Source organism: Emys orbicularis, chromosome 8 (assembly GCF_028017835.1).
Source record: "Emys orbicularis isolate rEmyOrb1 chromosome 8, rEmyOrb1.hap1, whole genome shotgun sequence".
NCBI lineage: Eukaryota > Metazoa > Chordata > Testudines > Emydidae > Emys > Emys orbicularis.
In genome coordinates, this window is record NC_088690.1 from 39,342,012 (window position 1) to 39,630,369 (window position 288,358).

At 43.5% G+C, this 288,358-nt stretch overlaps 4 protein-coding genes across 6 annotated transcripts; 1 reads left to right on the forward strand and 3 right to left on the reverse strand.

Moving 5' to 3' along the window:
* Positions 1–43,304: 43,304 nt before the first annotated feature.
* GPR88 (G protein-coupled receptor 88) lies at positions 43,305–44,402 on the reverse strand. Its single transcript, XM_065410146.1, has one exon. It carries the CDS (start codon positions 44,400–44,402, stop codon positions 43,305–43,307), a length of 1,098 nt encoding a protein of 365 aa, XP_065266218.1.
* Positions 44,403–58,375: 13,973 nt separating this feature from the next.
* On the reverse strand, positions 58,376–207,745 carry CDC14A (cell division cycle 14A). Of its 2 annotated transcripts, XM_065409094.1 has the most exons (16): positions 207,443–207,745; positions 206,779–206,869; positions 191,869–191,944; positions 176,209–176,301; positions 146,701–146,780; positions 124,232–124,298; positions 122,751–122,813; positions 118,032–118,119; positions 105,299–105,529; positions 102,130–102,268; positions 82,801–82,960; positions 77,335–77,450; positions 75,033–75,080; positions 73,401–73,529; positions 72,384–72,714; positions 58,376–58,458 (listed from the first exon to the last, which is right to left on the reverse strand). In XM_065409094.1, exons 1-16 carry the CDS (start codon positions 207,546–207,548, stop codon positions 58,429–58,431), a joined length of 1,848 nt encoding a protein of 615 aa, XP_065265166.1. In that variant the 5' UTR covers positions 207,549–207,745; the 3' UTR covers positions 58,376–58,428. The 2 variants fall into 2 exon arrangements, with proteins under 2 accessions (XP_065265166.1, XP_065265165.1); XM_065409093.1 differs by lacking the exon at positions 58,376–58,458 and having other exon boundaries at positions 72,291–72,714.
* Positions 207,746–217,105: 9,360 nt separating this feature from the next.
* EXTL2 (exostosin like glycosyltransferase 2) lies at positions 217,106–221,821 on the reverse strand. The gene is made up of 3 exons (XM_065409868.1): positions 221,398–221,821; positions 218,476–218,546; positions 217,106–217,597 (listed from the first exon to the last, which is right to left on the reverse strand). The coding sequence occupies exons 1-3, from the start codon at positions 221,789–221,791 to the stop codon at positions 217,106–217,108; spliced, it is 957 nt and encodes a 318-aa protein (XP_065265940.1). The 5' UTR covers positions 221,792–221,821.
* Positions 221,822–228,180: 6,359 nt separating this feature from the next.
* SLC30A7 (solute carrier family 30 member 7) lies at positions 228,181–284,248 on the forward strand. 2 transcript variants are annotated; one of them, XM_065409152.1, is made up of 11 exons: positions 228,181–228,365; positions 228,674–228,775; positions 247,626–247,739; positions 253,430–253,517; positions 255,219–255,345; positions 256,302–256,457; positions 257,803–257,853; positions 260,409–260,544; positions 277,834–277,924; positions 279,046–279,195; positions 283,779–284,248. In XM_065409152.1, the coding sequence occupies exons 1-11, from the start codon at positions 228,286–228,288 to the stop codon at positions 283,824–283,826; spliced, it is 1,143 nt and encodes a 380-aa protein (XP_065265224.1). In that variant the 5' UTR covers positions 228,181–228,285; the 3' UTR covers positions 283,827–284,248. The 2 variants fall into 2 exon arrangements, with proteins under 2 accessions (XP_065265224.1, XP_065265225.1); XM_065409153.1 differs by having other exon boundaries at positions 247,631–247,739.
* Positions 284,249–288,358: the final 4,110 nt, after the last annotated feature.

A 288,358-nucleotide genomic window follows, 5' to 3' on the forward strand; every position in this document is an offset into this window, starting at 1 on the left:
TTCAAATGACATGTGGGATCCGAACCTTTGAGGTTAACACCTAAAACCTGTCAGCTGTTCTCCAACTGCTTCCACAGAGATCCAGTCCTGCACCAAGCAAAAGTGGTGCTCCCTTGACTTGGTGTGCCCGTGGCAGGCACAGTGTGGGGGATGGCAGTTGTAGCAATAAAGTACCTTTTCTTTTTAAAATAGGAAGCAGAAAGGCTCATATGGAAGTCAACTTTGTGTCAGGATCTTCCTGTATTGAGGAACCACTGCCTCTGGTGAGTCTTGCACTTCCTCTAACAATATGTAAAATGGGTACTGCTCTGATACCAGCAACATATTTGTCCAGATATCAGTACAGTTACCTTTGCTGTCTCTGCTAAATATATGGCTGATGTCTGGTTAGCTCGGGGCCTGGCATACCAGCTCAGGGCCTGATCCAGCTCCCTTCAGAGTCAATCAAAAGTGTCCCACTGAGTTTAATGGCAGTTGGATCAGGCTGACATTTCCCATTCCATGTTACTTGATGAAAAATCCCACAGCATTTGTAGCTTTCCTTTGCAATGCCTTCAGGGTGCCGACATGCCCTACCACTTTTATGCTGTCTCATTCCTGGGGACTGAGGACATGCTCTTCATGGAAATCTACATTAGAAGTCTCTGAACAGTCCAGACTTCGGAATCACTGTATGTATGGCCTCTCTCCTCTGTAGTGATGACAAAGATGTATCAGCAATTTTGCTAAGAAGGGGAATTTTACTTCCCCTTCAAAAAAAAAATTTTTTTTTGTTGAGTCAAAGCACCGTTACCCAGTCTGTACACTGCACACATTCTGTGCTCTGTGATTTGAGGGTTTTCAAGCATGTAAGGACTCTACTCCATAACCTTTTCTCTTCCCATTTCCTGAGAGGATTTTTCTTTTTGTCCACCATGACAATGACAAACTCCATGGTCTTCACTTCAGGTTAGGGATTCTGAGCTCAAATGCCTCCTTCTTCCAGGGTTCTCTTGGTAATTAGTGGGTTGTCTCTTTTAACTCTCCTATATTTCTGGTTTCCTTCACCTTTCTGACCTGGATGTCCATTTTCTCTTTGGAGCTAATTTTTGCTTCCTACCAGTTACACTCCTTTCGTGTTGGTGTGTTTATTATCTGTGATGTTTATAAACATAGTCTCTGTTGCCTCTTATTGGACACGGTATTGAGATTCTCACTGGGATATATGCATTTATTACAATGTAAAGTCATTTTAACGTTCCAGGGAGTGTATTAACTTGTGCTGTAAAATCTCCCTTTAGGGGGGATTCCAGGGGCAGCTGCAGTCAGGAGAGAACCTGGAAAAATGGTTCCTGCTAAAGCCATGGTCTCTAGGGACCAGCAGGAGCACATTACATGAGAAATATTCCTTGTATCTGCTGCTACTGCTCTCACCTGAATGGGGTAAAATGAAACCATTATTAACTCCAATGCATAAGGTGTTAACCTCATGACCTACATGACTCAAAAAGTAGGACTTCAGTGTGGTACCTGCCTTTGCTCACTGTTATTTATATTTGGGGGTTATGGATTTGTGTTTATTTTTTCTATATTTTCTCGTTTATTTTATTGATACCTGGATCATATATCTAAATTTAATTAATTAATTAATTACAGACATTTTAAAAGCATATTTTACATTTTTGTCTTGGATTTCTTGCCACTTGTACTTGGCAATTAAGGACATGTCCTCTGAATAAAAAACTGAACACTACAAAAATTAGTAAGCAATATCTGCTTTATATTCTGCAAACTCTGCTTCTTGATATTTTGCATTAGTGGCATTTTCCCAGTTTAAACTGGACACAGAAAATCTGCTTTTACTTTGTTTCTAATGACATCTTCCTACCAGCCAGCGCTTGTCCCCCAAAATATCCTTTGCTAAATACTGGCTTCATATAACCACTAGAACAAAAACACTGAAAATAGGAACATTGTGTTCATTCCTTCACATAACGTGTTCACGCTTTCCCTATTACTGAGTAAGGGCACAAAAGCTGGAAGATGTCAGTTTAAATTGTTTCTTTTAAAAGAAAAAAGACAACTTTTTTTAAAGCCACCTACAGTTTAACAACCTAAAATTTTTCAGCTGTTTTGATTCCATTATTTAAATAGGACAATGTATGATTGCAGAAATAGATCGACAATCTAGGGGAAAATCAATCAGTGGTGTCCCAGAAAAAAGAGCCATTTTAGGGGCAATTTCCCTTTAGCTGCCATTAAAAATAATGAATCTGTTCAGTTGCCCTACTGGAACCAGCAGACTCAGCCCAACACTCATTCTCTTCAGCTGTAGGTGATTGGCCTGAGCCTCAAAGACTGGAGCTGGATCTCGGGTGTTAGGATCCAGGATTTTGATTTGAGCTCATCTCTGACTTGTTTCCGTATTCTTATGGCTCAATCCCCAAAACCACGGGCATTTGGGCAGCTTTAATCATGCAAGTTGTCCCGCTGATTTCAAAGGGACAACCCACTTGAGTAAAATTATTCAAGTGTTTGTAGGATTGTTCCCTTAAAACCCATTCATGCAAAAAATATTCATGTGAGTAACTTTAAATAGGTGAATAGTCCAGGACCGGTTCTAGGCACCAGAAAAACAAGCACGTGCTTGGGATGGCACAATTCCAGGGGCGGCATTCCGGGTGGGTTTTTTTTTTTTTTTTTTGCTTGGGGCGGCAATAAACCTACAGCCGGCCCTGAAATAGTCCCATTAACTTCAGTGGAACTGTTCACATGAATAGCTTCTTTCACATGACTGACCATCTGAACGATCAGGTCCTTATTTTGCTCCTTATACCTGTGATATGCAATAACAATGCTAAAATAATTTTATCCTGGGCTTAAAAAGATTTTTCTCATCTGAAGTGTTCTTGATATTCTCCATCTCTGATATATTTATTTTGCCAGTTCAGTTTTGGAATTCGTTTGAAAAAGACACATTGTAATCCTGTATCTGAAAGCAGCAGAGGGCACTGAAACCATCTACACAGCCTACAGGGAGATTTTTCCTAACTGCGCTGTGGGTATCCCCATCTAGAGATTTCCTTCACTCCACCCCAACCAGAATTGTTATAAAGAGCTGAGTAACTATTCTGTCATTTTCACAGCTGCAGACTCACACCATGTTTCTTCAGAGAGAACAGAGAGCCAGGGTTTGGAGCTAGCTTTCTTTTCATAATATATCAATTGCAAAAATTTACACAAATGGGAAGAATAATTCCATCAGTGACAGTGCTTTTACTGGGGTTTGTGACTTGTGAGTTTTTGTTTTGTTACTTAATCAATTGTTGTCATTAATTTGAATTTTCCTTTATTTTAGAATCATTTCTCTTTATGGAAACTGATTTTGCATTTCAGTAAATAAAAATTTGTTAAGCTCAGTTAAGATGTTCTGTTTAACTAGCAAGAAAAATTTTATTCAGCACTGACTATTCTGTAGTAATGCAGTCATTTTGTAATTTAGTTTGCTAAGAAATGTATTGCACTATAGAATCATTTTGGTTAGAAGAGATCTCTAGCCCATCACTGTAGGTTTGATTTTATTATCCCTGAAGCATCCCTGATAGATATCAGTCAAGTATAGTATTAGTCAGGTATATCTGCAGTGAAGGTGATTCTATAACCTTCCTTGGTAACGTATTTACCTATTAGTCTGCTGCAAAGTTTTAGAGACAGATCCCAGCTGGTGTAAAGTCGTGTAGCTCCATTGACTTCAATGGATTTACATTGTTCATCAGTTGGTTAGTTAATGTGTGTAGAGTATTTTGGAGATGGAAAGTACTATTTAAGTGCTAATTATTAATAGTTTAACTTGCCCTATGCAACTATTAGTTTAAAAATAGTAAAACAAGAGGCAGGCTTTAATAATCTCATATACCATACTAGATTGCCAGTGCAAAGGAGAACATGAGCAATGAATGCTGCTGAGTTTGCATTTTTCTCCCTTTTTCAGCTAAAGCTTTTGAAATTGAGATTACACCTGACTACAACGTTGCTGCTCAGATTGGAGATAAACTTGAGCTGACCTGTAGTACTATTGGCTGTGAATCCCCAAGTTTCTCTTGGAGAAGCCAGTTGGACAAGCCCCTAGGTGGGTCAGTGACCAACATGGGGAACAGCTCCATCTTGACTATGGATCCTGTTGGCTTTGGGAATGAGAATGATTATCTCTGCAGTGCATTTTGTGACAATGTGAAAAAAGATAAAAGCATCAGGGTTGATGTTTACTGTAAGTGATTTATTCCCTTTATATGTGACATTGGTGCAATGCTCATTCATAATAAATGTGATTAATCATTCCTACAGTGGAGGGTCAATTATATCCCTAGCACAACAATTCTAATATGGTTTAAATATATATTTCCTGGTAGGGGTCATAGATTGGTGCAGGGATTTCTTATTAGGCATCTTGAACTAGGCTATCTAGAGTGAATTTAATCTTCCTGGTTTTATTTGCTCTTAGTGTTTTCCTCAAAGTATATAAAAGCCAGAAGATAGTCCCCTTGAAGTGTTCAAAAAGCTGAAAAAAATATGCTCTGGGTGGAAATATTTGGGGAAAATTTGAGTATTAAGGGTCTGATCCAAAGCCCAGTGAAGTCAATGGAAGTCTTTCTGTTGATATCAGTGAGTATTGGATCTGGCCCTTAGGACCAAATCCTGCCCACTTTACTGATGAAAATTGTTCCATTGACTCCAACAGGCCTACTCTTGTGAAGTGAGCAGGAGTTGGCTCATATTACAGGGATTTTGTAAATTCACTCTGCCTGCCAGTATATTAGCTGCAGATACATGCATGCTTCTACACCACTGAAATCAATGGCAGTTTTGTCACTGAGTTCGTTGGAAATAAATCAGTCCCATATACCTTAATATTTTGGCTTGGCATAGGAAGGTCTTTATATTTAATGGTAGCTGCAGTTATCTGGGAGCCACATTCAATAGCTACTGCGGGTAATAATTAAAATTAATAAATGATGGGCCTTCTAAATGAAGATACAGCACATGCTATGCCTTTTTATTCCAGTTATTTCTAAGAACAGTATTATTGTTGTCTGTCACTAATTTAGAAATATATATATATATATATATATGGTAGCTGTTATTTTCTAATTCTATCAGTTAAAAAAGATCAGTATTTTTCTACCTTTCATAAAATGCCACAATGTTTTTAACATGGACATATATTAAAAGGAAAGATGGATCCAATCTATACCCCAGATACTAAAATCTCCAACTTTGAGTGTGTGTGGGGAAAGAGTTTGGAGGGTCAAAAACCCAAAATATGGATTACTTGTGTGGCTGAATTACCAATTGATGAAATGGAATTTGAACCCAAGAAAAGACAGACTTCACAGAGATTGAGTGTAAACTGTAAGTATATTTATATTACGGGTTAAATTTTACATTAGGATTCATGGGCGAGGGCCACAAAGTTAGGGATATAAACAAAAGTACTCCTGATCCACACTGGATCTCGCACTGACGTCAGTGACTGTACTGCACAAAGATCAAGGATAGGACATGGCCCTTAGGTCGTATAATCTCCGGGCACAGTCTTGTAATCCCTTCATGTGAAGAATAACCATTGACTTCAATGAGCGTTCTCTACATGGAGCGCCCTGGGTTATTAAAGTTAACTGTTGCATTCAGTAACAGTGGGGGAAAAGCTATGCACATCAACCTTCAGAACCACCATTGTAGCTCATTCCTCTCTCCTTTTCTTTGGTAGCTGGAGCAGAATTCAGTCTGAATCAGAGAGAGCAATAACTGCCTAAGCAGAGGTGCTTTTTTGAAAAATTTCCCTTGAATGCCCATGTAATTCCCATTTTAGTCAATGGGATCCACATGCATATATCAGGGAGCAGAATTTGGCTCTAAGCAGTTCCTCTTGGAAAACCTCTAGTGTTGATTCCTCACTGAGCTCTCTGGGAAAATTGTTCCATTGTCCTATTGACATCACTGCTTTTGAAATGTTTCCCAATATCTGAAGTGTTTCCTTGAGATCATTTAGCCTCAGACATGGATCGCATGTGTCATTAACTTAGCTCATTGAGCTTTTCTCTTCTGTTTTCTTCAAGTTGGTCCACAAAATGCTAACGTCACTGTGTCTCCAAGCAATACAACCATGCAGGGGGAAACTCTGATGCTCACTTGTAGGACTACAAGTAATCCACCAGCAAGGATTGTTTGGGGGGAAAAGCTAGAGGATTCAAGCGTTCAGCACATTATAGACAATGACACCCTTATCATTCCACATGCCCAGATGAGTGATTCTGGGCTGTTCATCTGTGAAGCCATAAATGACGCAACAAATAAAACAGAGAGAACAACTGTGGTCATTTCTGTACAAGGTATGAGCCTGTAAGAGTTTGACTTGTCTGGTTCTATGAAGCATAGTATTTCAACTGATCTACAGGTGACTCCTGAATGAACAAGAGAGTGGGGACTCTGAAATAATGGAACTGGGAAATGTCAGGGTCCTCACTGCTGTATATTCAGGAGTCAACTGTAAATATGCTACTGCTACTCAGGAGTCACGTTTGTCATTTCAAGGTCTGATTTTTCTCTCATTACAGTGCCTGATGTTTAACTGCATCTCTCTTTTTACTCTCAAGCTAAGATAAACATATACATAGTTCCCCCAGTCAATGGCCCAGTGTGGGTAAGATTTCTCCCATGTCCTCTGGGTGATTCACCCAACCCACATTTAAGGGTGCCCTCTGAAATGGGCACTTAAGAGCCTCTCTAGCTCCATGTGAATATGCTAGTCCCCTAAACGTGTAAGGGACAATAACCTCCTTTAAGACTGGAATGCCACGATACACGTAGCTGTGTGTGGCACATTGCCCAGGAGCCCTGTGCTGCTCCCAAAATCTGCCAGGTAATTATGTTTCCAGGTGGTTTGTGTATGCAGCCAGGCTGCCAACATATGTGACTTTGTATTATGAAACCTGCTGAGCCATCTGACATTTAAATACATTTTGTGTCAAATGTTATCTTTGAAATCTATGAATTTCTGAGCTCAGAATAGTCTTTTAGAGACCATTTCTTCCAGCAAACTTAAAATATGATGAATTATAGATGTCATCTGTTATCTGCTTCATTGACTACCTCTTTGAAATCTCACCTGAAAATCGATCTTTTCACCTGTCCCTTTTAATTAAATTCTCCTTTTCCTTATTGTAATTGTATTACAAAAGAACATAAGAACGCCCGTACTGGGTCAGACGAAAGGTCCATCTAGCCCAGTATCCTGTCTACCAACAGTGGCCAATGCCAGGTGCCCCAGAGGGAGTGAACCTAACAGGTAATGATCAAGTGATCTCTCTCCTGCCATCCATCTCCACCCTCTGACAAACAGAGTCTAGGGACACCATTCTTACCCATCCTGGCTAATAGCCATTAATGGACTTAACCTCCATGAATTTATCCAGTTCTCTTTTATACAATTCTGTTATGACAAGCCTAGTCTTGTAGGTCCTGCCTTTGGCAAAACTCAAATTCAGATTCAGTCTCTGAAAAAGAATTGCAGGATCATTCCCTATAATATTTATTTGTTTACTTAAAATATAAGATTGTTGCCAAGACACCTAGGTGCATTGCATCAATCAAAGCAATTAGACAATGACAGGTCAGAGTCCCTTGCTTCACCATTATTTATTCATTCTTTTTCAACCCTATACAGCACTATTAGGAAATTTCATAATGTGATTCACATGTCTGACGGGAGGTGGACAGATCCCTGCGCACCCAAGGAACTCATTGCAGGATCAGGACCCAGTTTGGTACTTACAATTGACTGCAGGCACAAATCTGACAATGTAGGGGGTCTGCCACTTCCTTGCAGGCACAAATGAAATATATCATAATCTATCTTCTATTTGTGGATACAAATCCAGGGGTTTAAATATCCAAATTTTACATTTCTGCCCACAGTTAATTTTGGGTACAAAATTAGAGGTTTTTTTTTTTTTAATGGCTATACATGTTAAACTTCAGATGTTTGAAAAGGATATTAATCATAGATTCCAAATTGATAATTACAGACACTCAGTAAGGTGCAACTTGGTCATTTCATTTTTCCTTTTCAATTCATTCAAGTCTTAGCCTATCCAGACTGCAATTACTCAGACACCACTTGTCTCTTTGGATTGGTAGTGTTAGCCATTGTATACAATGGTACAATTTTTTTATTAGCATTATTATTCCTACAGGTAGTCCCCAAAGGCCTCAATCCAGATCAGGGAGCAAAAGGAATTCAAGGTGGTTCCTCAGGCCTCACCCACATTCTTAAAACCCAGTATTACGTTGGTAACTGTTTCTTCTTTAATAGAAAGGCCTTCCCTCTTTGCATGCAGGCGTGCCAAGAATTACAGAGCTCTCCATACAACCCTCCACAGCTGTTCAAGAAGGAGATAATGTTACCATCCTGTGTTCCATTGAAAGCAACCCTGCTGCCAGGATTGTCTTAAGGAGAAAATCAGACAGTGAAGACACTGTGCTTTACAGCGAGGATGGAGTTGTCCATATCTCAAGTGTGACGTTCCTAAATGCAGGAAACTACTAATGTGAAGCAGAGAATGCACTGGGGGAAACCAAAACGGCATCAGAACTTAGGGTATGTCTACACTACAGGATTAATCCGAATTTATATAATTCGAATTTAGGAAACCGATTTTATAAATTCGAATGTATTCGGCCACACTAGGCACCATTAATTCGGTGGTGTGCGTCCAAGCTACCGTAGTAGCATCGATTTCCAGAGCGTTGCATTGTGGGTAGCCAATAACATCTAATTGCCAATAACATCGAATTGCGGCCACACTAACCTTAATTCGGATTAACAATACCGATTTTGACGCTACTCCTCTCGTCGAGGAGGAGTACAGAAATGGAATTAAAGGGCTCTTTAATTCGAATTAAATGGCTTCGTTGTGTGGACGGGTCAAGCATTAATTCGAATTAAAGCAGCTAAATCCGAATTAAAGTCGTAGTGTAGACCAGGCCTTAGCGTGGGATGTAAGTGCATATTATGCATTTCCTATGACCCAATAAAATAGTTCTTTCTGTGAACTGCTCATCATTTACTTCGTCGCTGGATATAATCCTCAAAACAAACCCAAGTCTAAGAAATGAACTGAGCCTGTTAGGAACAGCCCATAGTAAGGGGAGACCTGGAGCAGCCCATTATCTCTTTAAAACAGAATGCCCCCTGGAACTCCACAGCTGACCTGGGAGGGGTAGCATAATTTGGATGCAGTCTACTCCTCCCTCCCTGTGTGGCTGGCCAGAATGAAGTGCAGAACAGAGCCATGTTTCTGCCTACTCTCTGGTCTACCCCACCCACTTTTTGGTGAGTTGCTCCCTGGGGGGAAGTAATAAAGTCACATCCTCTGCAGTCCCCTGAGCACAGGGGCTGTGAATGAGTGGCCCTTATAGGGGCTGTACAAAAGGAGAGGGTGCAGTGCCTAAGGGCTAGTCCCCATTTAGCCCTCAGAGTGATGGCAGTCTCAGGTCAAGGCCTGAGTGGGGATTGAGACTGTACTGCCCTCCCATCCATATAAACAGACCTTCTTGGTCAGGACTGAGGCACATTGGCTAAGGAGGGCTTGCACTGAAACTCAAAAGCTATCTGTGCTGTATTTGATTTGAGGATAAATAGAGGATTTCAGTGTCCAGGGCTGACAATCTAGCACCTAATAAAGAACCCTCTCTTTGCTCCTGTTATTAATAACTAACAATGGATCCTTTGTTTTAGATGGATCAAGAAATACGACGGTCTCTGTCACCCCCTCCACCACAGTGAAAGAAGGGGGAGCTGTGACAATGACATGTACCAGCTATGGTAATCCAGCTCCAAAGATCTCCTGGACAAAGTATTTGATCAGTGGAGAGTTGCAGTTTCTTTCTGAAGATGCAACTTTAACTATAAATAACGTAAAGGCTGAAGACTTGGGGCTTTATGAGTGTGAGGGAGGTAACCAGTTTGGAACAGAGAAAAAAACTGTGGACTTAATTGTTCAAGGCACGTTGTGATAAATGAAGGGGGCGGGGGGGAAAGCTATGCTTTGGACACCCAGCCAGCCAGTTAGCTGTAAAATCCCTCTTGGTAGCTGTTCTCTGCTTGCTTTACGTGTAAAGCAGTGGGTCTCAAACTTTTTTGTTGGTGACCCCTTTCACACAGCAAGCCTCTGAGTGCGACCCCCCTAATAAATTAAACACACCTTTTAATATATTTAACACCATTATAAATGCTGGAGGCAAGCGGGGTTTGGGGTGGAGGTTGACAGCTTGCGACCCCCCATGTAATAATCTCGCGACCCCCTGAGGGGTCCTGACCCCCAGTTTGAGAACCCCTGCTGTAAAGGGTTAAAAAAGTCCCCCAGGTAAAGAAAAGGACACCTGACCAAAAGAGCCAATGGGAAGGCTAGAACTTTTTAAAATTGGGAAGGAAGCTTTCCCTTTGTATCTGTGGTTGCTCTCTCTGGGCTGAAGAGATGGGGCAGCAGGAATGCTGTGTAAAGTTTGAACCAGATATGAAAGTGATCAGATCCTATCTAGAACTACTTTTAACAACCCAAATATGTAAGTAAATTGGCAATGTTTAGAAAGACACAATTAGATTTATTTTTGTTTATTTTTTAAGGCTTGTGGACTCCTCTGTGCTAACCTAGATGCTTTTGTTTGCCTGTAACCTTTAAGCTGAACCCCCAAGAAAGCTATTTTGGGAGCTTAATTTTTGGAATTGCTCTTTTACAAAATCTAGCAAAAGGCTAAAATCCAGATGTATTTTCTTCCTTTTTGTTTTTAATAAAATTTACCTTTTTTAAGAATAGAATTTGGATTGTTGTGTCCTAAGAGGTTTGTGCCTATACTCTTTGATTTGCTGGTGGCAACAGCTAATTTCCTCTTTTTCCCTCAGCTCTTCCCTGGTGGGGGGAGGGGAGGAATGAAAAGACTTGAGTGTACCCCACAGGGAGGAATTCCCAAGTGCTCCTTCCTAGGTCCAAGGGGTTTTTTTGCATTTGGGTGGTGGCAGCGTTTACCAAGCCAAGGTCAGAGAAAAGCTGTAACCTTGGGAGTTTAATACAAGCCTGGAGTGGCCAGTATTAATTTTTAAAATCCTTGTGGGCCCCCACCTTCTGTACTTGAAGTGCCAAAGTGGGGTTTCAGCCTTGACATGGTGGCAGTGGTGGGCGATGCTTTAAATGTAATGAGCTGGGGCATATGAAGGCCAACTGCCCCAAGAGCACCAGCTGACTACAACTCATCACCCCAGAGTCCCACCAAGAGCCTTCAGGCTCAGATGTCTCGCAAATACCCCCAGAGCAAAGGGAAACTGAGTGTGGGCGGGAGGAAGATTACTGCGTGGAGAGACACTGGAGCACAGGTGTCAGCTATCCACCAATCCCCGGTGGACCCCAAATTCAATGACCCAGAGGCCAGGGTGACGGTGCAACCCCTTAAGGCCAACTCTTTTAACTTGCCTGTAGCCAGGTTGCCTGTCCAGTACAAGGGCTGGTCAGGAATATGGACTTTTGAAGTCTATGACGATTATCCCATTCCCATGCTGCTGGGAGAAGACTTAGCCAACCACGTGAGGCTAACAAAAAGAGTGGAGGTGGTAACAGCCAGGATAAACAGGCCTCCACACCTAACTCCATTCCTGAGCCTCTTATAAGAGCCCAGTCTGTGTCCCCAGATACCACAGGCCTGGGGACCCAGCCAGAGGTGGTGAAACCAGACCCCAGACCAGAGTCTATGGCAGCAGTTGTAAATCCAGTTCCTGGAACCCAGCCAGAACCAGCCCAAGGATCGGAACTGGTGGAGCAGTCAACACCAAAGCCCGTGCTTGCAACCCCACCAGAGTCAGGGGAGCCAGCACCAAAGGACGCCACAGAGCCTGCAGCTGCACCAGCAACTAACCCGGCGCAAGAGGTTCAACCGAAGCCTGAAATACCACCTAGTGCACCAGCGGAGAGCGGTTCACAGTCAACGGAAACCACCCCATCACCTGCATCACTTCCAGTGGGACCGAGCCCAAGTCCATAACCCAGCGAGGAACTAATGTCTCCAGCATCAAGGGAGCAGTTCCAGGCAGAGCAGGAAGCAGATGAGAGACTCAAGGGAGCTTGGACGGTGGCACGGAGCAACCCGCCACCTCTCAGCTCTTCTAATAGGTCCAGGTTTGTTATAGAAGGAGGACTCTTATACAAGGAGACCCTTTCTGGTGGGCACAAGGAAGACTGGCATCCTCAGAGACAGTTGGTAGTTCCAACTAAGTATAGCTAAACTTATTTGTAATTACTTACTCCTATGCTCTCCAAGCAAAATGTAAGTATAAATGAGAGCAAAATTTACATAGAAGAGAAGTAATTACATTTATAGCTAAAGTTTGATTTTGTGTTCCTATAGAAACCCTCAAGAGAGTTAGATTTTTGGTAGGTCTTAGCATTACCTGATCTGCTGTTCCCTCCAGTGCTACTGGGAATCACAATTCCTGTTCTATGTTTCCAAGTTGCAGCTGATTACTTGGATTTCCTTCAGCACTCCAGGAGTGGCTTGTTCCATGAATGTGTTAAATTCAGAGAAGTAAAGAGGTGAACATTTCATCTTGGTTGCTGGTCACTTTTGCTTGTCATCTTGGTTGCTGGTCAGTATGGTTGCTGGTCACTTTTGAAGAAGGAGAAAGTGTATTTGTATGTAGTTTTTTTAATCTGCAAATATAGCCTATTAATTATATAGGATCTCTGGCAGTTTAAAAAATGGTTTGTTTTATTAATATTTCAGTTACCCTTTGTTTGTTTTTTTGCTCTTTGCCCAAAAAACATAATATGAAGGAACCATATGGGCATAGTGTGTGTGTGTGGGGGGGGGGGGGGTGTCTACGTGATTGAATATACTAAATATACAAACACCTGGAAGGAATAGCTACATATATACAGTGATCCTCTGGCTGGTTTCGAAAACATTGCACACAGTGAACACTACTAGAGGGATCATAAACTATATAAAGGAACACTACTTATTCCTATGCATTACTCCCTCAAAGTACAGTTAGACTTTGGTGCAAAGTGCATGAACCTGAGCTTGCAACCAGACTTCTGTAATGTTCTTTGTGCATTTAACATCTCGTATGATATGATGTCTTGATATCCCTAAGAGCACCAAACCAGGTGGCCATTTCAGGTTTCATTTGGCAGCCTTCAGTTATTTTTATTAATATTTATAGCTATCATTTGATTTCATATTCCTACAGAGAGCTTCAACACAGTTAGATTTTTGGTAAGATCTTCGCCTCTACCTGATCTACTGTTTCCTCTGTCACCACTGGGAATTACAGTTCCTGTCCATGGTTCCAAGCTGCAGCTGTTCCATGAGTGTGATGAATTCTATGAAGTAATTATAGTTATTCTGTGAAGTGACCGTATCTCAGGGTCAGTGTAGGGTTGTTACTGGTCACTTCTGAGTGAGGGGAACGTATATTGTGTATAAATCTACAAATATATCTGATTAAAGGTTGTGGGTCTCAGGTAGTTTTGAAAAAAAATGTTTTATTTTATAAAGTATTTCAGTTTCCCTTTAAATTGGAAATTGCTGATTATAAAATAGTGCTAAAAATAATACCAGTAGAAGATTGCTGTATGTAATGTAAATGAGGACAGATTCATGTGCTCTGTACAGCCTTCCCCCATCTTCTCTCATTGAATACATGATACAGGATGATTGGAGGAACAGGAAGCAAAAACATATCCACTAACAAACTAAACAAGCATTTTCTTTATATTATAGGTCATAACTCTCGCTGAGTGAGTAGCTGATTTTTTGGTTCACTGGCTCTATTGAAATATTGAAAAAGCAATTGTTTCAGACTGAACCAAATTGTGGTTCAACCTCAAATCAAATATTTCATTTACATTCTCAAGTTTAACTCTTTTTAAAATACAATTGAGGTAAAATTCAAAACAAAAAGTTACTTTGAATCAGAAAATCAAAATGTTTTATTCTGAAAATGCTGAAATGAAAAGTTTAAATTTTTTTCTGTTCTTTTCCCCAATCAATGAACCAAACAATTTGGCTAATTCGATGTGGCAAAATGTTTTGGTCACCTTAAATCTCCATTTTTCATCCAAAAATATTTTTGGTTAAAAAATTTCACCCAGCTCTAAATTCACAAATTCCAAGGCCAGAAGGGACCACTGTGATCATCTAGTCTGATCTCCTTTATAACACAGGCCACCGAACTTCCCCAAAATAATTCCTAGAGCAGATCTTTTAGAAAACATCCAAACTTGATTTAAAAATGGCCAGTGATGAAGAATCCACAACAACGCTTAGTAAATAGTTCCACTGGTTAATTACCCTCTCATTTCAAAAAAATCATACAGCAGACACCACTGTTCATAATACTTGTGAGAAGCAGCTACTAAGTTCATCTGCACCATTTACTAGTGTCTGTTGAACCCTGATATTTGTATTTTATGGGAGTTATACAGTGTCAGCATTCTGTGTCATGGTATCCAAATGAGTAGATAGAATTTGGGTATCCTCTAATTGTAGAAAGGGTTATTAATTTGGAATAAAATTAGAGATTATCATGATACATAAAGCTGATTGAAATTTTCATTTTGGGTAATTCATTTTTTATTAATGAATCATTTATGAATTGAGCCTGGTTTTCTTTACATGGATTTTTTTTGTTCTTAAAAATTAAACAAAATAGTTTTGACAGATGATTTTCAGCCTAAAGGTTATAGGTTGTTTGCATAGATTGTTCAGTATTCACGTTGTATGACTGAACATCTGGTCATATGGTACTTGTTCTGCTCCCTAATTGGATGACTGAAACTTTTTGAACAAGAGAATAAAGAACAATGCAATTCTGATACAAAATTTTTGGCTATGAAGATTTGCAAACCTTTTCATATGTACATAGTGGCCTTCTGAAAACTCATGTGAGAGTGAACCAAATTCAGTACTTTGGCTGATAAAATATTTCCACATCAGATTTGTTTTTACTGTTTGATCAGTTCTGACAGTAAATAGCACTTTACTGGCATGTGTAAAGTCTCAGAGGAAAAGATTGTGAATAACTGGAAACCCTAACAAGATCCAATCTGCAGGACTAATCTGCAAAAAGTCATCTGAAATTGCAGAGGAAATTGGTGGTTAGTAGCTAAATTATATCAGTTCTAGCAGTTTAACAATAGACATTTGTTGCTGAGTAAGGTCATTGAAAATGAAACACAACGGAAGCTGCCGTACTCTGTGATAGAGCCCTTCCATGTTCCTCTTGGCTTTAATTGCTCGCCCTCCCTCCGAAGGAAAAAAAGAATAGGTTATGTAGAGAGCTCTGTCGTGTTGTAAAGTCAATGGCATTTGAAGAGGCTGGAATGAAACAGAATATAACTGATACTGTCATATCTCAGTTTGCAACTGTAGCAGTGCTCAGTAAAAGTGGCTAGAGGCTAAGGCGGAAATTGTCAAATGAATGGGAAATATGTATCCAAATGCCCTAAGAGGCTGTGAAAATCTCAGCATTAAGGGACAAAGTCTGCCATCCTGCTCATGTTGAGTGACACCTTACCCTATGGGGAGCTCACCAGGCTCCTCGCAGAGCAAGGTGCTGTTCAGTATGAATATAGGTGGCAGAAACTGGGCCTTGTTTATTTGTACAGTTCCTAGGATGGGCAGAATGAGAAGCCACACAATGATCTCAGAGCTGTGGACTACAGCAGATAGCAGCCTGGATACAAACGCTGATCTCCAGAGGCTCCAAGCACCATTCCATTCAGTGGGGGTTGAGGGCACTCAGCACCTTGCAGGATTGGGCTCATAGTTAGTAAGTTATAACGCAAATCACAAAAAGAACATAGGACTAAATGGACCTAGTGTACGGGAGGTAGGTGCTATTCATTTATTTCTATAAATGCCCAATCCTTTAAGCAAACAAACAAAAACATATAGTACTAAGCTATTTGCCTCAATAACAGCCCTTGGCAAAATATCCAGAGTTCCAAAATCTCTGGTTGGTTTTAGTTTATTTTCTAATGCAGATGTTAGATGGCAATGGAAACTAACCTGTCCGCTTCTTTTGAGGAATTAAAGGAATAGTGTTGCTATGGAATAAAGGTTCAGTGTTGTTAATATTGTAACAGTCCACATATTTATTCAAATGACACCATCATAGGCCCTAATCACATTAGCCACGCCATCAGGGGCTCATTCACCTGCACATCTACCAATGTGATATATGCCATCATGTGCCAGCAATGCCCCTCTGCCACGAACATTGGCCAAACTGGACAATCTCTATGCAAAAGAATAAATGGACACAAATCTGACATCAGGAATCATGACATTCAAAAACTAGTAGGAAAAGACTTCAACCTCTCTGGTCACTCAGTAACAGACTTAAAGGTGGCAATTTTGCAACAGAAAAGCTTCAAAAAGAAGACTCCAATGAGAAACTGCTGAGCTTGAATTAATATGCAAACTAGATACCATTAACTTAGGTTTGAATAGAGACTGGGAGTGGCTGGGTCATTACACTTATTGAATCTATTTCCCCATGTTAAGTATCCTCACACCTTCTTGTCAACTGTCTAAAATGGGCCATCTTGATTATCACTATAAACATTTTTTTTCTCCTGCTGATAATAGCTCATCTTAATTAATTAGCCTCTTACAGTTGGTATGGCTACTTCCACCTTTTCATGTTCTCTGTATGTATATATATCTTCTTACTATATGTTCCATTCTATGCATCTGATGAAGTGGGCTGGAGCCCACGAAAGCTTATGCTCAAATAAATTTGTTAGTCTCTAAGGTGCCACAAGTACTCCGGTTCTTTTTGCGGATACAGACTAACACGGCTGCTACTCTGAAAACTGTCATTATTGTAACAGTATTTTTCAAATGGAAATAGCAACACCAAGGCAAGGGAGAAGTGCTGCTCCCTTTTCGGTGCCTGTCTCTCTGTGGGGGAACATTTGGGTGCAGAGACCTGAGTCCAAGGAGGAGGTGGACACACCAGAATTAGTTTTTCTTTGTGTAGGTCCCTCAAATCCCACTGTTTGTCAGGAATTGCTACAGAGATTTTTTTTTTTTCTGAAGTAACCATTTAATGTGGATTCCTTTTGGCCATGGATCACACAGATGAATTAAAAGGGGATGGAGACGACTTGCCTTTCTGTCGGCGGACATCAGAATCTCAAATGACTGCCAACAGAAGTAGCCTTTGCCAGAAGAAATAGTGTTAAAACAATGCATTAGGTCACTGGAATTTTCCCTCTAAGAAATTTTATACAGGAACTTTTCTATGTTTGTGCCTCCTAATTAAAGTAATAGTGAAAAAAATCAATTAAACTGTCAATGGGGAAGTACCTTAAGTGAAACATCTAATGTTAAAAGTATCTTTTAAAAATTAGTAAATCAGTGCTAAGGGTATGTCTACACTACGAAATTAGGTCGAATTTATAGAAGCCGGTTTTATAGAAATCGGTTGTATACAGCCGATTGTGTGTGTCCCCACATAAAATGCTCTAAGTGCATTAAGTCGGCAGACCGTGTCCACAGTACCGAGGCTAGCGTCGACTTCCGGAGCGTTGCACTATGGGTAGCTATCCCACAGTTCCCGCAGTCTCCGCCGCCCATTGGAATTCTGGGTTGAGATCCCAATGCCTGAATGATGCAAAACAGTGTCGCGGGGGGTTCTGGGTACATGTCGTCAGGCCCCTCCCCCTCCGTCAGAGCAACGGCAGACAATCGATTCGCGCCTTTTTACCTGGGTTACCTGTGCAGACAACATACCATGCCAAGCATGGAGCCCGCTCAGCTCAGCTCAGCTCACCATCACCATATGTCATCTGGGTGCCGGCAGACATGGTACTGCATTGCTACACAGCAGCAGCTAATTGCCTTTTGGCAGTAGACAGTGCAGTATGACTGGTAGCCTTCATCAGCGATCTCGGTGCTGGCAGACATGGGGCTGCCAGACGTGGGGCTGCATTGCTACACAGCAGCAGCCCCTTGCCTTTTGGCAGAAGATGGTGTATTACGACTGGTATCCGTCGTCGTTGGCTGAAACTCCGTATGTCCCCCAGTCGCTGCTTTCCCAATGACGATGATGGCTATCAGTCGTAGTACGCTATTTTCTGCCAAGTGCCCAGTATTTTCTGCCAAGCACCCAGAAGATGCCGAGGGCTATCAGTCTTGCTGCACCATCATCTGCCAGCTTAAGATGTAAAAAATAGATTTTTTCTGTATTCATTTGCTTCCCCCTCCCTCCGTGAAATCAATGGCCTGCTAAATCCAGGGTTTTGAGTTCAATCTTTGGGGGGGCCATTCTGTGTGACAGTTGTTTGTGTTTCTCCCTGATGCACAGCCACCTTTGTTGATTTTAATTCCCTGTACCTGTACATCATGTCGTCACTCGCCCCTCCCTCTCTCCCTCCGTCCGTCAGATACTAGTTTCGCGCCTTTTTTCAGACCAGACGCCATAGCACTGGGATCATGGAGCCCGCTCAGATCACTGCGGCAATTATGAGCACTATGAACACCACGCGCATTGTCCTGGAGTATATGCAGAGCCAGGACATGCCAAAGCAAAACCAGGACCAGCCGAGGAGGTGATTGCAGCGCGGTGACGAGAGTGATGAGGAAATTGACATGGACATAGACCTCTCACAAGGCACAGGCCCCAGCAATGTGCAAATCATGGTGTTACTGGGGCAGGTTCATGCCGTGGAACGCCGATTCTGGGCCCGGGAAACAAGCACAGACTGGTGGGACCGCATCGTGTTGCAGGTGTGGGACGATTCCCAGTGGCTGCGAAACTTTCGCATGCGTAAGGGCTCTTTCATGGAACTTTGTGACTTGCTTTCCCCTGCCCTGAAGCGCCAGAATACCAGGATGAGAGCAGCCCTCACAGTTGAGAAGCGAGTGGCGATAGCCCTGTGGAAGCTCAATGCCAGACAGCTACCGGTCAGTCGGGAATCAATTTGGAGTGGGCAAATCTACTGTGGGGGCTGCTGTGATCCAAGTTGCCAGGGCAATGAAAGACCTGCTGATATCAAGGGTAGTGACTCTGGGAAACGTGCAGGCCATAGTGGATGGCTTTGCTGCAATGGGATTCCCAAACTGTGGTGGGGCCATAGACGGAACCCATATCCCTATCTTGTCACCGGAGCACCAAGCCACCGAGTACATAAACCGCAAGGGGTACTTTTCAATGCTGCTGCAAGCCCTGGTGGATCACAAGGGACATTTCACCAACATCAATGTGGGATGGCCGGGAAAGGTACATGATGCTCGCATCTTCAGGCACTCTGGTCTGTTTCGAAAGCTGGAGGAAGGGACTTTCTTCCCGGACCAGAAACTAACCGTTGGGGATGTTGAAATGCCTATTGTGATCCTTGGGGACCCAGCCTACCCTTTAATGCCATGGCTCATGAAGCCGTACACAGGCAGCCTGGACAGTAGTCAGGACCTGTTCAACTACAGGCTGAGCAAGTGCCGAATGGTGGTGGAATGTGCATTTGGACGTTTAAAAGCGCGCTGGCGCAGCTTACTGACTCGCTCAGACCTCAGCGAAAAGAATATCCCCATTGTTATTGCTGCTTGCTGTGCGCTCCACAATATCTGTGAGAGTAAGGGGGAGACATTTATGGTGGGGTGGGAGGTTGAGGCAAATCGCCTGGCCGCTGATTACGTGCAGCCAGACACCAGGGCGGTTAGAAGAGCACAGCAGGGGGGGGTGCGCATCAGAGAAGCTTTGAAAACGAGTTTTGTGACTGGCCAGGCTACGGTGTGAAACTTCTGTTTGTTTCTCCTTGATGAACCCTCCGCCCCCGCACACCCAGTTCACTCTACTTCCCTGTAAACCAACCACCCCCCCCTCCCCTCCCCCCCTCGAGCATCGCTTGCAGAGGCAATAAAGTCATTGTTACTTCACATTCATGCATTCTTTATTAATTCATCACACAACTAGGGGGATAATTGCCAAGGTAGCCCGGGATGGGTGGGGGAGGAGGGAAGGAAAAGGACACACTGCAGTTTAAAACTTTAACTCTTATTGAAGGCCAGCCTTCTGATGCTCGGGCAATCATCTGGGGTGGAGTGACTGGGTGGCCAGAGGCCCCCCCACCGTGTTCTTGGGCGTCTGGGTGAGGAGGCTATGGAACTTGGGGAGGAGGGCTGTTGGTTACACAGGGGCTGTAGCGGCGGTCTCTGCTCCTGCTGCCTTTCCTGCAGCTCAACCATATGCTGGAGCATATCAGTTTGATGCTCCAGCAGCCGGAGCATCGACTCTTGCCTTCTGTCTGCAAGCTGACGCCACCTATCATCTTCAGCCCGCCACTTGCTCTGTTCATCCCGCGATTCAGCCCACCACCTCTCCTCTCGTTCATATTGTGCTTTTCTGTAGTCTGACATTGACTGCCTCCACGCATTCTGCTGTGCTCTGTCAGCATGGGAGGACATCTAGAGCTCTGAGAACATATTATCCCGAGTCCACCGTTTTCTCCTTCTAATCTTCGCTAGCCTCTGCGAAGGAGAAACATTTGCAGCTGGTGGAGGAGAAGGGAGAGGTGGTTAAAAAAGACACATTTTAGAGAACAATGGGTACACTCTTTCACCTTAAATTTTGCTGTTCACATTACACAGCACATGTGCTTTCGTTACAAGGTCGCATTTTTCCTCTTATATTGAGGGCCTGCCGGTTTGGTGTGAGAGATCACTCACACAGTGCCAGGCAACAGATTTCGGCTTGCAGGCAGCCATGGTAAGCCACAGTCTTTTGGCTTTTTTAACCTTCTTAACATGTGGGAATGGTTTCAAACAGTAGCGCTCTCATTTCCCATACCAAGCACCCGTTGGGTTGGCCATTTAAAATGGGTTTGCAATGTAAAAGGAGGGGCTGCGGTTTCCGGGTTAACATGCAGCACAAACCCACCTAACCCCCCTCCCCCCCCACACCCAATTCTCGGGGATGATCACTTCACCCCTCCCCCCCACCGCGTGGCTAACAGTGGGGAACATTTCTGTTCAGCAGAGCAGGAACGGGCACCTCTGAATGTCCCCTTAATAAAATCGCCCCATTTCAAACAGGTGACCGTGAATGATATCACTCTCCTGAGGATAACAAAGAGCGATAAGGAATGGATGTTGTCTGCATGCCAGCAAACACCGGGACCATACGCTGCCATGCTTTGTTATGCAATGATTCCAGACTACGTGCTACTGGCCTGGTGTGGTAAAGTGTCCTACCATGGCGGACGGGATAAGGCAGCCCTCCCCAGAAACCTTTTGCAAAGGCTTTGGGAGTACATGAAGGAGAGGTTTCTGGAGATGTCCCTGGAGGATTTCTGCTCCATCCCCATACACGTTAACAGACTTTTCCAGTAGCTGTACTGGCCGCGATTGCCAGGGCAAATTAATCATTAATCATTAAACACTCTTGCTTTTAAACCATGTGTAATATTTACAAAGGTACACTCACCAGAGGTCCCCTGTGTGCCCTCAGGGTCTGGGAGCACGCCTTGGGTGAGTTCGGGGGTTACTGGTTCCAGGTCCAGGGCGATAAACATATCCTGGCTGTTGGGGAAACCGGTTTCTCCGCTTCCTTGCTGCTGTGAGCTATCTACATTATCTTCATCCTCATCTTCCTTGTACCCCGAACCCGCTTCCCTGTGTGTTTCTCCATTGAAGGAGTCAAAGCACACGGTTGGGGTAGTGGTGGCTGCACCCCCTAGCATCGCATGCAGCTCCGCGTAGAAGCGGCATGTTTGCGGCTCTGCCCCGGACCTTCCGTTTGCCTCTCTGGCTTTGTGGTAGGCTTGCCTTAGCTCCTTAATTTTCACGCGGCACTGCTGTGCGTCCCTGTTATGGCCTCTGTTCTTCATGGCCTTGGAGACCTTTTCTAATATTTTGCCATTTCGTTTACTGCTACGGAATTCAGCTAGCACTGATTCTTCTCCCCATATGGCGAGCAGATCCCGTACCTCCCGTTCGGTCCATGATGGAGCTCTTTTGCGATCCTGGGACTCCATCACGGTTACCTGTGCTGATGAGCTCTGCGTGGTCACCTGTGCTCTCAATGCTGGGCAAACAGGAAATGAAATTCAAACGTTCGTGGGGCTTTTCCTGTCTACCTGGTCAGTGCATCTGAGTTGAGAGTGCTGTCCAGAGCGATCACAATGAAGCACTCTGGGATACCTCCCGGAGGCCAATAACATTGAATTCCGTTCACACTACCCCAATTCCGACCCGCTAAGGCTGATTTTATCGCTAATCCCCTCGTCGGAGGTGGAGTAAAGAAACCGGTTTAAAGGGCCCTTTAAGTCGAAAAAAGGGACTTAGCCGTGTGAACGTGTCCAGGCTTAATTCGATTTAACGCTGCTAAATTCTACCTAAACTCGTAGTGTAGACCAGGCCTAAGACAACTGGAAACTGGTTAGCTCTGTGCAGCAATGGGCTGCTAAATTGGCATCCTGACTCCCAAACCATGTTAGTTTGGACAACACTAGTGAGCGGGTGGCTCAAAAATGTCAATTTTAATGAAAATCTTCCCTTTCAAAGGCAACTGGCAATTTGCACATGTTCAGAAATGCTTCTGATGGTGAGAACTTGCAAGAAGGCTGCACAGAGATGAATGGCTGCTGCTGTCTTTCGAAAAATCTTTTAGCTTGACTGTGGAGACCTTTATCAGCAAGTTCAATGTAACCTGAAAACAAAAGCCCAAGTGTGTTGTTTCAAGAAGCCCCTTTTTCAGTATACACTTTTACCATTTGAAAACAGATCAGAATGAACTGGAATCTTGCATCAGTCTCAGCCTAGAGGGTTTTACCTACTAACATATGAAGGAATGCAACATTTTCCTAAATACATTGGACGTCGCCAACTATGTAAACTTCAGTCTGAACAAGTTCTGAAAAAAGGGTTGATGTAGCAACCTCCAAGTAACAGTCCTAAAATAAAGTAGAAATGTCAGATCATGAAAGGTTAATGAACATTGATCTAAGCCAGCATTCCCCTTTCTGTGGTCCATGGACCTCTGATTGTTCACAGAGACATGCCATGTCCCAAAGTGGCAACAGCTCCTGGAGATGCTCTTCTGTGTTGAAAGTTTGGCTTGACAATGTCAGTACTGCGACGTGCAACGCTGCATGTCTACTGATTCCAGTTCACAATGTCCCACCAGCTAAATCTGAATGGACTGGGACTGGCTCAGATTTTGGCCAGAACTATTTGTCTCGAACTAATCAAGAGTTCAGTGCAGTGTGCTGGATGCTCAACCATTGTGCCCATGTGCAAACTGGAGGGCTCTCTCACCAGCCAGGGAAGGATCAGTGCCAGCAAATTCAGCAAACCAGCAGCTGGTTCAGGCCCTTGCCACAGGGCACAATTTATTGGTTAACCACAAACTTAGATTAAAATATCAAAATAAAGTAGTTCCTCTGCCCAACAATGCTACAGTTCCCAGAGGCTTTTCCTGGACCCTGGACCCAGGGACTCCTGTGGGAGCCTTCCTGCTCCCTGCAGTTCTCACTTACCAGGCCAGAGGCAGCTAATAACTGGGTTCTTTCCCCTGCTCCTTGCAGCTCTCAACTGAGCTCTTGGTAGCCCTTCAGGCAGTCGTGCAAGAAGAAATCATTTCTTGCCAGTACTGCATTCATGGGAGGGACAGAAGGGGGGGGGGCATGTGACCTCCCCATGTAACCCTTCACGTGACTCCTCCCTGTCCCGCCCACAGCCCGTGGCCCCCACACTCTCCCTGTCCCCTCTGACACCCCCCTTTGTATATACAAACATCAACATGCTTATCTACTCACTTTCCCCTCAGATATGGAATATGGGAGTTGTTTATATGGAATATGGGAGTTGGGTGAGGAGTCATTTCAGCATATGTATGACTTATTAAAAGACAAATTTTAAGTAGAACTGTATCCTAAACTGCTTTATGATATTAAACCCAAACATTGCATTTCAATGGGGGATTCAACTTCCATTACAGGAACAGACTCCCTAAACTCTTACCCGTCCACAAAAGTGGTCTATAGTCATGCAAATAGTCCCATTGTCTTCAATGGGATTGATCAAATAATTAAGGGTTTACAGGATTAGGTTCCAAGTTTGTAAATTGTTCTAGATGAAACTGACAATGCCTGAACTGTCAGATCAGAAGGAGCTTCATTTGAATACAGGTGGGTAGATGTGTGATAAGTCTTAGCTCCATTGCTAAAATGAGGAACATATTTTCAGCAAAGTTCTTGGCAGATTCCTGAAGCATCTGGTTTAAGGCCGTCAGTGTCCAGCATTATAATCTTCACTTATAGTTCTCTCACCCACAAAGCTGGAAAATGAGACATTTGTTTTCTTTGTTTTGCTGCTCCAGTTCCAGTTAACAAAATGCATGTTAGACTAGTTTGGCTGCAAAGAAGAATTCTGTGTACACTGGGGGCAACACCTGATTCTGTCAGGCTGCAGAACTGGGCTGACATGAGAATCCAAACATGCCCTGGTCAGTCCAAGCAGAGGCATTCCTCTAATGATTTCAACTTGATGTAATGCAGTATGGATATCATGGATAATTCAGACCAATGGGGAGAAACAGAATCAAAAACACTGTTTAAACACCTTACATCCCCCCCCCACCCCTCTCCTCTTGACACAATGTAACAGCACAATACATATGGCTAACAAACTCCCTAGCCATGTTCTGCTCCTTTAAGGAGCAAAGTGCAGCCCCCCCCGGGGGGGGGCTAGCCCCAAGTCTTTCCGGTACCCCGTACCGGCTAACAATTTCTTTCCGGTACTGCGTATTGGAGGGTACCGCCCTACTTCCACTCCTGCCTTCAGGCTACTAGCTGATCCCTAGTCCCACAGCCTCAGATTAATCACAGGCGAAGCTCAGTCCATCTCCCCATAAAGGTGACATGTCACCCTGTGCCAGCACACAAAAAGACCAGAAGGGGAAAGAGGAAAGCACTGTTCTCTTGGCCTTACTGATTATCACGAAAGGAAACAGTTGTCCATTCAACAAAAATAAGACAAAAGCCAAAGGGGAGATCAAGTCATCCCCTAAATGATAACTGGAGGACAAACACATTGCACTCTGTTCTAGAACTGTTGTACGCTTGGCTTCAATACTGCTTTTAAGATTAAAGGTTATTTTGCTGATTTCCTATCTTAAATTAATCTTCCCCTGTGCTGACTGTTGACAGAATCCACTTTATAATGGGAACATGATGGATTTTATGCATGTGTTATAGCCACATAGTTTTCAAATACTCTTCCAAGCCAAAAACTCTCCGGGTTTCAATTTATTTAGTGTGAAATGGTCCATTTGGGAGAAGGCACTAGGCAATTACTTGCTCACATCAGGAGAAGCGTGAAAGTATTGACGAAAAAATGAAAAAAGAGAATAAATGCCCCAAATGGCTACTGAAATTTAAACCATTAATATAGGTGTTTCAAAAGAGCCTAAGGGAGCTAAGTCAAAGAGAGTTAGAAGCCTAATTCCCTAAGGCACCTTAGAAAATCCCCCCCTTAACCAACGTCCTGATTTTTAAAGTTTTGCAACAGGTTTTAGAGATAACTGCATCAAATGCAGGCCATGTGACTGCAACCCTTGTGCCCACTCTAGAACCCCAGGCTATACTCTTGCAGTGAATTCTGTGCAGGTGGATCATTGCATTCAAGCACAGTGAAGTAGGTGGGTCACCCCCGCAGAGCTCTGTGCAGGATCAGGAAGTTAGATTGTAAAGTGCCCATGACAGGGATTATATCAGCTAATCTGCACTATGAAGCTCCTCACACATATCTGAGGTTCTGTAGTAATAATTACAATCTTTTAAAAATTAAAAAAAAAAGGAAAATTCTTCATTAAATCAAACTAATTTCCTAAATCTTGGTGAAGCTCTGCACAGTCATCAGGGGATTTTATGCTAGAATTAAAAAACCTCCTGGTGTCATCAAAACCTATAAAGATAGACCTTATTGAAATGTAACTTACAGGTAATGCAGTGCAACCATAATACCAATTTTAAAGGGAACACTGGAACATTTTTTCTCCTTGCATGGGTAAAGTTAGCAACTTCTGGAAACATTATTATGTGCTTTCCTGGGGAAACACATCTTTCCCTTTGTCTCCATAAATAAAATTCCATTTATATCCCATGTAGGGTGACCAGATGTCCCGATTTTATAGGGACAGTCCCGATTTTTGGGTCTTTTTCTTATATAGGCTCCTATTGCCCCCCATGTCCTGATTTTTCACATTTGCTGTCTGGTCACCCTAATCCCATGTCTAACCTCCCTCCCCCGAAAAAGCAAACAAAAACAAAAACAAAAACCCCCCACCATTCAATTATGACAATGTTCTGCCACTAAATTATTAACAGGAATTGTGCATAAAGTAAGACCATAAGAACAGCCATATTGGGTCAGACTAATAGTCCATCTAACACATTATCCTGTCTCCAATAGGGGCCAATGCCAGAGAACCATAGTTAGTATACCATACAGATCAATTTTGGAGAGATCCACCCCGTCTTCCTATTCCAGATTCTTTATGATATTTCCTATCTTATTACCTATCCTTTTCCTAATAGTTCCTAGCATTCTTTTTTACCACTGCTGAGCATTGAGATGAAATTTTCAGAGAACTATCTACAATGACTCTAAGATCTCTTCCTTGAGCTGTAACAGCTAATTTAGAATGCATCATTGTATATGTGTAGTCGGGATTATTTTTTCCAATGGGCATTACTTTGCACTTACCAATGTTGAATTTCATCTGCCATTTTGTTGCTGAGTCACTTACTGTAAGAAAAGTAAGCAATGAAAGTTTTGTTTGTTTGTTTTTATTTATTTGGGGTTTTTTTGGAATGGAGGATACACATTCCACATACTGCAGACCCTGATCATGTGTATGATTACAGTGTCTCCTTACAACTTCCAGGCATGATGGAATTTAGGGCCCATATCCACTTCAAGTCTAACTTGGCTGTCCAACACTTTGGGGATGTCTGTTTTCTATCACTGTTTGTCCTTGTAGTGTGGATGGGACAACACTTTGGATGATAGAAATGCCCCCAAAATGAGCACACTCCGCAAGAGTCCCAGTGTGATTTTTTGGGTTCACTGCTGCAGTTTAGCTAATTGGAAAGAGCAGAAATAGGGAAATTCTATGTACATTGCATAGAGCTAGGTGAATACTGCAAGAAATTGCCGTGAATATTCACTGAACATTTAAAACATATTCACTTAGCGTGTGTTGAGAGCATGCTCTTATAGTCACTTTCCACAGACATCCAAGCGAGTGAATTTACTGGCAAAACTTAACCAAAACAGTGAATTTTAAGTGAATATTGCAGCATAGTTGACTATAATGATGTGGCTTAGGTATCTATTCAAAGCAGCATGAATCACAAATTTCTAATATCAAGTGCTAGCAAAAGACGACTCACAAACCAGCTTCAGAACAGGAATTTTAGAAAGAAGTTATTCTTCATTAATTCAGTATAACGAACACATTCAAGAAAAATGACAGTGTGTTTGTGAACACTTTGTCCCAAATTCACAATGGTACTTAGGCACCTCGCTCCCGTAGATTCCAATCAGGAGTTAGGTGCTTAAGTATCTTTATGAATTTGGGCCTTTGGGTCTTATCCAACTTTGCCGAGTATTTCCATTGAGTTATTTGGCTTTGTTCAGACCCTTTGTGAACAATCCATGAGCCTAGACTGTAACACACATTATTTATAATTACCCATTCAAACGTTGTATTTAACAAATATGCTGCAAGATTCACTTAAAATTCATTGGGTTGGTGAACAGTCTTCATGATAAATTCACTAACTAGAATATTCATGGAAAGTGAACACAAGAGAGCCTCCGGGACATGGTAAGCAAATTTGTTAACAAATTTAAATGAATATTCTGTTTTTTGTTTTTTTTTCAGAATTCATCCAGATCTAGGGTGTACTGAATTTACCTGCTTCTGCTCTCTTCAATTAGAATCACCTACAACAGTGAACGCAAAAAATATTACACTTCGATTCTTGCTGAATTTGCTCACTTTGGGGTGGGTTGCTGTGACCCAAACTATTAGTATTTTCTTTGGCATCAGCACTTCCTAGAAAAACACGTTATTTTTAAAAAAATTCTAGACCATGTACTTTAAGGACACCAGGAGCTGAGGCAAATGTGAAGGGGACATGCTGTACACAGTTATTATTATAGGAAACAGAGATCAGATATAACAAGGAAACCCTCACATCCCTAATAATTGAGAAATTGGCACCAGACATTGTTTGTTTAAGCCATACTGTCGCCTGCCGCTATACGTCTACCTTGATCCATATACAACTTGACCCTAGACTTCTGGTGTCCATAACCAGTAGTTCTGGTTCTCATTCAGTTGAGCCATTAATAGCTCTGATCTGAAAGAAGTTCAGCCAACATTCAAGCTACTTAAGAATGGCTTGCTTACCCAGTCTGAAAGAAAAAAATTGGGCTTCCTCAAATTTTAGAAAAAAAGTGCTTATATGACAAATATAAAAACAAAACGTTTGTTCTAAGTCCTTTAAGCACTGTTTATTGTAAGTGCATCTTTTTCCCGCTGAGATGGCATTAAATGCAGAGGTTATATAACTGTGCCTCCAATATCACAACTCTTCCATTTGCAGCACTGTCAAAGTTTGACTGAGCCTAAAGACAAAGGATGAGTCCTGTTAGCCATTTACCCAGCTTTGTTAATTCCCTCTGAAGTTCCTCACACTCTTCTCCAGGTGTGACGAACTTCAATAATTTTGTATCACCTGCAAAGTTTGCCATCTCACTGCTCACCCCCATTCCAGAACACTAATCAATACATTGTCCACACAAGAGGAATTAATCTCTCATCTGCTAGTGGCTGCTTGATTATTGGTAGCCTCTCATTGGAAAAAGAAAAATCGCCTAACCATTGAGGAATGGTTAAAAGAATGAGAGTGTACCTATTGGGGTCCAGGAAGTGGGCAGGCTAGAATGAGAGTGTAGCAGGGTGGTTACCTACTCCTGCCCTTTGGGGCTTAAAGACAGCCCAGGGGAGGGGTGTGGCTGGGGCAAGAAGCCTGGGCTGAGTAGGGAAGGTAGGCTCAGCTGTGGCCAAGCCCCAATCAGGCCCAGCTGGCCCCTATAAGAGGCAGTGAGCCAGGAGCTCAGCAGTCTCTCTCTGCCTTCAGAGAGAGAAGGGCCTGGCTGCTGGGAAGCTCAGGGTGCCTAGAGTGAGGCGGGGCTGGGGAGCTCCAGGCTAGCAACTCCCCAGGCTGCAGGGCCTTGTCCAAGGCCCCAGAGAGGTACTGGGTTCCAGAGAGGGGCAGCAGGTCCAGGCCCAGCCTTGCCTATGATGAGTGGCTTATACTGCAGTCTGCCCCAGGGAGTGGGGCTAGATGGTGACTGGCAGTAGCCTTACACTGAGGCGAGGTGGGGTTAGTGGGTGGGGGTGCCCCTGGGAGGGGAGACCCTGAGAGAAAAGAGTTACTGCCAGGGGGCAGCACCCCAGCTAAAAGGGCACCGGAGTCCAGGGAGGGACACGGGGGCCAAGCGGTAGTGGATCACTGGCCTGCAGAGGGTGCTCTGGAGCTGGGATGAGCTAATTCCCATGGACGACCAGCAGGAGGCGCCGCAGGGGTGAGTCCAGCTCACTTATAGAGAGGTAGTATGTGGAAAAATTAACATACCAATTATGTACTCAGCAAAATAGACAGGTGACAGATAGATACTTAGATATTGGGTTACCTTTTATTCACTACTAAAAGTACGTTCATGTGCAAAAAAAACAAAACCAAAAACCCAGCACACCATCCAATTTTTTTAATATTAACATCTGATAGATATACTTGGTCTGTTGCATGTGTATATATAGAGAGATTTTACTCAATTTAATAAAGTCATGAGAAATGACAGATGTAATGATGCTCAATCTGTAATATGGTAATTCCCTCTTAAATAGAAAGATCTGATGACTATATTCTTGTATAATGTCTGTTTAAAACAAAAGCTAACTGTTTTAATGATTGTTTTGTTTCTGATATTTTCAGGGCAAGAATTTGCAAACTTGTTAAAACTTCCTAAATACATAGTTTAAAAAAAATAAAGAAAGAAAGAAAAGAAAAATGGAATAAATACATTAAGCACTAGTTCTAATGCAACCTTGGAACACCTGATGGTTAACTTTTTGCCATGATGAAAACTGATCACTTCTTCCTACTCTTTGATTTCTCTCTCTTAGCCAGTTTCTGGAATAATTTAGCTTTACTTTACAGTTTTTAAAACAAAAGAAGATAATGTCTAGCTAAGCACCCATACTTTCCCTATTCACCTTTGATAATTCTGTCCCTATTTTTGCTGAAATCTATTAAAGGCCACAGGCTTCTGAGCCTAGAGAACATTAGCACTGCTTAGGACTTACTCCCCTGAAGCATGTGATCTCTCTGTAGCACAGTGCCATCTAGCTTCTCCCTTTATGGCTGTTCAGCAAAATTGAACAGTTGCATGTCGTAAGAAATATTTCCCTGTGGTCAGTCTTAAATGGATTATGGTCACACAGCAGGTCTGACATATTTCCCCACACATGAAGGGCTAGATGGTTTCTTCACATCATGAATAAACTACAGAAAGGCCACAAGGAAACTCCACAGTGATCCCATCATGGAGTTCCTTCTTCGTCATTCCATTCAGGGTGGCAATATGGAGACAAAGGTTTATTCCTCTGAGGAACAGGCCACAGGAGCCGTCCCCCACAACGTGAAGAACGGGAGATCCACACAGCTCCTCTAGAACATCCTCAGGGAGACCCTGTGCCCTTGCTATAACGCTGGCCCCCAGTATTACCCAACCCTCACTTCAGTGGCGTAGCCAGGTTTTAAGAGCAGGGGGAGCAGACATAAAAAAGGTGCCCCCCCATGGCGCCTCCTCTGGCCACGCCCCCCTTGGCTCCTCCTCCGGCCGCTCCGCGCCCCACCCCCCTTTGGCTGGCTCCTCCAGACCCATCTATTGCCAGGGCCCTGCAGGCACCCTGGAGCCCCCTGCACGCACCCTGACACCCCCATGTGCCCCGGGCCGGGCCGAGCCGGGGTCCATGTCCCTTTAAGAGCGGGGCTGGGCTGAGCCGAACCGAGACGGCGGGGGGTGGCTCCACTCCCTGCAGCAGGCTGATGCCAGAGCCTGGGCTGAGAGCCCCGCTCGTCTCCTGCACCAGCTCCGGGCGGGGCTTTGCTGCAGCTCCCCCCGGGCCGGGCCGCCCCCTGCACCTGCACAGTAGGGGCGGGTTGCATGAGGGCAGGACCTGGTGCCATTCGCCTGGCCGGCCCTGGGGGGCACCGGGCGGGGCACCAGGGGAGATGGGGTGTTGCGGGGGGCACCGGGCAGGGGGATGGGGCACTGGGCCCCGGGCCGAGCGCCCAGCATGCGCTCGGTCGCTCACCTTCCCGTCCGGGCCGAAGGGGAGGGACTCTCAGTCTCTTCCCCGACTGGGGAGGGCGCGGGGTCCCGCTGGGTCTCTGCGGCCTCGCTTGGCCTCGAGGAGGCGGCGGCGGCTCCGTGGAGCTGGTAGTCCGGCCGGCGGGGCTGCTGAACGCCCGCTCCTCCATCTCCGCCTCGCCCCAAGTACAGAGCACGCCAGGCGCGAACCCCATCCCAGGTTAGCCCCCTGCTGGGGCCGAGGGCTGAACAGGCCCGGCAGGGCAGTACGGGGGCTGCTGGAACCTGGAGGGGGAAGCTGGGGAAGGGGTGGCACAGCCTCTACCCCCTGGGGCTGCCTGACCTGCGGAGGAGGCAGAGGGGCACCCATGCTGCTCCCGGTACTAGCCCCGCTGCTGCAGTTGCTAGTGCCACCGCTTTCTGCTCCCTGTGCCTGGCGCCGCGCCACCCCTGCCCCCCCCCCGTGCCTGCAGGAGTGCAGTGCGGGCTGGCAGGCCAAGCTTCAGAGCGGAGCATGGGCTGGGCCCCGCCCTCTGGCACCATGGTAACCTAAGGCGCCTCTTTTGGAAAATGTGGTGAGGGGAAGCATCTGCTTCCCCTGCACCCCACTAGCTACGCTACTGCCTCACTTATCAGCAACATGGCTACACTGGAGCAGTACTACCAGCTATTCTTTCCCCCAGAAGCTCCTCTTTAAAAAGTGCTCCATGTCCCAAAGGGGTCTCACCAAAGAGATTGTGTAAATCTTCCTACAAGGCAAGAGAGAGAGTGCAGACAAGCATGAGCTAAAGGGATGAGACCTCTCATTGAGTGCCCCACTGGGTTTTTGTGGGATCTCTCTCTACCCCTGGTAGTCCAGATACTTGTAAGATGGAAGCTAAACCAACTGTCACCACGAGAACTTACAATATCCCCCTGGAATAAGCCTGCCAAGATGGGAACCCTTTTTGTGTAAAGAGTTTCTACGTGTTCAGCAAGAGTCTGCAATACATTCAAAACTGCCGATGGTGAAGAGAAACTGTCTTTGCCTCCTTTTTGATGAAGCCTGCTCTCCATTTCAAAGAATGATAGTACAACAGTGGATAGAATTCGCCACAAGTCTGGGTCTGCCTTACCTCCTCAGTTGCTCTCTTGGGCCAAGAATAAACAATATCCATTTTACCCTCCTGACCGTACTCGCTTCATTCCTGGGGGTGCTCTTTCTGCCATGGAGGGAAATTTGTGCTGACAGCTCGTCTAAGGCCTGTGTGAAATGAAGTCTCAGTGCCAATCCTAGCAGCAGGTGTCTATGTCACCAAACCATGATCACAACTGGAAATAATTGGCACTTAAATTGCTTTCTACGCTTATATTTGAAACCAACTGTTGATGGTCAAAATATTATCAGCAACCATATTAGAATGATAACTAGCCAACATTTTGAAGCAGGGTAGAAGCTGTTTGCAAAAATCTATTAATACAGAGTAATGTTCAAATCTGTGATGTGCTCCACAGGTGATAAGAGCAGGATGTAGAACTATGTCCCAGCATGGCTGCTATCACATTGGGACACCAAAATCTGAATGTGCTATTCTAATCTTATGGTTGTAATCTGAAATGTGTTGAAGTTAAAAGTCTCATAGTAAAATTAACTTCAGCTCTTGCATTTAGTAGTCTATGTGCAATGTGAGGAATATATGCACTAACAAAATAACTAATGTATTATATGTGCTCTAAGTGGGAAAATTGTTATTCTGAAAACCATAGTTTTACTTTCACTACCTTTCTGTATTTAAACATATGCCCTCAATGTTGCATTCACATAAGTTTTTGCATTTAATTTTCTTATAGTTGTTTGTTTGTTTGCTTGCTGGTTGGTTGGTTGGTTTATTTGTGAGCAAACAATGAGAAAGATTGTTCTTCAGGGCTGGACGAATAAGGCTGCAATATATATATATATATAAAAACAACAGATGATAGCAACAGTACCACACACACACAAAAAAGATACAATTTAATGTCTTCATCTTGCTGTCCTTGAAGTCTGTGGGAGTTCTGATATTGCCTTCCACAGGAATAGGCTCGTGCCCTGAATTTATATCTTTTGAAAGATGCTGTGGCAAATCTCCTTCCTATAAATTGCTCTGTTGGGAGTCCCTGGTCTAATACAAGCATAATTTACAGAAGTATTGTCTGAACTTTATTTCCTGGCACCTGCTCTGGATCACGGAAACAAAGGCCACTATCCTCTGCCACATCAGGAATCTCAATATCTACTGTTACATCTGAGCAATTGTGCACAAAAGGGAAGGGCTTCATCCAGCTAATCAAGCGCCAGAGCACATGATGTTGAGCATGCTCATAAGTGAATTTTTTCAATTTTTTTTTAAATTCTTCAATTCCAAAACCAAGCAGAGGGCTGGGAGTCCTCAAAAGGGACTATTCACATATACAGTCTGGAGAGTTTGTGTTCATTTCAATTGTTCAGGGAGGAAAAGTAGTCTCAAAAGGCTGATATTTTTTCATTTCCCTTGCACCTCCACTAACAGCTGAGACAAATTTTTCCTCAAACTTTCCAAAAATTTTCACCGCTGGGGTGAGACAAAGTATAGAAAGTTTTGTGCATTTTGTTGTATGTTATGAGCACACGACAAAAGAAGGTTACAATGAATGTTCTGACATTACTGTAACTATTCTTCTTTTGTGAGGCTTGGGTAGACAGCAACAATTACTTTACTGTAACTATGATGGTTGCTACCGGGCAGCAGGTATAACATAAGAAAATTAGAGAATACAATAGCATATATGATGCCACAAGAAACAAAACAAAATCATTTGTGCCTCTCTACTCAGCTCACATGTATCCTGCAGTGTCGGGTTTTAGTGTCACTCTCCTGTGTCTATTAATAACACATGACAGTTGTAACGTGCTGCAGAGAGCCAAAAAAAGATCTTCTGCTGCAGAATCCTGCAGGGAAAGCATTCATATCCTCACCATATACTGTACTTATTTTACTGTTCAGACCATGTTCGTATTATATCAGCTCTGTTATCCTCAATGTATCGCAGAAACTACTACACCACCTGGCCTTAAAATCAGTGCAAAACATCTGGGTGCTACAGATTGCTATCGACAGCCCTTTAGTCTTCTGCAAGAGTCAACACAATGAAATAAGGCCCCATTAAGCAGTACTGAGCCTGTACCATTACATGTCAGTATTACTGCCTACCCCCCGTCAGATTTTACCAATCTCTGCTGTCTGGGGGAGTGCAATAACACAGACTCCACGCTTTGAGCAAGATTCTCCCCTTGTACTGTGGGAGGAATTCTCATAATCAACCAGTAGTAGCTGGAGAAAATTATTATACATTGCCATGGCCAATAAGCAGCTTCTATTTATGAACTGTGCTGTGCTGTGTATGATACCAGACAGTGCAATGTACATCTGCTAACTCCTCCCATTAGCAAAACAGCCCTCTCTTTCCTCCGCTCTGACACCTCCCCTAGCTGTAAATTGGTATTTTCCAGTCACCTCAAACATTGCCAGCAAAGCATTAAAATATACAAACCTTGCGAGAGTGGGGCCTGACCAGTATTTCAGCTCCCGCAAGACCTTCCCCTTCATACCACCCTTTTACTAGTTATGTATTATTATTCATATAGCACAAAACTGAAGCAGGCATTTTGCAGAAGCCAAGACACCCAAATGGAACGAATTCTAATCTGACCAGATAAAGAGATCTGAGGTGCAACAGAAATCAAAGTGGTTAACTGTGATGTCAACTCTTCTCTGAATGGAGAGTAAGGGTTTATAGGATCATGGAAGAGGTGTTTTAAGGAAAGATGTGAAGGAGAGGGTAGAGACATGCTGGGCAAGGAGAGGAAGGGGAGTTCCAGTAATAGGGAGCATCAGAGAAATCGGCTCAGAGACAAGAGTGGGCAAAGGAAGCAAAGGGGACACTTAGTTGTGTGGCTGAGATGGAGCACAAGAGGAGCATGGTGTGCACTGTCATCCTGCCACTCAATGAATTCTGGCTGCCACCTGCCTTCACCAACATTATTTCTCATTAATACATTATTAAATTTACAATTTTGCCACTCTAAGAGTGGCATTCGGGCTCCACCTCACAGTTACCTTCAGAAAAGATTAGGGTTATTATGGTTCTTGCCTCAGCCACGTTTGTATTTATACCTCTGTAATACCATAGACCTGCTCTCTAATGAGTGGGTCCTATGGCAGGTAGGGACCCTAGGTTTTTCAGAAGCCATGTGTGAGCAGACACCTTTCCAAAGCTGCTCCACAAACATGGAGCTGGGGTTTGGCTTCATTGACAAAATAGCAATAAAATAATAAAGATCAGACCTTTCTTCCAGCTTCGGCTGCTCTTAGAGTTCTTCCCTTAGGACCACTCAGCCCACACACCAGATTCTCCCTCCCCTACAGAACCACTCCCACCTCCTCTATATCCAGATGGGGTAATAAGTCACCTCCCTCACTGAGTCACCAGAATCCACATAACCATTTCCTAGGATAATCAACACCTTTAACAACGGAAGGAGTTTGAGGCAAACATTGCTAGCCAGTTACACTGACTAATCATTAAACAAAGGGGTCTCAGTACCTCCTTTTGAGAGGATTCAAAGGTTGTACTTTCCTGCTGTATCTGTTCACCCCTGTAATCTAGGGATGATGCTCCTTGGTAACATTAACATGCCTGTTTTGGTAACTCATGTCTAAACCTTTCACACTGACAGTAACACCATTCATGGTTCTTATCCCCTAGTATTTCGGCTATAAGAGCTGTTCATATTTCTCATCCCACCCGAGGAGAATGGAATTTTCTTTGTAGTGAAAAATAAGCTTGATTTCTTCAGCTGCCCCTTTGATAAGAGCAGGAAAGGCCTCGAGGCTGAGGATAACGGCTCATAAAGCTGCCGGACCAAAGGGCTTTAAGGAATCCCAGGAGCTCTGGTTTTATTTTTTGGCACTCTTTCAGCTGTACTTGAGTAGCCAAGGGGTTTCTGTCATGAGTCAGTTAAAATAAGCCCAAGAAAAGAGTTTTGTTCTATCAGGTTCTCTTGCTTTGCCTGAGCTCCCCAGGTACAGATCATCCCCATCTCACAGCAGGGCCCCTCTCCCTCAGCAACTCAGTTCTCAAGGTTACTTGCCATATTTTTGCCACTTTTTTCATGGAGCTGCAGGTTGTCATCACAGTGTGTTGCATGGGGTATGCAGTTATCTGCTCTGGAGGGGCAATTCTGTGAAACTCAAGGGGCAAAGCCAGGAATCGCTACAGGGTCAGCCCTGAAGCCCTTTTATTTTTTATTAAAAATTGTGTCTCTAGTTCCATACCTTCTCAGCCAGTGCATGGCCTGATCACCTGTCTGGGCATCTCCATCAGTAGTGCAATGCCTGGATAAGAGTCCTCCCCTGGGGCATGATGGAGCTGCCCTGCAGCCAGAATAGCAGCCCCAATATTGCAATAGCCTCTCTGGCTCTGCTGTATCCCTTTGTCGGGAGCAGGTAAAAAAAGACTCTATGTACTAATCAAATCCTCCCACCCCACCCCTCCATTGCTCCACTCCTCTGCCTACCTCCTTCCTCCTTTTTTTAAGGAGCCCTTTTGTCCCCTGTATTTTCTCCCTGTGAAGGCACTGATACGCAGGAATCAAGTCACTCTCAGTTTTCTCTTTGGTGAGCTAAACAGATTGTGCTCTTTAAGTTTCTCATTGTAAGGAATTTTCTTCAGCTCTTGAATAATTTTTGTGGCTCTTTTCTGCACCTTTTCCATTTATCAACATCCTTTTTAAAATGTGGACCCCAGAACTGGATGCGGTATTCTAGTACTGGTCTCACCAGTGCTGCACACAGAGGTAAAATCACCTCTCTCACCCCGTTTATACATGCATGGATCAAGGATTTGTCCCTTAGTTTCTTATTTATCATGTGCATGTCAGTCTTCCACCAGCCACTCAGTACAAACAACCTCATCTAAGTCCCCTGAGCATACACAATAAATGCTTTTTTAAGCATAGAAACCTTCAGAAAAGACATTAATGATCTGGAAAAGAAATAAAGAGGTGGCGTGGGAGAGAGTGGTGAATAACCAGAATGCATGGGAAAGAATGGAGTCAAAGTGCAAAAATAGAACTGTTTTTTACACATTAGACAACAGTGAAGAGAAAAGCCATTTGCTTCTGTCACTTGGAGAGAGGTCTTTTGACTTTAACTGAAGCTGCAATAATCTACTTGCACGTTTTAGGATGAAAGGGATGTGGAAATTATATGTTGTCATTTTTATTTGCCATTTTTCCTTAACAAGATGCTGCACTTGAACTGCTTCATTTGAAATTAATCTGTATGGGAACGTTTTAAAAATAGCATCAGTTTGGCAGCTTGGGAGCAAAGATCACGTTGTGCTAGCAGCTACCTGAGTCAAGAGGTGAACTGGGTCTCTTGCTAGCTCCTTATGAAAGTCAATTTGTGGCACTTGGTCTCCATGGGGTTAGGGACGGCTACTCACATGTACATCCCCTTCAAGCTGATTCACAGAGCAGCCGTGGCTCTAGCCTCTGGCATCACACTGTCCCATCACAATTGTAGCCATCTCCAAAGAGAAGGGGCCCTAGGGGAGGGGGTGGATTCCTCAATGACCAAACCAAAAATGGTGTTTCTGAATCAGTAGTAGGATTCTTTAGGCTATACTCAAAACCAGCTTTTGGGTCATGATGTGTCGAAGTGACAGAGAACTTTGCCTGGTTACCTGCTGGGATTCCCACTGCACTGAATTACACATCTTGGAGGACTGGCTGGCTCAGGCATTTGGAATAGTAATCAGCTCTGAAAAGCCTTTCACACATAGGTTAGTATTTGAATGTGACAGAGGCAGGTCAATAGTGAACAAAAGTTATTACCATCTAACAGCTGATTGGTGGAGTCAATCAAGTTGTATACAGCATAGCAGAGATGCTAAAGAGTGAATGGGAGTCTGATCTACTTTCTCATCCCAGAGGTGGTGATGCAGTGCTAGAGCACACCAGTATACTAGCAGCGCCGGCCTTCGGTGTTTCTGCTGCCCAGAATGGAAAACCCTTTCAGTGCTCCTCCCACCCCGGCCAGCTAAGCAAAAATTCCAACACAGCTGAGTGGCAGAGCAAGGTGGTGTCCCCAGAAGTTGGCAACCAAAGCAACCCACCTGCTAACTTGCCCCTAAGGCTGGCCCGGCACACTAAGTCAGCGTTGGGAAGCTCACAATGTCACTGGCCATGGGTTATTTATACTGTAGGAAGACAAAGCGCTTAGCTCTGGGTCAAAGAATACATGATCTTTCTGAGCAGTAATTTCACAGGGGGAAGAGAGATCTGAAATTAAGACATTAAATTATGGTAATTTCTTTGTACAGAACAAAATTGTCATCTAATGTTATTTTCTGGTCACCTGAATGTCTAAAGACGCACTCTCAAAGATTAGCAATCAAATGTAATTGCCTCAGAAGTTTCCAAAGGCTTTCCAACTGTTCTGTGGAATTTAACACATACACATATATCTGAAAAAAATCCCAAGCACAGCTCTTAGGAGATAGGAGTTCTGTACATGACAATATTCATTTAAAATGTAAATTAAATAAGCGTGGGTTTCAGATATTGCCCTATGAAAATAAAGAAGCATTTTAGATTTAATCAGCAGCATTATTCCAGAAGGGACTAAAGCCAGCTGCCTCCAATTTTTCTTCTCGTGGATGTTTGAGCCCAAACATGGTGCTGCTTTAAACACAAAACAGCTATCTTCCCTTGTGAATACAGTATTTGGATTTGGTTGGCTGATTTGTTTATTCATTTAACATTTGCTCTTCTATTTATGGGCCCAGTCCTGCAAGGTGCCGAGTGCCTTCAGCTCCCATGGACTCAGTGGGAATTGAAGCTGCTCGGCTCTTGGGCTCTAGGATTGCTTTACTGTGGTGGAAATGAGTCTAGCAGTGATTAGACAGAGTGCTCAGCCCTGGGTGGCAGAGTACTTGGCAGTGTTCAAGAGTGACAACTGGAGAGAGATTCCTCCCAGCCCTCGCTAGCAAGAAGGATGGTGACAGATTTGGCAGAGAGGGTGCAGCAGAGACACAGTGGATCTCCCGCTCCCCCAGAGAGGGTGCTGAAAAGATGGGAATAGTGGTGGTGAAGCGCAGCCATTCTATACTCATGTTACCTTGCTGTCCTCCTACTCCGGCCTCTATAACAATGTTAATAGTCTCATACAGATCTGTGGTTAGCTAAAACAAAGTCTCCTTTGAGCTCCCATTTCACACCGTTCTCACTCTTCCTTTTCTCATAGAAACCAAGTGACACATTTTGGGTGGGAGGAGCAGACCCAAGGATCTCCCTCCCCGTTCCCTCGTATTCCTCCCCGAAGGGCTCAGTAGGCCCATATCTGCCTGTTTGGCCTTTCAGATGAGCACAGGACACACACCATGGGGCTTGCTGTAGCAGAGGGGCCGTTCAAGCGCACTGCAAAGCAAACCATCTGAGCTGAGGGAAGCAAAGTGCACAGAACTTTGTAAACTGTAAACTTTGCGGTTGCTGTAGCCACAGCCGCTGAAGAGGATGCTGTCTTACCATCCCTTCCCCAAGGTCTTACCATCTTGCTGCTGTTCCTCTCGCATAGCTGCACGACTTAGGAGCTTTCGCTCCTGGTCCCCACCACATGAAAATCAATGTAGTTGTACCTTTGTTAAGATCACACACACATACATAAGCTCCCTCCCGTATTCTCAGCTAGCAAGATTTACGCAATCAATGGAGACAACTTGCTAAACCCAATGGTACGTGGGGTTGTGGGAAGAAGTGCATTGTATTGCTCTGCAGCAACTCCGGCAGCCTGAATGAGCAGCACTGATGGACTTTGGAAGGGGCTACCATCAGCTCTCATTGCAAGACAGCACATGCGATGATAATGTTCACATTATAACCTAGTATCTCCACAGGACAGCATTACAATGACTGTCCTTTTGGGAAGAAGGAGCTTTTTAATTGCTTTTTTTAAATGAGGTAAATGAGAGGATTCTACGTCCACTCCCAGAAGAAGTGCGGAGGCTGCAGTAGTGGCTACCAGAAAGCTCCATTGCCACTCTGTATCCTGAGTGGGAGGATTTACTGCTCCCCTGACCCCCATAAATACTAGAGAATCCATCCACTATGTCTGTGGTCTCCAGGTTGGCCCAAGCTGTAAAATCCCTTTGTAACACTAATGTGGTTTTGTATCCAATTGATGAAACTAACATGCCCTAATTATTGCACCTGCTAAACACCTGGTGGCAGAATGAGGCTCCAGTCATCACTGTGGCAAGCTGGACTCAGCTATCTACTCCGCCCTTTGTATCATCACTCGTGTGACCTGGACCACTCCAGTTTCCAGCCTTCCTGTCCTGGCTGTCACTGCTTCCCCCGTGATTAGGTGTGAAGGCAGGGCCTTGGACACATTACTGCGCATAGGCAACTAGCAAGTCAGCTTACTTCACAGTCTCATCTCAAAGCCACATCAGAAAGGTCCATTAAAGTCAAGGTGCCCCTTTCCTGAAGTAGTTGAGTCTCTCGGACAGTACATCAGACACAATTTTCCTAAGGAACAGCAGCAGCAGGTGGTACAGGACTATATTTTGGATCAAAGGCGCATCTCTTGGCAGATAGGGGTGCAGATCTGAGTTGTCTAAGTCTCTCCAGATCAAATCTTACATAGTCTCAGTACAACCATATGAACCAAAAGACCCTTCTTTGATACAACAGGATACATGTAGTCATGGGAGGTTTAACTTACATGTTTACTGTTCGGGCTTCTTGAGCTCCCTGACCTGCCCCTGTGGGCGTGGCACTCCAGAACAAACAGCGTGCCATCTGCGTATGGACTGTCCTCTTTATCATCTTCATGGTGGACAGATGAACTTAACATTTCCAGATGCTGCTGCTGAGATAGAGTGCCTACATCACTTACCCAACGTCTACTTCATTATTTGTGCTGTCATAAGCTATACACTAGAACTATTAACATAATAAAACAAATAGTTGGACAGATTATAATACTATATACAGAGAGAGAACCTGTAGGTTATTTTGATCAAAGAGAATTTCCCAGGGCAGAGATCGGTGTCAAAATTTGTTTTATTTAAAGAGCTGTCCAAAAGACTCCAAAGCAAATTATGTTAAAAAACAGAGTTTTCTCCATTAATATAAGAGCGTTTCAGCATGTAATTTATTCCTCTTCATCCCTGATACCTCCAGTGGGAAGTACAAGGAGGATTTTGTTTGGAGAGCATAGGAGAGAAATGGGAGCTAGCAGAAGCAGTTCCTGGATCCCTTAGATTATGGGAGATAGTAACTAACTTCTGCATAACATCTCCAGTGCATTGGGAATGGTGGGATTTGGATTGAGTGAGCATTGTGATCACTTTAAAGAGATACTGTTAGGGTTCTTTACATTTTATAAGAAACAAGCTTTTGCAAAGCAGATTCTCGGTAGAGGTGTTTGGTAGAGGTGTTTGGATGGGTGTTTTATTTCACTGGAACAGGTTGGGTTTTTTAAGAAAGGAATTACATTCCTAAGCATATTTACCAATTATCCCAATTTGGCCAGGACTGGCCTTGTTTCTAAACCTAGACCTGCAGGCTCTAACTTTTGCACCAGACAGGCAATTAAAAAAAAATTGCAGTGACATTCCTGCCACTAGATAATGCTGTGCAGAGAAGGCAGGCTGCAGCCTGTGGCTGAGGGCTTGTCTGCTTCTGTGCACTAAAGATACCAGCAGAAGAGGCGGAGGCAGGGGTGAGAAACCCCAGGCTACACAGCAGGTGTGACGAACACCAACTCCCCATCTCCTAGTCCCCTAACTGTGCTGACCAGAGACTCTCAGCCTCCCCATTGCTGCAGTAAAAAAGAGGGGGCAGGGAGTAAAACTGGGGGGGAGAGGGCAAATTGGGGGGCACAAAAAAGGAGCTAAATTGAGGGGGCAGGGAAGGAGAAAAAGAGAAACTAATTCACAGAAGAAGGGGGGTTAAAAAAAAGAGGAGAGAAATAGGATTTCAATAGCAAGGGAGAGAGGGACCTCAAAGGGGTTGGGTGGGGAGAGAAAGATGGAGAAGCCCCACCAACCTTCAGGGTGAAGGGAGAAACTGGAGGAGAGGGAACGGGCATAACATCCTCCCCTTAAGATGCAAGCAGAGGAGTGAACCTGCTGCCCTTCTCCAAATACATTTCAGGGGGCATCCACCCAAGCGGATGTGCCGACGATTTGCGGGATGGAGGGTCGTGGGGGCTGCCCCAGGTTTGCATCAGTATCCCAACTTCTGGGTGCCTGTCTAGAACCCTGAGGCCCTCATTTAAATATGCCTATGATGCACCAGCATTTAAGCACCACCCTCTGGTGAGGGGGTTTGAGCAGCTCCAGGACCTATAGAAGAGTCTCCCTGGAAATGTTTTTACAAGGCCGCATTTGCAACCCCAACATCCTGCTAAAGTAAAAGATCCAGAGAATGAAGTGAAACCAACCGTAAACAAGTCTCAGTGGCATAGTCCAAGCTGAGAGAAATGCAAAAGAGAAACTAACAGCATGAGACAGGGACTTTAGAGGTATAAAATGCTTTTATCTCGTGTAAATCCCTGGTGATGTCGATTACACAGGGAAGGAAATTGGTTTGATATACATTTTAACCTGGCTGTGTCTGTAAGGCAGCGTTCAACGTCTTTCCCGTAGGGAGTGGAGAATTCTGCTGTGCAGTTCTGTGAGTCATCTACGCTCACACTCATCCCAAATGTGTCAGATGCTACCTCTGGAAGTGAATGCATTCCCCAAGCAGATCATTGGAGCACTAGGTTCCCCAGGCTCTCAACTTTGGTACCCAGCCATGGCTGCTCCTGGCAAGGCAGTGACACTGTGGGGAGGGCAGCAGCTGCAGCCACAGTTACAGCTGGGGTCTCTCCTCTGGGCAGCACTGAGCGCACAGAACGCCTGAATTCCTCATTCTTCCAGGTATAGAGCAACGGGTTGAATGCAGACAGGGAGCAGAAGAGCAGCCAGCTGGTCACCTGCAGTGCCCGGGGCACGGACTGCAGGAAGAAGCCCAGCAGGCTCACCCAGACCACAGGCTGGGTGTCCAGGAGGAAGACACAGCACAGGAGCAGCACGGAGACGCTGCTGAGGCGCCGCTGAACCCGGCGGGCAGGTGGTGGGGCAGCAGGGAAGGGCAGCTGATGCAGGAGGTGGAAGTTGAGGACGCTGACCCGTTTGACGCTGACCCGCACCCGTCTCATGATGCCCAGGTAACAATGGAGCAGCAGCACGGTCTGGCTGAGCATGGCCAGTGCTACCAGCAGGGCAGTGTAGTGTGAACTGCTGCTGGCACTGCTGATCTCCTGCTGGGATGACTGCTGTGAGAGCCATTGTGTCCAGAGCCCAGGCAGCAGTAGCACCAAGACCAGTGCAAGTCCCCAGGAAAGTCCGATCATCCACCCTGTGCGCCTCTGCTGGTAGAGTGCCTGGTAAGTGCTGGGTGCCTTGGTGATCAGCACATACCGGTTGAGGGCCACCAGCAGGTGGGAGAGCAGGGAGACAGTGAGGCCAAGGCCAAGGAGCCCACCCCGCAGCAGCCTGTATTCTGCTGAATGAGCAGAAGAGGAGCTAGGTGGCAACAGCCCCAGCACCGCTTCCTGCGGCATCCAGAGGGCACAGACACTCAGGTCAGCTACACAGCCGTTCACGATGAAGGCATTGCTGGTGGTCTGTAGCTTCTTGAAGGAGAAGACCAGGTAAATGACCATCACATTGGATAAGGTCCCCACGAGGGCTAACAGCGAATAGATGAGAGACAAGGAGATTCTGGTCCCCGCAGATTCTTCACACAGCAGCAGCAGAGAGGAGCTCGCACTCCAAACAGAAGAGGAAGAAAAGTTGGACATCTTGTTGAATGCAGCTCAGCTTCAACTCCTCTGCGCAAATCCCATCCTTATCTGGTCAGGAGGCTGTGAAGCAGAGACACAGACCATGCAGCAGAGAGAAGCCAGAGCATTCAGCTAGGAGGATCCACAGCAGGTAGAGGCATGTTTCAGAGCACACAAGATCCAGAGCAGGCAGCTAGCAAGAACGGTTCAGGGCAGGCAGCTAGCAGCATCCAGGGCAGGCAGCTAGCAATAGGTGGTCCAGAGCAGGTCCAGGGCAGCAGCTAGCAGGGATGGCTTAGAGCATGCATCAAGCAAGGATGGTTCAGGGCAGGCAGCAGCAAGGATGCTCCAGCTGTGAAAATACCAAGAGAAGCAGCACTCTGCAATCAACAGCAACAAGAACAGCAGCAGCTGCTATGAAGCCTTGCAGCTTTTTTCTGCACTACAGTACGTACACCGTACATCACTCCAGGAAAATTCAGCCCTTCCGCTCTTCATGAATTATTCAGCAGATTTTCTACTTGCAAAAGCAGGAGAAAAAAACCCCAGCTTGCTCTGAAAATACTGCAGTTACACCGACTGATTTTTCTCCCTGCCTCACCAGCTCCATGGCTCTAATACCACCTTATATTTACACAGCACCTTTCATCCTCAATAAGCTTTACAGACTTGGATAGACTTCATTCACCTGCCTCTGAAACACAGTCTATCTGGGGTAGAAACTCCCGTGCTAACTATTCACTTTAACAGATTTCTTCTGATTCACATTGTTAGGAAGCTTTCTGTGCATCTATAAACATTTATTTTTTAAAAAGTATAATTTTGGAGCAGGTTTCTAGTAGCAACATGCTCTTTGAATTAAACTCCCCTCATTTATTATAGATGATGCCTTGTCAAAAGAATACTTTTCGTTTTAGGGAGCTAAGCCCCAAATGCATATAATTTTGGTGGGGGGAAGGAAATGAGACTGTGGAATACACGGAAATCTATTACACATCCTCTGCTCTGGCTCTATCACGACTCTTCACTGTGAACAGTTTAGTGTTACAAACATGGATCCTGACCTTGCAGCCCTTACTCCTACGAATAATCCTACTGAAAGCATATGATGAGGTTTCCAGGAGCAGGAACCTGATACAAACAAGTGCAAGTTCCATATTCGACATCACAAACTGGTGTTAATTCCACACAAACCCTTTCTATGGTCCATCTGAGGGTTATCAGGAGTAGTATGGGGATGAAAAAGGGATAGCTACAGATTCAGTTTTTTCACCACAGTGGCACAAAGGGAATGAAGACTGGCTGTATCTCCACAGCTGAGGGTATCCCAGGCATGTGCATGTAGAGACAACACAGCTGCTTTGTAATATGTCTTAAAGGGTGCAGAGTGTTGGGGGGGAGCACCTTCCAGGTTTGCGATACCCAGCATAATCAGCATGCCTGCGTTTCTGGAGTGCAGTACATTCGCTCATCAGCCAGTACAGGATATCCAAAAAGCCGTGACCTGTGAATCTGACCCATACCTTTACTTTCCTGTGAAAATGAGTCAAAAGTGCCACTCATGACCAAAATAGCCAATGCCTCATTGGGAAAGCCAATGCCTCATTTCTCCATCAAGCAAACAATAGTCTAACTTCAATAGGACTACTCATGTTCTTAAAGTTAAGGACATACTTAAGTGCTTTGCTGGATCAGGGCCTAAATGTAGTAGTAGTTCGTACTTGCAAACTGAAAAACCCACACTGGATACAAAAGTTCTAGCCAACTACCACCCAGTATCAAAACCCCTGTTCCCAAGCAATCTCTTAGAGAAGCTAGCCAAAGGCTACTATAAGCGTATCTACCTGAAGCTAATATCCTAAACCTGGCACAATCTGGCTTCATGCCAAGATATGGGTCTTAAACCTCTTTAGTGACACTGATGAATGATCTGCTATCAATGGATGGAGAGCAGACATTCATCATCATATTCCTGGACCTTTCTGCAACATTCAGCGCTGTCAACCATGTGATACTGCTGTCCCGCCTGAGAGAGGTCGCATGAGTCTAAGGGAATGTGCTCAAATGATCTGAATTCTCCCTGGAAAGAGGCACCCAATGAGTAGTGACCAGAAACAGTACTTCCATTACTAGACACATACAAAACACTCTCTTACTTGTGAAGCTGAACAAGGATCAACTCCTTTGCTGTAACCAATATCTACATGCAACCACCATGTGAACTGGTCAGATGACATACTGCCAGCAATATGCAAACGACACTCAGCTCTACATATCCTTTTGGGGTGATGGTGGATAACCAGCTTCACTTGAGCTTCCATTGTGATGCTATGGCCAAAAGAACTAATGCAATTCTGGGATGCATAAACTGGGCAATCATGATTAGGAATAGAGAGGGTTTTTCCCCTCTATATTTGGCACTGGTGCGACTGCTACTGGAATACTGTGTCCAGTTAAGGTGCCCAGAATTCAGGAAGGATGTTGATAAATTGAAGAGGGTTCAGAAAAGAGCCATGAAAATAATTAATGGATTAGAAAACATGCCTTATAGTGATAGATTCAAGGAGCTTGATCTATTTAGCTTAGGAAAGAGAAGATTAAGGTCTGACTTGATTACAGTCTATAACAGGGGTAGGCAACCTATGGCACGCAAGCTGATTTTCAGTGGCACTCACACTGCCCGGGTCCTGGCCACCGGTCCGGGGGGCTCTGCATTTTAATTTAATTTTAAATGAAGCTTCTTAAACATTTTTAAACCTTATTTACTTTACATACAACAATAGTTTAGTTATATATTATAGATTTATAGAAAGAGACTTTCTAAAAACGTTAAAATGTATTACTGGCACGCGAAACCTTAAATCAGAGTGAATAAATGAAGACTTAGCACACCACTTCTGAAAGGTTGCCGACCCCTGGTCTATAAGTATCTAACTGAGAAACAAATATTTAACAATGGGGTCTTCAATCTGGCAGGGAAAGGTGTAACATGATCCAGTTGAAGCTACACAAATTTAGACTGGAAATAAGGTGTACATTTTTAATGGAGAGAGTAATTAACCATTGGCACATTTTACCATGGGTCACAGTGAATTCTCCATCACTGACAATTTTTAAATCAAGGTTGGATGTTTTTCTAAAAGATCTGCTCTAGGAATTATTTTGAGGAAGTTCTGTGGCCCGCGTTTTACAGGAGGTCAGACTAGATGATCACATAGGTCCTTTCTGGCCTTGGAATCCGTGGATCCATCACCACATATGACCAGCCCATTGCCACCAAGATGGCCCTGTGCTTGGGTGAGATCAACTCATGGACAAAGAAGAGCTGGTTGAAGCTGAACCGGAGCAAGTGGGCAGCGGAAAGCATTGTGATGAGTTTGCGGCCACAGTACAATCTCCTTTGGTTGACCTGCAATTGGTCAATTCAGCCCCTAGTTTAGGAGTGCTCCTAGATCCCTCACAGATGCTAAGCTCTGACATCGCAACATCCACAATTAATACTTTCTACCATTTCCAGATGGGTAGGAGACTCCATCTCATTGTGGCAAATGGTGACCTGATCTCAGTTATTCACGCTTTCACCACCTCCTGTCTGGACAACAGCATTGAGACATATCTGGGCATGAAGCCGTCTGCCTTTAGGAAACTCCACCTGGTACGAAACATTGCAGCACATCTCACCAACACTGGATACTGTGAACACATCAAATATTTTGTCCTCTGCTCCCTGCGCTGGCTTCCCATAGAATATCAAGTCAAGTTCAAGGCCTCAGTTCTTATTTTCAAAATGCTCAACAGCCTAGGCCCGGGTATTTAAAAGATTCCCTAAAGCTCCAGGGCAAAGGCTGTAGGCAACATTTCAGCTGTGCAGGAGACAGATCTTTATTGGAGGCTGGCCTCCTTCCAGCCCAAGAGCAAGGAGCATTCTTCGGACTTGCCTTTGCCAATATAAACGCATAGCAGCCCATACTTACACAACCCCTCTCCCTCCACAAAGCCCTATGAGAATAAAACATTTCACTGCACATACAATTCTCCCCCTGGTGAGAGGATAAGAGAACAAAGCACAAGTGGCAGATATTGGTCATGTTGCTTAATGCTCTACTTGATGGTGCTCAGCTACTACGGTGGTTAGTGCATTATAAAAACCTTCTGTAGACTGTAGAGTAGGAGGCATCACAGAGAGCAGCCTGGCAGAATCCTTCCCTACAGCCGGGGATCTCCAGCTCTAGCGCCTCCACTAATCACAGCAATGGTCTTATGGAAAAAGATGACCGTGGACTAAAGTAACCATTTAGGACTTCAAAAGTCAAAACCACCATCTTGGATTTCATACTGAAGCCCATAGACAGTCAGTGCAGCTTGCAGACTCAGTAGTGGTATGTATTCCAAGGAAAAATTCCACTTAAGTGAGCTGCCGCATCCTTGAGGTGTAGCTCCAGATTAGATTACTCTAACGTGACCAGTCTCAAGGTGACAAAAAGTATGCAGAAGCACAGCAAGGTCCACATCTGAAAAGCTGTTGCATGTGCTGCATGGAGTAAAGCTTGAAACACACACTTTTCACTATTGATACCATCTAAGTCACGAGCCCAATTTAAAAATAACGGCCACTCACCACCAGGTGGAGGGGCTGATACAACCTCCAGTCAGTTCTGGTTGCTTTCCCCAGTCTACTGTTGAAATCTTATTTTATGTCAACGTAAAATTAAAGCACGTGTATTTTAAACACCAACAGTGCATAACTTAACTTCTCTATAGTGTTAATACTATAGAATGTGCATTTCCTTAACATTATAGTGTATTTCCAAATACTATGTCACATTGCTCAGTGGTGGGTGATTGTCTCTTATGTTAGTAAGACCCAACTGTCATACATATGGAAGGATGATCCAGGGTGGGAAGCTTGGAGAACACAAACAGTCCAATTCATAGAAATATGTTGTAATGATTAACCGTTCCCAAAAAACTTTCCAGTACTTCTCTTCCAGCAGACTGCTGGCCTTTTGCACAGATTTGGTATGTTTCAAAGCAGAAAGAGCTCAGTTACATCAGCAGTCTCAGTTTCACTGTGGCAACTGATCTGTAGAAACTGGATAAACTTTGCCTGAAAAAGTCGGGCTCTCTGGACACAAGCCTTAGAGATGAACAAGGATATTAAAACAAGTTTCTAATGTGAAACTACAGAGAATGTGATACTCAAATTTTAATCGCTGGAAAACAGCTCATTGCAGCCTAATTGCTAATGACTCTATAATTCAAGATTTCCCATTTCACAGGTCAAAGTAATGCATTAGGCAGTACTATTGTAACAGCTATCACCATAAATTATAGCAAACTACAGTTTGAGGCTGAAACATTTCCTGAAAAGTGTGCTAGTTTCTCTGATCAGAAACTAGTTACTACTAGGTGCAAAATATATGTAATACATTCAGTTTTGTCACAGTAGCTTCCACACAGATTTTATTTAATAAGGGCCCACATGATTAAAATTAAGCATATGCTTCAGAGCTTTACTCAATCAGCATCTTAATCACTGCTTCTCTCTTATCTTTCCTTTCCACTGCACCTATGATACACTCAAGGTGAAACCTTGTTTAAGCTTCCCATGATTTAGAGGTCATAAGTGATAATAATAAATTTTGCATATGAGGTTCATCCCCAGTCATGATAGACAAGAGATGAACTTAGCTCCAATACTTTGTGATTGAAGGATATTTTCTAAATTGTAACAGGAAACATGTCCCCGGTGTGTGTACTTTAATACCCACATTTTAGAAAGATATTTAGTTTCATAGCAAGCTATCAATTAATGTGTTCCTTCCATTTGGACAACCAACATGTACTTGTACCTCTAACAGGATAGTGATCAAGTAATTGGCTGAGCTTGTCAGACCATACATTCAATTGGATGGCATTTCTCCATCTGTCTGTAATACAATAACTTTTGAACTCTGCAACTGCTCAATTCCAAAACTTCAGGGAATGTTCTAGACCTCAATCGCCAGAACCCTATTGCGTTTGGGGAAAAACAGACAATCAGAAGGGGTAAAATGAGGACACATTCCTAGATTCATAGAAACTAAGGCCAGAGGGGACCATTGTGATAATCTAGTCTGACCTTCTGTATAACACAGGCCATAGTTTGCCCTGAAAAAGTTCCTAGAGCAGATCTTTTAGAAAACCACCCATTCTTTAAAAATTGCCAGCAATGGAGAATCCACCACAAACCCTTGGTAAATTGTTCCAGTGGTTAATTACCCTCATGGTTAAAAATTTACACCTTATTTCCAGTCTGAATTTGTCTAGCTTCAACATTGGATCATGTTATACCTTTCTCTGCTACACAGAAGACGCCATTATCAAATATTTGTTCCCCATGTAGGTACATATAGATTGTAATCAATCACCCCTTAATCCTTCTGTATATTAAGCTAAATAGATTGAGCTCCTAAATCCATCACCATATGGCATGTTTTCTAATTCCTCCAATCATTCTCGTGGCTTTTCTCTGAACCCTCTTTAATTTACCAATATTCTTTGTGAATAGCAGGCACCAGAACTGGGCACAGTATTGCAGTAGCAGTCACACCAGTGCCAAATACAGAGGTGAAATAACCTCTATACTCCTACTTGAGATTCCCCTGTTTATGCATCCAAGGATCCCATTAGCCCTCTTGGGCACAGTGTCACATCAGCAGCTCATGTTCAGCTGATGAACTACCATGACCCCCAAATCTTTTTCAGTCACTGCTTCCCAGGATAGAGGCCCGCATCCTGTAAGTATGGCCTGCAATCTTTGTTTCCAGATATATATGTTTACATTTAGCTGTATTAAAACACTGTTTGCTTGCACCCAGCTTACCAAGTGATCCAGATCACTCCATAGCATTGACTTGTCCCATTCATTATTTATCACCCCATCAATTTGTGTCTCATCTGCACACTTTATCAGGGAGGTTTTATGTTTTCTTCCAGGTCACTGATAAAAATGTTAAACAGCACAGGGCCAAGAGCCAAGCTCCATTAGAGACGCACCATCTGGATGATGATTCCCTCTTTACAACTACATTGAGTCCTATCAGTTGGCCAGTTTTTAACCCATTGAACATATACCAGGTTCATTTTACATTGTTCTAGCTTCTTAATCAAAATGTCACGTGGTACCAAGTCAAATGCCTTACAGAAGTCCAAAAGGTAAAAGTGTTGATGCAATACTTATCAACCAAACTTGTAATCTAATTTAAAAAATCCAGTATCATGTTAGGATCTATTTTGCATAAATCCATGTTGATTGACATTAATTATATTACCCTCCATTTTTATTAATAAATTCCCCTATCAGCCAATCCATTATTTTGCCTGAGATCAATGTCAGACTGATAGGCCTATAATTACCCGGGTCATCCCATTCATCCTCTTAAAATATTGGCACATTAGTTTCTGCCTATTGGCACTTCCCCAGTGTTCCAAGACTTTGAAAATCAACATTAATGGTCTAGCGAGCGCCTTAGCCAACTCTTTCGAAACTCAGATGTAAGTTATCCAGACTTGCTGATTTAAAAATGCCTAGCTCTAGTAGCTGCTGTTTAACATCCTGCTGAGATGCTAGCACAGAGGCAGGCAAACTTTTTGGCTTGAGGGCCGCATTGGGTTTTGGAAATTGTATGGAGGGACGGTTAGGGGAGGGGGTCGTAGCCCGGCCCCCACCCTTATCCGCCCCCCCCCCGGGACTCCTGCCCCATCCAACCCCCCCATTCCCTGATGGCCCCTCTGGAACTCCTGCCCCATCCAACCACCCCTTCTCTCTGTCCCCTGACTGCCCCGGGAACCCCTGCCCCTGACTGCCCCCCGCCGGCCCATCCAATCTCCCCTCTCCTTCCTGACTGCCCCCCCCCGGGACCCCTGCCCCATCCAACCATCCCTTCTCCCTGTCCCCTGACTGCCCCCCCGGGACCCCTGCTCCTGACTGCCCCCCGCCACCTCTGACCACCCCAACCCCTATCCACACCCCTGCCCCCTGCCCACCCCCCAAACTCCCCTGCCCTATATCCAACCCCTCCCTGTTTCCTGCCCTCTTACTGCGCTGCCTGGAGCACCAGTGGCTGGTGGCGCTACAGCTGCGCTGCCCGGCTGGAGCCAGCCAAGCACTGCGCAGCACAGAGCACTGGGTCAGGCCGGGCTCTGCAGCTGCGCTGCCCCAGGAGCTCGCAGCCCCGCCACCCAGAGCACTGCGCCGGCGATGGAGCAAGCTGAGGCTGCGGGGGAAGGGGAACTGCAGGGGAGAGGCCGGGGGCTAGCCTCCCCAGCCGGGAGCTCAGGGGCCGGGCAGGAGGGTCCTGCGGGCTGTAGTTTGCCCACCTCTGTGCTAGCAGAATGGAAAGTGTTATCATATGAAATGACATCATCTGTTTTTTTCCCCAGATACAGAACACCAAGACCCTACCATCTGATTGAAGCTGTGGCTCTGCCAAGCACTTCTGCAATTGTCTATACATGAAACCACTGGTTGATGGCACCCATTAATACCTTGCAGCCTAACAATACTCCATGTCATCTCTGCTCATCCTCCCAATAGAGTCAACATGCTGACACCCTGAATGATTCCCAGACATGATCTACCTTAATGCTCTCCCAAGCAAACAACAGAGGAGAATGTGGGAAGGGAGGGGGAGAGCTGGGAGGAAATTGAGGCACATGCACAACCCCTGCTGGGAGTGTAGAATGGGGGACCTGGTATGGAGGGAGGGGAGGTGTGGGGGGGGGGTCCAGAAATTGGGGGACTGGATTTCAGAGAGCTGCTGTTACAGGAGAACAAGGGAATGAGGGCATACAGAACCCTCAATGGGGGATGAATGGGGGATTCTGTAGTGGGGGCACACAGGACCCCTAGTGGGGAGTTTGGGGGATGGGAGCGTACAGAGACCCCTTCTGACCAAGGGTGTGAAGGCTGCACAGCTTTCTGCCTTACATTGCAACATCCCCAGCAAGCCAGTCTGCCTAACAGGCAGGCCTGTGCTTTGCTTTCCCCCTCTAAGGGCAATGACCAGTGCATGGCCAGTAGTTACCACCCAGCTCTTTCTAAGCAAGCACCTTTATTCTAAAAGTAATCGCATGATAGGTGCTGGAACTAGGGGTGCTGCCGCATCCCCTGGCTTGAAGTGGTTTCCATCATATACAGGGTTTACAGTTTGGTTCAATGTCTCTCAGCACCCCCACTATACAAATTGTTCCAGCACCCCTGAGCATGACAGAAAGAAAACACTGGAAAAAAGTTCCTATCTACATGTTAAAAGCTTTCAAGAGGTCACCAATCAGTCTCATGGGGCTCAGGCAGGCCAAAGTCTTTCCAAACCTTTTGCAAGGGTTGGGCCTCCCCTTGCACAGAAGATCCTGTCTGTTTGCTGGACTAGGAAGAAGGCCATGGGTCATTTAAAACCCAGTCTTTTTATATCAAAAAGCCTTTGCCTGTTGGCCTCTGGGAAATCCAGTTGGAACCAGTATATGCAAGTCCCACATGAGGTGGTACCCTTCTGGAGGTGTTTACAACCTGAGGGATTCACCTTAACCACTCACCCCCTCCCTGCCCCCGAATTCTTAGTTGCTGCTGGAGATGTGGCAATTTTCCTCCCCTGGAATTACACCCTAAAGTCATTCATACACTTGGTCCCCCAAGATATGCAGTCGGAATATCTGTCTATGGGATGAAGGGGGCACACAGACCCGCCCCCCCCCCCAGTATAGGGAGTGGGAAGATAGCAGCACACAGATCCCCCAGGCATGAGGGAGAGGGTGGGGACAGTTGCAGGGTATCCCTGGAATAGAGGGGTATGAAAGGTGGCACACAGGGAGCATGTGAAAGTAGGAAATGGAGGAATGCAGGGAGCCACTGGCGGGTGCAATGAGCTTGGCTGACAGAAATGGCAAAGCATGTGACCCTCTAGTTTTTAGGAAACCAGAAAAGGTGAGGCCCATGTATAGTCTGGGGTGGGGGAGGGGTTAGTCCACCAGCTTGGGGACAAAACAGTCAGTCCTGCCCAACTCAGTTTTAGCCTTCTACACAGGCTCTTGAACTCTTCTGCTACACAGCCATTAAAAAAATACAGAAAAGTAACAGTCCTGCCCTGCCTCCCTCCCTCTCTTGCAATGTTGCCCTCCTCACCTGTAAGTCCTGTCTGCACTCAAAGGGTACGTCTACACTTACCTCCGGGTCCGACGGCAGGCAATCGATGTTCTGGGATCGATTTATCACGTCTTGTCTAGACGCGATAAATCGATCCCGGAAGTGCTCGCCGTCGACGCCGGTACTCCAGCTCAGCGAGAGGAGTACGCAGCATCGACGGGGGAGCCTGCCTGCAGCGTCTGGACCCGCGGTAAGTTCGGACTAAGGTACTTCGAATTCAGCTACAATTTGCGTACCTTAGTCCGAAGTGGGGGGGTAGTGTGGACCAGGCCAAAGGGAACCACCCTCCTGCAACAACCCTCTTGCTTCCAGGCTCAACTTCCCCTAACGAAGCTGGAGCCTCATCTTTTACCTTGGGGCTACTGCCCCAGCATTCTGCGCACCAGGTGTTCCCAGCTTTGGTCAGTTCTTTCTTCCAAGCTCCTCACTGGCAGCTCAGTTACTGCTCTCACTTCAGGTCTCCCTCAGCTCTTTCCCTCGGACAACTCTGTTAATTCTTTCTCTCTCAGTTCTGACTCCCCTACCTTCCCTCTAGGGCCTAGGTACCCTTATTTAAAAGCCTAACAGGAATGGGGTGGGGATCATCTGACCAGCCACATGTGCACTAGCATTTTCCCTCTTAAAAGGCCAGCATCACCCTGTGACAAGAATTCCGAACAGGTTCTAGAGGAGACTAGCAGCCTTACTGTGCTTTATACAACTTGGCTCTGACAGATGTCAGTATTAATGAAGGCATAGGCTGTACTTACGTATTTTTTAATAAGACAGGGATTGCACCACTCAAACACTGTATAGAGTTTATTGCCTTCAATGTTGTAGTGAAGCAATTAATGCATCAAAATGGCAGTGAATGACAGACCCAAAGAAAGAAGTGCAATTTCAGCTCTTAGATCAGCACTTAACTTTTTTTAGTAGTTGGCCTGAGCCTGAAGTAATTCGGAACATGTCCAACATAGGGCAGCCATTATTTGGTTGAATTCAGGGAAAGAGACCTCTTCATTGCACACAGGTACCACAGAACTGAAAGTAATATAAATACCTAGATATTGGAATTCAGAGGACTCCAGTTCTGCTCCTGGCCTGGCCACTGCTTTAAAGCATGGCCTCAGGCAAGTAACATCCTCTCTGCATCACTTCCCCATTTGAAAAATGGAGTAATTATACAGCAAATACTTCATCTGTCACAGGAGCATTGTGCAGGTTAGTTCAATTTTTGTAGTGCTTTGAAACACATAACACAATACAGGTACTAAGCATCATTATCGAAGCAGATCTGTATTTAGATCTGACTGTGGACAGAAGTCAGCTTTCATCAAAGGAGGACATGTTTTTCTTTTTTGTAACTGAGGATCTAGTAAAAGCAATATTTTTGAGGTTCTGGTGGACACAGAGTCTGCTATTGGGAAGAATATTGATAGGAGCTAAGTACACTATTCTGTATGCATGAAGGAACAGGAGTAGTACCTTTAATAATTGTCCTTGTATAGAGGTCATTTGCTTAACCATATGACAAATTTCATTATAGTATTGTTCTTTTTATAATCACTGTATTCTTACATTATTGACTGAACACAGCCTCAGGCACTCAAAGTGAAGAACTCTCTGGCTGTCACTTTTTCTAAAGAGAATGGCTTTCTGTACCCAGATCTTTTTGTGAAATTCAAATTCTCTCTTAAAAATGCATTATATACAACAGTAAAATTATGGTCTTTTGAAAAAGCAGTTTAATATTATGTTGTTAAGAGTCAACTACATTCTTGTACAATAACTGACAAAAGCCAGAGTAAAATCTGAGTAAGAGAGATGAAAGAACAAAGGAGGCAGCTGACTTATATAAGCATTGCATTTTTTTATTGTTGATTAGCAGTGTGTCTACACTTCAAAATAGAACAAAATATGTATTTTTATGAGGGCAATCTATTCATAACAAAATACAAACAATTTTATAGGAGGTAGAATTACCTTACAATTAATCTAACAATCATTCATATACAGTATATCATTATGTGTCTATATATGCATGCACAAACATATGCTACTTGGTGTGTGTATACATCACATATACACAAGGCAATTGCATGTAAATTTTATTCAGTGATTTAAATAGCTGCATTCAACATGGTTTACGTAACTATAGGGATGTTCATTATGACTGTTTCCCTTCAAAATGTCATCTAAATTTATGTTTTTTTTCCATAATAAAACATTAAATTATCATAACTTCATTTGCTGCCCCCCTTCCCTCTCCCAGCGCCTACCTGTATTTTTACTCAGGTTAGTCCACTCAATGTACTTTAACAATGAGGACTGAACGTTTGGCCTAATATTTCCTCCTCAGCTTTCTGTAACAAGTGAAAAGACTTGTAGCTGACAATTTTGTGTTTTATTTCTGCATTCCGAATTTTACTGATCATTCATTTCAGAATCAAATTAGTGCTTTTTTTTTCAAAAGCACTTTCTTTTTTTGCAGATTTATGTACGTGATGATATCACCAAGACACTTTCTCCTATAAATACAGGAGAAATAGTTCTGTTATAGTAAAGTACTACAAACCTCATCTGCTAACATTGTTTGAAATGCTTTCAGTAAGTTTTATTCCTAATTAACTCTAAGTAGATCTACAAGTCCAAGGTTGTCTGTACCACTGGTGAAATTAGCTTGTGGTGTAACAATAATTAATAACTAACAATAGAGTATAGTCAAGAAAATGTTTCAAAAAGATATTAACTGACTTGCAAACTGTAATGCAAATAATTTTTTTCTTCCATGTCCAAATCTGTGGCAACATTTTTTGCCATCCAAGTTGCACACCTGGCTATTGTTATAAGCAGGTGTGCAACTCCACCCCATTCAATGGAATTGCGCTGCTTATGTCCGTTCTGAATTTGGCCTTTCTTTTCATGCAGTTTAAATGCACAGCAGAAGGTTCATTCTGATTTATGTTCGATTTTAAAACTGCTACAACACAAATGTAACTATAGGCTAGACCAAATGGTACACACATTTAGCAATGCTGAAAGTAAAAAGCTAAGAGTAAAACATCCCTTTAAAATAAATTATCAGAGGAAAATGTTAGTAATATAGCATAATTATTAGCTATATTATTTTTTCTTTCAAAAGGAGGACATATGATGATAGGAATGTTGGGTTTTCCGTAATCCACAAGTAGCTATTTTAAGTTCCTTTTAGGATGACCATATGGAACATTAGCAGCTGACAGCTGAAAGGAAAACTTGATGATATACCAAGCTCTATCAGATGATACAACTAACTAGCTTTCCAACTAAGTTACTTAAAGCAGATTAGTTGCTAAAAACAAACTGAGCTTGAAGCAGTAACAATGGACCCATAAATAAAACCAAAAATGGTTTTGTTCATAAAATGTTTTCATATACTGTAGATAAACCTTAAAATATATTTAAAAATATATATTTTTGGTAGCAAAGAAGTGAAGAAACCTAAATCAAAATATATTCTAATTTTTACATAATTATATATATTTATATTTTACCAAAATACTCTTTTTCTTAATACATACATATTGTAACACTGTATACACAAATGTAATTATAAATGTATTATTGAAATCCATTAGAAATACCCTCAAGTCAGAGTCAACTTTAAAATTTTCCAGCTGTATACAAAATTGTTAAAATTTAACTTCAGTGCATTTGCAGTAGTCATTAATCAGAAATCTCTGGCTGTTCAAAGTCTCTGCTGGGTGTCTTAGTTTAATGTTTTAATGTATCTAGGGATGAAGAGTTCTCCTCTCAGTGAGCAGTTTCTTTCCCTCAACATTGCTCCTCCATGAAGAAATGGGATTTTAAGAGTTGAACAGCTTTCATCGAAGCAGCAAGGCTTTAGTACTGAACATATTCAGACTGAAGGGACTGTGCAGAGGAGAAACAGAAACTGGTATTAACATTCAGTTAAAGAGAAATCACTTTAAACAACACACAACCTGTATCTTCAAATCAAGAAATTGTATTTATATTAAGAAAAAACAACAGATTAAACCATAGAGGAAAACAGGAATATTCCAAGGTCTGCTGTACACATGCCAAAAAATGAATGTATTTTGGACTATAATATAGCAAATACACCAAAAATGGGCAAGAGCTATATAAAATAGATGCATTTTTTCTGGCATGTAGATTTATATTTACTAGCTTTTTTTGGTCAGTTTATGCTGAAGTGTTAGGTAACAGCATTACTTTTAAATGTTTTTAGGTATCAAGAGGTATAGTTTGAGAGTAACTGGAATACAAAATTCTTTAAAGATGTAACTAGAATTGTCCTTTTATATAATTCATTATATTTTAATTCAATTACTTCTAATACAGAGAATTCTAGGAGTTTTTTTTGTTTCCCTTTTTAATGAAAATCTTATGAAATTCAAATCCAAAATACAGACAATGCCCTTAAAACTGATCTCAATAGAAAAAATGTGATTGCAGTTATTGTAATTTAATTGTTTTCATTTACTCTCAAACAATGAGAATGAAAATGCTACTAAAATATACAATGCACTCTACAGATTTTGATTCAGATGACTCGGGAAACATGTAAGGTATGGGCAATTACTGTGAAAGGAAGCAAGAAAGCAGCACATAATTAAATACACTGGAACATTCTAGAGATAATTAGGAAAAGGAAAAAAAAACAAAAAAGAGAAAGGACTGTGAATAGTTTTTGCAAGCAGTTAACATGGAGTAGCAGATAGAAAATTAGTACAGCTAAGAGGAAGGCATGATGATCTTTACTGGTTGGTTTATCTGCATCTGGTTACCCATAATATTTAACAACTATTCAATCTTGCAATTGGTAGTGTATCAGTTAAAAACTAATATGACTTTATATTAAAAAGGATTGTAAAATTCAGATTGACACGGTCTAACTGTATTTCTGTCTGTATTTCTTCCAATACAGATGTGATCTGTGTCATAGTTCTGTTAGAGCAGTAGCTTTGTAATTAACAAAGATATGTAAATATTTACCAATTCTAATAAAATTATATTGATGAATAAAAATTACTTTTACACTGAAGGTTCAGCTCAGTTGCCCTTAGAATATATTTGAAAAACAATTATAAACAACTATATCAAAATATACTTAAAGAGTAGCAATGCAATAGGATTACAGAGGACTGTTGGGAAAAGACCCCAGCTTTCCCTAGTGTGAACTCCAAGGAAGCTAAGAATCTCAGAGATTTATCCAAAGGCTGATTCAAGATGATGTTTTAAAAAGTGATTAAACACCATTAATTCATCCATAGGCTAGATTACCATCCACAATAGAGCTAAGTGAAAAAATAGTTTAAAAATCCCCCCAAAAATTAAGTTAAAAAAAAAAAAACATTTCAGAAAGCCTATATATCTGTTCAAACACACATGCTTTTATTGAGTTTGATAATCACAGATATAACTCCAAGATATTTGGCACACCATGGATGTTACTGACAGCATCTGAGAGCTTTCTTTCATATGTAAAAAACCACTTTCTATATAAATTTTTGAACAGCTTTCACTAGAATAGCAAGGCTTTAGTAATGAATATATTCAGATTGAAGGGACTGTGTCTTTATATATGAGACTAAATATATAAAGACAGGTAATTGTAAAAGAAAGAAAAGACAGAAAGAGGTCTTTAAAATTGCAAACTACTTTACTACAGATGTTAGGACCACAATGGAATTGAAAACCTGCACCATGCTATTTTTTCGGGCAATTGTGCCAGATTAGCAGCACTGTTAAGAGAGTCTGTGAGGCAATCCTTTACTGTATGTACTTGATGTTGTCTATTTCTGTTTATCCACGAAAACTTAAGATTTCTGCTGGTCTCAAAGCTATTTTAAGACCATTTTATTAAAAGAACATTTTATTGACTGAAATGTAGTCACTGTGGAATGGTAAAGTTCTTGCAGTGATCTCTTAAAGACTAAATTCAAAGTAGAGCTGACTAACAACTTCCATCACAAACTTGAAAGCTTAAAAATTAATTCTATACAATTTGGCATTTCATAATAATGGATGATTCTTTAGCTTTTGATAGGTGCACGATGACCAGACAGCAATTAGGAATGGGTCATTAGTTGACTCAAAGAACTAAGAACAGCACATCATTACTTAATAGTAAATTGTAACTCATGATTCTGGAATCACAATTTAAGTAACATTTTAATTCTGGGATTCAAGCCGCAATTCTTGATATTAGAAGATCTGTGCTTTAGCACAACATGGAATATCAGAATGTGAAAGATAAAAATCCATAGCAACATATCAAAAAGAAGAACAAATATGTATATAGCACATGTACAGAGAGATTCAAACACTGATCGCTTGTTTTGGTTTGTCTTTTAAATGCTTGTCACAGATGGGTAGGAGTTTCTGTCTTGTGATGTACACTGCTGTTTTCAGCATCTCCACCTCCTCATCATTTCTACTTAATAGCAATAAAAGATCTTCCTCCCACTGTTCTAAATCATTTTCTAAGTACAGTGAAGAACTAAACTGGATTTAAAAAATGGTAATTTCCTCTCACATACATTATCATTTGGACACGATAACAAGCTCTTCATTTCTTTGCAGATTCAACCTTGTTGCTATTATCCCCAATACATTTCCTATTAAAAGCTTGTTAAGTTACAATGGTAGCTATAATTACAACTAAATTGCTGAAAGGTGCAATGGCTTTGTTTAGTTTTATTTACTTGAAATTTTTATTTCATTTATTTTTATTTATACAAAAGTAAAGCATTTTTTCCCCTCCATGATTGCAATCACAGTTGTAGCAATTTTTTTTTAAACCTTTTTTGCTGGGTGCACTGAAAAATTATCTACCTAAAGTTTTGGATCCCATAATATAATCCTTGTTTTACTGCCTGTGGATTATGTTTATCTTTTTTCACTACTTCAGTTTATATTTTAGATCTGTGTACATGTGCACTGTAAGTATGACCTATCATACTGAATTTGAATACTAATTTTTTTTAAAGTCCCTGAATCCACATTGGAGTTATCTGGCTTTGACAAAACTCAGAAATGATCTATTTTGAAGACAAGTAGAATTTAAAATGTGAAAAATAAAGAATTAGTAATAAAAGTGTTTTTCCTAATGAACATGATGAGGCAGTAAAAGTAAATTGAGTAATAAAAATAAGTAAACTAAGTTAAAAGGGATAATTCTAAAAAGGATATGCATAAGATCTCACCGGTGCTTTCTTATGGCATCCTGGTGTGGTCTGATGCAACTAATCATCAGACTAGGACTTGTCTACATATTGCCTAGTGGCCTTCATTCACACTAGCAGGGGTGTAATTTCTAATGCACACCAGTGTGTTCTGCACTAACTGGCCCATGTGGATTCTGCTCGTGCGCTCTAAAAGTTCCCTAATATGCATTAACATAGTCCTGTTTCAAATGGTACTACATTAATGCACACTAGAGAACTTTTAGTGTGCACCAGCAGGGTCCACATGGGCCAGTTAATGCACGACATGCTGGTGCACATTACAATTTACACCCCACTGGTGCATACTAAGGCACTGTGTGAACAACCTGCTAGTTACTCACAAAGGGCCTGATCCAGCAAAGCACCTAAAAGAATAACATTAAAGATGCAAATAGTCGTACTGGCTTCAATGGAATTACTAATGTGCTTCAAGTCAAGCTAGGGTTGCTGGAACAATTTGTATAATGGGGGTGCCGAGAGCCACCGAACCAAACAGTTTTCTTGGTATTGTAAAGACAATTTGAAAAACGTGGAAACAAAAATCTTATCCCACTGTGGTGGGATTCCGAGAATAACTCCATAAAATATAACTGAACTGTTTCTTATCTTTCAGTGACTCCATATCCAATATGTTGTAAATTTACAAGTAAAGGATATTTATTCTAATTACTAGTGTGGCAAACTCACTCTGCAATTTGAAAATCAAAGATCTCATGGGAGCTTTCTCATGGCATTCTGGTGTGATCTGATGCATGGTTAATGTATCATATACAACACATGACAAATGGAAAAAAGGGAAACAGATAACCTCTAATTTCTACAGATTGCTATGAAATTTAAAAAATTGATAAGGGATTTTGAAGACATCAGGGAAAAATCAATAGCTGTAAGGCTAAGAAAAATAAGATGAAGGAGTGTGTTTCTTTTTTGAAGATACTAGGGGAAAAAATCCAAGCAAGGTATTACAACTAGTAAGTACTTTTAGTAGATGGAGGTAGTAAAACTTATTAAAGATGCAGAAAAAGGCAGAAGCATTCAATAAATATTTCTGTTCTGTATTTGGAAAGAAGCAAAACAATGTATTGGTATCACAAGAGGATGATGAAGTCGTTTCCAGTCCATCAGTAACCAAGGAGGATTTTAAACCACATCTAATAGGAATAAACATTTTAAAAATTAGCAGGCCTGGATAATTTGCAACCAAGAGACCTAGAACAGTTGGCTGAGGAGATCTTTTGCTCACTGGTGTTAATTTTTTAATGAATCTTGAAATACTAGGGAAATTCCAGAAGACTGGAAGAGTGCTAAAGTTGTGCAAATATTAAACCAGGCAAGAGGACAAAATAATGGAATATCTGATATGGGATTAAACAGGGGTGGGCAAACTTTTTGGCCTGAGGGCCACATCGGGGTTGCGAAACTATATGGAGGGCCAGGTAGGGAAGGCTGTGCCTCCCCGAACAGCCTGGCCCCCGCCCCCTATCTGCCCCTTCCCACTTCCTGCCCCCCTCAGAACCGCCGACCCATCCAACCCCCCTGCTCCTTGTCCCCTAACCGCCCCCTCCTGGGCCCCCCGACCCCTAACAGTCCCCTGGAATCCCCCCCATCCAACCCCCCCTTCTCCCTATCGTCTATCCACATCCCCGCCCCCTGACAGGCCCCCCAGGACTCCCACGCCTATCTAACCGCCCCCCTGCTCCCTGTCCCCTGACTGCCCCCCCCCGGGACTCCCTGCCCCTTATCCAATCCCCCCACCCCCTTACCATGCTGCTCAGAGCAGCAGGAGCTCGCAGCCCTGCCGTCCTCGCTGCCCGGCAGGAGCGGCGGGCCAGAGCGCTGGCAGCGTGGTGCACTGAGGCTGCGGGGGAGGGGGGACAACAGGGGAGAGGCCGGGGGCTAGCCTCCCCGTCTGGGAGCTCAAGGGCCGGGAAGGACGGTCCCGCGGGCCGTAGTTTGCCCAGCTCTGGATTAAATGGATATAGAATTACAGGAAAGTAATATATTTAATGTCAGCCAGTATGGAAAACAGACCTTGTCAAACAAACCTAATTTCATTATTTGGTGAGATTACAAATTTAGTTGATAAAAATAAAAACACAGCTATAACATACTTTCACTTCTGAAAGGCATTTGACTTAGTATCTGATTATAAATTAGCACTTTACAATAGCAATAAAGCACATGTCAAATGGATTAAGAACTGGCTAAAAGTTCTCAGAAGCAGCTAACAATGGGGAATCATCACTGAATGGGGGTGTTTCAAGTGGGATTTCACAGGAATCAGTATAACAGGCCTGATGCTATTCAACCTTTTAATCCATCATTTGGAAGTAACTTTAAAATCACGGCTGATAAAATTTGCAAATGACTAAGATTGGTAGAATAGTTGTCGACGATAATAGGACACTGAGACAGAGCGATACGGATTGCTTGTTAAACTGGACCCATTAAATTAAAAGTGTTTTAATATAGCCAAATGCAAAAAACTATACACCTAGGAACAAGGAACTGGGGCCTGAATCGTGGAAAGCAGCGATTCTGACCAGGATGTAGGGGTCATAGTGGACAAGCAATTCAACATTAGCTTCCAGTGAAATGTAGCAAAAAGAGCTAATGCGATTTGTGAATGTATTAAGAGGGGAGTAGGGAGTAAGTAGGGAGTAAGGAGATAATTTTACCTCTATATGACATTGGAGAGACTGATGCTGGAATAATGTGTATAGTTCTGGTATCCACATTTTATAAAGGATGTTAAAAACTTGGAGAGAGTCCAGAAAATAACCATAAAGCAAGCTGAAGGCTGGAGAAAATGCCTTATATTATAGTGAGAGACTTAAACAGCTCAATCTGTTTAGATTATCAAAAAGAAGATTGAGAGAGGACTTGATTACAGCATGTAAGTACCTCCACAGGTAAAAAATACTGGGAACTAAAAGACACTTTAATTTAGTGGAGAAAAGCATAACAAAAAACAGTGGCTGGAAGCTGAAGGCAGATAGATTTCTAGTTTGAATTTGGCATACATTTTTAATAGTGAGGGTGATTAACCAGTGAAACAAACTACCAAAGGAAGTGGTGGATTCTCCATCTCTCAATATCTTCAAATCAAAACTGGATGCCTTTCTGGAACTCATGCTTCAGTCAAACACAAGTTATTTAGCTCAATACAGGGGTTACAGCAGTGGTTCTCAAACTTTTGTACTGGTGACCCCTTTCACATAGCAAGCCTCTGAGTGTGATCCCCCCATAAATTAAAAACACTTTTATATATTTAACACCATTAATAATGCTGGATGCAAAGCAGGGTTTGGGGTGGAAGCTGACAGCTTGCAACCCCCCATGTAATAACTTTGCGACCCCCTGAGGGGTCCCGACCCCCAGTTTGAGAACACCTGGATTACAGGGATATGCAGGAGGTCAAATCAGATGATCATCTAATGGTCTCTTCTGGCCTCTTTCTGCAACAGTAACTCAGATAACAATCCATCTGATGATGCATAAGCCAGAAGAGAATTCAGCTCTCTACCTTGTGTTTGTGACAGTTATGCAGGGCTGGCAGGAGTACAAGTAGTAAAAAAAACTTATTTTAGTCAGAAAAGTATGCCAATGTGACTTTGAATACAGGTAGCAAACTTATCTGTTGTGTAGGAAGGTGACATTTTCACAATCACTTTTTTGACTATAACCATACTTAAAGCTATTAGGCCATTGCACTGAAATCAGACAAATTACTGCTATTTCACAGGTTAAAAAAAATCATAAGCAACTGATGTTTTGTTACGATGCAAAAGCTGTATGCATATTTCTACCTATATTAGTTTAAGTATTTTCCTTCATTGATTCCGATTTACAGGAACTATGAAAAAACTCTATTCACAGCCAACTATACATTATTGAGAGGATTACAGCTTTTGCACTTAAACGGTACATATCATATTTGGCTGTGTACAATCTCTGTTCCTAACCAGTGAATGATAGTTAGAACATGAACTATTGGAAGATTATATCATTCTTGGTGAGAGGACATTACTGAGTCATATAAGGGTCTGATGGGGAGACAAAAGATTGAGTGTTTTAAAACAGGACAATTACATATCCTAGACAACATGACCCCTTTTATTCAAAGGCTCTCTCTGTCTCACCAAGCAACTTCCTAGACTACCTAAATAAATTCTATTTAGACCAGTGCTCAGTCATTTGGTTTTCATGATCACATGCAAATTAAAGTAGACATTTCTCCTCTCTCCCCTCTGATCTCTATCTCCCTTATCTAAGCCAGTGGTCCCCAAACTTTTTACCTCACCCCTGTCTGCCCCCTCCCATGGAGCCAAGTATTGGCTCCGGGGAGGTGGGGGGTTGGAGGGGGAGGAGGAGACACGGACAAGAATAAAAGGGCCGAGGCTGGGGACAGAGCTGGGGGTGGGAACGGACCCTTGGCTGGGGGCTGAGGTCTGCAGCTGTGGCCGGGCAGGCAGCCAGGACCCTGGGTGTGGGGCCAGCAGCCGGGGCCAGGAGTGGATCTGTGCAGCGCTCCCTCCCTACCCTCTGTGGGGACTGGGCTAGGCCCCAGCTGCGCCCCCCAAATGTTACTCCGTGCCCCCCTATGGGGACATGGCCCACAGATTGAAGACCTCTGATCTAAGCCAAGGCAACCCTGCTCCATTATGGCAGTTCACCTTTCTCTATTGGGTTCTCACTCTCTCAGAAAATGAAAAACAGCTGACTGGCTGAGAGCACCTGCTACCATTTTTGGGCCAGTTATTCAATTACCTCTCCTTTCTCAGCTATTTTATTCACCTGTGCCTAAATTTTCCTTCTGAAGTAAAAGTCTTCCCCTGTTAAAGCCATTTTTGAACCCAGTAATAAGACTAAAAGCTAGACATTAACAACAGGAGTATGACACTAATCAAAATAGGCGAAGAAATTACGTTACAGCTGGTGCTCCTTTTTTATTTGTGTCTAGGTAATGCACAAGATTCCAGAATAGTATTATGTATGATGTTACATAGCTGTATATAAGATATGATATGCTGCAAAACAGTTGGGTTAAAGATAGAGCAATAGTTTAGCTTTATTTCCAGTGGTCCTCTAATGCAGGTTTTTATTCTGTTTGTTAAAATGTTCACTTTTTTTGGAAGATGAGTTGCTGTGTAATGCTATAGGGATGCGGTGTAATTCTAAAAGGGATGTTAATTGTTGCTTTTAGAATGTCACATTTTGCACTGAACTTTCTAAGCTTTTGTAGTTTTGAGGATTCCTGGTTGGACTTCTTTACACTGCATGTGTTATTCCTCTACTAGTTTATAGCACCACTTGGTTTTATGATTCTTGATGTTTTACCGATCACATTGTGAATAACTTCACAAGAAAATGAAAACAGAGTGACAAAGTTGTTGTTGAATATATGATTAGTTATAAAGCATCTCATGCCAACAGGTCTCTGTGGGTGTGTGAGCCCACATGTGTTTGTTTATAGAATACACAAAAATTCTAAAGAAAAATACACAGTAAAGTGGCCAAATAATAAGACCAATAATCCACCTTCCATACAAAACCACCACCATCTCATAATATATAAATGGAAAGGAAACAAAACCACACTGATTCTCACTTGGAAGGATACAACAGAAGTGCAAACAAACAAACATTCAGGGGAGAGCATTTCAGGATTAGTGGACAGGGAAGGACCTGCATCCTTCCTTCTCAACTACTCCAACCCTAACTGCAGGCTGTGCCTTAAGCAAAGCAGTACTATAATTTGAAGTTTAAATAGTAAGACCTTGATGATTACCATTCACTGGGTGACAGATCATAGAACAGTGCATCATCAACTTTGATGGTCAAGTTCCGTAAACAGTCGTGCTGCCATGCTCTACAGAAGCTGCAATCTATGAGTAGTTTTCAAAGGAAACCTGCAACTAAGCACATTATAGTAACTCAGCCTAGAGGTCAAAAAGACTTGGATCACTGTGGTGTATCTATGGTCAGAAGAAAGGCTGCATTGCAGAATAGTTTGGTAATGAAAAAAGCCATTTTTGACCTTCCATGTTCAAATTCTGATAAAATGACACCAGAATTCAAAGCATATCAACCTGCCTATAGCATATTTTCTAAATGGATATGGCTACCACTAAATAAATGAAATCCTGTTGACATTTTCACCATTCCACCAGCAATACTTCAGTGTTGAGCCTCAAACAGCTATTTTATATCTATCCCGCTATTGAGCCAAACGGAAAAGGAGATAGAACTGCAGAGATCTGCAGTGACAGTAATACCGTATAGATCAATGACACCATGTTACATGGTCAATTTCTAAATGGCTAAATACATACACCGTTAACAACAATCGGGAAAAAACTGACCCAGTGGGACATCATATAGAAAAGATCCTTGTGGATGTTGAGTAATTCCCCCTTGACTAAATGAAACCTAACAGAATGACTACTTTAAATTTTTTCAAATGGAAGCATGTATCTACCACAGTCATAGGTGCCGACTCCATGGGTGCTCTGGGGCTGGAGCACCCACGGGGAAAAATTAGTGGGTACTCTGCACCCACCAGCAGCTGAGCTCCCCTCCCCCCATGCCCACCTCCTCCCCTGAGCACGCCGCATCCCCGCTACTCCACCTACCTCCCAGTGCTTCCCGCCCAGCCACAGCCAAACAGCTGTTTGGCTGCTCCGGGAGGGAGGGGGAGGAGCGGGAATGTAGTACGCTCAGGGGAGGAGGCGGGGAAGAGACGGGGCCGGGGCCGGGATTTGGGTAAGGAGTTGGAATAGGTGCAGGTAGGGGGCGGAGACTTTGGGGAAGGGGTTGGGATGGGAGCAGGACAGGGGTGTGGTCTCATGGAAGGGGTGGAGTCGTGGCAGGAACGGGGGTTGAGCACCCACCGGCAGGAGCAGAAGTCGGCGCCTATGACCACAGTTGCTTATACATTTTATTTACAACAATGAGAACTGATGAATAAAAAAAAATAAATGGACTATAGCCCATAATGAAGCTGTTAAAAATACAAAAAATGGTCCCGTCCAAATGTAACTCAGGGAAAAGCCATAGTTACAGTCTTTTACACTGTACCTTGGGCTCTGTTAGATTGAAAAGGAAGAGTATTGCAAGCTCTCCACTGAAAATGGCGGCGTTCCAGCTCCAAGATTTCCAAATTTAGCAGATGTTGATACGAGTGTGTGAGCTGATCTCAACAATTACAGGTGTGAATGGGAAGAGATGTGTTAGGACCCAAACCACACAAGGCTAAGCTCAATATCAACACCTTGAAATACAGCTGGAAACAAATAGGAAGCCATTGGGGTCTTTGGCATATTGGCGAAATTGTTCAAAGCCAATCTGACTAAAATAAATCACTGCATTCTGCATCATCTATAGCTTCCAAATGCCCTTCAGAGCTAAACCCATGTATAGCATTATGAATTTTAAGATCATGAAAGAGTGTTATTGAGGCCAGGTGCACAAAGGGAAAACTGTCAGAAACGTATTAAGGGGCACTTCTAACCATCAAGATTATAATTTAATTTAATTTATAATTAAATTAATGGAGATACCCTATCTCCTAGAACTGGAAGGGACCTTGAAAGGTCATCGAGTCCAGCCCCCTGCCTTCACTAGCAGGACCAAGTACTGATTTTTGCCCCAGATCCCTAAGTGGCCCCCTCAAGGATTGAACTCACAACCCTGGGTTTAGCAGGCCAATGCTCAAACCACTGAGCTATCCCTCCCCTAAAGAAGAAAAAAACATTCATATCATCCAAATGATGAGACTACTTAAGGTTTAGAAGTTTAGAGGAAACTGACTCTTTAACACTTTAATTGTTCTGATGAATGAATATTGCTATTTTTAATATTTAATTTGCTTCCAAGGTACCTGCCTGAAATGCTCAAATGCAGTCAGTCAGTCAGGGGAGCTTTCTGTCATATGAGCCCTGATTCTCTCTACCTACATGCCTATCCTCTTCCCTGCACTGTCCTGTCTGTGAATTCAGTCGTATAACATATAGATATCTGGGAACATCCATTAAGGATGACTAAAAAAAAAAAAAAAAAAGAACCAAGAACATTCATGGCTCTCCTTCAAGTTCAAGATCCTTATTTTGCTGCATGGCTTATTCCATTGTTTTAAAATGTCCATGCCTGCAAGGATGAATCCGAGCAAGTGGTGCTGTGTTACTAGATTATCCTGTCCTAAAAGCTGTACTCAGTCAATTATCGTGGCTAATCATTAGACACCCTACATTTATATGTAATCTGAGAACAAGATCTAGGTACAGCTTCCTTTAAGGAGGATCCTGTGTAAGGAAGTTACATTCATGGATGCCAGGGAATTCAAAATGTCCCTAGTAGGGCTGTCAATTAATCACAGTTAACTCAAGCGATTAACTCAAAACAAATTAACTCAATTAAAAATGTAATTGTGATTAATTCCAGTTTTAATTGCACTGCTAAATAATAATAGAATATCAATTGAAATTTATTATACATATTTTTGGATGTTCTTCTATATTTTCAAATATATTGATTTCAATTACAACACAGAATGCAAAATGTACAGTGCTCACTTTATTATTTTTGATTACAAATATTTGCACTGTAAAAAAGATAAACAAAAGAAATTGGGTTTTTCAATGTACTTCATACAAGTACTGTAGTGAAATCTCTATCATGGAAGTGCAACTTACAAATGAAGGGTTTTTTTTTTGCTACATAATTGCACTCAAAAACAAAACAATGTAAAACTTTAGAGCCTACAAATCCACTCAGTCCTACTTCTTGTTCAGCCAATTGCTAAGACAAACAAGCGTGTTTACGTTTACGGGAGATAATGCTGCCCACTTCTTATTTATGTCACCTGAAAGTGAAAATAGGCATTCGCATAGCACCATAGCTTGGTAGTTGTACTTCATCAACTTTACATTGATCATCAGTGATAATGCCAGCTGGGCTTCTAAGTGTTATATGGTATAAGAGATGCCATGCACTATTCCTGAGGTGTTACATTTATTTAAAAACAGTGATATGCAAAACCAACCGATGCCGCTTTTAGTTAGAGTCCCATTGGAAAGGAGTAGCGCACTGTCTGTTCTAAGACAACTGTCCCCATGCCCGCTCTCCCAAGAAAGTGCTGCCATATGTGGTTTTACAAACTGAACTTAATTTGAAAACAAGATTGGGGAGGCAGGGAGGAATGGCATAACTGCTATTTTCAAATTAATTTGAAAACTATTTTATTACAACTACAAGAAAAAACAAATAAATGAAACTTCACTATTTTTAAACAGACAAACAAAAAGAAAACGATACAGGCTGTTATATAGACCAAATCACCCCCCAACTATACATTTTATTGCAGATTGATATTCTTTAGCATTTTAAGTTGTTCTAAATTTACTTTTAATGCATTCTACTTAGAAATAGCAATTTTTTTTCCAAGGAGAAAGAACCTCAGAATATGATGGTCAAGACACAGCAGGGATGACTACAAAATTGCTAAAACGGAAGTAATACTGGGAAACATTTTTGATACAAAAAGATGCAAATATAAAGTTTTATAGAGACCTATCCCGTGATTCAGGGAGCCATCCCTACACATACATGAAAGCACTTATGTGTTTAAGCACAGGCGTAAGATATTAAAATTGTACTTCTTTAATATTTAATATGACTTCACATACTGGAATGATTTATTCTGGAAGTTTTCATAGGGTCTTAAAGGAACACTTGTCAACTTAAAAAAAAAATCACATTTGTGATTTCTCTCTTTTTTGTTTTAAAACCTCCTATTTTTGCCAACACCACTAAACATAACTGAAAGATGAGAAATAATTTCTCTATTTTTTCCTGTTTCTTTACTCTGTACATTTCACAATGTATAGTGAGTTCATTACTATATCAGTGTACCTCTGTGTGGTACACAGCAACAAGGGAGAAAACGCATTTACCTTTCCTCCCACTCTCACCCCCTCCCCCTCAAAAGGAAAACAGGGTTATAAAACCATGAAAAATAGAAGGTAGATTCTGGGGGATGGCATACTACTTTGAACTACTCAGTGTTTGAAAATGATGAGTTTTCAACAGTGCCCATTTAAAGAACTGAGTTGATTCATTTTACGCATATTTATTTTCAATTAGTGTGGTATATATATACAAAGCAGTTCCTCTAATATTACTGTATAAAGACACCTATGATATCTAATGATCCAGGAAGATCCTATACTACATAAATTGAAATTCTCAAACTAAAAGTTATAACACGAATGATTTGAAATGGAAAATCTAGAGGAAAAAAAACTCCAAATCAGAAGCTGTAATCATGAAAGGTATTTTTATAAATTGTCTACTTTCATAACACCTTTCTCTGAGCCAAATTCTGGAGAAGCAAAAAGGAAGCAGCTGAAAGAACATTAGAAACAGACAAAGATGCTATATGCATTCAGAAAATTTTAAAAGATAAGGGATTAGAAAGTTGCTCTGAGATTGTTAAGAGTTTTTTTGTGATAGTTTTGGCTGAAGAAGCAAGGTAGATAAGCTTCTGTCATGTCCCTGAGAGGGCTTTTGTGGCTGTGAACTTACAGGAATTGAACGACTCAGGTATCGTGCCGGAGAAGTAGTTAACCCCATAAAGGAGGGTTGGTAGGTGCTGTAGTCGTCATCTGTCCCGGTGCCATGAGAACTGGCATGACTGTTGAGGTTGGTGCCATTATTGCTGCTTCTGTTGTACAGGTTGTTGTTCAGCTCATGGTAATTTCTGGTAGGCAGCTGCAAGCTGCCATTCAAATGACTGGAGATATGGTTTACAGAAAAACCTGTCCTAGAGGATGATGACATCATTTTGCTCTCTGTATCATCTGAAGCGGCATACAGGTTCCCTAGAGAACTGCCTAGCCTGGAGTTTACGGAAACGCTGAGTGGAAAACATGTGGGAAAAATACATGCAATGTATATACATGTGAAGATTTCACACACAAGACATTTAAAGACATTAGGGGAAAATGACAAGGTCCATTCTGGCACATATAAACAGTGGTAGCACACAGCTTCATTTTCTCTCTGAAATAATGAAAATCCAAGTTCTATACAAATTACACATCAAAAGTAGTAATATAAGACAAGATAAAGGAGCCAAAAAGCTATTTCATAAATATCCTGAGAGTAAAAAATAGGATGCCTTTAGTTCACTAAAGCACTTACTTGGGCTAACAGAACATCTCATTTCATCTTAATGAATGAATATTCATTATGTCCAGAGGTTATGGCAAAATCCATGAACCATCGTGAATTTCATTTAACATTCTACATTATTCAGAATAGCAGAAATATCTAAGCTGTTACCTAATGGCAACAAATGAAAAGTTCATAATAAGGACATATGATCTCCCACTTAGTATTTTATTGAGATGAACAGAATTTTATAGATATTAAAGTTTTGGGAGTGTTCCCCACTAATTTATATTCAATCTCAGACATAAGTGACAAATGTATAAAGCAAGAAAAATGGCCTATTTCATAATTTGTCATGTGACTTTAGAGAAAGTGACATAACCCTCCCTTAAACTACCCAAAAAGCCATATAAGGACAAGAAAATGTACCTTTTTAAATTAGATCCTAAGGACGTAGGGCTTCTGCTTATTCTCTTTGCAGATGGTGAAACAGCTGCTGCCACCTTGGAGGACTTCAGAGGAGACATGGACCCTTGTGAACTACTTGAACTATTCAATCTGAAAAAGTACAAAGCTTTAATGGGGAGCAAGTGAACTCAAATATGAACTTCAGAAATAATAAATTGTTTTAAATATCTGAGCCAAGATTTTAAGAAGTGGGTGCCAAAAGTTAGGCTTCTAAATCCATATTTAGGCACTTAAGTAGGTGGCCAGATTTTTCAAAAGTGCTAAGTACTCAGCAGTTCTCATTCACATCAGTTTTGAAAAATCCCAATTTTTAAAAAAAAAATCTTTACTCTGATTTGCTCCTATTTATGCATTTTTGCTAATAAACCCTGGGTATGTTTAAAGAACAAGAATGAAGATAATTTTACATATTAAAAGATCACATCAGTTTGTTAGTCACAGCCACTGAGTTTTTCCTCAATGTATCAAGTCACTTACTTGGTTAAAGGCTCCGTGAGCATGCTAAAATTTTGAAGTTGCAACTGCCAATTTTAGATTGAACACCTGCAGCTGATAAAGCTCATTTCTGTTCCTAAATTCTGCTCTTCATTCTTGTGTTTTAGGGGTTGGTCCTGTGAGATGCTGTGCACCCTCGCTTCTAAATTATGTCAAAAAGTACTTTTCTAGGATTGGGCTTTTAATAACTAAGTAATATATGACTTAATAATAACAGAAATATGGTGCAGTAGGTTTCTCAGAAATATTTTTGGGTAAGTCCTAAAGTCTAGTGGCAATGTGATATCCTCTCACTCCCATAGCTGGCAGATCAATATGTTCAGCTTTGTGTTCTTAAAAGGTTCCAACGGAAATATCATGGTAATAATGGTCTTAGGTGGGAGCTCCTCTAAGTGCATGCCAAGGAGTTTGAGGTAGACAAAAGTAAACAAGGGGAAATGGAGATCAGCCCCCTCAAAAATCATGTCTCTTAAAATCACATTGGGGATAATTGTAGCCAATATATTCTTTTGTTTACTAAATACTATCTCCCAGATAGTACTATTTATCTATCTTAGATACCAGGTGACAGGCACAATGGAAATAACCAACTGCTGGAGATAATGATTCAAATTTTTCTTTTTAAATGTAGTACCATTTCTAAGATGGTTCTTAATATTAACACCACTTTTCATGCTAAATTGTATTATCTTTAATGTGGCACAAGGTTTGCAGAAATGTTTAACTCTGATCCAAGTCACAAGTCAAGTAGTGTCCTTCTAGTCTCTAAAGGACATTTATCAGTTTCATAAAGTTACTATACATTTTACACAACAGGCAGACTTTATTCAGGAAAGGCCCAGTTATAAGACTAAAAAAGTTTTATTCCACCATTACTAGAAGTCTAGCTGTGCAAATTAACTAATTGTTTTCTGTCCCTTGAATGGGTGCTTAAAATAGATTTTAATATCAATATCAGAAGTCTGACAAATTGCTATTAATCAAACTGATAAGGCAAAGCACTAAAACGTTAAAGAGTAGAAGATCAGACGTTTTAAAAAAATGAAATTTAAATGCACTAAACATTTTCTCACAAGTTTAACTAAGTAAAATAAATACCTGAAAGGTTGTGATATTGATCTGGTGTGCAATTTCATATCTTCCAGCCTAAAGTAATTAAAGCAGCTTGTCACACAAAAAATTATGAAAGCATAGTTTCAATCTTTTAGTAAATATAAGAACAAAGACTCTGACTTGGGGATTGTTATTATTTATGTGCCGCATACATAAAGTAGAAAATGCTTCATATAAATTGTGAGATGCATCATAAAAATATATAATTTTTTAAACTGTACTCCTGAAACATTGTTTTTCAACTACAACCATCAAACCTACATTCAGCTGCCATCTCCTGTCATACAATACCAGCTTCATACGTGCATAAGAAAATTCTGTTATAAAAAGCCAACTATGTAGGTATTTATATGGTCCTCCTCCTCTTCATAGTATATGAACTAAAGGATAGAAATAAAACCTCTATTCCTTCTTCACCTTTAAGGGTAGCTTGAAAATAGGTTAGAAGACTGGAAGTCTTTGGTCAGCTTACTGTGGAAAAGTTGCAAACTTCATTTTTCATGTATTTACTTCTGAATGTGGGGAGTACTATTCATGATGTCTTCAGTTTTAAAATCCTTCTATTTGAAACTGCACAATATGTTTAAATACAGACTTCAGCATCAATTTTTTTGCATAGACAATGTTTTACAATTATATCTAAAAATAAGAAATTTTTGAGCAGAAGGGGGAAAATATAAAAGGAAATCAAAAGTATGAAAAAGGGACCCAAATATTAAACATTCTTTTTATGTGCAGTTACTAAGCAACAGCAAAGCATTTTGACTTGAACTGTTTGTAATTAAGATTACATTTGAAATGGCATTTCATTTAACTGTTATCCTTGAAGACTTTCATTTAGTTATTGTTTTACAAGATGGAACTCAAAACTCATTATGAGAAATACAGATAAATAATTTAAAATTGGAACCAAATATGTTGTTAATTATTTTCACAGGAATGTAAACTTTTATATGGTGAATAAGTGTACATTTATAATATGACAACAATTGATACTTTAGATTTTGAGTTGCATTTTTCAAATTTTCATTTGGTGCCTGATGGTACAGGGTTATTTTAGTGAACAGCAGCAAAGAAAAGAAATACAGACATGGAAAGGAATAGAACAATATTATATTCAGTTCTGTCTTAGAATATTTCTAGCATAACTAATTAAGGCTCAGACATAATAAAAAAATCTCTTTACTGCTGCAGTAGCAGAGAGAATAATTCTCTCCTTTGGAATGCAAGTTTTATTTTAAATTAAATATCCTTGTTTGATAATACTACCTCTTTAAAGTTTCTCCAATTCTGCATCTCTCTTAGCCTTTAGGACTCCCACCATTTTTATCTGCTTTAACTGTCCTCATATCAGGAAGCAACCCTACCCACTTGCTGAGGGACAATACATGGCACTTAGTATGGTGCTTGCCGCAACTCCCTAGGGGTTGCTGTTGAGAAATACAAATCATTTTTCCAAGGTTGAAAGGGTACTACCTCCCAGTTCATAACAGGAGACAGGGAACTGAAATCCATTTTCTACTTTGGGTCTTCACAGAGAACTTCCATTAGATTACTCCCCTTTAGCTAAAATGAGTTCCCCCTTCTTGAAATGTGGGCACTGACCTTTTACTTGGCTTAATTACAATGCTGTATGCACATATTACATTGCATCAGTAAGTTGTTACAGTTATGAAAGCTTTTACACCACAAAGCAGTATCTGGCTACCACAAATGCAGTTCAGCTAATATCAACAATATCAACTGCTAACATTAACCAATCTTGAAGGGCAGCATGAACAAACTTGACAAACACCTAAGTCTGAAGAACCCTTGAAGAAGAAAGCTTAAGATTGTGGTAGAAAGCAATGAACTTCAAAGCTAATAACAAATCTGTATAAATGTAACATTTATAGTGGGTAGAAAGCGGTGTGGTAATATGGTGGACTAAGGACAGGACTAGGAGCTAGAAACTTGAGTACTAATTATTAATATTTATTGTTTGTTGTTTAGTGTATTACCATAGCAACTAGGGGTCCCTTAATACCAGCTCTAAGACTAACCACTTCTGTAGTCTTAGGCAAGTCATTTAACCTCTCAGTTTCAGATTCCACATTTGAGTGCCTACTTAACTCACTGAAAAGTTGGCAGTATTAATGTCTGTAAAGTGATCTAAAAATGAAAAGATCTACATATCATAACTTGTAAGTGTCAGAATTATAAAACAAAGAAACAGACAAGCATATGCTTTTCATAAAGAATTAGTACACACTGAATTTAATAATACAAAAAGTTAGAAGAGGATTACCTAAGAGCTCCAGTTGTAGCAGATCGCGGCTGTCTCTGACTTTTTAAGGCACGAAGTTTGTCTCCCTGTGTCATGCCGTTCTTAGATTCCAACTCTGCATTGTCTTCAAAGTCATTCTAAAACAAAGGAAGATGCATGCTAATAAAAATACAAAATCTTTAGAACACTAATCTAATTTCAGTGCCTGAAAGATTACTTCTGCTTTGCAGAGACTACAATTTAAGGGTCAGATAGTGCAATTATAAACAAACTAGGGAAATACTACCTAGCTGGAGCTACTATAAGGTGGGTGCATAACTGGTTGGAAAATCATTCCCAGAGAGTAGTTACCATTGGTTCAGAGTCAAGCTGCAAGGGCCTATCGAGTGGGGTGCCGCAGGTATCAGTTCTGCGTCCAGTTCTGTTCAATATCTTCATAAATGATTTAGATAATGGCATGGAGAGTACATTTATCAAGTTTGTAGATCATACCAGGCTGGGAGGGATTGCAAGTGCTTTAAAGGATAGGATTAAAATTAAAAATTATCTGGACAAACTGGAGAAACAGTTTGAAGTAAACAGGATGAAACTCAATAAGGACAAATGCAAAGTACTCCACTTAGTAAGGAACAATCAAGTGGAAATGGGAAATGACTGCTTAGGAAGGAGTACTGCAGAAAGGGATCTGGGGGTCCCTTTCAGTCCTACGATTCGATTCACTGAATGTAGGCAAACCGCTACTAACTTCAATGGGGCACTATGTAAGCACACATCCACATGGATGCATTTATAGGATCTAGCCTTAATTATGTACTGAGTCGGAGACAAGTGACAGAAAACACTGGAAATAAAATAGGAAATATTTTGTAACAGATATTTCAGTTGTTATGGAACTCAGGAGTCCTAATTCAGACCTCTACTATCAGGATAACAAAAGCTTCTCCTTATTCTTACTATACACTTTGACTTAAGATCAAGAGTAGAGCCTTCAGATTAACACCAAGTAAAAGAAATGGATACATTCTTGTGCTATGGATTATGAAGCAAGTGACTGAAAAGATTAATTCCTCTAGTAATGGAGTGTGAGAAGTGAGGAAAGAAAGAAACTTACAAGATCTTTAGAGCAATGCAGTTCTGGAAGAGTTCAGCTCTGCTATTAAAAACAATATCAGGGAAAACACAAGAATAAAAAGAGAATAGTATTCTAATTTAGGAATGTATCCCACTGTTTATCAGAAGGATTAAAAAAGCATTTTGAACTCCAAGCACTTTAAAAAATTCAACTAAGACAAGTGTTTCTCAAAAGTCTGCTCCAGGTCATTAAGACAAAAGGAATATTCAAGTGAATGCCAAAATGTGTTATACTACAAAACAGAGCACATTTTAAAAATATCTTAGTATTGGGTCATTTACCAATAAAGAAGTGTTAAGAAAGCACTTAACAGCTGTGTACATTAGTAAACTTCATAGCATATGTAGGATTTGATCATGCCCCAATGAATCAAAGGAGTTTTGCCATTGACTTCAGTGGAAGCAGGATCACATCCATACTGAGGAATCTAAGAAGCTACAGATTATCTTCCACTGAACTCTGAATTTAATAAAAAAAAAGTAGTACAAGTTAGGGCATTTCAGACTCAAGATCCTCTGTATAGCTCGGGTTATGTATTTCCCACAAAATAAAAAGTATGATACAAAAAAAACTTTTGGTAAATAGCATAATAGGAAAAGCAAGGGAAGTAAAGATTCAAGTGCCTTAAGTTACAATTTTAATAGGAAAAAAATATGGAAATTTCACACTATAATAATGAGGTGACATTAAACTAAACAAGAGACGAAAAAGTGTGGATGGTTCCAAGTTCCCAGAGAGTTCGCTCTATTCTAAAGTTGTGGCAGAGACAATCAATAATTATGATTTTTAAAAGAACTTGGTAACAGCAGTCATACAAACAGCACATGTCCAGCTTCACCGCAGATCAATGCCTCTTCTCACTGTTCTCTGATACAATCTCTGAATACAGCTTTCATGAAGAATACCAGACCTACCATGTGATCTTCCATTTAAATTGGACTGACTACATTATGCTGAATGGCTACTTAGACACAGTTTCTATTTTTAATGGTCCTTAGCCAGATAAATGCATGGCTTTTGAAGCAATTTTAATCTAACACTGCAAGAATTCTTATAAATATTTATTTGGGGGGGGGGGGGAGAAGGAGGGGAATCTAAATTACCTGATCTTAAACTTCAGTAATTTAACTCCTTAAAAATACAGTAAAAAAGCAACTTAATTATGTACTATCATAACCAAGCTTTTATAGAAACTTAAACCAATTTACATTACAGAAAAAACAAAAGCACCCCCAAAATAAATTCTCTTTATTGTTTAGAAATAACTCTTACAACTCAAAAATATCCAAATAGATTTTTTTTTCTAATTTAATATAGAAGTTAAAATTCCTTCCATCCAAAACACTACCTACATAATTTGATTTAGAATTTTATTTTGTTTTTACATCAAAATTAAAAATATCTGAAAAAAAGGTTGAAAATGGAACACTGTAAAACAGAAATCTGGCTAAGCAAAGCAGGAATCGATACTCCTTTTATAATTATTTCAAAAAAGAAATATTTACAGAAAGGAAATACTGAAGAACTTTAACTATTCTGTGGATAATGCAGGTGATAGGGTTAATGCTTTGGTGTCTAAGATCCAAACCACCTGATTTCTAACCAAGTCTGGGCTCTATGCCTGTCCCGCATGCTCCAGCTGCTATAGATGACTGGGGTCATTGATTGGTTACTACCTGCAAGGACTAGGGAGAAAAAAATGGAGGGATTTGTTTCTGCCCATTTGCTGGCTGGTAGCCATTTTTGCTTTGTTTCAACGCCACCCCTTCCCACCTTATATGACATGGTATACCTCTTATGATGCTGAGGGCTATGCTGATCACCAAATTTTATTTGGGGTCTGGAAGGGATGTGTCTCACATAGCAAAAATTGGTAAACTGCTATGCAGACCGTTTCGCCTTCCATCCAACATCCCAGAGTCTAGTTTACATTACACTTGTTGCAATTCTGGTGGATTCCAGTACCGTGACTGGGTTAAGAAAAAGACCCAATGCAAGGTCCCAGTAACCCAATGGGCTGCTTGGGTACAGGCCCCAAGCATCACACTGCATGAAGCGGTATGCCTGCTTCCATGTCTCATGCAGCGTGGGGCTCCCCATCTCTCATCTTTCCTACCTCCAGTATGGATGAGGGAAATGGATTGGGATTCTGGCTTCATACCAGGTCACTGGGCAGGCCTGAAGGTATAAAGGGGGCATTGCCATAATCTCCATCTTCAGGTTTGTAAAACCCGGGGTCACTGGTGCCCAGTAAAATTTGACTCTGGAACAGCCCAGTTGGGTATTTCGAGGAGTGCTTCCTCATTGGTTAATAGTTTAATAAAGCTCTGGCCTCTGCATGTAACCATACTCTGGCATGTGTCTCATTGCTTCCATGTCTGCATCGATTAAGATGAGCTAGTAAAGAAACTGGCAAAGATTTTTTCTGAAAAAAATTGTAAACAATATCTGTTAAAAGTGAACGTCTACAACATCTGCAAACAAAATTTGAGACACTCATAAGCTCTTTCCATTTCTAGGTCTTTATTCTTTAACCGGATGAAGTCACAACCATCAGAAACAAAGTGCTGGAGGTTAGCAAAGATGAAAAATTGCTATGGGGGCAGTATTTTACCATTTTTTTCATTTTAATGATGTGATCATTTCTTAGCATATGAACTCTGTAACAAGACTCCAATACACAAATAGTCAGAGAGTTTAAACTATGAACTTGCCAAGTTGGTTGATCAAAGGCCTGTGTGAACAAGTAGGTCCTGAAACTACTCCCAAAAGGACAGCAAACACTGGCTCTAGGGAACTAGCAGAAGGAATGAATTCCTCCAGCAAAAAAAGCCCTCAATTAAGAATGGTCTGACAACAACACAATCAGTTCCAGTTAGCAGACTACAACATCAACCCAGTTGATCCTAAAAGCTGCAGTAGAAAGCAAGAAATGCACTCTCCCAGAAAACTAGACATTTAGGATCTTCACAGATCCTAAGCAACAAACTGAATTACAATTGGACACAAATAGTTGCCAGAATAGAATACAGTATCATTGTTGTATACTCAGAGTGACCCATTCTCAAAAGACAAAAAGGAGCTCAGGAGAGCTGACAGTTTCTGAAAGAGACAATATTAAAGGTGCAACAGCAAACTATCCCGATACAAAGGAAAGACAGGAAGAATAGCAAAGATCAGGAGCAATGTAATGACCTGAAAAAATCAAAGAGGAATCCTACAAAAAGTGGAAACGGATAAATTGCTAAGGAGAACAAATGAATAGCACAAGCACGTAGGGACAAAATCAGAAAGGCTAAGGGACAAAATGATTTAAACCAAGTAAGGGACAAAAAAGGCAAGGAAAAGAGGTTCTATAAATACACTAGGAGCAAGAGAAATATGAGGGAAAGTGTAGGTCCTCTGTTTAGCTGGAAGGAGAGCTAATAACTGATGACATCAAGAAGACTGAGATGTTTAATGCCTATTTTGCTACACTAAGGATAGCTGACCAAAGAGGAAATGTCTCCACAGCTCTGTGTACTTTTTGTGATTCTCATCACAGAGGAGATTCACTTACACTTCTTGCTAAGTACTTGAAAATCAGCCAGTGGAAATGAGAACTTCAGCTACTCAAGTGATTGGGGGAGGCAGTGAAGTGCTACCTTGCAGCAAAAAGCACTATTGGGACGGCCTAGGACATAGGATAAATCTAGAATTACCGGTATATTGAAACCGGAACAAATTCTAGGTTTCAATAGAACTGGCTGGAAAACCAGGATGACTGAATCAATGGAGTTGCCAAAGAGTCGCACAAGGCATGCCATCTCCCATTTCAGTGGGTAGTGGCCAGGGTTTGGTTAATTTGTTTAGCTGTTTTTCTTTCGTCAAAATACTAAATATCAGGTAGCTACCATATTCTTTCAGCCAACATATTTACCAATATAGCTATTCTCATCCTGTCCTATCAAGATGCTAACCTTGAATTTACTTTTTGAAATAGATAACAAATAAGCTTTAAGTTTTATTTTTGTATTGTTTATCACAAATATTCATTTTTCAAACATTTTTTCCTCAGAATCTACATTCATTTTGAATTCTACTTTTTCCATCACTGATGGCTGTTTTATCATTTTGGCTGTTTTCTGCTCTTCTTTTTCATTATTATTAGTATACACCGAGGACATTCTTCATTCTTTTTATTTTTACTGTCTTCATTTAATATGTATATGTTTAAAAGGATCTATTTTCTTCTTGCATTCATATGTGATTTTTATAACAGGCACTATATTATGGGGAAAAAACACTAAAATTGGGTATAGTTCATTATTAAACTATCTCCCTGTTGGTGTATGATTCTTCCAGTGAATGCTTACCTCCACACATTGATCCAAGTTTTGTACTTTACTAAAACTCCCACTGATTGAAAGGTCATCCAAGCCAGAAAGAATTTTATTCACAGGTCCATCATCAGCTGATTGTTGTTTCTGTTTGGATCGGTAGAAGTCTCCTTGGATCCACAATGCTGCTTGCTTCCTGTTTAATATTAAACCAAAACCAATCAGTATCAACCACAAATTTACATGCAGACAAAACTGGTGAGAGAAACATGCCAAACCATCAACTGAGAATATTTTTTCTTTTATATAGCCTCATAAATACATCGTATAATAAATGGATACATCTCTTCTTCGGTGGTAAATTAAAAAAAGTCATAGAACAGATATGAATGCCTGTATGGTTTTGTGCATCAAATATATATTTTCCAGCTGTCCCTTGCTCCAAAATACTTTAGGATTTTGTTTAAAAGAAGCTTATCTGAATCAGAAAAAAACAACATGCTGCAGAACTCAGTCATTTTGGAACAATATGTTAAAGCCACACCCACAATGCATGACAACGGGGTGTTGTGTGTGTGCTATTACTGGCAAATTTGGGGTGTGTGGATTAATCATAAGTAGCAAAACCATAGCTGAGTTATGCAGGAGATTGGGGGAAGTATAGTACTAAGGTAAAGAGAACCAAGCTGCAGGAATGGAAGGAATGGGTAGATAGTTTTTAGATGCGTGGGAGAAAAAAATAGTAGCATTTATTCACTGTGACACCCATTTATGGGATGGGTGAGCTTGCAAACTGGAGATAGATTAAACTGGAAGTTCTTTAGGACAAAAACTGTTTTTGTTGTGTGTATGCACAAATGCCTAGCACAGTTTGCAGCCTATACACACTACTGTGTTTCATATTAGTAGTAATAATGGAGAGTAGAGAGATGAATGAGAGAATTTTCAGTAACACATTTCTGTTAGGAATGTCTCTCCTCATTCATAACAAATGGGTAATGCCTCTCTCCTGTGGAATTTGCAGGTAGTCCAACAAGGCACAAAGACTAAGCCCCATGGTTCAACTCAGGCTACCAGAAGAGTTTTTCCAAAGCTACAGAAACACTCCAGGATCTGAATATTAGCAGTAAGACAACAACTTAAAATGTAATTGCCTGTTAATATAATTTCTAAGTCTCCCTTTAGAGAAAATATTCACTTTGTTACAAATTGTGTTTTAGTCATTTACCAGACTTCCAAGGTGGTTGAATGAAGATGGAAGCTATTATCAAAAAAAATGATCAGGTAAGAAATTTCTCATACTGCTGTATAGGTTCTCCCCTCATTCATAACAAATGGGAATTAGTGAACAATGAATGATTCACAGAAGTGTGGAGGGCAGGTGTGGGGTAGATACTAGAGTAGTACTATAGTAGAATTATTATAGTAGAATAAGCAAAAATTAAACTGTGCCTCCCAATATAAAGCAAAAGCTCTGTAATGTAAGGAACATTATTATAGTAGAATAAGCAAAAATTAAACTGTGCCTCCCAATATAAAGCAAAAGCTCTGTAATGTAAGGAACTATTTGGGAACACAGTAGCAACTTCCTACCAAAGGATGCCTCCTGCAGAGGAATGGAAACCTTTGACTTTCTTCCTCAGGTAAGGCTCAGACACTTTCTTCCCATAAAAATGCTTGAGATATATCTTTGGAGCTCTAGGAATGCCTATTTGTGCCAAAGAAGTGCTGAGGACTGGAACAAAACCATATGAGAGCTATTTCCCAGGAATTGTGGTAAGAGAAACCTACCTTGGGCAGAAAGGTTTCTGGAGCTATAAGAATAATCTTTTTTCCATGACAAAAGGAGTATGGGTTCTTGTGATGGCAACTAGAAAGGCCACCCACAGACTTGTCTAATCTGTTATTGTTTAATCTCAACATCAGTTGGAGACTGCAATATACCTGCATAAAGAATGCTGGTAGGGCAGTTACCTACTTTTCTCTGGTGAGACCAACTATCCTGGGGAAACTCTAGTGTCTCTGATGTGGTAAACTTTGTGATTATTAAATCTGTGTAACAGAAACATCTACAGGCTGGTTCCAGTTGTTCTGGGCACTGTAAAAATATAACAGAGACCATCCCTGCCCCAAAGAAATTGTTTGTCCTCATACCAGAAACTGAATTTGCAAAACCAATGCCTTTTCCTAGTTGAGTTCTGTCTTGAGTCCAAAATGTATCAGTGAGGTTAATGGAGAAATGCTGAACTACACTTTTCCTTCAACACCCAGGCTGTTAACTGTGAGTGGTCCAGGTCTGGACAAAGAAGAGATCCTTGCTTTAAGAGGTCTGGTCTTTTGTTGCACATGCAATGGAGGTTCTTTGGCTGCCTAGCAAGTCCAAACAACTGCCTTTTAGGCAAGTGGTGGTCTAGAAGGAGGAGACTTCATCTCTCTATGTTTAAAGACAGCAGATCTGCCTTGGGCATTATTTCCTTTACCTCAGAAAAGGTCTGACTTCTGGTTATTCACTGATTTCGGAAGGGATTCAGGCCCCGTGGGAAAGTTATTCCATAAAACCCACTACAGGGTTTGATGCACCTTCTTCTGAAGCAGCTGCTACTCTGGCTACTCTCAGACAGAACACTGGACTCAATGTACCTCCGTGGTCAATCTTGTATGGGTATTCTTATATTTTTGCTCAGCATGCAATTGACAGAGCTATCAAAATGAAGTAAAACAATGAGGTAGATTGAGATTTTGGACATTTGTATAGCAGAGGGTCAGAGCTGGAGAGAGAGCTGGATGCTTCCCTTTTTCTAAGTCAGGGATCATAACCCCAGGATCATCTAATCTTCTGTGTACGCTCCCCACTTTGTGTGGCTTGTTTCCACAATGAGCATGCAAAGGCTCAGAGTGAAAACTGGGTTGGCTTTCAGCATATTGTCTGTATTTACCTGCCTAAAAGGGGACATTCAGATATGTACTGTGAATGATGCTTATTTTTGTATTGCATACAACAAGTGGTTCCATGCTCTCAAAAGGACTTTTTGGAGGAACATTCTGTGAAGTCCTGCTCAGGGAATGATATCAATGCATAATGCCAGCAATCCTAGCTGCTAGAGATAACTGGCAAGGATGACCACTGTCAGTGACTTCAAAACTCAGAAAAAAATGCAAAAAAAAAGAATAGTCTGCATGCTGCTACAAGGATCTGATCAGAATGTGAACCTGAAAACTTTCACACTGAAAGCAAGGATCCTACCCCAGACAACAAAGCCACTTGCTTGCCACCAAACAGATGTTCCTTACTAAGTATAGGGAATATTTTTGGTCTGAATGGCTACAATTTAGGCTTTGAAATTTTTATGCAGTCTTCCTCACCCTTATGGTTTATGGGATTTTTTGCATGGAAGTCCTCTTTCTGAGGGGTGACATCTTTTCATTAGTGGGGCTACTCCTCTTCCAATGTTAGGCTCCTAAAACTTATGCAATTTCTATTTTTTTGTAATATAACATTTTGGCTAAAACCAAATGTTAAACTAAAAGTCCCCATTTGGATATTACGATGTCCTCAAAGATGGTACATGTGGAAAACCCTGTACCGAATTATGATTGAAGAGGGAAATAGATATTTTATTATAATTAATATTGATGAACTCCTTGCGAGCTAGTGGTTTCCTGTCCTGTGACAGTCATGCAGGGTTTTTTTGGGACAAATACCTTGATTGTGGGAATAATCTGTTAGAAAGACCAAGGAGCCTTGCTTCCCCAGGGTGGCCAGCAGATATCGGAGTACTTCAGAAGAAACCTAATACCAATCAAGGCTTTACTCAGAAAAACAGGAGCCAGTTTGAACATGGGAAGGGATTTATCTCTTACGTCCCTGTAATCCTATGATGGTATAGCTGCATATGGAACATGCCTCTGCTGTAGGTACAGACTACCTAAAGTGCTCCTTCTAATCTAATGTGGAGCCAGCTCATGAAGATGGGGAGGGACAGAGAGACACCTCTTGCTACTCTTCAGATTCTGATTCCCTTTCCCTGTCAAAGTGAGGGTCTACAGGCAGTAAACAAGAAATAGGCACAATTTTTATTCCACTGGAGTCTGAAATCTGAGACCCTTTCCTTGGGAGAGTCAGGGTTCATGGGCTAAAAGCTAGAAAGGCACAATACCTATTATGTTGCAGCCTGAGGTAGGGCTTCACAGGAGTAACAGGCTTTTCTGCATGCCTACATATGCTGCAGGGTGAAGATGGGACTAATACCAAGCACAGTGAAGGAACTATACAGAGAACAGAAAAGTCCCAGCAAACTCTACATCTGGGTATAAAGGCAAAGAAGAATGGGTTTAAACCATGATATTTATTCCACTTGCTCATTAACAAAATGAAATGATGCCTTACAAGGACTACGCTTGCTTTTTTATTTTTGGATCTGAAGCTTCTGGGATTTGCAAGGTTTATTCCTGAGCAGCCTGGGAGGGTTCTCTTCTCCTTGGAAAACCTTATGCTCCTCAATGAGCCTTCCCACAGCAGAGTTGTGGTTTGGGGGTGGTAGAAGGAGGGAGAGAGGGGAGTGCATGCCAATCTGATTCAAAGCACCATGCCCTGGCAGAGTGAGGGTCAGTGTCTTGTAGCAGCAGGGCATGGCTCATCCTGAAAAACCGCCTTATAAATATAGCATCTCTTAGACTTGGTTCAATGAGTGCAGGGTTTCTTTGCTACTGTGGTGGGGGCAGAGGGAACTTGCTAAGAGGTGCTGCTGCACTGGAGGAACCAGAGGGTTACAGCATCAATGCTCCAGTGATCCTTCAGATCAGGAGAGAGTGGGAGGAGCTAGAAGCTGAAATGAAGTTGCTACTGCATGAAAATGAATAAAAGTTGAAGTTATGAAACAAAACTGAACTGCCAACTTGTTCTGCTGCCAGAGACAGAATTTTGGTGGCCTGAGTTGAATGGTGGGGCTTAGCTGCTGGAACCTCCAGCAACAACACTGAATTGATTCTAAACTGTACAGGTCAGAGGGATTACCTGTTAGTGATGAATGAGGACAGAAGCTGTGCAGCAGAAATTTACTTTATCTTTTTCTTTACAAGATCTGGAAATCTATTATAAAGCATGGTTGTAAGTGGAAAGACTGTTCTGATAGCTAGGGAAGAAAATCATGCTTCAAAAAGTTCCGCCTCTGTTCTCTTCCCAGGTCTTTATAAATAAAATGCAAAACGAAAAAAGCCTTCTGCCTGGCAGGTGTAGAGAGCCACTTTCCAGTTCCTTTCCAGCCCCAGGTCTCTGCTTACAGGGCCCAAGGACTGTAACAAGCTTATTGGGATGCAAGCATGTGCCCTGTTACAGTGATATTCTTTACTCTCTTCATTCAAAGTTTGTTACATATAAAGCAGAGGTTGGAACACACTGTTTTTAGTGCTGTCCACTAACTCTAAATTTTGAAAGCAAACTTATATATCCTAATAAAAGTGGTGGTATAGATCATTTGAAAGATCACTCCTCTCACCAATATAGTACACTGTGGCACAGAGTGTGGTAAACAGTTTTCACAAAATTACTATCGAGTTGATTTTATTGACACTTTGCTGCTCTGAACAGCAGTGGCAAACAGAAGCAATGCTTTTCCTCCTACCTACTCCATTTTCCTCAAAGAAATTAAACAGCTTTTTATTTTAAACATGAAAACCATTACCTAAATCCCAAAGATGAGTGACCATCACAAAAGCATATGCAGAAGTGAACTGGAAACCTTTCATTCCTCATAAAACATATATTCCTTCGTATAAGCTTAAAAGATGAATATAGCGTAGCAATAAACTCAATGGTAAAGACAGGCCTATATCAATACAATTTAAAATAATTTCAAACAATATGATTTTATATGATTGTGGCAGAAAAGAATGAAAGCTTGGTTGACTGGTTTAGCATGAGGAATTTGTACCCTCCTGTTAGATGTACTGAATACATGCTTTATTACCACACATAGCAAATATTTGCATGTTTGCTAGCATGTGTGAACTAATTACCTGAGGTGATCTCTCTCTTTTGGCTCCAAATAATCATAAATGTGGGAGCATAACACATACATCTCTCTATGAATAAATCTTTTTAGCTCCAATTTAGTTTTTAACATTTTTTAAAGGGAACAAAATCTATTTCTCGAATCTTCTCTATTAGCGTTCTTTTCCCATCAGAAGTATAAGATAAAATAGCTCCTGTTAGAGGGGGAAAAAGTGTGACAAATACAGCAGTAAACCAAAAAGAGATTGGATTATCTGCATGCATTGCCTCAGAGAAAAGCTCCCACTGGGAGGTCAGATAATCAGTAAATACAGCAGGATTAGATAGTTGAAAAAGTGTTCCTACACAGAGCGAGGAAAGTCAATATCCAGTATACTTAAAGAATGATCTGAGATTACACAGCTGCTGATGTCAGCCAAGTTAACTCAGAAGAACATGATGGGAATTTTTAAAACAAAAACAGTCAATATAGGAGTGTGACAGACCCAGACCAGTGGGTACAGGAGTCTGGTAGAGGGCAAATATACTGGTCACTGGATGAGTAGTTTTCTGTTCCCTGAGTGACCAGACCTATTGGGATCCAGGAAGTGGGCGGGCAAAGCCCGCCCACTGCTAAAGGATCCCCCCCAGCCTAAGGGGGGGTCCACAGGACCTGGAGACCAAAAAATTACGGGGGACAACTAATAAAAGAACAGGGACAGGAGTGAGGTCAAAGGGTCAAACGAAGCGAACCAGATGGGGACACCGAGCAGAGAACCCCGGACAGCGCCCACTGCTCCTTGAAGGCGTCAAGGGAGCCAGTGGACGCCGCCCAGAGGAACTCTGCCCGGATACGTGAAAGAACGGAGGACCTGAAATACGCCCCACAGTCACAGGAAACTCCATCGGCCAACCTCCTCACTCTGGTTTTATAGATGGCCAGTTTCGCTAGGGCCAGAAGGAGGTTGACCAGGAGGTCCCGCGACTTTGTGGGGCGACGGATAGGGAGTGCATAAATAAAAAGGTGAGGAGAAAAGTGCAACCAAAACCTTAACAAAATATCCGTGAGGAGCCGGAATAGGGGCTGCAGCCTGGCGCATTCCAGGTAAACATGTGCCAGGGTCTCCCTCACGCTGCAAAAGGGGCAGGTGTCTGGGATAGGGGTAAACCGCGCCAAGTACACGCCCGTGCTCACGGCTCCGTGAAGGAGCCGCCAACTGACGTCCTCGGTGGGCTTCGGGATCAGAGCAGAATAAAGGCTGGCCCACCAGGGCTCCTCACCCTCCAGAGGTGGCAGAAGGTCCCGCCACTTCGTATCGGGGCGGGACGCGAGGGTGAGGACATGAAGAACATGGAGCACGAGCGTGTATAGATGTTTCCTTGGCGCGGTCCGGAACAGAACCGGCTGCAGATGGTGCAGCCGGCTCATGGCAAATGGACGGGGAGGGGGCTGGTTGGGTCCACGGGGCAGGGGCCCGATGAAAAAGTCTGGAGGGCTCGGAGTGGAGGGTGGGCGGGGCGTGCCCTCTCGCAGGACCCGGTCGAGATAGTCCTGAGCAGCGGGCGGCAAAGCGGCCCTCACCTCCTGAAGTACGCGCCGGGGAGTACGAGCTCTGGAGAGCCCCATGCGCTGAGCGAGCGTCAGGGGATCCAGCCAGTCTCCCCGGTCGTAGTCCAGGAGGTCTCCGACTTGGTGACTTCTGCCAGGACCAACCTCTGGCGCACCATGGGGGACTCCGCCACCTGCACACGAAGCTGGGGGTTGTGTAGCAGGGGCTCCGCGAGGAGATCTGCCCCCACGGTGGCCGCCACGGACCTGGTCACTGAAAACAGTTTCCAGGTCCGGAGGAGGTCCTGGTAGAAGACCGGCAGCTCGGAGAGGCCTCGCGGAAGACCTCTCGGATGGAGACAAAGGAGCTGCCGGTCATATCGGAGCCCTCGGAAGCGGCGCAGGAAGGCGTGCGCCAATACGCTCCATGCCAGACTACCTGCACCATAAAGGAGCCTCTGCAGGGCCTGGAGACGGAAGACGCGGACCTGAGCGTGCAGACACTTCAGGCCCTGCCCTCCCTCCTCCAGGGGTAGATGGAGAACCCCCGCAGAGACCCAGTGCAGTCCTGACCAAAAGAACTCCAGAATCAACGTCCGGAGGGTGGTCAGAAAGCCCGGGGCTGGGACCAGGGTGTTGAGCTGGCACCAGAGCATGGACAGGACTAGTTGATTGAGCACCAGTGCTCTCCCTCGAAGGGAGAGACACCGGAGCAGTCCTGTCCATTTCCGGAGCCGCTCCGACACCCTGCCCTCTAAACCTAGCCAGTTCTCCGGCGGAGATGGATGCGTGGCAGAAAGGTAAACGCCGAGATAGAGCAGCGGACCCGCGCTCCACCGGATGGCCTGAAGCGCGGGTGGGAGGGAGCTCGCCTGCCACCCGTCCCCTACCACCAGGCCAGAGCTCTTGACCTAATTGACCCGGGCGGAGGAGGCCGCCGAATAGATGGTCTGGCAAGCCTCCACCCGCACCAAGTCGCCCGGGTCCTGGACCACGAGGAGCACGTCATCGGCGTACGCCGACAGGACCAGCCGCAGCTCCGGCTCCTGCAGCACCAACCCTGCCAACCTCCTATGGAGGAGACAGAGGAAGGGCTCGATCGCCAGAGCATACAGCTGGCCCGAGAGGGGGCACCCTTGACGTACTCCTCGCCCGAAGCTGACCGGTTCGGTCAGGGTCCAGTTGAGCCTGACCAAACACTCTGCGGAGGCGTACAGCACCTGGAGAAAACCCACAAACTGGGGCCCGAAGCCAAACGCTCGCAGAGTGCCCAGGAGATACCCGTGGTCCACCCTGTCGAACGCCTTCTCCTGATCCAGGGACAGGAGGGCGAACGACAGACCATCCCTACACCCGAGTTCCAAGAGGTCCCGGACCAGATACAAGTTGTCGAAGATGGTGCGGCCCGGGACGGTGTAGGTCTGGTCTGGGTGGATCACGTCCGCCAGCACGGACCCTAGCCGCAGCGAGATGGCCTTCGCTACGATTTTATAGTCCATGCTGAGGAGCGAGATCGGACGCCAATTCCGTAAATCGCGGAGGTCCCCCTTCTTCGGCAATAAGGCGAGCACGGCTCGCCTGCACGAAAGAGGGAGGGCCCCGCCCTGCAAGGACTCGGCCCAGACGGTGACAAGGTCCGGGCCGAGGACGTCCCAAAACACGCGGTAGAACTCCACGGTCAGCCCGTCCATGCCTGGAGATTTATTGGTGGGCATGCGGCGGAGGGCTTCCGAGAACTCGGCCAGAGTGAGAGGTAGCTCCAGCCGGTCTCGGTCGCCCGCGCTGACCGACGGGAGTTCATCCCAGAGCATTCTGCAAGCGTTAGGATCGGTCGGATCCGGGGAGAAAAGGCCTGCGTAGAAGGCCCTGGCCCTCCCGCACATTTCCACCGGATCCGTGAGGGGGGTGCCGTCCTCTGCTAGAAGGCAGGTGACGTGCTTCTTGGCCCCCCTCTTTTTCTCCAGGGCATAGAAGAAGCGGGAGCCGCGATCCATCTCCCGAAGGAGGCGGATGTGGGATCGAACAAAGGCACCTCGGGCCCGATGGTCCTCGAGGGTCCGGAGCTCTTCCCGCTTCTCCCGGCACGCTCCGCAGAGGGATGGATCACCGGGGCTGGCGGCCAGACGCCTCTCCAGCTCTAAGACCTCCTGTTCCAACTGCCCTATCGCTGCATCCCTCCGTCGGCTGGCGCCCCGGGTGTAGTCACGGCAGAAGAGCCGGGCGCGCACCTTCCCCAGGTCCCACCACCGCCGCGCCGAGGGAAAGGCACGCCGCTGCCCTCGCCAGGCCAGCCAGAACTCCCGGAAGGACGCCACGAAGCCCACATCCCCCAACAAGCTATTATTAAAGTGCCAATAGGCCGGCCCCGGCCTCTCCGCGCAGAGAGAGGCTGTCACGGTGGCTAGATGGTGATCTGAAAAAGGGGCCGGCCAGACGCTGGAGGAGTGGGCCCGGGAAAGATGGAAGCGTGACATATAGATGCGGTCCAACCGGGAGTGGTACGACCGATGGACCTCCACCCGGACAAAAGTGAATGTCGAAACATCATCCGGGTGGTGGTCGCGCCAGACGTCCACCAGGGAGTGATGTTCGACGATCTCCCGGAGGACATCCGCGGCGGCCGGGTGCTGCTCGGTCCCCGAGCGGTCCCGTTCCTCAAGGGTGGCGTTAAAGTCCCCGCCCAGGACCAGGCACTCGCGAGGATCCAAAGTGCCGAGGAAGGTGGACGCCTGTTGATAAAAACACAACCTCTCCGGGCCCAATGTCGGGGCGTAAACGTTGACGAGATTAACCACAAGCCCCTCCATGCGGACCCGGAGGTGTAGCAGGCGGCCTGGCACAGCGTCGGCGACCCCCAGCACCTCGGGCCGTAGGTCGGGGGAGAACAGGGTCGCCACTCCAGCCGTACGAACTGTGAGGTGGCTAAAATAGACCCTGTCCCCCCACTCCAGCTGCCAGCTAGCTTCAGCGGCCGGATCCGTATCGGTCTCCTGCAGGAAAATCACAGAGTACCCCCCCTCCCGAAGGAAGGAGAGCACCTGGCTCCTGCGGAGACCCATCCTACAGCCCCGGGTGTTTAATGTTGCAAAGATGATCGGTGCCATAAGGAGGGCTGGGGGGGGGATCCTCGCCGGCAGAGACGCTCACGGCCTCCGTCGGGCCGCGCAACAATCCGTGACCTACCCCGTGGGCGATTAAGGAGTCATGGAAGAGGCGGACCCGTTGGTAGGCCGCAGCGGCCTGCCTCCCGGTCCTCTTACCCTCCCCCATGAGGGCCCTCGCGGCCCGGAGGATCTGATGAAAATCCCCCCATCGCTGGAGTGCAAGCTGTACCTTGTTGCGGGAGCCACGGACGTCCTCAAGGAACTCCCGTAGCTCCTCTCTCAGCGTATGGGGGGGTGGGGTCACTGATCTATGGCTTTCCCCCAGTGGGGCCCCTGTCACAGCCCCGTGGCCCACCGAGACGGGCAAGCAGGGGGCAGACCCTTGACGTGGCGTCCGATGGGCCGACGCCACGTGGCCCGCCTCAGATCCTGGCTCAGTGGGGGGCGGCGGAGGGAAAATAGCAGCCCCTGGTGGGTCGGGACAGGGAAAAACAAAGGCCGCTCCTTGGGGGTCATCCTCTGGGATATAGAAGGAGACAGCCCTAGGGGCGGCAAAAGCATCACGGGAAGTGGAGGGGACAGGGACGGGGTCAGAGTCAGGGGTAGGGCTGGAATCAGGAATAGGGACAGGGGAAGGGGCGATATTGGGATCGGGGGTCCCAGCAGCCAGGCCACTGGGTGGGGGGGGTAACACCCCGCAAATGGGCTCAGGGATTTGCGGGGAGGGAGGTGGGCCCTCGGCGATGCCGGGCTCGTGCTCCAAGGCAGATGGTAAGGCCACGGCATCTGTAGGTGGAAAATCAACGATGGGGCCCCCACCCGGGAAGGAGGTTGGCTGCCCCTCAGCCACGAGGGAGTCCCCTGGCGACTCGGGTCCCGGCTGCGTGGCACTGGCCGTCGCCTCAAGAGGCTCGGCGGCTGCTAGCGGGGTGCCATCTGCGGCCTGGTTGGTGGAAGAGTCCAGGGGCTCCTCGGAGGCGGGAACAGAGGCAGTGGATAAGGGGACGGAACACGGGGAAAGGGGGGCCGAGGCAAGGTCGTTCAAATCGAGGCCCACTGGCAGAGGGTCGTCCTCCCCCTGGGTAACCGGGGTCAGACCCAGGGCCTCGATCTCCTCATAAATGGAGGGGAGATCACCTTCCACCACCCCAGGGTTCTCCCCGCCAGCACCCAAAGCGACGCTCGCCTTGGTGCTTGCAGGGGCTTCAGATTGTACGGGGGTGAGAGGGGCCTCAGCAGGGGCTTCCATAGGAAGGGACTCCGGAGGAGGGGCGATATTACCTTCCAGTGCTGCCACGGCATCCCCAGCCGGCACCATTGAATTGGAATCGGCAGGGGGCAAAGCGGAAGGCTCGGCATCGGTGCGCCCCTTCCTGGTCTTCCGGGGGGCTACCGCATCATATGGAAGGAGCGGAGCTCGAGCCTTCCGCTTGCCCCGCTTCCCCTGTACTAAGGACCAGCCCTCCATGGCATCATCCGGGGGTTGGCTAACAGGGGTCGGGTCAGGGAGCAAGGGCGAAGGCTCAGGGACTCGGGGAGGCAATGGTGGGGCAGCATGTAGGAGGGAGGAGCCACCCTGGGGCATGCCCTTTTCTATGCCCGGCGGTATCCCTACCTCACCCTCCTCCACAGGCCCCGCCAGATTGCAGGCGGCAGAGGCGGGGCCCTCCCGCTCGTCTGGGTACACTAGGGGAGATACCCCTTGGGCCCGAGCGGGAGCGTTGTTGGGCCGGAAAGGAGGAGGGGCGGCTTCGGGCGCCGGGCAGCCAGGGGCGCCGGCGATGACGGGGCCGGCGCCCTGCCGGGGCTCGGGGGTCCCGGATGCCCCTCCGTGCCAGGCCAAGGGGCAGTCCCTCCGGACGTGCCCCATTGCCCGGCAGAGGTAGCACCGGGCCTCCCCCGTTGAATAATGCACCCGGTAGCGGGCCCCCTGGTAGGGGACCAAGAAGGACCCCTCGAGCGCCTCACCGTCACGTGCCGCCGGCGGCAGTTGTAACTGTACCTGCCGGCGGAACGAGAGGACATGACGGAGGGCGGGGTCTTTGCAGCCCAACGGGAGAGGGCTGACCACGGAGATCGGCCTCCCCAGGGTAGAGAGGGCAGGTAACAGGGCGGCATTAGGAAGGAAGGGAGGGACAGAAGTCAGGACCAGTCGGGCGCCCAGGTCTTCTAGCGGCTCCAGGGGGACGAACACGCCCCCCACCGCCAGGCCCTTCTCCACCGCCTCCTGGGCGGCGGCCTCCGATGCTAGGAAGAAGACGACCTTTCCGTACATCTTGGAGGCCGCCACAATGGCCGTGGGCCCCATCACCCTCGCCAACGCCCGCACGTAGGTTTCCACGTGGGGCGAGGCGGGTACCAGGAGGCAACGGACGCCGTGCTTCCTAGTCAAGGTGGGGAAGGGGCCCCGGCCACTATAGATGGTAGCAGAGGCGGTGGTTGATTGAGATGATGATGCAGCGGCAGGCGGGGGGGCCGCCGCTACCTGGGCATATGCCCTGGGGGCCGGGGGAGGGACACCTACAGAGTTGGGGGAGGGAACAGCGGGGAGGGATGTCGCGGCCGATGGCGGGGCCGTGGCAGTGGGGGCAGCCCCCGCCATGGAGGGCCTGGCCTTCTTGGCGGGGCCTTTACCTTTCTTTGTGCCCTGGCCCTTCCTGCTGGCTGGGGGGGCTCCCCCAGAGTCAGAGGGAGCGAGGGATGTGGCAGCAGCGGAGGTCACCTCGGTATCTGCCGCTGCCGGTGCTCCAGCAGGGGCGTTAGCAGGTGGCACGGCAGCGGCGGTTGAGGTAGAGGCTAGGGGGACGATGGTGGGGCGGGTGGAGGAGGGGCAGCAGGGTCTGCCCGAGAGGTCCCACTCGCCTCGTCCCCTGCCATAATGAGGACGGGGGCAGAACAAACACCGGAGGGGGCAGGGAGAGGGGAAGCAGGTCGACCACTTCTCCCCGCTAGACTGCAGGCAGGGGAGGAGGGCGCCAAAAAGGGGTGGGCTGGATGGGAGCGGGACTATCAAGGGCTAGGGGTCAGTCACTGACTCGGGGAGAGTTTCCGGCTCCTCTAGTCGCACCAAGGAAGGGGGAATATAACAGCATTGGGGGGTGCAGTGAGACAAGGTCAAACTAAAACGGGAAGGGGCACAAGCGCAAGGGAGGGGACATGGGCGCACGAGGGGAGGGGCTAATCAATGCAAGGTGACCGCAGGGGAAGGGGAACAATCAGGCTGGGAGTGGGGCAGAGTAACCACGGGGCTAGCTTCAGAGGCTGGGGCGGGTCAAACAAACAAAGGCTGCAGAGGGAAAGGGCGGGGCAGGCAAACAAGCTGGAGCTAGCGAGGGGTTGGGGCAAAGGGGAGGGGGAAAAGGCAGCAAGGGGCAAATGCGTAGGCAGCAGGGGCAAAACTGGGGGCTTGCTGCAGGGGGGAGGGGGTCAGTCCAAAAGGGGGGGGGGCACGTGCACCCACGTGCGCTTGCAATGAAAATAAAGTCTTTTAAGGTTGGCTGCTGTTTCAGGCCCAATGGTGGCAACAGGGCGTGGCAAGCCTAGGTGAGCAGCTGAGTCCCAGAGGTAGGAGTTCGAGGCAGATGGTGAGTAGCCGGTGAGGGTGGTGGAGGGGGCAACGATGATGGTGGTGGTGGGGGTCGGGGGGGACACAGATGGACCAGGGGGCAGGCTCCACGCCACACCCCCTGTGTCCCCACAAACACAGTCTAGACCCCCACCACAAGAGCACAGTTCAAAAGTTACTCAGTCCGTAAGGGCCCCCTCCACGGTGGTCTGTGGAATTCCTACGCGCTCCCCCACTGGTAGATGGTCTTCTTCTTCTCCTCCTCCTCGGGGCTTCAGCAGCTCCCAGCAGCAAACACAGCAGCTCCAGGCAGCAGTCCGGTGGCCAGCAGGAAGGACCCCTCTCAGGTGGAGGTGGTGTCCACAGCAGCAGGAGCAATGGCTGGGGTTTCTCCCTCCTCTCCTCTGGGGAGTGGGCTAGCAGCCCCCCCCAAGGGGCTGTAACTGGAGCAGCAGCAATCAAGGGTGCGGGGGGTCTAGCAGCCAGCCAGCAAGTAGGTAGCAGAGAAGGGGAGGGGCGGGTTCTGGCCCAGCCAGGGGAGTAGCTGGAGCAGCAACAGTAGCTGCAGTTGTAGGGAGAGCCCAAGGCCTAGTAGCAGGAGGAGCAGGCCCCTACCTTCCTCCCTCCAAGCCAGAGGGCTACAGGAGAGCGATCTATGGGACAGATCTATTAGTCCCAGGTCAAGCAGGGTTTCTGTTCCCTGAGTGACCAGAGCAGAGGCTGCACTAGAGTAATCAGGAACCTGCTAGAACCAGTTAAGGCAGGCAGGCTAATTAGGAGCCAATTAAGAAGAAGAAGCTACTAGAATCAATTAAGGCAGGCTAATCAGGGCACCTGAGTTTTAAAAAGGAGCTCACTTCAGTTTGTGGTGGGAGTGTGAGGAGCTGGGAGCAAGAGGCGCAAGGAGCTGAGAGTGAGAGGGTGTGCTGCTAGAGGACTGAGGAGCACAAGCGTTATCAGACACCAGGAGGAAGGTCCCGTGGTGAGAATAAGGAAGGTGTTTGGAGGAGGCCATGGGGAAGTAGCCCAGGGAGTTGTAGCTGTCATGCAGCTGTTACAGGAGGCACTATAGACAGCTGCAGTCCACAGGGCCCTGGGTTGGAACCCGGAGTAGAGGGCGGGCCCGGGTTCCCCCCCAAACCTCCCAATTGACCTGGACTGTGGGTTCTCCCAGAGGGGAAGGTCTCTGTGCTGTTCCCCAACCCACATGGTGAATCTCTGAGGCAAGAAAATCCGCCAATAAGCGCAGGACCCACCAAGATAGAGGAGGAACTTTGTCACAAGGAGATAGCGCTGTAGTGTAAACGCACTCTTTTGGTCAAAGAGGAATACTGCCATCGCTCCAGTAACAAGTAGAACAAAAAACTGAGATCATGTTGTTCATGAAGTTTAACATCATTTATAAGAGGGCCTCCTTCAGGATTTGTCATATATATATATATTATATATATATATATAAATCCTGAAGAACAATTCTGCATTGATTTGCACATTGTTCTCATCTGGAAAGTTATCTTCCCAAACATGAGAGCTAGAAACACAAATATATATTTGTATGAATACATCAAAGATGCTTTGGGCATTGCTGGGCATTGCTAAGCAACACTACACTCAAGCATTTTTTAAGCACTTTGGCAATCACTGTTCTATTATCCTTTAGAAGCTTCTGAAACAAGCCATATATGTGCTTTAAGGTTTCATATTTCCATTTTATAATCAATCTTGATGAAGTTAATTATTTCTCAAACAATACACTTACAATACTCCAGGACAATACATTTCTCAAACAATACTAAAGGTATGAATCCTCAATTCACAGTTTTGGCGCAGGTTTCTCTTGTGTGACCTTGGACTAGTCATTTTTTAATCTCTGTGCATAGGCGCCATCTCCGTGGGTGCTCAGGGGCTGGAGCACCCACAGAAAATTAATAGTGGGTGTGCTCCTTCCCCTCTCCCCCCCACAGTGTCTCCCGCCAATCAGCTCCTCCCCCTCACCCCACGCCTCCGGCCTACCCCAATCAACTGTTTGGCGGTGGCGTGTGCGGGAGGCAGGAAGAGGTAGGGGAGGGAGAGGGGCTGGCTAGTGCATGCCCCAGATGCCAGGGAGTGGAAGGGGTGGGGGTCCAGGAGCAGACGGGGCAGGACCAGCCAGCCCCTTCTGGTCGCTGGGATGCTGCTTTGCAGTGTAGCGGGCTGGCGCTGGCGGCTGTCTGAGAGAGTCTGCTCAGCCTGGCTGGGAAGGCGGCTTTTGCTCCCTGCCTGGGCTTGGGCGCCAGGAACCGGGGGCGAGTGAGATTGTACGGGGAGATTTTGGCAAACCAGTAAAGTGCCTGAAACCACTATGGCTTATTGTTAAAAGCAGCCTATTCAGCAGTCTCAGGGCTTGGCTACACTTGCAGCTGTAGAGCGCTTTGGGTTAAACCAGCCTTCGTAGAGCGCACTAGGGAAAGCGCTCCAGTCTGTCCACGCTGACAGCTGCAAGTACACTGGCGTGGCCACATTTGCGGCATTTGCAGTGGCATTGGGAGTGGTGCATTATGGGCAGCTATCCCAGTGTTCAAGTGGCTGCAACATGCTTTTCAAATGAAGGGGGTGGGGTGGAGTGTGTTGTTTGTATGTGGGGGGAGAGAGAGAGAGTGGGTTTTTGGAGTGCTGAGAGTGTGTTAGCACGCTATCTTGTAAGTTCAGATCCCCCTAGCCTCCCTGCCTCTCACTCACTCAGTAAACATTTGCTTTGCCCCGTTGCAGATAAGCAGCCGCTGTCTGAAACGGAGCTCTGAAAAGGCACTTCCGCATTCCTCAGCCGATTTCACAACAAAGAGAAGAGAGGCCACTTGACTTAAGGGGATTATGGGACGTTTCCGGAGGTCAATCAGTGCGCTGTAACGTAACTCCTCATTCACACTGGCCCTGGGGCGTCTCAGCCAATACGCAACAGCCGTTATCCCTCTCGTGGAGGTAGAGTACCAGGAGCGCTCTAGCCAGGGAGTCAGAGCACTCTATGTGCCTTGCCAGTGTGGACGGGGAGTAAGGTAGAGCGCTCTGGGAGGCTTTATTGCGGTATAAGGTGCCAGTGTAGCCAAGCCCTCAGCTTGACCAAGGCAGGAGGGGAGGGGGTTTGGGTGCCACAGAAAGGGCAGCTTGACCCCACATCCTTCCTGATAAGGATTGTGTTGAAGTTGCTGATATATGCATTTTAAAAGAGCAGGATGTGCCCCAGGAATGTCTATTAGGGTCTCAAGGCTGCAAACTCTGGAAAAACCCACACCTGGTTAATCAATAACCAGAAGGAACCTCTTGCTTTGACCATTGAAACTGCTTACTTAACAAGTTTTCTTTAAGGGGCATGTCATTCTATTACTAATGTATAAATAAGGGGGAAAAGGTTGAGATAGTTGGACTCTTTTTGGACTCTCCCTCTGGATACAACTTGCGGTCCCCACCGGCAGATGGAAGATTTGGCCACTAGAAGCCTGCCACTGTGTCACTCGAGAGCCACACTCAGCACTGGTAATTATCAAGGGTTGGGGGTGTTTTAGTAATCTGTTGCGGACGTGTGTAAGTGCTTGAGACTAAGTAAAGTTTAGCCTTAAGTGAAAGCACTCTTGTGTTGTTCTGTTTGTGCCAGCCATCTATCAGTCAGATGGCCGTGTCTCCCCTGATTTATTTCCTGACACCACTTCCCACAGAGTAAAAGTTACCAAGAGCTTTGGGTTGAAAAAACCCTGGGTAACACCCTCCCTCTGGCACGTTTCCAGCTCGCTCAGCCGTGATCCCCAGCAGCCGCTGGGCTGCAGAGCAGCAACCGGGAGGGGCCGGTGTTAGAAGCATTCCCTCCCACTCCCTGCCTGAGCTCCCTCCTGCCAGGAATGTGCTGGGGGGCAGAGGGGGGCAGGTGCAGTGGGAGGACAGAGCGCCCTCCCCCCTCCCCCCCCACAGGGGCTGCCGTGGTGGTCGACATGTGCCCGGTCACAGGACCTCCCCCCAGTATGGGAGGCACCAGTTGTCTATGGGGCGCCCTCGGGAGAGGGGGCGGAACAGGGGCGGAGCGGGGCCTTGGGAGAAGGGGCAGGGCCTGGGCTGGAGCTGGGGGTCGAGCACCCCCGGGAAATCAGGAAGTCAGCGCCTATGTCTCTGTGCCTCAGCATCCCATTTTGGAAATGGAATACTACTACCTTCCTAAATCTGTCTAGTCTATTTAGATTGTAAGCACTATCGATCAGGAACGGTCTCTTACTACATATTTATACAATACCTAGCAAGACACTACATCCCCTGTTAGATTTTTCCCATAATGACGCACATTTACAGTTGTCATCTTAAAATGCATTTTGTATTGGATAGGACGTTAAGCTGGGGGTGGGGGGTAAACGGGCAGAAGAGTCTGTGCTCACCAGACCTCACTCCCCTTCAGAGCCTGGAAAGGAACCGAAGATTCCCGAGTTGTATGTACCATGCCTCTGCTATCAGCAAATATCTGTGAAATCCAATGACAAAATGTCCTATTCCCACCTCCAATGCTAGCTTACATAGAGGGTGACAACCTAGTACTGCTATCAGTTACTTCATTAGTTCAAGTGGCAGAGGGCTGTGAGGTCGATCTAAAGATTCCAATCCTGCTGATGACCCATGTATGTGTCAATATAATGCCATGTTACAGAATTTGTTTGCTTTTTTAAAAAGCCTAGGATATTACCTGCACAGTCATTAAAAGAACATTCAGAGTCCAAAGTCAAGCACTCAAAAATCAGGAAATGCCATAATTAAGGATGCTTGTGCATATGCAATAAGATACCATCTTTAAATACATTATCACATACTTTTTCCCCACATTCATCCTCCTTGGATAATCACAGGCTTAGCCTCCAACACTGACACCCCTTTCAACTGCTGGACCCCCACCCTCCCAAAATAATCAAACCCAGAATCCAGGAGAGTTTTAACTCCAATAAGGGAAAAGTGCCAGAGATTCCATAGAGATGTCACAATTGCTACTTATTTTATGTGGAAGATATTCAAACACTAAGGTGATGATGGGTGGCAACACAAAACCCTATGAGATTAGATAAATAAGATTTGGTAGATACTACAAATGGGTAAAAACAGAGATGGTTAGAAGCGGTAGACTCCCTACAGTAACAAAAGATGCTATACTCACTCTTCCAAAAAGTGCTGCTGGGGTCCTATAATAGAGCCTGGCCGACATATTCTAATCCAACCAATGACTTCAGCATGTGTGAACCTGTAGTGTTTCATTATGTAACAGGCTATCAATGTTCCTGTTCTCCCCAGACCAGCTACAAAAGACAAAAGTACCAAAATAAATATTCATACACAAATACACATGTACAACACTTAAGTATTTTGAAACCAAAGTGTTCCCCCCGAGACCACATCTCTATATTGCAATTTCATCCATGCCTCTGATGTTTGATTTGTGATTTTTGCTTCATTTCTTATTGTATTTGCTATGTTTTAGAAATAAAGCTGGCCAGATACCCAAACAAGTATCAAATTGCTGGAAGTTTGTTTTAGTAGAGGTGTTTAAGAAAACATGGAAGAAAGGTGGAATTGTGGATTTCATTGTAATTTGCATCATTTCACCACTAAAACCCTTTAGATTGTAACTATTTTTTCTGAAATTTATTTCAATAAAGAATTTTTAAAGGACATTTTTAAGTTTTATAACTGATTATAAAATACAAAAATGTATCTAACATCCTATAATAAATGTTAAAAAAGCAAAATGTGTTTCCTGATAAAGTAGAAGGAAAGTTTTAAGACTGACCACTTTACAAGCTATGGCCCAAATCCTGCGAACACTTAAGCATGGGTGTGAAAAGATATCCACATTTAAATGCTGGCAGAATTGGGACCCAAATTAACTTTCTGGAATCACTATATCATGTTATTAAATGAACAATCATTCAATTTAAATTTTTTTAACATTTGTTTTGCAGGCTGGCAAAACTATAAAAAAATAAATAAATACTAGTTAGTGTTTCAATAGCTGTTTTCATCTAAACAGATTAAAGCAATGTACAAGGTGTTCTGCACAGCGAAATGAAGAAACAGAATCTAAGGGACATGTCCAAGTTAACAGCAAGTTAGCAACAGAATAGGGATTTGCCCAATTCCAGTCCTGTGATCTATCCACTAGACTGCACTGTCTCCCCAATAAAATATTTACAGTTTACAGTATGGTTAATTGCCTGCAGATGTCCATTAGCTCCCTAACTATGGTTTCTGCACTACCAGTAACTGTTGAGATGCAAACATTTTTACATGCAATATAGAATAACAACCACTCTACATTTAATCAAGGAATACTAATCTTGTTGTCTGATTTCTTAGAATGCTAAAAGTTAAGAAATGGGATGAATGGGGTCACAAGAACAAATAATGAGCAGATTCTATTTATTACAGCACTAGCTCTGTAGAATGATTTGAAGGAGAAGACAATAGTGTTACATTAGAGACAGACATGCAGTTTGTGTTGGGAAGGCAGTTTATAAATAGACTACTCAAACTGTAACAACTCAGACATATTTGTCTGAAGAAGAAAACAGTCTCTGATCTATAAAAATATTTTTTATTAAATCACATTTGTTACTGAAGGTTTTAGCAGAAAGGCTATGTGAAAAAACGAAAGCTATGGAAACATCTGGAATAGCAAACTTTCAGATTAAATAATTTTAACAACAGCTCCAGTAACAGGGGTGAAAGTAAGTCCAGTGACTTACCGGTACGCTGGGGCCAGCTCTGGCCCCCGGAAGGGGCGTGGCCTAGGGCGGAAGGGGCATGGCTGGGGGAGTCAGAGCCAGCCCCAGCCCACCCTGTAAGGTAAGTGCCCCCCCGCCCCCCACCGGGGTAGCAGCAGCAGCCCAGGGCTCCAGCGGCTATTTAAAGGACCGGAGCGGCAGAGGCAGCTGGAGCCCCGAGCCCTTTAAATAGCCCCTGGAGCCCCCCACTATCCCAGGGCTCTGGGGGCTATTTAAAGGGCCTGGGGCTCCAGCTGCCTCTGCCGCCCCGGTCCTTTAAATAGCCGCTGGAGCCCTGGGCTGCTGCTGCTACCCCGGTGGGGGGCGGGGGGGCACTTACCTTACAGGGTGGGCTGGGGCTGGCTCTGACTCCCCCAGCCATGCCCCTTCCGCCCTAGGCCACGCCCCTTCCGGGGGCCAGAGCTGGTGCCCCAGACCCTTTAAATTGCCGCCCTGGGGAAGCCGGGCTGCAGGAAGGGCAGCCAGCAAGTCCTTTGGCCCACGCCACTTCCTGCAGCCCCCATTGGCCTGGAGCGGTGAACTGTGTCCAGTGGGAGCCGCGATCGGCAGAACCTGTGGACGCAGCAGGTAAACAAACCGGCCCGGCCCGCCAGGGGCTTTCCCTGAACAAGTGGCGGCCTAGTCTGAGAACCACTGAAATAATCCACTGTGCAACCTACCCAGCTCTCCTCTGTCTAAAATTTTAATTGGGTACATAATCCATATTTGATTACTAAACAAAAAAAAAAAAAGATACATTAAGTCCCTCAATGCTATAGCTAACCTAAAGTGTCATGCCAGGTAGAGTATAAAGATTTTATTAAGTGCTACCCAGTATTAAGTTATGGCGCAATGTACTTTATGTTTTACTCTTCCTCAGGCTACAACAGTAACGTCAAAATTGTATTTTACAATTAAAAAAAAAGTTAGACAAAATTTGCAGCAGCAATTCAGAAGCATGAAGAGGACTGTGTGCCTCTTAATATCTACTAGCCCACTTTCCATAAACGCTAAAGAGAGATCTTCAGCAAAATAAACAAAACAAAACAAAAACAAACAGCAGCATCATTATATGGAATAAAAAAAGAAACCCTGAATAGCACTGAGTGGCAAATAATGTAATGTATAGTTCTCATGCTGGAGTAGAAGAATTTAATGTGAACTCTTTGAAGAATGAAGATAACCTGCACAGGCAGGGCCGGCTCCAGGCACCAGCCCACCAAGCTTGTGCTTGGGGCGGCACCTGGAGGGGGGCGGCGCAGTGCTCCGTCTCCGGCCGCCGGGGAGAGCGGAGCCCCGGCCGGCTCGCCGCCCTCCCCCCGGCGCTCTGGCCGTCGGGGAGAGCGGCCCGCGGCCGGGCTTGGCGTCCTCCCGTGCCGCGCTGGGGGCGGGGGGGGTGGGGGGGTATGGCGGGTGGCTTTTTTGCCTTGGGCGGCAAAAAAGCCAGAGCCGGCCCTGTGCACAGGATCAAAAACTCTTAAGCAAAATTATTTTCAGAACTGGCAAATGCATTTTCTTATTTTGAACTGCAAACTCACAAGTACACTGTATTAGGTTTTTACATACCTTTACAGTGTACAGCTATAGCACCTTCAGCATTCTCGCAGATGTTCAAGAACCGTCGCACTATATTGTCACTTGGTGTGCTTCCATCTATGAAGAACAGGTCATAATGCTCAAAGCCAGCATCTGTAAAACGTTTTGCCTCATAGATCTTTTTGTTTAGTCTTATGATTGATGTGACATTATGCTTCCTGAAATAGGGAAAGTAGGCTTCAGGTGCGTGAAGAGGATAACCTAAAATAAGCAAAAAATGATTACACATTAGTAAATCACTGAAAACTACTTGACACACACACAAATCCAGACCTCCATTAAAAAAAACCTAAACAATTTTTGAATGAAAAACTTTTTACTAATGCTGTAAACAATCACATTTGACATTTTAATAAAGGTAAATATATCTATATGAAAAAATATGCTAAGATGTGTTAAAAATTAACAAAAAGCTTTAGCCTGAGGTTTATAAAGCTATTATTCTTACAAATAAAGGTATCAGAAGACATTAAAGCATAATGTCTCTTAGGTACTGTACAATGTCCTGTGTGTTATAAGTTAGGTTTACAATTAATACATTAGAAACCCCCTCACACTCTAAAGCTATTCTTATAATGAAGGACTGTCTGGTTTAAAGTAAGGAATGTGTATGAATGTAGGATTCCATAATGGTGTAAATGTGTATTTGGTGTGGAGCCCCAGGCCAAGAGCCTTAGAACAAGTGGACACCTTCTTCAACTAAGGCCTGGTCTACACTAGGCGTTTATGTCGAATTTAGCACCGTTAAATCGAATTAACCCTGCACCCGTCCACACCACGAGGCTATTTAGTTCGACATAGAGGGCTCTTAAATTCGACTTCTGTACTCCTCCCCAACGAGGGGAGTAGCGCTAAATTCGACATGGCCATATCGAATTAGGCTTGGTGTGGATGGAAATCGACGGTAATAGCTCCGGGAGCTATCCCACAGTGCACCACTCTGTTGACGCTCTGGACAGCAGTCCGAGCTCGGATGCTCTGACCAGCCACACAGGAAAAGGCCCGGGAAAATTTGAATTCCTGTTCCTGTCTGGGCAGTTTGAATCTCATTTCCTGTTTGGACAGCGTGGCGAGCTCAGCAGCAGTGGCAACGATGCAGAGCTCTCCAGCAGAGATGGCCGTGCAATCCCAGAATAGAAAGAGGGCCCCAGCATGGACTGATCGGGAAGTCTTGGATCTCATCGCTGTGTGGGGCGATGAGTCCGTGCTTTCCGAGCTGCGCTCCAAAAGACGGAACGCAAAGATCTATGAGAAGATCTCTAAAGCCATGGCAGAGAAAGGATACAGCCGGGATGCAACGCAGTGCCGCGTGAAAACCAAGGAGCTGAGACAAGGCTATCAGAAGACCAAACAGGCAAATGGACGCTCCGGATCCCAGCCCCACACATCCCGTTTCTACGAGGCACTGCATTCCATCCTTGGTGCGGCCGCCACCACTACCCCACCACTGACCGTGGACTCTGAGGATGGGATATTGTCCACGGCCGGTTCCTCGGACATGTTAGCGGACGGGGAAGATGAGGAGGACGAGGCAGTCGGCAGCGCTTACCAAGCTGATTTCCCCGACAGCCAGGAGCTCTTCATCACCCTTACAGAGATCCCCTACCAACCCTCCCCAGCATGTAACCCGGACACAGATTCAGGGGAAGGATCAAGCGGTAAGTGCTTTAAACATATAAACCTTTATTTTTTACAAAACTTGAATATTAATACTAATAACAATCTTTGATTCATGATTTCTTCCCCCTGGGCGCTTAAACAATCAGTAACAAGTATTTATAAAAAAATCAAACAGTGTCCGGTTGTGCATGATTGTGCTGCCCAAGCTGCTCCACTCTTTTGTCCCTGCTACTGCAGCTATATGAAAAGCCGGTCTATATGTCCGGGGATAGAGCAGTAGTCCTCCACAGACATCTCAACAAAGCTCTCCTGCAGGTAAAGGGATAGCTTGTTCATCAGGTTCCTGGGGAGAGCGGCTTTACTTGGTCCTCCAAAGTACGATACGTTCCCGCGCCAGGAGACAAGCAGGTACTCTGGAATCAGTGCCTTGCAGATCATGGCGGAATAGGGCCCCGGTCTCTGCAGGCTTTCTCGAAGCATCCTCTGGATCTCGGTGTCCAGGATCCTCATGAGGGTAATGTCGGTCATGACAACCTGCTTTGAATTAGGTAGGGGACTGTTAGTATTGGGACTGCTTGCAACAAGTTCCTTTACAGAACTGTGACCGCTGGTTTACAGCCACGCGGTGGGGGCAGGAGAGGGTCAGCATCCAGGGATCTTTCCCTGGCACATCCGCGAGGGGGTGGGACAGGGCCACAGTTCTTGCTTGGCCGATTGCTGGCAGCACAGACTGGCATTGCTTTCAATGTGAAAGGTGGCCAGTGGTACTCCTAAAGTTTTAATCTGCAACAAGTCTACGGCTTACCATCTTTGCCTGCTACAGAGAGTACCGTGTCCTGCCCCAGTTCCCAGATCGGCAGTGCAAAAGCCCAGGCACTGAAGGCAAGGTTCGAAAATTCGACCTTGTCCTCAGTGCGCATGTGATAGGTGTGGTTCATGGTCTTGTTCACGGAGAAAGACTATGTTGTTGTGAATCAAGGTTCTTGATTCACAACTACATTTATCTTTCGGAGGAATTCACTGCCTTTTCCTCATTCCCACAGCCACATCTGCAACTGTCTCCCAACCCAGCCTGGAATCACACTCCCAGAGGCTAGCGCACATTAGGCGGAGGAAGAAGAAGACGCGAGAGGACATGTTATCTGAACTTATGGGCTGCTCCCGAGCCCAGGCAGCACAGCATAACCAGTGGAGGGAGAATTTGTCCCAAATGCACCGGACACACATGGACCGTGAGAGGTGGCGGCAGGAAGACCAGCAGGCGACTCAAACGCTGCTTGGACTTCTGAGGGAGCAAACGGACACGCTCCGGCGCCTTGTTGATGTTCTGCAGGAACGGAGGCAGGAGGACAGAGCCCCGCTGCAGTCTATCAGGAACCGCACTCCCCCGCCACCAAGTCCCATACCCCCCTCGCCCAAAGTCCAAAGAAGGAGGGGCGGGAGAGTCCGTGAAAACTCTCACTCCACCCCTGCAGACTGCTCAAGCACCAGAAGGCTGTCATTCCCCAAAATTTGAAAAGTCCTTTCCTGGCTGCCTCAAGCAAGCCCCCGTCCAAGTTTCACCCCCCAGTTTCATGTGTGGTTGTTAATAAAAAATACGTTTCTGTTCATTACTGTTTCAGTCATGCTGTTTTGAGGGAGAGTCTGTCTGCAGGGGGGGAAGGGGCTTGGTAATTGGACAGGACAGTCATCTTTAGCAGGCTACAGAGGCGAGGGCAGGTCCAGCAGCAGGGCACATACACAGTGCAGTGACTAGTTACCCTGGTCAGTCTGGGAGGTGGTTTTCATGTTCTGTGGGGGGGGGGGGGGGGGAGGGGTTTGCTCTGTGACTTTGTGGCGGGGGAGGGCAGTTACAGATGTTATGCAGCGGTCCTTGTCCTGGATCACAGAGCCACGCAGCAGGGGATCTGTAACCCTCCCCCCCCGCCATAAAGTCACATAGCCCCCACATACACGCAGTCCCGCTCAGGAGGGCTGGCAGGCTCCGTGGAAACAACCAATCCGCCACTGCGAATCCTGCCATTCCTGGAGTTTAGAAGGATCATTTGCATCAGTACACTACACCCGCTCCCCACCACAGTCTGCGTCCCAGGTTTAAAACATTCCCGCGAAAACAGTAATAAAGACAACGGTGTTCGTAAACAAAATAAAACTGAATTTATTTTTTTAGAAGGGGGTGGAGGGGGTCTGTAACTGGAGAGGATAGTCATCCTTAACTGGGTAAAGAAACGGGGGCAGGTTCAGCTTCTCTGGACAGAAACTTAAAAGTCACTGGTCACCCTGCTCACTGTGGAACCAGGCTTTCAAAGCCTCCCGGATGCACAGCGCGTCCCGCTGTGCTCTTCTAATCGCCCGGCTGTCTGGCTGGGCGTAATCAGATGCCAGGCTATTTGCCTCAACCTCCCACCCCGCCATAAAGGTCTCCCCCTTGCTCTCACACAGATTGTGGAGCACACAGCAAGCAGCTATAACAATGGGGATATTGGTTTCGCTGAGATCACAGCGAGTGAGTAAGCTTCTCCATCTCCCCTTGAGACGTCCAAAAGCACACTCCACCACCATTCTGCACTTGCTCAGCCGGTAGTTGAAGAGTTCTTTTTCACTGTCCAGTGCGCCAGTGTAGGGCTTCATGAGCCAGGACATTAGCGGGTAGGCTGGGTCCCCAAGGATCACTGTAGGCATCTCCACATCCCCAAGAGTTATTTTGTGGTCCGGGAAGTAAATACCTTCCTGCAGCCGTCTAAACAGACCAGAGTTCCTGAAGATGCGAGCGTCATGAACCTTGCCCGGCCATCCAACATTGATGTTGGTAAAACGTCCCCTGTGGTCCACCAGTGCTTGCAGCACCATTGAAAAGTAGCCCTTTCGGTTGATGTACTGGCTGGCCTGGTGGTCCGGTCCCAGGATAGGGATATAGAGAGGTCCATCTATAGCCCCACCGCAGTTTGGGAATCCCATCGCGGCGAAGCCATCTATGATGACCTCCACGTTTCCCAGGGTCACTACCTTGGAGAGCAGTACCTTGACGATTGCGTTGGCTACTTGCATCACAACAACCCCCACGGTAGATTTGCCCACGCCAAACTGGTTCGCGACAGACCGGTAGCTGTCCGGCGTTGCAAGCTTCCAGAGGGCTATGGCCACTCGCTTCTGGACAGTCAGGGCTGCTCGCATCCGGGTGTCATTGCGCTTCAGGGCAGGGGACAGCAACTCACAAAGTTCCAGGAAAGTCCCCTTCCGCATGCGAAAGTTTCGCAGCCACTGGGATTCGTCCCAGACCTGCAGCACTATGCGGTCCCACCAGTCAGTGCTTGTTTCCCGTGCCCAGAATCGCCGTTCCACAACATCCAGATGACCCATTGTCACCGTGATGTCCTCGGAGCTGGGTCCCGTGCTTTGTGAGAGGTCTGTGCCCCTCTCAGAGTTCAGGCCCTCACCGCGGTGCCGTAGCCTCCTCGCCTGGTTCATCTGCATCTGCCTCTGGGAAAGGTGGATGATAACCTGCGAGGCGTTCACAAGTGCCACAACTGCAGCGATGGTCGCAGCGGGATCCATGCTCGCAGTGCTGTGGCGTCCGCGCTGTCACTGACCCGAAAAGCGCGCGAACTGATTTCCCGCCGGCGCTTTCAGGGAGGGAGGGAGGGCGGTACTGACAGACGGATGACGACAATTACCCAAAAGCACCCTCGACCCTTTTTTTTTACCCAGAAGGCATTGGCGGCTCGACCCAGAATTCCAATGGGCAGCGGGGACTGCGGGAACTGTGGGATAGCTGCCCACAGTGCACCGCTTCCAATGTCGACGCTTTCCCCGTTAGTGTGGACTCACAAAGTCGAATTACTGTCCTTAGTGTGGACACACAAGTTCGACTTTGCAATATCGATTCCACATATTCGATTTAAGTGAAATCGAAATACCCTCGTAGTGTAGACATACCCTAAGAAACTACAGTACAATATGTAAAGAATATGCTAGCAATGCTACTATTATGCTAGCACATTAAGTTTATCACAAGACGCGTTAATTTTAAATTGGTATTCTGCTTCTTTTTTATTTTTCACCTTTATTTCTGTGGGTAGTACACCTAGCCAAACTGAACTTACCATTGTTTACTGTTGGTTAAGAGAGGGTAACTCATGTAGAGAAAATAGCAGCTTTTGTTAAGAAAAGGCCAGATCTTTTTTTCTTGATTTGGGTTATTTACCTGAATTTCTTCCAAGCAATAAGTTTGGCTGTGCCAAGTGGCGATTGGAGAAATTCTGACTAATCCTATGAAAAATTTTATTCATGACTATATGGGCATGTAGAGAGAGGGGGATGGAGAAAATAAACTTATAAAAACATTTAAAACTAAATACTCCTAGCAACTAAGTGAAATCCTGGTCCCATTGGAATCAAAGCCAAAACTCCCATTGACTTCAAAAGGGACAAGATTTCACCATTTATGTAATAAGTCACCATTGCCTTACTGCTAATTTTATAGCAGTAAAATACCTTAATATTAATGTTAGGATTGTTAAGAAATACAGTTAATTAAGTTTAAATCCTGCAAATAAAAATGTATGTTACAGGCAGGGCTTTGGAGCTGTGCTCCGGCTCCGCTCCAGCTCCAGGCAAAAGCTTTCAGCTCCACTGCTCCGGAGCTGCTCCACGCTCCAGCTCTGGGCTCCGCGCCAAAGCCCTGGTTACAGGAAGCTTTTTCTTTGAACTCGAGAGCTGGAGTCTCCATTCTGAAGTGAGTTTTGCACAGAGAAGTTGAAGATGGCCTCCAGACCTCTTTAACCCCAAGAGAAAAAAAAATGGATCAGAAGCCAGGATTAGATGGGGCCATGATTATTGCTCCAAGAGAAAGGCAATCCCCTACACAAACTAGAAGCTTGTCTTTTCATGTTGTCTTCAGAGAGGCTCTTGCAAGCCTGAGAAGGCCCTGTCTGAGAATCTTTTGAGTCCATAAGTCAGAAGTGGTATTGGCTCAGCTTGAGAAAAAAAAATTCAGCTTTCCTCCAGAGGAAGGTGGGCCTGGGTCAGCAAAGTTTCATTGTCTTGAGAAGACTACACCTCTGGAGCAAACCCTCTGGTGCTGGAAAATAAAAGTTCACCATGCCAGGAAATTCAATTGACAAAAAGATTGGTGGTTTCGAGAGGGATGGAAGTCATGGTTTCAGGAAAGTGTTCTGATGTTCCCTCAAGGGGTTCACAGGGATCGATAGAGGGACGTTTTATTGAGGTCAGAGGATTCCTTAAGGGCTTTTTGTAGGAACTAAAGAGTTTTGCTATATCAAAGAGTGACTGAACCAGGATGCCCCTAGAAGGGGTGCCTGTATCTAGTGTCCAAAGGCATATATTTCTTTGACCTACTGTGTTGCAGAGAAGAGATCCAACAAGAAACTGGCAATGTCACAAGAGGTGTCATTGAAGAGGACAGGTATTGTCATCTTGACAAAATCCAGCTTTTTTAGTCTCCTTTATTTCTATGGGGCCTCTTTTTCTGGAGTGAAATAAGGAGTGGATGATGGACAGAGCCATTCATGCAGATACTGTGCATGCTATAACCATATGTAAAGCAATAGAAGATGATTAAAACCACTTTTATGGGAATGTTTGATTTTCCACAGCCCATAAAATCTTCTGGAGGACCCACCTCATCAGTTGGGATCAGAATTTATTTTCATCAGATCAGGTCCTATTAAGATTAAGAAAGGATGAACCAATCTTTGGAACAGAAAAGAATCTGGTGCCCTTATCCAATTAGACTTGGTATGTCAGAGAGAGCTTATTAATGGACCACCTGAAACAACAATCTTCAAGAGATTCTAGAATGAGGAAAACTGATCTGTTTTTCCTAAATCTCATTTTGAGAGGGTCCTGGAGAGATTGGGTTACTGGTTGGCTATCTGACAGGCAAATGGCTCAAATGAAGCATTCCTCCACGTCTTCATTAGCGAATAAGCAACTCAGATCATCTGCATTAAAATGTTCAGAGTGGGAAGAAAGTTTCCCTCCATCGGCTGAGGCCTGAGAAAAATGTTATGCCAAGGGGTATCCTTAAAAGAAGAGACAGGTCTGCTGTTTTATGTTTGCTTATTTTAGAAAAGTGCTAATTGCCTTAGAATTGCAAACCCAGAAAAGGAGAAGAAAAGAGACCTGACCTCCATGCTTAGAGTGTTGCTTTGGCAGTGGGGTGGGAAATGAGCTGATCCTCCTCAAATTCAAACAAGCAATTTAAAGTACCTGACTATCTGCAGCTTGAGGATTGGAGGATCAGTGAGGAGGGAAGCCTTAGATGACAGAGGATGAACAGTGTGGGGAGCAAAGGAGACAAAGGTCATTGATGGTAGGGTACTCCATGGAACACAGTGGGCATCAAAAGCTAGTCACTTTGGCATTTTGGAGGGACCTCACACAGCCCACATTTATTCCCCTGCTGCCATTTATTTCACCCAGTGGAGTTAAACCAGTTGTAGCCCTGGTGGGAAGGCTGTTGATAGGCTGAATGGAAGTACTGTAAATTGGTAGTGGGTTCCACTCACTATGAACCTGAGAATCTTCTGTTGATCTGGACAGGTCACTATATGAAAGTAAACCTCCTTTAAGTTGAGGGCAGCATACTGATTCCTTTGTTCTAGGGAAGGAATAATGGAAGCTAGGGTGGCCATGTGGAACTTTATTTTCTTCAGGTATTTATTTAACTCTCTCAGATCTAAAATAGACCTGAAACCATCTTTTGCTTTGGGAATAAGGAAATAGCAAGAACAAAACCCCTTCCCCCTGAGAAACAGAGGAACTTCCTCTATGGCTACTGCTAGAAGGAGAGATTGAACCTCCTGCTGAAGAATGGTCTTGTGAGAGCTTCCCTGAAGAGCATGGAGGAAGTGGGACAGAGGATTGGGAAAACATATTGGAAGGAACAGATGGGCCTGTAGGAACTGGCATATTGCCCTCAACAAACCTGTCAAAAATGTGTTTTTAGAATGGACTGCTGGACAAGAGGAATCTGCTGCCACAAAGGAGGAGTAAGGAGGTAGTTGTATCCTATAATTTCTCCCCCTTTTTCTCAGCAAGTCTTGCGGCTGAGGCAAAAAGCTTCCTCTTTGTCGCTGGTGTACAGATTCCAAGCGACTTCAGAGCTGCCCTGCAACCTTTTAGACTACATAGCTTATTGTCCATCTTTTCCGAAAAGAGGAAGGGACCTTTAAAGGGCAGATCTTGAATGGCCTGTTATACTTCAGGAGAAGACCAGTAGACTGCAGCCATGAACACTGCCTCATAGATATGGCAGACACCATGGAACAAACTGCTGAGTCCACTGAATCCAACTGATCCTGACCATCAGCTTGCCCTTCTCCACCATCACACTGAACTCTTGCCTGGAATCTTCCAGTAGCCTGTCTTTAAACTTCATGATGTTTTCCCAGAAGGTAGTCATAGCAACTCAGAGGAGTTTGCTGGTTAGCAACTGTAAGTTGCACCCCTCCTGTTGAATAAAATTTACAGCCAAACAAGTCCAGTCTCTTCAACTCCTTCCCCTTTGGTGTGAACACTTGATGCCCCTACCTCTCCTGCTCATTAGCTACTGACACCACCAAAGAGCCTGGGGCTGGGTGAGAGTAGAGGTGTTCAAAACCCTTAGAAGGAACTTAGGATCTCCTCTCTGCCTGTTTCACTGTAGGAAGAAGGTAAGGAAAGGAAGTAGGGTCTACCAATTGCTTCATTAATTGGGAGTGCAACTCAGGAGGCTCCCATCGAAGCTAATTTATTCACTAGTTTGTGGCATTTCTTGCGGACCTCTTCCCCTGAATGTCTAACACCAAAGCCACCCTTTTAAGCACTTCTTGGTGAATCCTGCAATCCTCCGATGGTGGTGAATCACTCACCATCTCTATAATCTCATTTGGTGATAAGGAAGATGATGCACCAGAATGCTGAGGCGATGTCTGGTCTGTCTCCTGTGGTCGAGGAGCTGTCTGAGCAATTTCCAGTTGCTTGGTACCATATGTCAAGAGAATGTTGCCTGTGGTGCTGACCCCCCCCTCCCCTCCGAGAAGTCAACTCAGATGGGTGAAGGGAGGTCCTAGTAGGGGGAGGAACACTCGATGTCCAGAAAGGCCTCGGACATGGTCTGGGCCCATACTTGCACAGGCCTTTGTTTCTTGAGATGTGCCCACTGCTGGAATTGATGAGAGACCCATGAACTCCAAAGCTCTGATGGAGGGTATGCATCCTGTCTTGCATGGGACACAAAAAGACCCCACTTCCGAGTCTGAAGAAAATGACTCGGAGTCCTATGATAACAGTGGAGCAGAACCCATGTGGATAGGAAATAAAATAAGCTGAGCCAGAGAATGACAGTACTGGGGATATTAATGGTGGTTTGCCCATGAATTGTACTGCCTCTTAGGTGCCAGAAACATAGAGGGCATCAATACCACATGCTCTTTTAGAGATGGTATAGGAACCATAGTCACTGGTACCAGCTGAAACCATTTCTGGACTGCCAGGGATACCTGTTCCGAAAAGTTGAGTAATTCTCTAGTGGCTGCATATGCCTCTGGCGTCATTGGTATCAGAACTAGGTCTTGAATCTGAACTTTTTGCATAAGAACATCAGGGATCAGCCTCGATGGACCCGGAACAAATTCCAGAGTCGACAATCCCCCCTTTCTAGATGAGGAATGCTCTGGGGAATGCTTCCCCTCAGTCTCTCTCCCAGAGCCTTAGCCTCTAGATGGTCTTGGTACCAATGCTCTTTCTGAACAGAGTACCAAGTCCTTGGAAGATATGGTTCTCTTCTTTGGTACTGTGGTAAAGAATGAGGTGCCAAAGACATCTCAGGTAGTGTGCTCCAGACTGAAGGTGCAGCACTTGGAATATGCTCTGAACCCGAGGGCTCTGATGGAGGGCAGGGTGCCATCTCCATAAGGAGACACTTACATCTGGCTGCTCTATCTTTTTTAGAGTGAGGCTTAAATCCTTTATTTGTCCTTGATGTGGGATTCCCCCAACATTTTAGGCAGCTGGGGTGCAGCCTGCTGACCTGCATCAGCCTGGCACACAACTTGCAAGATTTAAACCACAGAGTGCAAGGCATGGCTCTGGTACCAGTACTGAGATTCAAACCTGGCCCAAAAAGGACCTAAAACTGAAGCCTATCACTAGCACTAACTATACTCTATACCTAACTGACTGCTAAGAGAACAAAGCAATTATATACCAAAAGTGAGGGAAAAGGTTGCGACAGCAAGACCAGAAGTGCTCTAACAACCATCACAGTGGTAAGAAGGAACTGAAGGGCGGTTGGCTGCAACTCCATATTCTTATACCTGCATGCAGTGGTGTGCGATGGTGGAGAGTGCTTGTGCCACCCCAGTGGATATTGCTGAGGGATAAAGTTCCCCGACAACTGCGCATGAGGTACATACATACCTACAGTAGAATAGATATGTGCAATCACTCGAAGAGCTCACCGACTTTGCAATGAGAATGCAGGTTAAATCACTCAAGCAATTACAGTCCTTCATTGCCTTGCCACAATGCCTCTGTATGCCCAGAAGACAGACAAGTTCTATAATTCACTGGGAAAGCGTTAAAGAACGGCTCAGCTTACTCCAACACAAAGAATCATGAGATATGGTCCCATAAGTCCTGGTGACACACAGGTGGCTGCAGCACCAGCAAGGACACAGTAACTTCGGGATGGCTTTGCAATATGGCTGCTCACACCCTCTAAAGTATTCAGACTTCATACGATGGTCCAACCTTTTCAGTACTGTGGGCTGCATTCGTAGCTGTGTAGCACCTCCGCAGGCAACGTACATGAACAAAATAGTGTCTTCCATGAGGCGTGACCTTGCACGTACAGTACGTGGAAGGTCATGTTGTGCTGAGGATGCCATTTTGCTCTACAAAACGGTGTCCATGCAGCATGATCTTGCATGCACCATACATGTGAGGTCATGCTGTGCTGAGGATGCCAATTTTGTAGAGAAAAATGGTGCAGGGCTGGATGCTTTTGGGGGCTAGGCACAATCATCCTGAGGGCTGGATCCTTCCCACTGGCTGCCAGTTGGACCACCCCTCATTCCTCCACTCCAGTATTTTAAAGGAGCAACTTATAAATCACATCTGTGAAAGTACCCACTGCAGGTAATGATTGTAACTGAAAAGTTAAAAAAAAATGTTTTTTCTCAGTTCATGTACTCAATACATTGACAGTACTTTGCGGTTTCCGTTTCCCTGTATAGCTAATCAGTTTCCATTTCAATTTGTATGCATGTTTATATTAAATACAGCAGCTGGAAAGAGACCATTAAAATTAGAAAGTGTGACTTTAAAAACCACATAGATTGGCAGGGAAACTGAGGGGTAGGTGTAGCAAAAAAAACTACCTGTAACCAATTTTTTAAAAACTAACTAGATTTCTAGTTGACTCTTCCCCTTTAAGTAGTATGAATAAAAATCCCTTCCCCTCTCAATCAGGTTTCACCTCCTTGCTCTCTCTAATGTTATAAAACCTACTAGTTTCTCCATCATCTACAGAACCTTCAATAGGCAACACCTGAATTTCTAATGTAAAAACAAGCATTTTTAAACCCTTCAGAGCTTTTTTATACAATATAAAGAATCTGGTCTTGCACCCTTTTTTCTTCATTTCCCCCTTTGTAGTTTACCTTTAATTCTGCATAGAAGTGAGATCAGTTGTCAGTTTCAGGAAGAAAAGTAGGGAACCACCTCAAATTTCTGAGTCACTTACTGAGTGAATTCCACAGATCTCTTCTGATTATCATTGAATGAAATTAAGTCCTATGATGTGAAAACTCTATACCAAATTCTAACCAAACTGACAAAAAACAAAACAAAACAAAACAAAAACAAACAAAAACAAACACACAAAAAACATCAACCTATCAATCCACCTACTGGAATCAATGTAACTTTGGGTTTTTTTTAAACATACTCTAACCCTTAACTACTCTCTTCACAAATACGCCAGAGATTGGAAATAAAGACTAATCATACTAAGGAACAGCAGGGTTATAAAAAAAAAATACAATGTTTTGACATATGATTGACAAGAAAAACATACCATTTTCAATTTTGGTTTTTGGATGAGGTCCACTAAATGCTAAAAATTTTCCTGGAACAATCCAGTTGAAGTCACCATTTTCTACCCGCTATTGAGCATTTTAGGAGAGAAGAAAGGAAAAATATTTTAAAATTAATGCACAACTGTTAAACATCTATTCCTGAATAATACTTTTTTTAAAAATAACTGTATCCTCTCTATAGAAATCATATGAGCAAAGCATTTCAGACGTAACTATTTGGCTCAGAAAATGGGAGAAACCAGCCATATATGAAGCTATTTGCCAGAAATTTACATGATAGTAAAGGTAATCTTAGAAAAGCTTACTTTGGAGAGATCTTCAAATAGGCAAACCTTTCTACACCTGACCTAAGACATTTCTGCATTATCAAAGGCTATGGAAATCTGCCACATCATTAACAATGGCAAAAAAGGAATTAATAGTAAACAAATTAAGACAAATTAGCTCTCAAAATAATAATTTCCTTTTTTCCTTGTGAAAGTTGTAATCCATGTACTGGCATGGCTCTGATGAGTCAGTAAACAAACCCAACTATAAATCAATAAGAGGATATTAAACGCTGAAAGAGGGTTTTCTTTAAAAGAAACTACAAGATTGCATGTTTCTCTAACATGAGAAACAAAAGTGTTTTGTTTATTTTTAAACTCAGGCTTCACAACTAATCTGTAAACCTGGAATTCTTCCATTGCTCCCTCAACCAGCCAAATCTGAAAACATCTCTGAGATACATAACCCAAGGCTTCCCTAATCTCTAAGGCTTCTTAAAAAAATTACAGATGGGTTCATTCCCAGTTTGACAATATAGTTGCACATGACATTTTTTGCAATGACACTCTGTTTGCATGTTGTATGAAGATTTTTATATCATTTATGAGTAGATGATATATTCAGTAGACTAGCTCGCCACCCCACATAAAATCTCGCCAAGTAAAAAGTTCTGATTATGTCCATCACTGTAGGTAATTTGTAAACTATTTGCCTGGCTACCCCATTACAATTGACTCCAGGGTCCTCCCACAAGTAAAACTCATGCTGAAGTAAATAGGAGCATAAGGACTGGTGGCCTGACTTCTTACCTGGCAAACAGCAGAAACAAACAAATTTATACCAATGTCTGTAATCTCAGTAGATTGAGCAGAATTTTATATAAGAACGTTTTTCACTTGATAACTCAATGTTGTCAGCTGTATTCATGAATACTGAATTCTTTGTACTTAAAAAGGGACATCATCCACACCTCAATTTTTAACCTACCTGAACAAATATACAGATGACAGATAACTGGAGATAGCTGATAAGAACCTAAAATACCATTATAAATTCAGTATTTTCTGTCTAATTCAATGAAAAGGGAACAATATATAAGCCTGGACCTGTGTAGGACAATGAAGGAGAATTGGTTTCTACATCCATTACTCTTGCATATCTGTCCGTTTAAAATTATTCTTAAAACAACTCCCACATCTACATTACAAGTCATCACATTTGTGACCGTGCCAAAAAAATACGTAAGTGTTTACATTTTTAGCTTCACATACTGGAAGTATATGGACTGAATAAATACACACAGCAGGTTAGTTGGTGTGCATGCTCAGTGTTTAAACTGGAGAAGTGCAAGTATAAAGGTAAGTGGCATTTGGTTATGAAAAAGAGTTGGGGAGAACTGGAGAAAGGAGAACACAGACACTTTTTAAATGGGCAAACCTGAAAGAATGCAAGAAGAGGAAATTGAAGAGGCTCCCAGATTCTCTTTTCTTTAAGTAGGTCAAAATTAATCCAAGGCAGCAGTGTTCCTTTAAATAACATATTCCACATTCTCATTATTCAAAAGTGAATAATCTCAAATGTAAACATTAACAAAGAATGGAACACTTTGTACACAGATTACTAGTTTATACTATTATGTACACACCGTGCTAGAGAAACTTGACCGGGCATGTACATATTCCCAAGAACCTTCTTTTTTCAATCAACTATCTTTTGTTTTTAGAACAAGCCTTTTACTATAGTATACAAAGAGTAAACAGAATAAAGATTACTTGCTCAACATAAAATATAGTAACTATAACAAAAAATGCTCAGCAATGCAACAAAGGCTGCTGTCGTGGAGAACAAAATTGTGTATCAGTCTATACACAACAGCACACTACTGTACTTAGAAAAACCTCTTTCAAAGATTTTTAAAATTGTGGGAACAGCTAGATGGTAGGAGGGATGGGAGAACTCAATTTGGTGAATGCTGAATGTTCAATACTGAGTTCAAGGTTTGTCTGTCATTTTACTCCCTGCAAACTAAAAACTCAACTAACTTTTCCATGGACATTCTTCTTGCCCATTTCCTACTGTCTCTTGTACTTCAGAGGGATCTTAACTCATATCATAGAATCACAGGACTGGAAGGGACTTCAAGAGGTCATCTAGTCCAGTCCCCTGCACTCATGGCAGGACTAAGTATTATCTGGACCATCCCTGACAGGTGTTCGTCTAACCTGCTCTTAAAATCTCCAAGGATGGAGATTCCACAACTTCTTTAGGCAATTTATTCCAGTGCTTAACCACCTTGACAGTTAGGAAGTTTTTCCTAATGTCCAACCTAAACCTCCCTTGCTGCAATTTAAGCCCATTGCTTCTTGTCCTAACTCAGAGATTAAGAAGAACAATTTTCCTCCCTCCTCCTTGTAACAACCTTTTATGTACATGAAAACTCTTATGTCCCCTCTCAGTTTTCCCTTTTACAGAATAATCAAAGCCATTTTTTTCAATCTTCCCTCATAGGTCATGTTTTTAGACCTTTAATCATTTTTGTTGCTCTTCTCTGGTCTTTCCTCAATTTGTCCACATCTTTCCTGAAATGTGGAGCCCCAAACTGGACAATACTTAAGCTGAAGCCTAATCAGCACGGAGTAGAGCGGAAGAATTACTTCTTTGTCTTGCTTACAACACAGTACTCCTTCCTACGCAGTCATTTCCCATTTTGTATCTGTGCAACTGATTGTTCCTTCCAAAATGGAGTACTTGGCATTTGTCCTTATTGAATTTCATCTTCAGATCATCAGATACTTCAGATCATTTCTCCAGTTTGTCCAGATCATTTTGAATTATAATCTTATCCTCCAAAGCATTTGCAACACCTCCCAGCTTGTTATTGTCCATAAACTTTATAAGTGTACTATCTATGCCATTATCTAAATAATTGATGAAGATATTGAACAGAACTGATCCCCACTCATTATGCCCTTCCAGCACAACTGTGAACCACCGATAACTACTCTCTGGGAATGGTTTTCCAACCAGTTATGCACCCACGTTATAGTAGTTCCATCTAGGTTGCATTTCCCTAGTTTATGAGAAGGTCATGCGAGACAGTATCCAAAGCTTTACTAAAGTCAAGATATACCACATCTACCACTTACCATCCACAAGGCTTGTTACCCTGTCAAAGAAAGCTATCAGGTTGGTTTGACATGATTTGTTCTTGACAAATCCATGCTGACTGTTACTTATCACCTCATTATCTTCCAGATATTTTCAAATTGATTGCTTTATTATTTGCTGCATTATCTTTCCGGGTACAGAAGTTAAGCTGACTGGTCTGTAATTCCCCAGGTTGTCCTTATTTCACTTTTTATAGATTTGACTTTTCAAAGATAATCACTAATGGCTCAGATATCTCCTCAGTCAGCTCCTTGAGTATTCTAGGATGCATTTCATCAGGCCGTGGTGACTTGAAGTCATCTAACTTATCGAAGTAATTTTTAGCTTGTTCTTTCCCTATTTTAGCCTCTGATCCTACTTCATTTTCACTGGCATTCACTACTTTAGACGTCCAATCATGACCAACCTTCTTGGTGAAAAGTGAAACAAAGAAGTCATTAAGCACCTCTGCCATTTCCACATTTTCTGTTATTGTTCTCCCTCCCCCCCCCCATTGAGTAATGGGCCTACTTTGTCCTTGGTCTTCCTCTTGCTTCTAATGTAGTTTTAGATAATGTCTCTAACTGTCATCTTATCTCAAATAAATTAAACAGCTTTTTAATGGAGTCACAAAGACCTGTTTAAGTTAAGCACTTCCACAAATCTTTAGACTTATTTTATTTAAGCCTGCTCAACTGCAGCACTACACTTAAAAAGGGACACCAATGCCTCTGTGCTCGCTACATGAATGATTTTTTAAAATATAGCGTTTTCTAGAAATACATACAGTAGTACATCAAAGCACTGGATAAATTTAAGTAAGGTGGCCTTTTTAATAAGCAATCTCCAGAAGAGATTTTGGTATGTATTCAATTTAGTATTGAATACACCACTGGTTCATATACACCTCTACCCCGATATAACGCGACCCGATATAACACGAATTCGGATATAACACGGTAAAGCAGTGCTCCGGGGGGAGGGGAGGGCAGGAGCAGCACACTCTGGTGGATCAAAGCAAGTTCGATATAACACGGTTTCACCTATAACGCCGATAAGATTTTTTGGCTCCCGAGAACATCGAGGTAGAGGTGTACCACAGTTTTAACTTATACTACTCATTTACATTGGTCAGAATACAAAAATAAAATCCCAAATCCAACACTACAACTGATTTCTATTTATGCACGCATTCTAATTCATAGCATATGCCACTGCACATGCAAGTCTAACATACTTTGAGCAAAGCTAGAATTAAGAATTAAATATTAAGATATACAAACCTCATAGTGTTCATACTCATCCACGTCAAATGTCTTAAAATCAAAAAATCCATGCTGAAAGGCCTAAAAAAAAAAAAATAATAAAAAATGTTTTTGATAGTTTCTTACATAGGAGATTGATCATAATAGTCTATTGTCAGGCCTTTGTATTTTGTAGCATATTTAAGAATCAACAAAATAAAATTGCCTGAGTTTAAAATTTTTAAAAATCCAAAAGTTTATACTAAGAACATTGAAGCTTGCACATTTGAGCAAATCAGAAAACTCGGAACTTTAAGTAACATTAAGGTACCACCTGCCACCTTAATTCTACCCCCTTATACATATAAGTATGGTACAGGGTTTTTTTGTTTTTTTTTTAACTTTTTACTAAGGCAAAGATATAATAAAATGGTAACATACTACATCGTACATTACTTATTCAGGATCAGGTTAATATTCAAAGAAGCTGACTATATATTCTGGTTTGCTATCTGGGGAGTCCTCAAGACCCAAGAGTATCCTATCAGTCCAAAATCAGAAGGTAAATAACCCCCCCAAATATATATATTTGTAATAATCTCACTTTTAGGACAAATCTCCTGATTTTAGGGGGCCTGACTCATGTTTTTTTAATTTTTGGTGCTGACAATCCTGTCATGTGTTTTCTAGAAAATACTTATTTCTTCAGTCCCATGCATCATCACTGTACACTGAATCCCTAATAGAAAAGAACACTTACCTATACATTTGACTTTTTTTAAAAACTAATTTCCTCGAGAAGTTTGACACAAAAATTATAAAGTGAAAATCCAGTTTGAAAACCGTAAATTGAAAATGAAGAAATACTCAAGTCAAATTGCTGCATAATGGTACAACAAAAACTAAGCAAGTTATTAAAATTGCATTACCATTTTCCTTTTTCAACAGTTTTGGAAAGGCTGGGAAGCTATATCAAATCATAAAAGTCACTGTTCCAAGAATTTTATTTAGTACAGGTCATAAAGATAATACTTGTAATAAAACTGGATTAAGCACTGTTAAATTTTCTCACCATCATTCACAAATACTGTGTTAAAGATAGTATTTTTGAAATACCAGTTAGATTAAATAATTTTAATTAAATCTTAGTCTATTTTCTCAATAAGTAAGGATACTGACCTCAGTTATTCCTTTGTACCAATTTTTAATTTGAGCCAACAAATTGTTACAGAAACATTTCCACACAGAAGAGGTTTCGTGTACATACAAGTTCCTACACATCATCTGATCTTCAGAAGTCCGTAAAACTCAGGTGGCAGCCAACTAGTAAATTAGTAGTTTAATACTTTCTCCTACTCTCTGCATTTAAAGGAAGTCCTCACGCTTTCAAGTTTTGTGGCAGGGTATGACTCTTTCCCAGCAAATTAAAACAAAACAAAACAAAACAAAAACCCACCAGATTTCTAGGTAATTTTTTTTTAAAAAGAATCGTATTTTACAATAAGGAGATGTGCTATTACCTTTTTTATTCCCTGCAAGCAATCCAGGATTGTGAGATTGTATGTGCAGTTCCCAAATGAGGCATCCCTAAAAATTTAATACAAATTAACATTAACATGTACCGGACAAAAGTCAGTCAAGAAAAAGCATAATCACAGCAGCATTATTACATCCATTTATTTCATAGTTATTCAATTCTCATGTGAAAGCTCAATCTAGTTAGCAGAAAACATCACTTACAAATATGAATATGCCAAGTATCTTTCCCTACACCGAGAAACTCAATTTCTAGTAACTAATGTTTAAATTATCTTAAAAAAAATAAAATAAAATTATTTCATCTCAGCGGTAATACATTTTCAGGAAGCACACAGTACTGCTTTGTGATAGATTAATTCTCTTCGTTACATATGCAGCAGTGCTTAGCAGCCTCTCCACACACACACAAAAGTCTTTACCGCAGCATGTGCAAGAACAGTAGCAGTCTTGACAAGAGACAACAATAAACAAATGCATAACAGAAATCAGAAACAAGTCTTAATTTCTGTTTTTAATCAACCCAGATACCCTAAGGAAGAGGGGTGAAGATGACCACCAATTGGCATTTCTTCTGAAATCTGTTTCACTTAAATGTGTCACTGAAGATATGGTTAACAATTATCCTGACACACAACGTAACTTTACCAGTATGGCAAAAATGTAGCTCCTCTTAGTGACATGAAATTATATTCAACATCAAGCCAGATATTTAAAAAAAACAACCCCCCCAAAACACAAACACAAAATGAGTATTATTCAAAAGCTACACCGAACACACTTGTAAAAATTGCCAAGCAGAAGTGAAAATATTTTTTTTAACTGTTCAACAGTTTCATGGAACATGTATTTCATAAATGGTTTCCCATCTTAATACTTTGAGACAACTTACTTTTCCATAATGAACTCATAAACAGGAAGAAATAAAAGGCTTTTCAAAATGCAGCCGTAGTTTAACAAATATTTTTCCACAGACATACTGCCAAAACATTAATACAACATGTTCTAACTTGGAAATTTTCACACTATTCATCCTGTAGAACCAAGAGACCATTATAGAAGTGTAGACATGTAGTACATTATTTTTGCATTATGAGCACATAAATGCATCCCTAATTTGCATATGCAACGCTCAATTTGATGTATTGATTTTTATCTTAATTGACAGCAATACATGAAGGCAGGGGTAAGGACGGAATTTGGTCCACTACTTATTTTACTAAATTAATGTTTCTGTCTATCTGTTAGTTATCTGTAATTTTGTAATGTTGCATGACTTAGAGCACTCGGGGCAACCAACTGTCAGAAAAAAAAATAGGAACTACAAATAACCTTGCCACATTCAGAGCTAAACCCATCTCTTTCCCACAGTAATATCCTCATTGTCCAGCCACACTGAAGAATGACAGGAGGCACTGGATGTGGTTTAATTGGGTGGCAACTTTATTCACTTAAAATATGTATTGTACAGTGCAGGTCATCATTGCTTCCTTAATCATTTCCACATAATCCTCAACCAAGTCCAGCTACTGCATTGCTGGGACTCTCGTAAGAGAGTTAAGGGGGCTAGAAAAAGAAGGGGCTGGCTCCCCCTTGTACCAGACTTAGGACCCCCAAAACTCTGCTTCCTCATCTCCCTTAGGGATGTTTTCCTTTAAATCATTTTCCAATCTATTTTATCCAATTACCAAGTCCCTTCCATAATGACACTACACTCTAAACCCTCTTCCCCCACCCAAAACCCGCAGTGGGGAAAGTGAAAAACTCACCCCTTGGCCAATCTGCAGTGGGGGAATTTTTTTTTTCCTCCAGTCCCTGAGGAAAAAGGGGCAAGTAGTATAATGCCCACTGTGGGTCATGAAGGAACCCAGGTTTTTTTTTCAGATTTCATGGGTCGGCGCTGTGGGTGCTGCCAGCCTGATCCAGGTAAAAGATAGCTTCTCTGGGACTAATCAGGGTATAAATGCCCCAACTTCCAGTCAGCTGGAAGGCCAGTGGACCTTCCCTGCCCCACAATAATCACCTGGGTCAGCCGCTTCCTGCTCCTACCTGCTTCTGGGTAAACTTTTCCCCTTCCTCTCCTGCTGGTACCAATAACAACCCCTTTTCTTCCAACCTGCCAAACAAGGACCCCACTGCATACAGCTTTGGTAAGCACATTCTCCTAGGCTCATTCTCATAAGGGATTATAAAGGAAGTAACCATTTGCCTCAGCCATACTTGCACCAGGTCAATATAATTGATTGATATAAATGTCTCAAATCAGAACCTCCATAGTTAGGTAAGATGAAAAATTTAGGAGAAACATTTAGATACTTCAGGACAGCATTAACTGCCTGACGTTAGATGATCTTCCCTATAGACAGGTTGTTCCCTAACTGTTCACCGAAGAGGACTTTCGCAACCTTTTCTGAATCATAGGGCTGGAAGGGACCTCGAGAGGTCATCTAATCCTGTCCTCTGCACTCATGGCAGGACTAAGTATTATCTGGACCATCCCTGACAAGTGTTTGTCTAACCTGCTGTTAAAAATCTCCAAGGATGGAGATTCCACAACCTCTTTAGGCAATTTATTCTAGTGCTTAACCACCCTGACAGTTAGGAAGCTTTTCTAATAATGTCCAACCTAAACCGCCTTTGCCGCAATTTAAGCCCATTGCCTCTTGTCCTATCCTCAGAGGTTAAGAACAATAATTTTCCTCCCTCCTCTTTGTAACAACCTTTTATGTACTCGAAAACTCTTGTGTCCCCTCTCAGTCTTCTCTTTTCCAGACTACACAAACCCATTTTTTTCTATCTTCCCTCATAGGTCATTTTTTTCTAGACCTTTAATCATTTTTGTTGCTCTTCTCTGGACTTTCTCCAATTTGCTCTTCTCTGGACTTTCTCCAATCTTTCCTGAAACGTGGCGCCCCAACTGGACACAATACTCCAGCTGAGGCCTAATCAGCACAGAGTAGAGCGTTAGAATTACTTCCTGTGTCTTACTTACAACACTCCTGCTAATACATCCCAGAATTATGTTAGCTTTTTTGGCAACAGTGTTACCCTGCTGACTCATATTTAGCTTATCGTCCACTATAAACCCCAGATCCCTTTCCGCAGTACTCCTTCCTAGGCAGTCGTTTCCCATTTTGTATGTGTGCAACTGATTGTTCCTTCCAAAGTGGAATACTTTGCATTTGTCCACCCCACCATCAACCTCAGCCTGGATCAGTCCACATAAGAGATCCACTTCCTGGACACTACAGTGCAAATAAGTGATGGTCACATAAACACCACCCTGTACCGGAAACCTACTGACCGCTATACTTACCTACATGCCTCCAGCTTCCATCCAGGACACACCACACGATCCATTGTCTACAGTCAAGCTCTAAGATACAACTGCATTTGCTCCAATCCCTCAGACAGAGACAAAAACCTACAAGATCTCTATCAAGCATTCTTAAAACTACAATACCCACCTGGGGAAGTGAGGAAACAGATTGAGACAGGTACCCAGAAGTCACCTACTACAAGACAAACCCAACAAGGAAAATAACAGAACACCACTGGCCATCACGTACAGCTCCCAGCTAAAACCTCTCCAACACATCATCAACAATCTACAACCTATCCTGGAAACCGATCCCCCCACTCTCACAGGCCTTGGGAGGCAGGCCAGTCCTTGCTTACAGACAGCCCCGCCCAACCTGAAGCAAATACTCACAAGCAACTACACACCACACCACAGAAACACTAACCTAGGAACCAATCCCTGTAACAAACCCTGTTGCCTTCTCTGTCCCCAAATCTACTCTAGCGACACCATCATAGGACCCAACCATGCCATCAGGGGCTCATTCACCTGCACATCTACTAATTTGATATATACCATCATGTGCCAGCAATGCCCCTCTGCCATATACATTGGCCAAACCGGACAGTCTCTACGTAAAAGGATAAATAGACACAAATCAGACATCAGGAATGGTAACATACAAAAGCCAGTAGGAGAACACTTCAATCTCCCTGGACATTCAATAACAGATTTAAAAGTAGCCATTCTTCACCAAAAAAACTTCAAAATCAGACTTCAAAGAAAAACTGCTGAGCTACAATTCATTTGCAAACTTAATACCATCAATTTGGGCTTGAATAGGGACTGGGAGTGGCTGGCTCACTACAAAAGCAATTTTCCCTCTGTTGGTATTGACATAAGAATAAGAATATAAGAATGGCCTTACTGGGTCAGACCAAAGGTCCATCTAGCCCAGTATCCTGTCTTCCAACAGTGGCCAGTGCCAGGTGCTCCAGAGGGAATGAACAGATCCTTCCCTTGTTGCTCATTCCCACCTTCTGCAATCAGAGGCTAGGGACACCATTCCTGCCATCCTGGCTAATAGCCACTGATGGACCTATCCTTCATGAATTTATCTAGTTCTTTTTTGAACCCTGTTATGGTCTTGGCCTTCACAACATCCTCTGGCAAGGAGTTCCACAAGTTGACTGTGCATTGTGTGAAGAAATGCTTCCTTTTACTGTTTTAAACCTGCTGTCTATTAATTTCATTTGGTGTTATGAGAAGTAGTAAACAACACTTCCTTATCTACTTTCTCTACACCAGTCATGATTTTATAGACCTCAATCAAATCTCCCCTTAGCCCTGTCTTTTCCAAGCTGAAGAGTCCCAGTCTTATTAATCTCTCCTCATACGGAAGCTGTGCCATACCGCTAATCATTTTTTTTGGCCCCTTTCTGAACCTTTTCCAATTCCAATATATCTTTTTTGAGATGGGGCGACCACATCTGCACACAGTATTCAAGATGTGGGTGTACCATGGATTTATAGAGAGGCAACATGATATTTTCCGTCCTATTTTCTAACCCCTTCTTAATTATTCCCAGCATTCTGTTCGCTTTTTTGACTGCCGCTGCACATTGAGTGGATGTTTTCAGAGAACTATCCAGTGGTAACAGCTAATTTAGACCCCATCGTTTTATATGTAAACATTTTAACTGACACTTCCTCATCAATTATTGGGAGTGGACAACATCCACCCTGACTAAATTGGCCTTCAACATTGGTTCTCCACTTGTAAGGTAACTCACTTCTCTTCATGTACCAATATATATTTATGCCTGTATCTGTAATTTTCACTCCATGCATCTGAAGTGGTGGGTTTTTTAACCCACAAAAGCTTACGCACAAATAAATCTGTTAGTCTTTAAGGTGCCACCAGACTCATTGTTTTTGTGGATACAGACTAACACGGCTACCCCCTGATACTTGCATTTGTCATTATTGAATTTCATCCTATTTACTTCAGACCATTTCTCCAGTTTGTCCAGATCATTTTGAATTATAATTCTATCCTCTAAAGCACTTGCAACCCCTCCCACCTTGGTATCGTCTGCAAATTTTATAAGTGTACTCTCTATACCATTATCTAAATCATTGATGAAGATATTGACCAGAACTGATCCCTGCGGGCTCCCACTCGTTATGCCCTTCCAGCATGACTGTGAACCACTGATAACTATTCTCTGGGAATGGTTTTCCAACCAGTTATGCACCCACCTTATAGTAGCTCCATCTAGGTTGCATTTCCCTAGTTTGTGTACTAGTCTCTGCTTGAGACAGAATAACTGACTAGAAAGACCTCTGGTCTGTCTTATCTGGTAAGGCAATTCCTATGGTCCTAATTAAGCCAGATGTGTCAGAAAATACAGAACAAAAACAGTTAAAGCAAGCCTTGATTGCACATCATAATATAGTGTAGCTTCCCTTTTTAGCTGGCTACTATTTTATATATACACATTTTCATGTTTTAAGAGAAGAAGAATATGTATTCTGACCAGAAGGAAATATATTTAGTTGCAAATATAATGGCATGTGTTATCTTTGGGGAAAAGTTTACTAAAGAAAAGTAAAAATGACAGACTGCTTTGTGCTGCATTTCAAGTGAGTTACTTTTTATGTTTAACTTCATATTTATCACTAGATTATAAAAAGCATGTTTATTTGAAATAAGTTTTAGCATGGAAAAAACTGAATTTGAATAATTTCATTGTTACATTAAAAATATTTAATTATAACAATCATTTAAAAATTTTAAGCTTTCAAGTTTTCTCGATAAAAATCAAAATATCTCTCGATAAGCTTCAAAATACACAGAAAATAATGAATTCTGTTATATAAAAGGAGATACAATTTTGATGGGGCTAAAATGCATAAAAAAGTAGTTTGGAGAAGATAAACACAAGTGTATTTTAGTATTATGTCTGTTGAGAGACAGAATGAGTAGGAACATACATATGGATATATCAAGAAAAAATCCCTGAAGAGCAGCGGTAACGGAAAATGTATTATACATGGAGAAGGTAATGAAGCGGCAAAGCTATGAGAAAAGGACAAAGTGTTTTTGTAAAGCGTTTACAGAACTATGTAATGAGTGGTGGTGATTAGACTTGTTTTGTATGAGTTATTATACTACAAATTGTGCACACGACTTTTTTAATTTTACTTTTATTCCAAAACATTCAGTTACAAATAGCATATAATTCTGGCTGTATTAGTATGTATACAATAACCAACTATTCCTCCAGCTGATAAGCCATCAGATACTGTGGCAGAGGCACTGAATTAATGCTTTATTTTTAAGAATCCATTGTGCATGAAGGAAGTGTCATGACAGCTGATTTAGCTAACTGTAGAAACCCAAATAATTTGCCTGTTACATTTTAATGCCTCGATGAATATAAAAATTTGCTTTATCTCATTACTTATGTCAGCTCACATAAAAGTCAATAGCTCTTGTATATTTGTAGATGAAATGCATGCAGTAATGAAATGTGACAACTGAGCAAGTTTAACGAAGTTACTTTTCTTCGTTTCATTTTACAAAACTTATTATCCTATCAACATAAGCAAAAACATATTTTCAAACAATAGTTGCATGAGGGTAGATTTTCATTAACTACAACTAAAGCACCATGCTCAATCTAAAGATTCAATTCCTAAACAAAGTCATAAGAGAGTGTTCACTGGAATAAAATGTTTAATTACTCACAGCATTTCTTCAGCCTGACAATGAAATGGTGAGAGAAAAAGAGAACAGGAGAAAACTAGGATCAAAGATCAAAATGGAGAGAGCAAAACTAATAGCCACCATGCATCTCATACCTGTGACAGGGGAGGAACACCAAGCAATCCTGTCAGAAAACAGGAATTGGAATATTTCCTGTTTTTCATACACACAATAAGGGGAGATATAAATTATCTGCCTTCTTAACAACCCAGACAAGCAGAGGCAGCAGTGAAAAGTATGAACTCTGGAGAGCTACCTGTACTATGGATAGATAAAAAAAATCATGAAGCCACCTCCCTATTAACTAAATAACCACACACTGTCAATTATTTCTATTAAATGCTATTAGAAGATGCATTTTAATATACATAATGAGTATAGCTCTGTACAGGGATAACTGCTGTCTCTGTGTTTCAATTTTTATAGAAATAAAAAAATTGTCCATTTGGAACTTGGAAATCTTTTATTTGAAACCATCAATTTATTTAGACAAATTGACAAATGAAAGGAATGGCTTAATGGTCTAAATCACAGGATGAAAGTAACCAGCTTCCCTGGAACATGAATTTCAGATCCCAACAGGGTCAACCCATCCTTCTCCTTTTGAGACAACTTAGGTAAGCTGAGTACCAAGCAACTCTGTGGGAATCTTCCAGACGTAATCTTAAAGACAGAAATCCTGAATGCTCTCATGGACTTTAAAGATTCTGAGGCAGTTTTCATGAAAAATGAAACTGGACAGTGCAACTTGAATGTCTATTTCTATCTAAAAATGTTCCATTGTTACAAGTAACAAGATGATTAATCGAAAGATTACAGAAAAAATATTTTCTCTATTGTTTCAGTTAGTTTACCTTGTATATTTGACCGTGTTTCTGTGTACCCGTATTGCTATACGGGTCAGAAACCTGGACCTTCTTACAGGCAAATTTGGAACAACTTGAGGCATTCCATATGCACTGTCAGCACCAAATCCTGAGCATAAAGTATTTTGACTTTGTGTGAAGAGTCATAATCTCACAAAGATTTCAGTCACTCGTATTCAAAAGCAGCACTGTATGCTCTTTGGCCATATTGCCTAGAAGGACAAAAACACCCCTGCACACAGTGCTCTGAAACGCTCCATTGATACATGAAGTGCATGCCCTCTGATCCTAGCTGGCACCACCCATGGGACCATCCCACAGATTTCTGGATGCACATGATTGAGCCAGATTTGGGAACTTCACTGCATGACGCCTGGTGCAGTGCTCTCAAGTCTGGTCACTCTGGCTGGTGCAGTGGTCCTTAGTAGACTGTGAATATTTGTTGATTTCTGTGTAGTCCGTTTTACTGTTTTGCTGATGTCCCACTGCACTTCCTGTCTCATGCACTAACGTAGTATCATTGCTGGTAAATACTGATCGGGGGAGCTAGCTTGTATGCTTTTCCCCTGGTTCTGCAAGAAGGCATTCACCAGTAACAGTAGCAGCAGAGATGAAAACTAAACAGAGAGGAAGGCATATGTATAGAAAGTATATAGGGAAAGAGCAGGCAGGCAAGTGGACAAATGAGAAGAAGGATAAGAGTATATCTCAAGTAGGTATCGTGGAATTACTCCTGGGCCCATTACAAATATCAGCAAGAAAGTAGAAAAACCTGTGTTCAAAATATTTTAAAAGAATTTTTTTAAAAGAAGTTTCAGGGCATGCTATTTAAAGATGTTTTGTCACAATTTAATTATTCAAAAATAAGTCAATTTTAAAAAAATGCAAGCTTTCCAGCATCTATTATTTTTGTTGGCTTTTTTTAGGCCATTATCTTGCAAACACTTAGTTTTATGCTTAACATAAAACTAAACACCCACAAACGTTTTCAGACTTAAGGCCTTATTTTTATTCTGATGGACCCAATAAAGATTGGGACTAGTTGTTAGTACAATGTATAGCCGGTGCTACCAGCCCTGCTTATTATTAAGGTTGCCTGACACTTTCCATTATAAGACCCTGTTTTCAGTTGCTTATAACTTTGCCAAACTTCAACTGTTTGGTCAGAAACTTTCCTTGCTGGGAGTTTTTTTTTTTTTTTAAACTTAAGTCAAAGTGGGTCAGCCATTTTTTGAGAACCAGGCTGTTGTTTTTCAGTATTAAAAAAAATGTTGGCAGCGTCTTCTTTGGAAAGCTCTACCTCCCCCCATGGTTTGAGCAAAGACTTGAAATTTGGAAAGGGTGACCTTTGTATCAGGGATGAGGGCTGGCTCCAGGGTTTTTGCCGCCACAAGCAGTCTTCGGCGGCAATTCGGTGGCTGGTCCTTCGCTCCGAGAGCGAGTGAAGGACCCGCCGCCGAATTACCGCCGAAGAGCTGGACTTGCCGCCCCTCTCCGTTGGCCGCCCCAAGCAGCTGCTTGCTGGGCTGGTGCCTGATGCCGGTCCTGTCAGGGATGTGCCTTTTGCTGCGCCATTGAGAATCTGTCCAAATTTGGTCAAGTTATAAGCCTTTGAATAATTGCTATTCACACATGCTCAGTAGACTTATTTCACTTTTAGCAGCTAAAATGTTAGAAGATTCTGCCCTAAGTAAGCATGCTCAAGCCTCTCACTGCTTGTAGTGCTGAGCAGACTGCACATGTGCTATCCTCAGAGTAACTGAGAATGCTGCACCTCAGGCCTACAGGCAGGGCCGGCTCTGGCTTTTTTGCCGCCCCAGGCAAAAAAGCCTCCTGCCGCCCCCCAGCGGGGAGCACGGCAGGGGAGGGCGCCGAGCCGGCCGGCCGGAGCGCCGCGGGGAGGGCAGCGAGTCCGGCCGGGGCCCCGCTCTCCCCGACCGGCTGGAGCGCCGGGAGGAGGGCAGAGAGCCCAACCGCGGCCCCGCTCACCCCAACCGGCTGGAGCGCCGGGAGGAGGGCAGAGAGCCCGGCTGCAGCCCTGCTCTTCCCGGCCGGCTGGAGCGCCGGGAGGAGGGCGGCGAGCCCAACCGCGGCCCAGCTCTCCCCAACCGGCCGGAGTGCCGGGAGGAGGGCAGAGAGCCCGGCCGCGGCCCCGCTCTCCCCGGCCGGCCGGAGCACCGGGGGGAGGGCGGCGAGCCCGGCCGGGGCCCCGCTCTCCCCAACCGGCCGTAGCGCTGGGAGGAGGGCGGAGAGCCCGGCCGGGGCCCCGCTCTCCCCGACCGGCCGGAGCGCCGGGGGGAGGGCGGAGATCCCGGTCGGGGCCTCGCTCTCCCCGACCGGACGGAGCGCCGGGGGAGGGCGGCGAGCCCGGCCGGGGCTCCGCTCTCCCCGGGTGAGCGCCGCCCCCCTCCAGGTGCCGCCCCAAGCACATGCTTGGTAGGCTGGTGCCTGGAGCCGGCCCTGCCTACAGGGCCTAAGCTGGACTTTGCATGTAATGGCTGTTCCAGGGTAAAGTGGGGTTGAACACTGGAACTGAGAACAGGGAGCTGCTCTCTCGTGTGCTCTGTGTCCTTCCCCCCTTCTTGCTGGCACCCAGGCCACTGGCCATGAAAACTGGCCATATTGGTTTTATTGACTGACTAAAAAGGATAGTGGGGTTGTCAAGGCTGCTTCCCCACTCCGAACTTTAGGGTACAGATATGGGGGCCTGCATGAAAGCTTCTAAGCTTAACTACCAACTTAGATCTGGTCTGCTGCCACCACTCCCAATGTGCTAATTCCCTTCCCTGGGTAGCCTTGAGAGACTCTTCACCCGTTCCCTGGTGAATACAGATCCAAACCCCTTGGATCTTAAAACAAGGAGAAATTAACCATCCCCCCTCCTTTTTCCCACCAACTCCTGGTGGATCAAGATCCAACCCCCTTGGATCTAAAAACAAGGAAAAATCAATCAGGTTCTTAAAAAGAAGGCTTTTAATTAAAGAAAAAAGGTAACAATCATCTCTGTAAAATCAGGATGGGAAATAACTTTACAGGGTAATCAAACTTAAAGAACCCAGAGGACCCCCCTCTAGCCTTAGGTTCAAAGTTACAGCAAACAGAGGTAAACACCCTAGTAAAAGGTACATTTACAAGTTGAGAAAACAAAGATAAAACTAACACGCCTTGCCTGGCTGTTTACTTACAAGTTGAAATATGAGAGACTTGTTCAGAAAGATTTGGAGAGCCTGGATTGATGTCTGGTCCCTCGTAGTCCCAAGAGCGAACAACCACCAAAACAAAGAGCACAAAAAAAAGCCTTCCCCCCACCAAGATTTGAAAGTATCTTGTCCCCTTATTGGTCCTTTGGGTCAGGTGTCAGCCAGGTTACCTGAGCTTCTTAACCCTTTACAGGTAAAAGGATTTTGGAGTCTCTGGCCAGGAGGGATTTTATAGTATTGTACACAGGAGGGCTGTTACCCTTCCCTTTATAGTTATGACGGGGTAAAATGAGATTTTGTTCTAATAATTAGACTGAGTGGAATATGAGTTGTACATATGGCTTCCTTTTTGTTGCCTTGACACTTGATTACAGAAAAGTGTAGGGGTCTGCTATAATATTATGGGTCTTTTCAAGTTGCGTGACTCTTGTCTAGAATAGTAGATCATACTTAGTTTCAAGACTGGTTTTATTGGCACTTTGTTGCTGTGAAAGGGATACGCAGTGGTGCTATGGCTTGGTTAATAGTAAATCTCAGAGTCACTTATTCTAAATCTCCTGGGCTTGCCAGAACTTGCTGGCTTGTTGTACAAGTGATCAATCATTTTGAAAGAGATAAGAATTTCAAATACTAGGAAACTTCAGTCCATGAAGGTTTTTGAGTTTGTGAAGCTAATTTTAGTGGTAGAGCACATATTTTCCCTAAAAGAGCCCGAAAAATTCCTGTTTTCTGCACAATAGAAAAAATTCCACATTTTGTAAAATGTATTCCTTTGAGAGGTCAGGAAAACGTCAAGTAAAGTTTAAAACAGCAATTCAGTTTGTTTAATGACCTCTTCTCCACCCTCCCCCCCCCCCCCCCCCGGTGTACTGATGGACCCATCTTTCTAAAGATTCTCTTACCAGGTAAGTCTAATATCAGAGTATCTGAAATCAGAATTGGAACTTTAATGGTCACACATAGGCTGTGATGTTAGCATATCATTAGGATGAATGTGAAGTTGAGCTGAGAGGATTACAACAAAAATATATGGACAGATCTTAAAAAGGAGGTTCTGGTCAGAAATACCTGGCATTGCCTTACTTGATATTTCTGCTCTGTGCACCTTGAGACAAAAACAGATTTTACCGTTTATGTTTTTATAAATCCTGGCAGTCTCAATCATCTGTGAGACACTTGAGCTTAATTCTTTTCTAGCTTATTCATAATCAACAGAATTGTTAAATAAGTTCCAGTTTCACAATCATTAACTATAGTTACAACGTGCAAACCAGACAACACAATTTGAGCTGCTGCACGAGTTTGCAGGGCTCACATCTACACAAACGTTTTTACTTAGAAGATGTGCAAATTTGAACATGAGTTCATTGGAGGGCCATAAATATTCAATCTCACTGTTCCCTTTTTAGTCATTTTTAAAAAATAGAACTGCCCTTTAAATCTGGAATTTTCTGCATTTAGTTTTTGTTGGAGAGAGAAGTTTTGTTTGTAAGTGCTTGCAATCTAGTGGTTTAGAGCAAAGCTGCACTTATTCGCGTATTGTTTACATTTTTATTGGGCCTTTCATTCCTAGGCATCCCAAAGTACTTCACATATAATACACAGAGCATCACTGAAATGCAGTCATATCTGGAGTGCAGGGTAGACCCCAATAGTGCTACGTAGTGGAAACAGGAGAGGAAATTCAGGAATCTGGGGGGGAAACAGTTCTTGAAACGATCTACTCTTAAAAAGTAAGCCTTCTGCCTATCACAATGAGGTCCCAATCATTCAAGTTTATGCATGTACTTAGCTGTAAACAAGTAAGTAGTCCCACTGGCTTCAATGGTCTATTTACTTAATTAGTAAGAGCATGCATAACTATTTGCAGGCACAGAGCCTGTGTGTTTGAAACGTACAGCAGCTGTTTGAATTCCAGTTCTTCCTGTATTTCCTTTAGTCCAATTCATTAAATTCCATGTTAGGAATGAAGAAATATTGATATAACTTGACATCAGATCAATAAAATAATGAAATGGTAACAAGCAGATATTTGCTACTTAATTCTATGAATTTATACTATATTCTGTATTTTTGTTGCTTGTCAGGTAATTTATTGCTGGCAGCCCGAGAGAACTCTTCCAATCTCAAGTGGCCAACTTGCTGCAATATTGTACACATTTCCCTTTAAAAAAAAAAAAAAGTCATTACCAATTGCTATTTGATGCAGATCTGTAGTAACAGGTTTCAAAATATGAAAAATATTAATCTATATGTGAAGTATTAATGTGACAAACTATTAATGGAATCTGCATGGGACTTGCAAACAAACACAGTAATACAAACATCAGACCTCACAGATATTTATTCAGTATGCTTTACTCTCGTAGCACATTCAACTGAAAACAAGTCATCTTTCCTAAAAAAAACCCCATGGACTTCTGCATATTCTCTCCTACCTTACTGCTTTTGGAGAGTTTAGTTTTGCTTTTTGCATTTCAATTTTCCTCAGTGTTTAAGAAAAATCAAAAGATTTTCAGATGCAGTTACTGTAATACAAATATATTTGGCTTTTTTCTTGAATATAAACACATGCACATTTCCATTTAAGTAATTTCGCAAAAAGGATTTCCCTGCTGTTGTAAAGAAAATCTTAAACTTCAAGGTTACAGTAGGAAAAAGGATGTCTGAATGATACAATGGGTGTTCCTTTCGGGAGGAGGGGGGGAGAACAGTAAGAGTTTATGCACTTTCCTCAGTAGCAGACCTTCAGAAATTAGAGGGTTTGGATATGATGAAAATGAGTCAGCCAAGAAAAAAAAAACCATCTCAAATGGAGCAGTGATGACTATAAGCCTCTCTGAGCTACTGCTTTGTCTGCAAGTTTGCAACTATAAAAGTGTTTTTATATATCTGGTAAAGGGTACAGTGCTACTTTTCCACAATATTTTGCTGAAGCAGTCTTTAAATGAAATAACTGCTGAAGTTCTAAGCTGATCAGTTCTGACCTGATTTCAGGTCATTGAGCTAAATGAAACTAAATCAGTTTCTGAGTAAACATTTAGTGTCCCCTAAAGGAATCTGCCTATCCTGCAACTTCCAAACTATTTAAATAAAGAATATAGTCTTCTATACTCAAAAGACATTTAAAAGGTCATATTACCAGCTTCCCCTAACTAAAGAAACTATCTGCAGACGTGATTCAACAGTGATTCCTTAGATCATTACACTGAGAAATTCTGACATTTGAAGTCACTTGTACCAGGATAATCTCAATCATGAAACTATCATCATGTCAAACTATTTTTGTAGTGCAAGATTTGATTCAACAAGCACTGAACACCACTAAGATAACTCACAAAAAATGTATTTCCTTTCTTGGACTGACTTTTCCCCCTTGTTGAAAATACAGTAGGACCTCAGAGTTACGGACATCGTGAGAATGGATGTTGTTTGTAACTCAAATGTTCCGTAACTCTGAACAAGACGTTACGGACTTCAGCCGGGGGGGTTCCTGACCCTCCAGGCGCCAGGACTCCGAGTGGGGGGCTCTGGAGGGCTCAGGGCTTTAGACCTGGGGGGAGCGCTGGGGCTCGGGACTTCAGCCCCACAGCTCCACTCCTGCTTTCAGCCTCGCGGAGGGCAAGGTGCCTCATGCTTCAGCCCCACAGCTCCGTTCCCAGCTTCTGCCCTGCGGGGGGTGCCAGGGCTCCCCATGACTCCATTCCCAGTTTCAGTGGGGGAAGGGTGCACGTGCCGGGGCTTGGGGCTTTAGCCCCTCATGGGGGTGAAGTCGGGAATGGAGCCTCGAGCCCCAGCACTCCCCGTGAGTCTAAAGCCCTGAACCCTGGTGCTCCTGTGGGCCAGGAGCCCTGAGCCCCCCTCCCGTGCTCGGAGTCCACCCCCGTCCCCCCCGAACCTGCGGCTACAGCACCCCCACCCTTCTGTGGCTGAAGCCCTGAGGCAGTACAGTATTTGCTGGTTGGTTTTTTTTTTTTTTTTTGGTGTTGTCTCCGCTGCTGCCTGATTGATTACTTCAGGTTCCACATGGTGTCCGAGTTGACTGGTAAGTCCAAAGGTATGAACACCAGAGTTGTGAAGTTCTACTGTATCTCTTCCTGCACATACAAAGACAGTTCAGTTTGGTCCATGAGATTAAATGTGAATGGGAAAAACATGAGCCAAAAATCAAAGACTGACAAGCTGGTGGCACCCTTTCTGGGACTGACTTCTTTCCCAGCCCACCCCACCCGAGAGAAGTGTTCTTGGTATCTATAGGATGGCCTCTTCAGGATCTATTTTTTTATGTATAAATATTGCCCTTCCCTATATATATATATATATATATATTTTTTCAGTCCCAGTCTCTCCCACTCTGTTGATAGTCCGATCTTTGGTGTCCATTCCCTGCCCTCTCCCACTCCCCAGGCTCTCAATCCATCCCCATCTCCAGCTGCCAGTCCATTTGCCATGACCCCAACTTGCAGCTCCAATTTCCCTCTCTGCCTTAGCCTCTAATCAGCCCCTTTCCTCGCCCCCGCCCCCCCTTAGGCAGGTCTCTCTTGTCTCCTCTGCATCTGACCCAGCATTGCCAGTCCACACAGCTGAAGGCAGCAACTGAAGGGAAAATCCTGCTCAGCAAGGTGGAATCTTCAGGGAAATAAGCTGTGAAGCTCTAGCAAGTCTCTAGAGAGAATGTGCCTGCGATTTTTCAAAGGCTTATAACTGCCAAATATGGGTGGCCTTTCACAGTAACAACAGAAAGCAGCACATCCCTGATATAAAGCTCAAGTCCCTGCTGCAAAGCATGAAGTTATTAGAGCTTCTCAAAGAAAAGATCACCAGAACTTTTTAACATGGGCAAAGCAATGTGCTTTCCCTAAAGCCTTTTTATTGGAAACACCTCAATCATGTCAGAGACTGACACTCAGCATGGAAAATTTCAGCCCACATGGTTAAACTTCAGCAAAGTTATAAGTAACTGAAAACAGGGTATTATGTTTACCCAACACTTCATGCTTTATAATAGGAAGCCCTGCCTATAGTACACATTAGGCACCCCATAGTTGAAATAATGTGTAGAGCAATTATATCTGATCTACTAAGGAGGTCATCATATAGATACCCAGAGGCATCTTGAATGAAGTGAACTAGAGGAGCTGTTTGTCCCTTAAGGGAAGCTATCAAGTTACTACAGTTTCCATTCTGGATCATATCTCTTGTCCACTCGGACATCTGGGATGTAGTAAGCATAAGGAAACTTATTAAGGCATAAGAAAGAATGAATTAAAAAGACGATTCCACAGCCCTAAATTTAGTAATACTTCTATTTTAGGATCACGGCTTGGAGAAACTTCATGCCAAAGATATTTCTGCAGAGGAATGCAGTTCAAGTCGGTAGTGCTTTATCAAATTGTCAGTTGATGACCAAGTGGTAGATGCACAGATTTTCTCTGGGGTAACTGACAGTCTGCCTGCGCAGAAGGTCACAAATGTATTGAGTTGCCTCTGATCCCTTCTGAAATCAGTTTACGTATAACTGGATATACTTCAATGATAGCTGATGAATTTGATTTACCTAGGGATGCTAGCTGTGGATGCTTTCAGGCCCAGCGGGAAGGAAATGAATATAGAGAGATGTTTTCTTGAATTGATTGGTTCTACAACAGTATTTTTTACTGACTCTCTCAAAGCGGACATGTGCCATGCTTTTCCCTTTGGCGCTGCAGTTTTGAAGAAGAAAGAATGATTTCTTGTGAGTTTAATCTTGGTTACAAATGACTTTGTGATCAAAGAACTACTTTGTCTTCATGGATGGTATTCTAAGGCTTGTGTCTTCTAAGAGCAGAGATTTTTGAGACTCTTCTTGCCAAAACTATTGTGACCAGGAAGGATGTCTTCTTGTAAAATAAAATAAATAAATAAAATAAATTTAAAAACGGAGAATTAAATGCCATTAGTTCAAATGGATGGGTTACAAGAATTCGTAGCATTGTGGACAGACCTCAACAGAAAAATATGCCTTTTGGTTTGGATAGGATGAGCTACCCCAAGGAATCTTGATACTACATATGATCCACTAGAGACCTGAAGTTTGGAAGAGATGTAGAAGAGCAGAAGGTTCTATGAAAATAACTATGCCACACATTAGCTCCCAGACCCAATTGTCTGAAGTTGATTAGAACCAGATACATTTCAGAAGTGGGATAACCTTCTCCCCAACAGCCTATTTCTGTACAGAGGCAGGCACTGCTGAACTCATTTTGATTATTTGGACTGGAAAAAAAAGTGTTGGTCCCATTCCTGGATGTGGACTTCCCCTTAGTATTCTGAATCAAGGTCTTACCCACTGGATAAGAGTAGTATTTTTTTCTGTAGTTAGGAATGAAATGAGCTTCTATCTTTACAGCAGGGTCTTATAGTTTCTTGTATTTTCCTGAGTGAGCACTTTCATTTGTTTCTCAGCCACTACCTTATCCGATTTGTCCTAGAGCAGAATTCTGTGAACCTGAAATTACAGAGGATTTGCTTTGGATAATTATCTGCTGTCCAGGGCTTAAGACAGAGTTGGCTCCATGGTTCTTACTGCCAGCCTCACAGAAGCCATCCGTTACAAACACTACTAAAAATCCCTAGCTTCTGTAAGTTAAGTTCATTATGGGTCTTGAGAATCATCAGTTTTTAGGACGTTTCTGTCTGCAGAGTTTTTGGTTTGAATGGATGGGTCACAAAGGTTTCTTTTTGCAGAGGTTACCATATCTCTGCCACTACTGCATCGACTTGGGGACTATGATGACAGTCCAGGTTCCAGGATGCTCTAGAATTTCAACGCCTGATAATTAAACCTCTTTCCTTTGTCAGGAGTTTCCCACTTCTCCCTAATGACTTCTTCAAAAGGAGGAATGCAAGGGAATTGCAACTTATTTTATAGTTTTGCAAAGGAGATATTTATCCTTAGATTTAGCTTGCTCATTCTCTCTCTCAGGTTGGATATCAGTGGTAGGCACCACCTTTCTCCATATGGATTCAAACCAAATCCATACACCACACACACGAGAGAATTTTTTTTAAAAAAATAAGAAATTGGATATTTAAATTTAAAAATCAGACTTTTAAAATATTTTTCTTTTTAAAAATAAACAAATTTAGAATAAAATTTGAAATCAGAACAACTTATGTTAAGGCATAAACTATTGAAATAATTTGCTGCTGCTCAAGTTTAAAAGAAAATTCAACCACTGAATTGGTGGAAATCACTGGCTAAGACTTGGCTTCAGACGTTGCAAAAGTGCTAAACCATCTTTTCACAGAATCAGCCTCTTCTGCAGGTGAAAAGCGAATATTTTCTTTATTTCTGTTTAATCAACTAGTTCATTCATTTGCTGAGAAGCGAATTGGGAATTGGAAAAGCAGAAAAGCTTGTTTTCCTCTACCAAACTATGAATAAAAACAAGGTGTGAGAGGATAAAGTTTACTAGTTCTAAAAACTTGAAGGACATGGTAACCAGAATGAATCAGTTCAATTTCACTAACTACAGATATTTCCTTTGTTTAATAAATCAGTTAGTTTTAAATGCAAAACATGTACCTTGCATATTTAGTTTTATTTAACTAATAAAAAACATATTAAAATTGTTTGTGCATTTTAACTGAATTCCAGTTTACATCCAAATGCAGCTTAAAGAAATAACATGTAAAAAAAAAATCTTGTACATAAATATGTCATTTCAGACAAATGTAAAAATTAAGAATCTGAATAAATGCAAGTTAAGGCATATAATTGCTTAAATAAATGAATATCAATATAGTGTATCTTCCTGGTTAGCAAAAAGAAATACCAAGTTTAGTGTAAAGGCTATATTCAGTAGTTGTAAGTCAAGATATTTTAATAGTTATACCAATCAATGAAAATGAACCTTTCTTTAGGAAAGTACCGTATATACTCGTTCATAAGCCGAATTTTTTTAGTAAAAAAGGGAAGCACCAGAGAAGGGGGTCGGCTTATGAATGGGTATAGAGAGGGAGAGGTGGGACACAGCCCCTCCCCCCAACAGAGGGAGCAAGGAGAGGCAGCACAGCCAGCAGAGCCAGAAGGGAAGAGGCGGGTCCAGAGTCTCTCCGCTTCTGGCCACGGTGCTCTCCCCCCAGCCTACGAAGCAACTGCAGCTCTGGGGCTGACAGGCTGTAGCCGTGCCGCTCGGCCCCGCCCCCCCAGAGCAGGCTGTGGCCGCGCCGCCCGGCCCGCCAGAGCACGTTGCAGACGTGCTGCCCAGCCCAGCCCACTGGAACATGCTGTGGTCACACCGCCCGGTCTGGCCCGCCGGAGCAGGCTGCAGCCACGCTGCCCAGCCTACCGGAGCAGCTCCAGCCAGGCCAGAAACATCCTCCCCTGGCCCTTCCCAGATAAGGTGGGAAGGAATGGGATGGGGAGAGTGGGGGGGTCCTGGGCTAGGGGTGGGGTCATGTGGGAGGTGGTCACGGGGGTTACTCCCCTGACCCCCAGCTTCTCCCCTCCCAAAATATTTCCCCACCAGTTGCTGTCCCAGCCCATCAGGGTAAGCAACTGATGCGCCGGGACACTTTGTTTACTTAGGTTTACCTCCAAGCCTCCAAGCCTGCGGACGCTCGAGGTAAACAAACCATCTCGGCCCTCCGACGACCTGGGAGCCAAAGTTTGCTGACCCTGGAATTATAGGGTCGGCTTATGAATGGGTCATAAAATTTTTCTATTTTTACTTATCCATCTTGGGGAGGTTAGCTTATAAACGAATGGGCTTATGATCGAGTATATACAGTAACTAAAAAGTCAAAGTTTCCTGCTTGGTTACTTAAATCATAATACAGTAAGTCATTTGAAGTCACCTTGATTAAAAAGCAAAATCAATCCACTCTTATTCAAACATGCCTGGGGAAGAAATGTTCCTGCTTCTCCATCACAGGGTTTTCAAAATCCTGAAGCAGATAGTGCCCCTTCCTTGATGGTGGCATTAGAACTTATGGAAAGAGGACAATCTGGTGCAATTCTCGGCTTCCCCCCTCTTAGTATTTATTTTGTTTTTGTGAGGAGTGGGAGAGGTCATCATTTCAGTAGGACCACCCCCTTTTCTTGTCTGGTCTCCATTTTGGGTTATAGTCAGCATCTCTTCATCATCCAATATATAAGTGGAAAGGAAGTGAAGGGAAATATCCCTAAGAGAGCATAGGATCTCTCTCTCTCAGTAAGGAGACTCCAAGAATGCTTGATTCCTTGCCAAGTGATTCAGTTATCCACTTAAGAATCTGGGATGATCCTTGAGCTTTTTCTTTTCCAGGTGAAATGGAATGGGGATTCAGAGAATTTTTTTTAAATACTTCTCCCTCACTGATGTCCTTGATAGATGAAGGAGGTCTGGTTTTCTTAGTCACAAGAACCGAAAAGGACTGAACCACTCTCAAGTTGTTTCTAAGAAAGCTTTGGCTCGTGTGGGACAGGGTAGGCTGAGGTCTTAACAAATCCATGCTCTGAATCCTTTCCCTAGCAAAATAAGAGTCCATGGACTGGGAGCGATTGTGGCAGAGCACCCTTCTATGTCTCCTGAAGTTTGGCTTGCTCTGTGTCTTCTCCATGATGGGGGAAAGGAAAGGAAAAGGAGAGCATGAGCTCAGTGGGTGAGGCCATTTAAGAAACAAAGCTCCCCAAATTTCTGTCCCCTAAAGGATGAGAAAGGATTTTTACTTGTCACTCTCTCAAAATAAGCAATAAAGGCAGAAGAGCTGAATGCTGCCTTTTTTATACTACTAGAGGCAGAGAATGTATTGCAAGGACAGGAATGTGACCACACCTTAAAGCCTCAGAAACGGTATCTGCATCAACAGACGAGAGACACTACCCAACTCACAAACTAGAGGGGAAAGACCAGGAACCAGAAAAATGCACTAGTTGGGACACAGTTACTAAGACTAACTACAAACTAGTTCAACTGCTTTTTCAAAAACTCATACTTCGGTCCACACATTTTGCACTTTCGATCCTGTGGATTTTATGACCAAGCACTGGCATTTCAATATAAAAGGTACGTTTCTTTATTCAGGCCACCGAGTGCCTTTTTATTATTTTATAAACAGTGGCAGCTTAGCAGGATTTTGATGCCAGCAGCGTAGCCAACTTTGTATATTTTTGGCAGATGTCTAAACACAAGGTGTGAACAAAACAGCTCTCTTCTGATAAAGCTTTGATCACTGAACTGATGCCAAGTACTTTTAGCAACAAAGTCATCAGCAAGAGGTTTTTGTAGCCACAGTGGTCCTTAGAAAAGCCTGTTACATCCAGCTATTCTAGCTTTCACCCAACTGTTTGTCCAAGAGCCTGATTCAGGCAGACACCAGCAGAGGGATGACAGTTTGATACTCCTTCACTGAGCAGTTGCAGGAGCTAGCACAGCCCACAGCGTACACTAGGCAGTCCTCTGGGCTGCCCTAAATTCAGACCCTCTTTCAGCATCCTTTATTGTTTTTTGCAGGCACACATGTCTGCCCTGAAAATGCCTCCTACACTGCCATGGAAGAGGCAGAGAGGTCCCCTTGCACCAGGGCAATTCCCTATGGGAGGAGGTCTAAGGCTGCCCAATGGCCTCTTCGAGCCAGCAGGCACGTAAGCCTACCAGAGCTGCTATGGATTGTTGTGACCAGAAATGGGAGGGCAGGTGGTCCATGCAATACTACTGAAGTGTGGTCCACACTATAAAAATGTTTGAGAATCCTTGCTGTGTGTTATGTATACCCAAAGAAGAGATTAAAATCTCTTTAAATGCAAATTTCAATGCAAATTTACCTAAAATGCCTCAATCTAATTTATCCATAAAAAACGGAAAAAACACCCAGTCATTAACTCTGAGCCTCAAATGTCCCCTTTAAAATGGGGACAATATACACTTGTATAAAATTAACGTAATTCATAAGTCTAGCTATACAGGCCCCACTGGAAGAAACTGATTGAGATGGCTTCTGTTACTTGTAAAATTCAGTGTATGACATGGAAAAAAAATTATCAGCAAGTTATAATCTTTCTAATAAATTAATTTTGAGCTACAATGTTGTCAGCCTTAATTAGTGGCTGATCAGCAGTGATTTTCTCAGATGGAAATGTGTCTTAAACATGGCTCTCAATCCATATGGACTTATTCTATCTGGGAGCAAATGTTTTCTCCAAAAGTCAAAGAAGAATTTCTTGGGAAGTAATCATTTTATAACCGTAAGATTTTTACATCACACATTCATGACTTTGAAAATGCCTCAAGAAAATCAAGTTCTAAAGTAAAAAATTTTTGACCAAGTAATATTTCATTTGCAGACATACCTAAATGGAAGATATGGTGGATTAGATCCAGATAAAAGTGCTCTGTATGCTTCTTCTGGTGTTTTCTTTAAGTAAATTACCTGGAAAAAAAATGCAACCAGTCATTAGAAAACAGCCACTGGATTCAACCGCAAAGTAGTCATGGGGAAAAAAAATCATCAAATTGTACGATGTATTTCTTCTGACATTGTAATACAGTAATCTGTATTTGTCATTTTAATTAGCATGTAATTTATTCCCTCACCCATTATTATGACCTAATATATATAGACCTAATAGGATTTACCTAAACAGAAATTCGCTTCAACAAAAGTTACAAGTAAACAGAAATATTGTTTATAGATTATTGCAATCTAGAGGCACACCAAGGAAGACTCAATACAAAACTAAAATTAAAATCAATGATTAAACTATTCCTATGATTTAACCTCCGATTAGGACAATATCCACGAACAGATCTCCATTCAGTGATTGACCCATTTCTTTCCTATGCCTTCACCAGCATAGGTTATTGAACAGGATGCTCCCAACTTCACCAGTGCCTCACAGAAGAGATCTCAGATACTGGGACACTCTTCAAAAATGCAGTAGATGTCAAGTTGAATGCACTTGCACCCTGGGGGGGCTGAGAACCTGCAGACTCATAAAAGGTACAGATACAACCCAATAAAGACTGTCTAAATGCATTAGTAGAAATGGGAGCCCTGTCAGATCTATCCACGAATCATCTAGGAGATCTCCTAAGCCATTTATTGCTATCCAGGTAGAAAGCTAAGGCCTTTCTAATGCCCAGCATAGGGAAATAGGATTCCTGCTGGAACTATGAGTTTTTGGAAAAAATACTGGTAGATGGATAGATGATCAGGCGGCAGGTACAGGCGGGTCTGCAAACTCTGCCACTGCTGCTATGGGAGCCTCAGCTGAGGCTGGCTGGCCCTGGGGAACCTGCTCTGACTCCGTATCCACGTGAGGGGGCAGTGGGAGACTGTTGCCGATTGTCTGTCACCGATCGTCTGTCGGATGCCCCTGAAACTGACCTATGCCCCTGTAACGGGTGGGGAAATCCCCAGGGGTTCCAGAGTTGCTAGGGGGCCGGCCACTGGCCCTGGGGCCATGATGCCCCTGATGGGTGGCCCTGTCCCGCAGGTAGGGTCTCCTCCTCACTATTGGAGCCGGAGGAGGGGGAGACTTGTCTGGGGGACCAGGACGGTGCCGAGGCCACCTGTCTACCTCAATCCTGTCAGTTCTGGCTGCGGACCTCCATTGAGGACCTGTACAGGGCGATGGCTCTCGATGCCGCGATCCCAGTGACCAGCAGCAGCATTTGGCAGATCGGCGACAGTACCCCGATGATCTACGCCTTACGAGCGGTGCCGTTCCGTAGAGCAGGAGCAGAAACGGGAGCGAGAAGACCAACGTGTTGGAGACCGTCGATGCACCTGCGGTGAACCGTACTGGTGATCCGGCAACGGGGCTTCAGGGACTGGCGTCTTGACCCTCCGGAGCGGTGCTGCGAGCTGGGAGAGAGACTTGGGTGCTCCCGGCATCAGGGCTGTGGGGACTGGTGCCGTGGTGCAGTGGGTCTGCGCCAGACCGCTGGTAATGGACACCTAGAGCCCGAGGAACGCTGCCTGGAATCTGGGACTGACGCCGGGAACTCTGCAGGCAAGCCAGCCTGCATCCGGGGACTGGTGACACTGTTCAGGCGAGCGCTGACAGGGCACTCCCTGCAGCGAGGAGCGGTGTCGCACTGATGGGGACCATTGAAAGGGTCCCAAGGCAGGTTTATTCCTCAAACAGGGCACCTCCATGGCTGGCGTGGGCAGCACTGGCAGGGAGCATGGATGGCACTGCCAGGTGCCAAGTGCCTCTGCCACTCCCCAGGGTGGTGGGCGGGCGGGCCTTGGAGGGGAAAAGCTGCCCCACACGGGTCTTTGCTCGCCTCTAGCTCTCTCCTTCCCTTTACGGGACGTAGGAGACTGTCCCCTCCTGGCCCTTCTTTCTTGCTTTTTAGCCAGTACTGAGGCTGTGGTGCTAGGAGCAGAGTTTGATCTGGTCGTCTGAGGCCGGTGTGAGGGCCAACTCCATAAGGAGCGCTTGGAGACGAATGTTCTGCTCCATTTTGGTCTGCAGTCTGAAGCTCTTGCAGATGTGACACTTGTCGCTAACATGGGTTTTTCCTGAATACTTCAGGCAGCTTCTATGAGGATTCCTGACTGGCATAGGTTTCTTGCAACAGTCACAAGATTTGAAGCCTGGGGACCGGGGCATGCCCCGTCCCTACGCTAAGTCCTGTTTGGGACTAACAAACTATCGCTAACTCTACACTAAGGGGACTATAAAACTATCAAAGTTTTTAACAACTATATAAAAAAAGTTCACAACTAGCCACAATTGAGAGGAGTGAGCCTGCTGAGGCAAAGAGACATTCCAGCACAGTCACTGGCGGTAAGAAGGAACTGAGGTATGTGGGGAGGAGGGGAGGGCGGCACCTCTTACACCATATGCATGCCACTCCAGAGGGCACCAGAGCTGGTCCCCTACAGATACCACTATGGGAAAAACTTCCAGCACCGGTGCATAGGGCGAGCATACACACCTACAATGGAATGGACATGATCAAGCAGTTGAAGAAAATGAGCATTTCTGAGAGATGTGGGACTCCCCCAGAAAATGGACACACTTGGAGTGTCCGTCACTCGCCAGTATAGCCTCCTGGCAAGAGAGGCAGCACTGAAACCTGGTGAACCAGGCATACCCTGCCAGAAGAGAACAAAGCTCCCGAGGGAAAAGAGAGGGAAGACAGTTCTCTCACCTCATATAAACTCTAACAACCCTAAGCCAACTAACTTTGACAGAAAACGAGATCAAGAGAAAAGTAGAGTATGCTTTTGGCAGATACACCTGTATTCTGTCTTGGGCCAAGGCAGCAGAGAAGGAACGGAGGATGGTTCGCCTACACATCCCAATAAAGCAGGGGTGGGCAAACTATGGCCGGCGAACTCGCGCTAGGGAGCGGGGTCTGGGGCTTGCCCTGCTCCAGCCAGGGCGCGGGGTCGGAGGCAACATCCCGTGGCTCCCAGAAACTGCAGCAAGGCCCTGCTCCAGGGCTCCAGCCGGGGCGCGGGGTCAGGGGCTGCACCATGGCCCCTCTCTGGCTCCTACACGCTCCAATGGCTCCCTCCAGTGCTCCAATGGGAGCTGCAGCGGGGGTGCCTGTGGACGGGGCAGCATGCAGAGCCGCCTGACCATACCTCTGCCTAGGAGCCGGGGAAGGGACATGCGGCTGCTTCCGTGAGCCGCTTGAGGTAAGTGCTGCTCAGAGCCTGCACCCGAGCCTCTCTTCATGCCCCAACTCCCCGCCGCAGCCCTGATCCCCCCTCCTGCCCTCCAAGCCCCTTGATCCTAGCCCAGAGCACCCTCTTGCACCCCAAACCTCTCATCCCCAGCCCCACCCCAGAGCCAACACCTCCAGCCAGAGCCTGCACCCCTTGCCGCACCCCAACCCCTTGCCCCAGCCCGGAGCCCCCTCCCGCACCCTGAACTCCTCATTTCTGGCCCCATCGCCAAGAGCCCGCATCCCCAACCCAACCCCAATTTTGTGAGCATTCATGGCCCTCCATACAATTTCTATTCCCAGATGTGGCCCTCAGGCCACAAAGTTTGCCCACCCCTGCTATATAGCCTTGGTGTCTGCCATGGGGAGGTATGGGGTGTGTGTGTGGGGTGAATGGGCACTGCTAGCTAGAAATCTTTGATCCAAGGTGTGAGAGAAGCATGGGCATCTGAAGTGGAGCACACATAGGGACACTACTTGAAGAAAACCAACTTTTAGGAGTTTTACAGGTATACGGTTTGGTTATTTTTCCCCTTGACCACAACAGAAATGCATACTGCTGCTGCTTCAGAAAGGTTTGAAGATAATAAATACTGAGTGAATGCTATGTTTAAGATTGCAAAACAGTCTGGCTTTGACCTCGGTTTTCACTCTCCCAGCTTCCTAAATAATTATTTGTTTGATGGATAAAGCTTTCCATGCCTGGGACCTTGCACAGGAACATGCCAGATAATGACATGCTGGCCACAAACCAACTGTGAAGGAAATTCACAGCTGCATGTTCTAGAAGGTTTTCAGAGGGGAAAAGGAAATCAGTAAGGCAGACTTGCAAAACTCTGTTTGCCCAGGGTTTGTATGATAGAATCTATTATATCATCTTCCCCCGACCCACAATATCTACTTTATCAGTAGCTTCTGAACACATCTTTGCAGAGGCTGGTAAGTTTTCCTGAGAATTTTGCAAAGTAGCTTTAGTGCAATTTGGGGATATGCGTTGCTTGAAGCAGGAAAAATCCAGACCTACAGTTTGTGAGAGGAGTGAGGGACTGCTTGTTAGCCCCCACTTAGGAAGTAAACAGCACGTCAGGCTGTTGAGCTGACTGCTAAGATTAAGAGCAAGTTATTTCTCAAGGCTACAAAGTAGGACTAAGAAATCATTTATATTTTCAAGTTAGGGATGAGACCATTACAGTTCAACATAATGTTAGTATTGACAGATGTCTGACCATGCTTAGCAGTTAGTTATTATCCAATCACTTCACCATTGTGCAGTTCCTCCCCACCCTTCAGGGTGGTTATGACAGTACCTCCCATAAGGCTTTATGGAAATATGCTTAGAATGCGTTTTATGCTACATATGCCATGTAACATATCTCAAAGGTTATGACCTACTGAATGTATTAATCCTATTTGTATGCATGTATCATTTTTGTATTCGAAGTTATGAATGTTGGCTGTGTACTGACTTGATTTCTAAATAACCTTAGTAGAGCATTTGGTCAGTTCCTGGAGAAAGGAATGGTGAAATTAAGTACCTAATCAAGAAACAGTTAAAGGACAATGGATCTTGGAAGGCTCCAATCCACATAAGAGTCTACTTGAGGACACTCAAGGTAGTATGTAAACAATGGATGCTACCTGTAAAAACTGTGAGTCATGCATGGACATGTGACTTGCCCAGGTGACTCCTAAACTCCATCTTGGAGCAGGACTTTGCATACGAGTGAGGAGGGGGTCTCTACCCACAAGAGAAAGTCTATTTAAACCCCTGGGAGACCCCTCCATTTTGTCTTCAGCTGGCTAAAGAGGGAGCCTCTCCACTCCCCCAGGATACTTGAATGAATTTTAGTTTCCAAATGTACATTGGCCAAACCGGACAGTCCCTCCGCAAAAGAATAAATGGACACAAATCGGACATCAGGAATGGTAACATACAAAAGCCAGTAAGTGAACACTTCAATCTCCCTGGTCATTCTATTACAGATTTAAAAGTCACTATCATTGAACAAAAACACTTCAGATACAGACTTCAAAGAGAAACAGCAGAACTAAAATTCATTTGCAAATTGAACACCATTAATTTGGGCTTGAATAGGGACTGGGAGTGGCTGGCTCATTACAGAAGCAGCTTTTCCTCTCCTGGAATTGACACCTCCTCATCTATTATTGGGAGTGGACTACATCCACCCTGATTGAATTGGCCCTGTCAACACAGGTTCTCCACTTGCGAAGTAACTCCCTGCTCTCCATGTGTCAGTATATAATGCCTGCATCTGTAACTTTCACTCTATGCATCTGAAGAAGTGAGGTTTTTACCCACGAAAGCTTATGCCCAAATAAATCTGTTAGTCTTTAAGGTGCCACCAGACTCCTTGTTGTTTTTGTTCTGTCTGTTACTATTTGGAACTACTTAAATCCTACTTTCTGTATTTAATAAAATCACTTTTTACTTATTAATACCTGGGGGGGGAGCAAACAACTGTGCATATCTCTCTATCAGTGTTATAGAGGGCGAACAATTTATAAGTTTACCCTGTATAAGCTTTATACAGGGTAAAACGGATTTATTTGGGTTTAGACCCCATTGGGAGTTGGGCATCTGAGTGTTAAAGACAGGAACACTTCTGTTAGCTGCTTTCAGGTAAACCTGCAGTTTTGGGGCAAGTAATTCAGACAACTGGGTCTTTGTTGGAGCAGATGGGTGTGTCTGGCTCAGCAAGACAGGATGCTGGAGACCTGAGCTGGCAGAGAAAACATGGGTAGAAGTAGTATTGGCACATCGGGTGGCAGCTCCCAAGAGGGTTTCTGTGATCCAAGCCATCACAGTGGTTACTTTATTTTTATTTAAATTTAGGGCAACTCATGTAAATTAGTTTTTTTTGTACCGAGCCAGTGCAAAAAAATAATTACCACTGGAATCCCAATCCTAGAATTTAATCCAGTGTTGGTCAGGTCTCATTTTACACTTAATAATCTAGCATGAGGACAGAAATAAAAGCCTCTCAATTAACTGTACAGAACATGTCATGTGTTAGGCTACATGAGTTTATCAGAAACAATAAACCTTTTGTGATCAGTATAAGTATGGGCAGGAGTTTCCCCCTGAAACAGTAGCACATTCAATTTTAGGCACTTTCATCATAAGAGAATCCTACAAGCAAGTTTGGCATTGCTAATTACACTGTATTACCTTACTGGAGCAGATAATCAGGTTCCTGCAAGTCAGGAATTGGGTTGCAGTTCTGCCTCAAAAAAATAATCTTTCTGAAACAAAATTTAAATAAATAGTATATTGGTGGTATGGGAAGGGGATAAGTCCCTTAGTTTCAGATGACATTTGTTAGCACATATTGGATTAGATGTGCATGTTGGTAACTATCAAACCCAGCAGGAGAGAGGAAAGTTCGCCCATCTGTTAATGCAGCCCCAGACATCCTGTCCACAGACAGCAGGATAACACAAGCTGTGGTTTCATTGTTAACCTTCATCACTGGCTCCATTCCCTGGAATCGGTAGTGTACATAACAATCACTTTCCACAGCTTGCCAACTTAGATTGATTGCTACATTTTTCCCAACTGTCAATGAACATATTAAGAATTAGAATTCTGCAAGTATAAGAGACACTGGGGTGAAATCCTGGCCTGACTGAAGCTAATGCAGCCTTGCCGGTGGAGCCAGGATTTAATCCTCTGGAATATATCAACCAACCAGAAAGAGTTAACAAAAGAAAATGAACAGCTTGTTTATTTGAAAGTATATTGCTATATTACCCTGCCTAGGATAGCGTAGTTTCCAGTGTGTGTGGGGATTGCTAGGCTGTGAGGTATGCTGCTAGACTAGCAGTATATATCCCCCAGCAAAACATATCTGGCACTCAATTTATTTGCCAACGGATATGCTATGCTTGTGTGCTGGAGAAGAATAAGAGCTACTAGTGAAGAGAGATCCACTTCTGGAAAAGAAGAGGTACTAAAATGTCAAAAAGCTAGAGCACTTATGCTGCAAGGGAAAGCTAATGCTGTACATTCCCATAGTTGACTGGGTGCCAAACATCACTGTTAATACAAAAAATAAATAAATAAATAAAAATAAAAAAAACTCTGAATGCTGGTTTTAATAGAAAAATTAATATTTTTGGATTCAAGGGCAGTTATAGAAGCCAATTTTCTATGAAATATATTATATACCAGGCCTGCACAACTCGTAAAGTGGCGAGGGCCATATTACTCCAAAGAAAACAGCTGAGGGCCGAAACCCCCCGGCCCCGCGGAAACACCCCCCCCCCCCAGCCCCGCCCAGCCCCGCGGAAACAAACCCTCCTTCCCCAGCACCGCCCCGCCGAAACAGCTAAGGTTTGTGGGGGAGGGTGTGTGATACTTTATTAAGAATTTTTCAATTAAATCAAACAATTTTTTTAATTATTTTAATTTTTTTTATTAATCATGGAAAAATTAAAAACATCTGTTCCATTGAAAGAAAACATTTGTACTTTTCATAATTACCTTGCAAATTTAATGAGAAATATTACATCTCTTTTCGGCAACAAGCTTGTCGCATTTGGGGGTCATATTTGAAGTGGATATTTTCATAATGTCTTCCAAATGGTCGTCAGTCAGAGAAGAACGTTGCTTGTTTTTATTCATGTTCATGATGGAAAATGTTTGTTCACATATGTAAGTGCGTCCAAAAATGCTGAACGTTTTCAGTGCAACTTCATTGTCCAGACTTTTGTAGAAGTCCCGCAAGCTGCTTTCTCTGTGCTTATTTCGGTAAACTGCTGAACACTGAAGTTCAATAACCTCCAACTGCAAATCTAGTGGCACTTCCTCTGGATCCATAGAAAAGGGATCTTCAATCAGCTTCAACTGGACGTCTTCTTCTTTAGACAAAGTAAGTCTTCTGTCAAATTCTCCAATCAAAAGAATGATGTGCTTTGCGTATTTTTCTCCTAACTCGGCGTGTTTGTGCCGAGGGATACGCTGTGCACAAGTGGGAAAGTGACACATTTCACCTTTTGACAGCTGACTTCTGAAAAGTTTCAATTTCATTTTGAAAGCTTTCACTGCTGCACACATTTGAAATATAAGTTGATTTTTCCCCTGAAGTTGAATGTTGAGATCATTCAGGTGTGCTGTAATATCACAAAAGAAAAAGAGATCTTGATTCCAGGACTCATTTTCAAGCTCTGGGAATTTTATTGGCCCATTTTCTAGGAATTTTGCTACCTCCTCTTTCAAAGCAACAAAACGCTGGAGCACTCTTCCTCGACTCAACCACCTCACTTCTATATGGTAGATTAAGTCATTGCACTCGGTGTCTACCCCTTCAAGAAAGGCTCGAAATGTCCTATGTTTTAGTCCTCTAGAACGGATGTAGTTTACAATGGAAACTACCACTGACATTACATGCTCAAATTTTAAGACTTTGCTACACAAAACCTGCTGATGCATAATGCAGTGATGTTTGGTTATTTCTCTCCCGATAAATTCTTCAAGAAGAGTAACTGCTCCAACATTTTTTTGGCACATAGCTGGAGCACCATCAGTACAAATGGCCACCAAGTTTGTGAAATCTAATCCCGACTTATCATTCGTGCACTTTATCACTTCACTGGAGATTTCTTTTCCGGTTGTGCGACCCGTCATGGAGCACATGCCAGCAAGTTCTTCAGTAATTTCAAAGTTTTTATCAATACCTCTAATAAAAATAAGAAGTTGGGCGGTGTCTTTTAAATCGGTGCTTTCATCCATAGCTAGGGAGTAAAAGCAGAATTCACTGACTCTCTGCTTTAACTGATCACTTAAATTGGTAGAAATGTCAGCTATTCTTCTCCGTACAGTCATGCGTGATAGACTGACATTCTCAAATATTCCCCTCTTTTCTGGACATAACTCAGATACAGCAATCAACATACACTTTTTTAATAACTCGCCTTCTGTCAAGCATTTCCCAGCAGCAGCAATTTCCTTAGAAATTTTAAAGCTTACTTTAGTAACTGTATCGTTCTCAGTGCTCACTTTCTTGAAAATTTGCTGTTCTCTACTAAGGTTTTTCGCTAAACTGGCTGCTTTAATTATTTTTTCATTTGGGCTCAATTTGGCGAGATTGGGATGCTTAGTTTCAAAGTGCCACCGAAAGTTGTATTCTTTCGGAACGGCTAACGTTTCGCAACACACGAGGCACAGTATTTTGTCTTTGGAAATAGTATATAAGTATTTATTCGTCCATTCAGTGTTGAAAACTCTGTGCTCTGATTCTATTTTTCTCTTTTTCTTTTCACACATGGTATCCATTATGAAGCTCAAGATTTTGTTGAATAAATTCACACACAAGGGAAACACTCACAGTCATACACAAAGAGAAGAGATATCTCACGGCGCATGGCACACTAGCAAGGCACTGACGGTGTGTGGAAGCCTGTAGGTCCAGGGGTCACTATATTACTGCACACAGCAGTCAATCAATGCAGTTGTAGATAAATCTCTGCATTATGCATTTTTGTATAACTTTGATATGACTTTGTATTGAACCTTGGTACTATGTTATAGCGGGCTCCTAAGATAGTATAATTAAGGTAAAAGAAAAATTTCTTCTGTGCAAATTTTTGAAGCAGAGTTCAAATTTGTGTGCCATGAGGCAAATGCACCCAAGTGAGTAAAATGCTTATACATTTAAAAAGTTTTAATTTGCAATTTGTGTCAATTTATATGGGTTTTCAGATAGACATCATAAGTAAAAAAAGAAAAACAAAAGTTTGTGTTTTAAATTGAAAATTTTCCTAAAAAATATCAATAAATGATTATCAGCCAAGAATAAGATATGTAATTACAAATGCATTTTAATTTCCTTATTGGTCGAAATGTCAAAGACGGCTAAACTAACCTTACTGTTTTTCCCTGCGATCTTTTTCATTTGCCCATTCAATATAAACTCTGTCCAGATCTATCAGTCCTCAATCCAGCTGATAATTCTTAATACACATCAGCACCCCACATAGAACCCCCCACTCGCTAGTTTCCCAATACACACAGATTTCTCCTCCCTCCCTCCCAGTGCCCTTCCCCACAGCCCCACCACCACAACTAAACAATGCCCCACACAGACCCCCAGTGCCCTGACACACACAGATCTCCCTCACTGCCCAGCACCCCCCCAACAGGCCCCCACTGCCTAGCACCCCAAAACACACAAACCTCCCCCACTGCCCTCCGCACATCTCCCAGACACTCACTCCACCACACCCTTCCCCCTTCCCTGGCCGCACTCACCAGCCCTGCTGGGAGGTCTCTGGCTCCTAGGGTGAGAGCGGCAAGGGAAGTCTCCAGTGGTGAGCGGGAGCCGGTTCGCACCGGTTCACGGGAACCAGTTGTTAAATTTAGAAGCCCTTTTAGAACCAGTTGTCCTGCGCGGGACAACTGGTTCTAAAAGGGCTTCTAAATTTAACAACCGGTAAGTTGAAGTGACCAGGACCGTAGCTGGGGGGGAGCAGAGGGAGCGTCTGTTCCCCCTGAGCACATTATCCAAAAGTGGCGCCTTAGGAGCCGACCCCATGGGTGCTCCAGCTCTCCGCCCCGCTCCCCGGCCCCAGCTCACCTCCGCTCCGCCTCCGCCTCTGAACACTCTGCCCCGCTTCTCCCCCTCCCCCCCCCCCGCTTCCCGCGAATCAGCTCTTCGCGCGGGAAGCCTGGGAGGGCAGAGAAGCAAGCGGTGGCTTTGCGCTCAAGCCCAGGGAGGCGGAGACGGAGCGGAGGTGAGCTGGGGTGGGGGGAGCCACCCGCGCCACAGCAGGTAACCCGGGGGGAGGGGCGTGGAGGGGAACCGCTCCCCGCCCCAGCTCACCTCTGCTCCACCTCCCTGGGCCTGAGCGCGAAGCCGCCGCTTGCTTCTCAGCCCTCCCAGGCTTCCTGCGCGAACAGCTGATTCGCGGGAAGCGGGGGGGCTGCAAGCTCAGCCTGACCCGGTGCTCCAGGCACTGCACGGTGGCGGCGTGGCCCGGCTCCAGCCGAGCGGCGTGGCTGTAGCGCCGCCAGCCACCTCCAGGCAGCGCGGTAAGGGAGCAGGGAGGGGGTGTTGGATAGAGGGCAGGGGAGTTCAGGGAGGTGGTGGGGGGGTGGATAGGGGTCGGAGCGGTCAGATGGCAGGGAACAGGGGGATTGAATGGGGGCAATGGTCCCGGGGGGCAGTCAGGAAGGAGCAGGGGTTGGATGGGGCAGTGGGAGGCAGTCAGGGGCAGGGGTTCCAAGGGTGGTCAGGGGACAGGGAGAAGGGGTGGTTGGATAGGGAATCAGGAGAGGAGTTGGATGGGGCGGCGGAGGGCAGTCAGGGGACAGGGAAGGGGGTGGATGGGGCAGGGGTCCCGGGGGGGCATCAAGGAACGCGGGAGGTTGGCTGAGGCAGGAGTCCCGGGGGGGGGTGGGCCAAAAAGCGCTCAGGACGGGGGCGGTGGCTGAGCCCCGTGTCCCGCTGGGGGGGGGGGGGGGGGCGAGGGCTCCGTGCCCGTGTCCTGCTTGGGGCAGTGGGGAGGGGCAGCGGCGCGTGAGGGCTCCGTGTCCTGCTTGAGGCCTGGGGGGTGCGGCGCCGCGCGCGGGCTCCGTGTCCCGCTTGGGGCGGGAGGTGGAGGCGCGGCAGTGCGCGAGGGCTCCATCCCCATGTCCCACTTGGGGCGGGTGGGGAGGCGCGGCGGCGCGGCGGCGCGCGAGGGCTCCCTGCCCGGGTCCCGCTTGGGGCAGGGGGGCCAGTTTCGCGCGCCGCGGGCTCGGAATCTCCCCCTTCCTCCCTCCCAGGTTTGAGAGCCTGGGAGGGAGGGGGAGACTCCGAGTGGCTGCGGCGCGCGAAACAGCTGATTCGCGCACCGCTGCTCCCCCTCCCTCCCAGGCTTGAGAGTGAGCCCCCGCGGGCCGCACAGTGAGCCCCCGCGGGCCGCATGTTGTGCAGGCCTGTTATATACAATGGGTCAAAACTACACATTTTATTAATCATTACACCAAAAATTTACCCATCAGCACTTAGTTGCGAGCCAGAATAATTCAGAGTAAGAAAAATGTGCATGTGTTTCCATACCACACTTTCAAGTTTAATACACAGCTATAAAAATTCACTCTGGGATGAACTAGGCAGGTCAAAGGATGCTTTTATACTCCTTAAAATTAAACTTTTTTTCAACATGAAAGTTACTCAACTAATCTATGAGAACCAATGTATCTCACTATTTTAGAAGCTATGTTTGTTTTTTAAACCAGAAGAGTAACTAGTGTGCATATGAAAATATTCCATAATAAAGGGGGCAATTTTTTGGTTTACAGTCATACTGATGTAATAGACCTAGTTGTTATCTGCACATCAGCGATCAAAGATTTACAGCATCAACCAGCCAAAGGAATGTTAAATTACCAAATTATTTTTCTAAGAGAATAACTGTATCCTGTGCACATGCAAGCCCTAGCAGCATATGGTGGCAATCAGAAAGTATTAGTTAGGACTGGTGAAAAGGATAGCTTGGGACAGACGCTTATATGAGCAGAGACTGCCAATTGTACCACATTGCATGGAAATTTTCCAGGGTTCTTCCCACTGGTACATTTTAAAATACACCTCTACCCCGATATAACACGACCCGATATAACATGAATTCGGATACAACGTGATAAAGCAGTGCTCGGGGGAGGGCGGGGGGGCTGCGCACTCCGGCGGATCAAAGCAAGTTCGATATAACGCGGTTTCACCTATAACGTGGTAAGATTTTTTGGCTCCCAAGGACAGCGTTATATCGGGGTAGTGTACTTCACTTGCTGCAACACTTGCATGTAGATTTGAATTCAGCGTTAAATATTGGAACAGCAATTTTAGAAAGTCCCGGATCAGAGAATCACAGTCTGGATCGGGGGTCATCTGCATGCTTGCTCAGCAAGGAGCACACACTGCCCTACGTAGGTCTTCAGCTTTCTGCCAGGAGCTCTGCAGAGGCGCTTGATACCCTGCCTACTCCAGATTCCTTTACATGAGTTTCTGTGGTGGGAGTTCACTGTTTTACTCTCCATCTCTCTTAATTCAGTCTTCTGGTAATAGGGGATTCATAGACTCTAGGACTGGAAGGGACCTCGAGAGGTCACCGAGTCCAGTCCCCTGCCCTCATGGCAGGACCAAATACTGTCTAGACCATCCCTGATAGACATTTATCTAACCTACTCTTAAATATCTCCAGAGATGGAGATTCCACAACCTCCTGAGGCAGTTTATTCCAATGTTTAACCACCCTGACAGTTAGGAACTTTTTCCTAATGTCCACCCTAAACCTCCCTTGCTGCAGTTTAAGCCCATTGCTTCTTGTTCTATCCTTAGAGGCCAAGATGAAGAAGTTTTCTCCCACCTCCTTATGACAGCAGTTTTCAGGTATCTAAAAGGGTATCATGTCCCCTCTCAGTCTTCTTTTTTTCCAAACCAAACAAACCCAATTCTTTCAGCCTTCCTTCATAGGTCATGTTCTCTAGACCTTTAATCATTCTTGCTGCTCTTCTCTGGACCCTCTCCAATTTCTCCACATCTTTCTTGAAATGCGGTGCCCAGAACTGGACACAATACTCCAGCTGAGGCCTAACCAGCGCAGAGTAGAGCGGAAGAATGAATTCTCGTGTCTTGCTCACAACACACCTGTTAATGCATCCCAGAATCACGTTTGCTTTTTTTGCAATAGCATCACACTGTTGACTCATATTTAGCTTGTGGTCCACTATAACCCCTAGATCCCTTTCTGCCATACTCCTTCCTAGACAGTCTCTTCCCATTCTGTATGTGTGAAACTGATTGTTCCTTCCTAAGTGGAGCACTTTGCATTTGTCTTTATTAAACTTCATCCTGTTTACCTCAGACCATTTCTCCAATCTGTCCAGATCATTTTGAATTTTGATCCTATCCTCCAAAGCAGTTGCAATCCCTCCTAGTTTGGTATCATCTGCAAATTTAATAAGCCTACTTTCTATGCCAATATCTAAGTCGTTGATGAAGATATTGAACAGAGCCGGTCCCAAAACAGACCCCTGCGGAACCCCACTCGTTATACCTTTCCAGCAGGATTGGGAACCATTAATAACTACTCTCTGAGTATGTTTATCCAGCCAGTTATGCACCCACCTTATAGTAGCCCCATCTAAGTTGTATTTGCCTAGTTTATCGATATCGATGCTTAAGATTTGCAAGGAGTACTTCATTCCAACAAGCATAGAGGCTGCTCTCTACATTTGGGCCTCTACCATGTTGCTCTGTACCAGTACTGAGTAGTTCCTTTTAACACTGTTATGGTAACAGAGGGGAAGCTGCTCCGCAGAGGCCAGCTAAAGCAGCAAACAATCCTGTAGCACAGGGGTCAGCAACCTTTCAGATGTGCCAAGTCTTCATTTATTCACTCTAATTTAAGGTTTCGCATGCCAGTAATACATTTTAACGTTTTTAGAAGGTCTCTTTCTATGTCTATAATATATAACTAAACTATTGTTGTATGTAAAGTAAATAAGGTTTTTTAAATGTTTAAGAAGCTTCATTTAAAATTAAATTAAAATGCAGGGCCCCTCAGACTGGTGGCCAGGACTCGGGCAGTGTGAGTGCCACTGAAAATCAGCTCGTGTGCCGCCTTCGGCGCACGTGCCATAGGTTGCCTACCCCTGCTGTAGCAGGTATCAGGGAGAAGGTGGTGGCTGGGGGGGAAATAAAATACCTTAATCCCTCCAGAACCTGTCCTAAGGGCCGGCCCACTGCTGGGACTGGAGGAACTTGTGGGAAGGGGGCCAAGATGGGGGAAGAGAATGCTGGGTAAGGTGAAATACAGAACTATCCCTCCCCCTTACAAAAAAAAAAAAAAAAAAAATTAAAGTCCTGAGTACAGCAGATTAAAATATTAGTTAAAAAGGAATTTTACAAAACTATTCTTAATCACTATATCAGGGGAAAAACATACCTTTTTTTAAAGTGCTAAAATATAACAAAATATAACCTGGTAGGAATCTGCCATGTCCAAAGTAGACTAAACCTCTGAAAATCCACATCCTACTAAAAACCATTGGGGAAAAAAAAAAAAAAAGATTTTCTCCATTAAAAAGTGTTTTTATAGTTGGTCTAGAAAGCTGTGAAACTACTAAGTTATCAGGTAACTAACCTTAGAACAGTTCATTCTTAAAATGATATTTACCTTTTAACTTATTTTCAATGGTTTCTACAGAGACCTAAGTTTTCCACAGTTCTAATCGGTTTTACAGACTCAATATTGTACTAAGAATCACAATGTACATCCTCAAGATGGCACTGAATGGAAAGTTACTGATGCAGTGACAAACAGAGCTAACATATTTAGAATATTTGTTTATTCCTGTTTAGAATATTTAGCTTTCCATGTTATGACGCATTATTGGGGGGGGGGGGGGGGGAGGGAATCTTTGCAGCCTTGTTTTCAAATTTGAGATTTCTGGCTCAGATTTGAATTTCCAACATTGTGGAGTTAGATCTGCTAACATTTTTGCAGTGCAGTTTCTTTCCATTTTGTTGTTAGGTTAAGCAGTTTCATGCCCAGTAGTATCCACGACTCCTTCCTCTAAAAATCACTTTCAGTAATATGGTTTATTAATTGGCTTGTTTTGCAAATAAGTATTTATAAATAGATATTGACCAATGAAAGTTTTAATATTTTTAAAATTATTTTTACAACATCCAACTGTGTGCCAGTACTTAACAAAACAAATGACTCTTGCTTGGGAGAGCTTATAATCTATTATTTAGAAATATTACTTGTAAAGGTATCAAACGTGGGAAGGGATGGCATGAGAATGAACAAGGGGAAGAGCCCTTCCCATCTTTGTTTTTCTTAAAACACATTTACAATGCAAAAAGTAATTGACAGTTACACAACACTAACCCATTTAGAGAATATCAGGGTAACAGTAGTGACAATGAAATGAGAACGTATTCTTCCTTACTACTTTAGTAAGTCTAGCAACAGGCATGTCCCTTCAATTTTGAGCTGTATCATGTATGTAGGAGGATGTATGATGTTCAGGGACCCCTACTACTACTTTCTGGTATATTCAAGTCTGGTTAAGTCATAGGTAGTCCCTAACTTTAGGATATACAGTACATTATTACTAGACCATCCGACTGACTCTTATCTACACAATCTGAATAAATCCCCACATAGAAAGCATTCAGTTAGCACAGATTATGTAATTCTATATTTAGAATAAAAGTTATCCTTTCTAGTTGGAGACAGAATTATTAAAGTGTAAAGAAAAAAGAATGGTTTGAACAGGATGACAAGCATTTTCCTCCAAAGGCTAGTTACAGCTTGAAAGGAGGTCACTTGTTGCATACTGCTTTAGTAATGCATATAAATTAAGGATGGATTGCCCTCTATCTTGTGAAGAAACAAAATGAAAGATATTCAAAATGTGAGTTAAATTAATTTAAGCACAAACATTTAATTCTGCAACATTATGGTAGGTCTTTTTGCCATGTCTGAGGCTACAAAGGAATATAAACAGATCTTGAAAGTGAAAGTACAGCAGTCTCTCTTTACAGACCATGCACTGTGAAAATGTTGGTTCCCTAAGGGTATGTCTACACTACGAGAGTAGTTCGATTTTACTTAAATCGAATATGTGGAATCGATATTGCAAAGTCGAACGTGTGTGTCCACACTAAGGACAGTAATTCGAGTTTGTGAGTCCACACTAACGGGGAAAGCGTCGACATTGGAAGCGGTGCACTGTGGGCAGCTATCCCACAGTTCCCGCAGTCCCCGCTGGCCATTGGAATTCTGGGTCGAGCCGCCAATGCCTTCTGGGTAAAAAAATGTGTCGAGGGTGCTTTTGGGTAACTGTCGTCATCCGTCCGTCACTCCCGCCCTCCCTCCCTCAAAGCGCCGGCGGGAAATCAGTTCGCGCACTTTTCTTGTCAGTGACAGCGCGGACGCCACAGCACTGCGAGCATGGAGCCCGCTGCGACCATCGCTGCAGTTGTGGCCGTTGTCAACGCCTCGCAGCTTATCATCCACCTTTCCCAGAGGCAGATGCAGATAAATCAGGCGAGGAGGCTACGGCACCGCGGTGAGGGCCTGAAGTCTGAGAGTAGCACAGGCCTGTCAGAAATCACGGGACCCAGCGCCGAGGACATCACGGTGGCAATGGGTCATGTGGATGTTGTGGAACGGCGATTCTGGGCCCGGGAAACAAGCACGGACTGGTGGGACCGCATAGTGCTGCAGGTCTGGGACGAATCCCAGTGGCTGCGAAACTTTCGCATGCGGAAGGGGACTTTCCTTGAACTTTGTGAGTTGCTGTCCCCTGCCCTGAAGCGCAAGGACACCCGGATGCGAGCAGCCCTGACTGTCCAGAAGCGAGTGGCCATAGCCCTCTGGAAGCTTGCAACGCCGGACAGCTACTGGTCAGTCGCGAACCACTTTGGCGTGGGCAAATTTACCGTGGGGGTTGTTGTGATGCAAGTAGCCAACGCAATCGTTGAGGTACTGCTCTCAAAGGTAGTGACCCTGGGAAACGCGCAGGCCATCATAGATGGCTTCACCGCGATGGGATTCCCAAACTGCGGTGGGGCTATAGATGGAACTCACATCCCTATCCTGGGACTGGACCACCAGGCCAGCCAGTACATCAACCGAAAGGGCTACTTTTCAATGGTGCTGCAAGCACTGGTGGACCATAGGGGACGTTTTACAAACATCAACGTCGGATGGCCGGGCAAGGTTCATGACGCTTGCGTGTTCAGGAACTCTGGTCTGTTTAGACGGCTGCAGGAAGGTATTTACTTCCCGGACCACAAAAATAACTGTTGGGGATGTGGAGATGCCGATAGTGATCCTCGGGGACCCAGCCTACCCGCTAATGCCCTGGCTCATGAAGCCCTATACTGGTGCCCTGGACACCGAAAAAGAACTCTTCAACTACCGTCTGAGCAAGTGCAGAATGGTGGTGGAGTGTGCTTTTGGCCGTCTCAAGGGGAGATGGAGAAGCTTACTGACTCGCTGTGATCTCAGTGAAACCAATATCCCCATTGTTATAGCAGCTTGCTGTGTGCTCCACAATCTCTGTGAGAGCAAGGGGGAGACCTTTATGGCGGGGTGGGAGGTTGAGGCAAATAGCCTGGCTTCTGATTACACCCAGCCAGACAGCCGGGCGATTAGAAGAGCCCAGCGGGACGCGCTGTGCATCCGGGAGGCTCTGAAAGCTAGGTTCCTGAGTGAGCAGGGTAACCTGTGACTTAAGTTTGTGTACAGAGAAGCTGAACCTGCCCCCCTTTCTTTACCCAGTTAATGTTGACTATCCTCTCCAGTTACATACCCCCTTCACCCCCTTCCAACACACGTTTAAAAATAAAATCACTTCTATTTTGTTAATGAACACCGTTTTCTTTATTACTGTTTTCACGGGAATGTTTTAAACCTGGGACGCAGACTATGGTGGGGAGCGGGTGTAGTGTACTGATGCAAATGATGCTTCTAAACTCCAGGAATGACAGGCTCCGCAGTGGTGGACTGGTTGTTTCAACGGAGCCTGCCATCCCTCCTGATCGGGACTGCGTGTATGTGGGGGCTATGTGACTTTGTGGCAGGGGGAGGACGGTTACAGATCCCCTGGTGCGTGGCTCTGTGATCCAGGATAAGGACCGCTGCATAAGATCTGTAACTGCCCTCCCCCGCCACAAAGTCACAGAGCAACCCCCCCCCCCCCCCCACACAGAACATGAAAACCACCTCCCAGACTGACCAGGGTAACTAGTCACTGCACTGTGTATGTGCCCTGCTGCTGGACCTGCCCCCGCCTCTGTACCCTGCTAAAGGTGACTGTCCTGTCCAATTACCAACCCCCTTTCCCCCCTTCAGACAGACTCTCCTCCAAAAGAACATGATGGAAACAGTAATTAACAGAAACGTATATTTTATTAGCAACTACACATGAAACTGGGGGGCGAAACTTGGACGGGGGCTTGGGTGAGGCGGGAAGGAAAGGACTTGTCAAATTTTGGGGAATGAGAGCCTTCTAGTAGTAGAGCAGTCTGCAGGGGTGGAGTGAGAGTTTTCACGGTCTCTGCCGCCCCTCCTTCTTTGGACTTTGGGGGGGAGGGCGGTTACAGATAGACTGCAGCGGGGCTCTGTCCTCCTGCCTCCGTTCCTGCAGAACATCCACAAGGCGCCGGAGCGTGTCCGTTTGCTCCCTCAGAAGTCCAAGCAGCATTTGAGTCGCCTGCTGGTCTTCCTGCCGCCACCTCTCCTCCCGTTCCATGTGTGATCGGTGCATTTGGGACAAGTTCTCCCTCCACTGGGTCTGCTGTGCTGCCTGGGCTCGGGAGCAGCCCATAAGTTCCGAGAACATGTCCTCCCGTGTCCTCTTCTTCCTACGCCTAATCTGCGCTAGCCTCTGGGACTGTGATGCCAGGCTGGGTTGGGAGACAGTCGCAGCTGTGGCTGTGGGAATGGGAAAAAGGGAGTGAATTCCTCAGAAAGATAAATGTAGGTGTGAACAAAGAACATAGTCTTTCTCTGTGAACAAGACCATGCACAGCACCTATCACATGCGCACTCAGGACAAGGTCGAATTTTCGGCCCTCGCATTCAGTGCCTGGGGTCTTGCACTGCAGATCTGAGAAGCGGGGCAGGACACCGGAATTTGTGTAGCAGGCAGACATGGTAAGCCGTAGACTTGTGGCTGCTTAAAACTTTAGTAGTAGCACTGGCCTCCTTTCACATTGAAAGCAATGCCAGTCCCTGCTGCCAGCAATCCGGCAAGCATGAACTCTGCCCCTGTCCCACCCCCTCGCGGCTGTCCCAGGGAAAGATCCCTGTATGCCGCCCCTCTCCCGCCTCCACCGCGTGGCTGTAAACCGGCGGTTACAGTTCTGTAAAGGAACGGGCAAGCAGTCCCAATACTAACATTCTCCTACCTAATTCAAAGCAGGTCACCATGAGCGACATCACCCTGATGAGGATCTCAGACACTGATAAAGAAAGAATGCTTCGGGAAAGCCTGCAAAGACCAGGGCCGTATGCCGCCATGCTCTGCAGGGCAATGATCCCGGAGTACTTGATTGTCTCCTGGCGCGGAAACGTTTCATACCACGGAGGACCCAACAAGGCCGCTCTCCCCAGGAACCTGATGCAAAGGCTTTCCAATTACCTCCAGGAGAGCTTCGTGGAGATGTCCCAGGAGGATTTCTGCTCTATCCCCGGACATGTAGACCGGATTTTACTGTAGCTGCACTGGCAGGGACTAAACAGTAGAGCGGCTTGGGCAGAACAATCATGCTAAACCGGACATTGTTAGATTTTTTTTGAATAGTTGCACTGCCCAGGACTGAAACATTAAGCGCCTAGGGCAAACTAATCATGAGAAACCCATTGTTGGTATTGTTAATATTCCTGTTCTGTTAAAAATAAATGTTTAGATGTTTAAAACACTTACTGGCTGATCCTTCCCCTGATTCTGTGTCCGGGTTAACGGCTGGGGACGGTTGGTAGGGAATCTCTGTAAGGGTGATGCAGAGATCCTGGCTGTCGGGGAAATCAGCGTTGCAAGCGCTGTCGACTGCCTCGTCCTCCTCATCTCCTTCCTCATCTTCCCCGTCCGCTAACATGTCCGAGGAACCGGCCGTGGACAATATCCCATCCTCAGAGTCCACGGTCAGTGGTGGGGTAGTGGTGGCGGCGGCACCTAGGATGGAATGCAGTGCCTCGTAGAAACGGGATGTCTGGGGCTGGGATCCAGAGCGTCCGTTTGCCTCTTTGGTCTTCTGGTAGCCTTGTCTCAGCTCCTTGATTTTCACGCGGCACTGCGGTGCATCCCGGCTGTATCCTCTCTCTGCCATGGCTTTAGAGATCTTCTCGTAGATCTTTGCATTCCGTCTTTTGGAGCGCAGCTCGGAAAGCACGGACTCATCGCCCCACACAGCGATCAGATCCAAGACTTCCCGATCAGTCCATGCTGGGGCCCTCTTTCTATTCTGAGATTGCACGGCCATCTCTGCTGGAGAGCTCTGCATCGTTGCCAGTGCTGCTGAGCTTGCCACGATGTCCAAACAGGAAATGAGATTCAAACTGCCCAGACAGGAAAAGGAATTCAAATTTTCCCAGGGCTTTTCCTGTGTGGCTGGTCAGACCATCCGAGCTCGGACTGCTGTCCAGAGCGTCAACAGAGTGGTGCACTGTGGGATAGCTCCCGGAGCTATTAGCGTCGATTTCCATCCACACCTAGCCTAATTCGATATGGCCATGTCGAATTTACTGCTACTCCCCTCGTTGGGGAGGAGTACAGAAATCAAATTTAAGAGACCTCTATGTCGAACTAAATAGCTTCGTGGTGTGGACGGGTGCAGGGTTAATTCGATGTAACGGCGCTAAATTCGACATAAACGCCTAGTGTAGACCAGGCCTAAGTGGGAAGCTTGCTAAATGATCCAAATATGGAAGTTTTCTTCACAGTAATATGTTAATTTTGAGGAGACAAATGAGCAGTTGCATCTTAAGAACCGAAGTCAATGCTAGTTACCAAGATTGAAATAATAATGGCGACTAGGATAGCAGTGCTAAATGAAGGCATAATACATGATTTAGAGACGATACAGAGATTATTTAGAAGAGGAGAATGAGAAAAGGAACCACCTAAACCAATTTAACAATTACTCTGGCTCTAAACTGGAGTCTTCAGCCAGTACTGCTCTTGGGGTATGTCTACACTGCAGGTGGGAGTGAGCCTCCATCCTCAGTAGACAGACTTGCACTAAATTGGCTCGAGTTAACATGCTACAAATAGCAGCACAGACGTTGCACCTTGGGCTCGCAAGCCCACCCAACACGTGGTTGCAATAGCAGATCAGTCACTGGGACAACGGGGGCCATGCCCAGGGGCCCTGGCCAATCGGGGGACCCTGGAATTGGGGGACCTCCCGGCTCCCAGGGAGCAGGACAGAGCAGCTTTTCCCCTGCGCTCCAGGTCCTGCCTCGGCAGCTGGACACTGCCTCCTAGGTTTTATTGCCTGTTTCCTCTACAACCATCAGTGCTGGGGTAGGAGGGGAAAGCAAGAGAGGGTGAGGAGAAGAAGAGAAGGGGAGAGAAAGAGGTAGGGGATTGGGGAGAGAAGGGGATACAGGAATGGGCAGGGAAGCAGGAGGCATTCCCTGGGCAGCAGCAGCCCCAGTAGGGAGGCAACCGCAGCAGTAGCTGGTGCCGGAGTGGTCGCCAGCAGCAGATGGAGCTCCCCCATTACGCTGTCCTGTGCCCTCCCCATCCCGCCCAGGTACCACTGTAGGCGGGTGGAGAGAACCAGGGAACCAAGGGGACTGGCTTCAGCGTGCACGTGTGCATGCATGTCCCCTCACCCAAATATAGCAGTCAAACTACGCCTATGGCCTAGGGTTGCCAATTTTGGTTGGATATATTCCTGGAGGTTTCTTCACATGACAACCTTTAATTCCTGGAGACTCCAGGTCAATCCTGGAGGGTTGGCAATCCTACTACGGCCCCAGGACTGGAGAAGCTCTAACTCCCTGCTGCAGCCTCAGGGCTGGGGGAGCTCTCGCTTCCCGCTGTGGCCAGGGGCCATGGTGAGGGAGTGGGACACAGAGCTTCTCCGGTCTTGGGGCCGCAGGGGGAGAGGGGACAGAAAGGAGCAAGATTGCAGAGCTGCAGTGTGGGGGGCAGAATGGGGCAGACCATGTGTGGAATGGGGTAGGGCAGGCCTGCACAACATGCGGCCCGCGTGGGCTCACTGTGTGGCCTGCGGCAGTGGGTGAGGGAGGGGGGCTGAGGAGGCGAGCTACGAGTCGGTGGCTGACCTGTTCTACTGATCTGGTCTGGCTCCCATCCCCTCTCCAAGGGTTGCAGCTGTCTGGAGGTGCCTGCCTTCCATGCCTTCCTCATTCACACCTCATTCATTCAACAGGGCAACTGATTACAAAGTAGGGGGAAGATCTCATTCTACTTCTAGCAAAAAGGCATTTTTCTTTTACCTTAATTATGCTACCTTAGGGGCCCGCTATAACATATTACCAAGGTTCAATACCCCTGTTTCGGCGGGGCGGCACTGGGTAAGGAGGGTTTGTTTCCACAAGGCGGGCGGCGCTTGGGGGGGGAGGGGGTGTTTCAGGGGGCTGGGCGGTGCATTTTTGCAGGGCGGGCGGTGCTGGGGGGGGGGTTATGTTTCGGGGGGGGGGTTGGCAGGGCCGGGGGGGTTTTGCCCCTCAGCTGTTTTCTTTGGAGTAATATGGCCCTCACCGCTTTACGAGTTGTGCAGGCCTGGGGTAGGGGAAGGGGCAGAACAGGGTGTGGCCGTGGGCAGGGCCACAAGCAGAAGGGGCAGAACTGCAGGCAAAGGGGGTGGGGAGGGGCGCCCTCACTTGCTCTGGCCGAGGGACCCACAAACTCTTAATCCGCCTCTGCCTGGTTGTCTGGGCTTGGGTCACTAGCTTGAGCAGCTGCCTGAGCCACAATATCTACACTGCAATTTTTTTTAATCACTACCACGAATCTGTCTACCCAGACTGTGAGGCATGCTCCTTGCTACAGTGTAGACATACCCTGAAAGTCCTTTCCACCCCCAATACCACCCACCACCACATGCTCTGATCCTGGGTTCCCACCTTTGGACAGTTTGGGGGTGGAGAAGATTAGAATTTGGTTTATGTTCCTGACATTTAAGGGAAGAGAATTGGGGCTAGAGTTAAAAGACCCTATAAGGGTGAACATGGATTTTCTCCCTCTGCCTTTCCCCTGCAGGAAAGTCTCTCATGAGATCAGTAAGAAATTCAGAACAATATCTTCTTTATAACCTGGGGGGGGTGTACCCCACTTTCCACTCTCAATGAAGGTGTAAATGAGCAAGGTGGTGCCTGTTTTATGTACAAGGGAATACATTTGGAGATTAGGGGAGAGAGACAGACAGTCATGATAAAGTAGTTTGTTTCGTTATCCGACTCAGGGCAAGACTCACAAATCCAGAGTTTCACACTAATCCCCTCTCACACTTGGGCCAGACTGAATTGTCAGATCTCAGTGGCAGAGGTACAACTGAGGTGGTATGTCCCCTTATTGCTAAGAGAGGGATTCAAAACTGTGGTGGAACAACTGCCTGCATTTGGGGGATGATGCTGAGATGGACCTGTTGGGGGGAGGTATAGCTCAGTGGTTTGAGCATTAGCCTGCTAAACCCAGTGTTGTGAGTTCAATCCTTGAGGGGGCCCTTTAGAGATCTGGGGCAAAAATCTTTCTGGAGATTGGTCCTGCTTTGGGCAAGTGGTTGGACTAGATGACCTCCTGAGGTCCCTTCCAATCCTGGTATTCTATGATCCCATACTGACAATGACTTGCACTGTATGCCCTTACATGACAACTCAGCTGCAGGCACTGCTTCCATTCAGTGGCCACATTAAGTGGCCACAAATGACAGAACAATGCTACTGCATGAGGATTTCAAAGGTTTGTGGTAGGATTTGTATCCTTAATCCAGGCGATAGAGGAGACAAGATTACATCTTTTATGTGAGACTCAGCTTGGAATAAAGATAGAACTGATGTTAACACCACTGCACTTCAGAACATTATGCAGGGATGTTAAAGTTCCTCACTGAGGTAACTGATAAGCTAGAATGCTAACATCCATATTGATGACAGACAGCTCAGTAGTTCATGGCTAGAACTCTGAAGTTTTTTTATAAGTTGTTTTATATTTCAGGAATTTCTTATTTTGTTTTATCCATTAAAAATGTTTTATTTCTTTATTACATTGAGGTATTTAATGTAAATCACCATATATAAATAACAGTATATAAATCCTAGTTTATCATTTTATTAAACATTATTCAAGGCCTTGAGATACTCACCAACAACTATCAGTTAGCTACACCAAAATACCCCAGACAACTCCTTAGAGTCCCCCCCCTTGACGTTTACCTAGTACTGCAGCCCCTTAAATAACCCCCACTTCTCCATCCCCACTCAGGGGCAACACAGATCTTCCCAAGCCTTCCTGCTTCCTTCTCCAGCACTGACTCCACCCCAGTCCCCACCTCTATATTGTCAGGGAGCCCTCCTTCAGGCACCCTCATCTCCCCTTATATGTCCCTTCTCTCCCACTGAACCTCATCCTACCAGCTCCCCCATGAGCCCCAGAAAACCCTCCCTTCCTTAAATATTTCCCCTCTCCCACTGAGCTCCAGCTCCCTCTAAGTCCCAGAAACCCCTTCCCTATTCCCCCTTAGATGCTTCCCCCTGCCCCACTGATCCTGCCCTGGGGAGGTGGGCAGGAGGGCATCATGATGACTGGCCCAAATCTGACTAAGTCTCACTGCAACCCCATGCTCCACGTCATAACACCCAGACCAGGGAGCCAGGGCCAGCCCAGTGGTACAGGAGCCGCCACTGCATGGTAAGTTTTTAATTTTATGTAGTTTTTGTTAAGGTTTTATTTTATTTTGTGGTATTGTACAAATGCAAAAATACATGGGGCTCTATTCCTGGCCGCCATGTGGTTAACCGCTGTCTTCATATGGCTGACCACTCCCCTAAACTGCTTCTGTGCATTCAGAGTAATATCTCGACAGAACAGGAACAAAAGCCATACCTTCCATTTGAGTTTAGACTAACAATACTAGAACTACTGGGAATGCTTCATGTTGTGACCTGTGCTAAATTAAGTGTAAAAATGTAATAAGAAAAGCCAAAGAGGAGTTTGAAGAAGGGCTAGCCAAAAACTCAAAAGGTAATAAAATGTTTTTTAAATACATCAGAAGCAGGAAGCCTGCTAAACAACCAGTGGGGTCCCTCGATAATTGAGGTACAAAAGGAGCACTTAAAGACGATAAAGTCATTGCGGAGAAACTAAGCGAATTCTTTGCTTCAGTCTTCACGGCTGAGGATGTTAGGGAGATTCCCAAACCTGAGCCGGCTTTTGTAGGTGACAAATCTGAGGAATTGTCACAGATTGAGGCGTCACTAGAGGAGGTTTTGGAATTAATTGATAAACTTAACATTAACAAGTCACCGGGACCAGATGGCATTCACCCAAGAGTTCTGAAAGAACTCAAATGTGAAGTTGCCGAACTATTAACTAGGGTTTGTAACTTGTCCTTTAAATCGGCTTCTGTACCCAACGACTGGAAGATAGCTAATGTAACGCCAATATTTTAAAAGGGCTCTAGAGGTGATCCCGGCAATTACAGACCGGTAAGTCTAACGTCGGTACCAGGCAAATTAGTCAAAACAATCGTAAAGAATAAAATGTCAGACACATAGAAGAACATAAATTGTTGGGCAAAAGTCAACATGGTTTCTGTAAAGGGAAATCATGTCTTACTAATCTATTAAAGTTCTTTGAAGGGGTCAAACAAACATGTGGACAAGGGGGAATCCAGTGGACATAGTGTACTTAGATTTCCAGAAAGCCTTTGACAAGGTCCCTCACCAAAGGCTTTTACGTAAATTAAGTTGTCATGGAATAAAAGGGAAGGTCCTTTCATGGACTGAGAACTGGTTAAAAGACAGGGAACAAAGGGTAGGAATTAATGGTAAATTCTCAGAATGGAGAGGGGTAACTAGTGGTGTTCCCCAAGGATCAGTCCTAGGACCAATCCTATTCAACTTATTCATAAATAATCTGGAGAAAGGGGTAAAAAGTAAGGTGGCAAAGTTTGCAGATGATACTAAACTGCTCAAGATAGTTAAGACCAAAGCAGACTGTGAAGAACTTCAAAAAGATCTCACAAAAGTAAGTGATTGGGAAACAAAATGGAAATGAATGTGGATAAATGTAAAGTAATGCACATTGGAAAAGATAACCCCAACTATACATACAATATGATGGGGGCTAATTTAGCTACAACAAATCAGGAAAAAGATCTTGGAGTCATTGTGGATAGTTCTCTGAAGACGTCCACGCAGTGTGCAGAGGCGGTCAAAAAAGCAAACAGGATGTTAGGAATCATTAAAAAGGGGACAGAGAATAAGAAGGAGAATAGATTATTGCCCTTATATAAATCGATGGTACGCCCACATCTTGAATACTGCGAACAGATGTGGTCTCATCTCAAAAAAAGATATACTGGCACAAGAAAAGGTTCAGAGAAGGGCAACTAAAATGATTAGAGGTTTGGAACGGGTCCCATATGAGGAGAGATTAAAGAGGCTAGGACTTTTCAGCTTGGAAAAGAGGAGACTAAGAGGCGATATGATAGAGGTATATAAAATCATGAGTGATGTGGAGAAAGTGAATAAGGAAAAGTTATTTACTTGTTCCCATAAAGAACTAGGGGTCACCAAATGAAATTAATAGGCAGCAGGTTTAAAACAAATAAAAGGAAGTTCTTCTTCACACAGCACACAGTCAAGTTGTGGAACTCCTTACCTGAGGAGGTTGTGAAGGCTAGGACTATAACAGCGTTTAAAAGAGAACTGGATAAATTCATGGAGGTTAAGTCCATTAATGGCTATTAGCCAGGATGGGTAAGGAATGGTGTCCCTAGCCTCTGTTTGTCAGAGGGTGGAGATGGATGGCAGGAGAGAGATCACTTGATCATTACCTGTTAGGTTCACTCCCTCTGGGGCACCTGGCATTGGCCACTGTTGGTAGACAGGATACTGGGCTAGATGGACCTTTGGTCTGACCCAGTACGGCCGTTCTTATGTTCTTATGCTTTGGACCCATATCCGTCTCTGGTACTCAGCTCTGTCTTTGCTTAAGTTTGCAAACAAGTGAAGCTGATACAGCTTTAATTTATAGCATCTATTTCAGAAAGCCACCTCCTATCTCTTTTGGAGACTAGTTTGTCCTCAGTTTAGTTGTCTCCCCCCTAGTAGAGATCATAATTATAAGTTTGTTGCTCTCTTGGAATTCTGGATCCAGTCTTGAGGATGGATGCAAGGAGAAGTTACTGACCCTGCACAGTAACAGGAGTTCTTTGAGATGTTTCTACCTATGGTGCTTCACTACTGGGGGCATAGGGCCCATGCGTACCTGAAGCTGAGCTGAGCACCTATAGGGACATTACTTGAAGAACACCACATTCTTTCCAACCCACAGATATCTCCAGTGTTTCCAAAGAATTTTTGATAGATTTTTTCATCACTACCTTTTCTCAGTGGTTTAACATTCAGATACACAAATCCACTTTGGGGTAAAGTTTGGCATTAAAAGATCACAGGATGCTTTTTTATACTCTGTTTTAAAACCAAGCTTTTAAAATTAAAATTAGTATTTGATAAAAAAAAAAAAGAGAATGACATGGCAAATTTTACAAGAGTTTGCTGTTATCAGCCACTACCACAACTTACAAAACAAAAACCAAAAAAACCTCATTCATAAGTCAGATTCTTTTGCTCGCTCACATAGTGTGATCATAATTCTCAATGTGTGACAATTTCCTAGGTCAAAGAATGATTATTTGCAGTTAAGGGAAGCTAAATTGTAAGGGGAAAAGGTCCAAATTAAACGCTTCTGCAGTAATGGTGGTTAAGGTTTAAATTTTCCATTCTTAAGACTTTCTTCAGAATTCTGAGATAATGCCATTTGATTACCTTTTCTGATTTCCTTCAAGATATACGCTACCTGTAGGAGAAATGTATAAGCTTGATATCTACATTAGTTTTCCTGAAGTGGGAAACAGAACAGATACTGCTAGAGAAATAATTCACTTACAAAAGATAAGCAATTGGAGCAAGAAATACCAATTGCTAGAAAATCTATGACTTATCCTCTAAAAGGACTAAGATCTTTCCCCATGTATCTCATGTACTGTATAAACGGCATATTAATTCAATCTGTACCGCTCAAGGATAATGAAAAAAAGTCAGTGTACTTGTATTTGCATTATACATTAAAATCTGTAATCATATTTGTTATTCAATTAGTTCAGCTATAGCACAAACACTTTTGGATACCCATTTTAATTACTGATTATATAAACAATTTATCCTAAAGTTAAACTTTAAAAGATCAGAATAGGCTACCACAGAAAAAGCAACTCCATCAAAGTTTTAATTACACCTTGAAGAAACAGTACAAAGAGCTCGATTACAGAAGATTGAATGACGGTCTCTCTATTTCACTGAAGTCTATGTTTTGCTGCCATTTAAAACTATGGCTAAAGTGTCTGCTCAGGGAAGAATAGAGGTGTATATAAACAAGTGATACTTACTGCATATGACCCTATTAAAAATGCTGCATTTGCTCGTTTCCGCTGATCAAAACTGGTATAGTGGACTATTTTCTTTCTTGATAGACTGAAAGACTGTTTAAAGAGAAAGGAGACAGATGTGTCAGCTACGTTAATTACAGGAAAACACAGGACTTACAAAAAGCCAGAGCTTTAGAAAAAATCATTTTCAATTTGATAAAATAATCAAAAATATTATGAGGTGGGTGAGGCAGTATCTTTCATTGGACCAACTTCTGCTAGTGAGAGGGTCCCGGAGTCCAGGCTCTAGCCCAGAGGTGGGCAAACTACAGCCCGCAGGCCACATCCGGCCTGTGGGACCCTCCTGCCCGGCTCCTGGCCCGGGAGGCTCGCCTCTGGCCCCTCCCCTGCTGTTCTCCCTCCCATGCAGCCTCAGTTCGCCCCGCCACTGGCGCAATGCTCTGGGCAGTGGGCCTGTGAGCTCCTGGGACAGCGCCCAGCCTGACCCGGTGCTCAGTGCTGCACGGTGCATGGCTATAGCACTGCCAGCCACCAGTGTTCCAGGCAGCACGGTAAGGGGGCAGGGAGCAGGGGGTTGGCTAGAGGGCAGGGGAGTTTGGGGTGGTGGTCAGAGGTGTGGATAGGGGTCGAGGTGGTCAGAGGGCAGGGAACAGGTGGTTGAATGGGGGAATGGGTCCAGGGGAGCAGTCAGGAAGGAGGGGGGGTTGGATGTGACAGTCAGGGGACAGGGAAAAGGGGTGGTTGGATGGGGCAGGGGTCCAGTCAGGAAGGGGGGTTCTATGGGGTGGCGGGGGGCAATCAGGGGCGGGGACTCCGGGGGGGGGGGGTCAGGGGACAGGGAGCGGGGTGGTGGTGGATGGGGCAGGGGTCCGGGGGGCATCAGGGGGTGAGAAGCAGGGGGGGCAGCCACATCCCCCTCCCCTAACCGGCCCTCCATACAATTTCCAAAACCCAATGCGGCCCTCAGGCCAAAGAGTTTGCCCACCTCTACTCTAGCCTGAGCCTGAATGTCTACACCACAACTAAACAGCCTACTGGGATCGGGCTGAGTCAGTTGGCATGGGCCAGCCATGCATATTAACTGCAGTGTAGACATACCCTTAGTATTAGGCCTAATCTTATTTCCCGCATTGATTTTACTAATCCTAAAACCATCTGAAAAGAAACAGTTAAATAATTGCACAGATAAGGAGATACAAGTGATAGTGAATAAGTGTTTAAAAACAGCAATATTTAGTTCAAAGGATTCTCTTTAGAATTAAATAAAGGAAGACCAATGATTATAAAATCTCAGCAAGAATGGAAATCTCAGAAATCCATAACTGACTTAAAACCAGAACAGTTAGTTAAAGCACGTGAACCACAGTGATGCAGTGATATTTAGTTCACTCAGTGAATAAGTGTTTAATCACTGAATTTATAATATTGATATTTTGTAATTCCATAATTCCACTAAATTGTGTAAGCTTCAGATCACAATGCACTTCCGAACAGATAAGCATGGATTTTTACACTAATTCTGCAAATGTTTTAAGCGGTATTCATGGAGACTGGGTTTAGAGGGAGCAAGTTTCTTGACAGAAACCTCCCTCAGATTCAGCACTGAAAATTTTTGAGGAGTACTGCACACTACTACAGATTTTTGTAGCATTGTCAATTAACAATTTAATTGGTGCTAGCCATACTGACTTTTCATGCATACTGAAAATAAAATTTAAGATACAGAATTTTCTACAAGGGTTCATATGACAGCCTTAAATACAAAAAAGAATTTCTCTAAAAGAAACCAAAAATAGCCAGCAAATTTAAGAGAAACTTCTTGTAATACTTTCATCAGTTTCTTTACTCCTATCCTCCATAGGAATAGCCCCTCAAGCAGTGGATCTGTCTGTATGTTATGATAAGCTGGTCTTATTCACCACTGCTTCCACAGGAGGATAAACAGTGTGATTTAAATTAATGTGACTGGAGTACATCTAAATGGGACTATAATCCCCCAGAGTGGGGGAGGCGTATCCTCACGGATTACAACAGGTCATGCTTGGAGACAGACAAGCATGACTTGCTTTATATTTATTTATACGTGCACGCCCCCATCTTCTATGGCATTCAACGGATATTAAAATCTGACAAGTCACATCAATAGCTCAAGAATATAGGAATAAGCTTTTTCTTTATCACATTGGCATCCAGCATTCTGTGATTTTTACCAAGTCTATTATGGTCTAAATCAGAAAAAATTACAGTAATAGTGCCACACAAACAACAGTTGTAGTTTATTGTCTACATCTCTTATTTTAAATAGTTCATAGCAACATAATTTACAGTTCTTTTGAAATACAATTCTTTCTATAGCCAAGAATACTTTGGAATTTGATTTAAAAATCATTTTAAAAATTGTTTAGTAGTCATTTAAAAACCTCCTCTACTTAAAACAGCAATCTTTTAAAAAAAAAAATTTTTTTTTAACAGGGTGATAGTAGACTGCAGTAATATACTACTACTGATGGCATTATTGTTGTACCGAGAGAGAGAGGGGTACACCCTCAAATTCTCAGAAGCATCTCTGACATTTAAGATAAACTATTGGAATATAGAATTTTCATTGCTTCTATGCCATTTGGAAGGGGAAAAAATGAAGTGAGAGCTACACTTCAATCTCTATGGACCCAGATTTCTATATTGTACATTTAAATCAATTTTTGACAATGCTTAAAGCTTTAAATAAGAGATTGAAAACTGGTCTTGAATAACTGGCATGAAAAACTCATTTACAATACAGCAAATGCTGAGAGATTTACAGAATAAGCAGATTGCAGATTCCAGTAGATTCAGAAATGTGGAACACTACTACCATGCCATATCACTACTTAGCTATGTAAAAATCCCATTCATTTAGGAACAATGACAACCAGTACTGGCTGAAATGACATTGTTGCAAGAGCACTACACTGTATCTGCACTTAACATTTACATAATTGAAACTTCTATGTTCAGATCAAGTCCAGTTTCACCACTATTGCTAAAGTAATACAGACTAGAATTAAATGCAGTAGATTATATTTAACATATTAAGCCATTAGACCTCCAGTTCTGCAAGCTGATCTGTGTGGGCAGAAATTTAAAACACATGTGGAGCCCTCTGAGATCTCTGGATTTTCATAGAGGTCCACTGCTTAGATCAGCTTACAGGGCCAGGCCTTTAGTTATGCTAAAACACTTAGAAATAATTTATAGTATTTGCCAAAAGAATACCTACAATTTTAAAGTTTACACATGTATAGGGTTACCATATTTCAGCAAGCAAAAAAGAGGACGGGAGGAGCCCCGCCCTAGCCCCGCCCCTGTCCTGCCCTAGCCCCACCCCATCCTGCCCTAGCCCCCCCAGCCCCTCCCACTTCCCCCCCCTCAGAACCCCCAACCCTCCCCCCGCTCCTTGTCCCCTGACTGCCCCCTCCTGGGACCCCTGCCCCTAACTGCCTCCCAGGACTCCACCCCCTACCTAAGCCTCCCTGCCTCTTGTCCCCTGACTGCCCCCTCCTGGGACCCTCCCCCCATCCTAACTGCCCCCCTAGGACTCTACCCCCTACCTGTACCCTGACTGCCCCAACCCTTATCCACACCCCCACCCCCACACAGACCCCTGGGACTCCCACGCCCCATCCAACCACTCCCCACCCCGACAGCCCCCCCCCAGAACTCCCGACCCATCTAAACCCCTCTGCTCCCTGTCCCCTGACTCCTCCAATCCCTCTCCCCACCCCTGCCCCCCGACAGCCCCCCCAGAACTCCCAACCCCACCCCCCCGCTCCTTGTCCCCTGACTGCCCCCTCCTGGGACCCCTGCTCCTATCTGCCCTCCAGAACCCCACCCCCTACCTAAGCCTCTCTGTTCCTTGTTCCCTAACTGCCCCCTCCTAAGACCCCCCCAAATGACCCCCAGCACCCTACCCCCTACCTGTACCCTGACTGCCCAAAACCTTATCCACACCCCCACCCCCAGAAAGCCCCCGCCGAACTCCCGACCCCCCCCTCCCCTGTCTCTTGGCTGCCCCCTCCAGAACCTCCCTGCCCCTTCTCCGACCCCCTGGCTCCCTTGTTGTTGGCCTTCGCCTAATGTCTCTGTGAGCTTGCTCAGGAACAGTCTGAGCCGTTCGTCCCGGCACGCTGGGGAGGAGCTCCAGACTGCTGGAGGCGATCTGCGAATGCAGGAAGGGAAGGAGGGAGTGATCTCAGCTGCAGGGGAGAGGAGGGGCTCTCTCTGGCTGTCGGAGCCCCATGTAAGTGGCACCATCCAGCCGGCTGCCCTGTTAGCCGCGCGCGCTCTGCATTGGGGGGGTGGGGGAAAGAGTCCAGACATTTACAAATTCCCCCCGGACGCTATTTTTAGCTCAAAAAGCCGGACATGTCCGGGGGAATCCGGACGAATGGTAACCCTACACATGTAAGGGGGAAAAAGTGTTCAGATTACTTTCAGCTAGTTTTTAAAATCCATATAGTGCCACATACCAACTGTTTTTAAATATGTAAAGAAAGATTTAATATGTACAATACAAAGAACTAAGAATGCTCTTCCTCTGGTTTCCTAGGATACCATAGTTTGGATGTTACAGTAGTAAAACTCATGAAGATCTATATTAAAAAAAAAAATCAGTTAACTTGCCTTAGTCCACATTCTTCAAATGCTACAAAAGTGCTTCTTTATTCAAAATTATAATAATGAAAAGTTACTTATTTTAGTAATTTAACTAGAGCTTTTACTATACACAAACCATCAGGCTTATTCAACAAAGAAAAGTTTCTCAATTAGTAAGGATGCAAAAGTCCATTTAACACAACATGACAACAGTGCTATACATTTCATGGTCAACTCTGGAATATGCTCAGACTACTTTGAAGTTAAAACAATCTCTAACAGGAAGTCCTTTTGTAATATAAAAACATATGAAAAGCCACATGCTAGTTCTAGTTTTAAGTAAAGAAAATCTAACCCATTCATTTACACAACAGAATCCCAAACAAGTTCATACTGTTCAATTATTTAGAGAGATTCAAGACAAACCATAAGCATTACAAAAGAAAATGCCAGAAGTTTTAGAAATTCTCACTTATGCTGTAGCTAGATTAGCATTTCATTAGGATGGTCACTGGATGATGTCACAATATACTACGCAATCAATATAGCATAGCCCTTGCATTGTTCACCATGAAGATATTGTTTTGCATTTAACAGAAAATTAGATTACTACAAGTTAGAACTGCAAGTTCAGATAAATCTAAGCAAAGTTTGCAAACTGTCTCATTTATCACAGTTTAAAATATGAAGCCCTAAAGTTCTGTGCCATGCTAAAAATAAAGTTTGCAAGTAATTTTTGTTATAGCAATTTTATGAAATCAGATTTATTTGGCAGAACAAACAGTAGTATATAGCACGGCATGGTTACTTTATTTGTTCTTCACCTGTTTGAAAAAGAGTGCACCCTTGAGCTTCCCTGAACAATCAAGCTCCACAATATTGTAATGTTAAAGTGGGTTAAGCATTTCACTACAGCTTAATTTCAAAGAGCAAACAGGATATTATGATCAAGCATTCTTGTCTTGCTGTTGATTACTCAGAACAGCATATCATCTCCATAGCAATCAGTGATCAAAACACAAGAAATGAAACAAGGTCAACAGGCTCTCTTATCAAGCATAACCTCTCAGTGCTTTACCTACAGTTTTGGGGGTTTTTTTTGGAGAAAAGATATCCTTGAATAAGTTCTGACTATACAAAAAAACAGTTCACTTTTTTTTTTTTTTAAATCAACCACCAGACTATTACAACTGTTTGTGTTTTAAAAATGTTAATCTACTTTTGACACTCACCAAGCCACACCTTAAAAAAAAAAAAAAAAAAAAGCAGCTTCCCAACGTGTTTAAAGACAAATATCTGCCCCCGCCCAAGTTGTGAGGGAGTGGAGATTTTCCCTGGTTATGCTGTATGCGAGTCTTACTGTTGAGCCTATGTGAGTTTTACAGTTTTGCATAAATAATGTGTGCCTCAGTTTCCCTGTGTGCTGCACCAATACCTCGGTGGTGATAATAGGGGTGTGTGACTTTGGCTGAGACCTCTGGGGCAGGTGAGGCTGCTCCAGCTGTCTGCATGTATGCTATGACAGGTGCCCTTTGTAACCTGCGACCCAGGGAGGGATGCAACCAGGTGACTCTCTGCCAGGGGGCAAAGACAAGGAGGAGGAGCAACAGGGGTGTCAGAGGTCAGGTTGCTGGAAGCTGGGCTGTCTGCTTGGGGGGGACTGGAAGAGAGGGATTCCAGGGCTTCTGGCCCAGGACTCCCCAAGATGGACATGGCTGAAAGTCACTGATTTCTGTGCTAACAAGTTCTGTCCTACGCTGTGTTCCTGTCAGCTAATAAACCTTCTGTTTTACTGGCTGTCTAAGAGCCACATCTGACTGCAGAGTTGGGGTGCAGGGCCCTCTGGCTTCCCCAAGAGCCCCGCCCAGGCGGACTCGCTGCGGGAAGCACATGGGGAGGAAAGGGAGGCTGAATGCTACAAGGTCAGACCCAGGAAGGTCAAAGCTGTGTAATCTTCTTGCCCTGGTGACAGTATGCTCAGAGGAAGGAGGCATGCTACCCCAGAGTCCTGACTGGCTCTGGAACTACTCCATATGAAGCACTGGCCCAGTGATTTTGTGACACAAGTACACTCACAAACACAGCTGAAGTACAACTTCTCAGAAGCCATTTAACTTATTTAAAGTACATGTTGGTTATAAACAGACATGCTGCCAAGTATTGTCCATTATACTAAATATATGACTGTATATCAAGGAATTAAAAAAAAAAAAAACAAGAAAAAGGGAATATTTAAGTGGAGACCAGTATTTGATGGGCTGTAGCTGTCACTTAGTAACTTTCTAAGCATATTTAATTTGTATTTCTGTTGGGGGAACTGTGTGTGTGTTTTCTGAAAGGAGTTTTATCAAATGGTGATTTTTTTGCAGTAGTTCCCAACTGACATTTCCATAATCTGTCTCCACTTCTAAATTGGATATAAGGACTGAGGCTTTGTTCCTGTTATACATTGAGCAGGACTCTCAACACCACCAGGAACTTGACAAGAGATTCTCAACCTAGAGACTCAGTGGGAACAAGAGTGTCTCCATGTTTCTGCTCCCAAAGGCAGCTACCCTCATGAGAGGGAGGTATTACAGGTCTCCACTCCCCAAAGATTCTGCCAGTTTCGGGCAGAAAGAAATCATGGTCATTTGGAGAAGAGATAGCACATCACAGTGAGGCTTCAGGCTACAGCTGTTTAAGGTTGCGAGTTTGTCATGGAGGTCACGGATTCCATGATTTTCCGTGACCTTTGCAGTGGCCGGTGCGCTTGGCTCAGGGGCAGCTCAGACAGCCCCTGTGCCAGGTGCACTGGCTGCTGCTGGGGCAGTCTTGGGCCACCGCACCCCCCAGCACCAGAAAAGTTTGGGTGTGGGAGGGGGGAAGGAGGTTGGGACACAGGACAGGATGAAGCAGGCTCTGGGCAGTGCTTATCTGGGTGGCTTCCCGGAATCTGTGACGTCCCCCTCATCCAGCCAATGGGAGCTGCAGGGGCAGTGCCCTGGGCAGAGACAGTGTGCACAGCTGCCTGGCCACACCTCTGCCTAGCAGCTGAGCAAGGGGGACATCGCAGCTTCCGGGGAGCCTCCCAGAGCCCACCTCATCTCATCTCGTGCCCCAGCCCCTACCCCCTCCCACACCCAAACTCTGCTGCTGCTGGGGGGAGGGAGATGTGGAGCCAGGTAGGGAGCCTGCTGGCCCCACCAATCGCCCCTCCCCCCCCAGCAGGGGTCCCAAGCTGTGCACTGCAGCCCATGCCCCCCCAGCAACAGCGGGGGTCCCAGGCCACACACCACTGCCTGCACCCCTTCTCCCCCAGCACCCAGGCTGCCCTCCCCACCCAGCACCCACAAGGCCCCCCGGGCAGTCCCCCAATCCCAGTTTTAGTCATGGGTATTTTTAGTAAAAGTCATGGACAGGTCATGGGCCATGAATTTTCGTTTACTGCCTGTGACCTGTCCGTGACTTCTACTAAAAAATGCTGTTTTAGTCATGGGTCTTGCAGATCATCCACTGCTAGAGGATTGCCCAGAGAATAGTTAGTTCTTTCCACCAGAGGAGCTCCTAGCCTGCTGCCAGAAGCTGCCTTCTTCTCTTGGAACCAGCAGTTCTCTCAAACGTGTTCATCTGCTTCTTCTTTCAAGCCATTACAGCAGCAAGTTATTCAGCATAACAAATGTCTCCTGTTTGATAAACTATTCTACTTTACAGTTTACTTCTACTACATTTATTGTCCCTTTTAGGAGATATAAACACAACCTGAACATTTTTACCTCCTATTCTTCACCCTTTCCTCTTCACTGGAGACTTGAGGTGAGGCTCCTAGAAGGAGACTAGGGCAGTGAGGTAGCCAGAGCCTGAAGCTCATAGCATTGCTAAAGATAGCTGGTTGAGGCAGCCTCCTTTGCCATATCTGAGTGGGGAAGAGATGACAAGAGGGGCAAGAAACAGAATGCTGAGCAGGATGAACCACAGCTGCATGCACTGCAGGCAGTGATCACATGGGAAACCAATTGGGCTCTTACAACTATCCTCTAAAATCAAGTTGGCTAGTGTGCTAAAGATTAGTGCCCTTTACATTATGTTGTACTGGAAGATGTGAACAGACTGATTCTAACCTCTGATAAAATAAAACTCCACACTGTACCTTCTTTATTTCACCCACTTGACATACCATACCGCACTAGCTCCTTACCCTCTTCTCTTCCAGAGCACATGTAATAAACAAGAAAGCCATGAAGTGTCTCTTATGTACATTACACCTGTGTTAGGGTTTTTATACTGGTAACCATCACCATGTAAAAAGATTGGGAATGGTGAGATCCCTAATGGAGTCTCTGGAGCTTTTCCATTCGAGGCAAAAATTTTGCTTAGAGTAGGATTTATTTAAACCCATATAAACCAATATATTTTGTTGGAGATACTTGTTCACTTTCAACAACCCATTACAGTCTTGCCTGTTACACATAGAATGCCTAAAGTAGAGTGCAATGGTAAAAAAACAGTTGTCTGGGGCTTTTTGCGCAACAGAAGAATATTTGAGTAAGAGACTACTAGCTCAAGTGGATAACACCTCTGGCATTTTCCCTTAACAGAAACCTAAAACAAATTTAAGAAGCTGAAGGCTTTCCATTTCTCTTTGGGGCATTTTTGAGCAGGTAGGGGGTAATAATCACATTTTCCATACTCCAGTTTGTCCAGTTAAATATTTGTATCCCCACACTTCCTTCATAAGAAGAGATAGCTGTAGAGTATATAGCCTTTTTTAAACAAAGTACTTAAAAACAGAAGGCTCACAACAACAAATAGCCAATATATTAGCTACTTATTTGTTACTCACATAAGGAAGTCACTACTAAGGACTAGTTCACACACTAATCTAAGTCATCACAGCTGCTTGCTATAGATCAAAACCTAATCTCTAAAGCCTTGGCTACACTCGTGGATTCACAGCGCTGCCGCGGCAGCGCTGCGAAGCGTGAGTGTAGTCGCGCCGCCAGCGCTGCGAGACCTCCCTCGCAGCGCTGCGAGACCTCCCTCGCAGCGCTGCGAGACCTCCACCTCTCCGAGGGGAATAGCTTGCATTACACTGGCGCTTTATAGCGCTGCACTCGCTGCGCTCAGGGGGGGTGTTTTTTCACACCCCTGAGCGCAGCAAGTGCAGCGCTGTGAATTGCCAGTGTAGCCAAGGCCTAACAAGGACATTTAGATTTGACTTTTAGACCTTGTCTTGACAGGTAAAAAGGGTGCGTTTTTCAATTGTTAGCTCCACTGAATTAAATAAGGAAAATCATTTATTCATATCTGAATATTGGTGACACCACAGCAGATTTTTCAGAAGCTCTCTCATTCCATTGCCAGCTCTGAGCCCTCAGCAGCTAAACTCCCAGTGATCTGCCGCAGATACTTTCTATTAATCTCCTTGCTGATCATCCCCTGCTACGATGACCCACGACCACTCCGTCCATGACTACTTTCTCAGGGTTACTTCCATCTCAATGCCTGATGTGACCAAAGTACGTAGGCTTGTGCCTGCTGATTTCCGACAGCAGATTCTGCTTCTGTCCAATAATATTTCTAACAAGTATTTGTCTTCTTTTCCATCCAGGAGATATGGAACAGTCTTTGCCAGCACCACACCTGAAAGGCTTCTATTTTCTTCTTGTCAGTAGCATTAACTTCCCATGATTCAAATCTATAAGTCACTATGGAAAAAATTATGCTTTCACTAGTCAAATCTTCATACATTTTAAGATGCCATGGTTTTTCCAAACATCCATAAAGGAGGCCATGGCTGACTGAGCCATTCTTAGTCTTCTTCAGAACCGCCTCCTTGGTTGGATATTTATGATCCTAGATGACTTGACCATGAATCTTGATCCCTGTTTGCAACTTATTTTATTAATCGTGTAAATATGCATGCATTTAGTTTTCACTCACTCATTCAGGAAGGGTTCATATCCCTCACAGTTTTGACAGACTCCACAATTAATTGTATTAGATCACTGGTTGTAGCAGAGTATTTTGTCAGTGTATCTAAAGTAGGTTAAGTAGTGTCCATTAATGGAAATCCAAATTCCATCCACTTTGTCAAAACTTTTCAGGGCTTGTCTCACAATAAATTCTGTGTACATGTTGAAAAGGTTTGGGAAAAGTATATACAAAATGTGCATGTGTGTGGCGCACCCTGCCCAGTGAAAAAAAAAAAAAACACTCGCTTGTCACCTGCTGCTATTCACACTGTAGTCTGTCAATGTTAGACTTGCAATGAGTTCAGTGAAATGCTTTGGAATCCCCACTTCTGCAGTATCCTCCACAGGTGATCATGTCAGACAATACTGAATGTTTTAGAGTAGTCAATGAAATACACAGTCAATGGATGATTATACTCCCTGCATTTTTCAATGAGGTGACAGAGGTGTGTGGTCTGATAACTTTTACCTTGACCCTCTCTGAGCTTAACACAATTGAAAAGCCGCATCAAGCTGCAGGTTACACATCTGAAAGCTAAAAATGCAGCCAGCTAACATGGCTTCAGATGTATTAGCCTGTGTCTTGTTCAGGCTTTCAGTCTGCTATGCTAACTCAATTGAGTTAACATGATTTAAAACACACACACACACACACACACACACACACACTTTTTGCCAATTAAGAGGGAAGACTTAAAGGGAGCTCCACTAAATAATCCTTATTTTATTTATGCAAATTCTCAGAGCCAAGGATTGCCTCCCCGATTCCTCTAAGATTTAAGGTACACCTCTACCCCGATATAACGTGACCCGATATAACACAAATTTGGATAGAACACGGTAGAGCAGTGCTCCGGGGGGCGGGGCTGCGTACTCCGGCGGATCAAAGCAAGTTCGATATAATGTGGTTTCGCCTATAACACGGTAAGATTTTTTGGCTCCCAAGGACACCGTTATTTCGGGGTAGAGGTGTATTTTGAGGACCATTATACTAGACTGCTTTCTCCTTTCTAGAATTACTGTCACGAATAGTTAGACAAGGTGAGGGAAATAGATATAACAAGTTTAAGACGGTGTTAATGTCTGAATTCCAAAAGAGGGAGAATTTAATATAGAGTACATTTAACATATAACAAAGGGGATTATTTAAAAAACCACCACCACCACCACCACACAAACACACTACAAGCAGATAACTTAGAGTCCACATACTGTATACAAAAGGAACAGTTTTAAAAAAAGAAGTGTCACTAGTCCTTACCTAGCAATAGAAAAACTAACTTCAAGTTCAGTTTTTCCCCCCCGAAGATAAATCATATGACCCTTATGTAAACTAACTACAGCATCTTTAAAGAAAAATGTTGATCAACCAACCGAATGCCTAGACCTGCAATTTATGTAATAGATTACCTTAACAGTTCAAACATTTAACACCCCTCTTCAAGGTCCTCACTTTCAGGCTCTACTACTGCAAAATATTCCCCTTTGACTTCCCTCTTCAGCATGTATAAAATGCTGTGATTAAAAAAATCTTCCTGGCCTATCATTTTAACCATGCTCTCCCCCATATGAATCTCTCCACTGGCTTCCCCCTCTGCCACGATATCAAATTCAAGCTTCCTGTCACAATTGTCAATGCCCTACATAAACACTCCATCCCTATTTATCTGCTATTGTCTTGCTTTGAATCAGCCCTCCACTTCTAGGATGACAGATCCAGCCACCTATTTATCAACTGCTTAATTCCATACTGCCTTCTGTCATGAAATGTCCTTCCTGATTTTTAATTAAAAGACCCTCCACCCACTCCACATTTAAGTCCCTTCCTAAGACACATTTCTGTTGTATTGCATATGGAAAAGACTCATTGACTTATACCAACAAGAGAGTTAATGCTTCAACTTTATTTTGCCAGTACCTGATCCAGGGCCATCTTGGGCACTCAGCTAATATATTGTATCCCTTCCCTTTAATCAGGGCTGCCCGGGCCGGGGGGGGGGGGGGGGGGGGCGCAAGTGGGGCAATTTGCCCCAGGCCCCACAGGGGCTCCCACAAGAATATAGTATTCTATAGTATTGCAACTTTTTTTTATGGAAGGGGCCCCCAACATTGCTTTGCCCCAGGCCCCCTGAATCCCCTGGGCAGCCCTGCCTTTAATCTGTTTGTTTTTGACCAAGTACTCCACAAGACCAGGGCTGGGCCTTGTTTTTGTTTGAAAGATTCTGAGCACAACAGGGGCACTAACAAGAAATATTATGTTAATATTAGACATTTGATTAACAATACTGGCACAGGAAATTCCCAATTATGCAGTCCAACATTTAACTTCGACCCACAGGACATAAATTCAAAAACCTGAAACTAATGATTATTTTATACTCATATTATAAGTAGGGTTTGTGGTAGGACTGGCTGGAATTTTCCCAACTAAAGAGGTTTTCAATCAGAAAATGCTGATTCATTCAAACCAGAATTGTTCCGGAAAACCCCAGGCTGCCAGAGTTTGTGGCTCCAGGGCAGCCCTGCCATGCAGACTGCCTTGGAATTGGGAACCCAAAGGTTTCCAGGGTCATGGCTCCACAGGAAGGAGCTCAGAAACCCTGTGCACCCGGGCTAGAGCTAGGGTTCTCAGGCTCCCTGCCATGGAGCTGAGAAGTCCTTTGTTGGGCTTCCAGGGTCTGTGACAGGGGTTCTGAGGAAAAAGTGGTATGCAGTGGTGTAATTACAGACTGTATCAAGATGTACATGCACAAGGAGGGGCCAAATTTAGGTTGCATAGTTAGGAAACTGTAAATTTGGAATTTTTTAACTTCTGAGTGCTTGACTTCTCAACTTTAATAATGTTCCTTTAACCTTTGTTTGTACCAATGTATTACAAAAACATAATAAATGGCCATTTTCACTAGAGGTTATTTTGCAAAGGGGTTATGAATAAGATACATTAACAAAAGTTTCTTGCAGAAGTTTGTTTCAATCAAGTACTTCTTTGAAACTTTATGCCAGGTATTTAAATTTTTCTACTAAGTCATGTTCCTATAAATTAGCTCTCCTATGAGGTTCTTTGACAGTTCATTCCCTAAGGATTGTACAAGAGTAGATCTCCTTCTGAAAACCACGAAGTGTGGGACATTGTATTACCTGCAGAACATTTAAGGTCACTCTGAGGATGACCCAGCACATGCTGTTCATTTTAAGAACACTTTTAATGCAGATTTGACAAAACTCAAAGAAGGTACCAATGTGAGTAAGGTCACTGAGAATTCAGAGTACCAGAATTATTTTTGTAGTAGTATCTTGTTCTAGAAGGAAAATTTTAGTAGTTAAATGTTCAGCTAATGAAACAAAGTAATCTAACTCCACACATTTACTTAGAGGATAGTAATGTATTTCATGTTGCAGTAATATGTTCTATTATTCCATTAGCTTTAATCCCTTTTGCACTATATTACATAGTCAGTGAAGAATTTGAAGGGAACAGTACAAATTTATTAAACTTTATAAAAATTAATTTGAGAATATTTCTGTACTTGGAAAAATGTTTTCTTGAAGTTAAAATTAGAACTGGTCAAAACTTGGAAAGTTCCAGTAGATGGGAAATTTTCCTATTTCAAACTTTGCTATGAACCTAAAATTCTGTAAAATTTTAGTTTTGGAAGCACTGACGCATGGCATTTCCAAAACAAAACATAGGCCCTGGGATCCAGCAGCTGCTGGCTGAAATGGACATATTCTTGTCAGTTTCATATCGTCCATCTCTGAAAAACAGCAGTGAAAATTGACAGGAAGGTCTGTATCAGAGCTGTGGCTCCCTAGAAAGCCAAGCTAGGATTTCCAGAGCTTTGAGGACCCCATCTTAGCAACAGGGAGCCTGCAAACTCCAGGGTCCCCACTGGAGTCTGCGTGGCAGGGTTGCCCCATTGCTGCAGACCCTGGAAACCTCAACAACTTGCCAGGAAATCAGGCAGGTTTCCTCATCAGAAGTTGGTTAACCCGGATATGTCTCTGAACATTTTTGTTTAAACTAGTTAGCATTTTCTGACAAAAGCCTGTTTTTGTCAGAAGATTCTCAACAAAGTTTAGTTAAGATATTTACTTTTCATATAAGGCAACCCAATTTGTTAGGATTTGCACCAGGTGCAGAAAGCCACCTTTGTTTTCCTTGGGCATCTGGGGACAGGGCTGGACTGAAGGCTACATGACTGTATTATTACTGTTCTTAGAGGAGGTCAATACAGTCACATTTTATATGCATTTTTGAAAGGTGCCTTTTAATTCTGAATTGTATATTTTTATGTACTGCCTAGGATTCAGGACAGGCACTTTACAATTTAAATAAAAGTCATCACGGCATCCAAAGAAAACAGATTGACTTACCTTACATAAGACTCCTGGATCTAAGTCAAGGACCAAACTTAGAAAGCCCTGATGCAGGGGCAGAGAAGAAAACAGGTACATGGATGTGTGGTTAGGAACAGCAACTGTGCCACCACATCAGAAAAAAGTGTTTTTGTATATGAATTTAACTGAACTTTTCTGTATTACTGTTATATTAATAAAGATGCATTGTTTCTTTAGAAACAATCTAAAGAAGTCCTAATTCTTCCATTGAAAAATATTCATTTAAATATGCATTTTCATCCTTCTTTTGTCATAGCATGGTAAGAATGTATCATGATCTTTCAGTCTAATATTATTTGTTCTAACATACCTATAGATTACAGGCAGATATACTGGCAATGAACTCAAGACATCAACACAACTCAAAAGGATTCTGGCTTTCATTCCTTTGCTTACTATTCCACTAACTTCCTTTGGCTTATATTACATTTCACCTTGACGAGAAAGAGGTGTACATGTCCTTTGTGGTTCAATTGCTGAACATAAAGGCTCAATTTTCAGTTCTTCATGGGGAGTACATTCATGGCAAGACAGCACAACTTCTGTGTCCAAAGCTCAAGGTTAACCATGTAAATGACACTTGTACAGCAATGCTATGTACTGCAATTTGTTAAGAACAATACAGTTTGAATATTTGGCACAGAAATCTAAATATAAAGGGTTAAAACTTTACCTTTAGCTTCTTATTTAGTTTGCAGCAGTATCTGTATAACATCGCCAAGTTTAAAGGTCCAAAATCTGCATAGAAACTGTGGAGTGAGGAAAGAGATGAAAAAATACATTTAGAGAAGAACTAAACTATTTCAATGAACATCTGCTTCCAGCTCTTTAAACTGCAAGCCAGTTAGTAATTTTGCTATGTTCCACTTGGGATCCAGTGTAATCATGGCAAAAAGGTTTTCAGTGCTGTTGTAGCCATGTCAGTCTCAGGATATTAGAGAACAAGGTGTGTGAAGCAATATTTGACCAACGTCTGTTGGTGAGAGGAGAAGTTTTCAAGTTTACACAGAGCAAAAGAAGAGCTCTGTGTAAGCTTTAAAGCTTGTCTCTTTCACCAACAGAAGTTGCTCCCATAAAAGATATTACCTCACCCATTTTGTCTCTTCAGTATATACTGTATTGGGCAACTAAAAACATCTTTTATCCATTATTGGGGGCCTCTATATTTCAGTTGCCTAACACTTTCTATTATAAAATATTCTCAAAACTTCATTTTGAGAAGTCCCAAGACCTCCATTGTTTGCAGCACACAAGCTCTCAGCTACTTCCCTTCCCTCACCTTCATTCCTCAGGAAATTATGGCAGTCTGTCAAAACAACAGAATACAAAAACATTCTAAGACTGGGCCCATGCTGCCACTTAAGGAGCAACTGCTGCGGACACCACACCAGGAACTGCCAAAATAGCAGTGCAGGGTCACAGAAGAGCCGGGAAAGACTATCTGACTACCCTTCCAGACCCAGAACATGACACAAAGTGATTTTTCATCCTGTTGATAATAGCCCACTTTAACTGATTTGTCTCAACCCCCCACTGGGTAAGGCAACTCCCATCTTTTCATGTACTGCTATATACATCTTCCTACTGTATTTTCCACTCCATGCATCTGATGAAGTGGGTTTTAGCCCACAAAAGCTTATGTCCAAATAAATGTGTTAGTCTATAAGGTGCCACAAGTACTCCTCGTTGTTTTTAAAAGGCCCTCCCTCACTCTGGCTGCACACCACAGGAAACAGGAGCTCCCCCAGCTCCTGAGCTGGGAAGAGAAAAGATATATTCAGGCCAGATGAGCCTCCCCTCCACCACCTCCCAGACCCAGCACATGGCCCCAGTAACCCATTCCAACCTCCCTCAGGGAAAACATCCTTCCTACTATCAGCTATTGTAGTTAGTGCTGTAGTTCAAGTGGCACTCACTGTCCTGCAGTGCTGAAGATTAAGGATGTAAACACCACTCATGGTGGGAGGTTGTAACAGTTACAAGTATAATTTCTCTTTTAGCTTAAAAAAAACAACCCGTAGGAAATTATATTCATGAAAACCCTATGCTACGTTACAAGAACATTATTTAGGTTGCAAAGTCATGTACTTGAAATTTAGGAAGTGTCAAATTTACAGTTGCCTGGGCAACCTTAATTCTGGCCTCCTTGCTTATCTAGCTCTTCTCTAGAAGGGGGAGAAACGTGCCATTCTATTGATTATTAATTTCAACATATTCCTCTGCTGACAACATTCTGAGAGAGGGAGCGAGAACAGAAAGAAGAGATGGGTTTAAAGTTGGCTTTCCCACAGGAATGCAGGGGGAAGGGAAAGAAGAAGGGAGAAGAGTCTAGTACAATGACACTAAATTGGTATATATGTTGCCCTGCTTTTTAAAAAATTGGGGGGGTATAAAAGGGTCAGTGGTCATCTTTTTTGCAAAGGTTCTTTTGAGACTTTGTTCGTTCATTTGACATTTTTGCTTCTTTTGTTTAAAAAGTTCCCCCTTACTAACGTATGGAAGTTTCTTTATTCCTAATCAGAAAAGGGGTGGGGGAGGTGTCTCAGGGACAGGGAAAGAAACTCTCCTCAACCCCCTTTCCTCCCTCCCCCAAAAAACCCAACCACCTAGGATATTCCTTAGTGAAGTTCATGACAAACAAGTGCGTAGGGACTTCATGCTTTAGGACAATGACTCCCAAACTGTAGTCTACATACTAGTTGCTGGTGGCCTCTAGAAAACTGACCAGTGTTAGCTCTCCTTATTTCCAGCCACTTCTACAGGTGTCATTTTCTCATTACAAACTGGACCTAGGTGCCTCTTTGTAAAAAGATCTGGGAGCAAAGGCGTTTCCTACCTGCTTCTGATGCTTAAAAGCACGAAAGAAAACAGGAGCTACTCACTACAAGAACCAACCACTTACCAAGAGAGATGGGGAGGGGTCGGGGAGGTAGAAGAACCAGGCATTAGAAAAACATATGGAGAGAAAAAGAGGAACAGGATGCAAGGGGCAGAAGAACAAAAGTGGCCAATGTCATTAACATACTTATATCAGAGCATTTAATACATTAAATAATTGTCTATTACTTTTTCATAGCTATGTTAGGAAAACAGGGATTTTCCATCACATAGAAATTTTGAATCTTCAGTAACAAAGAAAAAAGTTGACAATGTCAGAAAAATTTTATTTGGAAATGTCACCATGGTCCCTCATGAAAGCTGTAGCATAGGTGCCTAATATGTCCATTCTGTTCTATAGACTAACCTCCCATGATGTACCATAGTCTCCCTCTTGATGAGAGGAGATGCTGCATCAGGAGAAATGTAGGCTATGTCCACATTACCACTTATGTTGGCAAAACTTATGTCATTCGGGGTGTGAATATTGTACACCTCCCCCCCTGAGCAACATAGTTACACTAGCATAGGCGATAGTGTGCACAGCACTATGTTGACAGGAGAGCTCTCTCCTGTTTGCACAGAACAGCTACACGAGAGATCTTACAGCTGCACAGGTACAGCTGCACCGCTGTAGGTTCTCTAGTGTAGACATAGCCAGAGTCCAGCTGAGAAGCCTGGCCATTGAGATCAGTGACTTGCGGCAACTGAACTAGGACTTGTCTACGCTTACATTTTATAATGCTCTAAATTGCTGGCTCCGGGGGGTGAAAAAAAATCACCCCCTTGAGCACAGCAAGTCTGAGCGCTTTAAAGCACTAGTGTAGACAGGCTCCCCTCATGGAGGTGGATTACCAGGAGCGCTGTCTCCCAGCGCTCGCATGCGACCACACTCACACTTCAAAGTGCTGCCGCGGGAGCGTTCCTGTGGCAGCGCTTTGAAGTTTCCAATTTAGACATACCCCTAGAATGCCCAAGCAGCAGTGGTGGCATATCCATATATGAATATTTTGAGTTTGAGGCATTCAGTTCTTCCAAGAAAATTTTTTTGGTCAAAACCTCAATTTTCCAACTGAAAAAACAAAACAAAACAAAAAAAAAAATCAGTTGAAAGTATATGACCAGGCTTGTTTTGCTATGTAAGTATGCCGTACTTCCTACAGTGATTTTATATTATAAGTGCAGGAGAGATAGTCCAAAAGACCGTCTGTATTAAGAGAAGGGCCATACTATTAATAAAATTTGGAGAACCCCTGACCTAGGGGAAATGGTAATGAGATTAAGAGCGTAAAATCACTGGTTTGAATCATCTTAAGTTGGCAGTGACAAAATATGTATTATCTGGTAGCCTTTGTGAAATGAGCTAATGGTCTCCAAATCAAAAGACCATCAACAACAACTTCACCCCTATTTATGGCACCTTATGGAAGCTGCCTCAGCAGGCAGGCCAAAAAGTTAAAGCTTAGAGAATTCATTCTTTGGCTTCTTGACATGGTCCTTCCAAGTCAGAACTGAGGCACATTTTAAAATCACTGGGAGCAGGGGGATTTCCACAAGCTGTAGTTATGTGGTATTTTAACAGAGGACTTGAGTCTTTAGTGTTATGAATCTGGCATCCTCTCGAACTCTAAAATCATTTTCTACAAGTGTAAAAATAGAATAATCAAATTATAATGTATTGAACAAGCACTTTCTAAAATCCATGGATGCCTTGGGATGCCAATTTTATTCCTTACAAGTCCTCAGTTCAGCCTGGATGCAGACACATTAACCTTCAGAAAGATACCCACAGACTTTGTTAAACAATCTGGTATCTAGCACACGCCTGCTCTGAGAGAAGGATGGACTAGGTATTTATGTGAATATTAGTCTGTAAAATTATTGTGCCCTGCCATTCAGCTTCCCAAGTTCTCGTGAATCCAATGACAATAATTGTAGCTCATCTGAAGGAAGGAGGGCACAATTTTATTCTTGTTTGGCAGACTAGTCTAAGCATCTTTTCTACATGATATGCTGATAGTACAGTGGGTGCGGAAATAATATTACCACGTCAGACTTGTGGTGACTGAATCCAAACATGTTTCACACAAGCCCAGACATCTGTGACCCAAGATTTCAAGATGTCCAAAAACAAAGAGTATGTCCCAGGACAAATCCTAACACTGCTGTGATGTTCAAGGGGGGCTGAAGCTACTGGATCTCCTGAATTCTTGATTCAATGTTGTGCCATAGCTCATTACTAGCCCAGAGCAATCCAGCTCTTCACTGTCCTCTGGAGGATATGCACTAGAATCATGAGCTAACTTTATTACCTCTCATGAAAGGCAGGGTTATTGTTGATTAGTGGGAATACCCAAGTTAAGCCACCGAGAAGCAATTCCTTTGTGTCAGCAATTCCGATGTCCAGATATGTAAACTCAAACAAAATCACAGAGATTAGTCAGAAAGTAGAAATGCTTGAGAGAATTAGCAGGGTCTTTATTCTCCTTCCCACTGAAAGCTTCCTCCTGTCCGACTATCAGAGTGGTTCAAAGCAAAGGTGTCCTGCTCTCAATTCATCACTAATTCTAAGTGACCAACTAGTATTTGTAAAATAAATTTTATATATAACAATCTTCTTCCACCTCCAATTTGCTAGAAAACTATGACCCTTCCTTCCATACAAGAATCTGGCCACAGCGATCCCTGTGCTCTCCGTCTCCATGCTGGATTAGTGTAGGTCACTATACTTAGGAGCGAATGGGAATGCAACTCAAAGACTCCGGCCTACATAAATAGAACAGGCTACCACAAGGATATCACTCGGTGCTTCATTCCCTCAGCAAGTTTCCACTCCTCTTCAGGACTTCAGTCCTGATCTTCAAAACCATCAATGAATCATGACCCAGCTGCATCAGTGACTGAACTTCCATTAACGAACGATCAATAGAGAAGCATTCCTGAGACAAGGTACCTCAGAAACCAGGACAAAGCTTATGAGCAGGATATAAAGTTCTCAGTCAAGAAGGTTTAGTTATAGAACAAGCTTTAAAAAAAAAAAAAAAAAAAAATCAGACTAAAATCAGATTTTCAGAGCATGCTGGAAACCCCTTCTCTTTGGAAAAAAACACCTTGAAGAAGTCTGAGTTCCTCAACAAGTCTAAGCAGGAAGGCAGCATGGTGTACAGTGGTGAAAGCTGGAGCCTGGGAATCAGAAGATAAGAGTTCTATTTTTGATTGGTACTAATTTGCAGTGCAGTTTTTGGTGATTTGTTTATCCTTTAGTGAGTGAAACAGATATGCACAGATGTCCCTTTGAGATGTTGAGGAGAGGCACAGTACAAGGGCAGAGAATTGTTAATTAGGTCAAAGTTCAGCACAAATGTTTTGAGGGGAGGGTTTTGGGGTTTTTTTTGCATCCCACTGGTTTCCAAGAAGGAGGGCGGCGGGGAAGTCTACGGACACTAATCTTTCTCCCCCACCCCAGTAGAAATCTGGCTAGAATCTAAAAATTAGAAGTATGATTTAGAAGAGAACAGCTACCTAGAACTTCTACATTCAATCTGAGGTTCCCCTTTATGGGCTAATTCTGCACCTTAAATGTGTTGCAGTTCATTTTTATAAGTGAGAGGTGAGGGGCGGGGCAAATGGTACACTTCAATTTTTAATAGTGGTATATGATTACTGCATGTGTTGGTTGGACCAGTATTTGAAGAAACTGGAATTTTGCCACAAAGTATTCTCATACACATGATTTATAGTCTCTTGCTTGTACTCCATGTTAGCCTTCTAAAATGGCTTTTCTTGTATTCTATTGCCTGACAAGACTGGTCAACTGATGTTCAATTTAACATGATCACATGCTGTTGAAATGAACAAAACTCACTGTTTTATGTGGGAAGTGGTAGCTCTTGTGTGGTGTGACAAGGGTAGTCTAAATTTTCATTATTGGTCCTACAGCCACTGAATCAGGGAGCATTCAGGGCTTTCTGCACAGCCACAATTATTGGGTCACCACAGTTAAGTAAAGAGACCTTTAACTTTGTGAAGTAAGTGAAAATTTACCATTGCTTCTTTGAAAGTATGAAGGCAGTGAAGAAGACATTTCATACCAATACAGCTCTAGACAGTACTAATTTAACTTTATTACACAGTAAGCATTCAAGATACTGACTTTACTACTTCCTAACCTCAAGAACAAGGGATATATATTCTCTGAATTAAACTTGCTTGATCCACAGCAATATATCACAGTTTGAGTAAGTTAACCTAGATCGTCTTGCTGATATGAAGTATATGTTGTACAAAATGTTCCACTGTCACATACAATTACTTCTGCGGCTGTTCACAAAGTGTCTCTGGTGGCACAGTATCTGTGATGTCTTGATAATAAATATAATTACCAACCAGAATAAATGGTTGATTAAAGGCTCTATAATTTCGGAAGACTGAAGGATCCTTATGCCTCATTACAGCAGTACTGAAATAATTTTTTTTGATAAAAGTACCCAAAATTGAAACATGTCCAGCAAGCTCTCTAGTTTGTTGATATAATAAGTCAAAGCCTATTATACGTTAATCAGTCAAGTGTAGGATGCCCAACCCAGATCTGTTGGCTGAAAAACAAACAACAAGAGCCACTATTCTTCTTGAAGAAAGCTATTTACCAGGGCCTGACTCATTAACTATTAGGTCTATCCAAAACAGGTCATGTCTGTGTGCCAAATGATCATCTGTGAGCTGGATTATTTCTCAGCAGCTCTACATCCTTGAAGGCATCAAAAATGGTATACCTTTTACAGATGAAAGCATGTACCTCTTGAAGAGAGACCCCCGTCATCTTAAGACCAGAAAGTTTCACTCATAATATTCACTAGATCAAAACCAATTTTACCTAATGTAGTCACAACTGGATAATTCCATTCAGCTTTTTTCCCTTTCATTTGATGATATATAAGGTTGGCAAGAGAAAGGAAGTGGTTTTAATACAAGCTCTCATTTTTACACCATGGCATGATAGGTTCTCAAGTTAACACATAACATATTTAACCAGAACAGTTGTCATTACAGTAGTGAAATTCAAGATAGCTATTATTTGAGATGGGCTTAAATAGCTTTTAAAAGCATTTCATTTGATAAAGTATTGAAACATTTGATTTGAACGTATGAGCAAGAGTACTGAGCATGCACTTCTGACTCAGTTTCATTCCCAACTTTAATTTTCATCATAATTCAGTCATGCTTTGGATCTACTTTGGACTATGAAAAATAGCTACAGTATATAAGAGTTGTTATCCTTAATGATAGAAGTGACCAGTACTGGAGACCAAACACCTCAAAACCCACATAGGAATTTTGGGGCCCCATCCCTATTTATAAATGGAATGTCTAACAGCAAATATTTTTTTCGCCACACTCTTCAAGGGTACATTTTGAAGAACAAAGAGCCGTGGTAGGGGACAGATCTTAAATACTGGGATTGATCAAAGGATGTGTTTCTGATAACTATTAGGCTGACAATCTTCTGCCTAAGTGTCTGGAGTTACTAGTTAGGAAATATATACTGCTTCAATGAATGCACATTGACGGGCCTCAGAGAAAGAGCTCAGAGTTTCTACAACCCTGTTGAACACACCTTACGAGTTCTGGGTTCGTATAGTGGTACCACTATAAAAGGCAGGCTGTATTTTCTTCTGTATACGAGAGTGTCTTACCAGTTACTAGGAGGATGCAACTGGTGAAATTATCAATGTATGATTACTCACATATCCCACAGTGGTTCGGGACATTCTTTTTATACCTATAAAATCCCATAAACAGTTTGGGTCCTGGATCGATACCTCAAAGATCCTCTCCCATTTTGCAATAAGCCTCAGTTGATTTCAAATGCTAACAATTTTAAACAAAAAGGGCCTTTGTAGCAAGGCACTCTGAATGATACAAACAATTTTTACTCCTGGTGGAATTCTGCACCACTGCGCATGTGCAGAATTCACGCGCTGCACAGAATTCCCCTCCCCCACAGAAAATACATTATGCCAGAAAGGTGCTGCAGTTACTCCTTTCACCCACCAAGGGCTGCTGTGGTGTCAGAACAGAGAGCAGCGGCTCTGGGAGTGGCACCAGTTGTGGATAGAGAAGACAGAGAATCTGCCTTCCTCACAGTGCCCTGCCCGTGGGGCCAGGCCGAGATGCACAGGATATGGGGGAACAGGCAGCATGGGGCACATGGGGCTCCTGGGTGGGGAGGTGTCACAGACTGGGGTTCAGAAGGGCAAGTGCAGGGGGACAGCTTGGGGCAGGGTCTGAATAGGAGAGGGGGTGCAGGGACACATGGGAAAAGGGACAGATGTGCCTGACTGAATGAGAGGGACTCAGGTCAGCCGGAATCTGCATGGTGGAGGCTTCCTAACAATCCCACCCCACCCAAAAAAACCCTGTTCCATACTTCTCCCACCCACACAATCCTTCAAGTTCACACCCAGGCTCCTTCCCAGTAATTACTTCCCTCTCCCATAGCTCCTCCATTACCCCTGACTCCCCCAGGCCTTTGTACTGCTTCTGAAGGGGTGCAGGAAATATGTTTCTGTATTGTAGTTTAAATGAATTATTACTTGGAGTTCTATATTAATATACCTAGCAATGAATCTATTTGTCAAAAAACATTTCCTGGATCTTTTCTGTTGTCTGTGTTGTTACAGACAGTTGCTGACAGGTATTTTTAAATAAATTACCAAAATAATTGAAATTGATGTGATAACACTGTTATGTGACAAAAAATATGCAGTTACAAAATTATTTAAATTACAGTAAGACCTAGAGGTCCCAACTGAGATTGGGGTGTCATTGTGCTAGGCACTGTACAAACATGTAGTAAGTCAGTTATTGCTACAGACAGCTTACAGTCTAAACAGACAGAAGAAGCATTATTAGGAGGCAGATGGTCTCTAGCGGATATGACACCCAACCAGCATTCAGGAGACATATTCTATTCCCAGTTTTGCTACAACCTGCTACGTTCAGAGAAATACATGAATAAAACATGTGGTGTGTACTGTTGCTAGGCCACCATATGCTTCCCTCTGGATGACCCAAGTTTCATAGGGGAAAAAGTACTTTTGAAGCCATCAATATCCCATATACAGTATAAAATTTATGTGACGGGTAACAAATGTTAAGGCAAAATTTGGCATTAGCCAGTTGAAGGGAGGTATATATTGCTGCACAAGATTACTTAAAATCTGTATGCCAGCTGATAATTGTCACCTAGTTTATTAATACCTAGTTAACCCCTTTCCTGGAAAAAAAAGTTTTTGTTTTTTGTTTTTTTTTTAATTGTCATTCTGTGCACAAAGAAACAAAAGGTCTTTAGATACATGCCCTAAAATTCAAGGGCAATTTTACAACCCTTCCTCACTTTGATGCAAAAGGTAGGCAGATTACCAGGACATTTCAGGCATGTAACTACTGATAGGAATGAAGGGATACACTATTTGGACTTTAGAGTTTTTCCAATTAGTTTTTTCACCCCCTCTTGAATTTCTGTATATGTTTCCTGGATACTGTATATTGGAAGTAAGGTGTCCCTCCAGTGAGGAAGTAAAATACAGATAAATCTTCCTGACCGTAACAATAATGAGTGAAGTGTTGGATTCAATTATTTTTAAGTAGCAAGTTCAAAATCTGTATGCACCAAAGCTTTATAGTTTTTTCTTCAGTAGAGTGTTTAGAATTAAAAATGTCCAATCAAAGTCATCTTGCATATAAAGGAAGTCAATTTATATTTTTAAATGTTGGGTCAAATTCTGCTCACCATTAAACCGATACAAAACCACAGAAGTTAACATCTTGTCACCAGCCCAGACATTTAGATATGAAGCACCTAACCTGGGGAATCTCAATTGTGGGGCGCAACAGGGGAAAAGAGGCAGTTTGAGGTAGCTAAGACCCAAGACATAAAAAGTGTCTTAGGAGAAATAAACCCAGACCTTTGAATTACATCCAAAAGTTAAACTGGAAGCTAATGAAGATCATGAAACACAGGTATCATGTGCGAGCTCAAGAAATGCTACCAAGGTCTAGTCTATGTTTGAAAAGTGTAAGGGGACTGTTGCCCCCTTACTAACATTCAGTGGGGGTGTTTTGGTTGGCTAGCTCCCAGCACTAAAAGGGGAAGGGTTGATGGCAAATCAGGAGCCTGAGACTGACAGTCCCCAGGAACAATGGGGAGAGGCCAATGCTCCAGATCAGCCTGATTGACAGGGCAGGCAGGCTAATCAGGGAGTCAGGAGGCGAGGGGGGTCCCGTCCTCCGTGTGAGCTGGAATGGCTTGAGTCAGACAGAGTGGGGCCGAGCTAAGGAGAGAGCAGGGGCCCGAGCTAAGTTGCTGGGAGCAGAGCTGCAGCCCCAAAGCCAGAGCACAGCCCAGAGAGAGCAGACCTGCCCTGGGAGGAGAGCTGCAGCAACCAGAGCCAGAGGGGCCAGACAAGCAGCCAGGAAGCAGGTCAGAGCTGGGAGCAGAGTCGCAGAAGCAGCCTGCAGAGCAGACCTGTCCTGGGGGCAGAGCTGTAGCAACCAGAGCCAGAGAGGCCAGAGAAGCAGCCCAGGGAGCTGAAGGCAGAGCAGCAGCAGCAGCCGTGCTGAGGCAGAGTGGAGCTGGGGCTGGAGCAGTCCGGAGCTGGGTGCGGTGAGCAGCTGGGGAGAGTGAGGGGGACCCTGGCAGTGGGCCCAGCACAGGGAGATACCTCAGCCAAGAGGCTTTGCAGGCCAGACTTGGAGGGGGATCGTAACCCTGACAGGGCGGGGGCGACGCTGGGAAGAAGGGTCCTGCCACCTAGAGCCTGAGAGCGTGTGGCCACCGCCAGAGCAAGTGTCCAACCCACAGCGTCTCTGCAGCACAGCCAGGGCCTGAGAAGGAGGCCCAGGACCTACAAGGAACAGACTGTGAACTGCCCTGACGTTCCAGAGACACTGCTTGTGATGATCCCTGCCATAGAGCAGGGTGATGGGTTTTCCTTTAACCTTTCCCATTTTTCCTTATTCTTTTTTAAAAGTAATTGTTAATTAAACAACTTGTATTTGCTTTAAATTGTATAAAATGATCAGTGGGTCAGGGAGGTGCCCAGTGCAGAGAGAGTACCCCGGAGTGGGGACACCCTAGCCCCTGTCCTAGGTGACCACAGCAGGGTTGGGGGTCAAGCCCCCCAGGAATCCTGGGCCCAGCCCTGTCGGGGTTTACGAGGACTCTGCCAGACAGGAGAGTGGAAGGGGAGTCCTCAAGGGCAGGGAGGCCTCTGGGTAAAGGAAGTGGGAGCGAGGACTCGGATCCTTTCGCTAGCCCACTTCACCGGGGTAGTGCAGAAGCCAGGAAAGTTCCCCACAATAGCGGGACCATTCCCCCGCTTACAAAAGGTTTGTTGGTATAACTATAGAAGAAATCTGGTAGTCTTAAACCCTTATACCAGCAAACGAATGCTTTTTCCAGTATAGCTTACACTGGTTCAGTGGTTGAAATACATTATACCAGCAAAAGCACTTTTATGCCAATATAACTTCATCTACCTTAGGACTTTTGCTGGGGGAAAAAAGTCACAAACAACCAAGACTGCTGTATGAGCAAAAGCTTCTAACATAGACCTAGTGTAAATAATCTGGCCAGTGCATTGTGCATGAGGTGAAACTTCCAAGTGGTTTTCTGGTCTCCTCAAGCAGACCATATTGCAGTGATTGAATATGGACAAAGACAACCGTAGCAAGATCCATAACCACAAGATGTCACCGGCTTTTTCCACCAAATAAGTACAGCCTAGAGTGCTTTAGCTGCTACTTTAGTAAAGTAGTGTTACCCTTAGATACCCAGCTAATTTTAGTAAAGTATCTCCCAGCTGCAAACCCTTCTAACAAGAGGGCAAATCTTCTCTTCAGAAGGACACCAATCTCACTATTACTGCCAGATGTTTCCCCTACCCTAAAAACCATTACCTCTGTCTTGCCAGGTTTTTTCAGCCACTTTGCCCTAATCCAGATACATACTGTCCCATCCAAAGGCAATAAAAAAAAACAGCTTAATGTTATCTGTGTATGATTAACACTGAAGCCCAAAACAGTATCTGCCCAGCTGATTTACATATATTTAACTATAAGGGTGATGAGAGCACCATAATGCTCAATATCATCCTTTGTATCCTCTCAGAATACAGCCATTCACATGCAATTTCATCTAGCCCTGTCATACACTGCACACACATCACAATTATCTTGTGATCAGCAATATCAAAGACACCTGACAGAAATAAGGATTAGCATGAACACTTGATCCAGGTCAATAACCATAAGGAGAATGGATAACGAGACCAGTACAATTTCTGCATCATATCTAGGCTTAAACCAAAATTGAAGAAAAAGAAATCTGGAGATTGAGTACTGCAAGCACTGAACAAGCTGTTAATTCAAGCCCTAGACAGCTCAACAATTAGCAAGATTTTGTCAAGAGCAGACTTCTTGAATCGCGGCCTAACCGTTTTTTGTTTAAGATAGGACAGCACCAGTAACAGACCCAGAACCCTGCTGCATAATTTAGTCAGCCATGGCATGTATCTTAGGCCAGGGTCTACACCAGGGGTCGGCAACCTTTCAGAAGTGGTGTGCAGAGTCTTCATTTATTCACTCTAATTTAAGGTTTTGCGTGCCAGTAATACATTTTAATGTTTTTAGAAGGTCTCTTTCTATAAGTCTATAATATATAACTAAACTATTGTTGTATATAAAGTAAATAAGGTTTTAAAAATGTTTAAGAAGCTTCATTTAAAATTAAATTAAAATGCAGAGCCCCCCGGATCGGTGGCCAGGACCCAGGCAGTGTGAGTGCCACTGAAAAATCAGCTTGCATGCCGCCTTTGGCACGCGTGCCATAGGTTGCCTACCCCAGTCTACACTATAATCATACATCGGTATAACTATGTTGCTCAGGGGTGTGAAAAATCCATCCCTGAAGGATGCAGTTATACCGACCTAACTCCGGTGTAGACAGTCTTATGTCAATGGGAGGGGCTTCTCCCATCAATATAGCTACTGCCTCTCACAGAGGTGGATTAACTACACTGATGAGAAAAGCTCTCCCATTGGTGTAGCAGCATCTTCACTGAAGTACTACAGTGGCGCAGCTGCACCAGTGCAGCTGTGTCGCTGCAGCGTTTTAAGTGTAGACGTGCACTAAGTCTCAATCACGGTATGAAGTTCTTCAAGAATCCTCAGAGCCTCAGCAAGGTTAAACCTGCCTGAATATGAAATTTTTTATCATCACGTTTGTCCCTCTTGACACAGAATCACACCCACAAAAGCAACCAATCTGCAAACAGGTAAAAAAGCAGCAAGAATTATTTTTAACCGAGCAGAAAATACAGATTCATCAGGCTGTCAGTAACCCAAAACAGTTTCACTGAGGGGGATGCACCGAATGCAAACAAAAATACTCCATCAGAGCCATAGCAGCAGATAAACAACTCTCTCTCACTTCCCCCCCCAGAGTAATTTATACATATTACATCTCTATATGGCTGCACTGTATTAAGTGAACCTTTGCATGTAAAAAGGATAAAACCAAACTCTTTAGGGTCAGACAGTTAAATTTTGCTAAATATATTTGTGTACTGAATGCCCCAAATAACTAGATTGAGAGCAAATGAGCACATGAAGTTTAAAAACTTATTCTCCTTAAGTTTCAGGTCCCTATTCTTCATGCCTCTCCCCTTGGCCCTAGTATCATGATGCCACATTTGTGTACTACTGCCATAACTCTGAATGCCCATTCTATAATAACTAAGCTACAAACAGAGCATACCCATTTCAAGATATAATCTGGTTCTCTTGAGTTTTTAAATAGTATTTTGTATCCTATAGTCTGAGGCATAGCCTCACTTTGTTGCATGAAGTTATAAGCATAATTCCCTTTACTTTGAGTTCAGATCATACAAATAAAATAGGTAACATGATAACAGAGCAATAATAATGTTATTGAGAAGGGCCACAGTCAATTTAAGAAAACACACACATCTAAAAGTGCTTTTGCTTCCAACATCTATGAATAGTTTTCTTTAACCTCTATTTTTCAGCTTGTTTATTTTGTTCAGATGACACCACTTTGTGTACAGTCAATTTCACTGCTGACCCTGAATTGTCAGTTTCCCTTGCATGTGTTGGTCTTTCATCCCACAGGAAAGAAAAACATTTTTAAATATAACATCCTTATTTATTAAACCTACAAAACTATCAGTAAAAGCTACCCCTTATTTTTTCCTAATCTGACTAGATTTGAAGCTTTAGATGTCGATGTAAGAGCCCATCTAAGCTTCACTATCTTTAAATTGTAAAAAAAAAAAAAAAAAAAATCCAAAGTATAATCACTTTGTATTTTTCTGCATATAGAAAATAAGGAGTTAATTACTAACAAAACAGAGAAGCCACTGTTATTTCACCTGACTTCCCCCTACACAGACTTCTATTTAAGACTTTATCTAATAAGATTTAATTACTCTTAAGAGAGCCTCACTTTATAAATAAGTCCTGAGCAGCATCACAGCAGTCTTGTTATTCTTTAAGGGGAGAATGGTTGGTTCTTTACTACACTCCATTCATTACAGAGGACTGAAATGCATCAATTAACAAGATAGTTAAGCAATTAGCAAGAGCCTTACAGGACAATGGTAGTAAGAAACTAAAAGACACTTACTTTTCATAGACCAGCTCCTCATCAGTACAGAAATAGTGGGTATTTACTGTGCTTTTGGGTTTATTCCGTAAAGTAGCAAAATATAATCGATCTGAAACAAAGTTGAAGGCAACTGACGAAGGCTATAAGGTTGTCGTGGTTCCCTTTCTCTAACACCCCCCCCCCGCCCCAATTATCCCCCCAGGCCAGCACGGTCAGCTCAATGTTAGGGGGTAAAAGAGCGATCTCCGCCCGCCCGCCCTCTAATCCTCGGCCTCCGAGCGGGCGGGGCATCGCTACATTTCTCCTGCGTAGAAGGGAAAAGAGAAAGTCGGGCTGGCCGCGCTTAGCCGCACACGGCTGTCCCCCAGGAGAGGGCTGGGCGGGACGGGATCGCTACAGGGTGGCTTTTACCCAGCGCAGAGCCCGGGGCGACAGGTGCCGGCTGTTTCCTCACCGGAACGGAAAAGGAAGGAACCGGCTTAGACACGACCAGCCCCAGCCCAGGGGAGCTGGGTCCGTGAGCCCTGGGGACAGGGATAGAACGGCGAGGACCACGGAACTACAGGGATAGGAAGGAGAGGGAAGGGGCGAGGGCAGCCAGGCAGGGTCCCGGGGAAGGGGCCATGGCCGCCAGGATAACCAGGCAGGGTCCCGGGGCCGTGGGGCTTCTTGTGTCCCTCACCTTTCAGGAACTCGGAAGCTCCCACCAGCAACTCGGAGGCGGATGGAGCCGGCTCCATCTTAAAGAGGGCGCGGAGCGGCGAGGCGCGGGGCAGCTCTGAACTCATGGGACCCCGGGGCAGCTCCGGCGGGACCTGCGCGGGCTCAGCAGACAGGGAGCCCCCAGGCCATACCGAGAGGAGCCACCTGCCTGCGGCCGCGCTGCCCAGAGTGCCGTTGTCCCCACCGCCCGCATGGGAGTGAGAACGGGGACAAGGGGAGCTGCCAGCTCCAGCACAGAGCGGGCGGGCGCCGAAGGGGACTTCGGATCTTCCCCGCCCTCCGGCAAGGCAACACCCCCGCCGCTTAAAGGGGCAGCGCCTGGTTACCAGGCACGGACCAGCGCGCTAGCAACCCCGTTACCAAGGCTTTGTTACACCGGACCTAGCGCCGGGGGAGGGAGCAGAGACCGGTGCCCCACCCCGCCTCCGCTCCTCCCTCAGAGCCCCCCCACACCCAGGGCTGCTCCGCCCGCTGCCTTAGAGCCTGCAAGCGGATCCTCTTCTCCGCCCCTTCGGAGACTCCTTACAACCTGCTCACTCCTCCCCCAGCCTCCCCCCTCTCCCCGCCCCTTCGAAGCCGCCTTACACCAGCCAGCCCCGCCCCCTTCAGCCCCCCGGCAGCCCCCCTCGCAGGGGGATGCCGGAGAGCCCCCAAGCTCTGCACTAGCATCGTGGAGAGCAGAGCCGAGGACGGCCTGGGAAGCTGCTGGGGCTCCAGCGCTGCGGGGTGGAAGTGCCTCGGTTACAAGCGGTGAGCGCTCCTCAGGGGGCTTCACACCGGGCACCTGCCGCTACTGAGTCTGGTGGGGCCTGGGTCTCCTCAGCGCTATCTACTGGACGGAGCCCTCAGTCTGATGGATAGCGCGGTCAACCAATTAAGAGCGCCCTCCCGCGTTCGTAGCCAGTGGCAGGGAACGGTTGTGAGGCCGCCCCCTCCAGAACGCGCCCCTCGGTTGGGTGGTTGAGCGGGCTGGGCTCGGCCCCCAGCTGCGTGCGGCGGGGCAGCGAAAGGCTGGCTGGGAAATAAGGGTGAAAACTTCCCCGGGCACCTTTGAAGTCTCCAGATGGACGCGCCACGGCTCAGCCCGGCCTCTCGGATACGCGCACCCGCGACAGGCCGCACATCGCCCTTCTCCGGTGCAGGCTCTTCCCAGGCGCCCCTTCAACCCCGCCGTTGAGTTCGTTTCCCCACAGTCCTGTCTGTGAGGAGAATTCGGGGGCGGGGGCTCTCCACAGGCAGGGATAGCCTCGGGGGCTAGGATAGGGGACCCGGCCTTCGGGCCCAGGGCGTCTCCCTGTCCCAGCCCTTCTGGGCTCCGCTCCCTCCTATGGAAGTAGCTACAGGGCAGTGGTTACAGCCCCTCGCCTTTGGCGCAGGTATAGTGTTTCCATAGGAACTGCTGTAGCGATGAACGCCGGCGGGTAACTGGCTAGAAAACTTGGGAAGCTAGAGAAGGGTGACCAGATGTCCCGATTTTATAGGGACAGTCCTGATTTTTGGGTCTTTTTCTTATATAGGCTCATATTACCCCCCACCCCGTCCCGATTTTTCACATTTGCTGTCTGGTCACCCTAAGCTAGAGTCAGTCTGAGCAGAAGTGGGCCTCACAGCTTCATTACACCTGAACTACTGTACAGTATCGTAGCGCTAGCTTCCTCACACTGCATTATAAAACAAATTCCCAGTGCATTGGGCTAAGCCTCAGGCACTCTGAGCCCATTCTTCTGGTGCCTCTAAGAAGTTATCCGGTGATGTAATATTTACTAGAGGTTGCTACTGTTAAGACTGTGGAACTAGCTGGACTATGGGGAAAGCATTCATAATTTGTTTATTCCTGGTAACACTGAGAGACCGACACTTTCTTAATTCAGAAAAGATTTTTTTTCATAAGTAGCAGTAGGTCAGCAGAAGTGAAATAGAGTTGGATACCCTTATTTTGCTCTGTCTGGCGTAAGCAGTAGTAGCGTATGCCCAGAATAAGTGGGGGTGGGGGCTCCAGGTAACTGTATTTCCCCCCCACAGAGTGATCATAGTTTCAAATTTAGCTGTACCTTACCTCCCTACCAATTTACAGATTGATTCCATTCCCTTGCCAGCCCAAATATGGGCAGATCACATTACCTAGTCTCTCTCCTCAGGCACACCACTATGCCTCAGTTTCCTCCCCAATCATATATCTGGGCTACTCACACACTGCATGGCTAAAGTTCCAAAACAGGATGTCCCTTTCTGGGGTCTGTTTAGTAATGTCCTGGTTCTATTCAAGTACTTGAACAGGAAGCTCCCTGTCATCCACCTTGTCCTTAAAGGCTTCACCTCCCTTTAATTAGGTTTTCTTTGTAGTCCTTCTTCCCTCATATCAGGGTCCACAACAGTTTTCCTCACCCTTGGCTGTAGGGGTTCTCTCCAGCCCTTCCACCACCTTCTGTGTATAGTCTTTTCACCCCTCCTAGCTGCAGACATCTGGAGTAGTTCCAAGTGGTCTCTGCCCAACTTGCTGGCCATAACCTTAATCATGCTCCTTTCCCAAATCCTTACCAGGGGAGGATAAACAGCTACAGCTGTTGCTTCACTGGCAGATCTGAGGCAATTCTTTTGCTCCAGGTCTTTTTCAGTCTTAGGAGGAGAGGTATGTCTTATGGCTATCAGGCCTTGTTCTCAGCTTCATCATCTGATTAGTCACACAGCTTGTCTGAAGACCAACGCTGCCACAATCCTAATGTCTTAAAGAGGCTGAGGCCCTGCAACAGCCATGGTAGGCCATGCCTGCCTTAAAAGGCCACCATGCTCAGTGCACCAGCCCAACCACTTGTCATTTTAGAACTTCCCATTCCCCATCAACTTGCACTCCTTCCAATTCAATCCCCACCAGCTCAGCAATACCACTCCTTACATGTGCATACATCCAGTTATTTTATTTTCATGAAGGATTTGTGAAGAGAGCAAAACAGTTTGGTTCTGACCTCACTATGGACCTCTTTCTGCAACCTTTTATTAACTTGGAATAGTAATAGCGTAGGCCCACTTAACCCTGTTTTAACTGGGACTTACATAGTGCACACACCTTGTGCTAGCCCTTTGCACAGGGATCAGTTACACTACTGACTTAAAAAGGGACTACATGCACAAGTATATACTTTTCAGCATGAATAAAAGTTGCCAAAGTGGGTTACTTCCCCACAAACCCTGTGCTTTGGGAGTAAGCTGTTGTAAAACTTGAGATGACAAGAACTCATGTAAATAAAACTCCCTACCTCCCATGTTGTACCACTCCTGATTTTCATAATTTGTTCATCCATTGACTAGGCCAGTCCTAGTGTTGAAGCTTCAAACAGATTTGAAGATGGGATGGATAGGCCTTATACAGACTGGTTTCCTTTAAAAAAAAAAAAAAAATCTTGAGGAAAATTATAGGGTAGGGCCAGTGGCGGATTAATGATTTTGCCGCCCCTAGACCCTGAAATAATTGCCACCCCCGGCAGCTGGCCCCATATGAACTTGTTTTAGTTTTTTTAGTTTTAGTCTATATAGCGCCATTTCGGTTATAGCGCGGGACCGCGCATGGATCCAAAACGCCGCGTTCAAGCGGGGGTCCGGTGTATATCAAATATTTATTTTATGTAGATACAGTGAAAGAAATAAAAGTATTTGAGTAGTAAGTAATTAAATTTGTTTATGCCTACACCTTTGAGTGGCAAATTTATTAATTAATTCTGTATAATCCAGAGAAGTTGTTAGATCCTTTTCAATTGTCAGGGGAGAAAGGGAGTTTAATTTTTCTTCATTGAGATTAGCCCTCAAATAGTTTTTCAGCCTTTTTAATGCCGAAAATGACCGTTCTGCTGAACAGTTTGTAGCAGGTGTGCAAACGAACATTCGGAAGGCAATATCAAGATTTGGATATACTGAATGAATGTTTTGATTTCGAAGAAGGCTGCAATATCTTATAATTGACTTCTTTTCATTTTCAGGAATTTCGACACCTTCCAAATACGATCGAAAATGAAAGTGAAAACTCATTCATGAATGATTCGGTAGCATAGCTGTAAATCTCCTTGGTAGCATAGCTGTAATTTTTTAGAATGAACTGTTATAGCTGCTATTGAAGTATTGGTAATGTTAGAGAGAAACTGAAATCTGCCATAAATTTCTTGATACGCATTACTTCTACGTTTCAATTTGGAACATACAAGATCTAGTATTGTTAAAAAGATATCTACTTTAAATTATCTCTACCACACATTTCCACTTCAACTTCGCATGTCTCCTCAGCTTGCAGTTTACGTTTTCTTTTTCGCTTTGTGTCAAATTCGTAGTCTTCAATTTCAGATTTTTCTTTGGCTTTCTCTTCGTACATATCGAACAAGTCCCGTATAGAGTTAATGTATCCTATTAGTGAGTTGTAGAGTTCTACAACTGTCTGTATATCAATATAAACATTTTGCAGTTTTTGTCTAGTTATATGAAATCTTTCCAAGAGTGAGCTCCAAAATACAGCCATAAAAGCTGCCTCAAGTCGATCGAGTTTTCGCTGCAGGCCTGCAGCTTCATTACGTGTAACAGGTTTCTCAGTAGCATCTTCCTTTATTGTATTTAAGGCTTTAATTATAGCATTCCAGTTTTCACTCAAATTATGACAAGCTTCCACTCGAGATGACCAGCGAGTCTCAGAAAGTCTTTTTATTACTTTACTGCCTGGCTTCAAATTAGATAGTAAAATCTCCCACCGATGAATAGAGGCAGAAAAAAATGAATAAAGATGTCGGACAGTTGAGAAAAATGAACATGCTTCTTGACAGCTTTCTGCTGCACATACTCCAACCAGATTTAAAGAATGCCCAGTGCAAGGCACATACACAGCATAAGGATTTATATTTTTAATTCTTGCTTGCAACCCGCTATATACACCAGACATGTTAGTGGCATTGTCGTACGACTGGCCACGGCAGTTTGCGATATCTAGTCCATAACAATTCAAAGTTGAAAGTACAGCATCAGCTAACTGTTCTGATCTGTGGCCAGTATTTGGTAAAAAACAAAGAAACCTCTCTACTGGTATGCCATCATAGTTTACATATCTCAGTATAAAAGCCAATTGATCAACATGAGATGTCAGGAGTTGAGTCAACGCTTATCGAGAAATATTTGGCTTCTTTTACTTCTTTAATAATATTTGAGATCACATTTGAAGCCATCAGTTTTATAAATTCATTACATGTATAGTATGAAAGCTAAGATACGTTACCTCGACCTTCATTTCCATAACGTGCAATGTGACTTGCTAAAAATGGGTCGAATTCTGCGACAAGCTCAAGGGCCATCATGTAATTGCCATTATAAGGTGATCCAAATTTTTCCACCTTACCTCTAAATGCAAGTCCTCTGCTTGAAAGTTTCTTTACCACTGCTACAATCCTCTTCAACACATTTCTCCAATACATAATGTCTTCTTCCATTTGAAATTTGAAATTCGAATAAATTCTTCCGGATATCTCGCCTCTCCTCACCATTGTCAGTATACACGTTTTATGTTCAGTCGAATTTTCATGTTCACGTAGTCGAGCGGATATGTTTTTCCAGTCATGGTATCCACTCGTCGCCAGACTAGAGATCCCTCCGAATAATCGACATGGGGCACAAAACACGGCTCCTTTGCTCTCCGAATATACAAGATATTGCCATGGCTTTACTTCACCGTTTAAAAGATGTCGTTCAAACACATTTTTTGTTAGAACACGCATTTTATCAGTATATTGTCTTTATGAGTTAGTAAAATGACTATCGATATTTTGTTTAATACCATGCATTGATAAATACTCAATTGTAGCATCATTCAATATCCATTGGGCCGGGTCGTCACTTATGATAGATATTCCAATGTCAGATTGAATTTCTGAATGATGTGATTCGCAAATCTCTGCAGTATTGTCAAAGATATCCAGATCAACATAATTCCCGGTAGTCTCTGATACGCTAGTATTTGGAACATTTTCTTCAACACTAACCGCAGCTGGAATTTCTTCATTAGTTTTAATATGTACTTTATACACATCAATATTTTCAATATCAACACCAATATTTTCACTTTTTATTTCACTACTTCTTTCAACTTTTTTTTCTGTCTCACTGTTGGCACTAACTGATACAACAAAGGAATCAATTTTGCGTATTTTTGCTATCATTTCATTTTCCCTTTCTTTCTTCTGTATAGCATTTTTTTTAACTGAGAACCACTTAATTTCTTCCTTCCGGTCATATTGTTAATTAATGCTTAGGATTATTGCGACTCCAGTCCCGAGTATGTTGTTTACTAAATGGCGTCACCGTCGCGCCGTCATTGGTGGTTTCAATACGCGCTATCATGATTGGTAGAATCGTGGCACGCGATGCCGCGATTACAAAAACGCTGGGCTGCTATTTTAAATTTGCCACCCCTGCAAATTTGTCGCCCTAGGCCTAGGCCTTGTTGGCCTAGGCGATAATACGCCACTGGGTAGGGCTTCTTGCCCTGATCATCAGTCCAGGAAGGGCCCCTTCTCCCTATATATTATTTTTTTTCTTGGGAGAGGTAGGTGGTCTGGGTTTGACAAACATGAGAAGATACAGTTAAGGCTAAAATGTAAATTTTACACTGCTCATTGCGCTTAAGACGTGCAGCATACTAAGAGTTATACTCCCTTGTGGAACTTCAATATATGGCAAATGGAGCTGCTACGCATACCAATTGAAGGAAAATATAGCAGTAACACTAGAATTCCTAGGCACAGGAGGATGACTTAGGGCGAGAGTTGCAGCATGAGATTTTAATTTTCTTCAACTACTATGTTTAAACCAGATGCTTATTGCCAAATTTTCAAATGGGGGGGGGGCCTAACCTAACCCTTTGGGTACATATTGCACCTATTTGCCCAAACTGCCTGCAGAAAGGCAAGATTTGTTAGGTGGGGTGGGTTTGTACACCAATTTTGTGGGCACAGCTTAGGTACCTAACACTTGAAAACTTTGCTAATAGTACCATTATAAGTACATAAGTATATAATTTGTATAACAATGCTACAAGTTAATTTACCAGTATGAACACTTATTTTATTAATTGACAACTGATACAGAAAAGAAAAAAAGTCACAGAAGCAACAATAAGCAAGTGATGCACAGTGAGTTACTGCAAGGAGGTCTGCATTGGTAGAAAGACCACAGATATGCATATACTACTATTTATCACTGTTGTGTGATCATTAAATCTACTTTGATTACTCCAACAAGAGCAGTAAGCAGAGTTTTAGTCTTCACATTAAAACATACTTTGCCACTTAAAATTTGACAACTGCTAAGGCTAAGAAGATTACACTGTATATAAAACAGATCCTATACTACAACTAATAGAACAACTGTAAAAAGCATGGTCATAATCAGCCTACTTGTAAAGAACTTCTGACATTACCTAAGAGTCCTTTTTGCTCAGCTAACCTATTACAAGAATGATAGTCATAAACCGTGTCTACACTAGGAAAATGACTCATTCCTGACAATGGTTGTCTGCCATAGATCCCCTTGAACCAGCATTTAGAACAATTTTTACTGCTAGTGTAGATGGGACTAACTCCTTTTTAGTTCTGAGACTTGGTTCCACCAAGGCTCAGTGATATGTCAGTGTCTAAATTACATTGCCATAGATTATTTCTTCCACGTCTCAAGAATATTTTTATAATGGTTTTGTCCTATATACCCTAACATTTTAAATGTTTCCAGTACTAGTTCAGCAGTCCCAAGCTGATAACAGCTGATGGTAACAAATCCATTTAATGTAGGTATGACCAGAGAATTCAGAGACTGAAAAGACCCAACAAGTCATCTAGTCCAGTCCTCGCCAGTGCAGGCGTGTAGCCTACAACATATTTCCTAATGTCTCCATTAACTACACGACATTTTATTTTTATCATAGATGTTTATTAGCTTTGCCATTTGAAAAGAGGTGAAGGAAATAAAAATAGAATATATTCAGTTCAAACAGTAAAACAAAATAAAGTAGACCTGTACGCTTATAAAATATACCTTCTGGATCAGATGCAAAACAGCTAGACAGACATAAAATATATCTGTAGTTACTACCAACAATTATACTTAAAACATTCTTTTTAAAATATGAGTTGCTTTTCAGGCACACTTCTCCAACATAACGTACAGTAGAACCTCAGAGTTACGAATTGACCAGTCAACCACATACCTCATTTAGAACCGGAAGTACACAATCAGGCAGCAGCAGAGACCAAAAAAAAAAAAGCAAATACAGTACAGCGTTAAACGTAAACTACTAAAAAAATAAAGGGAAAGCAGTATTTTTCTTCTGCATAGCAAAGTTTCAAAGCTGTACTAAATCAATGTTCAGCTGTAAACTTTTGAAAGAACAACCATAGTGTTTTGTTCAGTTAGGAACATTTCAGAGTTACGAACAACCTCCATTCCCGAGGCATTTATAACTCTGAGGTTCTACTGTATATGCAAAATACTGATATAAGAGTAAGTTCTAAAGGCTGTAGTAAATGGCAAATATGGCACCTGTCTCTTTTGGCTGCATATGTGGTAACATAAGCTACATTTCTTATGATATATGCTTTCCATGTTCATTATCTTTCCCAAGTTAGCAATTAGAACATTTACCTTTCAGTTCCTGAACAGCGTTCCAGTGACTGTGGGCAAAGTAATGATAGGAAAAAAGGCGGTATCAGCAACATCATGCTCCATAACCCCTCAGTGGCCAGTGTTGTAGGTGAGGCTCCTAGAGATGTTTGATACTGAGACTGTGCTTTGTTCCATGACTTTGTTAGGCTTATGGTTTGATTGCAATCTCAGGAACATTTCACACTGAAGAACAGTAGTTAACATACAAGCTTTGAGGAGTTTTATAACCAAGTCTAATACCCTCGCAAACAGCTCAGTGTAGCCCTTAAAAGTTTTCACTAGGAATTGTTGAGAAAAATAGAACAGTCGCATAATATACAGGTCTGTCGCATCTTACGCGCATTTAACATGCGCGATTTCAACTTTACGCAGTCGGGGGGGGGGGGGAAAAAGAGAGAAAATCAACAGTTTTAATACTATACTTGTAGTGCGGGCGATTTCGCCCGCCATTGAACTCAATGGGGTTTTGGCTATATGCGGTTTTCGCTTTATGCGCTAACCGCGGAACGGAACCCCCGCGTAAGATGAGACAGACCTGTATATATATAAACAACACAAATATGCCAAAATATCATTTGATTGGGTAAATATATTCTAAAGAAATAGAAATTAAGTTCTTCATATGTGTGCAACAAGTGATTGCACATTTTTCTGCACATGCTTTTGAAGGTCTGGCCCTGTAATTTTGACAATAACAGCTTCTCAGGTATTAAGAGATGAAGGTGATTTTATGATAAGTGAACATTACACACACACTGTTCTTTAAACTTTCTCAATAACTTACACTGGGGAAAGAAAATACTGTGGGCAAAATTCAGAGGCTATGTGTAAAGGAGGACAAGCTGGAGTAATGCATGCCTTCTTCTGGTCCCTCAGCATTTAACTTACACTGACTTGAATTTACTGTTTGATGTGTAACTTATACCCCTTATATTATACATTCTTACATTTTATTCTTGTGATTGGCATAATTAGGGAACCCAAACTGAGAAATCATAATGTTAGAATATTTTAATGGCATACTGTTATAAATATTAACCAATTTATTTAGACAGTAAGATCTTTGTAGCAAGTGCTCTGCTCGGTGCCACATTCCGGAATAACCACTGTTAGTCTCTTTTTCTAAATTCCTTATGTCAACAGGTTTCACGAACACTCCTGAAGGCTTTCCAGTATGCTTTGCCACTAGAAAATTCATGACAATATCATCACAGTTTTGAGTTTCATCTATCAAAGTGTGAACAGCATCAGGCTGCTTTTGAAAGAGTTCTAGGTATCCACTGTGAAAGAATGCTGCTCCTATGAGAACCATGGAGTACTGGTCCCCATTTCCAAATCCAGGTGTCTGCAATTCAAAGCTGCCATAACTGTATATACCTGAAGAAGTGGAAACATGCTTTCTAGGAACAAATCCCACTATCTGATCTGGAAATTGCTGTAAGAAAATCAAAAGATAGCAAAATTAAAGCTCCGCTCTACAATCAAAATGTTAATCAATACACCAGTACAAAACCTCTTAATATAAGAATCCCTTATGAGGCTATTATTGATAGAGGTGCAAATTAATTGCTATGAAAGATGCAGATAATATAAAATACACCTCTACCCCGATATAATGCGACCCGATATAACACGAATTTGGATATAACGCGGTAAAGCAGTGCTCCGGGGGGGGGCTATGCACTCCGGCGGATCAAAGCAAGTTCGATATAACGCGGCTTCACCTATAACGCGGTAAGATTTTTTGGCTCCCGAGGACAGCGTTATATCGGGGTAGAGGTGTAATCAGCTCTGTGGTCCGCTGGCCTGCACCACATGGAGATTGTTGCAAGTTAATACAAAATGACCAGCAGAAACTGATACACTGCTTCACTCCACATCATACAGTGCCAAGTAGAATCTGGCCAAAGTTAATTTGCATTCATGCATTTGGGATCAAAAATAAGCCTACAGATAATCTCTACACAGTAAAGAGAAATATTACTATTGATTTCTGGTGCACAGCTTCCAGATCAAATTAAATTTTCTCTGCTGCATTTAACCAATTAGATTTTCTGATATCTGTGACTTGGTAATTTGCTTTTTAAGCAGAGGAATAGTAAAAACATTGCTTATACCTGCAGTCTGTAATTTTGTATCATTAAAATATTATTCTTCAGCGTCTTGCCTTTTAGAATTTAGCTGATCATCTATATGACAGATGATAACAGCATGTCCTAGAAATAGCAACAATGAACTGATTTAATCTTTCCATTTAGTAAAATTGATATAAACTCCATTATAAATATGCAGGATGCAATATATAAACATTACCTGCCAAACAGAGAAGGCAAAAGCAAGGTCATAGGCACTAATCAGTGTGTCATCATCCATCATTAAAACAGCTGAAGAGAGGAAAAAGAAATTTTAATTTTTTAATGCAGGTAAAGAAAAATTTAAAATCATTAAGTGATAAATACAGGCAGTCCTCAACTTTATGATCTTCGACTTACGACAAATGGCACATACGACGCTTCTAGATTGACACCCTGATTCGACTTGCGACCATTGGTTTTGACTTTACGACCCTCGGTCCGCAATGGAGTGGATTGCAGTTCCGAGTTACACTGTTTTGACTTACGACGCAATTTTCAAGAACCAATTGTGTCGTAAGTCCGAGGACTGCCTGTATGTGAGAATTTACCTGTGCTATATGCAATGACAAGCTAGCCAGACATCTCCTATGAACATTGGGATGAGCTGCATAGCTAAATCATCATGCACTAGGCTGAAAACGTATACTTAGATATTAAGGTTACAGGGAAAAGGATGTTTAACTTTGCAATTCTAACAGATGTTTAATTGACCTGAAGCACACATAATTTTTAGCACATTATTGCTATCATCAATCACAAACTATCACTGTAGCATTAAAAGTTGTGTAGCATAGCTGAACAGCTGTGCAGTGGAAAATCTGGGGGGCGGGGTGGGAGCGGGAAGAGGGGTTGGCAAAGGAATACAACAGACTTTACTAATTGCAGGTCAGGTTGCAGTCCTAATAGCTTTTTAATACTGTGTAAAGGACAACTATAAAAATCAAGGGAAAAAAATCAGATCCCATATAATCCATCATACTGGACAATATGATCTTCCACATAATAATTATTTCTTAACATCAAGGAAACACCAAGACATAAGTATTTCCACACCACTTCTCTGGGACCTAGACAGGCAAAAGTAGCATATTATATAGGCAAAAATTCCCTCTTATTAACTGCAGGATAAGGCCTGTTGCTTCCGATCTCTGGTAATCTTGGGCAGGGTGGTGGGGGGGGGAGGGGGGAGGGTTCACCTTCCTCTGCAGCATGGGATGCAGTCAACTGCAGGGATTAACTGGGTATATCTCACTTAATCTGTTCCCTGACATTGCAGAAGTCTTAGGCATTCATGCACCTCTGTCGCTCTTGTTATCTCCCTGTCACATGTAATAGTCTAGTTTCATGTGTAATACTATGGTCGAATTTCAGTTGTTGGGTTTGGTATGTGAGTGCTGGGTGGAGTCGATGGGTAGCCTATATACAGGGAATCAGACTAGATGATTTTGTGGTCCCTTCTAGCCTTGTATGAGATCCTAGAACCTGAAAACATGCTGCATGTAGAAGTGAAAGCAGGATGCAAGTAGGTCAGTTCCTCAGGGAGGAAACATAGTAGTGTGCTGAGCCCTTTAAGGCAATGGTATGGCTCAGTGGAACCCTGATTAAGCAGCAGGGCATTCTGGGGGCTGTAGTGATCAGAGGCTTTCTGGGAATTTTAGGTTGAGTAGCAATGTATGCTAGCATAGGGGGTAGTGAAATAAAAGAGTTTCCTTTATACAAACAAGAAAGAGACCACAAAAGAGGTGGGACTTATGCATCTTTTTACTTGAAGGAAACAGGACTTGTTGTTGGGTCTCTCCTGCAAAAAGTTGAGGAAGAGGCCTGGATGAAAAGCCAAAGGGCAGGGAAAAATACCTGGAGAAGAAGCAGTGATTTGGGCTAAAGAATCAGACTGGGCTAAGGAGGGAATATAGAGAGCAGCATATGCTTTTGGATTTCCACCAAAGGGCTGTAGAACAGAGATGGGCAAACTACGGCCCACGGGCCACATCTGGCCCGCAGGACCCTCCTGCCAGGCCCCCAAGCTCCTGGCCCAGGAGGCTAGCCCCCGGCCCCTCCCCTGCTGTCTCCCCTCCTGCGCAGCCTCAGCTCACTGCGCCACCAGCACAATGCTCTGGGCGACGGGGGCTGTGAGCTCTTGCCTTGCCGCGCAGCTGTAGAGCCGCGGCCTGACCCGGTACTCTGTGCTGCGCGGTGGTGTGGCTGGCTCCAGCTGGGCAGCATGGCTGCCTGTCCTGGTGCTCTGGGCACCGCGGCTTTGTGCCGACAGCCACCGGTGCTCCAGGCAGCGTGGTAAGGGGACAGGGAGCGGGGGGGTTGGATAGAGGGCAGGGGAGTTTGGGGGGTGGTCAGAGGGCAGGGAACAGGGGGGTTGAATAGGGGCAGGAGTCCCAGGGGGGCAGTCAGGAATGAGAGGAGTGGTTGGATAGGGGGCGGGGGGCAGTCAGGGAACAGGGAGGGGTGGATGGGGCAGGAGTCCCAGGGGGGCCATCAGGGGGCGAGAAGCAGGGAGGGTCGGGCCACGCCTGGCTGTTCGGGGAGGCACAGCATCCCCTAACCGGCCCTCCATACAATTTTGGAAACCCAATGTGGCCCTCAGGCCAAAAAGTTTGCCCGCCCCTGCTGTAGAAGAAGGCATGTGAACCCCTGTAATGATTTGGACTTTTTTTTAATGTTAGTTTTGTTGGATTAGGGAGGAATTTTGGATTTGGCTGGAAAGCTAATCTAGTCACCTTTGCCTGAAAGAGGAAACTGAGATAGCAGTCACATTTCCATGAGTACAGCAAGCGCCCTCCCCCCATTCTCTCCTCCACCCAGTGCTTCTAATACAGCCTCCGAGGGGCAGAGGGTGTCTAACATCCATGCTACAGGATCTCCATTTGTCCTGCTGCTTACATCTTCCCTGCTGCTGTTTTCTGCTAAGTGGAATTGCTCAACATCTGCTGGATTCAGAGGTTTCTGGATTCATTTGGTCAGTGGGATTTTTTCCATAATGATAAAATATGCAGTTGTTCTGAGTAATATATAAAATAAGTGTCCTGAAAAGTGGAAATAATATTGTTAGCAACAATGCTACGTATAAGAATGAGGCATTCATTACCTTTTGTTTCCAATTCAGGGAAGATCTGGAGTCTGTTCCTCATGCGATTCACGGTCTGCACTTTGAAGACAACAGGTACAGGATGGGGTCCCAGGGAATTCCACATTTCCTCTGGTGTCTTCTCCCCAACATTGTTCCACACAACAACCACTTTGTGTAGATGGGGGATGGCTTGATAATGATTTAAGAGCTTCAACAATAAGTCAGTTCTATTGTATGTCTGCATAACAAGAGTAAATGAATCCAAGGCGGATTGGCTCTGGGATTTTGGTTCCCTTCGCAAATTGGGCATTTTGTCATCTTTAATGTTAGGAAGCAAAGCCATTAAAGCACCTGCCACAAGGAGTAAGACAAAGATCACCACAGAAGAGAAGCGAAGTAGTCGGATTCCCATAACTCTTCCTGGTAGCTTACAGATGTGATGACATCTTTATTAACAAAAATTGAAATGGGAAGAGAAAATTCATCAATCGTCTCCCTACATATTTGTCAGTTCAATGTAAAATTAACATGGACCTCACTCTTTCTCATAGGGCAGGTACGCAGGGAGGATTCTTTGTTGATGTGTATCCTAGGTAAACATTTTAAATTGTTATGTACTTGGCTCTCTTTTATTCTCAAGACAGATATGAGTCAGATGCAACTTTCTAAGCTTGCTACTGATCAATAAAGATTATTAAAAAACAACTAGTGGGTGATATCATGCTGGGAGTGGCTTTTTGTTTTGCTTAAGCAGAAGCACCTCTCCCCCCATTGATTTCAGTGGGGAGTTCTGTTTAAAAATTGGTGGCATGTGATGATCCTTCATGTTTAAAACCCTAAAGAAAGTATTTAAAGTTTACAGGGATGTTACTTTCCTCTGGATACAATAAATGCAAGCACTTAATTAATTACATAATATATAGACCAGTTTAGAAAATATTAGCGTGAAACAATTTAATAAAGTCATACTTTTAGTTTTTAAAAAATGTACTTACCTCATTTTTGCCAAGTTGGACTGGGTTTATTTTGGTCTGTTTTAAAGGATGGTGCTGATTAGGTGAAATCAATTCTGTATGGATCTGTTGGAGGTGAAAGGAATTATGTAACTTTTGATCATGCATTTGCTCACCGACCACCCAAGATCCTGTCACAATCATATATGTTTGTGTATAAGGCAAGTGTTCATCTCAACAACCGATGAATGTACACATTCTTGGCAACTGTCCATCTTTTCCTGTTGTTCAGCTGAAGAGTTTTCATTGGATTTCATGACCACTATAAAAATGCATTGCTAAACCAGTATGTTAGAAAGAAAAAAGTTCTTACCTCAAGCATATTTAGCTGCTCATTGCAGTATTATTTATTTGTATTACAGTAACACTTACAGGCCACTTACAAACAACACAGGCCCCCGTTTTGCTAGGTAGTCTGGACGAGCTTACGATCTAAATAAACAAGATAGGGTGGAAAGAGAAACAGAGGCACAGAAAGATGACGTGACCTGCCCAAAATGAAACATCAGGTTGGTGACACAGAGCTATGAAAAGAACTCAGGTGTCCTCAATCTCAGTCCAATATGCCGTATCCACTAGACCACATTACAGTACATCGTAGGCTACCATAATCACAGCTGGTTCAGGTGATAGTCTCCCATACCTTTCATGTTCTCCATCTCCCACGTTTATTGGTTGATTTAGAGGTTAAAGGGGAAGCATGTATGGTGATCAGTTGGTTTTACGATTTTTCCCATCTCATCTGAAGGCAGGTTAGGTGGGGATGGCAATAAAAGTTCAGGGGCAAGAGGGTAGGTGGGATGGTAGCAAAAGTGGAAGATCAGAAAGGAAGGATGGTCTTGTAGTTAAGGTACTAGATTGCAGTCCAGGAGATCCAGGTTCAGTTCATAGTTTTGTCACAGATTTCCCATACGACATTGGACAGGTCACTTGTGCCAGTGAAGCAACTAGGGGTCTCCCTGCCTGCAGGCCATTGCAGGATTGGGGCCTTAATCTCTCTGTCTAGTGGCATCCTCATTTTATAGAAAGGGAAATACTTCCCCTCCCTCTCTCTATTTAAATTATTAAATTAAGTTATTTGGGGAAGGGTTATTTATACTCTGTGTTTGCACTGTGCCTAGCACAATAGGGCCACAATTTTTGTTGGCACCTCTAGCTAGCACTCTAACACAAATAGTTAATAATAAGGGTGAGCACTCTATGGGGATCTGTGAACTGCAGACATGGCATTTTCCATTGCTGCGAATCAGAGTGAGCATTTCCTACGTTTTGGATGGAAGACAATCATAGAAGTATAGGACGGGAAGGGACCTCAATAGGTCATCTAGAGTCCAGTCCCCTGCTGTCAAGGCAGGACTACGTAGAACGAGAACAATTTTTCACCCTCCTTCTTGTAACAACCTTTTGTGTACTTGAAAACTTATGTTCTCCCCCTCCCCCCATCTTCTTTTCTCCAGACTAAGAGGAAATTAGTGAGGGTTTTTTTTTGTTAAATCTGTCTGTGTGAGGAACATAGATACCTCCTTCTATGTTTGGACAACAGAAATATGGAAACTTGGAAGAGGAAGAGCTAGCATTAAGTTGTTGAACCTATGCTTCCATATCAACAAAATAACTTATTTTAGGTTATATAAACTTTACTGATAGAAATGCAGATTGGAAAGTCTGTATATTTACAGCACAGTCTAGTGATCTGAACATGTGTTAGGCAGTCAGGACCTCCTGAGTTTAGGTTCTGGTTCTGATTCTGTGTGGCCTTGAAGAAATCACTTACACCATTTTCAAAAGTGACCACTGAGTTTGGTTGCCTCAATTTGTGGGTGTCCAATTTGAGACACCATTGTGCCTAACTTTTGGAAGTGCAATTCCTATTTAAATCAATAGGAGCTGCAGCTTCTCAGAACTTGTCATCCCAGAGGTGTCTCAAGATGGTCTCCAGAAAACCGATACAGCTGCAATCAATATGAATTTTTAAAAATGTGGATCTTAAATTGTATCTCAGATTCCCTATTTTCAAAACAGGCATTGTGATACTTGCCAAGATTGTTGTGAAGATTAACTACTTAATATTTTAAAGCACATTGAAAATGCAAACATAAGTGCTATGTGCTATTTTAAAACTTTTGGGTTTCTGTACATTTGTGTTTACTTAATGACATACAATGGGCTGTAAATGCTAAATAAGGATATCACAGATGAATCTCGATTTAAGATATTAAATTAGAATTAGTATCATGGTGCTTTCATGTATGAATATGCTCAGGGGCGGCTCTAGGCACCAGCAAAGCAAGCACCTGCTTGGGGCAGCCCATTTGCAGGGGCGGCAGGAATCCAGCATGGGAGCTGAGAACCAAAAGGGGGCCCTGGGAGCTGTAGTTCCTTGGTTAGCTCCCTGCCTATAGAGCCAGCCCTGGAGCAGGGAAAGAACTACATTTCCCAGCATTCCCTTGGCCACTACCAACAGGAAAGAGGGGGAGGGAGTGAGGAAGCTGAGACCTCATGCTGCAGCCTACTTTGAATGGAGAGCTGCACTGTGAGTAGGGATTCCATGTTTTAATATTCAAAAATAGGACATTCCACGGGGAGAGAAGGTAGCCCCACCCTGCCCCCATCCAGCCCCTCCGACTGCCCCCCACAGAAACCCCAACCCATCCAACCCCCCTGCTCCCTGATCACCCCCTCCCAGGACCCCTGCCCCAACTGCCCCCCAGGACCCCACCCCCTATCTAAGCCCCACTGGTCCTTGTCCCCTGATTGCCCCCTCCTGGGACCCCACCCCCTATCTAAGCCTCCCTTCTCCTTGTCACCAACTGCCCCCTCCTGAGACCCCCCCAACTTCCCCCCTAGGACCCCACCCTCTACCTGTCCCCTGACAAACCCCTGGGACTCCCATGCCTATCCAACTGCTGCCTGTCCCCTGACTGCCCCCCCCGAACCCCTGACCCATCTAACCCCCCCTTCTCCCTGACCCTTGACTGCCCCCCCGGAACCCCCTACCCCTTCTCCAACCCCCCAGCCCCCTTACCGTGCCACTCAGACCAGCGTGTCTGGCTTCGCGCAGCGCCAGACACGCTGCTGCATACATGCTGCCGTGCTCCCCTGCGGAGCCACAGCCCCCCCCCGCAGCACCTGCCTTCTAGATTTGAACACCTCAAAATTCAGGAGTGCTCAAGCTCAGTTTGGGCGGCTGTTACTTCATTTCTCCCAAGTCAAATATACTGATCCACTGTAACTTGCTGTAGAAAAAGTAGGATAAAATTGAGCAAGAAATGCTTCCCAGTGGTTATTAGGACTGGAATTGCTATTTTCAACAGCCATTGCCTTTTGTTTGTTTGTTTGTTTGTTTGTTTAAAAGGAAGACAGTGATATTGCATTGGCAAATTCCTCATAGAAAGAAAGAGTGGAACAAAAGAATAATAAAGGCACCTCAACTTTTCCTCATTTATGTATGTCTTATAATATGCATCCAGATATTCTCCAATCACACAAGCTAAAAATTGTTCCACTTTACTGCAGTTCTGTAACCATATGGGAACCAATCCTGTCTGTGTTCTGTGCACACCCAAAATTCCTGCTGAATGACCCGCCCTGGGAGCGAGTTACCAGTGACCCAGGGCTGCGGCGGAAGGAGGGTGCAGGGCGGGGGGGGGAAGAGCCCAGGGCTGGGGTGGCAGGAGGTGTGTGTGTGGGGCAATGGTGGGGAGGTAGGGGGAGCCCAGGGCTGGGGCGGCAGGGGGGTGTGGTTGGGGGGGTGAGAGCCCAGAGCTGGGATGGCAGGGGGGTGCGGGTCGGGGGGGGGGGGAGCCCAGGGCAGGGAGTGCGGGTGGTGGGGGAAAGCCCAGGGTTGGGGCGGCAGGGGGGTGCGGCGACGAGCCCAGGGGTTGGACGGGGGGTAGCCAAAATTTTCTTTGCTTGGGGCAGCAAAAAACCTAGAGCCAGCCCTGAATTTGCTGAACAATGCAGCAAAGTAGGATATAAAATTCCAGTACAACGGTATTGGGCTTCTTCCCATATTCAAAGATTCAACATTCCTTTGTAAGGCATATTTACCTCTTTTAAACAGAAATAAAATACAAAACAAATACTGAGAAAGTCAAGATATGCAATTTTAACCCTCCTTTTAAGAAAGAATTCTTCTGAAGCTGCTGTCTCTCTGCCTACACAGTATCCCCCTACCCATTCTAATAATCAGCATTCATTTTATGAAAACAGTTCATTAAAAAAAAACCAAATAAATTAAATTATTCAAAGAACAGCCACTTCACATCGTTGTCCAAATTTAAAATACCTTCCATATTATTGCATTTTATTGTATCCTTACCTAGAATGCTGGAGACCGTGAGCCAGACAGCTTATTTGTCTAAGCCTTGATTTACATGAGGAAGAATGGAGATTTTTTTAACCGAGCATAAGAAGTCTGCACATTTTTTGTAAACTCAGTTAGCTTGCACTGGTTGTATTTTTATGTCAACAACATTGATAGAAAAACCCTCCTCTCCTCATCCCAACATGAGAGATTCAGCAGAAGGGCTGGAACAAGCCCGTACTACCTTCCCTTTCTGTGGCATAGTACTTCCTGCTGGATGAAAACACTCCTCCTCCCAGCAGGCTCGAATTTGTAGTTCATGCTTTATCCCGACCATAACAGTTTGTCTCAACTCTTCTTTCAATCAAGCTTTGATTCTTACAGAGAGTCAGATATTTTTTGCATGTGTTTGTTTTCAGTGTCACAGATGGTACCCATCTGTTTTATGGGAAGAGAAGTTCACCTTGAAATATACCTGAGAATGTATAAAACTAAATTTCCCTTATTTCTCTTACAGTCTCTATTATTAAATCTCTTCCTCATTCCCGTTCAAATACAAATATTTCTCTATAGATTGCGGGTCACACAGAAAAGCAAGATATTATAATTATGTGAAGTTCATTTAGATAGAAAATAAAAGGGGAAATCTACATATCTAACCTATTCACGCCTTCGCTGATACAAATACTATTTTACCGTGTAGGATATTATAGTACAGTGAGGATTTTGCAGCCACCTTCGGTAGTTTTTATTTAGTAACAACATAATCTTTCAAGAAGGTGTTAGGATTTGACTGCCTCGGAGAACGCTGTATAAAATGCATGGAAATCAAATAGCTAAAGAAATTGCTGTATAGAATGCGTCCCTGGACTGGTGTGTGTGTTGGCGGAGGGAGGATCCATACAGCTTCTCTCGCCTATCAAAAGATGAAAGTGATCTGCAAGCAAATTATTGATTTTCCTGAACTGCGCTTTCAAGCTGTGGTGTCTAGGGGGCTGGGTCAAGCAGTGAAGCTATGCAGTAAAAAGAGGATTATTTTGATTTAGAAAGGAGGTACTTATGGGCGCACCACAGAGGATTCTGGGTGGTGAGAGAGGGCAGACTTAAGGAAAGGTCATTTTTTGAACATCCAGGAAAGGATTCGGGACGGAGAAGTGTAGCTGTAAACGGCTGCAGCAAGGAGGAACGATCACAGGCATGTCTCCTCCGCAAGTTCTGGCTAAAGGAGCTCAGCTGCGGGCCACAGCACCCCCACAAACAGCCCAGCCTACCCGGACCCGCCGGGAAGTAAGCGGGAAGAGAACACGCCGGCAGGCTCAGACACCAGCTTCCCCTCACACATCCCCGCCCCTTCCGGATAGAGTCTGGGGCCATTGTCCTGCCAATCGCCCGCCTCTCCTGGTCTAGCTCCGCCCCCAAACATGGAACTGGGTTTCTGGTCACGCCCACTCTCCCTCGTGGCGTCTGCGCAGGCGCAGAGCAGGTGCCGGAAGTGTCGGAAGCAGATCCCGGCGCGGCGAAGGGGCGCTGCAGCCGCGCCGCTCCCAGCCTGCCCCGCTCCTTTCCGGGGTCGCCTGCGCCCGGAAGATGTTGCCTTTGTCCATCAAGGACGATGAGTACAAACCGCCCAAGTTCAACCTGGTCAGCAAGGTCTCGGGCTGGTTCAGGTGAGCGGCGGGGGCCGGGCCTGGGGGGGGTCTCCCGGGGCGCGCTCCCCGGGGCTGGGTGGGGGGCAGTGGCCGGGGTGGAGACGGCAGCCCCAGGCCTCAGCGGGGGCTCTGTGCCTGGGAGCCGGGGAGCGACGCCCTAGGGACCCCGCCACCTGCGGAGGGAAGGGCGGGGGCGGGGGCGGCGGCTCCGCGCTGGGCTGCCCCCCGGGGTCACGCTGTCAGCTGCCGGGCCCTGGCCGTGCCCCGCGCCGCAGTTGCCCTCCCCGGGGCCGCGGCAGCGAGTGACCGCTGTGCCCTGTATCTAGGTCCATCCTGTCCGACAAGACCTCGCGGAACCTGTTCTTCTTCCTCTGCCTCAACCTCTCCTTCGCCTTCGTGGAGCTGCTCTACGGCATCTGGAGTAACAGGTACCGGCGCGGGGGGGCGGCTCCCGCAGCAGCCAGTGCCACGTCTACTGAGCCGCTGGGGCCGCAGGCTTGGAGTGCGAGCACCGGCAGGCAGGGTTTACGGGCGGGGGTGTCCCTGAAGTGGGGGAGGTTGAGTCGGGGGAGGTCAGGGGCTCTGACCTCCCCCCACCCCACGCAAGCTTCCATCAGTTTCAGGGCCATGCTTGTCTCTCAAGCTCCCAGGAGGCAATGGCTCTGGGTCTCCGATTGATAACCAGGCTTGAGTGAGGCTTTTGAATTATTGAAGAAAGATTCCCACAGCATTGGCTTTGTGATGGAGGGGCTGTGACGGCCCCTTCCCTGACATTGCACCCTGCTAGTCTGAGCTCTTGTCTACATCTGGGAGTTAACTCGGATTAAGGAAGGGTGTGACTTGAAAGGTGTATAATGGCCATGCTTAAGCAGACCCCAGAAATTAGGTATAAAAATTACATAGCCAGTGCTGGTCTCCTGGGTCCATTTTTCAGGTATTATCCTGCATATTGCTGAAGAGGGCTTCTGACCCCATCTCCTCTGCTGTGTCTGCTGCGTTCAGGGCAGAGGAGTAGTGGTGGCTTTGGGGTGCACTACACCATTTGGGGATTGCTGCAGTTGCCCTCCCCCCTCCTCCACTTACCACATGGATCCTTTATCTTGAAAGGTGGAAGTGTTGATAAACTGATAGCCAAGAGGCAGAAGCAACACTGCATAGAGTGCCCTTATCTTTGTATCCGTAAGTGGAGTTGAAACATCCTGGAATAGGTAAACAATACGCATCATTAACTCATAGACTCATAAAGCTAGACAAGACACAGACAGGACAAAAGCTTAAGAATCAAAATGAAATACTTTAATAGTAAAAATTGAAATAAAAAAAGTGAAGTGACTTTGGTGCTGGTTTAAGGTGCTCACTTGACACCAGTGTAAATAGAAATAATCTATCCCCTTTAAAAGGAAGTGTACAAACAATGACAGATTTCTTTGCACCATGGATGTGCCTCTCTGTTGATAGAGGGACCGTCCTTAAGATGAGACATTTCAGTCTTTGTATTCATTCAGGTTTTGGATTCTACAGAGACTGGCCACAAAGGTGTCAGCTAGTGCCAATAGTGGGTCCCTGCTTTGTGAACTCAGATTTTGGTTTGATTTCACAAACCGTAAAAGGTCTATTAGACTAACAGTTTTCTATTGTGGGCCTTACTTGAAGCACTAACCTAGAGGTGAAAAGCTCTTTTTCCTGTTACCCTTTTATGATTGTTTTTAAATGTCTCTCTAAACATATGGTAAAATCCTTTGCTTTCATCAAGAGAGTTGCTGCTTCGCCATTGTTTGGATGGCACAGAACGGCAATTAATCGTTTAGATTTGCCTGACTTTGGCTTTGTAGTTACTTTGAGAATTGTGAATAGTTTGCTGTGGGCATAATTGGACTATTCTGGTGTGGAGGAAGGATTAATGTTGGAGATTTCTAAAACTGATCTTTTGAAGGCTGTATAACAGGGCCAGGTGATCAAAGGATTTCAAATCTGATACTTGATATTGTTGCCTTAGGTGTGTCCGAATATTCTGCTCACGTCTCTGTCCTAATGGGAGAAGCTAAGAGCAAAATCTCAGATGTTGGAAATGTTCACTAGAAAAGATGTGGTCAGAGAGGTTTTCATGCTCCACTATTTTTGTTCCCACACAAGTTTATCTGACCCATAAGTTTATCTGAATTTGTGTTTGATCTTTGTGAGTAAGCATACATTTAAGCCTTGTGTGTGGTATAAAATGAATCAAGATCAGGGAATTTGTGTTTTCAGGTGATAAAGGTTTGACAAGTCTGTTAATGATGTAGGTAGGCACTATGGGACTGATTACCATAGCCCATAATTTTCCTTTCCTTTGTGGGTTTATGTTGGAACCTTAACACTTATATTTTACATTTCTTACTGCCTCTCATTTACATCAGTTGAAGATGTAGACTTGCATTAAAGTTATTGTGCTATTATGTTCTTATAGTAGAGATTAGAATTTTCATTCCAATCATTCTTTTCAAATGTAAGTTTCATATGCAGTCTTAAAGTTAGATTCAGATAAATTTGCTTTAACTACATAGTTCTAATGCAGTTTCCATAACTTGTATTGCAGTTGTTTTAAGTTTATGACACGAAACTGTGGAATAACATGAGTGTGGTAGAAAGGGAAGGAAACCTGTTTGTGCGCAACACGTTTTGTGAAGCTATATCTTGTACAAAAATTGCTTTGTGTATTGCATCAGAGTAAACTTGTCAAAGCAAAAAGGCTGGTAGTATTGCTTAGTGGACCCCTAAAATTTTTTGAATGGAGATGCAGATCCCTTTAGACATAGTTTGCAGACTCCCACGGGTCTGTGGACCACAGGTTGAGAGCCACTGGTGTAGCTGAAAACTATCCCCATATCTGAAACATCTTCAAGAAGTTTGTTCTTCTTGTTCTTTTATTGCTGCCCCTATAGTTGTCCCTTATTATGAATATTAGTGTCCCAGTCTGCTGCAAAATATTTTTGTTAGAGACTGATCTTGAGCGCTGTGGGTAAGTGTGATGTGACGTGATTGTTTTAATGATATTTTGGGGGAATTGTCACCACTGCAATCCTATAATGTCCTAGTAGGCTCAAGACAATGTCTCATGTGTATTGGACCTTATGGTGTGTAAAGTCTTTTTTTTTTTTTTTTTTTTAAGAAGGAAAGAAGATTTCAGATCTTTTTAAACACAAGACTACAGTTGTATTTGAACTGTTTTATCATTGTAGAATTAAGCTCAGAAAGGCTGGCATCTATCGGAGGCTTTTCTATAGCACCTAGTATACTATCTAAGGCCCTGACTACAGTATGGGCACTACAGGGGCACAGCTATGGCGCTGTAGCTATGCTGCTCTAGCACTGTAGTGTAGATGTTTCCTACAGTGATGGAAGAGGTTTTTCCAATGCTGTAGGTATTGCACTTTCTTCCGCAGCAGTAGTTAGGTCGCTGGAAGAATCTGACCTAGGTGCATCTGCACTGGGGGTTAGGTCAGCGCTATAAATTGTATTTTTCACACCACTAAGCACCAAAGCTCTGCTGTCCTAACTTTTAAGTGTAGACTAGGTCTGAGTGTATATTGTAAACAGATATGTGATTGTATTGTATGTCTTATTCTGCAATCCCTTGCTGTTTGCGAAAGGAACATATTTTATCCTATCCTATTTAGGAAGCTGCTTCTGCATAAGCACACTCGATGGCCAAAGATGTTCACCTCTTTACTTAGAGCTTGTGTATACAGGAAGTTATTCTGGAAGGTGCTCTTATTTCAGAATTAGAATAATTCCCCACAGGGAATTAATTAGGAATAGCTATTCTTAAATTTGAACCCTACCTTAATCTAAATGATCTTTCCTGCGGGGGGAGAGCCTTATTTGAGTGTAAAGTCCCTGATATTTGGAGACTGCATGCAGCAGATATACCTATGTCATAACAAGTATTGCCTCAGGATTCCAGGACATTGCACTCCAGCTTCATTTGATATGCTAACTTTTTCCCAACAACTATGAGGAAGGTAGAAGCCTTTGTTTTCCTTTCCATTCTAGGCATCTTGGAACAGTCCTCCTTAGATACCTAGTTAGAGAAAAATGTTCAGTTCAGATGTAAATTTTTTTAGAAATAACCTTGTTTGAAGGATTAGCTTTCAAAGAAGGATGACTCTTCAGTAAAGTAATCCTAATACCACCCTTCCTGTGATCTTCCTCCTAACTAAGGTAGTTGAACCTGCGTGCGATAAGTCTTATGGCTATAGTGGAATGGCTTTTCCAGTTTTTAATTGGGGTAAGAGGAATGAGAACTGATAATTTTTAGGACCAATAAAGACTTTTGGAACTGTAATCCTAATTCCCAGTACACTTGTGATTGATTTATAAAGTCTTTACTACTTATATTTCAGGGACTACAAAGTGACCTATCAGAACAACATTTGAAAATGTACTTCAATGTCATTTTAATCACTGGTAGCTAATTTTCAAGTGTATAAACCATTCACTCCTAATGACTATAACCTGTTTTGTTCTGAATTTTAAATTACAGACCAAGTGTTTTGGGGATTATTTTTAATTTAGATCAGAGGTTTTCGAACTTCATTGTACCACGACCCCCTTCTGACAACAAAAATTACTACATGACCCAAGGAGGGGGGACCGAAGCCTGAGCCTGACTGAGCCCCACCACCCAAGGTGGGGGAAGGGGGAAACCAACACCCAAGCCCCGCCACCAAGGGTGGCGGAGGCCAAAGCCCAAGGGCTTCAGCCCCACACTTGGGGCCTTTAACCTGAGTCCTGCCACCCAGTGCTGAAGCCCTTGGGCTTTGGCCCTGGGTGGTGGGGCTTCGGCCCTGGATCCCAGCAAGTCTAATGCCAGCCCTTATCAATTAAAACGGGGTCCCGACCCTCAGTTTGAGAACAGCTGATCTTTTATATTCTGTTTGGTATATATTAACCACATGATTAATTTATAAAATAGTTAATAATGTTATTCATTTAAATTTGGAACACTTTTTTTTCTAATTTCTTTTAACAATATTTCTGAAATTAATGTTGATGAAAGATGCTGAAGTAACAGGCTTGGAATAGGAACAACACAGATGGCAACAATTCAAATTTTCCCATACTGGCTTGGAAGGGTCACCTCAAAATGTGAGAATAGTCTGTTCATTGAATTCCTTTACTGAAACTGCCAACAGGCATGCTAGTTGTTGAGGTGGTCTTCTCTGATCTGGACATTTGTTTACTAATAACTGAGACAGTCAAACCCATATCGTGTAGACCAAGGGTCGGCAACCTTTGGCATGCGGCTCGCCGGGGTAAGCACCCTGGTGGGCCGGGCTGGTTTGTTTACCTGCTGCGTCCGCAGGTTCAGCCGATCGCGGCTCCCCGTCACAGGCCAATGGGGGCGGCGGGAAGCGGCGGCCAGCACATCCCTCGGCCTGCGCCGCTTCCCGCCGCCCCCATTGGCCTGGAGCGGCGAACCGGACGCGGCAGGTAAGCAAACCGGCCCAGCCCTGGTGAGCCGCGTGACAAAGGTTGCCGACCCTTGCTCTAGAAGAACATTCAAAATAGAGGAATAACAAGGCTTCTAATAACAAGTAGAGTTTAAACTAAAAAGTTTGCACAGGAATACACAGTTTGCAGAGGGTGGAAGTGTTAGCTGCGTGCCAAAGGTTGCCGATCCCTGATGTAGACCTTCAAAGAGCCAGAGATAGAAACAGCCTTTATTCATTTCTGATTTGGGTTGAGTTTGAACTGGTAACCAGTGATGAAAGGCTACGTATTTCATTATTAATCTTGTAAAAATTTACATCCTGCTTCCTTTAGTAGTATCTTCAGAAGTAAATATCTGCTAGATTTTTAAAAGTGGCTAAAATATTTCTTATGAAGATTAAAATGTTCATATAAATCAAGAATAGTCTTAATGCTCGTCACTACAGCTTTATCACACATTTAAAAAAAAAAATCTTATAATGAAGAAGACTACAGTAAGAGTAAGGGTATAACTTGAATCTTATGTACAATACAATTTCTGTAAATTTACAAGTGAGCATGTATGTGTGTCGTGACTGGATATCTGCGTCTGAATTTGTACTACTTTATAGTTTTAGATTTAAAAGGATTAGAAAACCAGGTATTGGCTAAGGATTAGACACATTTGCATTTAGAAGGTCTTTATCTTTATCTTAGAAGGTCTGATCTTTATGTAAGCTTAACAGATATTCATGCCAGACTGTAATGTTCTGCCAAGACATTAAAGTTAGACCAGTGCTAAGTGTTGTTAAAAATCTGACCTGGAAAGTGCAGTGAGAACAATTAAAAATAGCAGTGGTCAAGTGACAGTTTTCAAATAGGTGGATTCCATGCCATTTAGGGCTTTTTAGATCAAAACCAGCATTTTGAATTGTATTTGGAAACCAGTAGGCCGCCAATGAAGTTTATGAAGTACTGGTTACATGGTCATGGTGAGATGAGCCACTTAGCATACCAGGCAACAGCTTGTTATCTTCAACGTCTGGATTTATATGACTGTATAGAGTACTTGGCAGTTTCCCAGTTGACTTTTGCAATCTCTAGCACTAATGCAGCAATAACTAACTGCACAGAACATTGTGTATGAATGACCTGTAATATGAAATAATGCATCCGTTTTTAAATCACTAGTAACATGATGCTTATTGTGATAACTTTTTATAGGTCCAAATTACATTTCACAGTCCAAATAAATAGGCATATGCCTATTTATATCTTAAATGTCTGTTTTTAATCTCCTAGAATGAAGGCTTTGCTTTTTAGAAAACAATTCTGGCAAAGAATTTTACTCAGAATAACAAGTATTTCAGATATGCATGTTTTCCCAATATCGGTCTGAGGTGTGAAAAGGGAATATAGAGAATGTGAACACTTTTGGTTTACTGAGTGAAAATAAACACTTGGTTGCTGCTTATCTTTTTGTTCCGGGTCCATTTTTTTTTAAAAATAGAGTGGGAGAATTCAGTTTACGTACTGTAATGAATGGCAGAATTCAGAGAGATGTTAATGGATAAAGTTAATAAGTGCTGGAAAACAAATTTTGAATAATATCTGATTTTACACATCCAAAATGATCTTCTTGTCCCTGATACCTATACTGTCACCGCTTTGGGTCACTTACCTTGCCTGTCTTCACATATATGGCCCAGTTTTGTGAAGATGTTTTTAATTAAAACATCTTCATGCTTTACCTGCTAGTTTATGTTCCCTAAAAAAGCAAGAATTCTTTATGCCACTAACCTATGTGTGGGATGTTAAGACAGGGAAATACCTTCCCTCTCAGATGTTTTCTTTCATATGGCCACAACTATTTACAGCAGCCAAAAGATAATGGATGTAAATAGTAGTAATTGTAGAGCTTTGCCAGTGAGTTTGAGAACAATATTACTACTTCTGCTTCTCTTTTGCAAATGGGTCTTGAACATCACACACAAAAATCTGTTACTGTGCAGGATTAGAGGTACTTGATAAATTCAGTGTTATGGTAAAGTTTCTACTTGGCAGTGGTCACTGCAGGTATAGCAGCATCAAATAAAATTGTTTAGTTTAGCAATTCTGATATTGCCTATACAATTGATGGCTGATGGGAAAAGCTAAATATATGTAAGAATTAGAAGCAAAGAAAAAATGCTATGCTTGCATATAACAGACAAGTTCAAACGTTTGCTGTGGGATTTGAGATTGATTCCAAAAGCGTGATATTCCTTGTGATATGTCACTGAATTTAAAGGATGCTTCTTTATGACTAGCTGTGGAAAAAGGATTGATTTTTCCACCTCCCACCCCTCTTTAGGCCATACATTCATGCTGTTTTTTATACAGCATGACAAATTACTTTGTGCTTTGATGGAAGAATTAGTGGCATCATGATGCTTGCAATGGCTATGTACAGATACAGCCTCCTAGCTACACCTCTACCCTGATATAACACGAATTCGGATATAACATGGTAAAGCAGTGCTTCGGGGGGGCGGGGCTGCGCACTCCGGCGGATCAAAGCAAGTTCAATATAACGCGGTTTCACCTATAACGCAGTAAGATTATTTGGCTCCCGAGGACAGTGTTATATTGGGGTAGAGGTGTATTTAGAACATGTCTTGATAGCATCATTCTTTTTAAAAAAAATCTTTGTAATGACTACAAAAGCTTCCTAATTATGATTAGCTTCTAAATGTAGTGGATTGTATCTAAATATATTTGGATAAATTGAATTTGGCAGTTTAGGAGAGACATTGGCTATGCGAAATGCTAAACTGGTGTATGTCCTTTGAAAAGAAAAGATTTGCAACTTCTCACACTTCAGAATCTTTTTGCTGCTATGCCAACCAACTGTATATGATAGATATTTTTTTCCAGGTACAAATGCAAAAATTTGATATCAATTCTTGTGTGTTTATAAATTGTTCCAAAGTGCCCCCTTGCTCACAAAATATACTTCTGAAAAAAATGAAAGACAAGTTTCTTACCTAGCAGTGCGCTAGCAATGTAGCGGGTCTAGTTCCTTTTGTCAAAACACATTAAAGAATTCTCTTGACAAACTAGAAATATTCAGTATGTACCCTATAATTAAAAGCAGTATTTTAAAATCAGTTCACTGAGGAGGAACTGTAAAATTAACTAGTGTGAAATACTGGCTTTCCAATACGTTGTATTGGATTTTTTAAAAAATAAGGAATTAATGAGTTTGTTTCGCAATAGGAAACAAAACTTGCATAAGTAGATTTCATGTTGTACTCTGTGAGGGTTTACGCCCCTGGTTGCAGGGCAGCACGGCCTAGTGGCCAGAGTCCATGTAACCGCCCCCGGTTGCAGGGCAGCACGGCCTAGTGGCCAGAGTCCATGTAACCGCCCCCGGTTGCAGGGCAGCATGGCCTAGTGGCCAGAGTCCAGGGAATTAGCCCTTGGCTACAGGGCAACACGGCCTAGTGGCCAGAGTCCATAGAATGAGCCTGTGACGGTATACGCCCCTCGTCACAGGGCAGCACGGCCTAATGGCCAGAGTCCAGGGAATTAGCCCTTGGCTACAGGGCAACACGGCCTAGTGGCCAAAGTCCATAGAACAAGCCCTTGGTTACAGGGCAGCAGGACCTTACTGCTGGCTCAGCGGGGGTGGTCCTACCGAAACACGCTGAGGTTTACCGGGGGCAAGGTACCAGTCTGCCACCCACCCCAGGTCGGTTCCTACCGGTTTGGGAGTCGGGGTCGCCCACGAATCCCAAGGTCCTCCGCGAGTCTCTGGGGTCGTCGCCTCCTCTGGTTCCTCCCCCGGTAGGGGTTCGTGCCGGTCGGAAGAAGCCTCCGCTCCGAGCGGCTCTGAGAGCGTCGGCTGGTCCTCTGCAGGAGCTGCCCGGTTAGGTCTTTCACCTTCGGCTGCCTGCCCAGACTGAGCTGAATTCCCTCCTTTTATACTCACGGAGCATTTGGAGCATGCCCAGTACGGGCAGGGCGGGACTTCCGCTGACAGAGCTACCTGTCTGTCACTTCCGGGGCTAGTGCGGGGCGGAGCTGCCCCGTCACATACTCCTCACTTGAATGGTTACTAAGATGTAAAACAGAAGCTCCTATATTGCAAGATTATCTAAATTTAATTATATCTGATGTATGGCTGGGATTTTCAAAGAAGCCTAAATGAGTTAGGTGTTTAGCCCCCACTGAAATACAAAGGGGATTGAGTACCTACCTCACTTAGGGTCTTTTGAAAATTCCAGTGTTCACCTATATATCTAGCAAAACAGTATATGCTCTAGAATCTGAAATAGTTTAATTGAAAATAGTTATGTTTTTGTATAGGTAACCTGCTAAAGGGAAAAATGTGGTTTGTGCCATTTGTTGCTGACTTTCTTTTTTAAGGTAAAGAAGGTCTGAAAGATCTCTTTATAAAATTACTTGTTTGCCTTTTTTACATTAGAAATTCAGGTCCTGTCTGTGCTTAAAGATTAACTGGAGGACCGCACAAGAGCCAAGATAAAGTTGAGCATTTTCAGGAGAAATCTTAAGTAAGGCTACTTAAAATTCTGGATTTGTTTTTAGTTAACATCTATTTAATCTTAATTATTAATCTATAATCTATAATATTTCTTTGCCCAAATATTAAACTTCCTTTCCCCTTAAATTAGTGTTAGATATAACAGGAAACATTTCTAGGAACGCCAGACGTCTTGCAGCACAATCAGAGAAGAATAGATTTTTCTATTCTTGATAGGTAAAAAGACAAAAGCAAACTTTAAAATAAATCTGGCTGCTATACATCATAAATCAACAAAAGTACACAAGTCCATTTAAAAACATTTTCTGACCCTTAAATATTTTGTAATTGCACGTGGGGAAGTTTTTGGCGATTCTTTGAAATGGCCTCTGCATTTTCATGTAAGCTTAGCTCCTAATCTTCAGTCCTGTGAAATGGTACTAACGTGACCCCCATCATTCACTGTTTTTATGAAAGCATCAACACTGGAAGGTACATCAGACGTGTGAAAGTGCAGAAGTAACTTTTCCTCAAAGAACCACAGAAGTAACCTTTCTGTTATTTGGCCTTTACAAAGAAAGCTGTTTGCTTAATTATGTTTGTGATGTATGCACATGTATTGCCTTGCAGAAAAAACTTCCTTTTATTCTAAATGTAATGTTACAAATGAGTGTAACCCAACATTTGAATGAAGTCCATTGCATTCACTGAATGGCATTAAGAAGTGGGTGCTGTTTCATTTCACCCTAGTCCAGGTGCTGCTGTGAAAGATTAATTATGATTTGAAGCAGATGCTGATATTGGTTTAAGTCTCCTTCAGAGAATATCTGTTACTGCTGAGTTAAAAATACAACATTCCTTCCTAAAGGAGCTGCAAGTCTTTCCAGCTTGCTGCTTCACACTATTGCAGCTTCTGGCAGCATGGTATACATTAGGCTCAATTTACTGCTCATGAACTCGGGACCAAGCAAAGACTTAAAAAGAAGTTGCAGGCTGCTTGAGTTGTCATTTGGGATTCCTCTCTTCCCCACCCCTGAAAACAACAACATTTTTGAATTACAGTATTAGATTTTATAAAAAGTCTTTAACATGAACATGCCCTACCTACTCTACTATTGTGCCTGTTTCCTGCTAGGTTAGCACTTCTGTGACCACTGGCTGCTTGAGTTACTGGAGACTGTGTATTGTCACAGTTCAGTAATGCACAGTGGCTTCTGATATTAGTAGGCACTGTAGAAAGGCATTTGAATGCCATTTTATGGTGCACACCTTACATGCAATCCTGATAATGCATAGTACCCAGTATGCACATTTAAAGAAAGAAATTGCCTGAAATGATTGTGTGCTGTCTGAATGTATTGGGAGCAATATCACACATTTGGTTCAAGCTTGAAAGTAAATTTGTACTCTGAAAAATGACTAAATACATGTGTTACCGTACTCAATGCATCTGCCCTATGGCTTTGGTTATGCTGTCAACCACGTAGAACTGCTAACTTGTCCCAGGTTGTATAATGGCCAGGGTGTAGGCGGCGGTGCCAGTGATGTCTGCTGGGTTGGAGTCAAAGACAAGAGCTGAGACTAGTTACCAAGCCAAGTCAGGAAAACAGATAGCAAGGTCAAGCCAGGATCGGATCTAAGTCAGGAGTAAGATGGGGGAGAAAAGACAAGGTCTGTAGCAGTGGCAAGCCGGAGTCTGCATTGTTGGTCAGATGGTTCCATGGAGCAGCTTCCAGGCTTAAATAGTTGGTGTGCACCAATCAGCAGGGCCGGCTCCAGGCACCAGGCAACCAAGCTGGTGCTTGGGGCGGCACCTGGAGGGGGGCGGCGCGGCACTCTGGCCGCCGGGGGGAGAGCCGAGCCCCAGCCGGGACTCGCCGCCCTCTCGCCGCCCTGCCCCCGGCGCTCTGGCCGCGGGGGGGGGGGGGGAGCCGAGCCCCCGCCGGGACTCGCCGCCCTCTCGCCGCCCTGCCCCCGGCGCTCTGGCCGCGGGGGGGGGGGGGGGGGAGAGCCGAGCCCCCGCCGGGGCTCGCCGCCCTCCACCCAGGGCTCCGGCCGCCCTCCCCCCCGGCGCCCTGCCCCCGGCCGCTGGGGGGAGAGCGGAGCTCGCCGCCCCCCCCCCCCCCGGCGCCCTGCCCCCGGCCGCCGGGGGTAGAGCGGAGCCCCCGCCGGGGCTCGCCGCCCCCCCCCCGCGGGGGGGGGGGGGGGGCGGCCGGAGGCTTTTTTGCCTGGGGCGGCAAAAAAGCCAGAGCCGGCCCTGCCAATCAGGCAACCACCAGGTTCAGTTGCGCTGACCTCTTTGGGCGGTACTTTTTGCGGTTCCTAACCCTCCAGTAATGAATGGATGGTGCTTTGCCTGACTCCCCAGTGGCACTCTGGAGGTGTGGGTTGCCCAGGACTCTGCAAACCTGGGTTGTAGACCTGCGGATCCTTACAGGTTGGATTGAAAAATGGATGCCTAAAAGAAAGGGATTTTTTTAATTTAAATGAAATACAGTCTTATTTTTTAAATTATGGCAGCCTATGGTAAGGCATAAACTAACTATCATATATTAAATAATTTTAAATAAAAGAAATTAAGCAAAGAAAGACAAACACTAAACTGGTGGAAGTAACTGGCTAAGGGTATGTCTACACTACGAAATTAGGTCGAATTTATAGAAGCCGGTTTTATAGAAATCGGTTGCATACAGCCGATTGTGTGTGTCCCCACATAAAATGCTCTAAGTGCTCTAGTCGGCGGACCGCGTCCACAGTACCGAGGCTAGCGTCGACTTCCGGAGCATTGCACTATGGGTAGCTATCCCACAGTTCCCGCAGTCTCCGCCGCCCATTGGAATTCTGGGTTGAGATCCCAATGCCTGAATGATGCAAAACAGTGTCACGGGGGGTTCTGGGTACATGTCGTCAGGCCCCACCCCCTCCGTCAGAGCAACGGCAGACAATAGATTCGCGCCTTTTTACCTGGGTTACCTGTGCAGACGACATACCACGGCAAGCATGGAGCCCGCTCTGCTCAGCTCAGCTCACCGTCCCCATATGTCATCTGGGTGCCGGCAGACGTGGTACTGCATTGGTACACAGCAGCAGCCAATTGCCTTTTGGCAGTAGACGGTGCAGTATGACTGGTAGCCTTCATCGGCGATCTGGGTGCTGGCAGACGTGGGGCTGGCAGACGTGGGGCTGCATTGCACACAGCAGCAGCCCCTTGCCTTTTGGTAGAAGATGGTATATTATGACTGGTATCCGTCGTCATCGTACTGCAGTGGCTGTCAATCATGGGCACCTGGGCAGACATGCTCAGTCCTATCGAACTGTCTTGATGATGATGGCTATCAGTCGTAGTATGCTATTTTCTGCCAAGCGCCCAGTATTTTCTGCCAAGCGCCCAGAAGATGCCGAGGGCTATCAGTCATGCTGCACCGTCGTCTGCCAGCTTAAGATGTAAAAAATAGATTTGTTCTGTATTCATTTGCTTCCCCCTCCCTCCGTGAAATCAACGGCCTGCTAAACCGAGGGTTTTGAGTTCAATCTTTGGGGGGGGCATTCTGTGTGACAGTTGTTTGTGTTTCTCCCTGATGCACAGCCACCTTTGTTGATTTTAATTCCCTGTACCTGTACGCCATGTCGTCACTCGCCCCTCCCTCCCTTCCTCCCTCCCCCGGTCCGTCAGATACTAGTTTCGCGCCTTTTTTCAGACCAGACGCCATAGCTTGCACTGGGATCATGGAGCCCGCTCAGATCACCGCGGCAATTATGAGCACTATGAACACCACGCGCATTGTCCTGGAGTATATGCAAAGCCAGGACATGCCAAAGCAAAACCAGGACCAGCCGAGGAGGCGATTGCAGCGCGGCGACGAGAGTGATGAGGAAATTGACATGGACATAGACCTCTCACAAGGCACAGGCCCCAGCAATGTGGAAATCATGGTGTTACTGGGGCAGGTTCATGCCGTGGAACGCCGATTTTGGGCCCGGGAAACAAGCACAGACTGGTGGGACCGCATCGTGCTGCAGGTGTGGGACGATTCCCAGTGGCTGCGAAACTTTCGCATGCGTAAGGGCACTTTCATGGAACTTTGTGACTTGCTTTCCCCTGCCCTGAAGCGCCAGAATACCAGGATGAGAGCAGCCCTCACAGTTGAGAAGCGAGTGGTGATAGCCCTGTGGAAGCTTGCAACGCCAGACAGCTACTGGTCAGTCGGGAATCAATTTGGAGTGGGCAAATCTACTGTGGGGGCTGCTGTGATCCAAGTTGCCAGGGCAATGAAAGACCTGGTGATATCAAGGGTAGTGACTCTGGGAAACGTGCAGGCCATAGTGGATGGCTTTGCTGCAATGGGATTCCCAAACTGTGGTGGGGCCATAGACGGAACCCATATCCCTATCTTGTCACCGGAGCACCAAGCCACCGAGTACATAAACCGCAAGGGGTACTTTTCAATGCTGCTGCAAGCCCTGGTGGATCACAAGGGACGTTTCACCAACATCAACGTGGGATGGCCGGGAAAGGTACATGATGCTCGCGTCTTCAGGCATTCTGCTCTGTTTTGAAAGCTGGAGGAAGGGACTTTCTTCCCGGACCAAAAACTAACCGTTGGGGATGTTGAAATGCCTATCGTGATCCTTGGGGACCTAGCCTACCCCTTAATGCCATGGCTCATGAAGCCGTACACAGGCAGCCTGGACAGTAGTCAGGACCTGTTCAACTACAGGCTGAGCAAGTGCCGAATGGTGGTGGAATGTGCATTTGGACGTTTAAAAGCGCGCTGGTGCAGCTTACTGACTCGCTCAGACCTCAGCGAAAAGAATATCCCCATTGTTATTGTTGCTTGCTGTGCGCTCCACAATATCCGTGAGAGTAAAGGGGAGACATTTATGGCGGGGTGGGAGGTTGAGGCAAATCGCCTGGCCGCTGATTACGCGCAGCCAGACACCAGGGCAGTTAGAAGAGCACAGCAGGGCGCGGTGCGCATCAGAGAAGCTTTGAAAACGAGTTTTGTGACTGGCCAGGCTACGGTGTGAAACTTCTGTTTGTTTGTTTCTCCTTAATGAACCCTCCGCCCCCCCCCCCCCCAACCCGGTTCACTCTACTTCCCTGTAAACCAACCACCCCACCCTCCCCTCCCCCCTTCGAGCACCGCTTGCAGAGGCAATAAAGTCATTGTTACTTCACATTCATGCATCCTTTATTAATTCATCACACAACTAGGGGGATAATTGCCAAGGTAGCCCGGGATGGGTGGGGGAGGAGGGAAGGAAAAGGACACACTGCAGTTTAAAACTTTAACGCTTATTGAAGGCCAGCCTTCTGATGCTCGGGCAATCATCTTGGGTGGAGTGACAGGGTGGCCGGAGGCCCCCCCACCGTGTTCTTGGGCATCTGGGTGAGGAGGCTATGGAACTTGGGGAGGAGGGCTGTTGGTTACACAGGGGCTGTAGCGGCGGTCTCTGCTCCTGCTGCCTTTCCTGCAGCTCAACCATACGCTGGAGCATATCAGTTTGATGCTCCAGCAGCCGGAGCATCGACTCTTGCCTTCTGTCTGCAAGCTGACACCACCTATCATCTTCAGCCCGCCACTTGCTCTGTTCATCCCACGATTCAGCCCGCCACCTCTTCTCTCGTTCATACTGTGCTTTTCTGTAGTCTGACATTGACTGCCTCCACGCATTCTGCTGTGCTCTCTCAGCGTGGGAGGACATCTGGAGCTCCGTGAACATATTATCACGTGTCCTCCGTTTTCTCCTTCTAATCTTCACTAGCCTCTGTGAAGGAGAAACATTTGCAGCTGGTGGAGGAGAAGGGAGAGGTGGTTAAAAAAGACACATTTTAGAGAACAATGGGTACACTCTTTCACGTTAAATTTTGCTGTTCACATTACACAGCACGTGCTTTCATTACAAGGTCGCGTTTTTCCTCTTATATTGAGGGCCTGCCGGTTTGGTGTGAGAGATCACTCACGCAGTGCCAGGCAACAGATTTCGGCTTGCAGGCAGCCATGGTAAGCCAGTCTTTTGGCTTTTTTAACCTTCTTAACATGTGGGAATGGTTTCAAACAGTAGCGCTCTCATTTCCCATACGAAGCACCCGTTGGGTTGGCCATTTAAAATGGGTTTGCTATGTAAAAGGAGGGGCTGCGGTTTCCGGGTTAACATGCAGCACAAACCCAACTAACTCCCCTCCCCCCCCCACACACCCAATTCTCTGGGATGATCACTTCACCCCTCCCCCCCACCGCGTGGCTAACAGCGGGGAATATTTCTGTTCAGCAGAGCAGGAAGGTGCACCTCTGAATGTCCCCTTAATAAAATCGCCCCATTTCAACCAGGTGACCGTGAATTGTATCACTCTCCTGAGGATAACAAAGACCGATAAGGAATGGATGTTGTCTGCATGCCAGCAAACACCGGGACCATACGCTGCCATGCTTTGTTATGCAATGATTCCAGACTACGTGCTACTGGCCTGGCGTGGTAAAGGGTCCTACCATGGCGGACGGGATAAGGCAGCCCTCCCCAGAAACCTTTTGCAAAGGCTTTGGGAGTACATGAAGGAGAGTTTTCTGGAGATGTCCCTGGAGGATTTCCGCTCCATCCCCATACACGTTAACAGACTTTTCCAGTAGCTGTACTGGCCGCGATTGCCAGGCAAAATTAATCATTAATCATTAAACACGCTTGCTTTTAAACCATGTGTAATATTTACAAAGGTACACTCACCAGAGGTCCCCTGTGTGCCCTCAGGGTCTGGGAGCACGCCTTGGGTGAGTTCGGGGGTTACTGGTTCCAGGTCCATGGTGATAAACATATCCTGGCTGTTGGGGAAACCGGTTTCTCCGCTTCCTTGCTGCTGTGAGCTATCTACATTATCTCCATCCTCATCTTCCTCATACCCCGAACCCGCTTCCCTGTGTGTTTCTCCAGTGAGGGAGTCATAGCACACGGTTGGGGTAATGGTGGCTGCACCCCCTAGAATGGCATGCAGCTCCTCGTAGAAGCGGCATGTTTGCGGCTCTGCCCCGGACCTTCCATTTGCTTCTCTGGCTTTGTGGTAGGCTTGCCGTAGCTCCTTAATTTTCACGCGGCACTGCTGTGCGTCCTTGTTATGGCCTCTGTCCTTCATGGCCTTGGAGACCTTTTCTAATATTTTGCCATTTCGTTTACTGCTACGGAGTTCAGCTAGCACTGATTCATCTCCCCATATGGCAAGCGGATCCCGTACCTCCTGTTCGGTCCATGATGGAGCTCTTTTGCGATCCTGGGACTCCATCACGGTTACCTGTGCTGATGAGCTCTGCGTGGTCACCTGTGCTCTCAACGCTGAGCAAACAGGAAATGAAATTCAAACGTTCGCGGGGCTTTTCTTGTCTACCTGGTCAGTGCATCTGAGTTGAGAGTGCTGTCCAGAGCGGTCACAATGAAGCACTGTGGGATAGCTCCCGGAGGCCAATAACGTCGAATTCCGTCCACACTACCCCAATTCCGACCCGCTAAGGCCGATTTTATCGCTAATCCCCTCGTCGGAGGTGGAGTAAAGAAACCGGTTTAAAGGGCCCTTTAAGTCGAAAGAAAGGGCTTCGTCGTGTGAACGTGTCCAGGCTTAATTCGATTTAACGCTGCTAAAGTCGACCTAAACTCGTAGTGTAGACCAGGCCTAAGTGATTAAACCAGCTTTTGAGAGCAGTAGCCTCTTCAGCAGGTGCAGAGAGAATATTTTCTCTTTTCAGTTTATTCAACTAGTTCAGTTTAATGACTTGTTCATTCAAAGTTAAGAAACCAAGTGGAAGCTGAAAAAATGGAATAAACCTATGAATGAAAACTAACTGAGAGAATGAGAATCTATTAATTCTAAAATCTTGAGGGAATGATGACCGAAAACCATCAGTTCAGTTCACTAACTACAAATAATACTTCCTTTGCTTGATAAATCAGTTAATTTCAAATGCAAAACCTTTTTATCTAAAATCTCTCTGAAACATTTGTCTTGCGTATCAAGTACATTTAAGATATTTTTATTTAACTAATAACTACCATTTTAAAATGAATTTAACTTCCATCCAAATAGAGTTTGACACAAATAAGAAGTAAAAATTAATCACTAGGAAATGCCTGTCACCACTTTCTAACATAATAAGTATAAATATTATGAATCTAAATACATGTAAATTAAGCTATATTTGCTTAAATAAATGTATAATATATCCTCCTGGTTAGCAAAAAGAAGCACCAGATATAATATAAAGGCTATATTTAGTTGCAAATCAATATTTTAATGGTTCTCAACCAATGAGAATCAATCTTTTCCTAAAGAACTAGAGTACAAACAAAAATAAAATTATAATTTAAATCAAGGTTTCCTGCTTGCTGATTTATTAAATGATTTAAATTTCCAATTTTAATCAAAGTGGTTTTAGTCTATCCATACTGCCTGTACCAACGAACCTGTTTCTACTTTCATGTTGTCCTCTCCCCCTTGCTTTCTTTCCACTATCTGGAAGGTCAATCATCTGTTTGTGAGCTTTCTGCGGCAAGGACTGTCTTTGTGGTGGTTTTTGTACAGTATCTATTATAGTGGTACCCTAATCTCTGTTTAGAATCCTTAGGCTCTGCCACAATAGTAAAAGGCGAAAGATTTATACGATCTGAAGAGAAACCAGAGTAGTAATGATTCACGTGTTTGCTTTGCTTGACACATTTTTCTCCTACTAGCACAATAGGATCAATGGAGTTATTGGAGGGGGGAAGGAAGCGGACTTCTTTTTTGACTCGTATATTGAGAGAATTAAGTTTCAGTTGCCATATCTTTAGTCTATGATGCACAATCAGATTGTTTTCTTTTATATATTTTTAAATTCTAGATTGAGTTGGCAGTTTAAAAAAGCAGGCATCTTTTTGCCTGTAACTAAGTGACTATAGTTAAGTCTTGAGACAAAAAACAGGAAACCCTGTTGGGGTTTTTAGCATATAATGACCCTTTTAACTTTGGCTTCTAAATGTTATGTATACAGACTTAGGAAGTCTAACCTTGTTTTCCAGTAGTAGAATTTTTTCCATGTGTTGTTTAAAGCATCATAACTATTGTTAAGGGCATTATATGGGAGTTCTGTAATAGCTAAGCCAGATTCAGATAGCCCCCCACCTGCAGGTTGCTCAGTAATTCGCAATGAGTATTTATAATCTCAGACACAAAAAGAACAGGAGTGTGCACTGCTAAGGTGGGGTGTGTGTTAAAAGCACTTTGATTTTCAAACTTTATATGGCCTTGTGGAACTAACTGAAATATTTCTTCTCCTTTCCAGTTTAGGTCTAATATCAGATTCCTTTCATATGTTCTTTGACTGTACTGCTCTACTGGCCGGATTAGCAGCTTCTGTCATTTCAAAGTGGAGATCAAATGATGCTTTCTCATATGGGTAAGAAATTTTAGCTTCTTATAGCATAGGAAATATATTTTCATAAGTGCATAGATAGCACTTCCTGTTGCCTTGTCTGAGGAAAGTGTAGCATGACTAGTTTTTGTTGAAAAATTTTTGGGAAACTGTTGAAATTAACTGTTCATTTAAAAAAAAAAAAAAGTGGGGGGGAATATTGAACTAAACTTGAACTTCATGAAACTGGCACATAAGTAGCCAAGTGTGTCTCCTACAGAAGTGTAGCATAATTTATAAATAAAATTACAGTGTTATGTTTCTGGGGTGAAGTTTAAGACACTTCCAAGAACTGTTTGCTGATTGCTATTAATGGAAACACTAATCATGTTGCAAAACGAAATGTCACATTGCATATTGTCCAGCTGCTACTGATTGTTTTTTTTTTTTCTGCTAGCATCCACCCTAATGGGTGATAGCCAAAGTTGAAACAGCTTTTCTTTTTGGACTTTGTTTTCCCCCAGTCTTAACTTGAATATTCCCTGTATTGGAGTACTACATACCACGCTAAGCTGATTCTGCTTGCTTTTGGAGTGGTTGAAACACTGACACTGGTTGTGTATTTTAAAAACACCAGTGGCAGTCCTAAATGAAAATTAACTTTTTGCTCACATTCTAGTGGGAACAATTATCCATATAAAACTGTTAATGGTGGGCAAAATATTGCTTTCATGGCTCTAACCATTTACCTGCAGCATGAAAATACTCTTCCCTTTAGTGGCTGATCTTAGTGGGGAAGATTTGAGAGTACTGAGAAAAGCTTTATTCTAGTTCCTCTCTGCGTGAATTCCACTTGCCGTGCAGCAACATCGCTTACATAGGAGTTCTCCAGTAGGGGTTGCGCAGGAGCCCTTCATGCCCACCGGTGCACTTCACCCTGCTCCTCCTCCATGGGCATGAAGGGGCAGCATAACCCGTTCATCTTCAGTTCCTTCTAACTGCTTTTCGGCAGCGAGTGGGGACATTTTGTTATTTCGCTGTTAGTATAGTTTGTTACTGTTACAATTTATTAGCCTTATAATTTAGGATTAGTTATTTAGTCCTTGGCTACTTAGTTTAAACAATAAACTTATTTTTAAGTTTAGTACAGTCAGTAAGATTAGTCAGTTACCTTGTCAGTTTCAGACTTTATTCCCTGCTTGCCAGGATTCAAGTTGTACCCATCTGCAGAAAAGGACACAGTCTGTCATCTTTGTTTGGGGGGAGCAGGGAGGCCTCGTAGCACATTTTGAGGGGATGTCTGCACAGCTTTTATAAAATGCACCTAGAAAGTTAGAGAAAACAGACTGAGTCTCTTTCTAATGGAAAACTCTGAGACCTCAATCAGACTGACATGCTAGAGCTTCAAGGACTCTCAGGCTTAATGGCAGTGCCCCTGTTTGTCAGTGCCCCAGAGACTAGGGAGGTAATGCTGACTTCTGTAACTCCTAAGAGGCATCACTCCTCCTTTAAGAGAGCTAAAGCTCGTCCAGTTGAACAGGCAAACGCTCCAGCTATCCACAAGCCCAGGGACCATGTAGGCAAACCTGCAGTTAGGCTGCACTCCCCTTCTCTGGTACTGCAAAAGATAAAAGGCAGAGTCACGGGTACTGAGGGAACTGCTCAAGGCCGCATTGGCGCCAATATCTCCAAGGAAGAAAGCGTCTCTGCCAAACCAGCTTCCCTCAGCAGCCCAAAGAGATCAAGGACTGACTTTTCAGCATTGGTTTCCTCAGTGCCATTGCAGCAGCAACAGCAGTCATAGCATACCCCGGTACATGCAGAGGCTGCTGTACCAGGGCACTTGCATGCTAACTCCTCAGTACCAGCTCAGGGAGCCACTAGGATGGTATTGGCTGTTGCAGTGCTGAGGCTATAATTTTCAGGCAAGAAGAACCTGTCAGAAGTGCTGCCAGACTCCTCCTCTTTCTCGTAAGTGCTGCCAGAGATGTTTTCAGTTCTCCATTTCAGGGACATGGATGACATCAGAATAACTCCAGAGTTATGCTCCCCTTTATTGGCTTATTCCCCTCAGTCTTCATTCCAGCTGAAAATCGGGACAACTCAGGATACCGATCATGAAGATATCACTACATTCCGGGAGCCATGATCATGGTAAATTGTCTACTCCTCATACTTTAGCAATGCCGTCTAGTGCAGTTCCCCACTCTGAAGACTCTTCATTGTCATCTGTGACTCTTCCCAAGCACCCAGTAGGGACCATTCTCCAGAACCTCTCCACCTTCATTGTCTCCTTCTTGAGCTAAGCTTTAGGATAAAATAGTTTATCCTAAGGACTCTACCTTTAGACCCCCATTGCAAGAATCAGCTTTCATTCCCTGGGGACAGCCTCCTTAAGCCCATTGCCTGTGGATTTCAACTAAGGCCTTATTGGTCTACTCATCATTCATGGCTACCAAGTCTTTTAGTCTCCCAAGAATCTCCTTGAGAAAGCCATCAAAACCCTGTTCTCTGCCAATACCTCAACCAAATATGGAATCAAAAAATCCTTTGAGGAAGAGTGTGGAGAAATTCACAATAGCCCTTCACGTACACCTCTCTCTATACTTACACCAGATAAAACCTCATCTGTGGGATGATCCTGAAACAGCTACAAAGGAATTTCTAGGACAAGACATGCAAGTTATTTGATATCTTGCTACCAGCTGCTCAGAGCAGAATAGCTCTTCCAATTGGTAGAGATTCTCGCTGCTGCCAAAGAATTATGGGCAAGCCCCCTGCATCTATCACCCCAACTTTGAAAAGGGCTGAATGAAAGTATCGAGTCCTTCCTAAAGGGTCTGAATATTTTTGTTCGCGTTCACTGCCATCATCATTGTTAGTCACAACAATAAGTTAGAGCCAAACAAGCTTACAAATCTGTCAGATGAGAAAAAGGTCCCCTTGGCTGCAAGGTTTACCCTTCGACATCCCTTCAGGTCAGGATGGTGAACTATTTAGCTCTGTTGGCTAGAAGTAACTATACAGTGGGACAAGGCAGCAGATTTTTCCAACAAACTACCTTCTGATTTAATGGAGGAGTTTAAATTGATCTGCTCAGAGGGACATTGGATTTCTAGAGTGTCTCTCCAGGCAGACCTTTACAGACGCAAGGACTCGATCAGTGGCCAGTGGAATTGCCATGATGATTGACTCCTGGTTGTCTGCCTCAGGTCTACCTAAAGAACTGCAGACTATGGTACAGGATTTACTGTTTGATGGAAAAGACCTGTTTAATGACACATTGCCCCCTTTGAAAGATTCTTGGGCCATACTTAGAACTTTTGGCCTTTATACTTGCAGCTCTAAAAGGTAACAGTATATTAGAATATCTCTTGACAGAGATTTCAATCATCTGCATCCTCGCACCATCAGAAACAACTAAATCAGTTTAGAAAGGGACAGAGGTTCCTAAAGCAGAAAACTGCTTCATTTACTTCTCAACCATCCCAACAACAAATATAATGCTTCAGTCAAGGATGCCAACCCAATCTGTGGATACCACCCCCGACCTTTGGTTCCTGCCCCTCTCTCTCTCTCCCCCCCCCCCCCCCCTTCCCTGCCCGCGCAAGGATGCCTCGACTTTAATAACATCAGACTGTTGGGTCTTGCAGGTCATTCAACAAGGTATGCTCTACAATTTTGCCATGGTACGCCATACCTCCTCCCCACCCCTTTTCAGGGACCAACCTCACGTGAGTCTTGTGCACCAAAAGATACAGTCTCTATTAGAGCTGCATGCTGTAGAGCCAGTTGTGCTTCACCTCAGAGGAAAAGGATTTTATTCCCTTTACTTATTGATACCAAGGGAAAAGGGGGAGTGGTAATCTTTAGTAGCTCTCAGGCTCCTCAACGTTTATATGGCCAATCCAAAGTTTTGCATGGTGGCTCTGGCATATGTCATTAGATCCCATGCACTGATTCAGTACTCTCAACTTGCAAGACACACACTTTCATGTGGTGGTATATCTGTTACACGCAAAGCTTTTCTTCATTACAATACTGAAGGTACATTATCAGTTCAGGGTCATCTCATTTGGTCTCTCAGCTGCACCTTGAATTTTCATAAAGCGTCTGTTGGTGGTAACCACTCATTGACATTGTCAGGGTATTTGTGTACCCACACTTTGACAGTTGGTTAATCCGAGGCAAATTAGCCAGCAGGTCTCCAACTCAGTAAAATGGATTCTGGGCCTGTTCTTAGAGTTAGGACTGAAAATCAATTTAAAGAAATCTCAGTTGATTCCATCCCAATCCATAGAATTTATTGGTGCTCTCCTGTGCACTTCTGCGTATAGAGTAAGATCAGTCCAGACACTGTCTAATCCACCATATGCAATGTTCCATGCAGACAGGGTGACCATGCAACATCACCCTAAGTTTATCTCTAAGATTGTATTGCACCTTCATATTAATCAATATATACACTTTGGTCTATTTTTTTTCCCATGGCCTCACTCATCCCCAGATGTCAGTACATTAGTACTATCTTAGTAAGACAAGTTTGTTCAGAAAATCTCCTAGACTTCTTAAAGCAAATGGCAGTGCATCTAAAGGCAGAGCAGCCTCGTCTTGGAGATTATCTAGATGGGTTGTATCAAGATTTCTTACGTCATCCATAAATTACAGATACCAAGTCAAGTTACTGCTAGTTCTACTCAAGCTACCTTGGCAGCATGCTTCAGCAGAGATGCAGTCATTGAAATTTGTAGAGCAGTAACATGGTTCTCTACCCACTGACCAACCACTACTCTCCCTGGTATCAACATCTGGAATGCATGCTGATTGGGATATGCTCAGCTTGGAAGATAAGCTCCTAGCTCCCACTGCCTAATTCACTGAACTGCTAGTTGATTACTATAACTGGGAGCTACATGTGCAGGAACATGAAGAAGAAGCTGTTACTTTGTGGTAAATTGTTATTCTTCAAGAGGTTCTGTGCGTATGACTCCCATGACCCAGCCTCACGTCTTCACTGCTTGGAGACTCCTCTTGAGACTCTGGGCAGTGAAGGAACTGAGGAAGAACAAGTTGTGAGGGGGGGCATATGGGCATGAAGGGTATATGCATGACCCCTACTGGACACTGTTATTTGAACTTCAGAACACCTGTGCAAGGGGTGCTGCTGCTGCACCGTAAGTAGGTTCCACATGCACAGAACATCTCAAACACTTACCACAAGGTAAGTAACCATTTCTTTCATACAGATCTGATATCTGAAAAACAGTAAACAACTGGTGAAGGGCAGGCAGCCTATTATATTGTTTATATCAGTGGACTGGAGTCAAGAGACGTCAGTTTTAATCTCCACTCTACTGGTGGCTTTCTGAGAGACCTGTCCAGATCACTTAATATTGTGCCATTTTCCTAATCTATAATATGGGGATTCTCTCCTCCCTATGTAATACACTTTGAGATCATCTGAAAAGTGTTTGCTGCAGTATGGAAAATAATTTACTATATTTTATATCAAAGCCAATAAAAATCAGGTTGGTTGACATTCAAAACTCCCTGTCAGTCTTTCTTTTCAAAAATTCCTTTCTACATAGCTACAATGGGGGTGAAAGAATAAACTATAGTCCAGTTCATGGTACCATCCTGCCTCTGATATATTGAAATTAAAAACTCTAAACACTTCTGGATGTTCAGTTTATAAAAAGGAGAGGTAACACCTGGTATTGCTGATTTGATTCTAGGTATGTTCGAGCAGAAGTACTGGCTGGTTTTGTAAATGGTCTGTTTCTGATCTTCACAGCATTCTTCATTTTCTCTGAAGGCGTTGAGGTATGTTCTGAGGTCAATTGCAGTCAATAAATCTCCCCTGAAAAAATGTTTACCTTTGCAGAAGCTGCATTTCTCTTTAGGAGTGTATATTTAAGGGGAGAGGACAACTTAAGCATTACTGTAGTGGATGATGAGTAGTCCTATTCACAACCAATTAAACTTGTGTCATCTGAACGGAATAGAGAAAATCAGCTGGAGTCAGTGTTGGATGTACATGTATAAATATCTTCTTTTTTCAGTGTTTATTAGCTTTCAGAATAACATATTTTTTGATTGCATGAATGATGCTAACTTCTGTCAGATCTACCCTTTTCTTCCGCAGCCAGTATAGTATTCCATGGAATGGCACTTCCTTTTCATTATTAAAGGAAAAATAAGGCTAGAAAACAAAAGGAAGCCATATGAGCATTTTATGTGGACAGAGCATTCTAAGTAAGAAGTTAAGATTAGATGTTTGTCAGAAGGAAAGAAAGGGATGAGCTTGTCAAACAGCAGCGGTAGTGTTGATCAGTGTTGTGAAGAAAAATGAGTGAGCAGAGAAACTGGCTTTTATGCTATTAGGAGGTAGTGTTAATTTTTGCCCGGAAGACGTCTTGAATAAATGTGTCATAGTAACAATCTGAACACTTGCAGATATGTTTTCTTAGATTTCTATTCTATTGACAGGTAGCTTATTTGTTTGATAGTAACAAAAGGTAAAACTTTCAAAAGCAGGAAGTCCCATTTTCACAAGTGACTTAGTTAATGGAAAGTTAATGAGACATAAGCTTGTAAGTCACTTAAATGCTTTGGAAAACTTTACTCTAAGACTACAAAAGCTAGCCAGAAAAAATACTAACCCAAAGCCTGATATGAAGTAGGGAGACCACTAGGAGGCCTCAGAGCAGTACCCTGGTAAAATGGCAGCTTGCCTTTTCTGTTGGGAATGTGGGAGTAGGTTTTTCGTTAGAGTGCTCCCCCTGGCCCATGCTGGGGGCCTCATCTTTTTATACTGACCTCTGGTAATAAGCGGTCCAGTTTTGGAGCATTGGTTCATTCCCACCCATTCACATGCTAGATGAGCAGGCACTTCTTCCCTTTTTAGCCCTTTTCCTAGTCTGTTAGAGATGCTTGCAGGATTAAACAGTGTCAGAGGAAGCATCGCTAACTACAAAAAAGTAATTCCAGAGTGTTTTAGTGATGTCCATAATAGGTTCTGGTAAATTTGTTTCAGTTTTTAACATAGGATTTAGGGGTAATTAAAACTCCAAGAAAATAGACTCTCAGCTGTCCCTCTTACCTCACCTGTTGAGAGAAAAGAGGTGTTCTTCAGACTGAGAAAAATTTTTACATAGTCCCAGTATAACTGCGAACTAAAATATCTTGGTGTCATTTTGAGCTGAATAATGCCATAACAGAATATAATGAAGAAGATGATAGTGAAATGTAGCTCTAAAATACCATTTGAAAAGAGACGTACAAAATATTTGGTGAATGACTTCCAAACAAGGAGAAATATAGGTATTGAGGTTTTTTAAGTTTTCATAATTCTTCTAGAATACCAGCGTTCCTAATTCATTATCATTAATCTCTTGATTTGGATATTGTATCAGAAAACTCCTGCATCAAATCAGATATGTAATACTGTGTCTATTTTCTGGAGTTGCTTCTAATTGTGTGGTAGGATTATAAATGATGCACTAAACTTGCTTCTTTTTGTAGAGAGCATTGGAGCCTCCTGATGTGCATCATGAGAGACTTCTTCCTGTGTCTATATTAGGATTCCTTGTGAATCTTATAGGAATATTTGTTTTTCAACATGGAGGCCATGGACACTCACATGGCTCTGGTATGATGGTTGTAATTCTTATTATCCTTTCCTTTTTGGCAATTTGTGTTCAGTTACAATTAGCCCTCCAACCAGGGTCTGCATGTTGCATGTTGTGTGTCTTTCAGTGGCAAGCCTAATGAGTCATGTACAGCCTTGGCTTTTTCAGTATTACTAAGATAGTATCCATTTTTCCTCCTTATTGAACTCTCAATAATTGGAAACCAAAAAAAATTAATCTGATGTCTGGAACTTGTAGTTTATTGGAAGAGACTTGCAAGAATTTTCATTTATACAAAAGATTTTTCTCTTTAAATAGGAGACTGAAATGGCCGTAGGTGGAGCATTTTACAGGAGAATAGCTGAACAAAAATCTTAAATCTAAGAAGAAAATCTTTCAGTAGTTCTTGCAATTGTTTAGCATTGTTTTTCAAATTAAATGCAAGATTTATATACACAAATATCTATATGTTAAATATTGCTCTGACTTTTTGCTGACATCAGGCCTTCTAATGTAGTCTGTGAACTGTAACTCATCCTGACAGATGGAAGTAGTGTAAGTATTTTACACACTTTTTAATGTGATTGATTTTTAAAAAATCATAGTATAAACACAGCAGAAAAGTATGGCCACTTTCACCACGCAGAGCTGGAAGTGTGTGTTACAGTTATGCAAAAATGTATGCAGGATATTTCAGTGGTGGTCTAAAATGGCTTGGCTCAAAAAAGTAACAGATAAAGCATTTTGACTTTCTTGTTCAAGTTCAGTAAATATTTTATGCAGCAACATAACTTGGATTAATTTAGATTTTGAATTATGTGTATTAGTTTTTCTCTACCTGACCTACATGGGAAAAAAAAATCTTTTATTTTCCTTGTGGAGTAGGTAGATATTAAGTACTTTAGAAATGAATGTAAGCATACTTTTTCTTTAATATTCACGTACACAGTATTCTGACAGCGATATTTATTTATAGGGCATGAGCACAGTCATTCTCTATTTAATGGTGTTCTCAGCCATGGACACAGTCACGGAGGTCACGGTCACAGCCATGAATCCAAACATGGCCATGGGCATTCTCATGATCACAGTCATGGGAAGGGACACTCGCATAATCAGGATTATTGTCATGGTAAGTGTCTGTCTGAAAACAAAGGCCATATACCAGAGATGGTATGTGCCATTAAGTTTTACTGGCACAGATCTTTGTGGATAGATGAGAAGATGCTGGCAGCTTGCTTTAGACAGCACATATGGAAGAAATGTTTCTAAAAGGAGAATGCTAGTGGCATGTTCTTATCCACCTAATGCATCTCGTGGTACATCCAAATCAATGCTGCTTTTTTTTTTTTTTTTTTTTTTTTTTTGAGGTATATAATTGTTGTTTCATTGTAAGCTTTGTAGTAAATTCAGCACTGAAATAATGAGAACCAATCTAATACTTGTGAATTATACTAATACTTTTAGTAGTAAATATGCAACTTTAACTGTAAACTTGTTTGTGTAGAGGAAAACTTAAAGGTATCAGCTTTTCAAAAAGCTCTTAACAAAACCAGCTCAAGTTATGTCATGTAGTTCATACTACTTTAATAAAAAATTATACCTGTTATATTGGTTTAGCTATGCATACAGCTTGGTTACATCCCAAAAGATGTGTCCACCTAAGTATTCACATGTGTAGGCAAAGGTTCAAAGTATAGCTTCTGCTTTGCCTTGCCAGGACTGCAGCCTCTACTGCAATCCCCCACACTTTGTGCCATCAGGGATCGGCATTTTATAGTACATTTTATGCACATGTGCGTTCACATTTATTCAAAACCCTATTATTCCTTGTCCCCAGGCTGCACGGGGAGCCCTCTTGCCATAGCCCCGCTCGCTCAAGCCACAGTTGGGCTGCAGAGAGCTCCCTGTGCTGCTACAGGAACCATGCAGTAGCAAGGTGGCCTCCCCCTTAGCCGAGGGCAGCAGTGGCTCCTGCTCGTCGTCGTCGTCCTCCTTGCAATCCTTGCGGAGGGTCTGTGCTCCATTATCCGAACCTCATCGTTCTCCAAATTCCCTCCTTGTCCCCCAGCATGAGATACATACCTTCAGCCGCAGGTGTCTCATGCTGAGGGACAATGAAAAGGGGTTGGATACTGCGGAGATCTGGATAATGGGGTTTCGGATAAACAGGAGTATTGTGTGTGTGTGTGTGTGTGTGTGTGTGAAATATATTATATATACACACACACCCCTATGCGCGCGCACACACACACAGGCTTCCCCTTCTCTTCTTCCCCATCTTGAAATTTCAGCTTGCTCTTTACCTTCATTCTGGTACAGCAGATACTACATTTTCTAGCCAGAGTTATCACTAGTCATCATGAATAACCTTATGGTCCACTCAAAGTAGTTATCAAGTCTGTTAAGCTTCAGAAAGGAAAAGTTTAGAAGAATACATTGCATTTGGCTTAACTTGCCAATAATTGTCTCTACAGATGATCACTCTCTTGAAGGGGCTGCAGGATCCAACAGACAGATTTTAGAAGGTATGACAAGAATAACCATAGTGGGTTGTTAGTTTAAATAATAGACCCGTTTAGATGCTGGCTATAAATTCAGTGGTGTTCTTTGTTAAGGTATTAATAATGAACAGAAAGTTGTGTTAAGTGTCTGGTTTATTTTCTTCAGAAATTCAATGTGAAAAGTTTATACAAGTGACCTAATTTCTGTATTTCAAGTGCCTATCTCCTATGGCAATACATGCTCTAGAAAGTAATGAAATAGTAAGTAATATCATACTGGAACACATTTGAAAAGCTTTGACCAATATCTCAGATTTTAAAGGGTTGAGGACTGCGGTACTTAACTTCACCTTTCAGGAAAGTGAGACTATGCTGAGTGAATAACCATCTTGTCTAGTTAAAACAAAACCCCCAGTAACTTAGCTCATTCTGGACACCTGGATCAATTCTTTTCTTATAATGTAATATTGGGAATAGGGATTGGGGCTGGTAGAGAACATCTCTATACCCATATCCCCATGGGCATCTTGCAGTCTTAGCATCTGTGCAGGAAGGTGTTGTGTTCTTCCGTCTCCAAATAAATGGAAGGGTGAGGGGGGAAATTAGGAGCCACTGGGCAGGCTAGGTAGGGGCTGACAACAAAGCTGCCCTAGTACTTTGCGCTCTCCGGCTTTCTGTGAGCTATGCTGCAGCAGCTTCTGGGTTCTCTCTACTGTCCATTACATGGTTTTGTCTGCTGCTGGGCAGGAACCACAGTCATCTCTTTACCTCTACCCCTCCTCTCAGAATGAAGGACTTGAGTGATCCCTAGTAATTGAGGGGATTTGGGGAAGACTGCTAAGGTTACCTCCTGGCAGCTGCTACAGTCTGTTCAGGGAGAGTAGAAGGAAACTCAGTGGCTGTGCAGCTTCACTGTCTGTGGGCCCCTCTCTGCAGCCCCACTGCCTTTGGCCCCATTTACCTAGTTTTCCACTTATGCTCTATCACCCTAAGAAAATGATGCTTTTACTCTTCCCCAAGGTCTGCCAGATCCCTATGGAGGGCATGCACAAAGGCTCTCTGATATCTGCCACCATCCTCGGTCTTGTCTGGTTCCAAAGGGGACGTTTGGTTGCATGTGGGCAGCTTAAACAAGAATAATAAGAGAAATAATTACTTTAAAATTGGTTATTTAATCACCATTGGCCTGACCAACCCCACTAAAGCCAGCATGTGACGTGTAACTTTATTTCCTTGCGTTGTACTTGACATAAAGCAATGTATACTTGTGGTGTCTCTTATCGGATACTTTTGTGGCTCGGGGTTATCCTATAGTTGTCAGATATATCACGTGCACGACAATAGTCTTATCTGATCTCTTCCACCATACGTATTACTTTAAATTTCTCTCTCTCCCCACAGGCACATTAAAGTGTTTGTGAATGGCTGTCTTTCAGAAGCAAATGTATAACAAGAATTTAAAAACAATTCTTTAAGGCAAATTTCTGGCCTGCTGGTCTTAACATAGAATATTAATTAGTAGAATGAAATGTGAGTTTAACAAGACTGTTTATTCAAGGTTTTCTTACCTGTTTTATCTTAATGAATAAAACTTAGCGATACTGGATGATTATTTAAAATATTTTACATACCTCGGAAGGTATGTAAAATATACATCTTCCTGCTTGTTATGCAAACAATGCATCGTGAAATGAACACTAATGCAATTATCATACCTTTCTTATTTTGGCAGAAAAATTTTAATTGAAACTCCCAGTAAAGATATTGAAGTTGCTGTGTGTTTTGTGTTTATTTCCTTATGCAAACAATTTAAAAACTAGCTTGAGTTAATTTTAATTCTGTTGAAAATGTTTTTCTTAATCAAATACAAATATTTTTATTTTTTTAATCTGGCTAGATATTTATAGGTTTGTGGGTGAAATACTTCAAGCTGTGAACAATTACTTATTTTAACAGCAGTTGATGATCTGTGACTGTACCAATAATTGCCAGCAGAGAGCTCCACAGGCTTATCTTTGGCTAGCTACAAAGAGTTGTCTCTCACTGTTTTAATCTAAAGCTATATTTTCCCACATAAAATCATAACTTATTAATGCAAGAAATATTTTTAATTTGTATTGACAGTGAATATGTAACTTGTAAAATACAAATATCTCACAGAGCTCCTGCTGGCAAAACTTTTTTTTAAATCTCTTCTAGTAGAAATGTTGCTTGTGGAACACCGGGGGTAAAGATTTGACTCATCTGCTGTATTATGGCCTAGCCATTGGATGAAGGACTTCTAACTGGTTAAATCTATTCTGACATTTAGTCACCAGTTCAGTTGATGGTGGTAGTCAAGAATATTCCATAGCATGGCCACATTTAAAAAAGAGTTTCTCTGAATGCCTTAGCAACTCTTCAAGATATAGGTCCTAATCCTGTGCTGACTTAGAGGAAGCCCTTTAAATCAACACCAAATTTGCTAGCACAGTTCATTTTGTTGTCTGATTTTAAGAGTTCTCATCAAAATGTTTCCACCAACTTTTTTAAGGGCCTTTCATTTTTAAGTGTTGATTTTTTTTAATGCTCTTTTGTAGGTGTATTTTTACACATTGTCGCAGACACTCTTGGAAGTGTTGGTGTAATCATATCAGCTATACTGATGCAGAACTATGGTCTAATGATAGCAGATCCTATCTGTTCAATGCTCATAGCTCTACTTATAGGAATAAGGTAAGTGTTGATACAAATGACTAAATAGTAAAACATTCAGTGACCTCTGTTATGTTGTTTGTAATCACAAGCCTAAAAACGGGGGTAGGTCTGTTTTAAAAACAAAATTACAATGTTGATTCTTGACAGTGTTGACTCTTTTGCTCTAAAAATAAACAGTTTCCTCTCTTTGCTGTTTCTTTCCATTCTTTGTACCTGTTCTGGTTTTTCTTGCTTGAATCATCTTGATCTTTTTCAGCAATCGCCACCTGCATATCTTTGTTTTATTGTCCTAGCACTACAAATATTTTCTTCTGATCCATGTTGTAAAACACTTCTCTCCATTTGTGTAGTACACGCTAATATAAGCTGATGTACTGTACTAGTAAATGGAGCAGAATAGTTCAGTGTAGTGGGGTCCAGCTTGCTGGTACAAGATGTGGCCTGATCCTTGCTGAATTAAACTTCCACACTCATCAGAGAATGTTGCTTGATCCTTTGTATTTATATTCTGAGGCTTTGTGGATACGCTCTTAAATAGCACATGCTGGGTCATTTAAAAAGTGGTTCCCATGTTGAGGCATGCAGTCGTAGAAGATGGTGAAGTGCCATATATTTCCCCATTATTGCTGTTTACTGAAATTATTGTAAATAGAAGTTCATTGAAACCAGAGTTTTCAGTGACACTCTTCTGGTAATTTCTTCAATGATGGTAGAGGGTAGAGTATTTCAGCTTCAGACAACTACTATAACAGAGCATTGCTACTGTTTAACAGGCAGGTATTATCCAGTATTTGAATGGCTGCAGCTGTACTTGGGTACTATTACCATATATGGTAATACATGGCAGTATTTGGAGGCAGTCTGATGTGACTCTCCTTTGCTATCTTCTAGAATTACGGATAGTATGTTTTAAGCATTAACTCTTCAGGGATGCCTAGAACAATTTATAATAGTAAATTTTAATAAACTGTTATATTTTGACTGCATTTATTAATACCCGTGCAATACACAGGCATTATAACAGTATACTTATTATTTTCTCCTTTTATCAACACTAGCTAAATTATTGGATATGTTTAACTAAGCAATTGTACAAATGAAACTGCTAAAATATAATATAACTAAGAAAATTCAAGGTGACCAATAGAAAAAAGATATAGCTAAAGTGGTAGCTTAGTGGAATGCTGTGATTTTTATAGATTAGTATTCTGTGTTTTTAGGGTACAATCCTGTGGAGGCTAATGCATGGGCTTAACTTTTGTGCAAGGTGCTAAGCAAAGCAAAAAACATCATTTAAGTGGAGTGGGAATGAGGGGACAATAAATAACATTGTTCGGACATTGGAAGATGTTTGCTGCTACTTTAGTAGAGGTTATATCACTTTATGTTGTGGACATAAGAATAGCGTATCATATTTAGATAAGAGAATTTCCAGACTGTTGTAGCATGTGATGAAAGGGCTAGAGATCTGTTCAAGGTGACATAATGCTTAGACATTAAAAAATGGAGCAGTTGGCAGGGTTATGTTGGTCTTCATCAGAGGCTCCTTTAAATATTACTTTGCTTGCCCAGGATACTGCGTAAATTCTCCCAGGATCATTCTGGGGTCTTTGCACTGCCCAGGTTGGCCACTAATCGGCCATGTCCTTGGTATAAAGCAGCTTGTGTTTCAGTCTTAGCCTGCCTAGCCTGCTGCAGCAGGGGCAGATTAAATATCTTTTCATATAATGATAAATCCGAAGTTGGAAACAGAGCCGCTGGTGCTTTTGCTGGGGACCTGGTCAGTGAGATGTGTGATGTTCTTTTCCTGAATTAATCTGTAAGGCCATTCGCTTCTCCTCAAGACTCACTTCTGCAATCATGACTACAAGAAATCAGCCATTCAATGATGGCTAGGTTGTGTGCAGTAAAGAATAACGGATCTGATTTATTTTTTTTATGGGAGAAATGTCAGCTTTACTTTCTCCTTTCTATGTAACTGCATAATCTTTTGTTTCATTTTGTTTCACATGTTTGCATCTGGTTTCAAATGACTTTAAGCTCTTTTGGGGCAGGGTTAAGATTTCATGACTTTTACTAAAAAAAAATAACCATGACAGACAGGTCACAGGCAATAAACAAAAATTCACGGGAGCCCATGACTTTTACTAAAAATAACCAGGGGACTGGGTTAGGTAGGGCAGGAGTAATGACAGCTGGAGTCCCATGGTGTGTGTGTGTGTGTGTGTGGGGAGGGACATGCCGAGCTGCTGCCATGTGGGGGGGCAGCCCCGGCTCCCAGCAGCCGCAGCCACAGTGGGGGTGCTCAGCCCCTGCTCCAGAGCTGGCCGCAGCTGCGGGACAGGGGCACGCAGTCCCAGTTCCAACGCCAGCCACAGGCGCACAATGCCAGCTGCAGCCAGGGGTAGGGGGCACAGCCACAGCTCCTGCCCCTGTCACAGGGTGGGGGTGTAGAGTTCCACCTCTGGCCCTGGCTTCAGCCACTGACAGCTGAAGCCAAAGAAGGTCTGGTAAAGTCATGGAATCCATGACTAAATCATAACCTTAACCACGTCTAACTAGGTGTTCAGCATCTAGTACGGGGTGGCCAAACTGTGGCTCGCAAGCCACATGTGGCTCTTTTACCATTAAAGTGTGGCTTGCAAGCCCCCTATTCTCCACCTACCAGACTGGGGGGTTGGGTGGGTGGAGGGAGGGAGCTCAGGATCTCTGCCTTGCAGTGGGGTGGTGAGGTAGGGTCTTCTGTCCAGCGGGGAGGAGGGTCTCAGGGCTTTAGCCCTGCAGGGTGCACTAGCCGGGGCTCAGGGCTTTGGCAGGTGTGCCCTGACTCTCAAACTTCTCAAGATTGTCGTATGTGGCTTGGAGGGTCAGTAAGTTTGGCCACCTCTGATCTAGTACGGTGTGTTATGTCTCCACTATGGACACTATACTGGCATACCTATTCTGGTATAGCCCTATAGCGTAGGCCTGGCCTATACCTAAAATTTAAATCAACCTAGCTACATTGCTCAGGGGTGTGAAAAATTCATGGCCCCGAGTGACATAGTTAAGATGACCTACCCCCAGGTGTAGATGCACCTAAGTTGACAGAAGAATTCTTCAGTTAACCTAGCTACCACTTCTCAAAGAGGTGGTTTAACTACAGCAATGGGGGGTGGAGGGGACACACCTTCCATTGCTGCATCTATGCTACTGGCACTGCAGCATCATTGTAGCATCTGCAGCATAGACATAGTCATGGACACAGCATATGCTGACAGATGGTTATATAGGAACACCATCTCCCTGAACGGAGTTAGCTATAGCGACAGAAGCCCTCTTCTATTGACGTAACCCCCAGTGTAGGTTCAGCTGTGTTAGCATAGCTACATCAGTCAGGGGGTGAGAAGACCACATCTTTCACCAGTGTAGGTATGCCGACATGAACTCCAGCGTAGACACAGCTGTATTGACAGAAGAGGGCTAGCTCTCTTCAGGCAAGTGGTGAGGAAAAACACTGGTTAGTGGAGGCTGTGTCTAAGCTACAGGGCTATGCAGACATAGTTATGCTGGTATAGTCAGTTGTGTAGACATACTGTAGGTAGGTGGATGCAGCTTGTTGGCCTAACTGGGCTAGACAGAGACATCAGAGCAAAGAGAAGAAAAAAGAAGCTGGCCAATTAAATATTTAAATGAAAAGTTTTAAAGGACAAGATGGAAATCAGCTACATTATTTGCGTTGCCACCAAAAAGTGTTCTAGCCTGTGTGTATGTATGCAACGTGTGCCACTTGGCTCTTCAAAGCTTGAGAAATAGCAGCCTTTCAGTCCTTTCAAACATTTCAAAACCCTGTCAGCAAACAAACAGCTGGGGCTTTCCATAGCTAGCAGCATTACTGCCCTCGGGTTAATAGCTGGTTGATCCTCTCCATTGCTGGTGAGCAGACATCTGCAGCCTATATCAGTGGTGCTGGTATTGGACCCAGCCCACATAGGTAACAACACATCATTTGATCCCATGTCGATCTTCTGCTGAGTCCACAGGACTGTTTTTAACTCTATTTTTTGACCTCTCCCCCCTTGCTCTCTGACCAGTTGGGTGGGTTGCCACTATGAACATTTTTTATACAGCCTCAGAAAACCTGCTGAGCATGGCTTGTGGCTACAACATCCTGTACTGTTAATTTCTGGGTCTTTCTAACTGAATTACGCCTGCCCTGCTCTCTACGCATGCATGGAGACAGAGTAACTAGCTAAGATCAATGTCTCTTCCCCTGCTTCTCTCCCCCTCCGCTAGAGAAACAGTGTCAAATGCTGCAGTGTAAAGTGTATGGGTTACATGAGCAGTGTGAAAACATTTCTGTTCCAGTTAAGAAGAACTGGATGAGAGTGCTTGTGTTACTGCTGGTTAGTTTAGATCACCTTTGGGTCATTTAAGGGTCACAGTTTTAATAGTGTGAGCCAATAACTGCATCTACTTATCTTTACTCCAGTTGGAATTCTACCTTTACCTATCCTTGCTAGTCTCAATGAGTAAATTAGTTTAAAAACAAAAAAAACCCCAAAAAACTAATTTAGTGTATCATTTAGTATCATTGTATTATGAGTAAGGCACTTTGTTTTCTGTATTTACTGATATTTCTCCAAAAAAATCCTGGGTTTTTAAAAAGCTGGTGTTCAGGTTTTAGTGACTTTCAAACAGGCCCCTCCCCCTCAAACTTCATTTTTTGGGGGGACCTCTTTGTGGAGAAAGCAAATGGGACTGAAGCAGAGCAGAAGGCTGCACCCAGTGAGTACTAGCTCCTGGCCCTTCAAAGTGGCAGGGGAACCGGATGGCTCCATCCTGAAGGGCCAGGGTAGGAAGTGCTCTTTCCAGTGGGGATGGGTTCATACTCGTGGGGTGCACCCCTCCTGGCCCTTCAGTGTGGCTCTATCCGCTTTCTTTGAGCAGCAGGGAGTGAGAGGGACAGGGAGCAAGACCCCGGCAGCCGAGACCACCTAACCACTATGTTGTGAATGCCGAGCAGCCCTCTCCTCCACCCACTGCCCTTCTATTTTGGTCTTTACTTATTTTCACCAATTTTTTTTTTTTTTTTTTTTAATTTTAGAATGAACTGACAAATTCCAAGGAAATGGGGGGGAGGGGGAATGCCTTAATTATGAGGCACAACCTATATTTGAGCCCTGAATGGTCTGGCCCCCGTCTCTGTGCTCATATGCAAATTACCATTTTAAGACTAAACACTTGAAATGGGATTTGTAAATCAGATGACAACGCAGCACATGCAGCAATAACATATTAAACTGATTTGCTACATGAGATATGATCCTGAAATCCCCTTCATCGTGTAACCCAAACTTAGATTCCCACTGTCCATGATAGTGGGAATAAACTACTTTTTTCAGCATTACAAATTTAAAATCTTTTGGATGTGTATGCACATAAGGTATGTTTTGGTGGGCAAAAGGGGCGTTGTGTTTCAATCATGTTAGCTCAGTCAAGCAAGTTAGCCTAATACTGTTGAAAAGCCCCTATAAAATGTATGTTTTTGCTACTATATTAACAGACCATGTTGTAGCTTATTGGGGAGCCCTTGATCAAACCTAGCTTGCAACGTGACTTCAGATGTGTTAGCATGCATATTTATTGAGGTTTTTCCATCAGCTTTAGCTAATCCAATTGAAAAATACACTCTTTTTGCCCCTCAAGACAGAGCCATTGAGACCACAAAACTTGTTGCTTGACCATATAAAACTTTTTATAACTGTTTTGATGCAGTGTTATAGATGACCACACAATTTATGTTGGATGTTAGATTGGAAGAACAAGAAAATTGGGAAACATAAGAACTCCTTTTTAAAAAAGTGGTTCCCCAAATCATTTTATTTTGAAGCACAGTTGATATCAAATTGCACTGTCATGTTGCTTTGGCTTGATGCCAGTGTAATGCTATGAACATCTGAGCAATATAATGGAGCTTTATTGTGTAACAACCTGACAGCTTCCACATTATGGCAATATATTGCGCTGCACATTTTCATGTGGTTTTAAAGTAATGTATAAAAGTGCTTACTCTAGAAGGACATTCAAAATAGAGGAATAACAAAGCTTCTAATAACAAGTAGAGTTTAAACTAAAAAGTTTGCACAGGAATACACAGTTTGCAGAGGGTGGAAGTGTCAGAAAAAGGTGTGAATTGTAAAGTGAAGAGTTTGCCTATCTTGTGCACTTTCACTGTTAAAACACTGGTTTTGATTTCCTGTCTTTGTATTAACTGCTTTGAGTGATGTTGAAAAAAGTGATAGCAATGTGGTGCTCTTTAAGAATATATAGTGAGGGGCTTTGAGTAGGGAAATGTCTTTTTATAGTATGCTGCTTTTTAGCAGGGAACTGCTCAAGAATCAAAGTGAAAGCTAAGTCAGATGTGAAAAAGGAACGGTCAAACCTTGTAAAGAACCTACAACATAATAAATGATGATTATCACATTTTGATTCTTCATGGCAATCAGTTTTAGTTAATGTTTTTTCTTTTCTTTCATTCTTATGTCTGTAGGGTGAGAGTTAATCGCATATATACAGTTGAAGTGAAACTGTTTTAGGGATGGGGTTAGAAGTTGCATCTGTTGCTGGAATATTTGGTCTTTGTTTGCTGTTTTCGCTTATGTAAATTGTTTATTTATATCTTACCCGCCCTACCACTTAGTGCAGTTATGTTCGCCCAAACCCAGAAAGGAGTCTAGACGTACTGTACGATACCCATTCATTCTGAAAATGAGGACAGCCTGTTCCTATGAAGAGAATGGCAGATGTGCTAATCTGTTCAGACAATATAGCAGTGGGTTAATTTAAACAAATTGTAGGCGGAAAAGAAACAGTATGCTCAAAGACGCTACCCTTTTCAAACAAGATGTTAATCTCCCTGCTACTGGTTGATGCATTTCCTCTGTGCATGAGCAACTGATTTGGATTAAATGTCCACTTCAGTTTAGAATTTTCACTTAATGTTAGGGAATCCTGGTAGGGTGACCAGATGTCCCGATAAAATCAGGACTGTCCCGATATTTAGGCGTTTGTCCCGCGTCCCGACCGATGTTTGGTCGGGATGCAATTTGTCCCAATATTTCGCAGCACTCCGCTTTTTTTTTCTCTCTCATTGATGTAGCTTTTGGAGCAAATCTCTTGTTCCCTTTCTATTAATGACCTACATACCTCTGCTCTGCTCACAGCTTTCCAGAATGGTGCAGTGAAAGATTCAAGAAAATCATGAGCTGCAGTGAAATTTAAGCTTGTCTTCATTGCAGAGTTAACTAGCGTTCGATAACTTGAGTGTTGCTCCTAATTTGAGTCATACGCACAAGCTCTTAATTCAAGTGTGGTAGTGCTCACAACTCGAGTTGGTTGGTTATAGTGTGAGGCAGCTGCCAACACAATCACTCTGTGCAGGTAGGATGTATTTCTGTGTAGTTGCTCTCACTTGAGATAGGCTAACTCGAGGGGTTAATTTTATTGTAGAAGTAAGCACAGTTGTCTACCTTAAAGACCAAGCCTAAGATTCTTCACCCCCAAAAAGGTGTGTGTTGACTGCAAAATCACTAATAACTAATCACGTTAGTTACCTCACTGTAGAATTAGTTATCTCACTTTAGAATCCTAGTGGAGTTGAAATGCTGGTAATTTTTATCCCATGTAGCTAGGAGAGGTCCCCCACAAGTGTGTGTGTGTGTAGGGGGGGAGTAATGTTGACCTCCCCTAACTACATAAGGATAAAAACTACCAGTGTCTTGTCTCCACTAGGATTTTTCTGTGAGATAACTAATGCTAGTTTTTATTTTGCATTTTGTGGGAGTGAAGACATAGCCCAACTTTCAGTGTTGCTCTGAAACATGGAGAAGCAGAGGCTTGGGGGAAGAAGGTGGAAGGAGGGAGACTTCTTTCACTCTTGCTGTTCAGCTGTTGGCTGCAGGGATAAAATTGACCACCCTGTACATTTCATTGTACTACTCTTATTTGTCAACAAAAGTTGCCCACTCTCCATTGATGATTTTTTTTGGTGCCTTGCCAAAGGGGGGGTGCATTCTCAGTCAGGAAGTTGTCTACATTCTGCAGTTTTTCTCAATCCTCTGCTTCACAGAAGACCAGTTTTGAGTAAAGATGCTGTAAGTAGCTGATCTGATTTGACATCAGGAACCACTTCTCATCCTTAGGAATTCCTGATCATAGTGGGGACCTCATGACACAGCTTTGGGAATGTTCTAAAACTCATTAGAATACTGAAATACAGATTCTCCCTAAACTGTTTTTGTGCATGTATTACCTGATTGCATAGATTCCAGTACACATTTTTTTAAAATAGTTTAACATGGTTTAGCTCCTTTCATGTGAGTGGCCAAACTGTTCGAAGCCAATTTCATGGGGGTTGTGGAGATAATATTAAACTTTAATATGAAAAACATAGCTCATTCTGTAAGGTGGACAGATCCATATCCATCTTATTCTTGGGCCACTCTGATCTTTTGCCTATCTCATGAGATTTGCCAAGTTGTCAAACGGTGTTGTCAAAACTGTTGTACTCCCTCTCTCATGTAGTTAATGATTGTATAATATCGAGGTAGGTCTGGGAGCTTAGAGCACACTTATTGTGCTGCCAAGATAGTGGGTTTCCCTCAAAAGAGAGTGAGATGTTTGAATCTGAATTGTCTGCTCACTAATTGTCTGCTGGCGGATCCAAGGGACCATGCAGTGATCTTTGCAGTACATGCTGCTCATGAACTGAGGGTTAATTCTGCTGATCTTACTATTTAATGGAATATAAAGATTTAACTTTTTTCTGCTCCCCCACCCCCGACAGCATCTGTTCACAAGATTAAACAGAAAATGTCTAGATTAAAATGGTCTTGTTTTTAAATGTGTAGCAAGTACCCTAACTATAATGTTCAAGCTTGAGAACGAGTTCAGAATCTCTTAAGTTTCCTGGTATTCAAACTATCTTCTGGTTTTCTTGCATGGGTCCACTTAAATTTAATGAGTTTCAGAAGCCACAAATTATTGTGCAGGTCCTTAACTACCGTACTTTAAATATGGAAATATAAAAACTGGTATTTTGTAGTCTCAGGCAACAAATATTCCAAAATGTTGAAGCAATTTTAATACTAAACAGTGTGGTCAAGCAGCTGTATAGAATTAATCATCAAAAGAAAAATATGACAATAGCATAAAGGAAGAGGACTCATAGAAACCACTTTTGAAGCTACAGTGATTACAGCAAGATACCATATACTAAATACGATACTGGGAAAGCACATGGACTGCATATTAAGCAGTCAAAGAAATGAGGTATTTAATTGCAGTGACTAAATGGGTACAAACATTTAATTTACCAGAGAAGTTCTTTCCAGTGGATTACACTTTCATTTTTTTCCCCTCATCCCTCCACCCACTCTTTTTTTTAGGTAAGAACTGAAACTACTTGGTCATGAAATGGTACAAATGAGCTATCAAAGAAGAAGTAGTAATATAAGAAGTAGTATAAATGTAGATTTATGAAACCCCATTTAAATTGAAGGTTACATATACGAGAGAGACAGGGTGGGTGAGATCTTTTATTGGACTAGCTTCTGTTGGTGAAAGAGAGGAGCTTTTGAGCTTCACAGAGCTGCTCTTCAGGTTTGGAAAAAGGTAACCAATTTACATATATAACTGAACAGTTACTACAATGGAAAAATTTAATCACATTGTTTAACTATATGATTAAAATCAAGAAAAAAATTACCAAATTTCTTATTTTATTAAACCCAAGATTATGTTTAGTATGGAGTTTTGAGCAGATGGCCCTAAATGCTGCTTGCAAGACCTGCTTTCACTAACGTTCAGAAAGAAAATTCTGAAGCAAGTGTCCTAAACCAGCATATTTGCAGTACTATTTGTTATGGGCCACAGTTGTTAAATTGCATCCATTGCCTTGATAAACATAGGATCTGACACTTGGATTTTATTGTTTCTACTGCAGTAGCATATTACTTCTGCTAACTTGAGTTAAAAACTCATTTTTCTTAGTGAAGACCAGGCAAAAGAGCTTGATAGCCCCCAACTACTCAGCCATCGGGGTGGCCAGCCAGCAAATGGTATAGCTGTACTGGAGCTACCCTGAATTGTGTAAAAAAGATGAGCAGGGGGTTACATTGATTAAGCTAATTGAGATTGGCCCATTTAAAAGTACAGGGGAAACCTTCATCAGCTCAGAGCAAACTCCAGCTTGATCTTGTCTATACTTAAGGGTCGGAACTGTGGCAGCTGTACAGTGACTGAGTTTCCAGCCTGAGTAAGCTTTTTCAGTACAAAGCCAAAACCTGCCCCACAAAAGGAATCTAAGATGAATGGATATTAACGGTGCTGTAAAATAAGTGGAATAAGCACAAGAAGGAAAAACGTATTCCCAAATTTAATTAACTTAATTGTGATACCTGGCTATATAAGTAAAACTCATCATCTAGTTATCAACCGTCTTTTTCAAAACTTTAAAAGTAAAAAATTACAGAAATATTTGTGCAGTTGTAAGTTTGTTGATTCTGCAAATGAAGAGGGTTAGCTGCAGGAAGGAAATGATTTTGAAATCTGAATTTAGATTTTTAAGACCAGGGTTTATGTGAAGAAAGGGCCAGAGTTGGTCCCTGAAACTCAGCAGGGATTGTTTGCCTCCAGCAGACTGTCACAGGTTTCATTTAGTATTTAAATTGCTGACAGTCTTAATCTAACTTCCTGTTTATGGTGTAAATACAGTGTCTGGTTATGCAGTGTTCTGCATATATTTTTTTTCATTCTTGCTATCCAAGGCTGTCTACTCTAGAAAACTCACTTCTTTTCCAAGAATTGGTGCAGCTGCACCAGCATTGACAATGCCATAAACAGTAATGCAGCCTGAGCTCAGGTGTTTTTTAGAAATGTGTGATGAAACTCTGCAAATAATTAAATCAATATTTGACAGTGAAGCAGGAAACTAGCTCACTGTTTAATCTGGCGACTCTTTGGTACATTTGGATTATTGACCAAATCTCATTAGCCGCAAACGTTGTTTTGATCTGGTAAATACAATCTCATACGTTGTTTTCTGTTTGATCCTTTTAACACCTTTCACTTCCTCTGTATCTGAGAGTGTGATGTGCTTCACTGCTTGCTTCTTCTGTACTATCTACACACATTTGGACATTTATGGAACTGTTCTTTTCAGGCAGCAGGTTCAGGCCCTATCTCTCACTTAGTTAGTGCTGCTTTACAGCTCCCTTACACTATCAAGTAGTGTGACGTGGTTGCCTCAACTCTTTCTATTCCCAGACACAGTCACTATGGAAATTGCATCTTCTGTTAGTTGCATAGTTTGCAGAGTGTGCTTATGAAGAATGCTTAAGACTACGCTGTGGGTTGTTCCCCAGGAGGCTTCCATGCTGTTTGCTTTCCTTCTCAGTCTGTAGCCATCAAGAACTAAAAATAGCAAAGGGAAGTTCCAGTGCATGAGCTACCTCACGAGAAAAAAGCCCAAGAATTTCAAGCCCCACCATGACTAATTATAAAAACTGTGGAAAATATCAAAACATTAGTGATGTTTGGCCAAACTCTACTTTTAACCCTCCTAGTATTATCTATCCTCATTCCTGATGGGTTGGCCCTGGAAGTAATTGTACTCACACAAGCATAAAGTCAACATGTTCCCAATGCTTTCCAGTATCTACAGATGTGAAAGGGAAAAATGTGGTTTCTTACAAGGCTTAGCCTTTCTGTAGCTGGATTTTTTTTCTTTGAAAAATTATTGTCCCTAAACTCTGCATTCTCTCACTTTTAGAGGCTGACTAATACTGGTGTCTCACGGAACCACACATACGGTGGTGCTCTCACATGGCTCGTGGAACCCCTTCAGTGTGTTAACCCTCCTCGAGGGTTACTCCCCCTTACTGGGGTAAGCCACTTGGCTTCACCACGCTCCTGGGACCGCACCTCTGAGCCTTCAGTCCACCTGCCTCATTCTGTGAGCTCCCCTCAGTGAGTCCACTCAAATTGGATCTCCGGGGGAGACTTGCACCCAAAGGAAGCAATGGAACCCTGACCTCTTTAGACTAGAGTGACTCTGAGAGAGTGATGTAAAACAGAAGGATTTGTTAAATGACTGGAATACAGCGTAGGGAGCCCTTAGGTTAGCATGGAGAACAGGAAACAGCCAAGTCCCTCTGGGTCTGACTGGAGCCCAGGGCGCGCTCTCTCAGCTCCCAGTCCTGAAGCATCCCTGCTTCCAGCAGACCATGGCCCACACGTAGCTACCCCCCTTTGGCCCCTCCTTAGTCTTTTGTTCCTCTTCCCAGGCTAAACATGCTTACCTGGTCTCCTCCTGACTTGCTCTTTGTTCTCCAGCTGGCCCCACCGTCTGGCTTCCTGCAGAGGGCCAGGGTTGTCAGTTACTTGGTAGCAAATCACCAGGCAATTGTCAGGACCCAGGACCTATCTGGACCTCTGGATTCTTCTGCAAATAAAACACCTTTTCCCCTTCCCCTAGTTAATCTTGCAGTACATTGGGGAAAGGGAGGCATGCAAAATATGCATACAAAATATTGTGGGGAAAAATCCCACTTTGAAAGTTCTGATTTGGCAGAAAGCCAATTGTGACATTTACCTGAAATAATAGCTGTCCCTTTCTGCTGTAAAGATGACTTTCACAATGCAACTTTCTGCACTACAGATATGTCTTGAGTCAGGGAACCCAATCTCAACATAAGGTTTGTCTACATGGCACCATGGTCCGGACTAAAGGGTTGTGAACTGTAGAGCATCCTTACATATTGCACTCTTTAAATTCCCTATGTAATCCCTGCTGGATCGAACTAAAAGGTATCTAGCTCACCTTGATGTAGTCCCATTTCCAACAGTATTATGTTAGTGCGAACAGGATAATTTTTAGTTCATGCCAGCAGGATCTATGTGGGGCAGTTAAAGCACAACACAGTAGGACACACTGACTGCAGTGCAGTGTAGATGAGCTTATATTGTCCCTGGTCTGTTTCAACACGGTTCCATAACTAAGCTATATTCTTAGCCTAAGTTCAGTGACCATGCTAAAGGGACATGGAGAGAAAGGGATTAGCTTGATTACAGAACATTTTTAAGCTCCATTGTACACTACAAACTGAAACAACATAGTAACCAGGTTCCTTGACATGGCTGTATTGGTAGTGTGGTTGGGCTTTTAATAAATGCAGTGCTGCTTTGCAGAAAATTCTGTCTAGGTAGGCAGCAGGCAAAGGTGTGAAATGTATTGTTGCCTAAAACTCTCTAGTTACTTGTCTGTTTCAAAGCCTTGTTAGAACAATTTCACAAATACAAGTAATGAAAATGTAAGTCTCCTCACAGGGGTGAGATTCTGTCTTTAAACTCTTCTTCCAGTTTCTTTTCTGGGATGGCTTTTTGCTTTTCAGTAAGGCTTTCCCGTCACACCGCATGTGCTGGGAAGATAGTGGGATCATCGTTTTCCCATTCGTCCTTTGTAATCTCTTAATTTCTCAGTCACTTACTTGTGTAAGAGTTGAGGTTGGGCAGATGGTTCCGTTTGTGTTAAGTGTTGCTACAGCTAGATTTATTATCTGTCAAGGGGAGGCTTCACACACTATCTCTGAAGGAACTCAAATGTGAAATTGCAGAACTACTAACTGTAGTCTGTAACCTATCATTTAAATCAGCTTCTGTACCAAATTACTGGAGGATAGCTAATGTGATTCCAATTTTTAAAAAGGGCTCCAGAGGTGATCCCAGCAATTACAGGCCTGTAAGCCTGACTTCAGTACTGGGCAAACTGGTTGAAACTATACTAAAGAACAATATAGATGAACATAATTTGTTGAGGAAGAGTCAACATGGTTTTAGTAAAGGGAAATCATGCCTCACCAATCTACTAGAATTCTTTGAGGGGGTCAACAAGCATGTGGACCAAGGGGATCCAGTGGATATAGTGTACTTAGATTTTCAGAAAGCCTTTGACAAGGTCCCTCACCAAAGGCTCTTACGCAAAGTAAGCTGCCACAGGATAAGAGGGAAGGTGCTCTCATGGATTGGTAACTGGTTAAAAGATAGGAAACAAAGGGTAGGTATAAATGGTCAGTTTTCAGAATGGAGAGAGGTAAATAGTGGTGTCCCCCAGGGGTCTGTTCAACATATTCATAAATGATCTAGAAAAAGGTCGCAAAATTTGCAGATAATACAAAATTACTAAAGATAGTTAAGACCAAGACAGACTGCAAAGAGCTACAAAAGGATCTCTCAAAACTGGGTGACTGGGCAACAAAATGGCAGATGACATTTAATGTTGGTAAATGCAAAGTAATGAACATTGGAAAGCATAATCCCAACTATACATATAAAATGATGGGGTCTAAATTAGCTGCTACCACTCAAGAAAGAGATCTTGGAGTCATTGTGGATAGTTCTCTGAAAACATCCACTCAATGTGCAACGGTAGTCAAAAAAGCAAACAGAATGCTGGAAATAATTAAGAAAGGGATAGATAATAGGACAGAAAATATCATGTTGCCTCTATATAAATCCATGGTATGCCCACATCTTGAATACTGTGTGCAGATGTGGTTGCCCCATCTCAAAAAAGATGTATTGGAATTGGAAAAGGTTCGGAAAAGGGAAACAATTATTAGGGGTATGGAACAGCTTCCGTATGAGGAGAGACTAATAAGACTGGGACTTTTCAGCTTGGAAAAGAGATGGCTAAGGGGAGATATGATTGAGGTCTAGAAGATCATGACTGGTGTACAGAAAGTAGATAAGGAAGTGTTGTTTACTACTTCTCATAACACACGAACTAGGGGTCATCAAATGAAATTAATAGGCAGCAGGTTTAAAACAAAAGGAAGTATTTCTTCACACAGTGCACAGTCAACCTGTGGAACTCCTTGCCAGAGGATGTTGTGAAGGCCAAGACCATAACCGGGTTCAAAAAAGAACTAGATAAATTTATGGAGGATAGGTCCATCAATGGCTATTAGCCAGGATGGGCAGGAATGGCGTCCCTAGCCTCTGTTTACCAGAAGCTGGGAATGAGCGACAGGGGATGGATCACTTGATGATTGCCTGTTCTGTTCATTCCCTCTGGGGCACCTGGCACTGACCACTGTCGGAAGACAGGGTACTAGGCTAGATGGACCTTTGGTCTGACCCAGTAGGGCCATTCTTATGTTCTCATAATTACAAACCTTTAGAAATGTCCAATCTCTCAAGTCCTGTCTACGTTGGGCTCCCAGCAGAGTTAAGCAACTGTGGTTTAAAGATGGCTTCTGCTAAATTGCTTTCTAGCAGGATGTTTCCTTCGTCCAGTGTGCACCATGTTTAAACATTGGTTTGATCCAGCCATACTGATTGGCCAAACCCAACCTTAGAATGGACTAATTTGCACCAAATGACAAGAATTTTCAGACTCTCAAGGGGGTAGATACACCCAGTCCTTCTACAGACACTTCACCTCCACTCCCAATTTCAAATGACACAAGTTAAATACTATTTTATGCTATCAATAGAGTTATATTTTTACCAGGAAGTCCTAAATATTTCCAGCAACGTTCAGTTTCATATGTTGTTTTGCTGAGCGGTATTGCCTCCTCTCTGGCTGAGGAAGACATTTTTGTTTAAATAGGAAGACAAGCTAGTAGGCCCTCTAGCCCTCCTCTATGAAAGAATGTGCAGTCCTGGTCCCTGTGGTTTATCAAAAGCTTTTGGTGTCGGAGCCTTATGTTAAAATACTGACAAGCATGTCACTGTGAAATGTAGAGTTCTCAATAAGCTGGTATTCAAGTTGTATTCCTATTCTGCGTAGTACTGTAAAAGGTCACATAGCAAGAAGTAAATTTATGAATTATAATTCAGGTCAACTTCAAATCCATTCTGGGATGCCTGTTCTCACTTGAAAAGTGATGTTTGTGACACACACAGTATAGGGGTCCATTATCAGGAACAGCTTATTTCCTGCACTTTTATAGGTCAAACTGTCTGAAAGATGTGACACATCACTGTTTAAACTTACCACAGACTAACAAATTAGCAATGGCAAAAACCCATGAGATCATCTTGTCCATCTCCTGTGCCAATACAGAATTTTCTCTACAGTGTGTCTCTAGTGCTTCATTTGGCTTTAAATGAGGCTTCCACAATTTCTTTTGGCAAATGGTCTAATTGATCTCACTTTTACAAAATCTTTCCTGATTCATTCTAAATTCCCTCTGATTACATTCATCCCATCACTCCTCTGATTTGACACTGGGAAACAATAAATTTATTCCAATTATTGTACTGGTGTTGGAATCTGGCTTCCAGTTTCAGACATTGCTGATCCTACTGCCAGAGGATGTCAGGTGGTTTACAAATGCAGTCTGTTTTAAATGTAAGCTGAAATATATATACATTGTACAAAACTCAAAGCACATTTCATCCTGTGAAATTTCATTATACTACACTAAGCCAAAAGGGTGTAGTAGTTTTAAGATAGTGTCCAGAGTACTTTTATTCTTGGCGTATGCAGTAAGCTGATGTATTTTAAGAGCATGTGAACTTATTGCATTAGCTCCTGAGGAATGAATTTGTAAAACTTGTTCAATGTGTAAACGCTTTCTGTCCTACCTGGCACAACGCTCCTTCTTTGCTCCTTGCACAAGAGTAGACAGCCAGGAAGAAACCTCGAATTGCTTCCAAATGTTCACTGCTTGGGCTTGGATGAGGCCCCCACATTTTGTTAACATCCAGAATTTGCTAAGCTGGCTGTTCTTGACAAATCATTTTGTTCTGGCTGGACTGGTTCATGCTAATTTTGTTTTATGATGTCATCCCCTACCCCCATCTTAGTTCATAAGAAAAATATGTCTCAAGCCAGAGACCAAAGCAAGAATGGTTTAACTTTTCTTGCACATTTTTATGGCTATTATAATTGCTGTTGAAATTGATGATGGTTCTAAACTATACTTTACCATATGATTTTTCTTCCATATGTTTTAGAACATAGTTTCAAGATTCCATCCAAATCCTACAAAATGAAACTGTTACTCTTTCTTGACTATCTCTATAGAAAATGCCTGAGTGACAAAGATTCATGCTTTGTATTACTGTGATGATGTCAACCCTTTTGACATTTGTAACATTTTTTTTCACTGTGGCGAATCTGTAATAATGCTTTTTCCTCAGTGTATTGCCTCATATTTCCTGACTGATTTTACTCATTCTGTCAAAGTGGTAATATTGCTGTTGTATTCTGCATCCTTTGACGATGTGGCTGTAATTAACTGTTTTATTTCTTTCTAGTGTTGTTCCACTTTTAAGAGAGTCCATTGGAATCTTAATGCAGCGAACGCCACCTTCCCTGGAAAGTGCCCTGCCTCAGTGCTATCAGAGGGTGAGCTGTTCCAGTTCAGGACATTTTTGCATAAGACTTAACTATTAAATGAATAAGCAACATACGTTTGGACTTCTAGGGGGTGTTTTGGAATGTTTTCCTAACAGTAAATCCACAGAGGATTCCTTAAATCTATCCTAAACATATACAAATGAATGAACACTTATCTGGAAATGGTCAAAAGCATAACAAAAACAATGGATTTGACCATCTGAAGTCCCAAATTCTACATATTCTGTAGTCCCAACCAAAACTTTATATTTTGAAATGATTTGCTGTTTCACAGTATACACTTTTGGCTTGGAATAGATCTCAAAACCATTTTTTTAATGTATCGTGTCACAAAGTGGTGTAAGCCTAATGTGCATATTAGAGAGCAGTATATAGAAATTTCACAGGAAGGCCAGTTGGATCATTGTCTGTAGAATTTGCTTGTTCTCCAGTTCTGAACTGATGTTCAGCAGCCATTGCTAAAGATCCTTTTTCTATTCAAAGGAATATTTTTCTCTCCCCCTCTGGAGCAGTTACCTTAACCTTTCGTAAGAAGTGTTGAGGCATATTAAAAACATTGGAAGTAAATACAAAAGGAAGGTCATAGTTTGCATTTGGCATTGTGTCCCTGATACCTATACAGTACTGAATGTGTTGCATACATTTCATGTCTCTTATGGAATGCTAGCAGGATGCATGTACCAAAGAAATGTCCCTGTTTCCCCCCCCAGTGGTTTATGGGGTTGCTGCGTAGCACTAAACATCTCACAAAAAGAATTCCTGGTTGAGATGAGAAGTGGGTGCATCTTACACACCCTGAAATAACTGTACATGTGTGGGATGGGAGTGAAGAACACCAGGTTCCAGTGAAGGGAATGTGTAATACAACTGTAGCCTAGTGCAGCAGTTGTGTGGATATGTAATAGAACTGTTCTCAGCCTTTCCACTTAACTCTCTCCTTCTCAGACCTATGAAGACAAAAGTACTAACTAATTTAGATGAAACCTCACTAAATGCTCTTATGAAGATGAGAGTATTGCCTGACATTTTTATTAGCTATTTGCTAGTCTGTAGTAATGTATTTTTTTTTCCAGAAATCATTTTTGAAATGTCTGTCATCGGTATTTTAGGTTCAGCAGTTGCAAGGAGTTTACAGTTTACATGATCCACACTTCTGGACCCTTTGTAGTGATGTTTACATAGGGACCTTGAAACTATTTGTAGCTCCTGATGCTGACGCCAAGTGGATTCTAAGCCAAACTCACAATATTTTTACTCAGGTATGTCTGCCTGCTTACAGTAGCATGCTTGGATACCATGGTGATGTGTGTGATAGAGAAAACATGGATGTAAATATAAAAATAGAGCAACAAAATGTTTATAAAAGTAACAGCTCTGTGTTCTGTCTTTAACACCAAACACTGTTGTTGTTTAACTTATGATTAACTCCAGCTACCAGAAGCAGGATGGTTAAACTGAAACCTGTTTGATATATGTGGCCCATTCCTCTTCATCAGTCTCTTTACTGCCTCTTAAAGGGAGACATGACATCAGAATGCTGTAGTCTTAGAGGTGCATTGAAGCCTTATGTTGACGTACCAGGGACCAAGAAAACCGATGAGGCTTTCAAGATAAGATGTCTGACCACAGAGACTAACCCTACTTCTGCATCCACTGTGATGCCTCTGTATTGGCATTCACTTCTGTTGCTCTGAGAAGCCACATTTTCTGCATGCTTTGTTGCCTTTAGCAACTTCCAGGCAGTGGTGGCCACTAAAGTCAACATTTACCAACCATTACCACATGCTGGTTTGAGATCATTGCATTTCCTCTTTTCTTAGACTAAGAAATAACTTCTGTATCTTAAGCTGTATGGTAAAAGTGGTTCCAGCTGAGGTTAGACTACAAAATCAATAGAGACCACACGGGCACTTCATTAGAAATTGATATTGTCTGGTTAAAGGAAGAGAAATCAACAACCAAAGCCAGTTTTTCTATCACTAACTGATGCATTAAAAGGAAAGGCAATGAGATTCAGTTGGCTGTCTTATAGCTAAGATCTGAAGTCCGTAACAAATGATGCCACAATTTAAAAAAAAAAATTAATGGTATCTGCTGCATTTACTCTTAACAAACTACATTTCACCTTGTTATATCCAACCTGTAAGGCACAAGACATCTTACCTTGACCAGGATCTGACACTCAAATGTTACAAGGTGCTGTATACCATTGTTCTCAAAATGGTAAATATCTGGGCAGTTGAAATAATATACAGCTCCAATGTTTCCCCTTCCCTGATTTCACTCTAATGAACTAGAAAGTTTTCTCCAGACAAAAAGAGATCTTTTGCATGTTGTTTCATGAATAAAAACTAAGATACTTATCCCTCTCTGTTCTGTAGCTTCCAAAGAATCCAGGCTTGTACCCTGTTTTTGACTCTTGGAAGTGAACAGGTACATAGAGATGCAGTTTCTGGATAGACTTCCCATGTATCACTGTCAGACTAAGAGCCATCCTATGTTTGGTCCGTTGGAAGGATGCCTTCCTTAAGATACCTGTGCCTCACCAATACAGGAAATTCTTAGATTGTAGAATTGTAGATGATGAGTAGCATCAGTTCAGCTCTGAATTGGCCTCTGCCTGTACATATTCCCCAGAGTTAACTCTGTTCTAGAATTCATCAAATTTGAGTAGCATTGTTTGAAAAGTTCAGATAGGAACTTACATGTACTTCTTTGTCTCCACACTGTTTTACTTAAGAGTGCACAGTGCATCTGCATTAAATGGAGGCTTTAATTCCAAAAGTTGACCCTATGCAAGACTGAGGTGATGCAGACAGGAAGATGGGAATGCTTCCAAGAACTTGCTTTCTCTGTACATCTCTCACAGTGAAGGGCATCTGCGCTCAGATTTTTGATTCACCAATTTGCACTTATATGCCTAACTAGTCATGGTAGCAGAAAACGCAATCCTGATGTGAAGCTCAGTGCAAAACTCATTTATTTGGCTTAAGCTTTTCTGCAAAAAAAGTTGTGCAGGGAACACACGTGCACCTTTGAAAACAAAGCTGTAAACTAGCCAAGTTACTTCTGTTACAAGGCGTGAAGAAAGTAAGGAATTGTTGTAATGTCTAGTCTTAAATCCTTGCGATGCACTCAGAAGCACCGTGATAGTGGGGAGAGGGAGAGAGCAGCATATAAATACCTCGGTAAATAGTAAGGGATGAAACCTTTTATACATGGGCTTCAAACTTAATTTACCTTTCAGTTGTTGCATACTTTTTCTTGCCCTGTTTTCTAACTATTGGAGGTTTAATAAAATATTGTCAGATTATTACAAAAGTGGTGATATTCAATATGTGACACAACATTACATGATAATGAACTGATGATCCCATAAACCTAGGATTAACTTCAATGAGATCAGCAACAGAGAGAGACAAGATGATGAAGGGAGTTTTATTCGAGCCCAAATATTTATAATGTCAGCGAGGAAAACAGGAATTGCCTGGGTCAGTTAAAAAGGTGTTTGTAGAAATGTTCTTTTCAGAATGTGCTCCGGTGGGAAAGTGTTAACTCTGTCCTTATATCTGGTCCTGGATACCACATTGGCAGCAGCCTCATTTATGGTGCAACAAATTGTTTTTACATCTGGTGATGTTTTCGATTACCAGACTAGACAAAGCTCCTGGGTCCTTGGGAATTCTTTCTATGAGCTACAATAAATCCCAACTAGGACCTCTTCCTTTGAATTCTGTTTCTAATGCATACAGCATATCTAGTCCCTTGGGCCTGACTACACATGAAGCAGATGCACTGCCTGAATAACTTTGTCATCTGTAAATTTTGCTACCTCATTACTCTACTTTCCAGGTCACTTAATTTGTCTTTTTATTATGGGGCCCATAATAAAATGTCTGAATCTGCTCAATAATATTTAATTTTACTATCTGGTTATGTTCAGGTTTTTACCTTCTATTACTTGGTGCTGCAGACACTTTCTGTAGTGCATGTATTTAGGCAACACATTGGTACCTCTATCGGCACTGCCTCCATTTTTAGTGAAAAGATGCTTTTGAAGTCTTTGCTGCACTGAACCAACTTAAAGAATCCTGAACCAGGTGAACTTGAGGAGCCAGTAAAAATAAATGCTTATTGATATTAGTTCCTTGCTTTCTAGCTTGTATGTTGGAACATAGAGGTTGTGCACTGATTTCAAGACGACCTCCTAGAATCACGCTTATAAATAAATCTGTCCTGTCTGAGAAGTTCCGGCATATATTAATCTAGTTCAGTAAATAACTAGGAGGCCGCAGGCGCGTTTTGTACAACAAAACAGCTAATGGGTTGGACAGTTCAGTGTGAAGATGGCTTACATATGTGGGAGGGCTGATTCTTGGGAAGGCTAGCTTGGCTTTGGGGGCAGTCTGTTTGGATGGACAGACTTGTAATTATTTTGTCATCTCAAATCTCTTGAATCTCCAGTGAGAAAGATTATTTTGCTAGCAAGACGTCAACTATTCTATATGTTCATTCTAGGGGTTGGTATCAAATGGACTTAGGAGAAAGGATACATCTTCCTTCCCTTTTGATATGTGGGAGTAGGTGAAGGTACAGTTGGAGCAAGCATATTTTGAGCAGTAGTGGAGATCATAGTTCTTAAAGTTGTAATTTGGCAGGTTAGTCAAAGTGACCTCGGACGTTCAGTATTCATTATTGCTGAAACAAAGTCCACTGCACTTCAGGGACCCAGACAAGTTATGTTTTCTCGAGTGTGGTTCTGTTCCTAAAGACTCAAGTCAAGTGATTCCAGAGTATGGCACATCTGTGACTGAGGGCTTGTCTGAGTCATACCAGTATAAGGTAAGGTATCCATTTCAACTGCTATAACACTCTCTGTGTGGAAATTCTTATTCCAGAGTAAATATGGCTTTTTCTGGTTTAGTTTATGCCACTTTGGAAGTAGTTTAAGCTAAACAGCAAAAAGCTACTCTTGTACACACAGTGACTAGAACAGTTTAACTATACTAGTATAACTTCCTATGTAGACAAGTCCTGAGAGGCAGATGTGGATGTTTTGATTATTTGCATGGAAGCTTAGAATTTTTTGTGTAGATCTTGAGCTCACTAAAAGTTGTCTTCCACTACCGTAGTCATCTAAGCGCCTAGTTGACATTAATCTGATTCTCAGCAATGTGTTCTCAGTCAGACTATTTTTATTATCTTTCTCCTGAAGATGATTCTGCATAATGAACTACGTGCACCACTTTTGCAGCTAGCAGCCTGACTTTAAGGGTTAATAGTCTCTTAAATAATTTACTCATAATTTTATATACAATGATGGCAGAACTAAGGGCATTCCCTAAATTTAATCTCTTGAGATTTTTGAGCAGAGGGGTGATTTGCAATTTATGTGCCCATAGAGTATTACCAAAAGTTATTTTGGTGTTTCACATAAATACACCATTGCCATGCCTGTCTTCTCTACAAATCCCTATTATGCTGAAGGACAGTTTCATAGCTCAAACTGTCACATCCTTATGCTTTGCTTCACTTGAACTGGCATCTGTTCTAAGGGTTAAAAACACACATTAGACTTCTTAAAAATTTGTCACGTGATCTTTAGATTGTGGTTGACGAACTTGTGCTTTAAGATGAGCTTTTTTTTAAACATTGTAGAAGTCCTACACATCTTTAACTCATGCACTAAGTTTAGTAGAATCATTACTATAGAACAAGCTATCAAGTAGATTTGTTTGTTCACCAAATAAAAATGTGTAAGTATAATAGCATTTGGAACTGGGATACAGTTGTGTGGGTCATGATTGTTCAGTTTTCTAATTCTCCCTCTTTTTTGTTACAGGCAGGAGTCAGACAGCTTTATGTACAGATTGACTTTGCAGCCATGTAGTGAACATCATAAATTGAGTTCTTTGGACCAAAGTTTTCTGGTACTGTAATGGTATAAAACATTGTACTCTTCAAGACAGAGCCACCGCCACCCCAGTTAACCAAGACCAAATAGACTGCTGCCTTTTGGCTACTTCTAGAGTTCATGTTTAAGGAGTAAAAACTGAAAGGATATGTCCTGGACTTCTGGTCTTGTCTTTTGTGGCCCCCAAACTTTATTCATTTTTTTTTTTTTTTACTTACTACAATTGTTCCAACAGGAAACTAAGATTGTGGGACTGCAATTCCTGTCATGTCTTTAATGAAGGGCTTGTCCAAACAAAAATTAGTTCATAGCAAGCTGGGGAGTGAATCTACTCTGCGCTAGCCTGCTGCAGACTAACTGCCCATGTAGGGCCGGCTCCAGCATTTCTGCCGCCCCAAGCGCAAAAAAAAAAAAAAAAAAAAAAAAAGCCGCGATCGGCGGCGGCAGTTCAGCGGCAGGTCCTTCGCTCCTAGAGGGAGTGAGGGACTTGCCGCAGGTGCCGCCCCTCTCCCTTGGCCGCCCCAAGCACCTGCTTGTTAAGCTGGTGCCTGGAGCCGGCCCTGTGCCCATGTGGCCCCTGTCTTTATGTATTAACGGTTTGTTAGTGCACTTTGATCTAGTCCTGTTCTAAAGAGGACTAGATCTAAGCATATGTCAGCAGGGTCCACATCGACAGTTAGTCTTTAGCAGGCTAGCACTGAGTAGATTCACACCCCAGCTTGCCGCAAACTAAATGTTCACATAAACAAGCCTGAAAGCTGCTCATTCCCACAAAACCAGTGTTATCAAAAATTGGAGAGCGGTCTTGTACATAATGTCACAATGGGTGGCATTCTTCATTATGATCGTATGTTTGTAAAATTGTTTGTACTTTGCAAACTTAATGAACCAAACCATATTGGGTTTTCAAAGTGCCTTTATATCAGAAAAAGTATTTGCCAGCATCGACATGGAACATGAAGGGTTTTTATTACTTTTATGGCTACAGCTTGTTCACAATCTTATTCTTGCTAGTGATGTATGTGACTGTGTACTTGCATAATTGTAGATTTTAGACTCCCTTTTACTGTTGCATCTTATCAAATGAACTGGAGTTAAATTTGTTTAATTTACATTACAAGTTAAAGCTATTGTGGGGAAACTTGCTTTCAAAACATCTGTCTATTTGCTATATATATATTGTCCTAAGAGTTGTTTTAACCGAATTAAACATTCAACCCTGGGTCTAAGTCTATGAATGAAAGTTTCTCAATACTGTTATAGTAATTGGAAATTGTATTGCAATAACCATGTTCATAAAGTCACCATGCAAAAGAGAAAGGCAGTTGCAGCATAATGATAGTAATGGAAGAGCTGTTTTGCTTTTATCTTTCAAATACGACTTAATCTTTTTTTCTGTCGAAGCTTTGCTGTGAAAATTAGTCTACTAGGTTTTAATAGACTATTAAAGAGGTTGGAAGTAGTTACTATGTTTAACTAAACTGGGAGAAGAGGGGAGAGGAGCTCTTCCTGGCAAATGTATCTGCAGTGGAAACGAGGACTATTGGATGTGCTATGTAAGGTCACATTCTCTTAGTTGACATGTTGATTCTGACATGAGCATGATCTCTTATCCATGTCTTGTATGTGTACACACACACACACACACACACACACACACACACACACACACACACACACACACTTGTGCACAGAGCGCTTTCCAGAAACACCCATAGACCATATTTTTACTGGCATTTATATTAATTTACATTTTGAACTCAAAGTGAATGTTAAATTCCTGAGACAATCCTACAACACCTGTACTGTAGATGCAATGCTTCCACTAAAATTTACTACAATTATCAGTGCAAAATTCCTGTAGTCTCTCATTCTGTTTGAATTCAGAGACTGAACAGTAAAGATCCCACAAATGTATCTTTGATTTCCACATTTGAAGCTGTTGGTTAGTATGACTAGGACATAGAGCAAGAAAAAGGAAGTCTCCTTTTTATTAATCGGAAATATGAGGGGAAACTTGTGAATTAATAAATTTACACTTAATGTACAGTGTTTAGTGGAGTAAAACAAGACAAGGATGCTTACTAGAAAAATCAAATGTGCTGCTGACTGGTATGAATTCTAAGTATTTTTCTGATGCAAATATCAGTGTCCTTGTAACTGATTAAATACCCAGTAATGGGTAGTACTAAAATCAAGGAGTGTTGTAGTTCTAATCGGTTCAACTTTAGTCACAGTTGATGAGCATTGAGTATGATAGACACTACAGAAATACCTAAGATTGAATTGCAGGGATGGTTTGTATAGTGCAATGTTTGCTGCAGATGTTACTGCATTATTGCAATTTACCTATTACAGGGATAAGCAGCTTCTTAAATTCAGTTTTATTCCTCCTGTATGACTCACTCTGTATTTTTATATATATAAATGCTGCTCAATTGCTAGTCTGTGCCTTGAGTTGAGCTCACCAGATTGATGCAGATATAGGTTGTGATTCAAACCCCAAGGTAAGACCTCTTCCATGGCTTCTGTAATATCATGCACATACATGGACTGTGGGTATTGTCTTTTGTTTGGGAGGTCTTTAACACAGGCAATAATGCAACAATCCGCTAATCTTAAGGATGGTGGTCTCCATCACTTTGAACCACCATTTTAAAAGGAAGACCCAGCCTCTTTCACCTAAATTGTACAAGCTATAACCTCAAACTGACTTTTTGGGGTGATTATGCCTTCCAGACTTACAGCTTTGATTTGTTTCTGGGCTGCTGAGCTAAGCTTCCTGATCATCTTAAAATACCTTTAACGCTAGCCAAATCATTGGGGTAAGCTGCTTATTGTGAATGTTTTAGCTGAATGTTAGTGGGATGCTTTTTCAGTTGCTGTGACTTGCTAAACGTCTTACTGCAAGTGAGCAATTGCTTGGATGTTAGTTTTTTTTCCCCCTTGTGTATTTTAAAAGGACTCAGGATTGTCATATGGCTAATCTTCCTTGCCAAGACCAGTATTTGACAGCATAATCCATTTTCTGCACACTGACCTTTAATGAAAATTGCTCTTTAAACTACTTGTAACAAAGATTAAATTTCTTTCTTGCCTAGGAAGATCTTTGAGACTCTTGGGGGGAAAAAATCAGGCCTATGGTGTCTTGCTCATGAGAAATGCACATATTTTTACAATCAAGATGAGTCTTAATCATGTTTGGGATGATTTTACATTTTATAGCAAGATGTACATAACTACCCCACATTTGTTTTTGTAAAATGTAATTTAAATGTGGTGATAGTGTATGGAAACAGTTGTTTGCTGTTGAGCAGCAGGATTGTGTTGTCATTTCAAGTACATGACTTTTTGGCTGAGTAGATTAATTTTAAAAGAATGTGCGAGTAAATTGGTCAAAAGACAGTAGATGGCATACCCTGCATTTTAAGTTGGTGTAAATTTACTCCTGTAGCATGAAGTCCAAACAGCATTGGTTGGGTAGCTCTCATGCTATTGCTTGGGCAGCATAGAGGCCAACAAATGCATTATGTGCCTTCAGGATGCTCTGTCCTGAGCTAACTCTGGTCCATTATGGGGTAGGATGCGTGTGAGGGACAGGTGTCAAGCTGTCCAGCCGTCGTGTTTTAGGTCTTCCAGGAAGTCTTTCACCCTGCTTCCAAACAGCATAGCAACATTTAATTTTTTTCACCTACTAATGAACTACTAGGTGAGCTGGAATTATTGAAGACTGTAGATCATGTGACTAATATAAACCCCTGAATGTTGAACCATCAAGGACTACTTACAACTGTTTTGTTTCAAATGACACTAGATTCTGCTTCTAATATACTAATGGAGGTGTTAGTAATCTCTTAACTTCATCCTGAATCCCTGCAGAAGATGGTCTATTTTAAGAGTGATTGGGGGGGAGACTTGCTAAATTTCATTTTCTAATTGACAAACCTGATAACGATCAAAATCTCATCTAACTCTCTATGAAGATATAACAGCAAGGTGCTACAGTGAATCTCATTACTAGAACTGTGTATAAGATTACTACCTACAATGTTGCTTGGCATTGAACATACTATGACGGAAAACAGGCCTTCCATTGGAGTTTGCAATCTGATCCTATAAACAGTTAAACATGAATAAATTGCACACTATGTGTGAGTGGGCCTCAAGTGAGGAGCTTAAGTAAATCTAGTATCCTTGCTACACTATGGGTTAAACTAGTATAAAAAATAAGCATGTCAGAATAATTGAACCTAGTACTTCAGACTAACACGGCTACCCCTCTGATACTTTTTTGTAATGCACTATTGCAGTAATCTGTATTTGATCTTCCAGTCATTAACCTGTGAAATTTTAAAATCTAAAACATTTTAGACAGGCTGCCTGTCTATTATCAGAATCCAGAATTCTAACTCAAGAGGTGGAAGCTAGTGCTACTGAGTAAGGTTAACTATTTTAACTATATTTGAGGTGGTTATTTGTTTTACTTTTAATTTTTAAGAATTAAAAAT

Coding starts and splice junctions, on each gene's coding strand:
- GPR88 (XM_065410146.1), bottom strand. CDS start 44,402: ATGTCCAACTTTTCTTCCTCTTCTGTTTGGAGTGCGAGCTCCTCTCTG.
- CDC14A (XM_065409093.1), bottom strand. CDS start 207,548: ATGAGTTCAGAGCTGCCCCGCGCCTCGCCGCTCCGCGCCCTCTTTAAG. Junction 77,451..82,800: donor ACTTGGATCAATGTGTGGAG/GTAAGCATTCAC, acceptor CCTTTGTTTTAG/AATGACTTTGAAGACAATGC. Junction 72,715..73,400: donor TTAGGATCTAATTTAAAAAG/GTACATTTTCTT, acceptor TTTTCCACTCAG/CGTTTCCGTAAACTCCAGGC.
- EXTL2 (XM_065409868.1), bottom strand. CDS start 221,791: ATGGGAATCCGACTACTTCGCTTCTCTTCTGTGGTGATCTTTGTCTTA. Junction 218,547..221,397: donor CCCTGAATTGGAAACAAAAG/GTAATGAATGCC, acceptor TCCTCTCTTCAG/CTGTTTTAATGATGGATGAT. Junction 217,598..218,475: donor TTGCCTTCTCTGTTTGGCAG/GTAATGTTTATA, acceptor ATTTTCTTACAG/CAATTTCCAGATCAGATAGT.
- SLC30A7 (XM_065409152.1), top strand. CDS start 228,286: ATGTTGCCTTTGTCCATCAAGGACGATGAGTACAAACCGCCCAAGTTC. Junction 247,740..253,429: donor AATGATGCTTTCTCATATGG/GTAAGAAATTTT, acceptor ATTTGATTCTAG/GTATGTTCGAGCAGAAGTAC. Junction 260,545..277,833: donor GCTCTACTTATAGGAATAAG/GTAAGTGTTGAT, acceptor ATTTCTTTCTAG/TGTTGTTCCACTTTTAAGAG.